Source organism: Leucopleurus acutus (genome assembly GCF_964270905.1).
Source record: "Leucopleurus acutus genome assembly, chromosome: 2".
In the NCBI taxonomy this organism is placed as follows: domain Eukaryota; kingdom Metazoa; phylum Chordata; class Mammalia; order Artiodactyla; family Delphinidae; genus Leucopleurus; species Leucopleurus acutus.
The window spans coordinates 171,264,172-171,552,529 of record NC_139143.1 but is presented as its reverse complement, the minus strand read 5'-3'; the positions used below and the strand labels follow the sequence as shown (position 1 = coordinate 171,552,529).

At 42.4% G+C, this 288,358-nt stretch overlaps 7 protein-coding genes and 2 long non-coding RNA genes across 13 annotated transcripts; 7 read left to right on the top strand and 2 right to left on the bottom strand.

Moving 5' to 3' along the window:
- The first annotated feature begins 23,469 nt into the window (after positions 1–23,469).
- Positions 23,470–30,749, top strand: MED18 (mediator complex subunit 18). 2 transcript variants are annotated; one of them, XM_082864197.1, is made up of 3 exons: positions 23,470–23,646; positions 24,642–24,719; positions 29,841–30,749. In XM_082864197.1, the coding sequence occupies exons 2-3, from the start codon at positions 24,647–24,649 to the stop codon at positions 30,392–30,394; spliced, it is 627 nt and encodes a 208-aa protein (XP_082720323.1). In that variant the 5' UTR covers positions 23,470–23,646; positions 24,642–24,646; the 3' UTR covers positions 30,395–30,749. The 2 variants fall into 2 exon arrangements, with proteins under 2 accessions (XP_082720323.1, XP_082720322.1); XM_082864196.1 differs by having other exon boundaries at positions 24,578–24,719.
- Positions 30,750–40,633: 9,884 nt separating this feature from the next.
- On the top strand, positions 40,634–41,218 carry LOC309958404 (protein TEX261-like; the record flags this gene model as incomplete). The annotated part of the gene is made up of 1 exon (XM_082834230.1): positions 40,634–41,218. One exon carries the CDS (start codon positions 40,634–40,636, stop codon positions 41,216–41,218), a length of 585 nt encoding a protein of 194 aa, XP_082690356.1.
- Positions 41,219–62,408: 21,190 nt separating this feature from the next.
- On the top strand, positions 62,409–179,383 carry PHACTR4 (phosphatase and actin regulator 4). 2 transcript variants are annotated; one of them, XM_082864030.1, is made up of 14 exons: positions 62,409–62,494; positions 103,070–103,123; positions 149,064–149,234; positions 149,874–149,954; positions 156,066–156,230; positions 156,948–157,343; positions 161,547–162,150; positions 163,535–163,722; positions 164,504–164,657; positions 170,854–170,909; positions 172,128–172,189; positions 173,456–173,593; positions 174,215–174,291; positions 177,145–179,383. In XM_082864030.1, the coding sequence occupies exons 2-14, from the start codon at positions 103,108–103,110 to the stop codon at positions 177,158–177,160; spliced, it is 2,124 nt and encodes a 707-aa protein (XP_082720156.1). In that variant the 5' UTR covers positions 62,409–62,494; positions 103,070–103,107; the 3' UTR covers positions 177,161–179,383. The 2 variants fall into 2 exon arrangements, with proteins under 2 accessions (XP_082720156.1, XP_082720157.1); XM_082864031.1 differs by lacking the exon at positions 62,409–62,494 and adding an exon at positions 102,384–102,635.
- Positions 179,384–185,209: 5,826 nt separating this feature from the next.
- Positions 185,210–188,484, top strand: LOC309977880. Its single transcript, XR_014327103.1, has 3 exons — positions 185,210–185,300; positions 186,304–186,337; positions 188,007–188,484. It is a non-coding gene; the product is annotated as an uncharacterized lncRNA (long non-coding RNA).
- Positions 188,485–196,469: 7,985 nt separating this feature from the next.
- On the top strand, positions 196,470–214,688 carry RCC1 (regulator of chromosome condensation 1). 3 transcript variants are annotated; one of them, XM_082864119.1, is made up of 10 exons: positions 196,470–196,531; positions 208,624–208,705; positions 210,177–210,364; positions 210,547–210,726; positions 211,552–211,648; positions 211,763–211,885; positions 212,391–212,546; positions 212,792–212,911; positions 213,260–213,412; positions 214,360–214,688. In XM_082864119.1, the coding sequence occupies exons 2-10, from the start codon at positions 208,633–208,635 to the stop codon at positions 214,533–214,535; spliced, it is 1,266 nt and encodes a 421-aa protein (XP_082720245.1). In that variant the 5' UTR covers positions 196,470–196,531; positions 208,624–208,632; the 3' UTR covers positions 214,536–214,688. The 3 variants fall into 3 exon arrangements, with proteins under 3 accessions (XP_082720245.1, XP_082720246.1, XP_082720247.1); XM_082864120.1 differs by lacking the exon at positions 196,470–196,531 and adding an exon at positions 204,599–204,651; XM_082864121.1 differs by lacking the exon at positions 196,470–196,531 and adding an exon at positions 209,257–209,364.
- Positions 214,689–219,591: 4,903 nt separating this feature from the next.
- TRNAU1AP (tRNA selenocysteine 1 associated protein 1) lies at positions 219,592–241,766 on the top strand. The gene is made up of 9 exons (XM_082832993.1): positions 219,592–219,672; positions 220,204–220,301; positions 225,117–225,216; positions 225,821–225,873; positions 227,937–228,068; positions 229,395–229,514; positions 233,524–233,686; positions 233,907–233,940; positions 241,489–241,766. Exons 1-9 carry the CDS (start codon positions 219,646–219,648, stop codon positions 241,623–241,625), a joined length of 864 nt encoding a protein of 287 aa, XP_082689119.1. The 5' UTR covers positions 219,592–219,645; the 3' UTR covers positions 241,626–241,766.
- Positions 241,767–242,663: 897 nt separating this feature from the next.
- On the bottom strand, positions 242,664–244,831 carry LOC309957673. Its single transcript, XR_014325982.1, has 5 exons — positions 244,777–244,831; positions 244,138–244,237; positions 243,758–243,842; positions 243,365–243,417; positions 242,664–242,787 (listed from the first exon to the last, which is right to left on the bottom strand). It is a non-coding gene; the product is annotated as an uncharacterized lncRNA (long non-coding RNA).
- A 6,282-nt stretch (positions 244,832–251,113) lies between these two features.
- Positions 251,114–252,567, top strand: RAB42 (RAB42, member RAS oncogene family; the record flags this gene model as incomplete). The annotated part of the gene is made up of 2 exons (XM_082864969.1): positions 251,114–251,352; positions 252,144–252,567. 2 exons carry the CDS (start codon positions 251,114–251,116, stop codon positions 252,565–252,567), a joined length of 663 nt encoding a protein of 220 aa, XP_082721095.1.
- Positions 252,568–262,174: 9,607 nt separating this feature from the next.
- TAF12 (TATA-box binding protein associated factor 12) lies at positions 262,175–284,835 on the bottom strand. Its single transcript, XM_082864219.1, has 6 exons — positions 284,730–284,835; positions 273,012–273,263; positions 271,255–271,332; positions 267,827–267,941; positions 263,779–263,867; positions 262,175–262,316 (listed from the first exon to the last, which is right to left on the bottom strand). Exons 2-6 carry the CDS (start codon positions 273,177–273,179, stop codon positions 262,281–262,283), a joined length of 486 nt encoding a protein of 161 aa, XP_082720345.1. The 5' UTR covers positions 273,180–273,263; positions 284,730–284,835; the 3' UTR covers positions 262,175–262,280.
- Positions 284,836–288,358: the final 3,523 nt, after the last annotated feature.

Here is a 288,358-nt window from a genome sequence, read left to right as displayed (position 1 = left end):
TGCCTGTCTCCTTGTTAGCTGTTGTACCCCCACTGCCATCGTGTTAGAGTTAAGTGTTCAATTTATGTGTGTTGATTGCATTAAATACTTATTGATCACTTATTCACCAACCAGGGACTGTTTTTGGCAATCCTAACCACAACCCTGGGACATAGGCAGGCAGGGATTTCACCCATTTTACAGCCGTGGAAGCTGAGGTCTAGCAATATAAATATTGCCCAGAAATCTGCCAAGCAAATTAGCAGGAGTTCTAGACTCTTCGACCCGTGCTCTTTCTACCCACCCCTCCAATGGGGAAGGAGCATTGGAGGCCTAGGAATTGGAGGCTGTGATATTTAGGTGAGTTACTTCCCTTCCTAAGCCTTAGTCTTCCCAACTCTAAAATGGGTAGAATAATCCTTGCCCTGACTGGTGGTTAAGGTGAGAATCAGCTGAAATAGTGGGCTGAAAGCATTTAAACTGAAAGCACTGTACTCGTTTACGGAGGATTTTTGTTTTAATATGCAGAATCAATATTGACTTCAAAGATAAATCACTGTGGGCTGGGGAAGCCAGGGAACTTTCCTAGAAGTGGCAGCATTTCAGCTAGGTCTTAAAGACAGGTAAGATTTGGGGGAAACAAAACTCAGAGCCAAAGTCATAGACCAACAAAAGCAGGACCCTCCAGGCTCTCTGGGTTTTACTTTCTTCCCTTCGAGGTTGGTATTCTCCTCTAATGTGCATTTCTTTACCCTGTTCTATTTTTCCTTTCAAATAAAACTCATTAAAGTATAAGTTGCATGCAATAAAATGCATACTTTCTAAATGCACACAGTTCCATGAGTTCTGACAAAAGTACACACCTACATAACTGCCACCCAAATCAAATTCCCTTGTGGTGCTTTGCAGTGAGTCCCCCAATCCCCTATCCTGTGTCGCCCAGACACCTACTCTCTGCTTTCTGTCACTACAGGTTAGTTTGTCGTTGTTGTTCTTAATCACTCATTTCTTTATTAGTAAATCACGAAGTTTTGCATTCAAAAATTAGAACAAAAACATAAATGCAGCAAAATGTATTACTTCACTAGGCTTAGGAAAATATTTCATTCTAGGCATTTGCTAATGAATATAGTAGTCATTAGATAATTTGACAATAACTAACTGGAGAAAAGAATTAGTAATAGGGCTTCCCTGGTGACGCAGTGGTTGAGAGTCTGCCTGCCGATGCAGGGGACACGGGTTCGTGCCCCGGTCCGGGAAGATCCCACATGCCGCGGAGCGGCTGGGCCCGTGAACCATGGCCGCTGAGCCTGCGCGTCCCGAGCCTGTGCTCCACAACGGGAGAGGCCACAATGGGAGAGGCCCGCGTACAGCAAAACAAAAAACAAAAAACAAAAAACCAAAAACCAAAAAAACTATACCTATAAAGTTACAAGAGGTACGTGGATAATTTGATTGCTTCTTGAGAGATGATGGCTTACATGTAAGGCAATATTTTAAATTTAGTTTAAGTATTTTTAAAGAAAAGACATTTTTAAAAAAATAATTGGACTTCCCTGGTTGTGCAGTGGTAAGAATCTGCCTGCCAATTCAGGGGACACAGGTTTGAGCCGTGGTCCAGGAAGATCCACATGTCGCAGAGCAACTAAGCCCATGAGCCACAACTACTGAGCCCGGGTGCCACAACTACTGAAGCTCGCGTGCCTGGAGCTCGTGCTCCGCAACAAGAGAAGCCACCGCAACGAGAAGCCCGCGCACTACAGCGAAGAGTAGCCCCCACTCACTGCAACTAGAGAAAGTCCACGTGGAGCAACAAAGAGCCAACACAGCCAAAAATAAAAATAAATAAATAAATTCATTTTTTTAAAAAGGAAGAAATGAGGGAAATGATAAAGTTTTGTTTCAGGGTCTCTTCTTGTTGAATAAGAAGAAAATCATTATATCAAAGAAAGAGTAAATCGTCAGGAGAAGTGTCTGCTCTAAATTTAAGACAGTTAATGATGAAACAATACCTGGCCCATTTTATTGGGCTAAATTACAGCAACTCCTTTTTTAAAAAAATAATGGGCTTCCCTGGTGGCGCAGTGGTTGAGAGTCCACCTGCCGTTGCAGGGGACATGGGTTCGTGCCCCTGTCTGGGAAGATTCCACATGCCGCGGAGTGGCTGGGCCCGTGAGCCATGGCTGCTGGGCCTGCGCGTTTGGAGCCTGTGCTATGCAACGGGAGAGGCCACACAGTTAGAGGAAAAAAAAAGATTTAAGGGACTTCCCTGGTGGTCCAGTGGCTAAGACTCCGTGCTCGCAATGCAGGGGGTCCAGGTTCTATCCCTGGTCGGGGAACTAGATCCCACATGCCACAACTAAATGATCCTGCATGCCACAACTAAAGATCCCACATGCCGCAACTGACACCCAGCACAGCCAAATAAATAAATAGGTAAATAAATAAATAAAATAAAATAAGATTTAGTACAGGGAATTAGATACATAGTTATATCCTAAAAGACAATAAAGGTGAAAAAAGAAAGATGCTGAGGTAACCCAGAGACTAAAAACTGTAGAAAGAAGTTACAACCTCTCAATTAGGAGGACAAAAGGCAAAAAGTGGTGTTCCCAGAACATTGGGGCTCAGAGGAGGGATGACCACATAACTGGCAGCAACTCTTTTTTTATTTTTTACTTTTGTGTATTTATTTTATTGAAGTATAGTTGATGTAAAACATTGTGTTAATTTCTGCTGTACAGCAAAGTGATTCAGTTATACATAAATACCTATATGTATGTATACATTCTTTTTCATATTCTTTTCCTTTACGGTTTATCACAGGATATTGAATATAGTTCCCTGTGCTATACAGTAGGACCTCTTTTTTCCCCATAAGTTTATTTATTTATTTATTTATTTATTTATTTATTTATTTATTTATGGCTGCGTTGGGTCTTCGTTGTTACTCACGGGCTTTCTCTAGTTGCAGCGAGTGGGGCCTACTCTTCCTTGTAGAAGGGGGCTACTCTTCCTTGCAGTACGTGGGCTTCTCATTGTGGTGGCTTCTCTTGTTGCAGAGCACAGGCTCTAGGCGTGCGGGCTTCAGTAGTCGTGGCACGCGGGCTCAGTAGTTGTGGCTCGTGGGCTCTGGAACGCAGGCTCAGTAGTTGTGACGCACGGGCTTAGTTTCCCCGCGGTATGTGGGATCTTCTCGGACCAGGGCTCCAACCCTTGTGCCTTGCATTGGCAGGCAGATTCTTAACCACTGCGCCACCAAAGAAGTCCCAGGACCTTGTTGTTTATCCATTCTATATATAATAGTTTGCATCTGTTAACCCCAAACTCCCAGTCCATCCCTCTCGCTCCCACCTCCCCCTTGGCAACCACAAGTCTGTTCTCTATGTCTGAGGGTCTGTTTCTGTTTCGTAGATAAGTTCATTTGCGTCATATTTTAGATTCCGCATATAAGTGATATCATATGGTATTTGTCTTTCTCTGACTGTGTTCACTTAGTATGATAATTTCTAGGTCCATCCATGTTGCTGAATAATGGCATTATTTCATTGTTTTTTATGGCTGAGTAATACAGCAACTCTTTTTTCTTTTTTTAGCTTTTTTTAATTTTTGAATTTTATTTTATTTATTTTTTCATACAGCAGGTTCAATTTTATACACATCGGTGTATACGTGTCAATCCCAATCGCCCAATTCATCACACCACCTTTATTTTTAGTTTTTAAAATGTGAAAAATCAGCAAATTACATAAGAAAGAAAACCAAATTGTCTTCTCATTTTTTTTTTTTTTTTTTTTTTAAGGATTAAGGACACGGTCTTTATTCTCAAAGCCTTTGCAGTTGTTTTTTTTTTTTTTTGCGGTACGCAGGCCTCTCACTGTTGTGGCCTCTCCCGCTGCAGAGCACAGGCTCCGGACGCGCAGGCCCAGCGGCCATGGCTCACGGGCCCAGCCGCTCCGCGGCATGTGGGATCTTCCCAGACTGGGGCACGAACCCGTGTCCCCTGCATTGGCAGGCGGACTCCCAACCACTGCGCCACCAGGGAAGCCCCTTCTCATTGTTCTAATCACATCAAACAGGGGTTAAGTCATCTCCTCAAACCTAGCCTTGTATATGTAATTCTCCTACTTGAACATCTTTGATGGACCTATTTTGCCATTCCTTTTAAAAAGTTTTGCATTCAAGTACAGATTAGTTGTGCCTGTTCTATAATTTCATATAAGTGGAATTATAGAGTATATATATTTTTGTGTATGGTTTCTTTTGTTCAGCCTAATGTTTTTAAAGTTTATTCATGAGTTTTCTATATTGGTAGGTCATTCCTTTTTATAGCTGAGTGCTATTTCATTGTATAAATACACCCCAGGCCGTTCCTCTGTTTATCAGTTGAACATTTACCTTATTTTCAGTTTGAAGCTACTTATATTAATCTGCTATGAATATTCAGTTATAAGTCCTTTTGTGGACATAAATTTGCATTCCTCTTGGGTAAATACCTAGAAGTGGAATTGCTGGGTTGTATGACAAATGTATGTTTAACTTCACAAAAAACTGCCCAACTGTTTTCTAAAGAGTTTGTACTGTTTCACACTCTCACCAACAGTGTTCAAGAGCACGTGTTGCTCCACATCTACTTTAACACTTGGTATAATTTGGTCTTTTTCATTTTAGTCATTCTAATAGGTCTGTCATGGCATCCAAACTTTTACAGTGAGCCACACTGAGGTAGAATTTGCATACAATAAAATTTATCCATTTTAAATGTACAGCTCATTGAGTTTTGACCAAGGTATACAGTCACCTAACCATCACCAACATCATGATATGGAGTATTTTAATCTCCCCTCAAAAGTTCCTTGAGTTCTTTTAATATCAGTCCCTTCCCCCAATCCCATCCCCTAAGAACCACTGGTTTTGCTTTGCCACTATACTTTTGATTTTTCTAGAATTTCATATAAAAGGAAGTATTCATGATGTAAGCTTCTGTGGCCGACTTCTTTCAGTTAGCATAATGCTTTTGAGATTCATCATGCTGTTGTGTGTATCAGTAGTTTATTCCTTTTTTTGCCAAATACAATATCATTGCATGAATACATCACAATTTGTTTACCTATTCACCAGTTAATGGATATTTGATTTGTTTGTAGTTTTGGCTATTATGAATAAAGCTACTATTTGTGTGGGCATAGATTTTTATTTCTCTTAGGTAAAACCATAGGCATGAAATTGTTGGGACATGTGGTAAATGTATATTTATTTATTCATTTATTTTTAATGGTAATAGCCACTATAGAGAACAGTATGGAAGTGCCTTTTTAAAAAAAATATATATTTATTTATTTATTTGGTTGCGCCATGTCTTAGCTGCGGCAGGCGGGCCCCTAGGTTGTGGCATGTGAAATTCTTAGTTGCTGCATGCACGTGGGACCTATTTCCCTGACCAGGGATTGAACCCAGGCCCCCTGCATTGGGAGCATGGAGTCCTATCCACTGCGCCACCAGGGAAGTCACTGTATATTTAATTTTATAAGAAATTTCTGGGGCTTCCCTGGTGGCACAGTGGTTAAGAATCCGCCTGCCAATGCAGGGCACACAGGTTCGAGCCCTGGTTGGGGAAGATCCCACATGTCGCAGAGCAACGAAGCCCGTGCACCACAACTACTAAGCCTGCGCTCTAGAGCCCACGAGACACAACTACTGCCACAAGTACTGAAGCCCGCGTGCCTAGAGCCCGTGCTCTGCAACAAAAGAAGCCACTGCAATGAGAAGCCCGCGCACCACAATGAACAGTAGCCCCTGCTCGGCACAACTAGAGAAAGCCCGCACCCAGCAACGAAGACCCAACTCAGCCAAAAATAATAAATAAATAAATAAATTTATTTTTTAAAAATCCACCCCTAGAGAGTACTACTGTTATTCTTTTGTAGAATTTATCTTCTAGATCTTCCTTCTATGTCGAAATATGCTAACAAAATGGCAACATAGTAAACAGTCTGTTTTACAATCTGTTTCCCCCCTCCGCAGTATATTGTGGAGTCTGTTCCATTAAATCAGTGGTTCTCACCCTGGAATGACTTTGCCGCTCCCCCCGCCACCCCCCAGGCGTCTGGCAAAGTCTGGAGACATGTTCCAGTTGTCACAAGTGGGCAGGTGCTACTAGCATCCGGTGGATAGAGGCCAGGGATGCTGCCCTACAAGGCACAGGACAGTCCTTTACAACAAAGAATTATCCAATCCAAAAAATCAATAGTCCCATGATTGAGAAATCCTGAATTAAATAATGTACATAACGTGTTCAATTCAACACTTGGCACATATCAACTGCTCAGTAAATGAAAAACAAGTAACTTTGGGGAAAATATGTTTCCAGGAACAGGAATATGAATTTGGCAGATCCAGATTCCCCATGGTCCTTTTCCCAAATATCTAGCCACAAAGTTGCTACGAAGTGAGGAGTTTCACAATGAAGTGGTGTTCTCTCCACAAATTCCCCAGAAACCAAAATACGTCCAAGACAGGACACCGGAGGCCTTGGACATTGGACTCCTCTGCTGGGGGGAAGGAAGAGATGGTGCACACATTTCCCCTCCCCCACCAGGCAGCATCTCCCTCGGTTGGAGTTCCAGCTGCTGTCTGGGTTGGTGCAAAGACCTCTGGGATGTCCCAGATCCAGAATTTACAGCCCATGGGCTCCTCCCAGTTTGCAGGAGTGCTGGGAAGACACATTCCAGGTCAGCAGAAATTAAGTGGGGCACCCCCCACCAGGGAGGTGTCACGTGTCTGATTACACAGGTAGGATAAACTGAAGAGGGGCAAACCACAGTCCAGGGGAAAGCGGGGCCAAAGCAGAATTTGATTCAATTCAACACAGCCAGGCATTTAGCAACGTTCACTGTATTCCTACTGTGTGCCAGGCACTGTCTTTCTCCAGTATGGGACGCTGTTTGGAATAGTGGTTAGGAGCATAGCCGGTTTAGAAAAGCACATTTGAGTCCCAGACCTGCTAGCACTAGGTATTTGCACTTTATAAGGCACGTCATGACACACATAGTATATGTTCAGTAAATTATGTAAGAGTATTTCAGGTCTCACAAAAAGCTGTGAGGTAAGGACCACCATCATCCCTATTTTACAAAAGAATAAATCAAAGCTCAAAGAGGGGAAGGGCTTTTCCTAATGTCACAGGACTGATTAAGTGGCAGGGGATTGCTGTGACAGACTTTCAGGAAATAGAAAGAGGAATAAGATGCAGTCCTTTTCTTCAAGAAGCTTAGAGTCTCATAGGGAGGTAAAGACAGGTAAAAGTCTAATTCCAAGCAAAGAGACGATAAGAGAAGTGCTAATAAAGAGCATTCAGGTGGGGTAGGGCAGGGCGGAGGTCAATTCCAGGTGGGGGCAATCAGGAAGACTTCATGGAGGAAATGGTAACTGAGTCGGTGTTCTTTGAAGATGAGTAAGCTTAAAAGTAGACAGCCAGACTCTTCCCTCAGAGTGAGGTCCTGAGATGTATAACTACTGGGTTGGGCCACAGGATGTGTGCCTTTGGGAGCAGGAACAGATGGTCTGGCTGAGAACATTAATAAACTGGGGCAAGACTGTTTGTTTGATGGAAATGGACAGCGGTATGTTCAAAATAGTTAAAAACTGGAAGTGCATGGCATCAACTGATCAGAATGGATACTGAGTTGTAAAAACCCCCATGGCCACACTGTTGGGGACAAACTGAGTACCATGCTAAATATCCTGGAAAGGATGTCCGCATTTACCTACCCAGCCTCCTTTATACTTTTTGGAAACTGCACACTCCTATTATGCTTTAGAGATTCACTTATCCTACTCTGATTCTGTATAGTTCTGGTAGGCCCAACCCCACCTTTATATCTCCAGACGTGGGCACACAATGAAGTCTGGTCTAGCCAATTAGAGCGCAACAGTGACTGGTACAAAGATGGACATATAACCCAAGCTGGGTCAGTGAGAATCCTACCCAGCACATTTGTTGGAACTCTTGGGAAAAAAGAAGCTGTGTTTCACTAGGGAGGCTAGGAGAAAGGAAAGGAAAGAGGGAGCCAGACAGACACGGAGGTAGAGTTAGAGAGAGAAATTCTTTTTTTTTTTTTTTGCGGTCCGCGGGCCTCTCACTGTTGTGACCTCTCCCGTTGCGGAGCACAGGCTCCGGACGCGCAGGCCCAGCGGCCATGGCTCACGGGCCCAGCCGCTCCGGGCATGTGGGATCCTCCCGGACTGGGGCACGAACCCGTGTCCCCTGCATCGGCAGGCGGACTCTTAACCACTGCGCCACCAGGGAAGCCCGAGAAATTCTTTATGAATGTTTTTGAGTCTCTAGATCCAGAGATGCCTGAAGTCTTCACCTAATCCTCTTCAGTTACATGAGGTTGGTTTTTTGGCCCTTGCAACTAGAATTCTGACTGATACAGTTATAAGAGGTCTCAAATGTCATTCTCAGGAGTTCTACATAGACTCTAGAGAGACATGAAAGGGAGGGGAAAACAGCCAGCAAGAAAGTAAAAGAAGGCGATGTAACAATTACTGAAGGAAGCTCCCTAGAGGGTAAAGAGATTCCAAGTGTGGGAAGGGAGAGGGAGTGCCTCCCAATCCCTCTTCTCAGGGAAAGAGGGCACCTGAGTTCTTGCCTTGAGTTAAAGAGACAGAGAATCCAAGAAATTAGTTTGCCATCATCCATTGCTTTCTCTCTGAGCCAGAACTTAAATACTGCTATGAATCTGATTTTAAGCGGGCCAAGACAAACTAGAAAGGCTTCGGTATGTGGCAGAACTTAAAATGTCATTCAGCCATTAAAATCATGTTATGAACGAATGTGTATGATCATATAAGGTATATTCAGTGTTTCATTAAGTGATAAATCAAGTTAAAAAACAGTATGTATAGTACAATATGATCTCATTTTTTTGTTTTGTTTAAAATATTTTCATAAGTTTGTAAGAAATAGACCTGAAAGACATTGTAACAGAATGTTGTTACTTACCCCAAATCTCTTTCTTCTTTCCTCTTTGTTCATTGAACTCCAAGTTTGTCCAGGTATTCACCTCCTAGGGAATGTGTCCCCATCCAGAACTGAGCTGAAGATTTAACTCTAAGCCAGTCAAGATAATGCTAGTGATAGTTTTAGGGGCAGCCATGCATCTGATCTTGTTCTGGCCAATAAGACAGGAAGGAGAGTCTGCTGGAGGGCTTCTGGGAACGGTTTCTAGAAAAGAAGAAAGAAAGAAAGAAAGAAAGAAAGGAAGGAAGGAAAGAAAGAAAGAAAAAGAAAGAAAGAAAGAAAGAAAGAAAGAAAGAAAGAAAGAAAGAAAGAAAGGAAGGAAGGAAGGAAGGAAGGAAGGAAGGAAGGAAGGAAGGAAAGGAAGGAAGGAAGGAAGGAAGGAAAAAAGGAAGAAAGGAAGGAAGGAAGGAAGGAAGGAAAGAAAGAAAAGAAAGGAAGAAAGGAAGGAAGAAAGAAAGAAAGAAGGAAGGAAGGAAGGAAGAGAGAGAAAGAGAGAGAAAGAGAGAGAAAGAAAGGAAGGAAGGAAGAAAGTAAGAAAGGAAGAAAGAAAAGAAAGGAAGAAGGAAAGAAAGAAAGGAAGGAAGAAAGAAAGAAAGAAGGAAGGAAGGAAGGAAGAAGGAAGGAAGGAAGGAAGGAAGAAGGAAGGAAGGAAGAAAGGAAGGAAGGAAGAAAGAAAGAAAGAAGGAAGGAAAGAAAGAAAGAGAAAGAAAGAAGGAAGGAAGGAAAGAAAGAAAGAAAGAAGAAAGGAAAGAAAGAAAAGAGGAGAATGTGGAAAAACTGGAACCCTCATATACAGCTGCTAGGAATGTAAAATGACGCTGCCACATTGGAAAAGAGTCAGGCAATTCCTCAAAAGGTAAAACACAGAGTTACCATATGACCCAGAAATTCTACTTTTTGGTATATACCCAGGAGAGATGAAAACATCTGTTTACACAAAAAGTTATACACAAGTGTTCACAGCAGCATTATGCATAATAGCCAAAACAACCCAAATGTCCATCAACTGATGAAAGGATAAAGAAAATCCATACAATGGAAGATTATTCAGCAATATAAAGGAATAAAGTACTGACAAATTTTACATGAATGAACCTTGAAAACATTACACTAAGTGAAAGAAGTCAGTCACAAAAGAGCACATTTTTTATGATTCCATTTACATGAAACATCCCGAATAGGCAAATCTATAGGGACAGAAAGTAGATTTGTTGTTGTCTAGGGTGGGGACTGGGGAGTATATGGGGGGGAAATAGTGAGTGATGGCTAATAGGTGCTAAATTTCCTTTTGGGGTGATAAAATATTCTAAAATTGATTGTGGTGATGGTTGCAAAAATCTGTGAATATGCTAAAAACCATTGACTTATTTATTTTAAATGGGTGAATTTAAAATAAAGCTCTCAATAAAGCTGCTATTTAAAAAAGAGAGAAAGAGATACTTAAAGGAATTCTTTCTTTGTTCCACTACAATCTTTTGGAGCTCGACATTATGTCTGGATGCAGTGCTTGGAACTGTGGAGCTAAAAACAGAAATTGATCTAAATGTTGAGAGTGGTGGAATTATTTATTAAGTTCTTACAATGTAGCAGGTACTGTACTTAATATTTTATATGCATAATATCATTTTTTTCTCACAAAAATATCTGTAAGGTGAGTAAAAACTGAGGGCAGAGAGGAAGAGTAACCTACCCTAAGACAGAGCTGATAAAAGGTGGAGGCGTGATTTGGATATAGGATTTTTTTTTTTTTTAGTATTTATTTATTTATTTAGGTTGCGCCAGGTCTTAGTTGTGGCATGTGGGATCTTTAGTTGTGGCATGTGGGCTCATAGTTGCAGGCATGTGGACTTCTTAGTTGTGGCATGCATGCAGGATCTAGTTCCCTGACCAGGGATTGAACCTGGGCCCCCTGCATTGGGAGCTTGGAGTCTTAGCCAAGAGGACCACCAGGGAATTCCCTCACATGCGTGTTTAAGATACAGTACAAAGAGATCCTATGTACCCTTTACCTGGTTTCTCCCAGTAGTAATATTTCGCAAAACTATAGGAACACTATCACAACATTGATACAGTCAAGACACAGAACATTCCATCACCACAAGGATTCCTCACATTGCCTTTTTATAGCCACACACTGTTCCCTCCTGCCTCTATCCCCTCCTTAACCCCTGGCATTAGTAATCTGATCTCCATTTCTATAATTTTGTCATTTCAAGAGTGTTATACAAATGAATTGTACCAAGTGTAACCTTTTTATTGGCCGCGTGGCATGCGGGATCTTAGTTCCCCAATCAGGGATCGAACCCATGCCCCCTGCATTGGGAGCGTGGAGTCTTAACCACTGGACTGCCAGGGAAGTCCCAAATGTAACTTTTTGAGTTCGGCTTTTTCTGCTTAGCATAATTCTCTGGAAGTCCATCCAGGTCATTGTGTGTATCAATATTTTATTTCCTTTCACTGTTGAGTAGTACTCCAAGCTGAGTGGTATTCCATAGATACACCATGGTTTAACTATTCACCTACTTAAGGACATCTGGGTGGTTTCCAGTTTTTAGCTACTACCAATAAAGCTGCTCTAAACATTCACGTACAGGTTTCTGTCTTAGAAGTTTTCATTTCTCTGAGATAAATGCACAGGTTTGCAACTGCTGGGTTGTATAGTGGTTGTGAACTTAGTTTTTAAGAAACTGCCAAACTCTTTCCCAGAGTTCAGAGGCCAGGATTTTAATTACAATATTCTATTGCCTGTAAATGAGCTTTAGTAATAGTACCTTTTTTTAAAACCCCACAAGTTATTTTTAATTAAAAAACAATATTCACTGGGCCTTTACACATGGGAACACATGCAACAAAGACTGCTGAGCTGCTGGCCTGGGAGGGGCTGAAGTGCTTAGTCTTTTCTCCAGCACGTGGTCTCTGGGGGCCTCCAGGTGCCAGGGTCAGTAAAACATGCTCTGGGCTCACCAAGTCCACTGGAAGGCCCTGCTCTGCCCTGGTGTGGTTGGAATTTGCCCTTTTCTGAATCAGGGCCCTTTAGAGTGTAACAGAAATCTGCTAAGCTTTAGGCTAGAAAGGGGAGTCAATTATGAAGCTACAGGAAGTGCAGCTGAGCAGTGCAAAGAACTGCTAGGAAATAGAAAGTTCCTTAGATCCAATCAACTAGTCTAGGGGCCAGGCCCATGGTGCAAGCGTGACTGCAGGCAAACAAAATCATTAAGATCTCCAGCTCAGGAGTCCATTGACTTGGGATGAAATCCTGATTCTACCACTTACAAGCTGTGTGATTTTGGGCAAGTTATGTAACCTCTCAGTACCTCAGTCTTCTTATCTTAAATTGAGGTAATAATAGTATCTAAATTATTGGGTTGATATGGGGATTAAAGGAGCTAATCTCTGTAAAATGCTCTAAAATAGTGCCTGGCCTGTAGCCAGTGCTAAGGTTAGTTATTATATTATTATTATTCCAGTATTAAATGAGAAGGCTCTTAAACTATAGCACAGCGTCTGGCAAGAGTTCAATAAATGTTAGCTCTTAGTATTATTTTGGAACAATTTTACCAAGATACAATTTACATACCATACGAGCGTACAATTCAATGGTTTTCAGTATGTTCACAGAGTTGTGCAATCGTCACCACAATAAATTTTAGAACATTTTCACTACTCCCCCCACAAAAAACCCTGCATCATCTCTTAGCCATCACCCCCCAAGCCTCACATCCTCCCAATCCTAAGCAACCGCTGATATAATTTCTGTCCCTCTAGATGTGCCTATTCCGATTATTTCATATAAATGGAACCATACAATATGTAGTCCTTTGTGATCAGCTTCTTTCACTTAGCATAATGTTTTCAAGGTTCATCCACATTGTAGCATGTGTCAATACTTTGTTTCTTTTTATTGTCAAATAGTATTCCATTGTGTGGGTATATACCACAAGTATTCATTTTTATAATTAGTAAGACAACCACAGCCTTGGATTAGGTTCCTATTGCAATTGTAACAAATGACCACAAATTTAATGACTTAAAAAAAAACAGAAATGTACTCTTTTACAGTTCTGGCAGCCAGAAGTCAGAAATGATGAGTCTTATGGGGCTAAAGTCAAGGTTTGGCAGAGCTGATTTCTTCTGGAGGCTCCAGGGAAAAATTCATTCCTTGCCTCTTCCATCTTCTGGGGGCAGCTTGCATTCTTTGACCTGCTGTCACATCACTCCAATCTCTGCTTTTGTCATCACGTTGCCTACTCCTCTTTTTTTTTTTTTTTCCTGCGGTACGCGGGCCTCTCACTGTTGTGGCCTCTCCCGTTGCAGAGCACAGGCTCCGGACGCGCAGGCTCAGCGGCCAGGGCTCACGGGCCCAGCCGCTCTGCAGCATGTGGGATCTTCTGGGACCGGGGCACGAACCCGTGTCCCCTGTATTGGCAGGCGGACTCTCCAACCACTGCGCCACCAGGGAAGCCCGCCTACTCCTCTTTTGCAGTCAAATATTCCTCTATCTCCCTCTCATAAGGATACTTGTGATTACATTTAAGGCATACCTGGATAATCTCTCCATCTCAGTATCCTTAACTTAATCACATCTACAAAGTCTCTTTGGCTATATATGGTAACATTCACAGGTTCCAGAGATTAGGATCTGCATGTCTTTGGGGACCAATTTTTGACCTACCACACCCCTTGGTTAAAAGTGTCTCTTTCTCTTCTAATAGTAGGAAATAAATCCAGTAATCAACAGAATAGAAATGATACAACTGTCCTTGGGCATGTATCTGTGAGAGTGATACCGATTGCTTTTTCACCACTTCTGGCTGAGTGGAAAAGTGACACTATAGTGTAAACCCTCAGCTCCGGAGGGGTAATTTCAGTTTGAAGTGGAGAAAGAGGCAGATTTGGGGGCAGGATCCTAATAACAACTTATGGAGTGTTTTCCATGTTTCAGGAAATTTACACCTTTTATCTTGAAAAGACAATTTTGTGAGGTGGGCATTACGTAGAATAAGGACATTGAAACCTAGCGAGGGTAAGCCATCCATCCAAGGTCACAAGGACAATAGGCAACAGGGTCAGAATCTGAACTCAGGTCTGTACAATGTGGACACCAAAAGCTTAGACCCTGGCCAAAATGTCAAGCTGCCTCTTGAGAAATAGAGGCTCCCCAGCCTCTATTTCCCTCTTCATGACATTGGCCCTGGGTGGTTGTTAGACCAGAATAACAACCAGGAGATGTTGTCTACAACTCAAGCACCCCAGTTCAGTCATCTGTGACGCCTCAGGGACCAGAGTTCACAGTCTGCGCTTGACACCGTCATCAGGGCTTTGACAAGCAACATGTTTGTCAGACATGATGTCCTTTCAAGGCTCAACCAAACAGCCCCAGCCTGTCTGCATTGACCAGCAGAACAGGCCCCAGGCTGAGTCACTGCCCAGGTTGTTTCACAACCTGTTTATGCACTGAGACCTCAGAGTCAGGGAAGGTCACCGTGGGTGGCTAGTGTCTTCTTGAGCTCCTGAACAGAAGGGTGACTCCCACTCACAGGGGCAAGGAGAGCTTGGCTCACCCTGTGCAGCCCCAGTCCTCACCCAGAGGTTTCTTCAGTGTCTTCTAGGCTCACTCTTTGACCTTAGGTACAATCCTGAGCCAAGGGAAGTTTCAACAAGCCTCAATTCCTCATCTGTAAAATGGGAAATGTACACATGTTTAAATTATTGTGCACTCGACATGCACCATATAATTTAATATTTATAGCAAACCAGTGAGATGCTATTATTTCATTTTACAAATGCAGGTACTGAGCATCAGAGATGTTACAACCCACAGCTAGTTAGTGCAGGGTCAAGAATAGACCCCAGGGACTTCCCTGGTGGTCTGAGTTGATGAGATTCGCCTTCCAATGCAGGGGTTGCGGGTTCCATCCCTGGTCGAGGAGCTAAGATCCCACATGCCTCGAAGCCAAAAAACCAAAACATAAAACAGAAGCAATACTGTAACAAATTCAATAAAGACTTTAAAAAAAGACATATATACATCAATATATATATATATTTAAAATAAAAATAAAGAATCGACCCCAAATCTGTATGACTAGAGAGCTTGGGTTCAGAAGGAAATAGCAAGAGTAAAGTCTGGCCACTGTTCAGGGATCGACAGTCTATGCTGACTCGTTTAGGCAAGTCCCTTCTGCTCGCTGGGGCCTTGGTTTCCCCATCCATGCTGTGGGGTCGGGGAGAGGGAGCTGATCCCTTTTTCTGTTTCGGCTGCTCCACTCGGCTTGCAGGATCTTAGTTCCCTGACCAGGGATCAAACCTGGGCCCTGGCAGTGAAAGCACTGAGTCCTAACCACTGGGAATTCCTGGAGTTGATCACTTTTAAGTCTAAGATCCTATGCTTTCATGTCAGCAGGGCTTTCCCTAAATCACCCCTTGGGCATGGTCTCTTTCCTGAACAGCCCATTCCGGGGGAAGAGCAGACAACAGTGGTGAAGGAGTCTTCCAACTTGGAGACTTCTCAGAAAGTCTCATCTCTTGCTTACAATTTTTTCATGGCTTCCATTGAGCCACGTCCACATCCGTAAAATTGGGATGACCATGGTACCAGCAATCCAGTCACAGTACATACCACTGTGCTAGGTATGTCATATACATGTCTCTTTATCTTCATAGTGGCCATAGGAGAGGATGTCACTGCTTGAGGTCATCGCCTTATAGGAGGTGGAGTTGGCATCTCAGCCTAGGTGGGGTATGTCTGCCTCTTTCTCCTTTGCCGCACTGCCCCTCCTCTTACCTCTTATGCCTGATGGTGGGAGACTGGACTGAAATGAATGAAAAATACTTGGTGAACTTAACATTGCTGTGCACATGTGAACTATTAAGTGTCATTACTAGTTTTCTTTTTCCCACTGTAGTGGGGACTGGGACCTGAGTCTTCCACCATTTTTGCATCCACAAAGAATGCCAAGGTGGGACTTTCTATGGGTTCTTGGTGCGTAATTGCTGACTGATACAAGTCTATCCACGAAGGACAAATGGGGGAATCAATCAACGATACTGGCCAAGCAGGAAGGACAACAATGTCCTTGGGAATTAGCTCCCTGGTTGACTTGGTCATTACCAAGGACCCTGTGCCCACTTCCTCCTTCATTTATTCTCAGCTTTTCTCTGCCATCATGATTTTTGTCATTGCCACAGTCTCACTCTTTCCCCCAAGGGAATGGAAAGATAGAACCCTAAGAGCAAGTAGAAAAGCCAGTGACACACAATTCCTTATCAGTTCACCTATTCCGACCTCCATTCTCACTTCCTTCCCACCTGTGGGGGCGTGTCATTAGGGGTCACACACCTGTCTTGTCACCCCTGACGGCCTCATCCTCCAGCAGGACTTCTCCTGGATTTCTGTTGTTCTTACTGGGTGTAACATTCTATTCACTCTTCTTTGCTTCCTCATGGGGTTAATTCTCTCTCCTACTCTGTTTTTTGATTTACCAATATTCACTGTGTACAAACCCTGTGGTTAAAGTTGCTTTGACGCTCCAATTTCTCAAAATGGAGAAAGTAACTTTTTCCTAAATATTTGAACTTTTTTCTAAAATATTAGAACTTCTCACAATAAGCAGGAAATGCTCTTGTAACCAGAAAAAAAACGAAATTTTGTTCATTATTTTAATCAATTTTATTGCGATAGATAAACGTACAATTCGAATGCACCCATTTAAATGTACAGCCTGATGCGTTTTGACAAATATACACACCTCAGTAACCGCCACCACAGTTAAGATATAGAATATTTCCATATTCCAAAAAAGTTCCCTTGTATCTCTTTGCAATTAATCCTTCCCGTTCCTTAATCCAGGCAAGCAGAGATCTCATTTATTTCACTATAGATTAGTTTTGTCTGTTTCAGAATATCTTATAAATGGAATCACAAATTATATATTCTTTTGTGTCTGGTTTCTTTCACTCAGAATGTTTTTAGATTTGTCTATCAGTACTTTTTTCTTTTTTTTGTTTTTTGCGGTACGCGGGCCTCTCACTGTTGTGGCCTCTCCCGTTGCGGAGCACAGGCTCCGGACTCGCAGGCTCAGCGGCCATGGTTCATGGGCCCAGCCGCTCCGCGGCTGTGGGATCTTCCTGGAACGGGGCACAAACCCGTTTCCCCTGCATCGGCAGGAGGACTCTCAACCACTGCGCCAGCAGGGAAGCCCTGTTCTTTTTTTTTTAATTGCTGAATACTATTGTGTTGTATGAATATATCCCAATTTGTTTATCCATTTACCTATGGATGGACGTTTGGTTTGTTTAAAGCTTTTTTTTCTTTTTAAGTAACACACGCTCATCAAAAATTTGGAAAACAGGGACAAATGGAGGGAAAAATAATCTCTGGCCTCATTAACCAAAACCAATTATTCTTCGCATTAGAGTGTTTTGGTTTTTTTCCTCTGTGCACGGATGCTTTGGAGACTATATAGTTAAAAACATATCACACGTAGGATTTTGTAACTGCCTTTTTTTAGTTGACAATATAAGTCTTTTTCACATTATTTCTTTTGTAACCATTTTTCATGGTATGTAATGTTTTATCACTAAAATGTAGGCTCTGTCGGGGTGTGGATTTAGGTTGTCTTGCATATACTCATATTCTAAGAGCCCAGTACAATGCCCACCCGGCTTGCGGTGCACCCGTAATAAGTATTGACTAAACTGTATACCACAGCTAGCCTTGCTGTGTCCATATAGAGACATGCCAATTCTCCTTAACATTTTCATTTGTCCCATTTTTAATGTTTATGCCCTGCCTCCTCAACCAAACTATTTGAAGGCACTGTCTGAAAATATTTATTACACGCTCAGCACGTTGTATGTGCCATCTGTACTCTTCACAGCAATCCTGTCAAGTGGATCATCTCCCTGTTTTACAGATTAAGAAACAAACTCAGAGAAATTAAGTGACTGGCTCAAGGCCACACACCAGTATGCAGCTGAGTCCAGATATGACCCATGTTTATTTGGTTTTAACCCGTGTTTAATAGAGTCCGAATCCCACAATCATAATTGGAATAGTTAAAATTATTATTGATACTTGCTATTTGCCAAGTGAATCAGTCCATTCTCATGACAACCTTAAAGGGAAGTGCTAGTTTCTCCCCATTGGAGAAATGAGAACATGAGCCTCACAGAGGCAAAGTACGTTGCCCAAGCTTACATGGCTAGACAGTGATAGGATTTTAACCCAAGTAGCCTGATGCCAAGGCCCGTCTTAAATGCTAAGCACTAGTGTGTTAACCCAGGCCCTTTTGCTTCTGCATGGAACTCCCTTGGGCTTCTTTGTCTCCTCTGGGCTGTACACAGAGTGTTCCCCCAGGAAAGGTTTGAGTTGATAGTGTATATGATGGCATATGATCCTCTGACCTAAAGAAGGGGTTAATGATGATGAATCTTAGGGGACCAGAAACAAAACCTTTTACTTCCAAAGATACCACATGGCAGACTCACAATTCTCGCAGCTATGAGACTGGAAGGACACCACCTGCTTTAGAAGGCAGGTGTGAGGAGTAAATGAGGGATCCAGATTCACAGAAAGTGCTTACCCCAGAGCCTGGTACGGTACCCAGTAAGCCCACACTAAAGGCGAGCTGTTCAAGGGCCTCTGTCTAGGAAATTCGAGACCCAGTGGGTTAATTATCCTCAGATAGAAAACAACACTGACTTCCCCAGACAGACCTGAGAGGGGAGAAACCCAAACAGACAGTTACAGTTCAGCTAAAATAGAGCTAATCTTTAATCTTTTATGGATATGTGTAATACATTAACTATTATAACCTATCCCCTTGAGGCACCTCGACACCTGGTCAACCAGAGGCTGGGGTTGGGTTGGCTGGGCTAAGTGGAAAGGAGCAAGTAAATAGGACAATTACCCTTTTGCAACAGACTTTCTTAGGTCTCCACCTTGAGATTAAGAGGATGAAATGGCTGATGCTGCCTGTCGTATGAGGGTGGGGTAGGAAGGTGAACCCTTGAGTCAGCAGCCAGTGAAGAATACTAGGCACAAAATAACCTGGGGTGTTTTACATGTCTCTCTGCAAACCAAACTCCGTAAGAGCCAGAATTGTATTATTTATTATTTGTCATTGGGTGTTTGCTCATGATGGTTACTATTAATAATGGTGTTGGGGTTTTCATAATAGGAAAAAAATCCAAAGGTGAAGAATTACTAAGGCTACGTGTCTCTATGAATTATGAAATTGTAAGTTTCAACTACCATATTTTTTCAATTCTAAGATGTACTTTGTGCCCATGTTTATCAGGCTTTGTCTTATAATACATATGTACATGTATATGGAGGTGTTTCTCCACTGCCTGGAACTCTGTTTTTAAGTAAATGCTGTGGCTTAAGAGTGGCTAGTGTTCAAGAATCGAGGCGAAATAACAGTTCAATCTCCCACTCCAGGCAAGAGTTCTTTCCACCATAATCTCTGCTTCAATATTTCCACTGGAAAGGAGTTTACTTCTCATCCAAGCAGTCCTTTTCATTACTAGACATCATCACAATGACCAATTGTTCCTTACATGGAGCCGAAATCTGTCTCCCTATGACTTCTACCCAGCAGTTCTAGTCCTGTCCTCTGGAACTACTCAAAATTAGTTAAATTTTTCTTAGGATGCAGAGTGGCTTAGGACTGTAAGCAAAATCTCTGGAGGCAGACAATCTGGGTTTTAATCCTGACTCTACCGGTTATTAGCAAGTAACTTGGTTTCTGTTCCCTCAAGCACCATTGTTGTGAGGTTTAAATGAGATAAATATGTACAAAGTATCTGGCACCTGATTCTCAATAAATGTAAACTATTCCTCTTCCCTCCTCTTCCCCTGGCTTTGTTATAATTTTATATACTTTAAGATAGATGTTATGTTCCACACTTCCAAGTCTTTTCCAAATTAAATATTTCCCAGTTCCTAAACCATTCTCCTCATGATAACTCTGATTCTTTACATACCAACAACATACAGTATGTGCCAGGCACTGCCGAAGGCCTAAGAGTTTAAATAACTTGCCTAGGGCCTCATAAGCAGTAGCCAGGATTCAAACCTAGATCTGTCTGGCTCTAAAGCCATACCTTCAAATCTAGATCCCATAGCAGTGCTGTTCAATAGAATGTAATGTGAGCCACATATGCAATTTTACATATACTAGTGAGAATAAAATAATGAGAAAATAATGAGAAACAGGTGAAATTAAATTTAATAATAATTTAATAATATTTTATTAAACCCTAGCTATCAAAATATCATTTCAACCTCTAATCAATATATAAAATTATCAAGATATTTCACATTTTTTTCATAGTAAGTCTTCAAAATCCGGTGTGTATCTTACACTGATAGCTTATCTCAGTTTGAACAAGCCACATTTCAAGTGCTCGTGGCTGTAAACTGGTAAGCAGGCAGTGTGTCACCTAGTCAAATGTGTTGTGAAGAAAAATACAGCACGGTATGGGGGAAGACAGGGCAGATAGTGGATTACAATTTGAAATACGTGATCACGGAAGGCCCCCCTAATAAAGATTTGAGCAGAGACCAAAAGGAAACAAGGGAGTGAATCCTGCAGTTCAGTGGAAAGGAGAGCTCCAGGCAGACTGCATAACAATTAAGATGGGAGCATCCTTGACATGTTCTAGTAAGAGCAGAGTAGACGGGGCGGGGGCAGGCACAGACGGAGATGGTCAGAGAGGTAACAGGTGATGAGGGTGGATCGTGTAGCCATAATGAGGGCTTTGGCTTTTACTCTGACTGGAGGAATAGCATGAACTTATGAGGATGCTGGAGACAATTAGGTTGAAAAGAAACAGTTATACCTTTTCCAAAGGGCTATGCATATAGGAAGCAGCCATTCCTGGGGAAACACTAGTTTGTAACACTAAGGTTGATATCCTAGCATTGCAGATAACACAGGGGTAGATCTATTTCATTTCTATCAGGCCATTCTAGAAAGCTGAGTGTGTGCTACAAACCGTGTTGATGGTCTGCAGTTCTGATGAAGACTGGCCAAGGGCTAGTCTTAATCCTTTGAGCCCAGCCTAGTGATGGGTTAGGAAACAATGTATGGACTTCTCTCCTCCTTTGTTGCCACTAATTGTAATAATTGGGGAACTTAACTGTGGAGAAAGAGCCCATGAATTCAGAAGGTAGCATGGTAGAGAGATAGGTTTCTGAATGAAAGAACTGAATTTGAACCTGAGTTCTGCCATTTGCTGGCGATTTGGCTTTGGGCAAGTCTCTTCACCTCTCTTCACCTCTTTTTCCTCCTCTGTAAAGTGGAGATGGTAATATCTACCTTTTAGCAGTATTTGACATATTTATACATATATAAAGTTGGGTATATTAACTGTTCAATAATTGGTAGTTATCGTGATGTGTTCAACAAAATTTCTGAACACCCACTACATGTAAAACACATTGTTATAGAATGTTTTTGTCCCCCTGCCAAATCCTTACGTTGAAACCCTACTCCCCAATGTGACAGTATTAGGAGGTAGGGCCTTTGGGAGTGGTTAGGGTTAGATGAGGTCAAGAGGGAAGTGCCCTCGTAAATGTGATTAGCACTCTTATAAGAGTCCTGAGGGAGTTTGCTTTGCTCTGGTTTTCACCATGTGAGGATACAAGAAGTTGGCAACCTGCAACCCAAAACAGGGCTCTCGCCAGAACCCAACCATGTTGGCACCCCAATCTCAGACTTCCAGCCTCCAGAACTGTGAAAAATAAATTTCTGTGGTTTATAAGCCACCTTGTTTATGATATTTTGTTATAGCAGCCTGAGCTAAGATACACATATATATAAAGAAAATAGGGCTTCCCTGGTGGCGCAGTGGTTGAGAGTCCTCCTGCCGATGCAGGGGACACGGGTTCGTGCCCCGGTCTGGGAAGATCCCACATGCCGCGGAGCGGCTGGGCCCGTGGGCCATGGCTGCTGAGTCTGCGCGTCCGGAGCCTATGCTCCATGACGGGAGAGGCCACAACAGTAAGAGGCCCATGTACCGCAAAAAAAAAAAAAAAAAAAAAAAAAAGAAAATACATGATTCCTCCCTTCAAGATGTTTATAATCTATCTAGGGAGATGAGACATGCACAAAATATATTCAATAAGATAGAATGTGCTTGCTCAAATGAGAAATATAAAGTGGAATAATAATAGCTACCATTTATTGATTGCCTGCAATAAGCCAGGAACTATGCTAAGTGTTTCATAAATATCTCATTTTATTTTTGCAACCTCCCTCTTAGAAAGTACTATTTTTAACTCTATTTTATAAAAAAGGAAGCTGAGGCTCAGAGAGGGGAAGTGCATTGCCCAAGGTTGCACAGCTGGGTACTGGCAAAAGACGGAAGTGAGTTCCATCCTAAGCTCCAGGCCTCACATCCTTATCACAGAAACCCATCCCTATAGCTCCTAAGCCTTGTCCAAGTTTTACCATATTGTTTGCCCATTTCTTACCCATTATTATTTTTTTAATTTGATTTAATGCTACTTTTCAAATGCCAGCTATAATTTGGGCAAATGTTATAGGAATGTTTTCAAAAATGTGAATGAGTGGGAGATATTGTGGGTTACAGCAGGGGAACTGGAGTGAGAAGGGGCTGTATAGTGTAGAAATTAAGAGCATGGGTTCTGAAGTCAGCGGCTTAAATTTGTATCCCAGCCTCTCAACTCCCTCTGGTGTTATTTTACATTTTGTTGCCTAAGTTTCGCCATCTATAAAATTACCGTAATTGTACTAGGGTCATAGGGCTGTTATGAATATCAACTTTAAATTTCTGACACTTTGTTCATAAAGGATTTTTTTTTGCATTAAATTTGTAAAATATTGCATTAAAAATTTTTTATTTGTTACTGAGTTTTTTGGTGCCCCCTTAAATTTTTTCCCTCCAGGAGAGTGCCTCAATCACCTCACTCCAGCTCACTCTTTGCCTGCATTTTATATGCTTGAACATAAGCAGGGTTCAATAAATATTCATTGAATTTACTTACCTCCCAATATTTTTAAATTGAGGTAAAATAAACACAGAACAGTGAACAAATACTAAATGTATTACTGAGCTCCCCAATTGTTCAGAACAGTTTGCTAAGCAGTAAAAGGTGTCTTTCCTTTTTATCTTCACGTACCCAACCAAAAGAAGTTTTGTTTTACAACAATCTCTTCTCTTTTTCTGCAGCTCTCATCCCCAAGCTCTCCTTTCCCCCTGTCAGTTCAAGAGATTTCCTGGACATCTCCAGGTCGTCACACCAGAAAAAAATAAATATTTTCCTGGAGGACGGCCTATGACGTCAAGGTTCCCTGTAACTCCCAGACGAACGTTCGAAAGCAAGCCGCCAGCTTCTCCGAAGCATCGCAGTTTGCGCATGCGCTTCTGCTTGTCGGACAGTAGAGCGGATTTTTATGCCCTCTCGGCACCCTTACGTCGCGGAGTGGTGGTGTTAGAGGTTTGAGCAACGAACCCTTTTTTGCCGGAAGTGGGAAGAGGAGAGGGAAGTCTAACCCTCTCCCAGGGTCTTCAAGTTTAGGGCTGGGGGCTAATTGTCGCTGAAAAGCTCAGAGGTGCTCTGGTGGATACAATTCCTCGCTTTGCGAGAAGAGGCTAGAACGCGCGCTGAGGTGTGTGTGTTTTTTAATTTATTTATTTTTGGCTGCGCTGGGTCCTCATTGCTGCGCATGGGCTTCTCTCCGTCGCAGTGCGCAGGCTTCTAACTGCGGTGGCCCCTCCTTGCAGAGCACGGGCTCCAAGCGCTCGGGCCCCAGCAGTTGTGGCACACGGGCTCAGCAGCCGTGGCTTGTGGGCTCCAGAGCGCAGGCTTAGCAGACGCGGCAAACGGGCCCAGTTGCTCCGCGGCATGCGGGACCCCCCCCCCCGGACCAGGGATCGAACCCGCGTCCCCCGCATTGGCAGGCGGACCCCCAACCACTGCGCCACCAGGGAAGCCCTGAGGTGTGTTTTTGGTGTAAGTGGGCACGCGTTGACGCTGGCTTAAGAGGACCAAAACCATCAATTAAAAGAACTTCCGCTTGGCTAGCTTTAAAAGGCGTTTGATTCAGAGAGGTGGAACGCATAGATTTTAGTCTGGTCTAGGTTCTGCCACCGACCTACTGTGTGTCCTTGGGCTCCTCCCCAAGTCTCAATATCCTCATCTATAAATTGAGGGGTAGACAAGATTCTTTAAGTCACCTTTCAATCCGTCTATTATTGCAGGTGCGTTTTGTCGTCTGAGCAACAAAGCCTTGGGGGTTAAATATCGTTGGCCCCGTTTTAGAAGGAAGACATTGAGTTCCAGGGTGAGAGACTTAGTTATTGCACAGAAAACGGTTAGAGATTTTAGACCTGGAGACTAAAAGATTATGCTGTAACTCCATGATCAGGCCTCCTTTGTGTATTTCTGTATCATCAGTTCCTGAAACTGGCCTATAGCAGTTACTCAAAAAGTTTTGAATGGATGGATGAATGAATCTTTTCATGTCAAGGCCAATGACCCAAGCAGATCTGGTGTCTCTCCACCTCTCTGATGTATTAACAAGTATAACTCTTCTCCAGGTGTATCCTGTGTTTACTTGACGGGGGACTCCGAGTCCAGTTCTGTCGTTTTCAACTTAAAGAGGTAACATGGAGGCACCTCCAGTCACCATGATGCCTGTCACCGGGGGCACCATTAACATGATGGAGTACCTGCTGCAGGGTGAGTGAACCAGGGAGCTTGTTTTCCTCTTTTCTGTTCAGCTTCGCAGAGATGAGAAGCTGTTCTACAAAGGCAGCCTGCATAATTTCTGGCACCTTTTTTTTTTCCAATTAACCCTTAATTATGGTCACAAATACATAACATTAAATTTACCATATTAAACATTTTTAAGCATACAGTTCAGTAGTGTTAAGTATTTCACATTGTTATATAGCTGATCTCTAGAACTTTTTCATCTTGCAGAATTGAAATTCTATTCCCGTTAAACACTAATTCCTCCTTTCCCCTCCCTGCAGCCCTTGGCAACAACCTTTCTACTTTCTGTTTCTAATTTTGACTACTTTAGATAACCTCATATGAGTGGAATCATTACAGTATTTGTCGTTTTATCACTGGCTGATTTCACTTAGTATAATGTCCTCGATGTTAACCCATATTGTAGCATGTGACAGGATCTCCTTTTAAAGGCTGAAGTGTATATACGTACCACTGTATATATACACTGTTCCATTGTATATACGTACCACATTTTCTTTATCCATTCATCTGTCAGACATTTGGGTTGCTTCCACCTCTTGGTTATCGTGGATAATGCTCAGTGAACATGGGTGTGCAAATATCTCTTCAAGATCCTGCTTCGAATTCTCTCAGATAAATACCCAGAAGTGAGATTAATGGATCATATGGTAATTCTATGATACTGTTAACTAGCTCCATTTTATAGATCAGGAAATAGAAGTGAAGTAACTTTCCCAGATGAGAAAACTCAAGACCCAGAGGGGGTAATGATTTTCAGGACGTCATACAATGTTTAGTGCAAGAGTTTAGACTTTAATTCAGATCATCCATTTAGTAACTTACTGTGAACAAAATAGGGTTGTTAATTTTCACTCCTCAGGCTGCACCTCCTTCAGGCTTTCCCATCTCAGTAAGTGCCACTGTCATTCACCAGTTGCTTGAGCCATGCATTCAGGGGTCAATGTCCATTTTTTACTTTACCCCCACATGTAGTCCATTTCTAATCCTATTCATTTTACTTCCAAAATATGTATTAAATAAGTCTTTTCTCAACCTGCAGTACCACACCCTGGTTTATCATCCTTTGCCTGAACTATTTTAGTAACCCTGTACTTATTACATTGCTTCCACATTTTTTTTTCATTGCTTCCACTTTTGATCGTCTTTCTCTTCTCACACAACAGCTAGTAGTCTTTTTTAAAAAATTGTTTTAGTATTAAAAATATTCAAACATAAAGAAAGTGGGGGCTTCCCTGGTGGCGCAGTGGTTGAGAGTCTGCCTGCCGATGCAGGGGACACGGGTTCGTGCCCCGGTCCGGGAAGATCCCGCGTGCCGCGGAGTGGCTGGGCCTGTGAGCCATGGCCTCTGAGCCTGCGCGTCCGGAGCCTGTGCTCCGCAACGGGAGGGGCCATACAGTGGGAGGCCCGCGTACCGCAAAAAAAAAAAAAAAAAAAACACATAAAGAAAGTGGAGACTAATATAACGAACACTCCATTTCTGTCATCCAGATTTCAGTTTCTGTCATTTTGCCATATTTGCTTTCTCTTTTTTCTTTTGCTGTTTTTAAAGACAGTTTCAGGGACTTCCCTGGCAGTCCGGTGGTTAAGATTCCGCACTTCCACTTCAGGGGGTGCGGGTTTGACCCCTGGTTGGGGAACTAAGCTCCCACATGCCTTGCAGCCAAAAAATTTTTTTAAAAAAACGACAGTTTCAGATATAACATTTTACCCCAAAACATTTTCAGTATGCATCTCTAAAAAATAAAAAACAAGGATATTTTCCTTCATAACCCCAATACCATCATTATTATCTAAAAAATTAATAATGTATTTTTAATAGCATCTAATATCTAGTCCATATTCAAAAGTTTCCCCCTATCTTGCCCTCAAAATGTGTTTTGTATCCAGGATATAATCATGTTTCATGCATTACATTTGATAACTGTGTCTCTTAAGCCTCTTTTAACTTGGACCAGTCTCCCCTCATTCCCACTTTTTTCCCCATGACCACGTCTTGTTGAAGAGTCTATACCAGTTTTCCTGGAATGATCTTTTTAAAATGTAAATCCAGTCATCTCTTTCCCTGTTGTGTGGAGAATAAAATGTGGAGCTAATAGTTTCCCAATGGCCTTAGAATAGAATACAGCCTTCAGCATGAGCTGTACATAAGACCTGTGTGCTTTGGCCCATCCCAAATCCTCAGTTCATTATCATCTTCCATCTTGCTTACCACACTTCAGCCACACTGATATCCCTTCATTTCTTTGAATTCCCCAGGCCCTTTCCTGGGCCTTTGCATTGTTTCCTCTGCCCTTATACTTTGTTCCAGCCCTTCAAATAGCCATTTTATTTTTATCCGTTAGTCCTCAGCTCAGTTGTCCTTCCCTTTGACAGACCTTCTCTGACTACTCCAAGTCCTCAGAGAGGTCTCCTCTTCTCCACCCCCATCAGTTCCTCTCTCCCATCTCCCTTTTATTTCCCTGTATTTCTGTTTAATTGTTTACTTATTCATTTTTTGTTTCCCCCACTAAACTGTAATCTCTGTGAGGGCTGGACCCCCTACTTCCTAGCATGATGCCTGGCACAGTATTCAATAAGTATATGTTGAAGGAACCAGCACTTACAAAGCTCCTTAAATGTTTGAAGTATGAAAAAACACATGTCTGACACTGTCCTGAATGTAGGACACAACGTATCCAATGTAGGACCCATTCCTTGCTCCCGTCATCATCTGTCCTATGATCACAGGGACCTGAGCTGTTGCTTTCCCTCCAACACTACCCATTTCCAAAAATGTAGTCATTTGAGTCCCACTGTCAATATTTACCATAGTTACAGTAGTATATTTTTATTTACTTTAACAGATTTAGTCAATAAATGAATATATTCCTAGCATTGGAGTAAGTATCAGCAGTAGAGGAAGAAATATGTTAAAAAGTCAATACATAATTGATATATTGAAATATGACTAAAAAATTGAGGTGCTAATGCTAAAAAGTAAAGCAGGGAAGTGGAAAGAGATTGGAAGGAGATAATGCTATTTTATTTAGGGCAATGAGAAAAGTGATCTCTGATAAAGTGACATTTGAGCAAAGATCTGAACAAAGTGATGGGGTGAGATATGCAGGTGTCTGAGAGAAGAACATTCTAAGCGTAGGGACTAAGGGAAGGGTCTCTGAAGAGAAATACATTGTCAGACACTTGGCATTTTTAGGAAACAGCAGGAAAATCACTGTGGTTGGAGAGAGTGATCTGGGAGATAGTAGAAGGAAATAATCAACATCAGGTAGCAGAGATCACAATTTATAGGGCCTTGTAGACCGTGGTAAAGAATTTCGGATTTATTCTGAGTGACATGGGAAGCCATTGGAGGGTTCTGAGCAGAGAAGTGTCATTATCTGCCTTATGTCCTAAAAACCAACTGGCTGTTGTATGGAGGAGAGAAGAAAAAAGCAAGGATAGAAGCAGGGTACTGCAAAGACCAAGCAAGAAATGATGGAGACTTGGACTAGGTGGAAATGATTGAGTAAACTGGATTCTGCATATATTTAAAAAATGCAGAGCGGATGTAGGATGTGAGAGAAAGAAAGGCGTCAAAGCTGATTATGTGGTTTTTGGTTGGGCAGCTGGAAGCAGAGAGTTGCCATTTACTATGGTGGGGAAAACTGCAGGAGGAGTAAGATTGTGGAGGAAAAATCAACAGGTTGATATTGAACATGTTAAGATGAAGATGTCTTAGGCATCCAAGTGGAGAAGTTAGGTAGACAGTTGGATGTATGAGTCTGTAGTTCATGAGATATAAATATGGTAGTCCTCAGAGCATAAATGACACTTAAAACCATAGGGCTGGGCTTCCCTGGTGGCGCAGTGGTTGAGAGTCCGCCTGCCGATGCAGGGGACACGGGTTCGTGCCCCGGTCCGGGAAGATCCTACATGCCACGGAGCGGCTAGGCCCGTGAGCCATGGCCGCTGCGCCTGCGCGTCCGGAGCCTGTGCTCCGCAACGGGACAGGCCGCGACAGTGAGAGGCCCGTGTACCGTAAAAAAAAAAAAAAAAAAAAAGAAAGAAACATCAATGGGTATCCTTTTAAGAAATTAGAAAAAGAACAGTTCAATAAAAGTAAAAGGAAAATAATAAAGATACTAGCTGGCATAAATTAAATTAAAAATATATAAGAAGAGAGCTTCCCTGGTGGCGCAGTGGTTGAGAGTCAGCCTGCTGATGCAGGGGACACAGGTTTGTGCCCCGGTCCGGGAGGATCCCATGTGCCGCGGAGCAGCTGTGCCCGTGAGCCATGGCCGCTGAGCCTGCGCGTCCGGAACCTGTGCTCCACAGCGGGAGAGGCCATAACAGTGAGAGGCCCGCGTATTGCAAAAAACCCCAAAAAAGCAAACAAAAAAAACCCATAGGGCTGAATTAGGTCACTGAGGGAGGAGGAGATTTTTGATAGAGACAAAGACCAAGATTGAGTCCTAGGATCCTCCAATATTTTGGGAAGATGAAGACCCAGCAGAGATGACTTAAAAGGAATGGTCAGTGAATTAGGTGAAGAACCAAGAGAGATTTGTGTCCCAGAGGCCAAGGGAAGAATAGATTTCAAAATAGGTATAACAACCATGTGAAATGCTGCCAGGAGGAAGAATAAGATGAGAACAAAGGACAGTGTATTTCTCTGAAGCAGTTCATTCTCTTTTACTTAAATATATTACATAAAAAGGAAATGTTATATTTTTTCTATCAATGGAAAACTTTTGTTTTCTGAGACTAGAAGATAATTTTTAAAATAAATGACAAACCAGTATAATTTTTCTAGGTAGATACTGTTGCCTGTTAAGGCCCAAAGCCCACTGGAGGTTAGCATTGTTAGAGAAGGCCTAACTATTCTAGTACCAAATAAGACAATGCAAAAAATTGAAAAGGGATTAACTTGTTATATAATATCTTGGCAGTATAACCCCTCTAACATCTCATATATTGGGCCTGTGCTTTACAAAACACTGCACTAAACTGTTCTGATTTTTCATGTAAGTTTTTTCAATCTTTTGCTATTTCCATTACCCAGAATGAAAGATGGGACTCAATGGTACTTTTTTCCTTCTTCAGGAAGTGTTTTAGATCACAGCTTGGAAAGCCTCATCCACCGCCTTCGTGGTTTGTGTGACAACATGGAACCAGAGACTTTCCTTGACCATGAGATGGTATTCCTCCTTAAGGGCCAGCAGGCCAGTCCGTTTGTTCTAAGGGCTCGACGCTCTATGGATAGGGCAGGGGCACCCTGGCATCTGCGCTACCTGGGACAGCCAGAAATGGGAGACAAGAACCGCCATGCCCTGGTGCGTAACTGCGTGGACATTGCAACATCTGAGAACCTTACTGACTTCCTGATGGAAATGGGTTTCCGCATGGACCATGAGTTTGTTGCCAGGGGACACCTGTTCCGTAAGGGCATCATGAAGATCGTGGTGTACAAGATCTTCCGCATCTTGACACCAGGGAACACAGACAACACTGAGGCCTTGTCACTCTCCTACCTTGTGGAACTAAGTGTTGTTGCACCAGCTGGGCAGGATGTGGTGTCTGATGACATGAGGAACTTTGCAGAGCAGCTGAAACCTCTGGTTCACCTAGAGAAAATAGACCCCAAAAGGCTCATGTGACAAAGCAGTCTGTCCACCACTGGGGCTTGTCCTCAGCTGTTACAAAAAAAGAAGATGTTATAATTGCCCTATTTCACCACTGCTAGCCAGGCATTCTTCCCTCAGGAAGGAGGACAATGAGAACTTAGTTGGTTCTTTGCACTGTTTTCCTCCTATGGCCAGTTCACTTTTGTGACAGCCTTTCTAAATTAAAGGCTAAGGATGACATGGAGAATCTAGATAATCCCTCTGCATAAAGAGGGGAAACTGGAATAAAATAGCTTTGGGGAATAAAAATCTTTTAATTGTTTTGCCATTTGTGTGTAAGGTTTGTAAAACAGAGACTGAGTTTGTATTGTGCAGTAATAAAGGCTATAAAGAGAAATGTCTATCATTCTGATTCTTTACCCCATTACCCTGCTACTTTGGGATAGACTCATCAACTGGAGCAAAAATATGACAGTTTTTTGTTTTAATTTTGATAGAGGTGATAGTTTACCTTTCATAAAAGTAGCACATGGGCTTCCCTGGTGGCGCAGTGGTTGAGAGTCTGCCTGCCGATGCAGGGGACACGGGTTCGTGCCCCGATCCGGGAAGATCCCATGTGCCACGGAGCGGCTGGGCCCGTGAGCCATGGCCGCTGAGCCTGTGCGTCTGGAGCCTGTGCTCCACAACAGGAAAGGCCGCAACAGTGAGAGGCCCGCGTACCACAAAAGAAAAAAAAAAAAGTAGCACATATTTGTTATTGAAAAAAATTTAAATTCTGACAAAAATAAGAAAAATAACCTGTAATCCTGTTATTCAAAGAGGTATACTATTTATTTTGTTTTATATCCTTCTAGTCTTTATTTTTGGAAATTTATATATATGAGATATATTTATTTTGGAAAAATATTGTATATATACTGGTTTGTAATCTCCTTTTCTTGTTTAATTTATCATTAACATCTTTCTGGGACGTTAGGCATCTGGGACAATGTTTTTCTGGGGTTTTAAAAAATTAATTAATTAATTATTTGGTTGCTCCTGGTCTTAATTTCAGCAGGCGTGTTACTTAGTCGCAGTTCCAGGGCTCCTTAGTTGCGGCACGTGGGCTCCTTAGTTGCAGCAGGCAGGTTCCTTAGTTGTGGCATGTGAACTCAGTTGCGGCATGCATGTGGGATCTAGTTCCCTGACCAGGGATTGAACCTGGGCCCCTTGCATTGGGAACATGGAGTTTTATCCGCTATGCCAGGGAAGTCCCTCTTCTGTTAAAAAAAAATTTTTTTTCTTCTTATGTGTCAGCGCTATCCTAAGTGCTTTAAGTATGTTTACTAATTTAATCCTCGCAACAGACCCATTTTTTACAGGGAAACTGAGGTACAGAGAGAGTAATTAGCTTTCCCTGAGCTATACAGCTACAAATTAGCAGAGCTTGTATTTAAATACTGATAATTGTAACTGCTATTTGTATCCTATCATTTGGATTTTCTGTAACTTAATTGATTCCCCTACTTTGGGAATTTTAGTTTGATCCCAATTTTTTGCTTTTATAAACTGTCCTGTGATGCTAGTGTTTTTAATTAAATTTCTGTTGTCATCCATGATGATTCTTCAGGATAAATTCTAGGGAACTGCTGAGTCAAAGAGTGTGCCTTGTTTTCAGTCTTCCACCATGCATTGCCAGATGCCTTCCAGAAATGTCCCAGTTTTCACTCCTACCAGTTTTCCAACACAGTTGCCAAAGGTGGGTGTGACGGTGAAAACTTATTTTTCCCATTTGATGATAAATGGTGACTGGTTTTAATTTTCTTTTAAAAATACTCATCAATGAGGTTTAAATTTTTATATGTTTATTGGACATTTTTTTCTTATGTGAATTCCCTTTTCTTCATTGTTTGTCTTTATTAATTTGTAAACAGCTTTTATATAATTTCCCATTTATCATTTGACTTCTAATGGATTTTTAAAAATAACAGTTCTGAGTGGGATAAATGTTGATCATTTTAATACTTATAGAGTTTTTTTTTTTTTAATTTTTGACTGCGTTGGGTCTTCGTTGCTGCATGCGGGCTTTCTCTAGTTGTGGCGAGTGGGGGCTACTGTTCGTTGCGGTGCATGGGCTTCTCATTTCGGAGCATGGGCTCTAGGCGCACGGGCTTCAGTAGTTGTGGCACGCAGGCTCAGTAGTTGTGGCTCGAGGGCTCTAGAGTACAGGCTCAGTAGTTGTGGCACACGGGCTTAGTTGCTCTGCGGCATGTGGGATCTTCCCGGACCAGGGCTTGAACCCGTGTCCCCTGCATTGGCAGGTGGATTCTAAACCACTGTGCCACCAGGGAAGCCCACTTGTAGAGTTTGGCCTTTTAAAAATTGTTGGTCACTCAAAATTTTCATTTTCTTCTGGAACCTCCACTGAGATAATACCCCAGTTGAGGTATTACATTGGATAGATCATAATTCTCTTTGGACCTTGGTTTGCCACTCGAAAGATCATATGAATACTCTGTTAAGAGGTTTTGGGCAAGTAACAGAAAACCTATCCAAAGCTGCCTTAAACGGGAAGGATGGTGTTATCTCATTTAAGGGTAAGTTCAAAGATAGGGTAGCTTCCAAGTTGGTTAGCTGGTTATTTCTCTGGCTCTGGGATCCTTTTCTTGGCTTTCCCTTGCATATTTTCAAGATAGCTTTTACCCCCTTCAGTTGCAGATTTCATGAGTAAGTCTTGTTCCTCCTTTCATAGCATATTAGCAGGATGATTCAAGTAAGGCCCCTTTCTTATTTTGTAGTCTTCCACTTTATTCCTCAACTCTACTCTCATTCTATCCTATAGGCACCCATTCTGATCTGTTCAATGTATGTGTGTCATGCTTGTCTTGTAAAATATGTAGAGTTATGTAAGTATGTTCAATCCACATAAATGATATTATGCCATACATGTTCCATTTTGGGACTTCCCTGCTGGCTCAGCAGTTAATCTGCCTGCCAATGCACGGGACACTTGTTCAAGCCCTGGTCGGGGAAGATCCCACATGCTGTGGAGCAACTAAGCCCGCAAGCCACAACTACTGAGCCTGCGTGCCACAACTACTGAAGCCCGCGCACCTAGAGCCGATGCTCCACAACAAGAGAAGCCACGGCAATGAGAAGCCCATGCATCACAACGAAGAGTAGCCCTTGCTCGCTGCAACTAGAGAAAGCCCGCGCACAGCAACAAAGACCCAACGCGGCCAAAAATAAATAAATGTTCTTTTTCTTACTTTTTAAAATTATTATTGCTTTTGTGATACTCTCTTACTGCTATACGTAAACCTAACTTACAACTTTGAACTTGCATATGCTTTCATGTTAACAGTAATATTAGTACTTAAATAGTGCTTAACTCTGTTTCAGATGGTTTAAATGTTTTAACTCATACTTCTCCCAACAACCCTATGAGGTAGATATTATTACTCCCATTTTGTAGATAAGAATGAGGCCTTGGGGCTTCCCTGGTGGCGCAGTGGTTGAGAGTCCGCCTGCCAATGCAGGGGACACGGGTTCGTGCCCCGGTCTGGGAAGATCCCACATGCCGCGGAGCAGCTGGGCCCGTGAGCCATGGCCGCTGAGCCTGCGCATCCGGAGCCCGTGCTCTGCAACGGGAGAGGCCACAACAGTGAGAGGCCCACGTATCTCAAAAAAAAAAAAAAGGAATGAGGCGCAGATTACTCAAATTTTTACTTCTATTGTAAGTGGTGGAGCCTGAATTTCAACTCCAGCGGCCTAGCTCTAGGTATATAACCACTGTTCATCCACCATGTTTTACTCATTCACTCTTTTGATGATAGAACTCTAGATTGCCTTCAACTCTCGATTACTATTAAAAATGCAAAATTAGGGACTTTCCTGGCGGTCCAGTGGTTAAGACTCCACGCTTCCACTGCAGGGGGCATGGGTTCGATCCCTGGTCAGAGAACTAAGGATCCCGCATGCCATGCTGCACAGCGGCAAAAAAAAAAAAAGCAAAAATAAGCAAGTTTGTATACTGACGTGAATATTCCTCTGAACTATGCAATTGGGCGTGCTCAATTTGCCAAAAATGGCCAGGTTACTTTTCAGAATGGCTGTGCTAATTCCTATCACCAGTACACAAGAACTCATAACCACCAATCTTCGGTGTTAGCATCTTTCTCATTTTTTCCAGTTTTCTTTTTCTTTTTTTATGTTTTTATATATGGCAAATTATTTAAGTCAATAAATTTTTAAGGAATTTCACACGTTCTGATTCCTTCCACTGCCGATCACCTTAGTTCCTCCAGTGTCTGAGTCATACTCTTCAAGATAGCCCTTTCAAAAAGAATTTTTCCTCAGTCCACAGTTGTCATGTCAGTCAGTCAGTCTCCCATTCTTTTAGTTGGGCTTCTTTGATCTCCAATGGAATATGGACATACTTCAAAATTCCCCACCTGTGATCTTTGGGATCCAATTTCCTCAAGCAATTTACTTTTGGACCATGTTTAGGGTCAGAGGAAATGGATCTGCCTGCTTCTGAATTTTAGACACCCTCTAAACATGCATTAGGTTCAAATCATGTTCACTCCTAAGCTATCATAGCTTAGAACAGTACAGATCGTTGGGATATGCCAATACCTTTTTAAAGTCCAGACACTGTGTTCTCAAGATAAAAACCTAAAAAAGGAAGTCATCTTTGTTTCATGTCAACATGAGAGTACTAAATCAGCGTAGCTGCTAATTTCCCACATATCTTAAGCTTTTAAAGTATCAATTCTATAGTCCTGGAAGCAACCTTTGTGTTTATCAATACCCCCACCACTTGAATCTGTTTCAGGTACCATGTTCCTTCTTATCTGTATCAAAACTCATACTGAACAATGAGTTCTAGGTTGCAAAAGAGGATTTATTTTTGCACCCATCTATAAGTCTTTGTCTACAGATTAACAAAAACAAGCATAAGTGCTATTAATTTTTGCCAGTCTGGTGGAAGTAAAGTGGCAGCTCTTGGCTGTCTTGATTTGCATTTCTCTGATTATAATTAAATTTGAGCCTTTTTTTTCTTTTTTGTTTTTTTGTATGCTTAGTATGTGAAACTAAGGTATTTATATATCCTTTGCTTATTTTCCTATTTGATTTCCTGTCTTGTTGATTTGTAGGAATTCTTTGTATATTCTAGACCTTCTTTTATTTGTTTTAAACACTGCAAATACTTTCTCCCAGTACCTATTTATATCCTTTGCCTACTTTTTTAAAATTTGATTTCCTCTCTTCTTAGTTTGTAGGAATTGTGTGTATATTCTAGACATTATTCCGTGTTTGTTTTAAACATTGCAAATACCTTCTCCCAGTCTGCAACCTTCATGTTAACTTTGTGATGTCATTAATTAAGCAGATGTCCTAAATTTTGACCTTAGAATTTGGAGTCTTGTTTAGGAAGTCTTTATTTACACCTGGGTAACAGATTTTCCTGTATTTTCTAATATTAGCTTTATAGTTTTAACTTTCACATTTATGTCTTTAATCCATCTGGAGTCCACTTTTAACATAGTTTCAAGTAAAAATTCAGCTTTTTTCTCTATACAGTGAATTTGTTTTTATATAACTGTCAGAAAAACAATCTTTCCAGTGTTTTGTGATGCCACCTTTATCACATATTAAGTTCCCATGTATATACTTTATTTATAAGCTCTCCATTCTATTCCATTGATCCTTTTCTTTGTTTCAGTGCCAGCAACACAATATTTTTATTACTGTGGCTTCGTGGTAGAGCCAGTTCTACCAGTAGGGCAGGTCTCCCTACTTTTATTTCCCTCTGAAAATAGACTTAGCTTTCATAGACCTTTATTCTTTCATATTCATTTTAGAGTGGGTTTTAGTTTCTCAACACTACTACTGGAATTTTTATTGGAATTTCATTGAACACATATAGATTAATTTGGGGGAGAACTGACATCTTTGCATGGAACACTCCCTCACCAGAATTCAATGGGGCAGGCTTCCTTCACCTCTTTCAGTTCTTTGCTGAAACATCAGGAAGGCCTTCCCTGACCATCCTAAATTAAGTAGCACCCTCACTCCTCATCACTCTTTCTTTCTCTTATTTAATCTTTTTCATAGCATTTATTACTATCCAACTTTAGATTATTTAATCACTGCTTCTCTGCTAAAGATGTTAGATTCGTGAGGCTAGGTGCCCTGTTTTGTTCTCTGCTGCACCCCTAGTACCCAGAACAATGCCTGGCGTATGGTGGCCACTCTGAATATTTGTTAAACAAATGAATAAAATCTTTACACTCCTGAAGTTATTTGAATTATGACATTTATTCAGGCCTTCTAATGTCCCTGAATGGAGTTTAGTTTTTTTTCCTTGATAAACTTCTTAGGCATTGCTTTGTGGTAAGGGAAGTTTGCCTGCCATTCCAGTAAACAATAAATGTTGCCTGCCATCAAGGCATCAGGCACTACAGCCACCTCCCCACACCCACAACAGTGCACCCTGAGGAGAATTCAGGATAGAGGAAAATAGGAAATATTCTGTGCTCTGGATACTGGCCCTAGAGAGTTAAGCTGCATATCTAAGGAAAAATTTCAGTGAGCCCAGAATCTTGCATCTTCCCATATGTAGAAAAGTTCTAAAATCACTAACTTGAGATGTTTGTCTTTTGTGATTAGCAGCAATCTTTTGATGTTCGTCTACATGGTTTTTCAGCAAAAACTCTCCTATATATCCTGGCTCCTTCCTTACCTCTTCGGAGTAGTTCCTCAGAGCTATCTGAGAGGCTGTCTCCCAGGCTCTAGTCCTCAGGTCCCGAATAAAACTTAACTTGCAACTTTTAGGTCATGCGTTTTTCTTCAGTCCACAGTTTTTAGGCCAATTACTATAGACCAGGAGTTGGCAAACTACACCTGGGCATGTCAGCCTGTGCTCCGGTTTTGTAAATAAAATTTTCTTGGAACATCCACATTCATTCATTTAATACTGTCTATGGCTGCTTTTGTTCAACAGTGACAGAGTCGAATGGCTGCGACAGAGACCACATGACCTGCCAAACAGAAACTATTTACTGTTTGCTCTTTACAGAAAGAGTTTGCAGATATTTGCTGTAGACTTTAGTTGCTACTGTAGATTGTGTTATATTTTTTATTACATTTTTAAGGTGGTTATTCCTAATAGAGAAGAACACTATTGAATTTTGTAAGATGATTTCTTTTCTTGCAAACTTGACAATAACTCTTTTATAGTTCTGATAGTTTGCCTGTTGATTATATTGTGTTTTCCATATAGACTATCATATCATTGGCAAGAATGGCAAGCAAAAGAGTACATACATCGTTCACTTTTTCTCATCTAAAAGAATTGGCCAGACTCTCCGAGACTCTAGCTAACACTAATAATGGGCATCCACGACTTAGTCCTGACCTTAATGCTACTGCATCAAGTTTCTCTAAGTATGAAAAAAATCATAATTTTTACCCTTCGGTCCATCAATGTGGTGAATTATATTGAGAGATTTTCTGCTGTTGGGCCACCCTAGTACTCCTGGGATAACTCCTATGCATCATGATTTTATCCTTTAAATGCCCTGTTGGATTTGAGCACCTATTATTTTGTTTAGGGTATTTGCTCCGTGGACTACCTTAATTGCCATCCAGAGATCTATGCAATGTGACTACTCCCTATTTTTCCAACCTCCCTGCTGGAACTACAAGCTAAGCATTATGCTAGACACTGGGTTACAGCACAGGCTAAGATACAGTCCCTGTCTTTAATAGCTCCCATTATAATGGCAGAAACAGACATTTATACAGTTTGTGTAGTCACCAAAGGTATGCAAACAAAGGGCTCCTTCCCAAAACAAATGAATCTTTAGCACTGAACAAGAAGGTCTGCTTCCTTTTTCTTGGATGTAACTCAATACTCTTGCTTATGTATTATCTTCCTTAATACCCTTTCACTTTTGCCTTTTCCACTCATCTCTGGCTATGTGACACCTACACAACCAAAAAGCAAGATCAAATAATGGAAAGCATGTAACACAGTGCTTAAGGGCTCAGATTTGAGAGACAAATAGGTTCCAGTCCTAGCTATGCCATTTACTAGCTATGTGACCTTGGACATATGCAGCACCTTCCAGAGAATCCATTTCCTCGTCTGTCAAATTTAGAAGAATAATAATACATTCACAAAGAGGATACAATGAACAGACCTTTGTAAAGGCTTTCAACACAGGGCCTGACAAACCGCCAGGATTTTCCCTTTCTATCCTTCTGTGATGATTCCTGGAACACAAGAAGGTCACAAAGTCTCTTTCCTGTGACTTCTGAAATTTGATGGTAGCCGAGTAGCATCACTTGTTTTACATTTCATCATGTTCCCTGTACAGTAATTCTTTGTATATCTTGGCTTCTAGTGCTACTATTTAAGAGCTCTTTGTATATTGGGCAAGTTATTTAAACTCTCAGAATATCTATTTTCTCATCTATAAAACAAGCATAATTACAAGAGTATTTCATAGAGTTGTCATATGAATTACATGATCAATATGCATAAAGGCCTAGCACAGTGCTTGGCACATAAGTGCTTAACACTTGATAGCTGTTTTCAATTTTAGTATTATTAATAAGGCTATATGCTTCTTAAGGGGAGAAATTGTGTTTTGTAATATAATATAATGGCTAAGAGCACAGACTCTGGAGTCTTCAGTTCAAATCTGAACACCACAAATATGTTGCTCAAGCTGGGTAAATCTCTCTAGGCCTCAGTCTTCTTATCTGCAAAATGGGGATGATTAAAAAAAAACCACAACAGTTCCTGGATGTTGTTGTAGAGATTAAAGGGGATAATACACTTACTTGGCATTTAGCAGAGTGCCTGACATAAATACTGATTTATTGAGCAATTATTGTGTGCCAGGTTATGTGCTAAATGTTTTATTTAGCCTTGTTCTAAATATTTTTTTCTGTGAACCCCGTAACCCCTGCTTAGTACTACTCATATACTAACCTTTCAAATATTTATTGAATGAATGAGTGAGTGAATTAGTGAATGCTGACTTGTAGACCATAAGAATCTTGCCTGCATTAGCTGGTTTGTCCCAGGTTAACACTCCTCATTCCTCTGCGATGAGTTAGTGTATAAGCCATGAGGTTCAGCATCTGTAAAAAGCAGAAGAGCATGGAAAGGGGGTAGATTTCAGACCCTGACTCTTTTACTCTAGAGAAATCACTCATCCTTTAGTGCTTGGATTTATTTCTCAGAACTGGTAAAATGAATTATAAAATGTTGCTGTAGGCAAAAGTGATAAAATTTACATTTAAGGTCATGGAGAACATAGAGAAAGGAACACCCCTTTGGAGGAAAGAAAAATCAATGCAACTGTTCTTGAGGGCAGTTAGCCTAAGGAAATAATTAAGGATTGTGCACAAAGGTATAGTATAAGGCATCTTATACTACATCACCATGTTAGTGATGTGTATAAATCAAAAAATGGAAATAATCTAGATGTCTCATAAAAGGAAGTGGAATAATTAAATGATACTTCATCCACAAAATGGCTGCATGGATATCGTGCAGCCATTTAAAAAAAAAGAAAATGTGTGGAAAATGAATTTAGCAACATGGAAAAATGTGCCAGTTCGTTAACCTATTGACTTTGTGACCTTAGGCAAATTACTTCTCTGCTTCAGTCTCATCATTAAATGGGAGTACTAGTATTGCCTTCCTTATAGAATTATCATGAGGACTAAATGAATTATTACATGTAAAACTACTTGGGGGCTTCCCTGGTGGTGCAGTGGTTGAGAGTCCGCCTGCAGATGCAGGGGACACGGGTTCGTGCCCCAGTCCGGGAGGATCCCACATGCTGCGGAGCGGCTGGGCCCGTGAGCCATGGCCGCTGAGCCTGCGCGTCCCGAGCCTGTGCTCCACAACCGGAGAGGCCACAACAGTGAGAGGCCTGCGTACCGAAAAAAAAAAAAAAAACTACTTGGAATTGTACCTGACCCATAGTAAACATTATGTAGAGAGCTATAATTATTATGTGGGGGGAAAAAAAGTTTAAAAACAACGTGTATGGTATGCCATATATATATATATATATATATATATATATATATTTTTTTTTTTTTTTTCCCCCCCCACACCTTGCAGGATCTTAGTTCCCCAATTGGGTATCGAAACTGTGTCCCGGGCGCGGGAACGCGGCGGCTCCGTGTCACCGGAGCCGGAGCGCGCAGGCCCATCCCGGCTGTCGGGGGGCGGGCGGCCCAGGCGATGGCGCCACGTGGTTCATGTATGCGCTGAGCTGGCTGTCGCTCTTCAGCCAGGTGGCCTTCATCACGCTGGCCATTGCAGCCGGACTCTATTACCTGGCAGAATTGCTAGAAGAATACACGGTGGCCACCAGCAGGATCATAGAATATAGGGTCTGTTTCTCCGCAGCTGTGCTGATTGGCCTCTATGTTTTTGAGCGTTTCCCCACCTACATGATTGGCGTAGGCCTCTTCCTGGTCTACCTGGTCTACTTTGGCTTCCTCCAGACCTTCCCTTTCATCATGCTCACCTCGCCTAACTTCATCCTGTCCTGTGGGCTACTGGTGGTGAATCATTACCTAGCGTTTCAGTTTTTTGCAGAGGAATATTATCCTTTCTCAGAGGTCCTGGCCTATTTCACTTTCTGTCTGTGGATAATCCCGTTTGCATTCTTTGTGTCACCGTCGGCTGGGGAGAACGTCCTGCCTGCCACCATGCAGCCTGGAGATGATGCGGTCTCCAATCACTTCGCCAAAGGCAAGCGGGGCAAACGCTTAGGGATCCTGGTTGTCTTCTCCTTCATCAAAGGGGCCATTCCACCCAGTCGGCAGAAGATATACTGACCTTCTGCGGAGGGGACACCGGGGCAAGATCAGGAGAGTCAGGTCTCTGGGCCTCTGCACTAGGTGGGGGCCGGGAGCTGGAAGGCACCTTTCCCCAGCCCTGGCCCTCCTTCCCTCTACTCCCCCAGAAGCCCCCATCCCCACCGTCCTCAGGAGGCTCAGCTTGGCTCAGATCTGATGCTGCCAGAGGCTGAGACCTCAGAGGGCGCCAGGGAAGATGTGGTGCCTGCTTAGCCAGGAGGCCATGGTCCACCTGGGTGTGCAGAAGCTGAGCTCCTGTGGCCCTCCCACCCCCTCTTGTGATGGGTCAGGAGTTCTGGCTCAGCCAGGGCAGGCAGGGCAGGGGCTGTGAAGCTGGAGAGCAGACAGGGATAATTGCTATGGGCAGATGGCAGTGGGGAGGGGCCGTGGCTTAGCCCTTAGAAGAGAAAGTTTTTGCTGTTGAACTGTGATTTCTGTCCAAGTGCTGATTCCCGTTTGAATAGATTCTAGGTGACCCTGTTTGCCCTAATACCCTGAAAAAAAAAAGAAAAAAGAAAAGAAAGAAACTGTGTCCCCTGCAGTGGAAGCATGGAGTCCTAACCACTGGACCACCAGGGAATTCCCTGGTGTGCTATTTTTTATAAAACATGTTCTATAGAGAAAATGGTGTGAGGGTAAGTACTTCAAAATGTAATGGTCTTTGTTTGGTGTTGGAAATAAGCTGTACTTTTTATTGTTTCTGCCTGTCTTTTTTTTTTTAAATGATGAATGTATATTTCTTATGTAACTGAAAAGTAATAATAGTTAAAAAAAAAAACCAGTAAGAGATCATTGCTTTCGTAGGGGAGTAATGGGTATCTGGACTTTTTCACCCTGTCTGTGCTCTGCTTTTTTTTTTTTTTTATTTGTGGCTGCATTGGGTCTTCGTTGCTGCGTGGGCTTTTCTCTGGTTGCGGCCAGCAGGGGGTCTACTCTTCCTTGCGGTGCGCGGGCTTCTCATTGCAATGGCTTCCCTTGTGGAGCACTAACTCTAGGCATGTGGGCTCAGTAGTTGTGGCACTCAGGCTCAGTAGTTGTGGTTCGCAAGCTCAGTAGTTGTGGTGCATGGGCTTAATTGCTCCACAGTATGTGGGATCTTCCCGGACCAGGGCTTGAACCCATGTCCCCTGCATTGGCAGGTGGATTCTTAACCACTGGGGCCAGGGAAGCCCCAAACCACTTGACTTTAAAACTGGTTCAGATGAAATATTTTTCTAGCTCCTAAGTTATTAAAATTGTGATACCAAGTTCTTGTTTTAGATGCAGTGAAATGGGTATTCTACTGTTTCCTTGGCATTATAAATTAGTGAAAACCTACCGGAAAACAATTTGGAAGTAACTATCAAGAACCATCAAATCCTCATACCCTTTGATCCAACATTCCCACTTCTGGTAATCCAGGCTGAGGAAATAAGCAAAAATTTGAGGAAATGTACATATATTTCATAATAAAACACTTAAAACAACCTAAATGTTCAGCAAAAGAGAAGTGGTTAAGTAAATTCTGCCATATCCATTGGATGAAATATTATGCAGCCATTAAAAATATTATTATGAGGACTCTACAGCAGCATGAAAATATGCTTATGACATAATTTAAATTAGGTTAGCATGTTACAAATGATATGTACACTATTACTACTATTTTTAAAACTGTATATTAAGGAAAGATAAGGAAAATGCACCAAAATGATAGCAGTTGTATTGTAAGCTATGGGTAATTTTCCTTTTTGTTTTAGTAGTCTAATTGGACTTTTTTAAAAATAATTTATTTAATTAATTAATTAATTTTATTTTTGGCTGCGTTGAGTCTTCGTTGCGTTGTGCGGGCTCCTCATTGTGGTGGCTTCTCTTGTTGCGGAGCACAGGCTCTAGGCATGCGGGCTTCAGTAGTTGCGACTCGTGGACTCAGTGGTTGTGGCTCATGGGCTCTAGAGCGTAGGCTCAGTAGTTGTGGTGCACAGGCTTAGTTGCTCCATGGCATGTGGGATCTTCCCAGACCGGGGCTCGAACCCGTGTCCCCTGCATTGGCAGGCAGATTCTTAACCACTGTGCCACTAGGGAAGCCCTAATTGGACTTTATTGCTTTTATCTTTTAAAAATTAGTTTATTTTAAATGGATAAAATCCTTGGGAATTCCCTGGCAGTCCAGCGGTTAAGACTCCACACTTTCACTGCTGAGGGCACAGGTTCAGTCCCTGGTGGGGGAGCTAAGATCCCGCAAGCCGCACTGCCAAAAATAAAATAAAAGGATAAAATCCATGTAAAAGCTATATAAGAAAGTTAGTCTTACTTCATCTTCCCCTGTACCCTATTTATTCATCAACTTCTGATTATTTCAAACATTGAATTTATCTTTACAGAAGATGAAGATTTCCTACTGATGAGGATATTCAGAAGAATGTGTCATAGACCCTGAAGAAATTTCTAAATTGAGTACCCCAAAAATGTTCTGGAGAGTGGAAGCATCCTTGGAATAAGTGCACTGCCTCCAAGGTAATGACAACTTGAAGTAAACAACATTCATTTGTACGTATAAGGTGTGTCCTGTTTTTAAAGAACCAGGCATAATACTGTTGTGGGCCCCAGACTGACCTTAAACTGGGACCACTCCTGAAATTCAGTCTTTATTAGATGTACCTGATAAGATAGGTGGCCTACAGGTAATAATCAATGTTAATCATTTATTAAGCACTTATTGTGTTCTGGGCACTGTGCTAAAAAAACGCAAAAACTGTCGCATCTTAAACTCTTTCAGCAATCTTTTGAGACAGACATTATTATCTTCATTTTACTGGTAAGGAAGCTGAGACTCATGGAGAATCATGGCCAAGGTCACAGCTGTGAGAGGTAGAACTAGATTTTAACCTAGGTTGTCTGACTCAAGGCTCACTTGCTATGCAGTCCTGCTCTTATTACTTGCATTAGTTTATCGGGGTGGGGATGGAGGGCTATAGTGATGAGGAAGAAGAGAAAAGCTTGCATAGGGAAGACAGCCTGATGTCTGTGTATGACATTAGTCCCAACGTGAGCCTTGAGGACATGTCTGTATCAGATTCATGTAGAGAAAGGGGTTGTAGGTTAAAGCTTTTTCCTGTTCCATTCCAGTTCTCATGCAGAGCTACTCTGGGGTCCAGGGGACAAATATGTGACAAAGTAGAGCAGAGTCTCTTCTACTCTTTTTTTTTCAGTATAGTTGATTTACAATATTGTGTTAGTTTCAGGTATACAGCAAAGTGATTCAGTCATTTTATATATATATATATATATATATATATGTGTATGTATTCTTTTTCAGATTCTTTTCCCTGTATATAGCAAAGAGATTCAGTCATATATACATATATATTCTTTTTCAGATTCTTTTCCGTTATAGGTTATTACAAAATATTGAGTATATTTCTCTGTGCTGTACAGTAGGTCCTCATTGGTTACCTATTTTATATATAGTAGTATGTATATATTAATCCCAGTCTCCTAATTTATTCCCCCCCTTTCCCCTTTAGTAACTATAAATTTGTTTTCTATGTCTCTGGGTCTATTTCTGTTTTGTATATAAGCTCATTTGTATCATTTTTTTTGGTTAGATTCCACATATAAACAATATCATATGATATTTGTCTTCCTCTGTCTGGCTTACTTCACTTAGTATGATAATCTCTAGGTCCGTCCATGTTGCTGCAAATGGCATTATTTCATTCTTTTTATGGCTAAGTAATATTCATATATATATATATATATATATCACATCATCTTCTACTCTTTGAAATACACTCCACTTTGTTACAACTTAGATTTTGAGGGATTGTTCTGTTACTTTGAGGTAGACACAAAAGAGGATACAAGAGCAGCAGAGTTCTTGAATGCAACAGTCTTCAGTGTGTCTCTCTCTTGAGTCATAGTGCTCCAGTCTGGATAGGTGGCATCCAGATGCTATGTCTGGAGCACAGTTGTCATCCTAGAATGTTCCTTACAGCCACTTGGGAATTCTCTTTGCTTCTCTCCTATGTTGACTCTCCTGTTCCCTGAATCCCATAACTTTCTTTCTCTTTTCTAAAAAAAAAAATATAGATTTAACTGACATATAACATTGTATTAATTCAGGTGTACAACATAATGATTCAATGTATGTATACATTCAAAATGATCACAGTAAGTCTAGTTAACATCCATCACTGCACAATTTTTTTCCCTTGTGATGAGAACTTTTATCATCTACTCCATAACTTTCTCTATCTTTTTTTGCCCTCTAGTTTTGGTGACCATGTCTTATGAAAGAATGCACTAGAAGTAAGTTCTTCTCTTGTTGCAGAGCACGGGCTCTAGGCATGCGGGCTTCAGTAGTTGTGGCATGCAGCCTCAGTAGTTGCGGCACACGAGCTGAGTTGCTCCGCGGCATGTGGGATCTTCCCAGACCAGGGCTCGAACCCATGTCCCCTGCATTGGCAGGCAGATTCTCAACCACTATGCCACCAGAGAAGTCCGAAGTAAGGTTTTTTAACACTTTGTATATCTTTTTTTTGGCCAGGCCGTGCAGCTTGCAGGATCTTAGTTACCCGACCAGGGATTGTACCAAGGCCCAAGCAGTGAAAGCGCCAAGTCCTAACCATCGAACCACTAGGGAATTCCCAACACCTTGTATATCTGATTTTGTCTTATCCATATGTTTTAATGATGGTATTGATAGTTTAACAGGGTATAGGATCCTAGGTTGAAAATCATCATCTTTCAGAAATTTTGAAGGTATTCTTCCCTTCTCTTCTACTTCTAGGTCTGAAGGTCTGAAGCCACTCTGATCCCTGAACCTCTATCTGGGACCAGTTTCTTATCTTCTTAGAAGATTATAGGATCTTGTCTTTGTCAACAGTGTTCTGATATTTCACAGTGTGTGGGTCTTAATGTGGGTCTATTCTCATTTATTGTCCTGGGTACTCCTTATTTTATGATTTCCTCAACTCTTTTTTTATATATTCTTTTTATGAAACTTTTATTCAACTGTTGCACTTCCTTGACTGGTTCTCTAATTTTCGTATCTTTTTTCCTCCTAGTTTCCATATCTGTGTCTTTTTGCTCTACTTCTAGGCGATTTCCCCAACTTCATCTTCCATTCTTTCTATTGGACTCTTGCTTCTGCTTTCATGTTTTTTTCATTTCAAAGAACTTTTTTTCCCTTCTGAATATTCTTTATTATTGTTTATTGCTATTTTTTTCATATATTCAGATATCTTTTCTTCTAGTTGAGGCTATGCATGATAGTTTAAAAAATTTTATTTTCTCGGGCTTCCCTGGTGGTGCAGTGGTTGGGAGTCCGCCTGCCGATGCGGGGGACGCGGGTTCGTGCCCCGGTCCGGGAGGATCCCGCATGACGCAGAGTGGCTGAGCCCGTGGGCTGTGGCCGCTGAGCCTGCGCGTCTGGAGCCTGTGCTCCGCAGCAGAAGAGGCCACAGCAGTGAGAGGCCCGTGTACCGCAAAAAAAAAAAAATTAATTTTCTCTGCATTGTCTCAGTCTCTTCCAAGTTTCTTTCTTCTCTTTGTTTTCATCTCTTTCTTTCCTGTTAGAGGAAATCCTCGTGTCCCATAATCCTTGGCTTTCTGCTCATGACTAAAAGTGGGGGACTAAAAGCTGATTGGAAACTCTGTGCATGAAGGGGAGAATCATTGACCATGAGGTCATTTGTCCATGAACCAATGACCATGAGGGACCATTAGCTGGAAGACCTCAGTGTCATTATCTTTACATCTTTCATATTGGGCTTTATTTTCCCCAAAGAAGAAGATACATCTTCCCAGGAGGTAAAGGTTGGCTACCAGAATTCCGGGAGCAGAGTGTGGAAAAACTCTACTGATTGCCTCTTTCTCGGTGTGATGCTCTTAACTGCTCCTGGTGACCTGTATTACTCCAGAGATTGTTTTACTCTCTCAAGAGAATACCCCCCATACTTCTGCTGAGGTGGAGGAGGGGCAGTCACCTGGAGGGTACGGTGAGGGAAGCCAACTGACCTTCAGCTAGTCCTTCTTAGTTTAGCTGTTCTTCACCCCCACCTCCAGGGATACCACTGGTTAATTCTTGAACATATCCAGGCTGCTTCTCAGCTTTCTCCAGTTTCTGGTCCAGGATTCCACATTCTTGGGTCTGCCGGGCCTTTTAACACTCATTCATTTGCTTTCTCACCTGCAAAATTCTGTTGTATTTATTACCCCCTCTCCCTTTCCTTATTCTTTAAAATAATCCTATACTGAAGTTTTAGTGCGATGGGACTGGGAGGGGAGGAAGTGGAAAGGAAAATTACATGCATGAGAAATTATATTCACTGTCTTTATCCAGAACGCTTTAATTTTTTTCTTTTGTTTTTATGGAATTATACCACATTCTACTATTTACACACAGGCAATTTACTTGGATTTCTCTGTTCTTCATCAGCAAAATGGGAGAAATGATGGTATCTACTTTATACTATTGTGAAGATTAAGCAAAATACCATACTTAATTGTTTTTAAGAAACACATTCTTTCCAGATTTTTATATCTCTGGAGTCAGAATGTTAACACAGGTCCAAGTATCTTGTAAACATTCAGTAAACAATTATCTTAGGTTCAGTGAAATATGGTAATACATGTAACACACTTCACAGAGAGCCTGAAACAAGGTGTGCAATAAATGTGGAAGACAGGATTATTATTATGCACACTAAACCATACTTAATATTCCAAAACCTGCCTGTCCTACTTAATACAATCTTGTGTCCATTCTTCTGCCTTAGTAGAAAGAGATCTACCTTACTCTCTTTGAAGTTATATGATATTCCATAGAATCGATGTTCCATTTAATCACTCTTCCATGGATGGACATTATTTTTTTCAAATTTTTTCCTGAAATACCAATAGTAAGCACTCTAGTAATATATCCTTATAGACATGTGTTAGTATTTCTGTATGATAAAGGCCTAGAAGTGGAATCACTCTATCACACTCATATGGAAAGTGTCTAATAGGAATTTCCAGAGTAAAAGAGGCATGTGAGTGATTAATCAGGATCCTGATTTAGGTAGGCATCTGTGATTGTGGAAAGCACACGAGACTTAAAGACAAAAGACCTAAATCCCAATGGTAGCTCTCCCGCTTATCTGGGGAAATATTGTTTGTTCTTTCATTTATTCAAAAATATGTACTGAATTCTACCTGCTCTGTGCCAGACACAGTGTTAGAGACTAGGAATACAGAGATGAGTAAGACACAGTCCTTGCCCTCAAGAAATTTACAGTAATCGGTGAGAAGATGGACAAAGAAACAGATGCCACTTGCTCTCTGTGTGACCTTGGGAAGTTGCTTAACCTCCTGAATGTCTGTTTCTTTTTCTGTAAAATGGGTGATAGTCCTTATACCATAGGGTTTTTGTGAAGATTACATGAAATAATGTATGAGTGCCCTGTACGGTTCCTGGCACAGAGTGTGCACTCAATAAATGGAAGCTATCATTATTGTTTTAGTAATATGATAATTGTAATAAATAATTTGTTATAGTTGCTGTGATAGAAGCTGCTATGTGTTCTACCTCTTTGAACTCACTTCAACAGTATTAAATGAATTGTTAAGAGACAGTAACATAGCATATTCAAAGTGGCACTAGGTAGAGACTTCCCTGGCGATCCAGTGGTTAAGACTCCATGCTTCCAATGCAGGGGGCTTGAGTTCTATCCTTGGTCAGGGAACTAAGATCCCACATGCCGCGGGGCGCAGCCAAAAAACCAAACAAACAAAAGTGGCACTAGGTGAATATTAGTTTCATTTATGGCCTTTTATGTTGGGACAAAGGGTAAATAAGCAGATGGAAACGCAAACATCCATATGTTTGAACACAGCAACGATCTTCCCAGTCCATGTGTCACAGAGCCAGTTCTGGGCACTTCCTTAGCTACATAGATTTCACTTCTGGCTATATCTGAACGTCTGGAATGAGGCTGCATACCTCCCTGCCCACAGCCACAAATAATCACGGAGACAGGATGTTCATATGTCCCACAGCTGATGGCTGCCTGCTGCAAGGGATTCTTTCCTCCCAGTTTACAAAGCACAGCACAGCTTGTACCCCCATCCTTAATGGGGGTCACTTATTTGCTTGACACTGACTTTTATGAAATTGTTTCTTTTCTTTCGCACACAGATGTAAAACAAGAATTAAAGGAGGGACTTCCCTGGTGGCGCAGTGGTTGAGAATCCGCCTGCCAATGCAGCGGACACGGGTTTGAGCCCTGGTCTGGGAAGATGCCGCGGAGCAACTAAGCCCGTGCACCACAACCACTGAGTCTGCGCTCTAGAGCCTGTGAGCCACAACTACTGAGCCCGCATGCCACAACTACTGAAGCCCGCGCGCCTAGAGCCCATGCTCCGCAACAAGAGAAGCCACCACAATGAGAAGCCCGCGCACCCCAAAGAAGAGTAGCCCCAGCTCACCACAACTAGAGAAAGCCCGCATGCAGCAACAAAGACCCAACGCAGCCAAAAATAAATAATTAATTAATTTTAAAAAAAAGAATTAAAAGAGATATATCTTGATACCAAAAATTCTCAGCTTTAGCTACTAATTAAATTTAAAGATAATTCTAGAGGCAAATTTAAGCACAATGAAGTGATAGAAAAGAGCAGTATAACTATTTGGGGTGGACTCTCTATTTAGAGGTTAACTAGTGTTTAATGACTAGATACATTATTTTGTTTTATTTTTTCCCCCTGTTTCTCTACTCCCCCTAGAGGGTTTTTAAAGCACCTATATTTATTTCTCCTGTCTGGATATGTACCTAGCTATGCAGATCATACCACATTCCCCTGGATTTTTACAAACTGACTCTCCTTGCAGAGGTGGTGTGGTGCAATGGTCTAGAGCCCAAGTTTTGGAGTCAGGCAGACCTGGGTTTGAATTATAGCTCTTCCATTTACTAGCGCTGGGATCTCAGGCAAAAATTTCTAAAGCTCAATTTCCTCAGCTGTAAATGGGCAATATTAATGTTAATACTATGATATTAGCTTTATAGAATGAACATGGGTTAAAAGAGATAATACATGTAAACTCCTCTGCACGGTCTCACAGTGTGGGCTTTTAGTTTGTAGTTACGATCACTTGTAATTTCATTAAGGTGCCTCATGCAGTGCTTGGCACGTAGTTAACGCTCAAAACCTGGCAGCTGTTATGATAAGTTACCTATGGTTTCTAACTGCCAGGATTATGGCTTTGTTACTTAACTTTTTTTGGTTTTTTTGGCTGCGTTGGGTCTTCGTTGCTGCGTGCGGGCTTTCTCTAGTTGTGGCGAGCGGGGGCTACTCTCCTTTGTGGTGCGTGGGCTTCTCACTGTGGTGACTTCTCTTGTTTCGGAGCTCAGGCTCTAGGCACGTGGGCTTCAGTAGTTGTGGCACGCGGGCTCTAGAGTGCAGGCTCAGTAGTTGTGGCGCATGGGCTTAGTTGCTCCGCGGCATGTGAGATCTTCCCGGACCAGGGCTCAAACCCTTGTCCCCTGCATTGGCAGGCGGATTCTTAACCACTGTGCCACCAGAGAAGCCCTGTTATTTACCTTTTTAAATTTGTTAGTGACTGGGACTTCCCTGGTGGTCCAGTAGTTAAGACTCTGTGCTTCCACTACAGGGGGCATGGGTTCGAACCCTGGTCAAGGAACTAAGACCCCACATGCCACGCGGCCACAAAAACAAATGAAACAAAACAAACAAAAAACCTATAAATTTGTTAGTGATTAACATGATCTTTAGCCTAGTACCTGGAAACTTTTCTCATCATCTCTGTAACTCTGACAATGCCTGGCACCATTCCTAGCACACAGTAGGCACTCAGTACATCGCTGTTGAACCATATTCAGTTGAACTGAACATCTATTCAGACATTAGGACAGGAGCTGTGTCACTAAATAGCTGTCATTCCAAAACAGACAGCTAAACCTGACACAGACATGCTTGCATAGTTTGTAAGCCATTATTTCAACTTCCTGCATTGCAGGCATCTCAGTTAATATTCCATTCCACTCACATGACCCTTTGAAGGAACATAAAAACTAATAGAAATATCTAGTTTAGCAGCTAAGAGAATGAGCTTTGGTCTAGGTAGATCCAGGCTTACATCTTGGCTCCAGCACCGTCTAGTGGGTCAGTTACTTCATCTCTCTTAGAACCTCAGTTTTCTCATCTGTGAAAAGGGGATAATCATAGCGCCTGTTTCATCAGCCTGTGGTGAGACTAGTGCCTTCCATGTGCTGTTCTCTTTCCTGGAACAGTGTTCCCCTGAGTTTCACTCCTGCCTTTTCGGCTTGACTGTCACTTTTTCCAGAAAGCCTTCTTTGCCACCCATGATAGGTTGGGTTCACTGTTGTACTCTCACTCCAGTGTCTGCCAATTACCCTTTGTAATTACTTCTTCAGCTACTCAATTCCTTTCCGGGTTGTGAGCTTCCACAGGATAGGGATGGTGTCTGTCTCATTCATTCCTGTGTCTCCAGTGCCTAACAGTCCCTTGATACATAATATTTTGGGTGGACTATATTTGTTAACTGAATGAAATAATGAGATAATAATACACAAAAACACAGAGCCTAACATTTAGCAAGCTCTCAATAAATGGCCTATATAATTATCAACAACACAGTATTGGTGCTGAGTTTATTCACCTTGAGAAAACTAATATAGTGAGAAAAGCAGCAAATTAGAGATAGGTGTTGTGAATCTAGTTCTGTATCTCGTTTGACATATGTCCTTGGCCAAATCTTAATTCTTCTCATTTTTCCACTATTAAAATAAACATAAGAAATTCACCCTGGCGGGCTTCCCTGGTGGCGCAGTGGTTGAGAGTCCGCCTGCCGATGCAGGGGACACGGGTTCGTGCCCCGGTCCGGGAAGATCCCACATGCCGCAGAGCGGCTGGGCCCGTGAGCCATGGTCGCTGAGCCTGCGCGTCCGGGGCCTGTGCTCCGCAACGGGAGAGGCCACAGCAGTGAGAGGCCCGCGTACCGCAACAGAAAAAAAAAAAAAAGGAGATTCACCCTGGCGTCCTGCTTAGCTTGGTCTTTGTAAAGTCTGCCCTTTGCCAGACCACACCTGACAGGCTATCCTATGTATGCCCAGAGTTTCTAGATAGGGATCCTATAATGCCCTAGTACTCCTCTGCTTTCTCAGCTGCTCACTGTTGACCCGTGACCCTAATCCATCTGACCCTGTCTAGCCCCTCAGTTTGTTGGCTACCAGCTACCTGTTGGCTACCTCCCAGCTTCCAGCCTTGAACTACATTCATCCTCACGATAAAGTCCAAAATCCTTAAGGTGCTAACTGGAGCTTCATCTTCTTCCCACCTTTCCCTTCACTGTCCTCCAGCCACCAGACTTACCTGAAGTGCCCTGAAGGCACTAATCTCCCTGAATCAGGCTTTTAGACCTGCCAGTTCCTGTGCTGGGAGCATCGTCCCCACTCTATTAGGCTAACCCCTACTCAACCTTCATGTTTCAGCTTCAATATCACTTCTTCAGGGAGCATTAAGTGGCTCCCTTGAAAGAAATTAGATTTCCCTGTTATATGCCATCTTCCTTGTAGATCTGGTGTGATATATAGTCAGAGCTTCACATTATAAAAACAGAAGTTAAGAATCGACTTACATGTGAAATTTCTGTTTTTAATGCTGGCAAGTAATTTAAAAATTGTAACACACTGAGGGCCAACCAAAATATCTGTAGGTTAGTGACCGCCTGTGGCCTGCCTGTTTGCAACCTGACCTGTTCAACCTTTGGCTATACTTGGTAACTATTCCTGTGTTAATCATCACTCTATTTATTAACTGTCCACTCCATGCCAGGCACTGTGGTTGGTGCTTTACATAGATGAGTTCATGTAATATCCAAAACCACCGGTGAGGCCAATAGAGTTCAGAGAGGTTAAGACACTTGCCCAAGGTCACAGTTTGTAAGTGGTGCAGCCAGGTATTAAAGGTCTTTTCTTGACACACAGTAGTTTCTTGCACTACCGTGTGTCGAGAAACAATTTGTCAGGGACTTCCCTGGTGGTGCAGGGGTTAAGAATCTGCCTGCCATTGCAGAGGACACGGGTTCGAGCCCTGGTCCGGGAAGATCCCACATGCCTGGGAGCAACTAAGCCCATGCACCACAACTACTGAGCCTGCGCTCTAGAGCCCGTGAGCCACAACTACTGAGCCCGCGTGCCACAACTACTGAAGCATGCATGCCTAAAGCCCGTGCTCCGCAACAAGAGAAGCCACCGCAATGAGAAGCCTGTGCACCGCAATGAAGAATAGCCCCTGCTCGCTGCAACTAGAGAAAGCCCGTGTGCAGCAACGAAGACCCAATGCAGCCAAAAATAAACAAGTAAACAAATTTATTTTTAAAAAGTAATTATTTAAAAAAAACCCAATTTGTCAGTTTAGAATGGGAGAGGCTTCTGCAGGTTTGCCTAACAACAACTCTTAATATTGGTTGTGTGCTCACTAAGTGCCAGGCAGTGTGCTACACACTTTATAAATTTATTTTATAGTAGCGGGGACTACTCTTCGTTGCGGTGCACAGGCTTCTCATTGTGGTGGCTTCTCTTGTTGTGGAGCACGGGTTTTAGGCACGCGGGCTTCAGTAGTTGTGGCACGCAGGCTTTAGAGCACAGGCTCAGTAGTTGTGGCGCACGGGCTTAGTTACTCCACAGCATGTGGGATCTTCCCGGACCAGGGCTCGAACCCGTGTCCCCTGAATCGGCAGGCGGATTCTTAACCACTGCGCCACCAGGGAAGCCCCAGCTACACACTTTAAATGATCCGATTCAATCCTCACATCTATTCAAAGGAGCTACTATTATCTCCACTTCATAGATGAGGAACCTGAGGTATAGACTGGTCTCTGATTTACCCAAGAGTCAGAATTCAAACCCAGACAATCTGAGACCACAGTCCCCACACTTAGGAACTCCTGTCACCGGTTTGTGTTTGTAGCAGAGTAGTGGTCTGACGGGCAAAAAGAAAAATGTATAAGTCCCTGTTTCTCCAATCCAGAGTCCCACAGAGGACTCATGTGAGAGAGGGATCCGCGTGGGTTATTTCCATGAACCTGCTGTTGGCAGATGTGGCCTGCAGGTGGCAGCAACATCCACAGCCTCAATTCTGCAATGTTCAAAGAAAGGTTAAGGAAGCTTTATATAGTCAGACTCACTCATTTGCATTTTACTGAGTGATTGGCCCAGTTAATTCTTTGCCAGTTAATTGGACTTGGTTCTCAGCCCAGTAAGGACTGTCAGGATTTGGGAGCCCTTCACAGTTTGTGAAAGAAAAGATCTCAGGATTTGAAACTATGGTGAAGTCATTCAGTCCAGCAACCATTGTGGTGATTTTAAACTGTGTTAGGTGGAACTGGGTTTCAGTAGTCCCCAACACATATTGAGATCTTAGCTTTTTTTTTTCTTAATATTTATTTATCTATTTATTTAGCTGCATCAGGTCTTAGTTGAGGCACTCAAGATCTTTCATTAGGCATGTGGGATCTAGTTCCCTAACCAGGGATTGAACCCAGGCCCCCTGCATTGGGAGTGCAGAGTCTTAGCCACTGCACCACCAGGGAAGTCCTGAGATCTTAGCTTTTTAAAAAAATTCCCTATTTTGTTTTTGTTTTTAAGGTACAGTAATGTGTACATTTAAGGAAAAATTCAATAGCACAAAAGGGTATACAGTTTAGAGTCAGTTTCTCTATCACGTTCAAATCACATGATTTTCCCACCCCAGAGAAAAGCTTGTGTATTCTTCCAGGTATAGAATATGGATATAAGAGAATATGCATCTATCCTTTGAAAAAAATAAATGATAACCTAAAACTATAAAGTTCCAGAAGAAAACTTAGGGGGAACATTTTGTGATCTCAGGTTAGGCAAAGATTTCTCAGATATGACATGATTCACAAGGTGGGGGGGGAAGGACAAATTAGACTTTATCAAAATTTTAAAATTCTGCTCTGTGAAAGATATTGTTAAGAGAATGAAAAGACAAACCACAGACTGGGAGAAAACATTTGCAAATTGCATATCTGATAAAGGTCTTGTACCTAGAATATATGAAGAACTCTCACAACTCAATAATAAGAAAATAACCCAGTAAAAGAATGGGCACGGGACTTCCCTGGTGGTCCAGTGGTTAAGAATCCACCTTCCAATGCAGGGGACGTGGGTTTGATCCCTGGTCAGGGAACTAAGATTCCCACGTGCCTCAGGGCAACTAAGCCCGTGTGCTCTAGAGCCGTTGCGCCGCAACCAGGGAGAAGTCTGCGCACTGCAACAAAGATCCCGCCTGCCGCAACTAAGACCCAATGCAGCCAAATAAATAAATTTTAATTAAAAAGGCACAAGACTAATAAAAATACTTGGCTAAAGAAGATGTACAGATAGGGATTTCCCTGGTGATCCTGCCTGGCATGCTGCAAGGCCAAAAAAAAAAGAGGCTGAATATTGTTATGCATTAGGGAAATGCATATTTTGCTGAGAGACCACTACACACATGTTGGAATGGCTGAAAACAAATACTAATTATTTTCAAAACAACTGACAATTCCAAATGCTGATAAGCATGCAGAGCAAGTGGCGCTCTCAGTTCTTGCTGGTGGAAATGCAAAATGGTGTGAACATTTTGTTAAAGAGTTTGGTTGTTTTTCTAATAATGTTGGACATACATTTACCATACAACTCAGCAATCCCATGCCTAGTTCTTTACCTGAAAGAAATAAAAACCTATGTTTACACAAAAATCTGTATACAGATGTTTATAGGAGCTTTATTGACAGTCAACAAAAACTGAAAACCATCCCAATGCCCTAAAACTGGTAAATAGAAAAACAAACCATGGTACATCACTGCAATGGAATACTATTCAGCAGTAGAAAGGAACAAAATACTGAGACATGAGACAACATGGATGAATCGCACATGCATTATTCTAAGTGAAAGTACCCAGACTCAGAAAGCTATTTGTTTTTTATTCCATTTATATGACTTTCTGGAAAAACCCAAATTATAGGAACAGAAAACAGATCAGTAGATGCCATGGGTTGAGTGAGGAGGAGAGGCTGACTACAAAAGATAGCACAGGGGGATATTCCGGGGTGATGGAACAGTTCTTACCTAAATGATTATGGTGGTGGTTACACAGGTATATGCATTTGTCTCATAGAGCTGAACACCAAAAAGAATGAAATTTACAGGGTCCAATCCCTGGTTGGGGTACTAAGATCCCATAAGCCGCACGGCGCCCCCCAAAAACCCCACAAACAAAACCCAATACTTCACTTCCCCACCAAAGCCATTGATTTCAGGTTGGCATAATAGCAGTTGTTGATATAAATAAATTGTTTCTCCTTACAAAAAAAAAGAGTATTTTGCACACTGCTCTGCCCCATGCTTGCTTTTTTTTTTAATAGAGAACTATTTCAAGAAGCAGATAAAAAAAGGTTTATGTAACATCCAAGTACCTTTCACCAACTTTGTCAAATCTTAACCTTTTGCCTTATTTCCTTAGTTTTTTTTAAGAAAAAAAATAAGAGAGATGTGTTAAGCCCCAATGTATCCTCTCTTTCACCCAATCTTTTCCTTCCTCCTCAAGAAGTAATCACCTACCTGAATATTTTATTTCCACACATGATTTTATATTTTTACAATGTATATATGAACCTTTAAACAGTACATAGTGTTGCTTGGCACGTTGTAAAATTTTATATACATGGTATCAAGCTGTATCTATCTACAGCTTTCTTCTCCCCTCAACATTTTGTTTTATCCATGTTGATAACCAGTAGCTTGAGTTTATTCATTTTAACTGTTTTGAATTATTCTGTATTATGAATATATCACAATTAATTTGCCCATTATCCAGTAGATAGATATTTAGATTGTCTCTATTTTTTTTTCCATTTCAAACAGTGCTACAATGAACATTCCTGCACCTGCAGCCTGTGTCAATGTTCATTGTTGAAAATTTGGAAGCTTAAAAAAAATAGAAAGATGAAAACTAATATTGCCTACCATAACAGTTATTATTAATACTTTTTGAGCATTAAACCAGGTACAATGCTGGGTACTTTATGGGTTACTTTAATTCTCACACCAACCTATATATTAGGTACTATTATGTTTCCTATGGTACAACGAGAAAACTGAATTTTTTTTTTTTTTAGTAAAAGGTGAAAAATTTATTCGATCTGAAGAGAAACAGGAGTGTGGAGGCTGAATCTTAACAAGTTTAAATAACTTAGCCAATTGCACACAGAAAGGGACAGAACAACTCTCTATTGCCAAAGCCTGTGCTGTTAAATTAACATTATGTTTCAGTAGTGCCCCAAAGCCCCAAATCCAGAAATATTAATAGTTAGATATAGTCTTTATGGTTAATTGGTCTCTCAGAAGACAAGAGAGGCCACCTTCCAGCTAAAAATTATATCAGGAGTATCAGACATATGCAGAAAATTATACATACCCCACTGATTAATTTTTACAAGCTGAATATATTCATGTAACCAGCACCCAGATCAAAAACCAGAGTATTACCAGCATTTAAAAAATGTCCTTTTACCCTCTTCCAGACACTGTTCTTCCACTTGGAAGGGTAGCTGCTGTCCCAACTTTCAGCAGACTATTTTTGCCTGCTTTGTGTTTTATTTATGTGAAATCATACAGTATACACTACTTGGTCTGGCTTCTTTCACGTAATATTATTTGTGAGAATCATCCATATGGTTGAGTATAGTGTTTATAGGGCACAAAAGGCATACGGCACAATGTACATTTTGCAAAGAATTATGAGCACCACTGAGATTGTAGCCAGCCATTACTGAAGACTAGGTGATAGACTGGATCGAATGTAGAGCATGGGCAAATCTGAGTCTTGCAGGGGATGGTGTGGGACCTCTTTTGCCTTCTGTCATCTCAGCCCTACCTTAGATTCTAGATGAAGCTGCAGAAAACAGTACAGTGGGAGCCCACCCAGAAGTGGGAGGGGAGTTGATGCCCCTGGGCCATCCTAAACAATGGGGGATGGGAGTCAATGGATAAATGCTTCTTCATGGCAGTCCTTAGGTGGACCATGCTGAGAAGCATTCTAGGAAATCCTCAGATGGCTTTGGTAGGATCTAGCCCCAGGTACCCACAGCAGTGAACACCTTGGTAATGCATCTTTTGTGTTGGCCTTTCTTCCTTCCCTATTTTACCCTGTACTTTCACATTAAATCCCTGGGATCACATTCCAAGTAAATTACCTGCAACTAGTAGTTGTCTTGGTTCTGTTTTCTGGCGGGAGTCCTAATTAAGACATATGTAAAATACCTGGTTCATGGCAGATGTTCAAGAAAAAGTAGCAGTTGTTTGTTTTTTGTTTGTTTGTTTGTGGTTTTTTGGGATGCATTGGGTCTTAATTGCGGCGCGTGGGATCTTTCATTGAGGGATGCGGGCTTCTCACTAGTTGTGGCAGGCAGTCTCCAGAGTGCAAGGGCTCAGTAGTTGCACGGCACGGGCTTAGTTGCCCCATGGTATGTGAGATCTTAGTTCCCAGACCAGAGCTCAAACCCGCTTCCCCTGCATTGGAAGGCGGACTCTTAACCACTGGACCACCAGGGAAGTCCCAGCAGTTTTATTATTACTACTTTACTGCTACTACTACTGTTACCACCATTATTAGTTACCTGGAATTTCACAATTGCCATCCCTATTAGTCCCCTTCCTCATGGATGATACTGAAGCTTCACAGTTAGAGCTTCTATGCAGTGATTTTTGCTTTTATCCTAGGGTACTAGGAAGCCATTGAAGAATTTTCTTTCTTTTTTAAAAACAATTTTTTAAAAATATTTATTTATTTATTTTGGCTGCACCAGGTCTTAGTTTCAGCACACTGGATCTTTGTTGCAGCATGCGGGATCTTTTAGCTGCAGCAGGCGAACTCTTAGTTGTGGCATGCAGGATCTAGTTCCCCGACCAGGGATGGAACCCAGGCCCCTTGCATTGGGAGCTCGGAGTCTTAATCACTGGACAATTTTTTGACTATATTATTTTTCAGGTTTAGTGGAGTATCAATGGCAAACAATAAACAGCATATATTTAAAGTATGTAGTTTGATGAGTTTTGATTTTTTTTTTGTTTTTGCCGTGCTGTGGCAAAAACCATAAGCACAAACCTTGAAACCATAAGCACAATCAAGATAATTAACACAATTAATTACTGTGTTATTGTGCGAATTAAAAATATTACTTGCCGTATCAGTAAACAAAGGATGTTGCAGCCATCAAACCATCACATTACAGCCTCCTGGATGGTGAGCCCCAAGGGAACTCAGGATAGAAACAGGATGCCCGCCATCTAGCATGCTGAGGAAACTCAGGATGAGAAAGCACAGGATGCTGGCCCCAGATACCTGAGGTGCATACCAAAGGAATGATTTCAGTGAGCCCAGACTCTTTCATCTCTCCATATATAGAAAAATGCTAAGTTCCTTAACTTGAGACATCTGGTTTTCTTTAATTAACCATAATCTTTTGATGTTCCTACTACCTGGTCTTTGTTGCAAAAACTCCTATATATCCTGGGTCTCCCCTTACCTCTTCAGAGCAGCCTCTCAGAGTTATCTGAGATGTTGTGTCCCGGGCTTAAGTCCTCAGTTTTGTACACCAAATAAAACATAACTCTCAACTTTTAGGTTGTGTATTTCTTTTTTCAGTTGACATCTGTCACCCCAAAAGTTTCCTCATCCCTTTTATTTATTATTATTATTTTTACTTTGGGGGATCTTAGTTCCCCAGCTGGGAATGGAACCCACACCCCCTGTAGTGGAAGCGCAGAGTCTTAACCACTGGACCGCCAGGGAAGTTCCTCCTCATCCCCTTTATTATCCCTCCCTGTCATGCTTCTGCCTCGTTGGTCCCCAGGCAACCACTCGATCTGCTTTTGTCACGATAATTCGTAGAATTTATGTAAGTGCAATCATAGAGAATATACTCTTTTATGTCTGACTTCTTTCTTTCTTTTTTTTTTTTAATATCTATTTATTTATTTATTTTTGGCTGCATTGGGTCTACGTTGCTGCGCACGGGCTTTCTCTAGTTGCGGCGAGCAGGGGCTACTCTTTGTCCTGGTGCTCGGGCTTCTCACTGTGGTGGTGCACGGGCTTTAGTAGTTGTGGCACGCAGGCTCTAGAGCGCAGGCTCAGTAGTTGTGGCACATGGGCTTAGTTGCTCCACGGCATGTTGGATCTTCCCGGACCAGGGCTCGAACCCGTGTCCCCTGCATTGGCAAGCTCATTCTTAACCACTGTGCCACCAGGGAGGTCCCTGTCTGACTTCTTTCACTCGGTATAATTATTTTAAGATTCATCATGATGTTACATGTATTAGTAGCTCATTCCTTTTTATTACCGAAGAGTGTTCCATTGTGGAAATATCCATTTGCATTGTGAAGAACATTTGAGTTGTTTCCAGTCTTTGGCTAGTAACAAAGCTGCCATGAACATTCATGTTCAAGTCTTTGTGCAGATGTATGCTTTCATTTGTCTTGGGTAAATACCTATAGTCAGTAAATGGTTGGGCCATATGGTAGGTATATATTTAATTTTTAAAGAAACTGACAAACTGTTTCCCAGAGTGGTTGTAGCATCTTAACAATCCAGCCAGCAGTGAGTAAGAATTCCCATTGCTCTACATTCTCACTAACACTTGATACTGCCAGTCTATTTTATGTTAGCCAATCCAGTGGGTGTGTAACGTTATCTTGCTGTGGTTTTAATTTGCATTTCCTTAACATCTTTTTTTTAATAAATTCATTTATTTTATTTTTGGCTGCGTTGGGTCTTCGTTGCTGCGCGCGGGCTTTCTCTAGTTGGGGCGAACGGGGGCTACTCTTCATTGCAGTGCGGGGGCTTCTCATTGTGGTGGCTTCTCTTGTCGCGGAGCACAGGCTGTAGGTGCACAGCCTTCAGTAGTTGTGGCTCGTGGGCTCTAGAGCGCAGGCTCAGTAGTTGTGGTGCATGGGCCTAGCTGCTCCGTGGCACGTGGGATCTTCCAGGGCCAGGGCTCGAACCCATGTCCCCTACATTGGCAGGCGGATTCTTAACCACTGCGCCACCAGGGAAGCCCTCCTTAACATCTTTTATGTGTTTATTTGCCGTACATTTATCGTCTTTGGTAAAGTGTCTCTGTTCATTTTTTTTTTTTTTTAACTAGGTTGTTTGTCTTGAGTTGAAAGAGTTCTTTGTGTGTTCTAGATATTAGTCCTTTGTTGGCTATAGGTTTTGCTGCTCTTTCATCCAGGTCTGCAGCTTGTCTTTTCATTTTCATAACCGTGTTTTAAAGTGCAAAAGTGTTAATTTTGATGATGTGCAGCTTATCAGTTTTTCTCCTTTATGGATTGTGTGTTTGAAAGTCACATGGATTTCCTCCTGTGTTTTCCTCTAAAAGTTTTGTAGCTTTAGGTTTTACACTTAGGTCTAACTTGGGTTGTGACACAATGTGTTTGGCATTTAGAAAGATCCTCTGGCAGCAGGAAGGAAGGTGTTTGGACGGTGACTGCCTGGAGGCCTGAAACTAGAGAAACTTGGAAAGGTGATGGTACCTCCCCTTGGAAAGATGGTAGTGGAAAAACTGGTAAGGAACTGGGATGTAAAATGACTGGACTTAATAGGCTGAAGGAGATAAAAATGATTCCTGGGTTTCTTCCTTATGCACAAAATTGAGGGTAACTTGCTTCTAAGTTTACTGCACTTCAGTAACTGGCCCTCAATAGCTTTTTCCTTTGCGGAGATTATAACTGAACTTTAGCCAGACAGGGACTGGGCACAGATTTCTATAACAGCACACCTTCATCAGCTCCCTCCTTAGGCACTCCCTGAAACCCAGCATTGAACTCTCTCCTCCCAAGTCCAAAGACCTTTGCCCTCCTGCATAGCAGGAAAGGTGCCCAAGCTCTTTTACAAGAAGGGGCGGCGCATGCCCAGAGAGGCCGTGTGGGGCCGGCCGCCCAGAACTAAGGGCGAGAGGTTCCCGCCATTTTGTCCGGCCCGCGGCACAGCTGGCTCCTCCTGGAACTACAAGTCCCATGAGCCCCCGCGGCGGCACTTCCTACCCCTCTCTGTCCCGCCGGCTCCCTTCCCCCCCACACCCCCCCTCCCCGGGGGCCGAAGTCTCTGGCTGCAGCCTGGCGGCCGGCAGGCCAGGTAGGATTTCCGGGGGAAACCACTGCGGAGGCGGCGGCGACGCCCCGGGTGAGTTCGGCAAGCAAGGGAAAGTGAGCGGAAAGTGCACAGAGTCGGGCTGCGGGCGCCTGGTAGGCTCGGGCCACGCTTTCAGGTCCGCGAGAGGGTGGCGGTGCGGGCCGGGGTAACGGCCGGGCCGGGGTAACGGCCGGGCGGTGGTCGCTTCGAGCCAGGGCGGGGCGGGCGGTGGCCGCCGCCTCCTCCTCGGCCCTCCCACAACCTTCCGCCTTGGCTTCTCCGCCTGCGGCGCGCCTCGCTCAGGCTCGCCCTCTCCGCCCACCGCGACTTGGCTGGGCCCTTTTGTCTCGGCTGCTTTGCGCCCCTTTGTGCCCGGGCGTGGGGTCGCCGCCTCGGGGGAGCCCGCCGGGCCAGTCCCTGACAGGGTCCGGTCCCTGACAGGGGATCCGGTTACGATAACCAGATCGGGTCAAAGTCCACTTTTCAAACCTGTCTTCCCTCATACCTCTGCATCCCAGCTGGGCAGATCGGAGGCTTCGGAGCCAAGGCGAGGCGGACGGGGTTTCTATTGAAACCTCGAGGTTATTGTCCAACTCTTAAACGTCAGTCCCGGTTGGCTTCAGGGCACTAATCTCCAGGCATTTTTCTGGAGGGGGGATGGGCCTATGGGAAAGAAGTGAGCCCCCCTCCCCAGGAAACCGGGAAGGGATCGAATTTGCTTCGAAGTCCGTATGGGTCGCTGCTGTGATCGAGGAATCAGAACCGGTGCGGATGGTCAGAATGGTAGTTCACACACCGCTAGAATCTCGGAGGAGAGAAAGTGATTTATAGGGCGGCGAGCAGCCTCTTCATCCATTGCACGCAGAAAAAGACCACAGTACTTCATCCAGCCGCCCAGTTCCACGCCCTGTATTCCCCTCAAATCCATTTTCACTTCTGCTGAAAACGCAGAGTTGAAAGCAAATGTCCATTAATAGAAGGATCTGCTTTATAAAGAAACCAGAAACCTAGTGGCTTCTAGAAAGCTACAGAAGTAATCGAAATCAAGCCAGTTTGAGGGAGGAGAGGTAGTAGATCCTTACTGCGACTGGTGAATTTTGTGGGTTTGATCACATTTTGTTAGTGGTATCTTTGTGTATGTCCCGTTGGAAGACTAGGTTCAGCTTAAGGTAAAGCTTTTAAAATAAAAGCCATTGCAGATACTTCTCTTGAAAAATACGTTAGTCTTTCAAGTCTCTGAAATGAGGACAACCAGGATCCCTTTACATGAATCAGGGAAGGTTATTTAAGTTATATAGGTAAAATTCCCACCCTAGTCACGTAGGCAAATAAACCCCTTTGTACTTTATTACTTTGTTTGATATCTCTTAATGCAAGTGATTTACTCTGAGAATCTCTGATTGTGTTAGTAATATTGTGTAAGGATGATAGTGCTATCGGTGCTTTTTTTTTTTTTTTTTTGGTGGTCTCCCTGCCTGGCTTGAGGGATCTTAGTTCCCCGATCAGGAATTGAACCCGTGCCCCCTGCAGTGGAAGTATGAGTCCTAACCACTGAACCACCAGGGAATTCCCGCAGTGCTATTTTTGAAAACTGTTCATATATGTTATATAATTGAATTTTCACTGTGCAGTTCTGTGAGGTGGTGGTTCTCTCATTTTACAGCTGTAAAATGTTAAATTGACAGCCTCTGAAATGTTAACTGACTTGCCGGGGGTCACACAGTTAACCTGGATAGGAAATAGTAGAGTAAACCGTGTTCCAAATCCAGGGCTCTATCCGTTACCTCACGCCTATTGCAGTTATTTATCATAACACTATCAACAGCTTGTGATTCACTGAAATTTAAATATTGGAGAAAAGTATGGAAATATTTTCAGTCAGAGCCCCTGATTTATAAGGAACTGGACTTTCTAGGACCACAGACCCAATTTGCCATACTGAACATCGGTTCCGTCACCTTGTCTTATGGTATGCTGTGTTACCTTGTGCCCAGGCAGAATGGCAACTTTATGGAGCCCTGGAGGTGGGGAAGGGTGGTGAGTTATTGGGCTGTGGTTTTGACTAATGGTTATTGAATGTTTTATTTACTGAAAGGGTTTAACTAATCTTTGCTTAAAGGTATATTAAGAAATATATTGGAGAACGTATATACGGCAGCGTCAGCCGCTGAAAATAACAGAAGGAACTGATATTCAGACATTTTTCTAGCCAGAGAGTCAAAACTCAAGAAAATGCTTTCTTAGTTTTTGCTTTTAATAAAAACTTTTGATCAGTTTCAAACTTGCAGTTTAAGCCTGGGTTTATGTCAGTACATGCCATGAATGTGACATCAGAAATAAAAACCTACTTCACCTCCCTTACTTAAATTCTTCTTAGGTAAAATGCATTACATGCCAGTGGAATTGAGTCAATACAATTAGTATAGCCTTTCTAACTAGTAGAAGCCTGTTTTAAATCTTTTATTATGCCATCATAATGGGAAGGAGCTTTTTTCCTTTGTGTTTTTTGCTGTTGGTCTGCTGTATTTTCAAATCAATTCAGTCAACAAATATTTATTGAAAGCCTGTTGTGTGTTTTTTTTTTAAGAAGAGAAGTTATTTATTTTATTTATTTGTTTATGGCTGCGTTGGGGCTTTCTGTAGTTGTGTTGAGCTTCGTTGCCATGCACAAGCTACGCATTGCAGTGGCTTCTCTTGTTGCTGAGCACAGGCTCTAGGCACGCAGGCTTCAGTAGCTGTAGCTCGCGGGCCCTAGACCGCAGGCTCAGTAGTTGTGGCGCACACGGGCTTAGTTGCTCCGCGGCATGTGGGATCTTCCCGGACCAGGGCTTGGACCCGTCTCCCCTGCATTGGCGGGCGGATTCTTAACCACTGAGCCACCAGGCAAACCCCACGTGTTGTGTTTTAAGCACCTTTGTAGTCCCTGAGGACAAAGCAGTGAGAACAAATCTTTTCTCTCTGGGGCTTACAAACTGATTAGGTTTGAAAGGGAGGAGTAAGACTGTAAATAAGTACTAAATAAATCCCCTCTTATTTACTGTGCAATTTTGATCAGTAAGCTCTTTGAACTTTAGTTTTCTCATCTTTAACATGGGTGTAATGATTCCTGCTCTACCTAGCTTGTGGAATTGTTTCCAGAATCGAGTAGGATAAAAATTTGGTTGCACTGTACCCTTCACATTCCTGTGGTAAGTTATTGTTACTGCTATTAGAAAAGGAAAAGGAACATTGGGGAAATGTTGTTTATAAAGAAAGACAAGGCTTCCCTGGTGGCTCAGTGGTTAAGAATCTGCCTGCCAATGCAGGGGACATGGGTTTGAGCCCTGGCCCTGGAAGATCCCACATGCTGCGGAGCAACTAGGCCCGTGCGCCACAACTACTGAGCCTGTGCTCTAGAGCCCGCGAGCCACAACTACTGAGCCTGCGTGCCACAATTACTGAAGCCCGCAGGCCTAGAGCCCGTGCTCTGCAACAAGAGAAGGCACAACAATGAAGGGTCTGCACACTGCAGCGAAGAGTGGCCCCTGCTCGCCGCTACTAGAGAAAACCCGTGCACAGCAACGAAGACCTAACACAGCCAAAAATAAAAAACAAACAAATAATTAATTTTTAAAAAAAAGACAAAGAGAGTAGTTGCATTCTGTGTTCTGAGAGAGTCTGATGTCCCATTGTTAAACCTTCTGTGAGTGTTAGTCACATCTTCACATGGGCTATCATAGCCCTTCATGTAGACCTTTTTAAATAGCACTTATCAAATAAGACCATTATTATTCTATATTGTCACAGTTAACTGCCTTAATGTCAGGGACCATGCCCTAGTCTACATCCTTACTGCTTGGCACACAGTTCCAGGTATTTCATTGGAACTTTATAAATGTTTGGTGAATGAGTAACAGAAGTGGGCAGGAGCAGTTGAGTGCCAAAATTGTTCAGCAGATTTTGTTTTGCCCATCATGTGCTAGGACCTGGGTTATGTTCTGGCGGTACAAAGATGTGAAGGTATATAGCTCCCGCCTTAAAGCTTACAACATTACAACACCTAGTAGTCTGGTGAGTATTAAATAGGGATGTGTTATACTATAGGTAAGGGACTGAATGATTCTGTTTTGGTAGACAGTGAAGGAAGGCATTACAGAGGAAGTGATTTTGGAGCTTGTTCTTGAGGGATTAATAAGAACAGTTACTATTAAGGTTATTCCAGCCAGAGGGGGCAGTTTGAGCATAGGAATGGAGATGCTGAAGTATAAGGTGTGTGTCTGGTGTGGCTAGAGGATATTGCAGTGGGTTTTTACATTTTTTGGTTCAGGTACCCCCTCTAGAAAATTTGAGAATAGCAATAGATTTTCACCCCAGAAAACTGCATATAAGGAGACATATGCTGGGACTTCCCTGGTGGTCCGGTGGTTAAGACTCCACACTCCCAATGCATGGGGCCTGGGTTCAATCCCTGGTCAGGGAACTAGATCCTGCATGCCGCAACTAAAAACCTACATGCCACAACTAAAGATCCCACATGCCGCAACTGAAAGATCTCACATCCACAACTAAGACTGGTGCAGCCAAATAAATAAATACATAATTAAATATTTTTTAAGAAAGGAAACATACACATATCATTCTAGAAAGTTATGGAATACTTAGGGATCTCTGGACCAGTGGGGCTGAGAAGTTGAAAAGTGCAATGGCCGGTGAAAGGAATGGCTGGGTGCTGAGAAGGATTCAGAATGCTTGTTGAAGACTTCAGGCTATGGGAATTCCCTGGCAGTCCAGTGGTTAGCAGTCGGCACTTTCACTGCTGTGGCCTGGGTTCAGTCCCTTGTCGGGGAACTAAGATCCCGCAAGCTGTGTGGTGGCACGGCCAAAAGAAGACTTCAGGCTTTATGTTTAAGGAATTGCTAAACCATCAAAAGTTTTTAAGCAGGAAATTGACATAAGCTGATCTGTTTTGAGGTAATTGCTTGCTATCTTAGAGGGTTTAGGAGCATATTTAGAGTAAGTGCTAAATAGGAGGTAGGATTGAGGGCCTTTTTTTGATTTTGTTTTGATTTTAAAGAATGGGAGAGATTTGACATGTTTGAAGGTAAAGGAAAAGGAGCCAGCAGAGAGCTAGATATTGAAGATCTGCGCAAAAGAAAAGGAAGATAATAGAGAAACATTGGGAGGAAATAAAATCAAAGCTCATAGAGAGGTGAGCCTTGAAAATGAAACATGAAGAAAGGATGGGAGAAGATATATTTGAAGTGACGGAGGTGGACATTGAAATTGGAGTAAGTTACCAACAGCCTATTTTGTACCCAGACACTGATCTAGGTACTTTTCTATGTGCTATTTCATTTAATTTTACAAAAGTTTTGTAGATTGGGTGGGCATTCCCATTTGACAGCTGAAGGAGGTGTGGCTCAGAGAGATTAAATTTCCCAAAGGCACTTTTAAGTAATTGAAGAGATCTGGAACCCAGATATATTTTGACTTCAAAGTTTAGAACAATAATTTCTGCCTTGTAGGGTCTGTTAATGCCTGATGACTTCTTTGTTTAAAATCTTTCTTTCTGAATGAATGAGTTAAGTTATCTGCAGAATGATCAAAGAATAGAGTGGGCTAGAGGACTTCAGAGAGTGTTAAAAGTTTGGAATAGCAGTCATGGAAAATGTAAGGGAGCCCACCAGAGATGAGCAAAAGGGCTGCTGAACCTCAGTTAGGGCCCCACCAAGGTCAGACAAATTAGCCAGTCGGCCATCCATTCTGTCTCCTCCATTCTCAGACATTTCTTGAATACAGTACTGTTGATGTGGGCCTTAAAAAAAGACAAACTATGTTGTAATGGGAGGCTCGGAGCAAGTCACAAGTCTTATGCTTCAGTTTTCTCATCTCTAAAAGGGTCTGGTTTAGTTGATTTCTCAAATTCTAGGATTTTTATGGTATTCCGAGGCGTTCAGGAAAGGAAGTGTGTTTAGTGACTGATTTTTAGGGAAGAGATGATTGAAACCATACAGCTTTCAGATTCAAGCTTGGTTTTCAGTTGAACTTCTCTATTGTGTTAAAAGCACCAGGTGTTTGTTTTGACAATCTGAAAGTTCTGACATAGTTACTCAATGCAATGTATTTACTACCTTTGGAGTCTGAAAACCTGCATTCTAGTTCCAGCTCCATCACTTCTTAGCTGTGACTATCCAAGTCAGCTGACCTCCTTGAACTTTAAGTTTCCTCATTTATAAAACAGAGTTAGTAACTATTTCTTCAAAAGTGTCAGATGGGATAATGTATATGAGAAGTCTTTGTAAACTGTATAGTGTTTAGTAAATATGAGAAAAGATATGATTATAGCTGGCAAAGAAAAAGGGATTAGTACTGTGATTAGTGCTGTACAAGGGAGTGAGAACTGGTTTAAAGTGCATCCTTCACTTCCAGGGTACTGAGTGGGTAAGGGAATCCTCTCAGGGTATGTACTATCAGTGCACTGAATTTAGAAATTTGTTTGTAGTATATGATGTTGCTGGATATTTTTTCAGGTATACATTAAAATCAAATCTTGAATCATATCTGTGACTTAAAAAAAACCCCTCCATTGTTAAAGATTCTCTGCATTTATTCTCTCAAATGTGAACTTGTTAGCCAAATTTCCAGGAATATTTTTAAAATAGTTGTTGACTGTATTTTATTTAAGGGTAGATAACAATTTTATGATTATCTCACAGAACTTAAGTACATTGCTTCATTTGTTTGTTTCCTTTGTGCATGGCTAATTCTGATGGAACTCAACAAAATCTCTTATAGAGAACTGTCTTAGCCCGCCTTGACCCTGCAGATATCTAGCAGATAACCAACGTACTTGATTCTATCTACCCAGCTACCTGTTCTCTTCTTTGCACTTAGGTTGGAAGTACAGTGTCAAAAACTGGCTTAGAAGGTTAATGATTCATCCTTACCTTGAGTGATCCCAGAGCACTTTGTCCATGTCTTTGCAGGGCACTTTTCCCTCTGTAGCTTATTTACCTCTTTATTCTCCCCACTAAACAGTGCCTGTTTATGAAAATAAACTGAACTAAGGGAAATTCCCTGGCGGTCCAGTTGTCAGGACTTGGTGCTTTTACTGCAGTAGGCCCAGGTTCAATTCCTGGTCCAGGAACTAAGATCTGGCAAGCCACACAGCGCAGCCAAATTAAAAAAAAAAAAAATTAAAGAACAACTGAACAAAGGATTCCTATATTGTTGGCTTCAATTTATTTAACCATTGTGAATAATATTTCCACATAGGTCTCTGTACGTGTAACTTTTTTTTTAATGAAATTACTGCCATATTCAATATCCTGTGATAAGCCATAATGGAAAAGGATATGAAAAAGAATGTATATATATGTATAACTGAGTCACTTTTCTGTACAGCAGTAGTTAACACAACGCTGTAATTCAAGTACACATCAATAAAAAATAAATTTAAAAAATGAAATTACTGGATCACCAGGTATGAACATTTACATAGTGCTTGATTTTTAAAATATTTTATTTATTTTTTTCATTTCATTTCATTTATTTATTTTGGCCACGCCGCACAGCTTGCGGCACAGCTTGTGGGAGTTCCCCGACCAGGGGTTGAACCTGGGCCACAGTAGTGAAAGCTCGGAATCCTAACCACTAGGCCAGCAGGGAACTCCTTTATTTTACTTCTTTAAAAAATCTTTTTTTTATTAAAATAGAGTTGATTTAAAATATCTCATGTCAGATGTACAGCATATATATCCTTTTTCAGATTCTTTTACCTTATAAGTTATTACATAATATTGAGTATAGTTCCCTGTGCTATACAGTAGGTCCTTGTTGACTTTTTTTTTTAATTTATTTATTTATTTACTTTTGGCTGTGTTGGGTCTTCATTGCTTCACACAGGCTTTCTCTAGTTTGTGGCGAGCGGGGGCTACTCTTCGTTGCGGTGCGCAGGCTTCTTATTGTGGTGGCTTCTCTTGTTGCGATGCACAGGCTCTAGGCACACGGGCTTCAGTAGCTGTGGCACTTGGGCTCAGTAGTTGTGGCTCATGGGCTCTAGAGCGCAGGCTCAGTAGTTGTGGCACATGGGCTTAGTTGCTCCTTGGCATGTGGGATCTTCCCGGACCACAGCTCAAACCCATGTCCCCTGCATTGGCAAGCGGATTCTCAACCACTGTGCCACCAGGGAAGTCCATGAGATATTCATTTTTATTTTTGTTTTGTTTTGTACAGAAATCTAAATATTTCATGCCATAGCTCTTCACTGGTTCCTTTGTAATTTCTTCCATTATTAGAAAATTGTTTCTCCATAGGTGGAGCAAATATTAATTTCTCAACTTCTGTTTCTCCCATTCTTTTTTCTTTTTTTTGAAAAATTAATTTTGAGGTGTGGGAAAAAACGTTTGTTTTTTTTAATTTTTGAATTTTATTTTATTTATTTTTTTATACAGCAGGTTCTTATTAGTCATCCATTTTATACACATCAGTGTATACATGTCAATCCCAATCTCCCAATTCATCACACCAACACCAACACCACCCCGCCGCTTTCCCCCCTTGGTGTCCATACATCTGTTCTCTGCATCTGTGTCTCAATTTCTGCCCTGCAAACCGGTTCATCTGTACCATTTTTCTAGGTTCCACATATATGCGTTAATATACGATATTTGTTTTTCTCTTTCTGACTTACTTCACTCTGTATGACAGTCTCTAGATCCATCCACGTCTCACCAAATGACCCAGTATCGTTCCTTTTTATGGCTGAGTAATATTCCTTTGTATATAATGTACTACATCTTCTTTATCCATTTGCTGTTGATGGGCATTTAGGTTGCTTCCATGACCTGGCTAATGTAAACAGTGCTGCAGTGAACATTGGGGTGCATGTGTCTTTTTGAATTATGGTTTTCTTAGGGTATATCCCCAGTAGTGGGATTGCTGGGTCATATGGTAGTTCTATTTTTAGTCTTTTTGTTGGTTTTTTTTTTTTTTCGCGGTACGTGGGCCTCTCACTGCCGTGGCCCTCCCGTTGTGGAGCACAGGTTCCAGACGCACAGGCTCAGCACCCATGGCTCACGGGCCCAGCCGCTCTGCGGCATGTGGGAACTTCTCGGACCGGGGCAGAAACCCATGTCCCCTGCATTGGCAGGCGGACTCTCAACCACTGCGCCACCAGGGAAGCCCCTATTTTTAGTTTTTTAAGGAACCTCCATAGTGGCTGTATCAATTTACATCCCCACCACCAGTGCAAGAGGGTTCCCTTTTCTCCACACCCTCTCCAGCATTTATTGTTTGTAGATTTTTTGATGATGCCCATTCTGACCAGCGTGAAGTTAATATTTTTCTTAATGCTATCCAGTTATTTCTTTTTTAAAAAATATTTATTTATTTATTTGATTGTTCTGGGCCTTAGTTTCAGCGTGCGGGATCTAGTTCCTTGACCAGGGATCGAACCCGGGCCCCCTGCCTTGGGGGCACAGAGTCTTAACCACTGGACCACCAGGGAAGTCCCGTATCCAGTTATTTCTAGTAGCATTGTTTCGTGAGGACATTTTAAGCTTTGGAGGACACTAAATTGAAGTGTTCTTATTAAACTTGCACTACTAATATCCACCTAGGTCACTAGAAATTAAAAATCTTTATAAGGGATCAAGGATATTAAAAAAAATATGAAGTATTTTTCTCACATTCGTGTTGATGATGTATTTTATTCTTATTTACCTCGGAATGGGTTTCATAGAAAATAGTAGTTCTTTGGGTGGGTTGATTGTCTATTAATCAAGGTTAAAAAGTAGAGCCCTGAAATACTTTTTCCCCTCTTCCTGTGGGTGACAGGTAGAAAGGAGGCGAGTTCCTAAGGAGGGTAGCCTTACCTGTCTTCCCCTCCCTCATGGATAAACCCCTTTTAAAAATACTGCCAGTAGAAACTAACACACCATTGTAAAGCAGTTATACTCCAATAAAGATGTTAAAAAAAAATACTGCCAGTAGATACCAAAGAATAACTGGATAGAACCAGTCAGAAGGTATGAAGAGTACTTTCCACTTCCTTTTATTTGCACACACTCAGCTTTGCCTCCCGTCCCTTCCTCTGAATTTACATTTGAGGGAGAGCATTAGGATTCAGGATATGAGTGCATCTTTGCTGTAAGTATTTTAAAAAGACACAATTTTTTAAAAATAAATTTATTTATATTTATTTATTTGTCTGCGTTGGGTCTCAGTTGCGGCACATGGGATCTTTGTTGCAGCATGCAGGATCTTTCATTGTGGCGCGGGGGCTTCAGAGCATGCGGGCTCAGTAGTTGCAGCATGTGGGCTCCAGAACACACAGGCTTAGTTGCCCTGTGGCCTGTGGGATCTTATTTCCCAGACCAGGGATTGAACCCGCGTCTCCTACATCGGAAGACAGATTCTTAACCACTGGACCACCAGGGAAGTCCCACGATGTTTTTTACCTATTGGTGATACCATTAAGATTGGCTGTTTTACAAACAGTCTTTTACATATTCTATGTGCTTACATAAAATCCCAGAGATAATTGGCTTCTGGGATATCTTTGTATAATTGGGAGAGGGGCTTTGTCCTTCCACTGTAGGCACAGACCACTAAGACCGGTCTGTTAAACAAATATGCATTTGCATATTATGGCATAAGATAAATAAGAAGTCTGCTTCTCTGCAACTGCATTAATGATTGCAAACTTTTTCAAACTGTAAAATTTACCATTTTATCCTTTCTTTAGTGTATAATTCAGTGATATTAAGTACATTCACAGTGTTGTGCAGCCATCACCAATATCCATTTCCAGAACTTTTTCAGCATCCCACACTCTGTACCCATTAAATAACTCTCCATTGTCCTCCCCCCTCAACCCCTGGTAACCTCTGTTCTGCTTTTTCTCTTCTATGAATTTGCCTATTCTAGGTGCCACGTATAAGTTGAATCATAATATTTGACCTTTTGTGTCTGTGTTTATTTATTTATTTATTTTGCGGTACGCGGGCCTCTCACTGTTGTGGCCTCTCCCGTTGCGGAGCACAGGCTCCAGACGCGCAGGCTCAGCGGGCATGGCTCACGGGCCCAGCCGCTCCGTGGCATGTGGGATCCTCCCAGACCGGGGCACGAACCTGCGTCCCCTGCATTGGCAGGCAGACTCTCAACCACTGCACCACCAGGGAAGCCCTATTTCTTTATATTTTTAAAACTGTTTCCTCTTTGTGCTTACATTTGTTTTATTTTGTAGAAAATCAGAAGCTTCTCTCTAGCCTCTTAACTCTCTGGAGAAGAGCAAGCATTTAACTATCTTCAGGGTGCTTATATTAAGAATTATTAATAAAAGGTTTAGAGGATTTGGTAACTAAAATATTTTAGTATGTGCTAGTGCTTTTGGAGGGCAGAACAGAAAGGAAAATATTAAGGAGCAGTTGTTGAGCAACTTCTTTTTAATTAAAAGAGATTAAAAGAGTTAACCTACTGGGACTTCCCTGGTGGTCCAGTGGGTAGGACTCCGTGCTCCCAATGCAGGGGGCCTGGGGTTCGATCCCTGGTCGGGGAACTAGATACCTCATGCATGCTGCAGCTAAGGAGTCCGCATGCCACAATGAAGATCCCGAATGCTGCAACTAAGACCCAGCACAGCCAAAATAAATTTTTTAAAAAAAGGGTTAACCTATTAAACATCAGTTATGCCACATTAAGTTCCTATAAATAGTGATCCTCAATATTATTTCATGAAAAAATATTCATACGTGATATCGTATGATCCAGGGATACATGAAACTTTAAAAAATTTTTTTTGAAGTATAGTTGATTTACAATATTGTGTTAATTTCTTCTGTACAGCAAAGTGACTCAGTCATATACATATATATTCTTTTTCATATTCTTTTCCTTATGGTTTATCATAAGATATTGAATATAGTTTCCTATACAGTAGGACCTTGATGTAATCCATCCTGTATATAATAGTTAACATTTGCTAATCCCAAACTTCCAGTCTTTCCCTCCCCCACTCCCTCTCCCGCTTGGCAACCACAAGTCTGTTCTCTGTGTCTGTGAGTCTGTTTTTGTTTTGTAGATATGTTCATTTGTGTTGTATTTTAGATTCCACATATAAGTGATATCATATGGTATTTGTCTTTCTCCTTCTGACTTACTTTGTTTAGTATGATAATCTCTAGGTCCATCCATGTTGCTGCAAATGGCATTATTTCATTCTTTCTAATGGCTGAGTGATATTTCATTGTATATATGTACCACATCTTCTTTATCCATTCATCTGTCGATGGACATTTAGGTTGTTTCCATGTGTTGGCTGTTGGAAATAGTGCTGCTATGAACATAGGAGGTGCATGTATCTTATGAAACTATTTTTTAAAATTCATTTGTCAGTCTTTCCATTGACCATTTTTACTTCATTTCTAACACTGTATAGATATATTTAACCAAACTTCATCTATTAAAGGGAAACTTTTCTTGCCTAAAACACAACTTTAGTCTCAAGTATTCCAGGAGAAGAAATAAGATGATTAATTCTGATTCTGCAAATCTTAAAAATATTTTTTTTTTTTTTTTGGTCATGCTCTTCAGGATCTTAGTTCCCTGACCGGGGATCAGACCCATGCTCCCTGCAATGGAGGTGTGGAGTGCTAACCACTGGACCGCCAGGGAATTCCCTAAAAATAATTTTTGATTGTAAAGGAAATATACAATAAAAATTCAGATAGTATATAAGTACATAAAATAAAAAGCAAAAGTCCTTATCACCCTACTCTATCTCTCTTATTCCCACTCCTGTCCCCTCCAAACTTCCACTGAGAACCCTTTTGGTGTGTAGCCTTATAATCCTACCTTTCGTTATGCAACTTGTTTCTTTTTTTCATTCAACAATATGTTGAGTATATCCTTTAATGTCAGGACATAGTAGATCTTTGAATGTCTTCATGGTATTCAATGTATGAAGGTTTCATTCTTTAGCCATTTTCCCGTTGACAGACATTTCAGGTATCTCGAGTTTTTGCCATTATAAATAATACTGCCACAATATCTTTTTGAGTCTAGTATATCTGTACTTTAGAAGTGGAATTGCCGGGTCAAAGGTTTACAAATTTGATTGGTACTGCCAAAGTGTCCTCCAAAAAGACACATCAAATTACCTGTTAATTTATGAGAATACTTTTCTATGCATTAGTATTATTTTTTTCTTGAATTTTTGAATTTTATTTATTTTTTTATACAGCAGGTTCTTATTAGTCATCCATTTTATACATACTAGTGTATATATGTCAATCCCGATCTCCCAATTCATCCCACCACCGCCACCACCCACTGCCGCTTTTTTTTTTTTCCACTGCCGCTTTTGTTTCTTGAATACCATCAATACTGGATATTTTATTCATTTTTTTCCCAGCTTTATTGAGATATGATTGACAAATAAATAGTGTATGTATTTAGGGTATACAGTGTGATATTTTGATGTACATATACTTTGTGAAATGGTTACCACATCAAGCTAATTAACATATCCATCACCTCACACAGTTACCAGCGTGCACACATGTGTGTGTTGAAAACATTTGCGATCTACTCTCAGCAAATTTAAAGTATACAATACATTATTATTAACTGTAGTCATCATGCTGTACTTTAGGTCTCCAGAACTTACTTATCTTATACCCTTTGATCAATATCTTTCCTTTTCTCCTTCCTCTCTCCGCCAAACTGAATAGTTTAAATCTTCAAATTTTTAGCCATTCTGATAGGCAAGAAAAATAAAAATAAAACTCACTTTACATTGGCATTTTCCTTATTAATAATCAGGTTGAACATATTTTCATCTTTATTAACCATTTGTATTTCTTCAATGAATTCCCTCTCATCATTCCATTTATTTGTTCATGTGTCTTCATCACATAACTATTTTAAAAGTCAAGTTGACAACAAATATGAATTTCATTTCTTTACATTTTCAGTTTGGGGATAAAGTTATTTTTGGAGATTTTTTAAATAGTATTTTCATCATAGTTAATGTTCACTGCCAAAACTGTTTTTTAAGAAGATTTGATATATTACTGAATACTGTAGCTTTTAAAAATATGTTTTGTTCTGGGGGATTTTCTCAAAATGTGATATACATAATGCCAGTGCTACATTTTTCTGGGTGTAGATTTTGTCATGGCTATTTGAATTGCCCTTGCTGAGGTCTGTCCTTTATAACTCACTAATGATATTTCCTGAGAGTACTTTTGGTTATCAGTAAGCCACACCTCTGTTTCAAAGCTGATTCATACTGCTTAGTGTGAATGGACTTAGACAGAAGGACTGTTTAACTAGGAGGAGGTTACAGTTTTTGTTTTTTTTTAATAAATTTATTTATTTGTTTATTTTTGCTGCATTGGGTCTTCATTGCTGCACACGGGCTTTCTCTAGTTGCGGCGAGCGGGGGCTACACTTCATTGCAGTGCGCAGGCTTCTTGTTGCGGAGTGTGGGCTCTAGGGTGCGCAGGCTTCAGTAGTTGTGGCACTCAGGCTCAGTAATTGTGGCTCGCAGGCTCTAGAGCGCAGGCTCAGTAGTTGTGGCCCACGGGCTTACTTGCTCTGCGGCAATGTGGGATCTTCCCGGACCAGGGCTCAAACCCGTGTGCCCTGCATCAGGAGGCGGATTCTTAACCACTGCGCCACCAGGGAAGTCCCTACAGTTTTTCTTAAAAAGGGAAATTACCCCCATTTTTATGTCTTTACCCTTAAGTAATATGTTAGATGTTCATTATTTGTGCTTAAAATTAAGTAATCTTTTTGCAAGTGTAATTTTTATTGAACAGACCTTTTAAAAGACATTTGTAAAACTGTTGTACTGAGAGCATGATTGTAAATCTCTATTTTAAATTTTTCAGTATTTTTTATTTCTGCTAAAATCCCATTTATATTTTTAACTTATCTGTAAATCTCTTTATAATGTTTCATTTTTCTGATAAGGCAAAAACAAATGAAGTTCTTTGTGAACCAACTATTTGTAGCTGCCAAATTTCTATGTAGTATTAACAAAAATAGTTAAGAAATGGCAAAGAAAGTTATTTTAAGAAACTAGAAGTTTTCCAATTTCCAGTCAAAGGGGTAGATTCTGTGGTGACAGATAATAATGGTACATGTAGATTACAGTGTTAATTCCTTACATTAAGGTAGTAGCATCTGTCTGAGCAATTGTAGATCACTCTGGAAGAGCAGTTGATACACTGTTTCTTAATTTTGTTTATTTCTGTAATGGTGTGCTTTCCGGTCAAGTCCAAGGAATAAATGGAAATGATACTTTAAATTGTCCCTTCTCTGCCAATGTAAATTGGTTTCATCATCTTGATAATATTTGTAGATATTATGTATTCTGGTCAAGCTTAGACTCATGACAGCTAAAATCTGCTTTGAGTTTTGATTTGGAACTAAAATCAAGGAGTGGGGTGAGCTTTAGCATTACATGGAAGTCCAGCCCTATTTCTCATGTGGTTAAAAAGGAAAGGGCGGGGGAACCCTTTTCTTTGCTATCTGTATTTACATTATTGCATGTATATTATATTAATACCTATTTGTTAACATGACCATCTCTTTTTCTTTACTGGTGTTGCTTTTTAAGTTTAAAGACCATAAACTTACTTCTCTTTGTACACTGTCTGGCACGGTACTTGGCATCTATCAATAATTGGTTCTTAATAGCCACTTGCTTAGCTGAACAGTTATTAAGTACTTACTGTATGCAGGCACAGCTCATTTTTTACTGTTTTTTTTTTTAACAAATACTATTTCATGATATTCTCACAACTCTTTGAGGTCAGGTATTATTAATCCCACTTGAAGCCAAAAGGACAAGGAGATTAAATTCTGCAGTATTCTCTTTTGTGACCAAAATGACTAATCAGTTTTGTGTGAGTGAATGATATTTAAAACTAATTTATGCTGATTTGTTCAATGGAAAATAATCTGAGTTCTCTTAACCATCTACCCAGTAAATGTTTGTTCTTTAGTTTTTGCCTGAATAATTATATTCACTTGTTGTGCTTTCTCAGGAGGAAGAAGGTTATTTTGCAGAGCACGGGTTTAGCATTTTGGAAGTGCCATAAAAAGGAATAGAAAAGGCAGAAAGATAATCTTTTCATTCTTGATGGTTCATATATTGGTAGACTCATTTATATCTGTATTTGCAACTTGTGGCTATCTTGGACACACAAAGTGAAACAAAGAATGAAGGCTATTACTAGGGTGATTGAGATAAAGAACCATTTTTGCTTTTAATATCAGAAGTTATTAGTCTACAGTGCACGCTTATGTGTTTCTCTCACTAGATTGACCTAGCCATGGTTATTAAAGTTGAGGAAGCTGGTACACATGAACGGTTTTGCTAAAGCTGGGAAGGGGATAGTTGTATTTCACGATTTTCATACACTAATGTTAATACCATCAAGACTATGGCTACCATTAGCAACAGCAGCATTAAATATCTATTAGGTAAACTATAGATCAAGGCTTTTAGTTTTGCAGATATAAAATAAAACTAAAATTACTTTTCTTATTATTTGCCCTAGATTTGATGGACATTGTCACAGATACAACTTAAATGTAAACCAAATTGACAAATCTGGTTTTCATATACCTCTAAAATTTTATTTTAAAATCTGCTTGATATTAAAAAAAAAAAAAAAAGATGGTTTTGGCTCGGAAGTAGAAACATTATAGTCGATTGTCCTTTGTAAATCCACTTTTATCTATGTTGTGTGGCCCAGCACATCCTTGTATTGATGAATGGCTGATGTTTAGTTTAAAGCAGTGTTCATGCAAAACAAGATTTTTAGCATTTGATGAAGTAATTTAACTGATTTGTTGTTTGGCTAGTTTCATTTGTAATCAGTGCTTTCATGGAATAAAAAAATCCACCAATATATTTCTTACCCTTTTCTGAATATGCAGAACCAGAAGGGGACTTTGGAGGGATTTGTTAGAAGAATTTGGAGATGATGGTGGGGTGTGGAATAGTATTGGGAAGAGGATGAAGAGCATACAAGGATTCATGAAAAGAGGGGTGGTGTCTTGGGATTTGACTGCCTTTCCTTCTTTCTTGTCCTGCCATTTTTTATGGCGGGAGCAACTTTCCAGTTTTTGCAAATTGAAATGAACCCATTCACATATCAGGGGTTTGCCGTATTTTTTAGAAACGTCCTGCTGTTAGTTATGTTATGCATTTGTTCATAATCCCCTAGTTGAATTTTTATATGATCTTAAAACCACTTGGCGGGATTCCCCGGTGGAGCAGTGGTTAAGAATCTGCCTGCCAATGCAGGGGACACAGGTTCAAGCCCTGGTCCAGGAAGATCCTACATGCCGTGGAGCAACTAAGCCCGCGTTCCTAGAGACTCTGCTCCACAACAAGAGAAGCCACCACAATGAGAAGCCCGTGCACTGCAACGAAGAATAGCCCCTGCTCGATGTGACTAGAGAAAGCCTGCGTGCAGCAACGAAGACCCAACGTAGCCAAAACTAAATAAATAAATTTATCTATTAAAAGAAAAAAACACTTGGCAGTTTAGCTGGTGAAGAATCTTCTAAGACATATTAGACTAGTGGCTGTGCTTTTTTTGTTGCTTTAAATAATTCTAATTATCTTACAATTTTAGATAGAGGAAACCTGTATTGATCAGGACTTTTAACATACGAATATCTTGCACAAGGGAATTCCTCAGCTCTTTGGTTTAGCAGAGTGTAAACCTCTTACAGATCTTAAATCAGTTAACATTCCTTGATTTAGGATCAGGCAACATCGTATATGGTTTAAATGCAAACTCAGAAGTCAGGCTGCCTGGATTAAAAAATCCTGGCTTCACTATTTATTAGGTAATTGACCTTGGATAAGCTACTTAACCTTCCATATACCCTAAGTTCATCTTAAAATGGGGATGGTAATATCTACCTTATGGTTATGTTGAAGATTAAGGTCATATAGCAGGCAAGTAGCCTATTCAAGTCCTGAGAGGTACCAGTTCAAGTACCTTTGACTTTTTTTTTTTTTGGTTGACAAGTTTTCTTTACTTGTTTTTGTCAGTTTGACTTTTAAATGCTTTTTCCTGGTTTCCTCGTAGTTAGATAAACTATACTACTTTACTTTATTTCCTTTATTATTTTTATTTTATTAAAAAAATATTTATTTAGGCTGTGCTGGGTCTTAGTTGCGGCACACAGGATCTTTAGTTGTGGCATGTGAGCTCTTAGTTGTGGCATGCATGTGGCATCTAGTTCCCTGACCAGGGATCAAACCCCGGCCCCCTGCATTGGCAACATGGAGTCTTACCCACTGGACCAACAGGGAAGTCCCGGAAAAAGTGTTTCTAATGGACCCTGAGACTACATAATTTCCTCTAGCAGCATATATACATTTTGAGAGATTGTTTGCTGTTCTGGTCAAGCCAGGACTGAAAGCAAGAAGACAGTGAAACAATATTTTACAAATGCTAAAAGAAAACACCTGTCAATTTAGAGTTGTATACCCACTAAAATCATATTTCAGAAATAAGTCTAGGGACTTCCCTGGTGGTCCAGTGGTTAAGACTCCATGCTCCCAATGCAGGGGGCCCAGGTTTGATCCCTGGTCAAGGAACTAGATCCCGCACGCTGCAACCAAAGGAGCCCGCATGCCACAACAAAGATCCTACACGCAGCAATGAAGATCCCACGTGCCAAAACTAAGACCCAGCACAGCCAAATAGTTAAATAAAATAAATAAATATTTTAAAAAAATAAGTCTAAAAGAAGGAAAATTTCAAACAAAGAAACTGAGAAAATATATTGCCACAGAACCTCACCAAAGGAACTTCTAGAGGATGTACTTCAGGTCGAAGGAAGAATGCTTCTTGGAAACAAGGTCAGAGATGCAAAGAGGAATGATGAGCGAAGGATATGATGTCCACTGGGGAAAATCTTAAGAAGGATTGACCTAATAAAACAATAATAACATATTATTTGTGGATGTAAAAATGGAAAGTACTCAAATATAAGTAGGGAAGGGGTTTGAAGTAAAAGCATTCCAAGAGTTCTTGTTTAATTAAGAAGGAGAGTAAAGATATTAACTTTAGACTTCAGGTAAAGTATTCATTTTTGCCTTTCAGGGGTGACAATAAAAAAGTAGAAATAGAAAGAATTAAAATAAATAGAAATTAGTAGAAAAATGGATGAGAAAAAAATCCAACAGAAGGCAAAAGAAAAAGAAAACTGGAAAGTGGAAGAAATAAAAAATGGAAAATAAAATGGTAGAAAGGGATACAGATATCTCTTATTCACAATAAAAATAAATTAGATCAGGTTTCCCCCAGAACTCTCTGTTTAAAAGACCAAGATGGTCCAATTAGAGAAGTAATAAAGAAGTCCTAAATAAATGGGAGACACATATGATATTCATGGATTGAAAGTCAGTATTATAAAGATGACAGTTCTCCCCAGTTTGTATTTTAGGTTGAATGTAATTCTAATAAAAGTTCCAAGAAGTTTTTTTCATGGAACTTGACACTTTGATGGAGCAGCTAAGATACTTCTGAAGACAAAATGGGGAAACTTGCCCTACCTGATTACAGGACTCATTGTAGAACCGTAATCGTTATACAAGGTGGTTTTGGTCCTGTGATCAAGAAATAGACCTGTAGGGCTTCCCTCGTGGCACAGTGATTTAGAGTCCGCCTGCCGATGCAGGGGACACGGGTTCATGCCCCGGTCCGCGAGGATCCCACATGCTGCGGAGCGGCTGGGCCCGTGAGCCATGGCCGCTGAGCCTGCGCATCCGGAGTCTGAGCTCCGCAACGGGAGAGGCCACAACAGTGAGAGGCCCGTGTACCCCAAAAAATATATATATATATTATTTATTTTTGGCTGCGTTGGGTCTTCGTTGTTGGGTCTTCATTGCTGCGCGCGGGCTTTCTCTAGTGGCGAGCAGGGGCTTCTCTTCGTTGTGGTGCGTGGGCTTCTCGATGCGGTGGCTTCTCTTGTTTCCGAGCTCAGGCTCTAGGTGCGCAGGCTTCAGTACTTGTGGCTCGCGGGCTCTGGAGCACAGGCTCAGTAGTTGCGGCGCAAGAGCTTAGTTGCTCCACGGCATGTGGGATCTTCCTGGACCAGGGCTCGAACCCGTATCCCCTGCATTGGCAGGCAGATTCTTTTTTTTTTAACATCTTTATTGGAGTATAATTGCTTTACAATGGTGTGTTAGTTTCTGCTTTATAACAAAGTGAATCAGTTATGCATATACATATGTTCCCATATCTCTTCCCTCTTGCGTCTCCCTCCCTCCCACCCTCCCTATCCCACACCTCTAGGTGGTCACAAAGCACCGAGCTGATCTCCCTGTGCTATGCAGCTGCTTCCCACTAGCTACCACTAGCTATCTATTTTACATTTGGTAGTGTATATATGCCCATGTCACTCTCTCACTTTGTCCCAGCTTACCCTTCCCCCCCCCCCCATGTCCTCAAGTCCATTCTCTAGTAGGTCTGCGTCTTTATTCCCGTCTTGCCCCTAGGTTCTTCATGACCTTTTTGTCTTTTTCTTTTTTAGATTCCATATATATGTGTTAGCATACTGTATTTGTTTTTCTCTTTCTGACTTATTTCACTCTGTATGACAGACTCTAGGTCCATCCACCTCACTACAAATAACTCAATTTCGTTTCTTTTTATGGCTGAGAAATATTCCATTGTATATATGTGCCACATCTTCTTTATCCATTCATCTGTCAATGGACACTTAGGTTGCTTCCATGTCCTGGCTATTGTAAATAGAGCTGCAATGAACATTTTGGTACATGACTCTTTGAATTATGGTTTTCTCAGGGTATATGCCCAGTAGTGGGATTGCTGGGTCATATGGTAGTTCTATTTTTAGTTTTTTAAGGAACCTCCATACTGTTCTCTATAGTGGCTGTATCAATTTACATTCCCACCACCAGTGCAAGAGGGTTCCCTTTTCTCCACACCCTCTCCAGCATTTATTGTTTGTGGATTTTTTGTTGACGGCCATTCTGACCAGTGTGAGATGATATCTCATTGTAGTTTTGATTTGCATTTCTCTAATGATTAATGATGTTGAGCATTCTTTCATGTGTTTGTTGGCAACCTGTATATCTTCTTTGGAGAAATGTCTATTTAGGTCTTCTGCCCATTTTTGGATTGGGTTGTTTGTTTTTTTAATATTGAGTTGCATGAGCTGCTTGTAAATTTTGGAGATTAATCCTTTGTCAGTTGCTTCATTTGCAAATATTTTCTCCCATTCTGAGGGTTGTCTTTTTGTCTTGTTTATGGTTTCCTTTGCTGTGCAAAAACTTGGAAGTTTCATTAGGTCCCATTTGTTTATTTTTGTTTTTATTTCCATTTCTCTAGGAGGTGGATCAAAAAGGATCTTGCTGTGATTTATGTCATAGAGTGTTCTGCCTATGTTTTCCTCTAATAAAAGTTTTATAGTGTCTGGCCTTACATTTAGGTCTTTAATCCATTTTGAGTTTATTTTTGTGTATAGTGTTAGGGAGTGTTCTAATTTCATTCTTTTACATGCAGCTGTCCAGTTTTCCCAGCACCACTTATTGAAGAGGCTTTCTTTTCTCCATTGTATATTCTTGACTCCTTTATCAAAGATAAGGTTACCATATGTGCGTGGGCTTATCTCTGGGCTTTCTATCCTATTCCATTGATCTATATTTCTGTTTTTGTGCCAGTACCATACTGGCTTGATTACTGTAGCTTTGTAATATAGTCTGAAGTCAGGGAGCCTGATTCCTCCAGCTCCGTTTTTCTTTCTCAAGATTGCTTTGGCTATTCGGGGTCTTTTGTGTTTCCATACAAATTGTGAAATTTTTTGTTCTAGTTCTGTGAAAAATTGACAGGTGGATTCTTAACCACTGTGCCACCAGGGAAGTCCAGAACATGAGGTTTTATCTGTTTTGTTTTTTCTTCCAGTTTTATTGAAATATAATTGACATATAGCACTGTATTAAGTGTTAGGCATACTGTATAATGATTTGACTTAAATACATCATGAAATGATTACCTCAATAAGTTTAGTGAACATCCATCATCACATGTGGATACAAAAGTAAAGAAAAGGAAAAAAATCTTTTTCCTTGTGATGAGAACTCTTAGGATTTACTCTTAACAACTTTAATATATGACATAGAGCAGTGTTAACAATATTTATCACATTTTATGTCACATCCCTAGTACTTATTTATCTTACAACTAGAAATTTGTACCTTTTGACTGACTACAACCAGACCCCCCCGCCACCCGCTACCCCAACCTCTGGTAACCACAAATCTGATCTCTTTTTCTGTGAGTTTGTTTGTTTATTTTTTGAAGTATAATTGACTTATAACAGTATGTTTCTGTTACACAGCATAGTGATTTGATATTTCTATACATTTCAAAATGATCACCACAATAAGTCTAGTTACTGTCTGTCACCGTATGAAGATACTACATAATTATATTGACTGTATTCCCCAATGGTACATTTCATACCCATAACTCATTTGCTTTATAGCTGGAAAGTTTTACCTCTTAATCTTCCTCACCTATTTCTCTCCTCCCCACACCTCCCTCCCTTCTGGCAACCACCTGTTTGTTCTCTGTATCTATGATTCTGTCTGTTTTGTTCTGTTTGTTCCTTTATTTTGCTTTTTAGATTCCTCATATAAGTGAACTCATATATTATTTATCTTTCTCTGTCTGACTTATTTCACTTCTCATTAAAGTCTCTTGTCCCAACCACGTTGTCACAAATGGCAAGATTTCTTTTTTTTTTTTTTTTTTTTTTTTATTTTGGTGGTACGCGGGCCTCTCACTGTTGTGGCCTCTCCCATTGTGGAGCACAGGCTCCAGATGCGCAGGCTCAGTGGACATGGCTCACGGGCCCAGCCACTCCGCGGCATGTGGGATCTTCCGAGACCGGGGCACGAACCCGTGTCCCCTGCACCAGCAGGCGGACTCTCAACCACTGTGCCACCAGGGAAGCCCTCATTATTTTTTATAGGTGATTAATATTCCAATGTGTGTGTGTGTGTGTCTGTGTCTGTGTGTGTGTGTGTACCACATCTTCTTTATCCATTCATCTATTGATGGGCACTTAGGTTGCTTCCATATCTTGGCTGTTGTAAATAATGCTGCAACGAACATAGGGGTGTATATAACTTTTCTAATTAGTGTTTTTGTTTTCTTTGGATAAATAACCAAGAGTAGGAATTGCTGGATCACATGGTAGCTCTGTTTTTAATTTTTTGAGGAATCTCCGTACTGTTTTTCATAGTGGCTGCACCAACTTACATTCCCACCAATAGTGCATGAGGGTTCCCTTTTCTCCATATCTTTGCCAACACTTGTTATTTGTTGTCTTTTTGTTAATAGCCATCCTGACAGGTGTGAAGTGCTGTCTCATTGTGATTTTGATTTGCATTTCCCTGATGATTAGTGATGTTGAACATCTTTTCATGTACTTGTTGGCCATCTATATGTCTTCTTTGGACAAATATCTATTGAGAGCCTCTGCCCATTTTTTAATCGAGTTTTTTTTTTGATGTTGAGTTGTATGAGTTCTTTGTATATTTTGGATATTAATCTCTTACAGAATATTTTGTTTGCAAATTTCTTCTCTCAGTAGGCAGCATTTTCGTTTTGTTAATAGTTTCCTTTGCTGTGCAAAAGCTTTTTAGTTTGATAAAAAACATATTACTGGGCTTCCCTGGTGGCACAGTGGTTGAGAGTCCGCCTGCCGATGCAGGGGACACGGGTTCGTGCCCCGGTCCGGGAAGATCCCACATGCCGCGGAGCGGCTGGGCCCGTGAGCCATGGCCGCTGAGCCTGCGCGTCCAGAGCCTGTGCTCTGCAATGGGAGAGGCCACAACAGTGGGAGGCCCGCGAACTGAAAAAAAAACAAAAAACAAAAAAAACAAAAACATATTACTAAGACCGATGTTAAGGAGTGTACTCCGTGTGTTTTCTTCTAGAATTTTTATGGTTTCAAGTCTTACATTTAAGTCTTTAATCTGTTTTGAATTTATTTTTGTGCATGGTGTGAGAAAGTAGTCCAGTTTGATTCTTTTGCATATAACTGTCCAGTTTTCCCAGCACCATTATTGAAGAGGCTGTCTTTTCCCTATTGTGTATTCTTGCCTCCTTTGGCGTAGATTAATTGCCCAAGAAGCGTGGGTTCATTTCTGGGCTCTCTGTTTTGTTCCATTGATATATGTGTCTGTTTTTCTGCCAGTGCCATACTGCTTTGATTACCTTTGTATTATAGTTTGAAATCAGGGAGTGTGATATGTCCAGGTTTGTTCTTCTTTCTGAAGACAATTTTGGCTATTCGGGGTCTTTTGTTTCCATACAAATTTTAGAATTCTTTGTTCCAGTTCTGTGAAAAATGCCATAGGTATTTTGGTAGGGATTGCACTGAATCTGTAGATTGCCTTGAGTAGTATGGTCATTTTAACAGTATTAATTCTTCCAATCCATGAGCATGGTGTATCTTTCCATCTGTTTTTGTTGTCTTCAGTTTTTCATCAGGGTCTTAGTATTTCAAGTATAGGTCTTTTACCTCCTTAGTTAGATTTATTCCTAAGACTTTATTCTTTTTGTCGCTACTGTAAATGGGATTGCTTTCTTAATTTCTCTTTCTGATATTTCATTGCTAGTGTAAAGAAATGCAACAGATTTCCGTATATTTTGTATCCTGCAACTTTACTGAATTTGCTGGTGAGTTCTGGTAGTTTTTTGTTGGTGTCTTTAGGATTTTCTATGTATAATATCATGTCATCTGCAAACAGGGACAGTTTTACTTCTTCCTTTCCAATTTGGATTCCTTTTATTTCTATTTCTTGTCGATTGCTGTGGCTTGGACTTCCAATCTATGTTGAATAAAAGCGGTGAGAGTGGGCATCCTTGTCTTGTTCCTGATCTTAGAGGAAATGCTTTCAGCTTTTCACTGTTAAGTATGATGTTGGCTGTGGGCTTGTCAAAACTGGCCTTTATTATGTTGAGGTACGTTCCTTCTACATCCACTTCATGGAGAGTTTTTATCATAAGCAGATGTTGAATTTTGTCAAAACCTTTTTCTGCATCTATTGAGATGATTTTTATTCTTCAGTTGGTTAATGTGATGCATCACATTGATTGATTTGCAGACATTGAACCATCCTGCATTCTGGGATAAATTCCACTTGATCATGGTATATGATCCTTTTAATGTATTTTTGAATTTGGTTTGCTAATATTTTTGAGGATTTTTGCATCTATGTTCAGTGATATTGGCCTGTAATTTTCTTTTTTTTGTGATATCTTTGTCTGGTTTTGGTATCAGGATGTTGCTGGCCTCATAGAATGAATTCGGAAGCATTTCTTCCTCAGCAATTGTTTGGAATAGTTTGAGAAGGGTAGGTATTAACTCTTCTCTAAACATTTGGTAGAGTTTACCTGTGAAGCCTTCTGGTCCTGGACTTTTGTTTGTTGGGAATTTTTTAAAATCACTGACTCAGTTTCATTACTAGTAACTGGTCTGTTTATATTTTCTATTTCTTTCTGATAATCTGTCTTGGGAGATTGTACATTTCTAGGAATTTGTCCATTTCTTCTGTGTTGTCCATTTATGGTACATAATTGTTTGTGATAATATCTTATTGCCCCAGTTATCGAAGGCAGGTGAGGAACAGGAATTGGGAATCAAAGAGTTTGGTTTTTAAAGTATAACATGTTTGAGAGACTTACTAGATTTCTAAGTAAAAGTATTGTGTAGACTGTGAATATATCAGTCTGAAGTTCAAGGAAGAGATTCAATCTGGAAATAGGAATTTGGGAGTCATCAATATATATATAGCATTTAAAGCTATAGAAGTGGATAAGATGACTAGTCAGGGTTCATATTTGGGGTGTTACTACATCTCTAGGAGGATTTAGATATTTAGGGGGATGGTTTTGGGTGTCATAATAACTGAGAAGGCAATGGGCACTTAATGTGCTGGGGTAAAGAATACTAAGTGACGATTGCTAAATGTCCTGCAATGTATGGGACATTACTCAATAAAGAATTGTCTCAGCCAAAATGCCAGTGATGTTCTAGGGAAGGAGAGAGTGAAAATAGTAAAGAGATGAGATTCAGGGGCCAAATCTGGAGCTCTGCAATGTTTAGAGGTCAGGAAGAAGAGGAGGTTCCTGCAAGAGGCTACCTCAGTTGAAGTAGGAAGAAAACAAGGACTCTAAGAGTTGCGTAGACCCCAGTTTAGGGAACACTTTAACAATTAATTACTGGAGCTGTGGTACCTAGATTAAAGAGCAATAAGTCCAGAGGCAGTGAGACTATTTTGGATTCTATTGTGTCTTCAGGCAGTGGAGATGAAGAGATGGATATGAAATATGTTTTGGAAATATCTCATATGATGTGGAGGATGAGATTTCTGGTTTGGGCAACTAGGTGGGTGGTGGTAAGGTAGGAAATTGCAGGAAGGGGAAGGAGTAAGGATGAGTGGGAGGTAGATAATGAATTGTTTTGTGCATGTTAAATGGAGGTTTATGGATATCTAAGTGGAGATGTTTAGTGAGTTGTGTGTGTGTGTGTGTGTGTGTGTGTGTGTGTGTGTATATATTTATTTATTTATTTGGAGCTCATTCATTCAAAATATATTTGTTATTGAGCACTTACTATTTTCCAGGTACTATCCTAGGTGTTATAGAGATATAGCAGTGAACAAAAATAGGCAAAATACTTTTCCTGAAAGAGCTTGTATTTTAGTGAGAGGAGATGATAAACACAATTTAAAAAGTAAATTTATACAATATGTAGAAGATAAGTGCTCTCTGAAATATAAAGCTGGGAAAAGAGATAAAGCAGGGGTAGAATGGGATGATACTGGTGATTGCGATTTAAAGTAGGATGATAGGGACTTCCCTGGTGGTCCAGTGGTTAAGAATCTGCCTTCCAATGCAGGGGACGCGGGTTCGATCCCTGGTCAGGGAACTAAGATCCCACATGCCGCGGGGCAACTAGGCCATGTGCCCCAACTACTGAGGCCGCGTGCCCCAACTAGAGAACCTGCGCACTGCAACTACTGAGCTGCGCGCTCTGGAGCCCACACACCACAACTAGAGAGAAGCCCACGCACCACAACGAAAGATCCCGCATGCTGCAAGGAAGATCCTGCATGTCGCAACTAAGACCTGAAGCAGCCAAATAAATAAATAAAAATTTTTTTTAAAAAAGTAGGATGTTAAAGGAAGACTTCACTAAGAAGGCAACACTTGAGCAAAGAACTAAAGGAATTGAGGAATGGATATCTGGGGAATGAGCATTCCAGAGTGAATAGCAAGTGTAAAGGCCTTGAGCATGCCTGGCAGATTCAAGGAACAGCAAGGAGGCTCACCTGCCTGACGTTTTAGTGAGGGAGGGAGAGCGTAGTTGAGCATGATGGGGGTATGTGAGCATGGTCATCTGTTGAAAGTACTTTGGGACTTCCCTGGTGGTCCAGTGGTTAAGAATCCACCTTCTAATGCAGGGGACGTGGGTTCGATCCCTTGTCGGGGAACTAAGATCCCACATGCCGCAGGGCAACTAAACTTGCGTGCCGCAACTAGAGAGAAGCCGTGCACCGCAACTACTGAGCCCGTATGCTCTAGAGCCTGCACACTACAACTACTGAGCCTGCGTGCCACAACTAAAGAAAAGCCTGCAACGAAGAGCCTGCACACTGCAACGAAGACCCAGTGTGGTCAAAAAATAAAAAATAAATTTAAAAATTAAAAAAAAGAAAGTACTTTGGCTTTTATCCTGAGCTTTTGAGAGAGATCTGGACTGAGCATATGTATAGGTTTGGGCATCTTCTGCACGTAGACGGTTAGAGAAGCCATGGGAATACTTCTGTCTTGCACATGCATTCATTTAGATGGAGACACAAAGTAGTCTCATTTTCTGCAAAGACTACACAGGATTCTTCAGCAAGATACCCTTCTGTTTGTGATTCTCTGAGGACAGGGGTGTGTTTGTTTGTTTTATTTTCTCTTTGCCAGGTCTTAGTTGCAGCATGCGGACTCCTTAGTTGTGGCATGCATGCAGGATCTAGTTCCCCAACCAGGGATCGAACCTGGGCCCCCTGCATTGGGAGCATGAAGTCTTACCCACTGGGCCACCAGGGAAGTCCCAGGGGTGTTTTTTGTTTGTTTGTTTTTTATTTATGTTCTTGGCTGTGTTGGGTCTTAGTTGCAGCATGTGGGATATCTTTTGTTGTGGCATGCGGGCTTCTCTCTAGTTGTGGTGCACGTGTTTCTCTCTAGTTGTGGTGTACGGGTTTTCTCACTCTAGTTGTGGCATCAGGCTCCATGGCATGTGGGCTCTGTAGTTGTGGCGTGCAGGCTCCAGAGCGCATGGGCTCTGTAGTTTGCGGCACGTGGACTCTCTCGTTGAGGTGCGTGAGCTCAGTGGTTGTGGCACACGTGGGCTTAGTTGCCCTGCGGCATGTGGAATCTTAGTTCCCCCACCAGGGATCAAACCAGTGTTCGCTGCATTGGAAGGCGCATTCTTTACCACTAGACCACCAGGGACGACCCCCCAGGGGTGTTTTAATTGAAACTTTACATCTGCTAACCCAGGATCATCATCCCTATTATCTAGTGATAATGTGATTAACAGTTGAGGTACTACTGATTCTCCCTTCTCAATCTGCCTGTAAATCCTGTTACTTTCATTAACCATTTCAGATATTCAATTTTTTGTTATTATTGCCATTTCACTTGTTTACCAGATATTTATCCAGTGCCAAGTACATATGAAAAAAACGTGCTAACCTCAGATCTGTTGGCATGAGAGGTTGGATGGAGCTTTGTTTACACAAATGAACACACTGTATTGAGGTTTCTAATGACTGTTACCCATATTAGTGACAATTTTCTAATTTCTTTTGTACTTGTTCTTAGAAGGTTAACACTCTACTAATTTGACTTCCCAGCTAGTTTTAGTGGTTGCTCTGGGGATTACAATTCACATTTTACCTTAAAACAATCTAGTTTAGATTAATACCAACTTAATTTCAGTAGTGTACAAAAAAATTTCTCCAGTGTAGCTTGACTCCTTCTCCCCTTCTTGGTGCTTTATTCTCATATAAATTATATATTTATGTATTACAAGCCCATTAACATGTTTTTATAGTTACTGCTTTATGCATTGTTTTTTAAATTAGATAGGAGAAGAAATAAAAAATACATTTATACTGTCGTCTTCTTTTGGGAGGGGTGTGCCAGCTGTCATATGGGATCTTAGTTCCCTGACCAGGGATTGAACCTCTGCCCCCTAAAGTGGAAGCACAGAGTTTTAACTGCTGGACCACCAGGGAAGTCCCTATACTGTCTTCTTTATTTTTATATTTATCTATGTAGTTACCTTACTGGTACTCTGTTTCTTCCTGTGGATTCTAGTTACTGTCTGGTTTCTCTTTATGTCAGCATAAAAGTCTCCCTTTAGTATTTCTTGTAGGCATGTCTGCTAGTAATGAATGCTTTATGTTTTTGTTTATCTGGGAATGTCATAATTTCTCCTTTGTTTTAGAAGCATAGTTTTGCTGGATATAGAATTCTTAGTTGACAGTCTTTCTCTTTCAGCACTTGAACATAAGTATGGATCACTTTGTGTTTATCCTACATAGACTTTATTTAGCTTCTTGGATGTGTTTTTCATCAGATTTAGGCACTTATTGGCCATTCTTTCTTTCTTTTTTTTTTTTTTTTGTGGTACGCGGGCCTCTCACTATTGTGGCCTCTCCCATTGCGGAGCACAGGCTCCGGACGCACAGGCTCAGCGGCCATGGCTCACGGGCCCAGCCGCTCCATGGCATGTGGGATCCTCCCAGATCGGGGCACGAACCCACGTCCCCTGCATTGGCAGGAGAACTCTCAACCACTGTGCCACCAGGGAAGCCCGCCATTATTTCTTCATCCTCCCATTTGCTTGTTTGTATGCTTGGTGGTTTGTATACTTGATAATTTGTTCTCTGAGGCTCTGTTCATTTTTCTTCATGCTTTTTTCTTTCTGTTCCTCATATTGGATAATCTCAATTAACCTATCTTAGAGCTTGCTGATTCTTCTGCCTGCTCAAATCTGCTGTTGAGCCTATCTAGAAAAATCTGTTTCTTTCTTTTTTAAATATAATTTCTGTCTCTGTTGAGATTCTCTATTTAATGAGGCATCATTCTCATACTTTAATTCTTTTTTTTAAAATTTATTTTAATTTATTTTTGGCTGCATTGAGTGTTGCTGCACGCGGGCTATCTCTAGTTGTGGCGAGCAGGGGCTACTCTTTGTTGTGGTGCATGGGCTTCTCATTGCGGTGGCTTCTCTTGTTGCAGAGCACGGACTCTAGGCGCACGGGCTTCAGTAGTTGTGGCTCACGGGCTCTAGAGTGCAGGCTCAGTAGTTGTGGTCCATGGGCTTAGTTGCTCCACCACAGCATGTGGGATCTTCCCGGACTAGGGCTCGAACCTGTGTCCCCTGCATTGGCAGGCAGATACTTAACCACTGCGCCACCAGGGAAGTCCCTCATACTTTAATTCTTTAAGCATGGTTCCCTTTAGTTCTTTGAATTTTTGCTTGTGTGTTCTTAGTTCCCAGACCAGGGATCAAACCTGGGCCCTCTGCAGTGAAAGTGCAGAGTCCTAACAACTGGACCGCCAGGGAATTCCCTTCTTTGTAATATTTATAATACCTTATTTAAAGTCTTTGTCTAGGGCTTCCCTGGTGGCGCAGTGGTTAAGAATCCGCCTGCCAATGCAGGGGACATGAGGTTGAGCCCTGGTCTGAGAAGATCCCACATGCTGTGGAGCAACTAAGCCCGTGTGCCACAACTACTGAGCCCGCATGCCACAACTACTGAAACCTGCGCTCCTAGAGCCCATGCTCCACAACAAGAGAAGCTACCACAATGAGAAGCCCACACACCACAACAAAGAGTAGCCCCCACTCGCCGCAACTAGAGAAAGCCCTCGCACAGCAACGAAGACCCCAACGCAGCCAAAAAATAAATAAATTAATTTTTAAAAAAGTCTTTGTCTATTAAGTCCAACATCTAGGCTTCCTCAGATACAGTTTTATTGATTGCTTTCTTCCTTCTATATATGCACCATACTTTCCTGTTGATGTGTCTCATTTTTGTATTGAAAAGTGAGCATTTAAAATAATGTGGCGGGGGCTTCCTTGGTGGCGCAGTGGTTGGCAGCCCGCCTGCCGATGCAGGGGACGCGGGTTCGTGCCCTGGTCTGGGAAGATCCCACATGCCACGGAGCGGCTGGGCCCCAGAGCCATGGCCGCTGGGCCTGCGCGTCCGGAGCCTGTTGCTCCGCAACGGGAGAGGCCACAGCAGTGAGAGGCCCGCGTACCGCAAAAAGAAAAAAAATAATAATAATGTGGCAGGACTTCCCTGGTGGTCCAGTGGTGAGGAATCTGCCTTACATTGAAGGGGACGCAGGTTCGACCTCTGGTCAGGGAACTAAGATCCCACATGCCGTGGGGCAACTGAGCCTGTGTGCCACGGCTACTGAGCTCACACGCCTCAACTAGAGAGCCTGTATGCTGCAAACTACAGAACCCACACACTCTGGAACCTACACGCCACAACTAAAGAGAAGCCTGCGCGCCACAACAAAAGATCCCATGTGCCGCAACTAAGACCTGACACAGCCAAAAATAAATAGAATAAAATAAATAAAATGATAAATAAATCTTTTAAAAAATTAATATAAAATAAAATAATGTGGCAAGTCTGCAAATCAGATTCCCCTCCTTCCTGTGGGTTTCTCATTGCTGTTTGTTGAGTGACTTCCCTGGACTAAATCTGTAGAGCCTGTATTCTTTGTTTTGTGCAGACGTTGAAGTGCCTGCTTGGTTGTGGTTAGCTAATGATTAGACAGAAATTTCCTTAAATGCCTTGAACCAATAAGTTTTCTAGCCTTTGCCGAGGGTACTCTGTGTATATTGCAGTATGCCATCAGTGTTCCTGCAGGCAATTTACAACTTTGCCTTAGCCATCACTTTCTGCTTGCACAGAACCTCAAGGTCACCCAGAGGTGAGAGATTAGGGCCTTCTTAAGACTTTCCCTGAGCCCATAAATGCATGTGTCCTTCTAGGTATCCAAGAATATGTCAGCTTTTCAAAGCCCCTTATAGACGTCTCATTCCTGAACATTCAAATTTTTTGGTCAGTGTCCTGTTAGCCCTAACTGGTATCATCACTGCCTTAGGCAGTTGGGATGTTAAACAGTTGCCACTGATTATTTTTGAAAAATGTGCTAAGGATTAGGTTGTTCACACACAACAAGCTCTGAGTCAGGTCAAATAAAGTAACTCTGAGAATGGAACTTCTTGGTGCTAATCAGATCAGATAGTAACAGTTCTCTGGGCATGGGGTTTTTGGGGAGCTCCAAATTTGTTCTGCCCCCTCCAGTGGTTGCTAGGCTGCTGGTTTTAATAACTAATGTTGTGAGGCTCTTGGTTTTCAAGGCTGCCAGAAAGCTAGGGGAGGAGAGGGAGATGGGAATCAGGCAAGTTAAAATGCCATAAAACTCACTGTACTTACCAAGATTCAGGCATTTTCTTTTTTTTTTTTTTAATTATAGTAAAATATACATAATATAAAGTTTACCATTTTAACATTTTTTAAGGGTGCAGTTCAGTGCCATTAAATACATTCACATTGTTGTGCAGCTGTTACTACCATCCATTTACAGAACTTTTTCATCTTCCCAAACTGAAACTCTACCCATTAAACAGCTCCTCCCCCTACCCCTGGCAACCACCATCCAACTCTCTGCCTGTATGAATTTGGCTAGTCTGGGTACTTCATGGAAGTGCAGTCATACAATATTTATCCTTTTGTGTCTGGCTTATTTCAGTTAGCATAATCATCCATGTTGTAGTATATGTCAGAATTTCATTCCTTATTAAGGCTGAATAATACATACCACATTTTATTTACCTATTCACCCACTGATGGATATTTGGATTGTTTCCACCTTTTGGCTATTGTCAGTAATGCTGCTGTAAACATAGGTGTACAAATATCTGTTTGATTTCCTGCTTTCAATTCTTTGGGGTATATACCCAGGAGTAGACTTGATGAATCACATGGTAATTGTTTTTAATTTAAAAATTTTTTGAGGAAGTACTATTCTGTTTTCCCAGCAGCTGCATCATTTTGTATTCCCACCACTAATGCACAAGTGTTCTAATTTCTCCACATCCTCCTAACACTTGTTATTTTCTGTTTTTAATTTGGATAATGTCAAGTTTATCTATTTTTTTCTTTTGGTGTCATAACTAAGAAACCATTGCCTAATCCAAGGTCATAAATTTATGCCTATGTTTTCTTTTAAGAGCTTTCTAGTTTTAGCTCCTACGTTTAGATCTTTTATCTATTTTGAGTTAGTTTTTTCAAAGTACCTTTTAAATTAAATTAAATTTTATTTACTTTATTTTTTGGCCGCGCCGTGCAGCATGTGGGATCTTAGTTCCCTGACCAGGGATCAAACCCATGCCCCCTGCAGTGGAAGTGTGGAGTCTTAACCACTGGACCACCAGGGAAGTCCTATTTTGAGTTAATTTTTGTATTTTCTATTTCATTAATTTCCACTCTAATCCTTATTATTTCCTTCCTTTTGATTTATTTTGTTTTTCTTCTATTATCTTACAGTAAACTATTGTGTTGTTGATTTCAGATCTTTCTTCTTTTTTAATGTAGTATTTACAGCTATAAATTTCCCTCCAAGCACTGCTTTAGCTGCATCCCATAAGTTTTGGTATTTTGCATCATTTTCATTCGTCTCATCTACTTCTTTATATATGTTGAGAGAGTAGCTGGAGGGCCTCTCTTCCTGGGGAATACTTAGAAGAGGAAGATTAGTACTTTGTCCCCTGCTGCTGCAACTGGTTGGTCTCAGGGTTACAACTAATAATTGTTACCTCTTTCCACTCTCCATTTCAGATTCCCCTTGCCCTCAGCTACCATCTCTGCCAGTCTCAATGGCTTTACTTAGTGGTATGACCCAAACCTTCATTCCTGAGGGATCTGAACCACCGGTTACCATGCTTTTCTCCTGTTAGAGTTTCCAACTTGTCTGTTTACTGTAGTGTCAGAATTGGGAAAGAGAATACCAGTAGGCACCAAAGTGGATCATCTGAATTTTAAATATATTTTCATTGTGGTGTGGAATAGCAACCCTCTTTCTGATAATGAGGATTAGTTACCCCTACCAAGATGATAGTTCCTCTTCTTGCCTGATGATCCCTGGATACGAGGACTCCACAATGCCCAGGTGACAGCTGTAGCTTATAGCCTCTTGGGACTCTTATCTCCTGTGGAAGTGTTTCTTTTTTGGTGACCAAGATCTTTAACTCTGCAGAACCCAGAGTTGCAGAGATAGGAAACAAAAATTCCCCAGGTGGGTCTTTGGGATTGATAATAAATAGGGTATGCTATTTCTACCCACCCCACCCCCCCCGCCCCATTTCTCACATCCATGTATTTTTCCTGTTTTGAAGACCACTAGCATATAAAGGTCTTTGATTTGGTGTATATATTGTACCCAGGAAGATGGTACTCTTTTGTCATAAAATACGTCATTGAGTTGGTGCTTCAGCTGTGCCTTCATCAGGCCATTCCAGTGCTCTTTTAGGTTAGCAGATTCTAGGTGTTGTTGTATATATACCACCAGTAGATCCCATGGTCCTGGGCCCTCTCTTGCACTTACTTTACTACAGAGTGGGTCCCTTGTCATGAAATGATGTTATGTAGGATGATGCTTACTGGTAGATTAAACATTTCCTTAACTCTCATGTACTGTTCACTGCAGCCCTGAGGGCAGGAAAGGCAAATGTACAGCCAGAATATGTCCCTATTTCTTTCTTTTTTTTTTTTTAATTAATTAATTTATTTGGCTGCTCCAGGTCTTAGTTACAGCATGCAGGATCTTTGTTGCAGCATGAGGGATCTAGTTCCCTGACCAGGGATCAAACCCAGGCCATCTGCATTGGGAGCATGGAGCCTTAACAGCTGGACCACCAGGGAAGTCCCCCTGTTTCTTTCAGAATAAATTGTTCACCTTTTCAGGGTGGAAGGGGCCAAATACAGTCAGCTTGCCATCCAAAGGCTGGTTGGTTTCCTTGAAAGATGTCATACTGGAAGCTTTGTGTTTGTCTCTGTTGCTGGCCATTCGGGCTGTTGGTGGCATCAGTAGCTAGAGCATACTTGGTAAGTAGGACTTCATACTGTTGTCTATGCATAGAGTATATCTCTGCCACATGACCACCTTCTTTCAGGTGCTCATTTTTCTAGCACTGGGGAAGGCCATGACAAAAGATGGCTGATGTAAACTGGTTGAGTCATTGTCTACTTGGTTGTTTTGTGCTTTTTTCATGGTAGATGTTCTCTGATGACTGTTAACATATGATATGAAGATCTTCAAATGTGTCTATTCTTGTATCCTCCCACGTGCCTCTACCTTAAGACCTCCTTCCCCTAATTTTCTTTTTTTTTTCCCCCTAATTTTCTAATCGTTCTCCTTTTATGCCCCCTGACCAGCACATCAGGTCATTTACCTGTGAGTCCACATATATTTTAACCTCAAACCAATTCTTTGTCTGCATAAAGTAGACAGTCTGCCTGAAGCTCTGCCCATTGGGCACTGTCCTTCAGTGCCAACCCTGAGTGAGGCTGTGGTGCAACCACTGTCCATTTTTGACTTGGACCCAGTTACAGCCATCTGTGAAGAAGGTGAGGGTTTTTGCTTTGTCAGCTGGCTGTGAGGGCCCCCCAGTATGGCCAAAGGTATATGCTAATGAAGGGGCACTTTGCAACAATGGTAGATGATATGAGGGTTTGGGCTATCTGCTCATGCTCGTGACTTCTGGTCCTACTTGTGCTAGATACTGGATGTATCACCTTCATCTTAATGCTGAATTATTGCTGGGTCCACCCAACCCTATGACTTGGTATGTCTCGTAGAACCTAGGTCATGGTGGGTGATTCTGGATAAATGGTCACTTGGTGTCACATCATCAGGTGTTCTATATATGCTAGGACCCAGTAGCATGCCAGGAGTTGTTTTGCAGAAGGCATACAATTTTCCACTGAAAATGGAATGGCCTTGCTCCAGATCCCAGGGGTCTGCATAGTGATTCTCCCACTGGGGCTTGCCATAATACCATAGCATTTGCCAGATTGTTTGCCTCACCATCCAGACCTGCAGAGTCCTTTACTGTTCTGGAAACTGGTAACTTTTTGTGTCACCTGATATAAAAGCCAGAACAGTATTCTTGGGTGTCATGCTTCCCTCTTAATGGTGGGAGGTGCAAGATGCAGTTGGTTACTTGGATGCCTTTACTTGAATGGCATGTTTTATCAAGCCCCTGACTACTGGACCTATAAAAATTTTACTGATGAATGGGTGCCTGAATCTCTGTAGCATTTATCTTTCACCCTCTGGAGTCCACGTGTTCTGTCAAGGCCTTCAGTGTGCTATCCACCTCCTGTTCATCTGGCCCAATTAGCATGATGTTATTAATATAGTAGGTCAGTGTGATATTCTACAAGAAGTCTGTATTATCATAGGACTATATTACATGAGACACTGGCAAAATTGACATGCTCCTGTAAAAGTATGCTATAATCCATTCCATGTGAATGTGAATTGTTTCTGATCCTACTTTCTTGACGGGATAAGAGAAAAAGAACTTATTCCTTCGATCTCTGACAGTGTACTATGCTCCTGGGGCTGTGTTAATTGGCTCTAGCAAAGATACCACATCTGGCATGGCAGCTGCAGTTGTGGCTACTATTAGATTGAGTTTGTGGTAATTTACCTTCCTCCAGGATTTATCTGGTTTCTGCCGGGACCACACTGGTAAATCCTGCATCCTCTGGGGGTGTAGCACTAATTTCTGCCATCTCCCCTCCCTTGCCCCCAGAATACAATATTGTTTTCTTTTGTGTTTATTATCTTGGAAGGTGGGATGGGGCACCCACCTTTAGAGGCTTCCTTCCACTTGGCCTTCTCCAGTATAACTCCTATCCCATAGGCCAAGGACCCACTAACTTCCAGGTATGTCTATTTCAATTATACATTCAGGGTCCAGGGTAGTGACCACCAGGATGGTTCACACACCCAGTGGGCCCATCGTGAACTGGATCTTGGCCAGGGCTCAGTTTATTTCCTGGTCCTCATAAGTCCATGATTATACTTCCAGACTCCAGGTGTCAATGTCAACCTGTCCTTAAAATGTTAGCATTCCCGTTTACGCAGTTTACTGTTACCTGAGTAAATGACCGTAGACAGAGCTGACTACATAATTTGCATGCTGAATACACCTGGATTGAGAGTGGGCGAGGGAAATTGCCCACCAAAAGTACGTGGCACTCCTAGCCCAGGCAGGGAAAGGATGGCCAGCTGGGACCAGAGGGAGTGGCCAAGAGGCCGCTCCTGGGAAGACAGGAAAAGGTGGACTGTGTGTGAGCTGAGGCTTCAAGCCCCCAACACATGCTTCATTTTCCCCCTCAGATTTCACTTATGGAGCAGAAATTCATAGATGAAATTATTAAGAATTTTAAGACAGTGACTGCAGAGCATTAAACTTCAAGTGCAGGGACCTTCTGAGCATGGAGTCCATAAGACCTATAGTATATGGGTCTCTTAGGCCATAGGTTTCTCAGGGAATTGTTATACTTGCTTTGGTGTTGCAGGTTCTTTTCTCTTGGGTACCTGGCCTCCTTCAGTCAAAGGGGTCAGGATCTGAAACTGGCTCATGTTCAGACACTGGGCATGGATTCTGATATTTTTTTATTGAGGGGACTGACCTCAGCATCCAGATCTTCCATCCCTGATTTCTTTTGATGTTACAGATGGAGAAGTGCTCTTATTAGCTGCTTGTCTATTTTGCTTCATAAATACACCATGCTTTATTAACTATCTCTGCAAATCTGTGAGTCGGATTCCTTTGACTGCCACTCTGACTTTGCTGATCTTTATAGTAAGTGTCTCCATCTGGCTTCAATCATTAAGTACCATGGCCTGGTCTCCTTTGTTTTAGGGTCCTATCATCACCGTTGCTATCAGTGGCATTAGGGTTTTTTTTTGTTTTATACATCTTTTTCTTTTTTTGGTTGTGTTGGGTCTTCATTGCTGCGCGCGGGCTTTCTCCAGTTGCGGCGAGCGGGGGCTGCTCTTCGTTACGGTACACTGGCTTCTCACTGCGGTGGCTTCTCTCGTTGCGGAGCATGGGCTCTAGGTGCGTGGGCTTCAGTAGTTGTGGCACGCGGGCTCAGTAGTTGTGGCTCGGGGGCTACAGAGCACAGGCTCAGTAGCTGTGGCGCACGGGCTTAGTTGCTCTGTGGCATGTGGGATCTTCCCAGACCAGGGATCGAAGCTGTGTCCCCTGCATTGGCAGGCAGATTCTTAATCACTGCACCACCAGGGAAGTCCCAGTGGCATTAGTTTTATAACAAATTCTCTATGGAGAACAGCTTTTAAACTTCTTAATGATGCTGGTGCCCCTCTCACCAGCACATTCCTTATAGTATCGTCCCAGCCATTTCAAGGAACATAATACTTTTTTCTGACCACTTCAGCAAGCCAACTTCACTAAGTGAGCCTTTTAATCCCTTCCTCCCCTGTCTGCCACTGCAGTTTTGTCATTGCTACTTATCATGGGCCGTGACTTTTCCAGCTTTTAGGAACCATCCTAGTGATAAGTTCATACCATATTCTGAGGTTTTTGCCAGGGTGTTAAATCCTGTATCTTCGGAGAGTGATCAATAACTTTATGTTCTGGTTCTGATGTTCAAGCACCCTCAGAATTCACATTTGCTCTCACTTAGCCCCTGCCAGTACATGCTGGCTAAGTCTTGCAGCTCCCTTGGGTTATAATTCCTTTGTGACCTTATCAGGCACAAAATATCTGGGCTGGGTTATGCCCTGACCTACTACAAGTTAGGAGGCATGGAGGTGGCAGATCCTGAGGGGACATTGTTTACTGAGCAGGGTGGGGAGGCCTCTGCATCATCTTCAAGTGCGGGAAGAGTGCTAGCTCTTACAGAGATGGTGAGCCAGTTTTTTCAAGGGCACTATTGCATTCAAGATATTGGAGGGGCATCAACTCACTTGTCTCCATCTCATGTATGAGGGTCTCGTTCTTTCCCAGTCAGGGGCCTGACGTGGCATAGCATACCTCCCTTGGCTGACAGTTAACCTTCCTTGGTGCTTGGCTACTCTGTTGATTAACTCTTGGGCCTGGTCTCCAGCTTTTTCTCTCCTCCTGCTGCCACAGAAAAGAGCCTCTTTATAAACTACCAGGAGGCCCTGGGGTGTTCATATTTGACTTTCTTTTTTTAAATTACTTATTGATGCTTACTTACTTATTTATTTAGGCTGCGCCACACAGCTTGTGGGATTTTAGTTCCCAACCAGGGATTGAACCCCGGCCCTTGCCAGTGAAAGCATGGAGTCCTGACCGCTGGACTGCCAGGGAATTCCCCATATTTGACTTTCAGTTGACTGTTAATCACTCTTAGCTTTTTGTTATCTTCTTCTAGAGCATCAGTTAAGTTTAGTAATAGCCGTTCAATTCCATTGTCATTATAGTTATTTCCCCCTTACTCTTCAAGTACCTCATCAATCCAATCAACTAGATCATTCTGTCCATAGATAGATCATCATTATTCACCACTAGTGAAAGTTTAAGAATTGTACCAGCACCCTGTGCCAGGGATTATCTGGTTACCTACCACCACCAGTGGGGTCCTCAGTGCTATCTAGTCTGTGAGCGATTCAACTCCAAAACCCCTTCACAGTCCTAATTTTCTCAGATCACTGCCAGCCCCCACTGTTAGTAGGTTATATTCTCTGAAAAGCAGACTCTGAATTGGAGTTTAGTATTCAAATTGTTAACTAAGGAGTGCCCTTGGGATCAAAACTATGAAAGAGATAAAAAAGCAAGATTGGGCAGATTCGATCCTTGTTTTGATTAAGGGTGAGGGAGGTTGAATATCTATACTTATTCGACTTTTTTCAAAATTTTTTGTTTTATTTTAATACTTGAGCATTCTTAACTTACTGAACTACTTTCTACTTTCCTCAGGCAAAACCAATTCCTTCATTCTATGATATCCTCATATGCTTTCCCAGATGTTTATGTGAGTTTTGTGAGTTTTGTTTGTTTGGGGTTTTTTTTTGCATAAAAATTTGGCTTTTTCAAAAAAAAAAAAAAATTGGCTTTTTGCTGCTCTCTCTCCTTCCCTCCCTTCTTCCCTCTCCCCTTCCCCACCCCACCCTTTTTCCCTTTGTCCCCCTTCCCTAAAAAATAAAAAAAAATTTTTTTTAACTTGCTTTTTTCCTTACACTCCAGTAAATTCAAGATGGAGATTGGATAGGGAACTTATATCTGTACCTCAACCCCCTTAAAATAAATCCCAGTTGGCAATGTTCTCACTTAATAAGTTGTACATTTCTATAATGTTCTAGTTTTAAACTATAATCAGTGTTACTGAATTGGGTTTATTTTTTAAGAAATATAAAAGGTGATGGATTTTATGTTTTAAGTATATCATTTACTTTTTTCTCTTTTTAGAAACTATATACCACCTCCCTAAACTGGTTAATAGTGGCATGGAAGATCCATTTGGTGAGTATCACCTACATTTTTCTTAGTAAATGATATTTGTGTTTTATCCTTACCTCCATTAAAGCTTTGAGAATAAGTTGATTTTTTTCATGTTTAGTGTGCTAAGCTCTCTAGTTTATCAGTTCTCAAACTTTTTGGCCTCAGGATCCCTTTATACTCTGAAGTATAATTGAGGGCCCCAAAGAGCTTTGTTTGTATGATTTATATCTATTGATGTTTACTATATTACAAATTAAAATAGACATTTAAAGATATTAATTCATTTCAAAATAACATTAATAAACCCATTATATGTTACATAAATAAAATTTTTTAATGAAAAATAACTCCCCAAATAAAAAAGAGTAACAAGAAGAGTGGCATTGTTTTACATTTTGCAAATCTCTTTAATGTCTGGTTTAATGGAAGACAGCTGGATTCACATATCTGCTTCTGCATTTAATCTGTTTTGTTATCACATACCCTGTAGACTCTGGAGAATTGACTGATTGGAGCTAATGAGAGTGAAAAGGCAAATAACACTTTTGTAATATAAAAAGTAATTTTGACATTGCTATGTGTCATCTCTAGTAGTTCCTAGACCACACTTTGAGACCTAATGCTCTAGAATGTTAGTTACTTCAAATACAGCAAAGAACCAGTTGGCAGGTTAAAATAATAAGTTTTAAATTCTGTAACAACATGGTTAAGGGAGTATAAATCTAGATACACAAAGGTTTTGTATCTACCTTTTTGACTAAAAAGTCAGTCACTGTGTATTGAACTCTGTTTTCCTATTGACTGCAATTTCAAAGAGTGATACGGTCTGAGATAGTTAGTAGGCCATTTTGAACACTTGTGCCTTGGGGTGTTTATTGAAGCTTTTTGAAAATTATTGATGTTTCTTTAGTATCCGTAGAGTTATATCCGTGCTTTAAAAAGTTTCTCTGTAGGAGAGAAATGGTATTTCTACCATGTTTTAAAATTCTCTAAGATGAGACATCTTAGCTGCTTTCCAGGCTTTTATTTTATTTTTTATCATTGTGTTCTGAATCCACAGCATTTTATTTATTTATTTTTGGCTGCGTTGGGTCTTCATTGCTGTGCACAGGCTTTCTCTAGTTGCGGTGAGTAGGGGCTAGTTGCAGTGCATAGGCTTCTCATTGCGGTGGCTTCTCTTGTTGTGGAGCACAGGCTCTAGGCACGTGGGCTTCAGTAGTCATGGTGCACGGGCTTAGTTGCTCCGCGGCATGTGGGATCTTCCCAGGCCAGGGATTGAATCCGTGTCCCCTGCATTGGCAGGCGGATTCCTAACCACTGCGCCACCAGGGAAGTCCCCAGGCTTTTAAACTATTAAGCTACTCACCTTGCCTACATTTTATTGGAAATACTTTTAAAAATTTTTCCTGTGGTCATCTAGAAAGCCCTTTGGGGGAAAACTTCACAATTCCAGTGTCATTGCTGTACAGCTTCATTAGAATTGTTGAACCACAGCTGAAACAAGCCTTCTATTATTTTTTAGTTCCCCCCGATACCATTTAGAATTTTAAAAGTAAAGGTGGTGTGTAAAAACTTAAGAAGGAGCCTTTCCATTATCTTAAGTTGCAGGAAACTTTGTAGTTTTTTAGGTTTAACACGTTGTATATCCTTAAATTTACATTAATCACTGTGCTAATGAGTATGTAAAACATTCTTATACATTGGTGCATATTGTACCTCCCACAATTAAAAGCGTAACAGCCAAAAAAAAACAAACCCACATATTATACACTTGGAAGACTAGTTAGGACGTACTTCCCACTTTATATGCATCAGCAAAAAAAAAAGCAACCAGAGAAAGTTTTCCTTGTTAACCTCATTATGCTAGAGGCAGGTTTTGTTTTTGTTTTTGTAAAAGATAGGTACTTTTATTTTATTTATTTATTATTATTTTTTTTTTTGGCTGCGTTGGGTCTTCGTTGCTGCGTGCAGGCTTTCTCTAGTTGTGGTGAGCAGGGGGGCTACTCTTTGTTGCAGTGCGCTGGCCTTCTCATTGTGGTGGCTTCTCTTGTGGAGCAAGGGCTCCAGGCACGCAGGCTTCAGTAGTTGTGGTGCATGGGCTTAGTTGCTCCGCGGCATGTGGGATCTTCCCGGACCAGGGATCAAAGTCGTGTCCCCTGCATTGGCGGGTGGATTCTTAACCACTGCGCCACCATGGAAGTCCCAAGAGGCAGGTTTTTTTTTTTTTTCTTTGTGGTACGTGGGCCTCTCACAGTTGTGGCCTCTCCCGTTGCGGAGCACAGGCTCCGGACGCGCAGGCTCAGCAGCCATGGCTCACGGGCCCAGCCGCTCCGCGGCATGTGGGGTCTTCCCAGACTGGGGCACGAACCCGTGTCCCCTGTATTGGCAGGCGGACTCTCAACCACTGCACCACCAGGGAAGCCCAAGAGGCAGGTTTTGATTCAAGCATTTTGTGCTTCTTCACCAAATGGGGAAAAGTCTGAATCTCATTTTATGGCAGTGTAACTTGAAGTAGTAGTGTAAAAAAGGTTCCAAGTTTATATTCTACTCACGCACAGTTACTGTAGATGACTGAAATTAGGCTCTTTGGGCAGCTGGTACAAGTAAGTAATCAGATAGCTCAGATTAATAGCTTGTTGTCTTGCTTTGAAAAGACTGTTGTTGAAAACCTTGCCAGATCAGAATTTCTCCTCTGATTTTAATGACCTTAAATGGCTTCTTTAGGAGTTTGGCTTTTTTCACCCTGTAGTGTACATTGCATCTAGCTCATCAGTGAAATCCTTATTTTGAACACTAGAGGGCAGTCAGTACTTTATTCATAAATTTGCAGTTTCTTTACAAATTAATTCTTAAGGGCGTTATTTATGAACAATTTGGTGAATCGAGTTGATATAGTTGCCTGGTGACAAATCCTAAAGAACATGTTCGTATGATAAACTAGCGTAACGTACGACAACTCCAAAGGCTTTTATGGGAAACATTTTTTTTTCTGCTGAGTGACCTCCTTACCTCACCTAACTTAAACATAACTTAAATGGAATTTAATCTAATTAATTAAACTTATTATTAAGCTAATTAAATTCAACTTAAATTAAATTTAAATATAATTTAAATTTACTAGAGAATACCAAAGGGAAAGTTGCTATGGAAGTTATAGTTGGCTAGTAGTCAGTTGAAATATAAATTAATATGTGCTTTTGATCACTAATATGAGAAAAGGTTTGTCTTCTGTGCTAGTGAGAGGATTTTTTCCTCTTATACTTTTATTTATTTATTTATTTATTATTTTTGGCTGCATTGGGTCTTTGTTGCTGTGCACGGGCTTTCTCTAGTTGCTGTGAGCGGGGGCTGCTCTTTGTTGCGGTGCGCAGGCTTCTCATTGCGGTGGCTTCTCTTGTTGCGGAGCACGGGCTCTAGGCGCGCGGGCTTCAGTAGTTGCAGCACGGCGGGCTCAGTAGTTGTGGCTCTTGGGCTCTAGAGCGCAGGCTCAGTAGTTGTGGCACACAGGCTTAGTTGCTCCACGGCATGTGGGATCTTCCCAGACCAGGGCTCGAACCCGTGTCCTCTGCACTGGGGGGCGGATTCTTAACCACTGCGCCACCAGGGAAGCCCTTATACTTTATTTTTATTTTTTTAATTTAATTTGGTTATATTCCCTGTGTTGTACAATATATCCTTGTAGCTTATTTTATGCATAATAGTTTGTAGGGTTTTTTTTTAATTGCTCACAAAACATACATATGATAAGAATCTGGTTTATTGAGTTATGGTCCACTCAGTGCCATTTGAAAAGGAAAAGAATTCTGAATGTAAAATGAATTTGTTTCTAAGAAGATGGAGCCCCTGGAAGATGGTTGAGAATTTTGTTACAGTTAGGTTAACTAACAGTTATGTAGATACATTGGAAAAGAATTATTTGTTGCATTCTGAAAATTAAAGTGAGAGATTTTTACCCATCACATTCTAGTGGGACAGACCTAAGGCCTCTAGGACCTTTCTTACATGGACAGATGTTTACACATTCTATTATATAATATTCTAAAATCACATTTGTTAATGCCACCACTGATCTCACCAGAAAAGTCTTTAAATATTGGGAAGTTGGCAGGCTCACTCTAGTGGATATGTTTTCCAAATTAGAATTTTCTCTTGAAAGCTTGACATATATCACTGGCAACAAGTACTGTCAGTTTTATTTGTAGTGACAGGCTCCATTCATTTTTGAGAAAATATCTGTGAAATATCTAAGCTTGAACAAAATAGTTTGTCATTCAGTCTTTCCAGTAAAAGCAGTACTTCATGAAACAAACTGGCCAGTTCAGCTTGCAACTCAATTACACAGGTGCCTTAACTGAAGGTAACCATGGTACTTACCGTTTCATCATGCAAAATAGTAAAAAGACACATAGAGGGCTTGAGATTCATTAAAACTAATAATAGTTTTTACGGCTTTATCAAGGATATTCTTAAATTGGCATTATTTTTAACTGTAATTATGTAGTGGTGAAGATTATGCGTCCTACTACAGTTTGGTGCTACTGCCTTGATATGTGTGAAGGTACCAGCAGTTTTGCTCACCATTGCTTTTGTACCCTTAGTACCAGTGTCAACATGATGAAAAAGGCAACTAATTCTTTAGTATTATTAAGTATATCATTGTACCTCTAGGGTCCTGAAAGGATCTTGGGGGATACCCAGACATCAGTGGACCATACCTGCTTCAGTTTCCTAATTTTCAGAGTCTCTTCTGTGGAAGTCATGGACAGAGTCAAGACTTAGTCCTGGAAATTGTTTTGGGCAGGGCTTCAATCTTGGACACTTGGCAGAAGTATGGTCAGAGAGAGTGAGCTGCTCTGTGGTCTCTCCTAAGTTGATCATGACCTACCTGAAGCTTTTAGGAATAAGTTAAAGAACACTTCTGTGGGTGAAATGAGTGTTCTGAGCTCATTAGGCAGCTCAGTATTTTGAGAAGAAATTCACCAGCATTTAGTCAAGATGAGCTCACCTGGGCACTATCTTCTTATCTTTAAAAAGAGAGTAAATGGCAGCAGAGATCTTGGTGACAATAGCCTTCAGTATGTCTGTTGAGTCACACTGCTCCAATATGGACAGGTGTCTCCCTGTGTGTGGTACACAGCTGTCATCCTGGGGTATTCTTATTCACCTAGGAACTCTGCTTCTCTCCTGTGTTGGCTCTTTTGTTTCCTAAATCCCATGTCTTCTGCTTTCTTTTTTTTTTTAATATTTATTTATTTATTTATTTATGGCTCCGTCAAGTCTTATTTGTGGCGCTTGGGCTTAGTTGCCCCACAGCATGTGGGATCTTAGTTCCCTGACCAGGGACAAACCTGTGTCCCCTGCTTTGGAAGGTGGATTCCTAACCACTGGACCACCAGGGAGATCCCTCTTCTTCTTTCTTGATTGCCAATAGCTGCTTGATGATGGACTCCTGACATAGTTCTCTAATTTTCATCTCTTTTTTTCTTTAGCTCTACCTCCTGAAAGATTTCTTTATCTTTATATTGTATTAAATTTTTCTTTTCGGGCTTCCCTGGTGGCGCGGTGGTTGAGAGTCCGCCTGCCCATGCAGGGGCCACGGGTTCATGCCCCAGTCTGGGAAGATCCCACATGCCGTGGAGCGGCTGGGCCTGCGCGTCCGGAGCCTGAGCTCCGCAACGGGAGAGGCCACAACAGTGAGAGGCCCGCGTACGGCAAAAAAAAAAAAATTCTTTTCTACTATTATGTTTTTTAATTTCTAGGAGTTCTTTTTTTTTTTAAGATTTTTTTTTTTGATGTGGACCATTTTTAAAGTCTTTATTGAATTTGTTACAATATTGCTTCTGCTTTATGTTTTGGTTTTTTAGCCTCAAGGCCACTTCTGATCTTAGCTCCCTGACCAGGGATCGAACCCACACCCCCTGCATTGGAAGGCGAAGTCTTAACCACTGGACCTCCAGGGAAGTCCCTAGGAGGTCTTTTTTATTCTCTGAATATTTCTTTCATAATATTCTTTATTGTTTCAACAGATTTACTTTGCCCTGCATAGGCTCTTTTCCCCCAAACTTGTTTTCCTTTGTTTGTTTTGATCTCTCTTATTTAAGAGTTTTCCTCTGAAGTCTAGTAATAATTAGCTGTCTGCTTGTGATTAAGAGTGGTGAGCTTTAAATTAGAAGCTTTAAATGCATAGGCTGGTTGCCTTTGGGCCTTACTATAGTGTGAGCTTCTTGTCCCTATTGTTGAGGAACATGTCTGTTATCAGTATCAGGGTTCAAGGGGCGGAGTCTTCTCATCACTGGATGGTAAAGGGTGATGAAGACTGGGAGGGTTGCTGCATTCAGTATTCATTATGTTCACTCAATTCCCCTCAGTTTTTCATGCTCTATTCCCACCGTCAACCGCCTTTTGAGTCCCCCAGTCCAGAGACCATTTGTTTTATCCCTTCCAGAAAACAGGCCTCCAGAATTCTGCCAGGGTTGGTATGGGACAGACATTCAAGGTCATGGAGTGGGGAAGGTGGTAAAGGAATCAAACAGCTTTTACCCTGATTCTCCTTATTTTATTCCCTTTCCTTTCAAATGGACCTGGTAGAATACAGTGAAAGTATTCATTGTTAATTTATATTGGTATAAGCTACTAGTTTTCTTTTTTAAAGTAAGGGCTACACTGTACATAAGTGCTGGGGGAAGACAGGGTCCAGAGAAAATACGTATACATTTTAAGCTACTGTGATGCTTCATACCCCGCTACTTTTAAAAATGGCTTATTCCTGCTTCTGCTGTCTTCTTCCCTTCTCAAATGTTTATGGGTTAACAGCCATTCTCTCTGTAGCACACCCAGGAAAAGGGACTGAAACCCTGGCATATGAAACTTCTTCTAAAAGGTTTTTTGGGGTAGGAGAGGATCTGTATATACTAAATTGCCTTCTCAAAATGTTTTAAATTTTCTAACAACTTCATTAAGTTTCTATATACCCTCCCTTCCACAGAAGAGAGCACAGTTTGTTGAAAAAAAAGTTTTTGGTTGTGTTTGATGAAATAATTATTTAATGAGATAGCTTGTTGTTGTGAAGCCTGAATTTCAAGCTAGGTGCAAAGGCTTTATTCATATGCATGGTATTCTGGGAACAGATTAAACAGATTAAACAAGGTAATATCACCTTTAGATTAGAATTTGTATCACATAGGAAATATGAGAATCAGTTTGTTGAAGTGGAAAACAGAAACCATATCCTAAACAAAGTCAATTGTTTTCTTCCTATTCTGAATCTGAATTTATAAATCATTATTATGTTTTAAAGGGGGTTTTCCTAACCTTTCAAGGACATTTGTTAAGGAACCATGCTCAAGACTAATGCATTTCACTTAAGTTCACGGGAAAATTTTTTGTGATGTTATCATGTTATTAGTACTTGAAGCTCAAAATATGCTAATAACACAGCCCTTCCCTCCCTTCTCTTTAAGAATGAAGGCAAAATATGAACTTAATTAGTTTTGAGATTCTTAAGGTGTAGGAGATAAATTCCTCTGGAATTAAACAATGCCAAAAATGATGTTACTTCTATTTTTTTCCCTGTGGTGTTCAATAGAAATTTAATATAGCATTATTATATGTATATTAAATATCTTCTGTCATCTTATTTTCTGATAAGAGTATAACTTATGAAGGGCAAGATCTTTTTACTGTTATATCCTACTGCTCAATAGTAGGCAATATTTGTATGTATTTCTTATAGTGGTTTTAAATTTTCTGCATAAGATAGAATTAAAAATCTTAAGGAAAATAGAGTGCATAGAACACCAGTTTATAGTAGAACACTATGAACTTTAATAACACAGATGCTCTATAATTATTTTTTTCTGTCAATAGGAAAAGATGAGCCATCTTTGTAGTCATGCAAGCCCGAAAAGTAGTGATGCTGACATTCTGGACCATCTCCCATATCGTCTCACCACTTTTCATCACTTCTGATTGCTACTTACTCCCTAGAATCTGATCATAGAAAGTATGATAGGTGGACTAAATGTGTAGATGATTTTCCATCTGAATTTATTTCTGCATACTGAGCCCTTCATCAATGTGTCTTGGACAGGGATTTCCCTGGTGGTCCAGGGGTTAAGACTCACGCTCCCAGTGCAGGGGGCTGGGGTTCAAGCCCTGGTCAGGGAACTAGATCCTGCATGCATGCCGCAACTAAGAGTCTGCATGCCGCAACTAAGACCCAGCACAGCCAAAATAAATAAATAAATAAATAAATATATATATATATATATTTAAATGTGTCTTGGACACTACATAGGCAATGATTATAAGAATGAAAATTAAAAGGGAGGGATAGTGGGAATTCCCTGGTGGCCCAGTGGTTAGGACTCTGAGCTTTTGCTACCATAGGCCTGAGTTCAATCCCTGGTCAGGGAACTAAGTAAGATACCCACTAGCTATGCAGCACGGCAAAAAAAAGAAAAAAAAAAAAAAAAGGAAGGATAGAAGGTTTTCACTTATCATTTTGTATCTTCCTGTGTGGTTTGCATTTTCATCTATATACATATATTACTTTTGGTTTTTTAAATGTAAAAAAGGATTTTATCTGGATTATAGGGTTATGGGTGTTTTAGTTCCTTCTTTGTATTCCTCAGTGTCAAAAATTAAAATATGTAAAATTATTTCTTAAAGGAGGTAAAAGAATAAAAGGGTATTGTTAAAGGGTATTAAAGACTATCATGGTCATTCTACATTCACAGCTTACCTGCTACACCTAAAATTACCACTTTACATCTCTACTTAATAATGTGTCCTTTTAAATATATATATGTTTTATTCTTCCTATGAACTGTCAATAGATTCAGCCTACCCTACCAAACTCCATCATAGTTGACTTGTTCCTCATCCATTCATTTGTTCACTAAACACTAAGCAAAATCAACAAAGCAGTATATCTCAGGCTCTGGAGTAAGCAAACTTGGTTTCAGATCCCAGTTCTGCCACTTCGTGGCTGTGTCCTTTTGGGCAAGACAGTTACTCTCTAATCTTAAGTTTATCCCTAAAGTACGGATATGAATTTTACCTTTCCCACAAGGTTGCTATAAAAATTAAATGGGGACTTCCCTGGTGGCACAGTGGTTAAGAATCTGCCTGCTTGGGACTTCCCTGGTGGCACAGTGGTTGAGAATCGGCCTGCAAATGCAGGGGACATGGGTTCGAGCCCTGGTCCAGGAAATCCCACATGCCGTGGAGCAACTAAGCCCGTGCACCACAACTACTGAGCCTGCACTCTAGAGCCCGCGTGCCACAACTACTGAAGCCCGCATGCCTAGAACCTGAGCTCTGCAACAAGAGAAGCCCATGCACCACAACGAAGAGTAGCCCCCGCTCACCTCAACTAGAGAAAGCCCACATGCAGCAACGAAGACCCAACAACAAAGACCCAATGCAGCCATAAATAAATAAATAAATAAATAAATAAATAAATAAATAAATTTTTAAAAAGGAAAAAAAAAGAATGTGCCTGCCATGCAGGGGATACGGGTTTGAGCCCTGGTCTGGGAAGATCCCACGTGCTGCGGAGCACCTAAGCCTGTGTGCCACAAATACTGAGCCTGTGCTCTAGAGCCCGCGAGCCACAACTACTGAAGCCTGCACACCTTAAGCCCGTGCTCCATAACAAGAGAAGCCACCGCAATGAGAACACACCGCAACGAAGAGTAGCCCCTGCTCACCACAACTAAAGCCCACATGCAGCAATGAAGACCTGACGCAGCCAAAAATAAATAAATAAATAAATTTTTATTAAAAAGAATTAAATGAATTAGTACTTACAATGTGCTTAGCATTGTAACCACATAGTGAACATACAGTAGCTGTAATATTCTTATTAATTATGATCACTAGTAAGATGTAATCTCTGTTCTTATGGAGCTTTTGGTCTGTGTTAAGCAGTTACAAGGTGCTCCTTAGAATTCCTTTTTTAAAAAAATAAGTCAGGTTAATTGAGATACAACTTATATACAATAAAATTTACCATTTTTAAGTATATAATAGTTCTTTTTTTTGACAAACACGTAAAATCATGTAACTACCACCGCAATCAAGATGAAGAGTACTTCCTTCCATACCAAAATTTCCCTGCTTACCTTTTGTAGTCAGAATTATACAATATGTAGCCTTTCTTTTTTCTTTTTTCTTTTTTTTTTTGCGGTACACGGGCCTCTCGCTGCTGTGGCCTCTCCCATTGCGGAGCACAGGCTCCGGACACTCAGGCTCAGCGGCCATGGCTCACGGGCCCAGCCACTCCGCGGCATGTGGGATCTTCCCGGACCAGGGCACGAACCCATGTTCCCTGCATCAGCAGGCGGACTCTCAACCACTGCGCCACCAGGGAAGCCCCAATATGTAGCTTTTTGTCTGGTTTTTCACTTAGCATAAAGCTGTCAAGATTCATACATGTTGTTGCATGTATCAGTAGTTCATTCCTTTCATGCCTTTTTTTTCATATTTTTTTTGGTTTTATTTTTTAGTAGATCTTTATTGGAGTATAATTGCTTCACAATAATGTGTTAGTTTCTGTTGCACAACAAAGCGAATCAGCCATATGCGTACAGATGTCCCCATATCCCCTCCCTCTTGAGTCTCCCTCCCATCCTCCCTATCCCACCCCTCTAGGTCATCGCAAAGCACCGAGACGGTCTCCCTGTGCTGTGCTGCTGCTTTCCACCAGCCAACTATTCTACATTCGGTAGTATATATATGTCGATGCTACTCTCACTTCGCCCCAGCTTCCCCCTCCCACCCCATGTCCTCAAGTCCATTTTATATGTCTACCTCTTTATTCCTGCCCTGCAACTAGGTTCATCAGTACCATTTTTTTTTTTTAGATTCCATATATATGTGTTAGCATACGGTATTTGTTTTTCTCTTTCTGACTTACTTCACTCTGTATGACAGACTCTAGGTCCATCCACCTCACTACAAATAACTCAATTTTGTTTCTTTTTATGGCTGAGTAATATTCTATTGTATATATGTGCCACATCTTTATCCATTCATCTGTCGATGAACATTTAGGTTGGTTCCATGTCCTGGCTATTGAAAATAGTGCTTCAATGTACATTGTGGTACATGTCTCTCTTTTTTTTTAATTTATTTATTTTATTTATTGATTTTTGGCTGTGTTGGGTCTTCATTGCTATGCACAAGCTTTCTCTAGTTGCGGCTGGTGGGGGCGACTCTTCGTTGTGGTGTGCAGGCTTCTCATTGCAGTGGCTTCTCTTTCTGCGGAGCACTGGCTCTAGGCACGCGGGCTCAGTAGTTGTGGCTCACGGGCTCTAGAGCGCAGGCTCAGTAGCTGTGGCACACGGACTTAGTTGCTCCGCAGCATGTGGGATCTTCCCGGACCAGGCAGGGCTCGAACCCGTGTCCCCTGCATTGGCAGGCAGATTCTTAACCACTGTGCCACCAGGGAAGCCCTACATGTCTCTTTTTGAATTATGGTTTTCTCAGGGTATGTGCCCAGTAGTGGGATTGCTGGGTCATACGGTAGTTCTATTTTTAGTTTTTTAAGGAACCTCCATACTGTTTTCCATAGTGGTTCTATCAATTTACATTCCCACCAACAGTGCAGGAGGGTTCCCTTTTCACCACACCCTTTCCAGCATTTATTGTTTCTAGATTTTTTGATAATGGCCATTCTGACCAGTGTGAAGTGATACCTAATTGTAGTTTTGATTTGCATTTCTCTAATAATTAGTGATGTTGAGCATCTTTTCATGTGCCTCTTGGCCATCTGTATGTCTTCCTTGGTGCAATGTCTATTTAGGTCTTCCTCCCATTTTTAAATTGGATTGTTTGTTTTTTTGATATTGAGCTCCATGAGCTGTCTGTATATTTTGGAGATTAATCCTTTGTCTGTTGTTTCATTTGCAAATATTTTCTCCCATCCTGAGGGTTGTCTTTTTGTCTTGTTTATGGTTTCCTTTGCTGTGCAAAAGCTTTTAAGTTTAATTTTCCATAATGTCATAAAGTTGGAATCATACAGTAGCTTTTTCATACGTAGCTTTTTTTTTTTTTTTTTTTTACGTGGGCCTCTCACTGTTGTGGCCTCTCCCGTTGCGGAGCACAGGCTCCGGACACGCAGGCTCAGCGGCCATGGCTCATGGGCCCAGCCGCTCCGCGGCATGTGGGATCTTCCCAGACCGGGTCACGAACCCGTGTCCCCTGCATCGGCAGGCAGACTCTCAACCGCTGCGCCACCAGGGAAGCCCCCATACGTAGCTTTTTCAGATTGACTTCTGTCACCTAGTAGTATGCGTTTAAGGTTCCTCTTTTCGTGGCTTGATAGCTCTTTTCTTTTTAGCACTGAAAAATATTCCATTGTTTGGATGTATCATGGCTTATTTATCCTTTACCTACTGAAGAGCATCTTGGTTGCTTCCAAATTATGGCAGTTATGAATAAAGTTGCTATAAACATCTGTGTGTAGGTTTTGTGTGGATATAAGTTTTCAATTATTTGGGTAAATACCAAGGGTACAGTTGGAATGTATGGTAAGGGTATGTTTAGTTTTTTAAGAAACTGCCAGATTGTCTTCCTGAGTGGCTGTACTATTTGGTGTTCCCATCAGCAATGAATGAGAGCTCCTGTTGCTCCAGCATTTGGTGCTGTCAGTGTTTTGGATTTTGGCCATTCTAATAGGTGTATAGCGGTATCTCATTGTGGTTTTAATATGCAGTTTCCTCATGACTAATAATATTGAGTAACTTTTCATGTGTTTATTTGCCATGCATATCTTTGATGAAATGTCTGTTCAGATCTTGATCTTTTAAAAAATTGGCTTATTTTCTTATTATTGAGTTGTGAGAGTTTTTTTGTTTTTTTGCAGTATGCGGGCCTCTCACTGCTGTGGGCTCTCCCGCTGTGGAGCACAGGCTCCGGACGCGCAGGCTCAGCGGCCATGGCTCACGGGCCTAGCCACTCCGCGGCATGTGGGATCTTCCCGGACCGGGGCACGAACCCGTGTCCCCTGCATCGGCAGGCGGACTCTCAGCCACTGTGCCACCAGGGAAGCCCATGAGAGTTTTTTACATGGTCCACATACAAGTTCTTTATAAGTGTTACTACACAAATGTTTTTTTCCCAGCCTGTGGTTTGTCTTATTAGCAGACGTTTTTAATTGATGAAGTCCATTTTTTTCTTTTTTGGTTAGTGTTCCTTATCTTCTAAGAAATCTTTGTTCAACTCAGGGTCAGAAAGATATTTTTGTTTTTCCTTCAAGATGTTTTATCTTTTTAGGTTTTACATTTAGGTCAGTGATTCTTTTCGAGTTAACTTTTGTATATGGTATGAAGTTGAAAATATTCTCCTTTGTCCACTGCATACTTTTACACCTTTATTAATAAATTCCTGATTAAATAGGTAATTTTCTAGGGAAATATAATTTACTAAAGTGACTGAAGACATGAAAATCCCATATAGACTAACAGGCATGGTCGAAGTGTTAAAATGTATCTAAGCCCAGTGAGTTGTTTTTTGTTTGTTTTTCTTTTTCTTTTTTTGGCTGTGTCGGGTCTTAGTTGCAGCACACGGGATCTTTGTTGAGGCATGTGCTATCCTTTGTTGTAGCACACGGGCTCTTCATTGTGGTGCATAGGCCTCTCTCTAGTTGTGGCAGCAGGTTTTCTCTCTCTAGTTGTGGCGCACAGGCTCCTGGGTGCATGGGCTCTGTAGTTTGTGGCACATGGGCTCTCTTGTTGAGGCGCATGAGCTCAGTAGTCGTGGCATGTGGGCTTAGTTGCTCTGTGGCATGTGAGATCTTAGTTCCCTTACCAGGGACCAAACCCGTGTCCCCTGCATTGAAAGGTGGATTCTTTACCGCTGGACCACTAGGGAAGTCCCCCAGTGATTCTTATGGACAGTTTCATTAATTGTTTGAAGAAGCAAATAATTATAATGCTATATCACACACTGTAGAGAAAAAGAAAGTACACTCATTTATTTTATAAAATCTTGATAACTGAGAGCTGACAAAGATAGTGCAAAAAGAAAATTGAAATTTTTCCTATCTCACTTAATGAATATAGTTGTAGAAAGTCTGTATAAAGTACTTGCAGATTAAATTCAACAAATCATTATTATATTTTTTTCTGATTTCGAAAACAATACATATTTCCTCTGGAAAATATAAAGTGGTGTAAAGTAGAAAAATTTAAGTCGCACTTGATCTTTCCACCCTGTGGTAACTACTGATATATTTTGATATATTCACTTCCATGGTTTTTTTTTGAGCAGTTATCTATATAGTTATAGATAACTATATTACTATAGCTATATAGTTATTTTAACATACTGATTAGAACTGCTTTTTTCCCCATTGGATATGTCAGATCTCTCAGTATATTAAAAGAATATAACCAAGAGGAATTCTTTCAAGATCTAAGTATTATATTAAGGAAACTATAAATAATAACACATTAGTACATTGATAAGTCAAAAAAACAGGAGGAAAATGATATGCTTATCTCTACTGATCACAAAAATTTTTGATAAAGTTCAACTATTCCACTCAAAGCTTTTATTACACTAAGAATAGGATAATTTATTTTTATTCTAAAATATTTAAATAATAACAAGAACCTATATTTCTACTCAATTGACTTTAAAATTGGTAACATTAAGGCATATTTATAAAAGTTAGTTATAATCTCCTTTGACCACTACTCTCCAGTGACAACCCATAACATGAATGTTGTGTATATCCTTTTAGTTCATTTTTTTCTTTTATAATATGCTTGCATAATCCTTTAATATGATAAAGAATAGCTATCTGAAACCAAGAGACACTAACACACTTACCAGTGAAATACTGAAGAAATGTCCACTAGAGCAAGAACAAGACAAGAATGCCCACTGTTACTTTATTTAACATTATTTTGGGGGTTCTTAGTGCAGTAAGATGAGAAATCATTAGAGGTATGTTTCCAGTAACAAACAGAATAAGTATATAGTTGTTGGCTAGTATTATTCTCTCTTCAGAAAAATATTCCCAAAAGACTCAACTGAAAAAGAATTCAGTAACATGGCTGATAAATGCAAACTAAATGTTCAAAAATGAATCATTAAAATTTTTATATCTATTAGAATAAATTTTTTTTTTTTTTTTTTTTTTTTGGCGGTACGCGGGCCTCTCACTGTTGTGGCCTCTCCCGTTGCGGAACACAGGCTCTGGACGCACAGGCTCAGCGGCCATGGTTCACGGGCCCAGCTGCTCTGCAGCACGTGGGATCCTCCCGGACCGGAGCACGAACCCGTGTCCCCTGCATCGGCAGGCGGACTCCCAACCACTGCGCCACCAGGGAAGCCCAAGTACATAACTTATAAAACTAGAAATTTGCTATCATAGATAAGTAAATAAAGGCGTTACGTAAAGAAATAAGAAAATTTATGAGTGTCCATCTACCCAATTTACTTAAAGAAATAACCTTGATAAACAGCAGTGTGAACAGCACAGTGTATTGGCATATTCAGATTTAAAAGTGTGTATTATTTTTATTAAAGAAAAGAAAACTTTAAAGTTCTTGAAATTTTTATGGTTAAATAGTAAGTGATGAGTGGGACTTCCTTGCCGGTCCAGTGGTTAAGACTCTGCACTGTTGCAGGGGGCATGGGTTCAATTCCTGGTCGGGGAACTAAGATCCCGCAAGCACCATGGCACGGCCAAAATAAAAATATAAATAAATGTTTTTCTTCAACTTTACTTCAAATTCAGGTTAAGTATGATCAGTGGGATTTAAAAGTTGGTAATAAAACTTATATGAACATTTCCCATTAGGCGGTGGACCATTAGTTTCAAAACAACCTCAGTGGTTGGTTTCTTGGCCCTCTAGAGTTCTATCATACTAAAAATGGCCTTTCATGATAGAGCTTTGACTTGATTCAAAGGCAGGATAGGTTTTACAAGATTGCAACATGAAACATCAGTGGAGTCCAAAACACGCACAGATGTGCACACACGTACACACCCCGTAATGGAGGCTTCCATTAAAAGAGGGGGATAGTAGTATAATGGACTATCTTGTGGAATGATGTTGATGGCCTTCAGTTCCTCATTGAAGATTTGTGTGTGTGTGTGTGTGTGTGTTTAATATTTATTTATTCTGGCTGCATCGGATCTTAGTTGCGGCATGCAGGATCTTCGTTGTGGCATACAGGCTCTTAGGCATGGTTTGTAGTCTTCTTGGTTGCAGCATGCAGATTCTTAGCTGTGGCATGCAAACTGTTTAGTTGTGTCGTGCGTGCAGGATCTAGTTCCCTGACCAGGGATCGAACCCAGGCCCCCTGCATTGGGAGTGCGGAGTCTTACCCAGTGGACCACCAGGGAAGTCCCAAAGAGTTGTGTTTTGTTTTTTCCTCATCAAACTAGTGTGTGTATCTCTTGGTAGCCAGAGTGACATCATATCAGATTGCAGTCTGTAGCTACAGCTTTCTTTTTTTTCACTGCATGAGAATATTAAATAAATACTGCATTTTACTTGACTATTCAAACATTATAAAATTTCAGATTTAGGTTTCTTTTGATGATTGTGTATCTTCTATTTTTCTTCTTTGATCTCCCAAAAGAATTTAAATGGTGTAAAGCAGATGGGTCTAGCAGCTTTATTTTGTCCATTTTACACCCCGCCCCCCACCCCAGGTCAGTCTTTTCCCTCTTCAGTATAGAGCTGGATAATCAAAGGGCTTGAATAGCAAGAACCCATAAGATTTATGTCTTAAATAGTAAAGGAGAAAAGTGGCACCAAAGAAAAGACATTCTTGCTGGGGTGAAGCGCTTTGGTGTGTGCTTGTTACTTCTAGTTATAATCTCATAATGCATCCAGGGCCAGTAGCTTAACATTGGTTACAGCGAAGTCCAGTTGGTTTTGCTTGATAATTTATTGTCATACTCACTACATACCCTAACCAATCAAAAGGTGAAAAAGCGGATGGGTGGGTGATTGGCTGGCTGAGTGATTCATTAATTCATTTAATAAATTTTCCCAGGCACATTGCCCTAGCTGCCATGAAGGACAAAAAAACAAACAAAAAAAAGAATAAGATATACTTCCACCAAATGACCCAACAATCCCACTACTGGGTATATACCTAGAGAAAACCATAATTTAAAAATACACATGCACCCCAATGTTCATAGCAGCGCTGTTTACAATAGCTAGGACATGGAAGCAAGCTAAATGTCCATCAACAGAGGAATGGATAAAGAAGATGTGGTGCATATATAAATGAAATATTACTCAGCCATAAAAAGGAATGAAATTGGGTCATTTGTAGAGATGTGGATGGACCTAGAGAGTGTCATACAGAGTGAAGTAGGTCAGAAAGAGAAAAGCAAATAACATATAATAAGGCATATGTGAAGAATCTAGAAAAATGGTATAGGTGATCTTATTTGCAAAGCAGAAGTAGAGACATAGACGTAGAGAACAAATGTATGGATACCAAGGGAGAAAGGGGTGGGGAGGCAGGAATTGGGAGACTGGGATTGACAAATATACATTACTGATGCTATGTATAAAATAGACAACTGATGGGAACATACTGTATAGCACAGGGAACTCTACCTAATGCACTGTGGTAACCTAAATGGGAGGCAAGTCCAAAAGGGAGGGGATATCTGTATGTGTGGCTGATTTATTTTGTTGTGCAGTGGAGGCTAACAGAATATTGTAAAGCAGCCATACTCCAATAAAAATTAATTTTAAAAAAAGAATAAGATATAGTTTCATTACTCAGAGAGGAGATTAAAAACTATTAATGCTAGGCAAAATGAGTAAGTGTTTTTATACAGATAAAAATAATTGTGTTATTGGAATTTCATGCCATGTTATTCAACATGACTTGTACTTAAGGAAATTAAAAAACTTGCTTTATAGCATCTATATTGCCTTTTCTATATCTGTGTTGTTTGAACAGTTTAATACTGATGACTTTAAGTAGAGTTTTTTTGTTTTAATTGTTTTTGTCTCGTATCTAACAGGAAAATTTGGTGAACATGGAGAAATAGGAAACACTAGGGGCTCCTAAGTACCTTAGGGAGTATGGTACTCCCTAAGGAGTACATGGTGGTGAAGCACACTTGCACATTGCTAATAATGATTGCTCCCAGTAGCATACATGTGGGTTAAAGATGTAAACCTGTGCTTCAGTAATTTGGGTTTCTCATGCAGTATTGGGCCTGAAGTATTTTTGTTCTAGATTTGGTTTGAGGGATAGTAGAAATGTCTGTATCCCATATAGCCAACTTCTCTTGATTCTAGACCTTTCACTTATTTTCTAAGTAATTCCTTTAAAAATTGATTTTGAGATAAGAAACATCATTCTTTTTGGTAGTCATACTGGAAATATCAGGGGTAAGCTAAAAGAACAAATTGTTGGTGTTTTTAATTTTAACATTGTCATTTTGGGCAATTCACATAACTGTTCTGTACCTGAATTTTACTTTTGTTAAAGTACTACCTCCTGGGCTTCCCTGGTGGTGCAGTGGTTGAGAATCTGCCTGCTAATGCAGGGGACACAGGTTCGAGCCCTGGTCTGGGAAGATCCCACATGCCGCGGCGCAACTATGCCCGAGAGCCACAACTACTGAGCCTGCGCGTCTGGAGCCTGTGCTCCTCAACAAGAGAGGCCACGATAGTGAGAGGCCCGTGCACCGCGATGAAGTGGCCCCCGCTTGCCACAACTAGAGAAAGCCCTCGCACAGAAATGAAGACCCAACACAGCCCTAAATAAATAAATAGATAGATAAATAAATAAATAAAGTACTACCTCCTAAAGTTTTTATAAGGTTAAAAATAAATGTTCTTATCTAAACACCTAGGAGGTATTGTGTGAATTCAAAGTCCATTTCGTAGTACAAACTATCTTGTAGTAGTTGGGAGTGGAGATTCACATCCAGATTACTTAGATATGAACCTTAGCTTTGCCGTTTATTAGCTATGAACTCCTTGGACAGGTTTACCCCTGGGTGACTTAGTTTCCTCAACTACTAAATGGGGATAATAAGTGGTATCCTTCTTATAGCCTTGTTGTAAGAATTAGACAAAACAAAACACTTAGAATAGTCCCTGGCATTATAATACATGGTCGATTAATGTTAGCTATTATTATCCGTAGAGAATGGGGAGAAGGAATGCATAGGAAGTTGAACTTAATTTACCTTTTCTAAGCTTTAGCTTTCTTTTTCGTCAGATCTTTTGTTAGAGATGTTCATATGTAACAGTAAATCATTTTGAGTTTAGTATTATTTTCTTTATGTTTTGATTTTTTTGATGGAAACTTTTACCATTTAATGAAATGATCAGAAACCAGAAAACAGGAATGAAGGGGAGAAGAAGCAGAGACCAGAAATCAGCTTTGAGTGATTAAAAACTCGTGGTGCTACTTTAGTCCTTTTGTTTCTCTTAGGAACTAGAAGAAAAGTAGAGCTATTTTTTTAAATCAGTTTTTTATAAGTCTAAAAGCAAGAGTAATTAAAAGATTATGTCACTGTAAGCATCTATGGAAGTGAATTTATAGTAACATGTAACCCATAGCTAAGTTAGCAAGATAATCTCAATTATATGTCTTTTTCTTTCCTGTTTGTCATGAAACTGTTCAGTGATTTATTATAATATGTTCAGTACCTACAGGCCTGGCATGTTTCCCAAAACAAATACTCCATAATCTGAAAGGGACACTTAACAAGCTAAACTAGTGAAAGATCTTACTTTCCGTTTGCCTCCCTCCATTTAAAAAAATATTTATTGAATGCCTTCTATGTGCTGAGAAGTATGTTACTAGCTGAGGATATAAAGACAATCTGTTCAAAGAATGTAGGAGAGACAAATAAGTAAGTAGATAATTTTAACAAAAGTGATTTATACCCCTATATGTAGAGGTATATACAGGGTGACTTCAGAGTACCGAAGGGGTGCATAATTCAGTCTTAAGTATAGAAAGGTAGATGTTCAAGGAGCGATTCCTAGAGGAAGTGAAACATAAACTGAATTTTGAAGGAGTGGGAGTTAGCCAGATTAAAGAATGGAGGGAGAGGACATTTTAGGCAGCTAGAAGAGCAGATGCATAGATAGATAGACCTGGGCAAATATATCATCGTTTAAGAATTCCAAGTGGTTTGGAATAGGACTTAAAAGACAGCAGGCATGGGAGAGTGGTGAGAGAAAAGGTTAGACAGAAAGATAAGCATTAGTGCAGCAACATGGATGGACCTAGAGATTGTCATACTGAGTGAAGTAAGACACACAGAGAAAGACAAATATTTGATATCACTTATATGTGGAATCTAAAAAATGGTACAAATGAACTTATTTACAAAACAGAAATAGAGTCACAGATGTAGAAAACAAACTTATGGTTACCAAGGGGGGGGGATAAATTGGGAGATTGGGATTGACATACACACACTGCTGTATATAAAATAACTAATAAGAGGGACTTCCCTGGTGGCGCAGTGGTTGAGAGTCTGCCTGCCGATGCAGGGGACACGGGTTCGTGCCCCGGTCCGGGAAGATCCCACATGCCGTGGAGCGGCTGGGCCCGTGAGCCATGGCCGCTGAGCCTGCGCGTCCGGAGCCTGTGCTCTGCAACGGGAGAGGCCGCAGCAGAGAGAGGCCCGCGTACCGCAAAAAAAAAAAATAACTAATAAGAACCTACTATATAACACTGGGAACTCTACTCAATACTCTGTAATGGCCTGTATAGGAAAAGAATCTAAAAAAGAGTGAATATATGTATAACTGATTCACTTTGCTGTACACCTGAAACTAACGCAACATTGTAAATCAACTATACTCCAGTAAAAATTAAACAAAAAAAAAGAAAGAAAGATAGACATTGGGCCAGGTCTTGAAGGATTTTTAATAAGCTATGAAGAGTCCTGTCAGATTTGTGTTTTTGTAAAGGTCATGGTGGTACCACTGTTGAGAATAGATCAGAAAGGGACAAAACTGGAGTCAGGTAAGAAGGAAATTTTTACTGTCCCAAACACACATAAAAGGATGTCACATTTGAAAGCTGTGATCCACAAATAAATTCTGTCAGACTGGGATTTATAAATAGAAGACTTTTTGTCCCAAGTGAATAAATCCCAGAAGAATCATTTTAGTCCTTTATCTTTTTTTTCTTTTCATTCACTACAAATCAACACAACAAACTTGGTTGTCAGCAATTTGGATTTTAGGATAGGTGGTATTCTGAAGGCTCTTGGTGCCTAGGCCTGGGAACAAGATGAGAATGGGTAAAGTGTTTAATAGCTAATTGGATCCATTTGGGGCTTTTTCAACAAAGGAACTTATTTTTAGGCTGAAAAAACAGTAATCAGATTTGCATCTTACATGGTTTTATTTGGTGACTACATTTTTATAGACCCAGTAGCACTAATATAGATGAGCTTTTCAGAAAGGTTAAACTAGGATTGGGCTCATTGCTTTAACATAGACAGATGAGCAAAGGGACAGGTTGTTCATATTTTCTCTGACCTCATACATTGTTTTCCTAAAGTGTTAAGGTGTTTCACTGTTACTTTTTTTTATTTTATTTTACAAGATTTAGAAGCAAAGGTATGTATAATCCAAAACACTATTTCTCTTTGAATTTAGAAATTATATACATAGCCTTTCTTTTCTCCTGTACCTCACCTCCTAGGTTCTGTGGTTGTGAAAGTTTGAGAATTTTGAGGGAAGAGAATGGTATAAAAGAGATGGATATTTCTTACATGGAAAACAAAGAATAAAGTACATTTGAATTACTGGCTGGAACAAGTTTGATAGAAACACCATTCATTTATATGGTCATCCTTGGTTCTTTTGTAGAATTACTGCTGACTCACAGTGTAACCAGGTGTTCATTACTCAGAATTTTTATTTAGTAGAAGATGAAGTCTGTATTCTCCTGCACGTGTACCAGAAAAGAATGTTTAAGGAGATTTCTTGTTAGAAATTTCTGAATAACTTTTACAAATGTTATAGCTATCATCAGACTTATTGTATTTCCACTGGATATGTGGCTGAGTGTTGGTAATATTTGGATTTCTTTCTCACTGTCTGAAAGTGAAACTGAGAACCAAATGAGTTAGAAAGAGTTATGAAAGAGAGAAGGAAGGAGAGACGTGGCATCGACTAGTAGTCATCTCTGAGTCATCAGCAATGAATGCCACTTTACTGGAGAACATTCAGTGTTTCAAAACCCTGTGACGGGCAGCTCCTTGATTTCTGACTGGTTAGTTTCTACACATCATTGATACCTCCAGGTTCCTTAGTAGACAGAGGCCACTTGGGACTTAGTTTTTATGAATATCATGTGGTTTTATTAAATTTTTTTTTCTTTAAGATTAAGATTTCTCAATCACTTTCACTGTAACTACATGAAAAAATACTATTTGGGGTAGATAGAATATTAAATGGATGGCCAGTAAGATGGAGGTTGTTAATTTCAATTGGTAACAAATGGATATAATTCTCAGTAGATCTTTAAATTGAAATAAAACCATCCTTCCCTGAGCTTTGAGTTGTTATTAATAGTCAAAGACTTTACTTGAGTGTTACTAGGAAAAGAAACAGTAATTCAACTGTTAAAGTAAGAGTATCAAAGATTGTGAGTATAAATAGCTCAATAGTTTGTGACTGAATAAAAGGAAACTTTTTTTTTTAACTGTCAGTGTTCCTTCGGAGTATACTGCCTCTAGTAGTTAGTGTTTAGTCATTGGTGCCATGGAAAATAGATACCACGTGTTGATGAAATACTCTGTTTTGCATTGTTACTGGAAGACTTGTAAGTGTACTTTAAAAATACTTTGGGTTTGGCCTGTCTGATAGAACTTTGTGCAGTGATGGAAATGTTCTAGATCTGCATCGTGCAATGTGGTGGCCATGTGTGAAATGTGGCTAGTACAACTGAGAAACTGAATTGCAAATTGTGTTTAATATAAATGTATTAAATATTAATATACATATAAATAATCATTCGTAACTAGTGACCACAGTATTAGACAGCACATCTTTAAATATTTGAGAACTGAGCAGCCCGTTTGATAACCCTTACTTCACTGACCAGTCATTAAAATATACTATAGTTGTAATTAATATCTACTTTTAGTACGTTAATTGAGGAATGTGTTGTTTACTTCAGGTCTTTGTTTATATGTCATCTTCCCAATGAGGCCCTTCTGCTTGCACAGTTTATAATTTAGCACCCTCTTTCTCAGCCCATTGTATTCCCTTTCCCTGAGTAATTTTTTTTCTATAGCACTTATCACCGTCTAACATACTAGAAAGAAGGCATAGATTTTTCCCTCTTTGTATCCAGTCAGTGTTTCCAACACCTAGAACAGTAACTGATACTTTAGAGGTGCTCAGGACATTTTTTGTGGAATGAATAAATGAGGATTGTGGTTTCCCAATAATAATACCCAAATTCATTAAGCACTTATTTTGCATTCTATGGCAAACATTGAGTTGGATTAGCTATATAAAGTGCACCATGGCCACTGTTCTCTTCCGTAATAAAACATTTCTTGGAACCATTATTTGAAACAGAACACTGAATTAGTTGTCATTAGTTTGACTCTGCTGTAGAATTTCAGAACCTGAAGGGAGCTTGGCAATAATTTGATTCAGGTGCCTGATGTCACATAGTGGATTAAAGTTTGATAAATGTCATTTGTATCCTCTTCTCATTTCCCTTTTTCCCTCATCCACACAACCTGTGAATCTTTTTGCTCAATTTTTTTTCCACTTCTTCTCATCTCCATTCAGCTAGTTCTTTTTTCTTAATTAGGATTTTTTAAAATTTATTTATTTATTTATTTTTGGCTGCGTTGGGTCTTCGTTGCGGTGCATGGGCTTCTCATTGCCATGGCTTCTCTTGTTGCAGAGCACAGGCTTTAGGTGTGCAGGCTTCAGTAGTTGTGGTGTGCGGGCTCGGTAGTTGTTGCTCGCAGGCTCTAGAGCGCAGGCTCAGTAGTTGTGGTGCACGGGCTTAGTTGCTCCGCAGCATGTGGGATACTCCTGGACCAGGGCTCGAACCCGTGTGCCCTGCGTTGGCAGGAGGATTCTTAACCACTGAGCCACCAGGGAAGTACCCATTCAGCTAATTCTCATTTTCATCTACGCCTACCTTTTCCACTGACTCTACTGTACTCTGAGGAACTACCTAATTCCTTAACCCAACCAGAGAGAAATGTTTCATCTTTCTTAACTGAAACTTTCCTGCTTACTATAATTTTTATAACTAACTCCTCAGTTCTAGAAACATCTCCTGACCACTAGGGCATCCTTAAGAATTTATTGTCTTCAAAACAAAAACTTTAAGAGAAAGCAAAAAGAATTTCTGTAGCTCCAATTTCCTAGCCTGAGGTCTCTTATTCCATGGATCTGAAAGCAGTCCTGCTGGCATAATTTCAGTTTCTTTCTCCCATAAACACAGTCCAACATACTGTAGGTTTGCAAACATATACATTACTTCATGCCTGCCATATGTATAGCCACTGTGATGTAAAGGCATAGCAGACCTCCCCATTTTTTCCTAAGGAATGGTGGTACTTAAATGTAAGCATTCGGTGGAGGGGAGGAGTCATTTATATGAAGAATCTAAGTGAGGTGAGAAGGATCCAAATATATTAAGCACTTTCAGTCATCAGACTATAATTTAGAGATTTCTCTTATTTGATCCTCACAAAAACTCTGAGTAATTATCTCTGTCTCATATAAGTTAAGTAATTGTTCAGAGTCACCTAATCAGCAAATGGAAAAGCTGAAATTTTACATAGTTATGTATATGTAACTCCAAAGCCTCGAAAGCTTTCCTCCGTTGGTAAGCCATGCTTCCTTCTGGAAGTGGGGGTAGGCAGGGGACAAGAGTTACAGTATTTGATGTAGAATAGGTGGCGCGTGTGTTCATTTTTTGCCTCCAATGAGCCAGCCACAGAAAGAAACCAGTGTCATTGGGAGTAAGAGGGATGAGTATCTGGTGGTACCAGTGGCTCCCCCTTAACTTTAATCTCTGTCTTTCAGCCTGTTCTTCCAGCTAGTTCACATGGAATAGAAGTGCTTTCTGCTGAGGATCTTGAGCCTAGCAGTCGTGATTATATGAGGGTTTATGTAAACATTCACCTGACACATTTGTCTTCTTTGAAAGTTATTACGACTTGCAAAGCAGTAAATTCTCAAAAACCATCATAAGCATGCCATTTTTTCACAGAGAATTGAGAGTTTCACAGTAGTTCTCAAGATTGTTTGGAATGATAAACTAGTCTATGGTCTTGACATTTCTTCCACCCTTCGTCTGTGGCCTTTTTGCCTTAACTGTCTTTTGCTACCAGATTCTGTGAGCAAAGCTTAAAGTTGAGGAATGCTGTTTCTTCCCTTGTCCTCAAGGTTAATAAATACTTTTTGCATGTCCACCGTGCACTGAGTCCTGCCAGGCACTGAGGGCTTAAGTGTAGGCACATCATGGTTCCTGCCCAGCAGAGAAGTCAGAAGATCATTGCAGTTTAGGGTGATACATCCGTCATGAGCAGCTCTTTACCTCTACAGTCTTATCTCTTGCTGCCCTTACCTTTTTCTCACCTCTGTTATTCCTTCTATGACTGACTCTCTCAGATTTTAGAAGTTACTTAATTCAAGATATTTTCTCTCATCTCTCAGGAGAAAGCTAGATGCCCCCAGCCCCATCAATATGTGTTTGTGTAGCACCTAGGTACTTATCATGCTCTATTGTTGATCCTACTTATTTGAACTGTAATCACCTTAAGGACAAAAACTATTCTTTTTAGTTCCAGAACATTGCTGGGCACATAATCAGTGATCAGGAAATCTTTGTCTGAATTCTGCTTGAGTGACTAAGAAAAGACTCTTAATAGTGGAAGCAACATTTGAGCCAATTCTTAAAGGATGGGTAGGAGTTCCCTAGATGGATCTGGGAAAGAAATTCCAGGCCAAGGGAGTGGTTTGTACAAATAGATGAGACAATGAAGAGTTTACAAGTGACTAGCAAGGCTTTCTAATTTCCACATGGAATATGAGACAAAGGTTATTAATTGTAGGATTTTATCTCCTATTCAGAGCCAGCCAGACTAGATTAGAGTTAGATGGTGGAATAAAGAATAGAAAGCTGCTTCCACCCTCAATTATATATAAAGAAGTTGAAAATTAGTCTTTTACTTGAATATGTATCCGTGTGACCTGTTAATAATTTCTGTTGGTCAGCCTTTCCAAGAGGAAAGTGACTTTCTTCCCAACCTCTCACTAGAGCTCACCTCCTTGAGACATCTCAAACTTAAAGTGGTATGCTGAATTAAGCTGAGGGAGATGTAATTGAAATAGCGAAGAGTTTACTCTCCTAGGTAAGCCAATTTATATAGGTACCTCAGCATAAAATTACATTTAAATGGAAGCATTATACTTTTGTGATTGATCTTGTAAACTGTTTATTGACAATATAAAGCATGTTCTCACGTTAGTGTCTGATGTGCTGGCCAACAAAAAGTTTTGGAATTGTAAGTGTCACTAAAGGTTTTGGATGTTCAGCAGTGTTTGTTTAGAAACAGTTCTTCGATAAAATGAGACTGCTTGGGGGCTTCAGTTGCTATCTAAATCTAAGCTGTAACTTAGATTCCTTTGCATATTAAACTTTATAAGATCTTTTTTGCTCTTTCCCTAAATAAAATAGGAAGAGATTCACAAATTTTAATGTTACTTGCCCCATTCCTTGAGGCAATAAGCTGTGGAAGAAAAGTACTCTAAAAAGAGAGTATCTTATTAGGTGACACTTAAGAGAGAGTTGTCTACTTCTTATAAAGTTGAAGTGAGAGTTACCTTTGCATTTCTAAAATGTAATACATGAAAAACTAGAATGAACACAAGGCCTTATTGTTAAATTTTAAAGCCATTAGTAGGCCAATACTTTCCCCTCTCCCTGCTTGTCTGCTTTTGTCAGCACAAAGTAAATATTGATTGTTAAAATGAAACTGAAACATGCTGATTAGGGAACATGTGTTGGTTTGGTCCATAGGTGACAGAATTAGAATCTCTGAGAGATTTGTCATTGTTGTAGAGTGTGGACTTCCCTGGGAAATGAATATATCTTTAGGAAATAAATATTTCCTTGGCCATTCATACAAGAGCCAAAGTGAGTCCTGGAGTTAGAATCAGGAGTCTTGGGTTTTAGTTCTGGCTCTGAGCAAAGCATTTAACCTCTTGAACCCTCAATTTCCTTCTTCCGTAAAGAATAGGAGATTGAGCCAAATGATCACTAAGAATCCTTTTTCTAATCTTTGAGTTTATTGCTGCTTTCAAATACCCAAGATCAGCAGTGAGCCAGGTCAAGTTGGACATTTAAATTTGGCAGGTGGTAAACAGCAGCCATATGAGGATCCTTAAATCTATCTGTTCTACTCTTGTATAATTCTGTCAACATGAACTAGATTCTGTAATACTGTTTCTGGGCTCTGTGTGTGTGTGTGTGTGTGTGTGTGTGTGTGTGTGTGTGTGTATGTGTGTTTAATGTGCCTGGTTTGAACTAATTCATGATAATACACACATCTGGGCTGTTCCATCTGTTTAATGTTTCTGTGCACCAACCTGATTGTGTTCACACTTCCTCCTTGGCCTGCTTCTTCCAGTTTGCTCTCTGGATTCATGGTACAGAAATGTCATCCTCTTCCGTTTCTGACTAACCTCCTTGTAATGACTGGGTTTTCTGCCATGTACCATTGTGTGGCTGCCCCTGACCTGCCCTCTCCTTTTTTGACTTTTTTTTTTTTTTTTAACTATAACAGCTGTGATAGGTATTGCTTGCATTTATTGAGAGCTTTCCATGTGCCAGGCACATTACAAAGTGCTTTATTTCTGTTCATGTCATTTAATGCCTTGTACTGGTAAGTATTTTTATGCCCACTTTACAAATGAGGAAACTGAGGCTCAGGGAGGTGAAATAGCTTGCCTAGTGTTAACAGCTAGTAATAGATCTGGAATTAAAATTTTAGTCTGCCTCCAAAGTTCATCTTCTTAAACAATATGCTGTATTGTCTGCATGATGATGATAACTACAATATGCTGAGCACCTGATAGGTGCTGGGCAATGCATTTGCCACCTTTTGCTTCCCCATTTTACAGTAGTGGGTGGTGCTCTTGCACATGATCTGCTTTTAGGCTAATAAATGTAAGGGCCAGCTTAGAAGGAATTTGACATTCTTAGATTGGCGCATTCTTTTAATGGAAAATTTCGCTGTTTTTTTCCTTTTATCCTTTCCTATTTTAATGGTCAATGTCATAATTTTTTTTACTATTACCAGTACTAACAACTGAGTTTTGCCCAAGTGTACACTTTTTTTTTCTTACTGATGCCTTAGCATTGTCGTTTTCTTATTCCTTACCTTTGCTACTTTTTTAATCAAAAGCAGATAATAGAGATAAGGTAATGGGGAAAGAGGAGCAGGTGCTAAGGAAAGGCAAAGGAAAAATCCAGATACTAGAAATCTTTCCGAAATCTCAGTTTGGAGAACAAAGTTTTAAACTAAAAGCTCAGTTTTAGGGGTAGCTGTCATTTGTTAATGGAATATTAGGGCTTTGACAAACACAGGATTTAACCTCAGTAGCCTTATTCTCATCTGATAATAGGGTAGGTAATATATTCTTCACAATGCCTGTTTATTTGTGGTGATAATTAAAGGACATAGTATAAAACTCCTTAATACAGTGCTTAGAATTGTTAGTTCCCCCTTTACCTTCAGATGTTAAATTCATCAAGCTATATATCCTTAATATTTATGTATATGACTGTATATAAATTAGTTATATCTGAATAAAAAAAAAATCAGCATGCAGGCTGGCCCTTCCATTGCTGCATGTGGTTAGCTGATACTGCCTGTGTATTATATGCAGCACGTAGGGCTACTCCCTATAGTTCTGTATTCCTCAAGATCATTATTGAACTTTAGCAGAAAGAGAAATATTGCATAATACCTTAAAATATTCATTTCTAGTTTACTATTTTAGTAAGCAAAATTTTCAGAAATATTTCTTTTTATTTTTAGAAAAGGTATATTTAATTCTAAAATATTGTTCCTAATGTTATTAATTCCCAATACACAGATCTTATTCTGCTCTGAGTATGCCACTCACAGGTACGAAATACAGTTTTAGAGCAAGCAGTGAAATGTCAGAATGGTCTGATTTTGAGATAAGTTTGTATCTAAAATGTACCTTTGAATGGACTTCTGCTCCCATCAGCTTGCTTACGCATAACCCTGATGTTTTTTGTGTGATTAAATTTACAAATTCTTTGGTAGACTCTTGAGCAGCCTCCCTTTCTTCGTGACTGTGAGTCTGGAAAGTTGTAACCCAGCTCAGTGTCAGAAAAAGTAGGTGTGGACTTTGAGGGCTGTGCCGCTCAGCAGCTAGAATGTGGTTGGCAGTCTCCTCCCCTTCCTGCACTTGAGCTCTTCACAGTGTGCACTCTGGAATGACAGGCATTCCTATGTGAAGAGAGCCAGCGTGAAGACATATTTGTGAGAAACACCAGTGCCTTGTCCGGGATACAGGGAAACAGAAACTCCTGCGGATTAACTGACTTCCTGCCATTTCCTGATGTCTCGCGGTGACACTGAGAGAGGAGTGCACGTCCCCTCCTTACGTGGATTTATCGTTTAAGAAAAGTTCGCTTTGGTCGGGGACAATTTGTTGTTGTGAGACACATGAGACAACATAATCATGGGGCAAGCTGACATCTCCAGACCGGTAAATCCAGATGGAGTTGGTGAGTAATAGAACGCAAAGAAACAAAATCTTGACAGAGGCAAGGCAGATCTGTAGGTGAAGTTGACTATTTTATAGGAATTTGATTATGAGGATTTTGATGTTTTTAACTTTGGGATATTTATCACTTTGTGAAGAATAAATGAAAAATAAGTTAATTTTTCATTCAGTTATATTAATTTACCACTCATAGTTGTGTTTTACTGGATCCTTTTGGACTTTTTAAAGACAATATTGCTAGTAAACCATCTGTTAATTTCTTGCCCTTGCAGAACATAAGTGCTACAGGAACTCGTGTTTAGAAATCAATGGTGTTTTACTGCTCTTTTGCAGGACTTGGGCAGCTGATATATACGTGTGGTATAGAATTAGAATTGTTGACTTCTATAAACAGGACCTGTTTTGTTTTGTTTTGTTTTGTTCTGTTGGCTGCAGCATGCGGGATCTTAGTTCCCCCGACCAGTTCCACCAGGCCCCCTGAAGTGAAGCACAGAGTCCTAACCACTGGACCACCAGGGAATTCCCGACAGGACCATTTTTGAGATTTGACTTAATTTTTTAGACTCAGTTATACATTTTCCAAATAAGTCTCAGGCTTTTTCCATTGTGCTGGTGTTTCCGTTTCTCATAAGGCAATACTTGGTATAAACATTGCTGAAGGCAGTGCTTTGCGTTTGAAGTGTTATTGTCTCAGAGATAGCTGGAGACCAGGCTGATAAGTGTAGCCAGAGTTTCAAAGCAAATGGAAGTCCACTGTCGCTAAAAGACTCATTTTCCCAACCTTGTGGGGTTTTGTATAAAATGAAGATAGAAAGGTGGGAAAGATAGATTTAAGTGGATGCTCATTAAAGGCTTCCTAAATATAAACAAAGTGGGGAAAAGCCTGTGAATCATCCCTTGACATTATACTTTTTTTTTTTTTTTTAAGATTTAAGGTACCTTCTTGTACCTTTTTTTTTTTAAGATTTAAGGTACCTTCTTGTACCTTCTCTTTGATTTATGAAGCAGCAGAAAACATGTTCAGTCCCAGGGTGGGTTTTTTTTTCCCCCCAGAAATGAAAAATGTTAGTGACTTTAAAGAAAACCATAAAGTGTGGGAACACAGGTAACACGCCCAAATGTGTCTCATGATTTAATGTAATTTCATTTCTAAAGGTATGTTTTCCCCTGAGAACTTTCCAGATGAAATTCCTACAAAGTACTTTTCATATTTTATTGAAACTGAAGCACATGGATCGCAAAGTGAGTCATTCAGCCACAGATTTTTAGGACTGAAATCAGAACTTGACTTACTTTACTTTGATCACCAGGGCTGGGTCCATATCAATTCAGTAGCTCAGTTGTTTTGTTTTGTTTTTATTCCCTTAATGAAATCGTTCTCATTGGGTTGGCCGAAAAATTCATACGATGTTAATGGAAAAACCCGAATGAACTTTTTGGCCAACCCAATGGCTAGAAAAGGGTATAGAGGAAAATATAAAGGACCCTCTGGGGCCTCTACTCAGCTTGAGATGAAATTAAAAACAGAGTTATATCCCACCCCACCCCTCTCTCTATGCCTACATTCCCTTATGATGGCATTTTGCTTGTTTGCTCCCAGAGGTAACCACTCTCCTGAATTTGGTAAATTCCCTTTTGGGCCACTAAATTCTCCTGTGGTTTCTACTACAAAGGTGGTTCTCTGTTAACAAGTCAGGATGTAAATCATGCTAGGCATTTATCTATGAGATGGAAATGAAAGGTCTTTGAAAAGCAAGAAATGGGTAAGCAGGTACAGCGTACTAATGAGTGGTAATATTTATGAAGAATGCCGATTTAATATCTATATACTAGACAAAAAATTTCATCTCAACAGATAAAGTTTCAAATTTTTTCTGCCTATTAAAAAAAAGTAGGGCTCATCATTCATCAATTTTTCCTTCTACCAATAATCCTAATAAAAGTCCTGTGAAGTGGGGAGTTCCCTGGTGGCCTAGTGGTTAGGATTCTGGGCTTCCACTGCCACATCGCAGGTTTAATCCCTGGTCTGGGAACTGAGATCCCGCAAGCCGTGCAGCGCAGCCAAAAAAAAGATTTACTGAGATAAAACTTTCAAATAATACTTTGTAGTTCTCAATCAACATAAAAAGCTGTTTCTGTGTTCACTAGAATCCTTTACTATGTATCATATTAAAACAAACAGCTAAAAAAAAAAACCCAGCTGATTTAGCACATGTCCTTAAATTAGGCACAAGACCAAAGATATTTATTTATTTATTTAGCTGAGCTGGGTCTTAGTTGCGGCACACGGGATCTTTAGTTGCAGCATGCGAACCCTTAGTTGCAGCATGCATGTGGGATCAAGTTCCCTGACCAGGGATCGAACCCAGCCCCCTACATTGGGAGCATGGAGTCTTAGCCACTGGACCACCAGGGAAGTACCAAGAATTTTAGTGAATTCTACCCAACCATTTAAGCTGGAACTTTCCTTCTCTCTCTAACTTTCCATTCCCTCTCTCTAGCTCTTTTTTTATTTTCCCCATCATATACCTTTCACTCAATAATTAGCCTCTTTTTTCCCCACTTTTCCTTTGTATAAGAATATATTGCTTTAAAAGATGTCATATTGTAATACGGGAGTTCCCAATCCCCGGGCCGCATACCAATATCCCCTCATTCATATTACTGCCTGAACCATCCCCCACGCACCCCCCCATCCATGGAAAAGTTGTCTTCCACGAAACTGGTCCCTGGTGGCAAAAAGGTTGGGGACCACTGTTGTAATATTTCCTCTTTCCTTCATTCCTTTTCCATCAGTATTCGATTCATTTTACTCTGAAATTTGTTGTTATGTGTTCTCCCACATGAGAATAGGAGTGGTTTTGGGAAAGGTGCTTTAGAAATAATTTTGTTATTTGGAGGCAAAGTTAGTAAGGAGATTGCTGGATGAATAAATTTTAATATAGCTATAGAACAATATTAACATAGAAATAAATAATAGATGGATTAATTAAAAATAAACTTCTTCATGAAACTTGAAAGAAGAACACTTGGCATTATTTGGTCACCAGAATTATCAGAGACATTTCTCATACCTATCTAAATCTAAAAATAAATGCTTCTGAGAGAGAAGGAACAGGTATACTTTCTTCATGTAATCCAGGAATCAAGAGAAAGTGTTAGGGGTCTGTCATGTACTCCTTAAAGGATTTTCTGTTGAATACCAATCAAAAATTATTATTCCCTCTTTCTGCTTCAGTAGATTTTCTGAATGGCCTATTGTCACAACAGTATATTCCCTCTTCCTACTTGCAGGTTAATTTTGATAGGTTTAAAGTTTTTTTCCATGAGAGAATATATTTTCTGGCACCTCACCTTAAAACCTTTCTCTCAACTTAGAACTTTTATCAAAAAAGTATACATATCAAATTGCCAGAGTAAAGCAGCATCACTTCTTGACGTAGTTACGGTCAAAGATCTCTTTTCCCAGAGTTGGAACCTCAGACCTAATTGTACCTGCGGGTACAGAGAGAGACCTTCTCCCTGGCTATCTTCTTGAGTGCTTTGCCCAGTTCTATTTCCCAAAGGTCAGAACTATGCAGTATTTCCAAGGGAAGTTATGGGCCTGCTCTAGACAAAGCCTGCTTTGTTCATTAGTGGCAGGTTTTGCTTTCTGTAATTTTGTTACGGTTTTCTAAAACAGTTTTTTAAATTCAATAATAATCCTCTTTCAGAAGGCAAAAATGAGTATACGTACAATAGTGTAAGTACCATAAATTAGTGTTCTCCATTTACAGAATTCTAATGCTGTTAAAATGATTGTATAAAAGCAAGATCTGTTTCAAGCTAGATGGGCATAAAAGATAATTAAACAGAACCATTAGATTATAAAAGTAATTGGCCACAATATACTTAAGTCAAACCATTATGCCATATACCTTAAACTTAAAAAAAAAAAAGATAATTGGTACCTCTTGATAATGGAGTATGTATCTCGTTGCACAAAGCTATGTATTTTTAAGTTTTGGACAATAACTGATTATTAAAAGTTTTGGGGGTAAAATGAGAGAATTTTATACACTTTAAATCTACACATTTTTTAAGACCCGACAAGGTATAAGAAATAGGTGTGGAACTAAGACAGTCCCAGTAATTTTGTTGCTTATTACTAAGCCTAGTGAAGGGGAGTGGGTAGTGAAGGCTATCTTGAAAACTAAGTTATCTGTCAACTACAATTGCCTGTGCCTTACCTTGCCTTCCAACGTGAATGACTAATTGGTTGTAAATCGGATTCTCAAATGAACTAGGTTTACCGTCTAACCCTGTTTTATCCCTTATCTCTAGCAAGTAATGTAGGTATAACATGTATCTGTAGCAAATAGTTTATCTGAAGATGAAAAGTGCTAAGTTATTTTTTAATAATACTATACATTTATTTTAAAATCACCTCAGAAATTCACCTGGAACAACTAAACTTGAACTAAAAAACATTGAATTAAATGTTGACCAGGAAAAAACTTAGGGTTGAAGAAAGAAACTGCTAGAACTCTGCATAATATGTGAAATAAGAAACAAGCCTCTGAAATGTGAGGTGCTAGCTACAACTTGGAGGAGGGAGTAAGTAGTTTAAACACCAGGGCATAGTTTCACGGTACTTCTCAAACTGGAAGCTCCAAACTGTAATTAGTTATCTTCCTCTCCTAACTCCACCCCCTCCAAAAAACACCAAGACCTCCAACTCTGTGAATTGCTTTCCTAGTGGCCTGCGGCTGCATGACTTCCTTGGAACACACAATCCTAAAACTATAGCCAGCATTCTACACCCTGTTTTCTGGCAAACAAAAGGAAACAAGGAGGGAAAAGCCACCTTGTTTTGGTTCTCATTGGAAAACAGAATGGGACCATGAGGACATTTTAAATTCCATACTGAGTTTAAATAGAAACAGTGGGGTATCCAGATGTGACTCCAAGCCTGTATTTCTTCTGTCAAATTGGAAATGGGGGCTTCCCTGGTGGCTCAGTGGTTAAGAATCAGCCTGCCAGTGCAGGGGACACAGGTTTGAGCCCTGGTCCATGAAGATCCCACATGCCGCGGAGCAAGGCCGTTCACCACAACTACTGAGCCTGCACTCTAGAGCCCGCAAGCCACAACTACTGAGCCTGCATGCCACAACTACTGAAGCCGCATGCCTAGAGCCTGTACTCTGCAACAAGAGAAGCCACCGCAAGGAGAAGCCCGCGCACGGCAACGAAGAGTAGCCCCCGCTTGCCGCAACTAGAGAAAGCACGCGCGCAGCAACAAAGACCCAGTGCAGCCAAAAATAAATAAATTAATTTTTAAAAATTGGAAATGGGAGGGAGATGGTCATAAAATCAGAACTGTTGAGAACAAATATTTGGTTGATGTGCAGGTTTGCTTATGAACAGTTTCAAATTCACCTCCCTAAGCCTTTTATTTATGAGTACAGAAACAATATTTGAGGTGTAATTGTATCATTAAGAATAAAAAAGATCGGGACTTCCCTGATGACGCAGTGGTTGAGAGTCCGCCTGCCGATGCAGGGGACACGGGTTCGTGCCCCGGACCGGGAAGATCTCACATGCCGCAGAGTGGCTGGGCCTGTGAGCCATGGCCGCTGAGCCTGTGCGTCCGGAGCCTGTGCTCCGCAACGGGAGAGGCCACAACAGTGAGAGGCCCGCGTACCACCAAAATAAAATAAAATAAAAAAGATGGTTTCTCAATACCTGAGTATACTTTTTCTTGTATAATTTATTCATCCATCAGTTTCTCTTTCTTTCTATTGCAGTTTTCTAAGTGATGCAATTGAATTTTCTTAAAGTCAGACAAAAATTCACAGTAGGAAGCCTGAATAGTTTCAGTGGATCCAAGAATGCTACGGAGATTAGTGGCTTCAATTAGATCTAATCATCCACTGCTATCAAGAATTTATGCATACTTTAAAACCCTTTATTCCACAGCTGAAAAGTTTACACCTGGTGAATTTAGATTACCGTTAAATTTGGTCTCTAGCTCCTTTAGCACAAGATTGTACTCATGGTGAACAAGGGCGGTATTCTTAAAAGAATGTAGGACTAGAAACTGTTGTTTGGGTGATCCAGACCTACTTACTTTAACATGTGTCACTACTCCAAGAAAATGTCCTTGAATGGTTTAATTTGCTTAATACTTCAGACTGATTTTTATGTAGGAAATAATTCTTTTTTTTTTTTTTTTTTTTTGGCTGCATTGGGTCTTTGTTGCTGAGCGCAGGCTTTCTCTAGTTGTGGCGAGCGAGGGCTACTCTTCGTTGCAGTGCGTGGGTTTCTCGCTGCAGTGGCTTGTCTTGTTGTGGAGCACAGGCTCTAAGCACGTGGACTTCAGTAGTTGTGGCACGCGGGCTCAGTAGCTGTGCCTCGCGGGCTCTAGAGTGCAAGCTCAGTAGTTGTGGCACACGAGCTTAGTCTCTCTGCAGCATGTGAGATCTTCCTCGACCAGGGCTCGAACCTGTGTCCCCTGCATTGGCAGGTGGATTCTTAACCACTGTGCCACCAGAGAAGCCCGGAAATAATTCATTTTTATAGGAACCTAATGTTTAGAAAGAATTGCTTTCTTTTATGTACTTATATATATATGCTGGACTTTATTAACTGTTATGATTTGAAAGCTCCCACTTTCAAAGTAAATTTGTTTTTATTCCAATTATAAAAGCCATACATGTTCACTGTAAAAAAAAAAAACACACACACACAAAATAGAAGAAGCTAGAAGAAGCACAGGTATTCTGTAGTCCTATCATCAAATTATATTTACATTTTCATTTAGTTCTTTGCATTCTCCTTTTTTTTTGAATTTTTGAATTTTATTTTTTTTTATACAGAAGGTTCTTATTAGTTATCTATTTTATACATATTAGTGTATATATGTCAATTCCGATTTCCCAATTCATCCCACCACCAACACTGCTCCCCCCTGCCCGCCACTTTACCCCCTTGGTGTCCATACGTTTGTTCTCTACATCTGTGTCTCTTTTCTTGCCCTGGAAACCGGTTCATCTGTACCATTTTTCTAGGTTCCATATATATGCGTTAATATATGATATTTGTTTTTCTGACTTACTTTACTCTATATGACAGTCTCTAGATCCATCCACGTCTCTACAAATGCCCCAGTTTCGTCCCTGTCTGAGTAATATTCCATTGTATATATGTACCACATCTTCTTTATCCATTCATCTGTCGATGGGCATTTAGGTTGCTTCCATGACTTGGCTGTTGTAAATAGTGCTGCAATGAACATTGGAGTGCATGTGTCTTTTTGAATTATGGTTTTCTCAGGGTATATGCCCAGTAGTGGGATTGCTGGGTCATAAGGTAATTCTATTTTTAGTTTTTTAAGGAACTTCCATACTGTTCTCCATAGTGGCTGTATCACTTTACATTCCAACCAACAGTGCAAGAGGGTTCCGTTTTCTCCACACCCTCTCCAGCATTTATTGTTTCTAGATTTTCTTATGATGCCCATTCTAACTGGTGTGAGGTGATACCTCATTGTAGTTTTGATTTGCAGTTCTCTAATAATTAGTGACGTTGAGCAGCTTTTCATGTGCTTCTTGGCCATCTGTATGTCATCTTTGGAGAAATGTCTATTTAGGTCTGCTCATTTTTCGATTGGGTTGTTTGTTTTGTTAATATCGAGCTGCATGAGCTGTTTATATATTTTGGAGATTAATCCTTTGTCCGTTGATTCGTTTGCAAATATTTTCTCCCATTCTAAGGGTTGTCTTTTCGTCTTGTTTGTAGTTTCCTTTGCTTTGCAAAAGATTTTAAGTTTCATTAGGTCCCATTTGTTTATTTTTGTTTCTATTTCCATAACTCTAGGAGGTGGATCAAAAAAGATCTTGCTGTGATTTATGTCAAAAAGTGTTCTTCCTGTGTTTTCCTGTAAGAGTTTTATAATGTCCAGTCTTACGTTTAGTTCTCTAACCCATTTTGAGCTTATTTTTGTGTATGGTGTTAAGGAGTGTTCTAATATCATTCTTTTACATGTAGCTGTCCAGTTTTCCCAGCGCCACTTATTGAAGAGGTTGTCTTCTCTCCATTGTATATCCTTGCCTCCTTTGTCGTAGATTAGTTGACCATAGGTGCGTGGATTTATCTCTGGGCTTTCTGTCCTGTTCCATTGATGTATGTTTCTGTTTTTGTGCCAGTACCATATTGTCTTGATTACTGTAGCTTTGTAGTATAGTCTGAAGTCAGGGAGTCAGATTCCTCCAGCTCCGTTTTTTTCCCTCAAGGCTGCTTGGGCTATTGGGGGTCTTTTGTGTCTCCATACAGATTTTAAGATTTTTTGTTCTAGTTCTGTAAAACATGCCACTGGTAATTTGATAGGGATTGCATTGAATCTGTAGATTGCTTTGGGTAGTATAGTCATTTTCACAATATTGATTCTTCCAATCCAAGAACATGGTATATCTCTCCATCTGTTTGTGTCATCTTTTTTTTTTTTTCTTTCTTTCTTTGTGGTACGCGGGCCTCTCACTGTTGTGGCCTCTCCCATTGCAGAGCACAGGCTCCAGACGCGCAGGCTCAGTGGCCATGGCTCACGGGCCCAGCCGCTCTGCAGCATGTGGGATCCTCCCAGACCGGGACACAAACCCATGTCCCCTGCATCAGCAGGTGGACTCTCAACCACTGCGCCACCAGGGAAGCCCCTGTTATGTCATCTTCGATTTCTTTCATCAGTGACTTATAGTTTTCTGAGTGCAGGTCTTTTACCTCCTTAGGTAGGTTTATTCCTAGGTATTTTATTCTTTTTGTTGCAATGGTGAATGGGATTGTTTCCTTAATTTCTCTTTCTGATCTTTTGTTGTTAGTGTATAGGAATGCAAGAAATTTCTGTGCATTAATTTTGTATCCTGCAACTTTACCAAATTCATTGATTAGCTCTAGTAGCTTTCTGGTGGCATCTTTCGGATTCTCTATGTATAGTATCATGTCATCTGCAAACAATGACAGTTTGACTTCTTCTTTTCCCATTTGTATTCCTTTTATTTCTTTTTCTTCTCTGATTGCTGTGGCTAGGACTTCCAAAACTGTGTTGAATAATAGTGGCGAGAGTGGACACCCTTGTCTTGTTCCTGGTCTTAGAGGAAATGCTTTCAGTTTTTCACCATTGCGAATGATGTTTGCTGTGGGTATGTCATATATGGCCTTTATTATGTTGAGGTAGGTTCCCTCTGTGCCCACTCTCTGGAGAGTTCTTATCATAAATGGGTGTTGAATTTTGTCAAAAACTTTTTCTGCATCTATTGAGATGATCATATGTTATTTCTTCTTCAATTTGTTAATATGGTATATCACGTTGATTGATTTGAGTATATTGAAGAATCCTTGCATCCCTGGGATAAATCCCACTTGATCATGGTGTATGATCCTTTTAATGTGTTTTTGGATTCTGTTTGCTAGTATTTTGTTGAGGATTTTTGCATCTATATTCATCAGTGATATTGGTCTGTAATTTTCTTTTTTTGTAGTATCTTTGTCTGGTTTTGGTATCAGGGTGATGGTGGCCTCATAGAATGAATTTGGGAGTGTTCTTTCCTCTGCAATTTTTTAGAAGAGTTTGAGAAGAATGGGTGTTAACTCTTCTCTAAATGTTTGATAGAATTCAGCTGTGAAGCCATCTGGTCCTGGACATTTGTTTGTTGGAAGATTTTTAATCACAGTTTCAATTTCATTACTTGTGATTGGTCTGCTCATATTTTCTATTTCTTCCTTGGATCAGTCTTGGAAGGTTATACCTTTCTAAGAATTTGTCCATTTCTTCCAGGTTGTCCGTTTTATTGGCATAGATCTGCTTGTAGTAGTCTCTTAGGATGCTTTGTATTTCTGAAGTGTCCCTCGTAACTTCTCCTTTTTCATTTCTAATTTTATTGATTTGAGTCCTCTCCCTGTTTTTCTTGTTGAGTCTGGCTAAAGGTTTATCAATTTTGTTTATCTTCTCAACGAACCAGCTTTTAGTTTTATTCACTTTGCTATATTGTTTTCTTTGTTTCTATTTCATTTATTTCTGCTCTGATCTTTATGATTTCTTTCCTTCTCCTAACTTTGGGTTTTGTTTGTTCTTCTATCTCTAGTTACTTTAGGTGTAAGGTTAGATTGTTTATTTGAGAGTTTTCTTGTTTCTTGAGGTAGGTTTGTATTGCTATAAACTTCCCTCTTAGAACCGCTTTTGCTGCATCCCATAGGTTTTGGATCGTCGTGTTTTTGTTGTAATTTGTCTCTAGATATATTTTGATTTCTTCAGTGATCTCTTGGTTATCTAGTAACGTATTGTTTAGCCTCCATGTGTTTACGTTATTTTCCCTGTAATTGATTTCTGGTCTCATAGCATTGTGGTCAGAAAAGATGCTTGATATGATTTCAGTTTTCTTAAATTTACCAAGACTTGATTCGTGACCCAAGATGTGATCTATCCTGGAGAATATTCTGTGTGCACTTGAGAAGAAAATGTAATCTGCTGTTTTTGGATGGAATGTCCTATAAATATCAATTAAATCTATCTGGTCTATGGTGTCATTTAAAACTTGTGTTTCCTTATTAATTTTCTGTCGGATGATCTGTCCATTGGTGTAAGTGAAGTGTTAAAGTCCCCCACTATTATTGTGTTACTGTCGTTTTCTTCATTTCTAGCTGTTAGCAGTTACCTTGTGTATTGAGGTGCTCCTATGTTGGGTGCATATATATTTATAATTATCATATCTTCTTCTTGGATTGATCCCATGATCATTATGTTGTGTCCTTCCTTGTCTCCTGTAACATTCTTTATTTTAGAGTTTATTTTATCTGATATGAGTATTGTTACTCCAGCTTTCTTTTGATTTCCATTTGCATGGAATATCTTTTTCCATCCCCTCACTTTCAGTCTGTATGTGTCCCAAGGTCTGAAGTGCGTCTCTTGTAGACAGCATATAGATGGGTCTTGTTTTTGTATCCATTCAGCGAGCCTGTGTCTTTTGGTTGGAGCATTTAATCCATTCACGTTTAAGGTAATTATCAATATGTATGTTTCTATTACCATTTTCTTAATGTTATGGGTTTGTTTTTGTAGGTCCTTTTCTTCTCTTGTGTTTCCCACTTAGAGAAGTTCCTTTAGCATTTGTTGTAGAGCTGGTTTGGTGGTGCTGAATTCTCTTAGCTTTTGCTTGTCTGTAAAACTTTTGATTTCTCTGTCGATTCTGAATGATATCCTTGCCGGGTAGAGTAATCTTGGTTGTAGGTTCTTAACTTTCATTGCCTTAAATATATCATACCACTCTCTTCTGGCTTATAGAGTTTCTGCTGAGAAATCAGCTGTTAACCTTATGGGAGTTCCCTTGTATGTTGTCATTTTTCCCTTGCTGCTTTTAATAATTTTTCTTTGGCTTTAATTTTTGTCAATTTGATTACTATGTGTCTTGGCATGTTTCTCCTTGGGTTTAACGTGCCTGGGACTCTCTGCGCTTCCTGGACTTGGATGGCTATTTCCTTTCCCATGTTAGGGAAATTTTCAGCCATAATCTCTTCACATATTTTCTCGGGTCCTTTCTCTCATCTCCTTCTGGGACACCTATAATGCGAATGTTGTTATGTGTAATATTGTCCCAGAGGTCTCTTATCTCTTAGGCTGTCTTCATTTCTTTTCATTCTTTTTTCTTTATTCTGTTCCACAGCAGTGAACTCCACCATTCTGTCTTCCAGGTCACTTATTCTTCTGCCTCAGTTATTCTGCTATTGATTCCTTCTAGTGTATTTTTCATTTCAGTTATTGTATTGTTCATCTCTGTTTGTTTGTTCTTTAATTCTTCTAGGTCTTTGTTAAACATTTCTTGCATCTTCTTGATCTTTGCCTCCATTCTTTATCCGAGGTCCTGGATCATCTTCACTATCATTATTCTGAATTCTTTTTCTGGAAAGTTGCCTATCTCCACTTCATTTAGTTGTTTTTCTGGGGTTTTATGTTGTTTCGTCATCTGGTACAAAGTCTTCTGCCTTTTCATTTTGTCTAACTTTCTGTGAATATCCCATTCTCCTTTTTAATGTATATTATAGTTTAGGTAATGCAGTGCATGTAACTTCCTACTGTATTTTTTTTTTTTTTTTTTTTTTTTGCATTACGCGGGCCTCTCACTGTTGTGGCCTCTCCCATTGCGGAGCACAGGCTCCAGACGCACAGGCTCAGCGGCCATGGCTCACGGGCCCAGCCGCTCCGCGGCATGTGGGATCTTCCCAGACCGGGGCACGAACCCGTGTCCCCTGCATCGGCAGGTGCACTCTCAACCACTGCGCCACCAGGGAAGCCCCCTACTCTATTTTTAACCTGTATTTGAAAAAATATGTTCATGGCCCTGGCCCCTATTCTAGTTCTAAATAATACCTAGTTAGGGACTTCCCTGGTGACCAGTGTTTAAGAATCTTCATTCCAATGCAAGGGACATGGGTTCAGTCCCTGGTTGGGGAACAAAGATCCCACATGCCACAGGGCAACTAAGCCCGCACGCTGTACAGCCCACATGCCACAACTAGAGATAGCCCCCGCGCCGCAACAGAAGATCTCACATGCCGCAGCAAAGATCCCACGTGCCACAACTAAGACCCAACGTAGCCATATGAATAAATAAATAAATGTTTTTAAAAAAAATAATAGGGACTTCCCTGGCGGTCCAGTGGTTGAGACTTTGCCTTTCAATGCATGGGGTACGTGTCCCATCCCTGGTCAGGGAGCTAAGATCCCACATGCCTCATGGCCAAAAAATGAAAACATAAAACAGAAGCCATATTGTAACAAATTCAATAAAGACTTCAAAAATGGTCCACATCAAAAAATAAATAAATAGAGACTTCCCTGGTGGTGCAGTGGTTAAGAATCCGCCTGCCAATGCAGGGGATACGGGTTCAATCCCTGGTCCGGGAAGATCCCACATGCCACGGAGCAACTAAGCCCGTGTGCCACAGCTACTGAAGTGACCTGCATGCTGCAACTACTGAGCCCACATGCTGCAACAACTGAAGCCCAAGTGCTTAGAGCCCATGCTCCACAACAAGAGAAGCCACCGCAATGAGAAGCCCATGCACCGCAACGAAGAGTAGCCCCCGCTTGCTGTAACTAGAGAAAGCCTGCACATAGCAACGAAGACCCAACGCAGCCAAAAATAAAGAAGGGAAGAAGGGAAGAAAGGAAGGAAGGAAGGGAGAGAGGGAGAGAGGCAGGAAGGAAGGAAGGGAGGGAGGGAGGGAGGGAGAAAGAAAGAGAATTAGGTTACGTGCAGAGAATGTCTGCCTGTCTCTTTTAACATGCAAAAGTTTTCCAGATAGTAATCTGGAATTGCATTTAACAAGCTGACTAATCATAAGAATTGCCTGAGAAATTTTTTAAAAACAGATTTTTAGGTCCCAGCTCCTGGAGATTCTGTGTTTTGAAAAGGCACCTGGGCTGATTCCAAGTATTTGGAACAGATTTGGGTGTCACGGAAATAATGTTCTGTTTGTCATGAAAGTGAGGAGGGGAGAAGGGGAAGGAAAGGAGAATGTGAGAATATAAGAATATGAATGAATGAATTTGGGATGATAACTGGGTCAGGACTTGGTGTGGCTGAACCTCACTGCCTGATGCAAGAGGCATACCAGTTTCTAAAAGCTTTATGGACATGAAGATTAAACACATTTTCATAAAGCGTCAAAGAAAAAAAGTACTGCTCTCTTTGCTTTTTGTTTTCAGTGCCTTGATGACAGATGCATTCATTTTTATCGTAAACTGTTGGTATTTTCCACACACACTGTGACTTAATAGAAACTGAACTTATTTTGAGTTCGTATGCTAGCAGGCGTAAATATGTTTGAAAGGATATCATGATTTTCTTGTTTTGAATGTATAAGAGAAAGGACAGATAAATTTGTTGTTCAATATAATGAAGAACTAAAAGGGTTGAACTAAATCCTACTTTAGAAGGTCATTAGATATCCAAGAAGATAGTGGAAGCAGGCTAGATTGGATATATTTCATTTTAGGACTTTACAGACAGAAACTTTTCTGTGAATATGTTACCACCTAACATTATCCTAAAGTTTTTGGCTATTTTTCTTTGTAAAAGCGTCACATAGCGCTAATAACCTTTACTTTCATACTGTTAGTTTGGGGTTTTGTTTGTTTTGGTTTGGGTTTTGTTTTTTTATATTATCTTCCCTATTACTTTTAACCAAACAGGCATTTTCCTGTGTGTCTTTTGGAACTCAGTGAATTTCACTCAGTGGGTGGGTTAGCAAGAGATTTAAAGTTTCAGTCCTTCCTTGTCTCTGTAAGGAAGGCTACTCTTTGAGAATGAACAACTTATGATACTTATCTCCATTTCTGAAAGTGTTATCATTAACATGTTAAATATCAATGTTATGATATCATGAATGCTCTGAAATGTGTCCAGGTCTCATTGACATTCCACAATTGGTAGAATACTGTCTTAGTTAAAGCACTCACTCTTAAAAACAGTACCATGTGTTCACCCTAGTGCCACTCTTGGTGGTCCATCCTGGGGTACCATTGAGGGGAAATTGTTAGGATAGGAGTTATTCTACGTCTCTAGCAACTAAACTTTAAAAAATATGATCCAATGTTATAACCATGTTCTACTGCATTTCATGTAAAGAATTAAAGTAGTTGAGACCCAAGATGCCCTCAAGTAAAGAAAGAGTCACTGTCCTCTGTCATCTTCATCTGTTGCACTTCAGGAACCAGACCCCTGTTTTGCCTATGTCATCTTAGGCATAGCAAAGTAATGCATCAGCAGCCATTGCTGCAGTCGCTCTGATAATTACTGTTGTGTAAATCTTACCTTTATCAACGGACTTCCCTAGACTCAGCATCTATGAACTGAAAAAAGATTGAATTTTTCAAATGTTTCTTTAAAAAAATTAATGCTTGTTGATTGTGTATTTTCTCTTATGAAAAAATATCGAATTAAGAGGGTTTTTTTAAGAGTATATGTTATGCCCCTTTGTCCCCCCCACCTCCAAATGCATTATTTGCTTCAAATGTGAAATTGTTTACAGTAAACATATTAACTTATTACATGTGATTATACAGTATGTGGTCCTTGATGTATTTCTATAAAGTAAAGGGCCCAGTTTAATTCCAGGATTGTTATTCCACATGACTCTTTTTTTTCTTCTCCTCTAGACTTCTCCAAAGAACGCTGGGACAGTAGGTGGAGTGCAAAGTTGTATTGTGTTGCCTTCCTGCTTTTTTTGTTGCCTTCCTGCTTTTTTTTATTATTCTTGGCCCAGTCTTGGCTGCTCCTTTCTCTGCCACTAAAGCTCACTCACTAAACCCTGCATGTGTGGTCATTATGAGGGACTCATGGCCTTTCATTTCGATCCTGCACATTTATCATGTCAGTTATGTTTCTTGTCAAATCTTTAGAATCAGGATTGTCCCTAAAGCAATATTGTAATAAGCAAACTGAAATCTCATCTCTACTTTCAAAAAAGTTTTCCTTTATTTTGAAGCACTAATACCCCTGCCTCACCCCGCCCCCCAAGCCCCTTCCAATACTCCAAAACTACCTAAGGTCTTTTTTGCGAAGGGAGAAAATAATCTGATAACATATACAAGTAAGGTGTTAATACTTAAGTGTTACCCCCCTCCCTGAACTATTTATATCCTGAAAAAGGAGGGCAAGGGAGGGCAGTGTTTAACAGAGAATAATGACTCACTCACTGATGGTAGAATTCTCTGCTTCAATGACACTAGAGATAGTGGTGTTAGCTGAGACAGGCCTTCCCCCATGCCAAGAGGATGAGCATAGCAACAGCAATAGCCTACATTGGGGCAAGATCTCATGCACATTGGGAAGATATCCACATTTGTGCGTGTGTGTGCCTTTAAGAGACTTGAGCTGGTTATGATCATCTCATTGAATTTTTGTCCTAAAATGATGTCAGCTCCGTTTGGTTCCTTTTCCTCCTTAGTAATTTATCTGTTATGGATTTTGATGTTTGGTGTCCATGTGATGTCAAGGAGTCTGTCTGCATGATTATTTTATCATTGCTCTGATCCTTTCCAACTACCACAGGAAGAGAGGGGAAGGGACATTTTCAAGATTGTGCTGAAATAATAAATTGGCTGTTCTCTTCCCTTTCTCCCTCTCACCATGCAACAGAAGAAGCAGGTCAGCCCACTGCAGACCCAGGCATGGTCATGGACAGTGTGGAAGCAGGAGACACAACACCTCCTACCAAAAGGAAGAGCAAGTTCTCAGGGTTTGGCAAGATCTTCAAGCCCTGGAAATGGCGGAAAAAAAAAAGCGATAAATTCAAAGAGACATCAGAAGGTGAGATGTTAAGATTTAAATATATGTTCTGAGTTAGAGAATTCCCCATTGAAGGTACCTAACTTTTTCATTCTCTTCCCAAGTTTCTATAACCCCCTGTTTGAAAAGGGAATTGAATCTTTTAATTAAAAAAACAAGTGGTCACTCACTAAGCCATATATGCTATATCCTCATTCCTAGGTTGGTATTTTGATAGGGTTCATGTTTATCAATTGAGTGGTGAATGGAGCTCCTGAACTACTGCAGATGTAAGATGCTTCTTTTTTTCTATTCTGGCCACTTCCTCCCAGAAGAAGTTCATCCATAAGTATCTTACTATTGCGATTTCCATTAAAAAAGGAGGGAATTCTCTGGCGGTCCAGTGGGTTAGGACTCCTCACTCTCATTGCCAAGGGCCCGGGTGGCGGGCCAAAAATTTAAAAAAAGGAAAAGCTAAGCTTATGAAAGGATAGTTCTTTTTGGAAATGATATTTTCCCAATAGTACAGGTTGTGAATGAAATTAAGTTTTTAAATTCAAAGTTAGTTTTTGTGTTCTTTTCTTTCCTAAGAATAGAAAATTGAATCACTTTATTCTTTTACCTAAGGAGGTGAATTTTATCTGCCACATTTCTGAGTGTTTTTTTCCAATTTAATGTTAGTTTTAGAGCGAAAAATATCTATGCGAAAACCGAGAGAAGAGCTGGTTAAAAGAGGGGTTCTGTTGGAAGACCCTGAGCAGGGTGAGTTTGCAAATAGCATATGCCTGTCTCTGTACACTTGGTCTTTGGTTCTGCTAAGTATTTGAATTTTCTTTCTTTATTATTGCTGTTGTTGAGAGGGAAGGGGACTTAAAAAAACTTCCATGCATCTAGAATATATATTTTTCTAACTTCTGTTAGAAAAGAAAAAGGCAATGCAGTAGAAAAGTCTGCAAAAGCACTGAACAGACAGTTCACTGAAGAGTACATACAAATGCCCAATAAACAAAAAGGTGGGTTTTTTACTTCATTAGTAATTAAGGGATACAAATTAAAACCAAAGTAAAATAGCTCTACGTATAAACTAGAAAACCTAAAATTAATCAGATGACCAACAACAAGAGTCGATGAGGGTATGAAATAAGTGGAATTCACATACACCTATTGATGCAAGTGTTAAAGTGGAAGAATCACCTTGAAAAAAAGTTTAGCATAATCTATGAAAGCTGGAGATATGTAAACCTATGTGCAGTCTTTGGTATATACGCAACAAAAATACGTATACGTGTGTATCAGGAGATATGTATAAATATGCTCATAGCAGCAATATTTATTAACAGTAGAGCAAAATTGGAAACAACCCAAATGTCCATCAATAGTAAAATATATACATAATTTGTGACACATTGATAAAATGAAATACTATATAGCAATGCAAACAAACTATACCTACATGCTTTAATATGAATGTCATAAGTAATACTGAGCAATTGAAGTCAGTCATGAAAGAATATATATTGTATCATTTCTGTAAGTGTGAAGAAAAAACAGTGTTAGGGAAAAAAAAAGAGTTTAGTGAGCTGTGTTAAGGAGAAAACTGGCCACCTCACAAAGAAAGGCCTAATGGCAGCAATGACTCTTACAAGATAGGAAATAATTAAAAGTTAAATGTGAGTTGAGACTGAACTGAGGAATAAAAAGTTCTTCTTGCCCTTTTACTAATTTTTGCTTACAAATTCACTCCAAACATGCTTTTAAAAGATACTTTCTCCCAGTAAATGATCTAAAAAAGTGATTGTTTAGAAAAGTGGGTTGATTCTCCTGATTATCAAAAGAAAATGGAAACTAAGTTTTTGGACTAAAGCTCAGGGGGTTTTAGTGAATGAACTGTTGAAATAAATGCCTTCAAAACAGAAAAAAAAAGAAAAAGGAAAAACTGTTTGGAGATGCATGCTTATGTGGTTAAACTATAATAACACAAAGCAAGGATTATCATAAGAGTTAGGAGAGTGATTGATTGCTTTGTGGGGGAAGGAAAGGGATGTTACTAGGGAGAGAGAGAGGCTTCAGAGAGCTCTGAAAACATTTTATTTCCTAATGTCCATGATGATCACACAAGTGTTTTCCCTGTAATATGTCTTTGAAATTTACATTTCTATTTTGTACATTTTTCTCTACTGGCATTAAACTTGACAATGAAAAATACTAAATAATGATAAGATATTTCTATGGAATTCAGTGGCATACCATCTATATTTGATTTATTTTAAGAAGGCATTTTTTGTATAATTTTTAAAGATTACTTTCCATTTACAGTTATTACAAAATATTGGCTATATTCCCCGTGTTGTACAATACATCCTTGAGCCTGTCTTACACTCAGTAGTTTGTACCTTCCACTTCCCCACCCCTTTATTGCATATAATTGGGCATATATTTTTTGTGGGAATGAAAATATCTAATGAAGAAAAAAATATTAAAACATAAATGAGAATAATTGATTTTTTTGTTTAAGGAATCTCAGCTTAGGGGGTAAACATAAGGGGTAAACCCCTTCCAATAATTGCTGCCTAATTTTCTGTATTAAAGTCCATTTTCTTGCTGAGGAATAAAAAAAGCTTCCTTCACCCTTCCTTCCAAGTACCTACCTTATCTGGCTGCGGTCTTTAACTCTGGAATTGCAGTTGAGTGGTTGGTGAAGGATCCTTAGGACAACCATTCTCTGTCTCTTTGTACATCCTCAGCTTTGTGCCAGCTGCAGTACTGTGTCATTTCCTTTTTATTTTTTAAATACCAAATTTGTCTCCAGGCCCATATTGCTGCCCTAATATTTCTTGTTTGTCTGTCATAAAGATCATGTTTTGGTATTTCAACACTCACTGCTGGTTTAATGATGTCAGGACTTTCTCTAATGTATGACTTTTATGAAGCAGCTTATCAGAAGAGTAAGGCTGTAGTACATTGGTTGCATTTCATTTCTCTTCATTAGAATTACTTAGCATGAGACAAAATATGAAAGCCAAGTTTTTGTTTGTTTGTTTTTTGTGGTATGCGGGCCTCTCACTGTTGTGGCCTCTCCCGTTGCGGAGCACAGGCTCCGGACACGCAGGCTTAGCGGCCACGGCTCACAGGCCCAGCCGCTCCGCGGCATGTGGGATCTTCCCAGACCGGGGCACGAACCCGTGTCCCCTGCATTGGCAGGCGGACTCTCAACCACCGCGCCACCAGGGAAGCCCTGAAAGCCAAATTTTAAAAATATATCCTTTGGTTGGTGGAAGAAAGGAACCAAACCGATGAAATACTATACTCTTTAGGTTTTGAACCATTTGAATATATTGCTTGTTTGCAAAATTTAATTAAATTATGTATTTATTGTCTCAACTATATAAAAGCTTAAGTAGAAAAAACAAGCTTGAAGGAAAAATACTAAAATATTATTAGCATTGGTTATTTCTGGATGTTGGAATAGGAATGTAGGGGATTTTTTTCTTTCTATTTTTCTAAATTTTCTAAATTTTCATGAGTCTATTTGTTTTTTTACAGTAGGACACAAAAACTTCTAGGTATTTAGATGGGTAACTACAGTTATAATGCCTCTGTTGCAACGTCTTTGGCCATTGTTTTTTGATAATAGCCATTCCTCACCCTATGCCCTTTCCTACCTCTCACCTTTCTTGCTCACTCACCAAACCCCATACATTACTTCTTTCTTGTTTTTCACCTTCATTCAGTCTTTTTTGCCATATGCTTCCTATTGGCTCTTGATCCAAGTTGTTTACAGCTTAGAAGCAAGCTCAGAGGTCCAATTGCTAAGTGAATTGTAGCCATTGGACAAGATGTCCCTCTGCCAACCAGAGAACTGACCTAAACTGTACTCTGTAAGAAGAAACTAAGAGGACTTCCCTGGCGGCACAGTGGTTGAGAATCCGCCTACCAATGCAGGGGATATGGGTTCGATCCCTGGCCCAGAAAGATGCCACATGCTGCGGAGCAGCTAAGCCCTTGAGCCACAACTACTGAGCCTGCACTCTAGAGCCCGCAAGCCAAGAGTACTGAGCCTGCGTGCCACAACTACTGAAGCCCGCACGCCTAGAGCCCATGCTCCACAACAAGAGAAGCCACCGCAATGAGAAGCCCACGCGCCGCAACGAAGAGTAGCGCCCGCTAGCCGCAACTAGAGAAAGCCCGCGGTGCAGTAACAAAGACCCAACACAGCCAAAAATAAATAAATAAATAAATAAATAAATAATTTTTTAAAAAAAGAAGAAACTAAGAGATGGGCCTCACAGCCTGGCTTACATATCTCCAGTTTAGGCTAAAAGCAGTATTTGAACCTTGCAGTTCTTTTCATACTCAGAGATGGCTTTTGGCTTGATTATGGTTCTGACTTGACTATATTATAAAATATGTAATGGATTTTCTGAGTTGGGGGTTGAGAGGCACTCATAGATGTTGAGGCCAGATTCTAATTCTATTCTATTCTGTTAGCATTTAGCACAAACCCTTTGCATTAAACATAAGAAGTTTGGGACTTCCCTGGTGACACAGTGGTTAAGAGTCCACCTGCTAATGCAGGGGACATGGGTTCGAGCCCTGGTCCGGGAAGATCCCACATGCTGTGGAGCAACTGAGCCTGTGCACCACGACTACTGAGCCTGCGCTCCAGAGCCTGCAAGCCACAACTATTGAGTCCACGTGCCACAACTACTGAAGCCCACACATCACAACTACTGAAGCCCATGGGCCTAGAGCTCGTGCTCAGCAATAAGAGAAGCCACTGCAATGAGAAGCCCGCACACCACAATGAAGAGTAGCCCCAGCTCGCTGCAACTAGAGAAAGCCCGTGCACAGCAACAAAGACCCCAACGCAGCTAAAAATAAATAAATGAATTTATTTTTTTTAAATATATGTATATATAAGAAGTTTTACTTCAAAGTAGACAATCCTGATTAAGTAACTTGCAAGATGACTGATCACTTTTGCTGGTATGTGCTGAGTAGAAACTAATTAATAATGTGTCTTTACCTTTCACTGTATGTTTTTTAAAAGTAGGGGCTTTGGGCTTCCCTAGTAGCACAGTGGTTAAGAATCTGCCTGTCAATGCAGGGGACATGGGTTCGAGCCCTGGTCTGGGAAGATTCCACATGCCACTGAGCAACTAAGCCCGTGCACCACAACTACTGAGCCTGCGCTCTAGAGCCCGCGAGCCACAACTACTGAGCCCGCGTGCCACAACTACTGAAGCCCACGTGCCTAGAGCCCGTGCTTCGCAGCAGGAGAAGCCACTGCAATGAGAAGCCTGAGCGCTGCAACAAGAGTAACCCCCGCTCGCCGCAACTAGAGAAAGCCTGCACGCAGCAACGAAGACCCAATGCTGCCAAAAATAAATAAATAAATATTTTTTAAAAAAGAAAGAAAGTAGGGGCTTTGAAATGATTCATTGCTTTACATTCTAGAAAGTCCTGTTTTTGTTAAAGGTGCGCTATATTAACATAAGCAGTAACTTACAACATTTACATAGTTGTTGTCATCTTGCCCCTTCCTCTGTTTTAAAATTTAACAAATAGTTGTCAGAATACTTTCACTTTAGAAGTACATTTTTCATTCAGTGCTCATTTGCCTTAGACTTATACTACTTTTAGCCCAAGCTCCACCTCTTTCTGAGACTGTATGAAGAATGATACTGTCTAATCTCTTAGTAGGAAGTGGTGGGTTGGGGTGAGGGAGTCTGGTCTATGAGAACTCGAGGGACTAACTCAAGAGACACTAAAATGAAGAGTGTCTCCCTATGGAAAACAAAGAGAGTAACTAGAGAGCAAATAGTTCCAGTTCCCATGACACTAGGAGGTGAGACAGTTTTCAGTCTCTAACGTCAGTGTTTCAGTTCTCTCCTCCAAAGGAAACCTCAGCAGTAACTGGGAACACTTGTCTAATTCCTCCATAAAAGGATCTTGCCTACGAGTTTAATAGCGATGAGTGTTCATCCCAAAGCCTGCAGCCTAGTGATCATTCCTGCAGTTTAGCTTATAGGAATTCATCATGTGTACCGTGTTTTACCTTTGATGTGTCTATCAGTTCTCCCCCTTGCTGTCCACTCCTAATGCCCTCAGGCACCCTCTGCTATTTCTCACCTACATTCTGCTCATTATTAGTTTTCCTATTCCAATCACTGCCTAATCCATCCTTCTCACAGCTCTCAGAATTAACTTTCTAAAAGACAGAGCAGATCATATCTCTCTCCTACTTTAATTCTTTGGCTTCCTGTTTCCTAAAGGATTCAGTCCAGGCTCTTTTACATGGTGCTTGGCACCCTTCATAGGCTGGCTTTTGCTTGCCTTTCCATTCCTATTAACTTTTTCTTATGTGCATCTGTTCTCCTGCCAGGACAAACTAATTGTCAGTTCCCAAACATGTCGAATAATTTCACACCTTCATACATGCTATTTCTTCTTCCTACATGGTCTTTGCTCATCTTGTCATCGAGTGGCAGGCTCCTACTCCTCCTTTAAGACTCAGTTTAGCTACGACTTTCTGTGAAGCTTTTCTAACCCCATTCCCACCCCCAAGAAAATTGTTTCTTCATTTGTACCATAGCACATCACTCATAATAGCTCTTAACATTTAGCATTGTAATTATTTGTGTGAAATAAATCTGTCTTATTCATGTAGCAAAGCACCCGGCACATAATAGACAATCAAATGTTTATTGGAAAAAGAACTACTTATTTTCATTACTACTATAAAATCTAAATAATAAGCTAACACAGGAAGAGGGTTGGATAAAGGGGATAAGAAAGGTTAGAAATTGCCAACTCTTCTCCCTACCTGACCACACCAGTCCATCAGTTTGCTCTTTCTTTTGGACCTTGCAGGTGGTGAGGATCCAGGGAAGTTGAGCCATGCCACGTTAAAGAATGGCCATACCACCCCCATAGGGAGTGCCAGATCCTCTAGTCCAGTCCAAGTAGAGGAAGAACCAAGAAGAATAGCAAGTCTTAAGAAGCCTATTCCAGAAGAGGACCCAAAGAAGCGACTAGGTAATTAACTCTGAATTTTTTGCAGTTCGCGGGCCTCTCACTGCTGGGGCCCCTCCCTTTGTGGAGCACAGGCTCCGGACGCGCAGGCCCAGCAGGCTTGGCTCACGGGCCCAGCCGCTCTGCGGCACATGGGATCCTCCCGGACTGGGGCACGAACCCGTGTCCCCTGCATCGGCAGGCGGACTCTCAACCACTGCGCCACCAGGGAAGCCCAACTCTGAATTTTTTAGTTTAAGAGCCATGGATCAGTCATTCTAATTTACTTCGGGGGTTTGCAAGAGCCAGGGGAGAAATAAAATCCAGAGGGACTTCTGTTCTCCTCTAGCGGTTCCTCACCTAGTTGCCACTTTAAGTACAATTTCTCCCCTCATTCTTGTATTCACAAAATACCTAAATGTGTGATTCTCAAGGATGGAAGAGGATGTTAAATATCAGATAACTGTAGGACTTTTTCAAGCTACACATTCCTCCTCCTCCACCCAAGGGACTCTGTGTCCAGTTGCCTGGCTCTTGTATGAAGAATCACTACCATAACAAGTCTGTCTTATGATTGAGAAAGTGTCATATACCTTAAGTACGTTGAGGTTGGGAAACTTTGTCCGTAAACCAATCTATACATTAAATAATGGGTGGAATTGACCGTAAGCTATGGGTGTGTTAGCTTTTTCAGTCTGTCTTGTAACTCTTTCCTTTTAAATCACATCTGTTATTACACAGGCTCAACTGGAAACCAGCCTAATTCTGAAGCAGAGTCCATTCCTGAGAATGTACCCAAACAGCCTTTACTTCCCCCTAAAAGACACTTGTCCTCTTCTCACGAAGCAAATGAAGGGCAAGCAAAGGATGCCACTTCCTCTGGCAGCACAGCAAGACCACTCTCCTCCACGCCCACCACTGCCATCACCACAGCACCTGCTGCCACCACGGCTGCCACAAACCCAGCAAAAACTGTTAATTCCTCTGTCCCCGCTTCCCAAGCACCCAGGACTCTGCCTGCTTCTTCTGCCAGCACTAACACTACTGCTACCCCGAGCCTCACTCATACAGTTCCTGCCAAGCAGCCCCCTATCCCTCCCCCTAAACCAGCTCACAGAAATAGCAACCCTGTCATTGGTAAGTAAGTCTTTAGATTTCCATTGTTTGGGGTTTGGTTTGGTTTTAGACAGTTGTTCGGTTTTTTGGGGTTTTTTTTGCGGTACGCGGGCCTCTCCCTGTTGTGGCCTCTCCCGTTGCGGAGCACAGGCTCCAGACGCTCAGGCTCAGCGGCCATGGCTCACGGGCCCAGCCGCTCCGCGGCATGTGGGATCCTCCCGGACCGGGGCACGAACCCGTGTCCCCTGCATCGGCAGGCGGACTCTCAACTACTGCGCCACCAGGGAAGCCCAAGACAGTTGTCTTATTGGATAACTGGTACAATATTGATTTGGTCTGTGAGAGAGTTCTCCGTAGCTTGTCCTTATGAATGCCCTCAATATAGAAAAAAGCCTTGAAAATGAGGCAGATGGCTGTGAATGGAAACAGTGCGGTTAAATATCACTAAAATTAGGTTCACGTTTTGGGGGATTAATATTTATTTTCCTAAAACAATGTTTCTGAACTACTGTTTGTAGTTGGGGGACTGTACGTGTGAAGACCACAATGGGTTTGATCTGCTTGGAGAAAAGGGTTTTTTCTTTAACCTACTTTAAACTGCCAATGCCTTCCTTCAGCATAAATCCAGTAGATAAAAAGATGATTGTATAGGTGCCAGTGTAACTTGCGATTCAGTGTCTGGCATAGTACATTCATGGGGAACTGCAAAGGTATTTAAATTATCCTGATAAAATCATGTTTTGTGTCAGGAGAGTTAAGAATGCTACTTTTAATAAAATAAGTGGTGGAAGAATGAAAGCAGGGAAGATAACCAGTAACTTTTTATTGGTTTAGTAATTTTTTTATATTTACCTGAATATATTATAGTATATTTAGGTCAGTTTTCCTTATATAAATTTAGAGGAATTTTAAGAAAGGGAGGAGAGGAAAAAAGGTAGTTTTTCAAGAAAAATGATATTAGGCTTAGTACTGCTTTAAGTTTTTGTTAATGATTGGAGAAACAAAAAGTGTGCTCATCAAATGGCTAATTAACCAAATTGTATGGAGTGACTAGAACCTTGAAAAACAGGCTTAGAATTCATTGTGACTACAGCAGGTTGGAGAGCTTGATAAAAACAGGATGAAGGTTATTATTATTATTATCACTACCTTGGATGGATAGTGCTGTGTTGACTTATCTCTGAGGACTGAGGAGCTTTCATATACTTATTTTCAAAACCTTGTGAAGTTTTATCTATTATATAGTTAGGGCAATAAGAATGTGAAGAAGTTGTGATTGACTCAGGTTGCAGTTAGTGAAAGATAGAAACCAAACACAGCCTTTTCAACTCTGGAGTACAGACCTCTGTCCTGTATACTTGTGTTCTCAACCTGTTGTCTAAACAGGGGTTCTCATCATGGTCACCTGGAGGGCTTGTTAAAACACAGAGTGCTGGGCTCTGCCCTTAGAGTTTCCAATTCAGTAAGTCTGGGGTAGTGCCTGAGAATTTGCATTTCTGATGAGTTCCCAGGTGATGCTGATGCTCTGTATATGGGGACCACACATCGAGAACCACTGCTCTAAACCAGTAGTACTCCACCCTTTTCAGGGTAAGACAATATTAAAAAATGATAATATGTGTACTGTATCCTGGGCTAAACTGCGGAGGCCACTCTTGGCCTCAGATGAATAGCCCAAAGCAATAGGCCCTGTGACTGAGGGACCAACATCAGTCCACAAGTGGTCCTCGGCAGAAAGAGAAAAATAGGATAGTTCACAGAGTTTTTATTAAGGTTAAGTAGACTTGATTTAAAGAACTATCCTTTAGGGAGTTCCCTGCTGGCCTAGTAGTTAGGATTCCAAGCTTTCACTGCCGTGGCCTGGGTTTAATCCCAGGTCGAGGAACTGAGATCCCACAAGCTGCACGACATAACCCCCAAAAAATAAATAAATAAAAGGACTATCCTTTATTCTGAAATTATGGACCTTCCTAATTCTTTGGTGTTAAAAGACCATTTCTTCCATGAAGGAGTTATGTTCGTAAGTGGTTTACTGAATATCAAGCCTTAGTTGAGGGAATTCACTGGCAGTCCAGTGGTTAGGGTGCCATGTTGCCACTGCTGGGAACCTGGGTTCAATCCCTGGCTGAGAACTAAGATCCCACAAGCCACGCAGCACGGCCAAAAAAAAAAAGAAGCCTTAGTTGAAAATAATAAAAATTGACAACCTGAGATTGGTTGAGAATCTTTTTAATAGTATTGGTCCATGAAACCCAAACATTTGGAAACCAATGTTTAGACATTGCTATGTCTACTAACGGGCATAATAGTATTAGGACTAATTAGTAGTGTTGGGACTAAGGAAGGACCACCATGAATAACTGAACAGATGAAGGGAATTTGTAACCCCTCCAATGAACATTTTGGCATCTTTCCCACGGAACTACAGCCAAATGCCATTGGGTATTTGTACCAGAGGGTATGTGTACCAGAGGTCATTTCCTTTACTTTTCAGGTATATGTTTTCCATAAATTACCAAAGGTAATTTACTTTATCAATTCAAATGTTAAAATACTCAAATTTGGTCTTGTCAGGGGTGGGTTTTGTTGTAGATGGAATAGCTAACCACTGTTTTTAGACAGACAGCAAAAATCCAGTCTACCAAAAAATACCTTTTATTGATCCTGAAATTCACATTTTTCGAATCCTTTTTTATATGTGTATGCAGTATTTTTCTAGAAGGACCTTTTAAAATTTTACTTATGAAGAGTGACATTAAAGCATTATCAGATTAGCTAGACTTTTACTTTGAATGCTGCCAATGGAATGGGATTTAGTGCAGTTAAATTTTTAATTTAGGGAAACTTGAAGTGTTGCTCTCTAGGTAAGACATATAAAACCTTTGAAAACAAGTGAGGGGTTTGGGTAGAGGGTTGGAGGTTGGTAACCGAGAGAACTACTATTTAATTATTTTGCAAGGTTGACCTTTTGTGATGTGTTGATCCACTTCTTTTTTTTTTTTTTTTTTGCGGTACCCGGCCTCTCACTGTTGTGGCCTCTCCCGTTGCGGAGCACAGGCTCCGGACGCGCAGGCTCAGTGGCCATGGCTTACGGGCCTAGCCGCTCCACGGCATGTGGGATCTTCCCGGACCGGGGCACGAACCCGTGTCCCCTGCATCAGCAGGCGGACTCTCAACCACTGCACCACCAGGGAAGCCTGATCCACTTCTTAAAAGCCATTTGGAGCTCTCCAAAGGGACTTTGTGGAATCAACACCTGAGACGTTGTGGGCTTTGGGGGATCACATAGGGATATATACTGTCATGATACAGGGTAGGGGCCTCTCATCTAGTAAACATGTATTGAGGACCCACTATGTGCCAGGCACTGTGCCCCACCCTGTGAATATGCTGTTAGAGACAAGGGGTGCCCTGTTGTCAAGGAGCCCATAGGGTAGTGAAGAGTGGAGATGACAGATTGGACATAAAGGGCAAGAAGAGGTGTGGACACTAATAAGAAACAAAGTCAGTGGGATCCAGATGATGGAACCTCATAATGAGTCCCGGGAACTAGCTGAGTCCTTAACCAGTTTGTAGTATGATCTTGGGCAAGTCACGTAACTTCTGTGGCCTCAGTTTTTGCTTCTGTAAAATGGTAAAGATGATCTGTTGTATAAGGAGAATATGAAGTCAAGGACAGAAAAGCACCTAGCTTTCTTCAAAGGCCTCTGCGTTTGCTATAAAAATCCAAGATATCATTGATAGTTTAATAATAAAGTGCTCTGATATCTAGATATCATTATTTATCAGTATATGGCAACAATGCCTGATAGTGTTTGTTTTTTTGTTTCAATCTGCATGTTTAAATTTTTTAATGGAGTACTGTTAGACAAAAGAATTTACTAGCCACATTTTTTTGTTTTTTTTTCATATTAACTTTATCTACACCAAGATCAAGTCATAAAAAATTGTCATGTCTATTATCATAGTAAAGAAGTAAGAAGTTTCTCATCAAAATATTAAGGTAGTGGTCTTCCTACACCTCTGTACATTTATTAGGGCTTCTATATATTTAAATATTAATTTTGTTTCAGGATTAGATAGCTAGGGAATGGCAAAGCCATGAAATGGTATAATTTGCCCAAAAGATTAAGACTGAGCTCAGCTCTAATTCTAGGCCCTGGGCTGGCCCCTCAAAGCACTGTAAAGCCATCTTAAACTGAGGTGTTGCTTTCTCTTTTCCAGCTGAACTATCCCAAGCAATAAACAGTGGTACGTTGTTATCAAAGCTGTCCCCACCTTTACCACCTAAGAGAGGCATTCCATCAACTTTGGTACCCACCTCAGAGACTGCTGCTGCCACTGCCACCACCACAAAAGCACCAAGTGATCAGAAAGAGAAGAGCACATGCTCTGTGGGCTCCGAACCCCTGCTGATGATCCCCCCTACCACCCCATCCCCCCCACTGCCTACTCATATACCTCCAGAACCCCCTCGGTCCCCTCCATTCCCTGCTAAGACTTTTCAAGTTGTGCCAGAAAATGAGTTTCCACCTTCCTTAGACCTACCCCAGGAGGTTCCCCAGCAGGAAAGTCAGAAAAGGGAAGTACCCAAGAGGATGTTGGACCACAGCTTTGGGGAGCCCCATGTACCCTCTAGGCTGCCCCAAGTCCCACTGCATATCCGAATCCAGCAGGCCCTGGCCAGCCCACTCCCCATGACTCCTCCCTTGGAAGGCTCTCATAGAGCTCATTCATTGCTCTTCGAGAACAGTGACAACTTTTCTGAGGACAGCAGTACCCTGGGTCGGACCAGGTCACTTCCCATCACTATTGAAATGCTGAAAGTGTGAGTGCCTTTAAAGCTTGCTTCTTGTTCCCTCTTTACTGTAGCTAGTCCTTCTTGGAAAAAATTACTTATAGAGAGAAAATGTGAATAAATTTAAATTAAGAAGAATACTCAACAAATAGGACATGTTCTTGAATTTGAACTTTTACTCTCCTGATTTCTATAACATTGTTTCCATGGCAGAAATTTCCATGATGATACAAAAATTACAAACTTCTGTACTTGAAAATTAAAATCACTGTGTATTTTTATATGATATATGGGAAGCAGTGTAACATGGTGCTTATGAACATTGACCTTGGAGTAAGATGGCTCTGGGTTCAAATCCCAGCTCTGCCTCTGATTTACTAGCATGCAGTAGTGTATGTTACTTAATCTTCCTGCTCTTCAGTTGTCTAACCTGTAAACAGAAATAATACCTACCTCATAGGCTTGCGAGAATGAAATTAGACAAATCTGAAAGCTCTAGTGCCTGGCACAGAACCTGGTAGAGAGAGACAGAGAGAAGCCTAGAGAAAAAGAAGGGAGCTCTGAAAGATAGCTCAGTATTCCAGCCCCACAGACTGAAACTGCTCATCTTTTCTCTCCCTCATCTGTCCCCAAACACTCAATCTGTTCACAGTAGCATTGGTACTTATACCTATTTTGTCTGTCTTTTTAAAATTCAGACAAATTGTGACTGAAGATTAACACTTCTTGGCAAGTTGGAAATCTGTCTTACTAATAACTAAAAGAATTGTTATAGAGTTGTTGCAGTATCCTAGTTTTTGGTTTTTTTGCCATAATCTTTTGTACTTCCTGGTATTATTTATTTTGCATTATTTATTTTGAGACAGTTTAGGAATTTGAAGTAGACTAAGTCATAGTTTTATGCCTCCAGAGTGTAAAGCAAAGAAGTTAGTTTTCATCCGTACTTCTCTTTGCTTCCTTGGTTTAGGAAATGGGTTAAGTATTTTTATTGAGTATCTTCCATGAGCCAAGTACTCTGTTAGATGCTGTGTGATCTTCTCATTCAATCAGACCAAGGCAAACTTGCATTTTATGTATTGATCATCAGGGCCCTATGTGCAAGACACTAGTGCATTCTAGAATTTGTCTATTTCATTCTCAGAACAAACCAACAAGGTAGGTATCATTCACATTTACAGAAAAATTAAATAACAAGCTAGTAAATAAGTTGTAGATCTGGGATTTGAACCCAGAGCCCTTTAGATTAATAGCTGCTAAAAAGTTTCTTAGCAAGAATGTAAAAATTAAGGGAAATAACTATAAATTATTTCGTTTATGGACTTTTTCATGGTTATTCAGTAGTTTGCCTTGCAAATCAGTTATTCTTTATGTCTCTGAAAGGACAACGTAAAATGTAATTATGTTAATTTGTTAGTCCAGACGATGAAGAAGAGGAGGAGCAGATCCACATAATTGCATTCGATGCAGATGTAGCATCTACCTCAGTCATTCCTAAACTACCGCAGTGTCTGCAGGAGGAAGAAGAAGGGAAAGAGAGTGACTCTGATTCAGAAGGTCCTATTCAATACCGAGATGAAGAGGATGAAGATGAAAGCCATCATAGTAAGAAAGGGAGGGAAAGAGAAGGAGAAAGTTCTCTTACCGATAAAGCTGTGTGCTGGTCTTAGCAAGTGTAAGATGCATGGAAGCAGGCACCCTCTCCCATCGAGTCGTCTGGCTGACTGCTCTTGGAAGGCTCTATGAAAGACTCTTGTCCCTGCTGTTCCCATTGTTATAACAAGCCAGTGAGAGGGAGCCCAGTAGGTTGAGTCAATCAGTTTTTTATGTGTTTGGTTTTGATTTAAAAATTATTTACCTTGATGGTGTTAAAGAATGTGGAGTAAAGGAAAGTTGGTATTTGGGCTTTGTGGAAAAGACAAAAATGATGCACTCCTTCAGCCTAGTGAGCTTCCTGTGTTCATGGGGCAAAGAAAAAAAAACATGTGCATGTACACACATCTGTGAATAATAGAATCCTGATTCCTAAAAGTGGAAAGCAGCTTTAAGAGTAGGAACCTTATGAGGTGTGTTAGTGCAAATGCCTCTGTGTTGTAATTCAGAGGCTGTCCCCTGCTTAGACCATCCCTCCTCTAGCAACTCTTATTAAGAAGAAAAATGTAGACAGAGAACTGGTAGAAGGGAAAAGATATTTTTAGCCCGTCTGAGGCCATCTGCTAAAAAGATTTTTAGATGTCCTCAGCTTTACCCCCACCTCTCTGTTAGGTGGATCATCAGAGGCCAGCTAGAAAGCTGGGATTATGATATTGTTTATTCAGACTCTTACCTAGCTCCAGGTGAGGCTGAGCTTTAAGCTCCTACATGTTTTTCTTTCCCTTGTACAAAGGTGCTCTGGCCAACAAAGTGAAGAGGAAAGACACACTGGCAATGAAGTTGAACCACAGACCCAGTGAACCTGAAATGAACGTGAATTCTTGGCCTCGAAAAAGCAAAGAGGAGTGGAATGAAATACGGCACCAGATTGGGAACACGCTCATCCGGTAGGCCTTTTCTTAGAATAGATTGATTTGATTTGATTATGCCAGTACATGTCTTAGAGATGTACTTTGTGGTGGAGCATGCAGGTATCTTTATTTTTTTAATTTTAGAAATAGCATAATTTTTAAAAATACATATTGTACACAGATGGGTATCTTCTAAGAGTTTGGAAATTAAGGAACTAGATGGCTCTCAGAGCTTTAAACCATGAGATAGATCTCACAGCTTTACACCATAAGATAAACATAAGTATGTTTTTTTTTAAAGTTTCTAAGGATTTAGGTGGCTCCCAGGACAGCAAGCCTCTTCTGGCTTGCTCAACCATGAGGTGCCAGCCCAGTTAAAAATCACACACATAATTTCCATTGTATCTATTTCACATGTTCCATGTAACTGCCTCCTTTCAACGTGTTAGTATATTTTTCAAGTCAGCTGGAACCAAAAGCATAGAGAGACTGAATGCAGGCCAGCTTCCTGCATATGCACTATACGTAGAGTCTAGGTATACAGACAAGTGTTTGCCCACCTCAGATGTTCCTCTCGGAAAGTGGAACTCCTGGTGTATTCCTTAAAAACAAATAAGGATGCCTGTTAATTAAAATATATTCTCCTCTCCTACCTGAGACACCTGGCTTTGCTGATGGCAATCTTAATGCAGAACTGTGGCCCTCTGAGTGTCAGCAAGAGACCATCAAGATTAGGAATTAGTTAAGAATGGGGATTTTTTTTTCTTTTAGTTTTATTGAGATACATTTGACATACAGCACTGTATAAGTTTAAGGTATAGAGCATAATGATTTGACTTGCATACATCATGAAATGATGACCACAATAAGCTTAATGAACATCCATCGTCTCCTATAGATACATAATAAAAGAAACAGGAAGAAAAAGATATTTTCCTTGTGATGAGAACTCTTAGGCTTTACTCTTTTAACAACTTTGATATATAACATACATGTTAATTATATTAATCATGTTGTACATTACATCCCTAGTATGTATTTATTTTATAACTGGAAGTTCGTACCTTTTGACCACCTTCATCCAGTTCCCCCTGTCCACCCCCTGCCTCTGGTAACCACAGATCTGATCTCTTTTTCTGAGTTTGTTTGTTTGGTTTTTGGAGTATAATAGACCTACAATACTATATTAGTTCCTGGTGCACAACACAGTGGTTTGATATTTCTATACATTGCAAAATGATCACCACAATAAGTCTAGTTACCATCTGTCACCATACAAAGATATTACATTACTATTGACTATATTCCCACACTGTATATTTCATCCAAGAATGGGGATCTTTAATAATAGATTCCTTGGGCTTCCCTGGTGGCGCAGTGGTTGAGAGTCTGCCTGCCGATGCAGGGGACACGGGTTCGTGCCCTGGTCCGGGAAGATCCCACATGCCATGGAGCGGCTGGGCCCATGAGCCACGGCCGCTGAGCCTGCGCGTCCGGAGCCTGTGCTCCACAACGAGAGAGGCCACAACAGTGAGAGGCCCGCGTACCGCCAAAAAAAAAAAATAATAATAATAATAATAGATTCCTTTGGCTTTATTGCAATGCTAGTTGCTCATCTTTGAGTGTTTTTTTTCCCAGGTCATAATCGTCTTAGAAGAGCTTGTTGGACACTAGCAATGAATAGTCTAAAATTAAAATGTAGAAATACAAGAGATTAACATTTACAATAGCAATTTACAATACCATCAAAACTCTTTAAATACCTGTGGATAAACCTGATGAAAGATTGTGTAAGACCTATGCACTGAAAAGTATAAAATAATGCTGAAGAAAGTAAAGAAGACCTAAATATATGGAGACAAATAACATATTCATGGATCAGAAGTCTCAGTATTATCAAGACATCAGTAGATTTAATGCAGTTCCAATCAAAATACCCCCAGTAGGCTTTAATTGACAAACTGATTCTAAAATTGTTACGGAAATATAAAGCAACTGTGAAAAAGAACAGGACTGGAGGACTAACACTGTCTTATTTTAGGACATATTATAAAGCTAAAGTAACCTAAACAGTATGGTATTGACGTAAAGGTAGGATAGACAAAGAAGTCAATGGAACAGAAGAGAGAGCCCAGAAATAGACCCACCCATATATGTGCAACTCATTTATGACAAAGGTACAAAGACAATTTCATTAAGAAGGGATGGTCTTTTCAACAAATGGTCCTGGCACAAAAATAACTTCAATTCATTCAGTGTATCATATAAAAAATTAACTCAAAATGGATCATAGACTTAAATATGAGAGCTAAAACTGTAAAATTTCTAGAATATGGGTTAGAGAAAGATTTCATAGATATGATCTCAAAGCATGGTTCTTAAGAGAAAAACATTGGTAAATTGCACTTCATCAAAATTAAAATTTTTTGTTCTGTGAAAGACACTGTTTAAAAATAAAAATAAGCCACAAACTGGGAGAAAAATATTTGCAAACCATGTATCTGATAAAGGTCTTATATCTAGAATATATGAAGAACTCTCCAAACTCAGTAAGAAACAACCCACTTTTTAAACGGTGGGGGAAGCAAGCACTTCCCTGTTGATCCAGTGGGTAAGACTCTGCCCTCCCAATGCAGGGGGCCCGGCATGTGGAAGATCCCACAGGCAGCACAGTAACTAAGCCCATGTGCCACCACTACTGAGCCTGCGCTCTTGAGCTGCGTGCCACAGCTACCGAAGCCCGCGCACCTAGAGCCGGTGCTCTGCAGCAAGAGAAGCTACTGCAATAAGAAACCCGCACACTGCAATGAAGAGTATCCCCTGCTCGCCACAACTAGAGAAAGCCGGCGCACAGCAAGGAAGACCCAACGCAGCCAAAAATAAATAAGTAAACAAATAAATTTATTTTTAAAAATAAAATAAAATAAATAATAAAAGACTGATAATATTAAGAGTTGCTGGGGCTTCCCTGGTGGCGCAGTGGTTGAGAGTCTGCCTGCTAATGCAGGGGACACGGGTTCAAGCCCTTGTCTGGGAGGACCCCACATGCCACGTAGCAACTAGGCCCGTGAGCCACAACTACTGAGCCTGCGCGTCTGGAGCCTGTGCTACGCAACAAGAGAGGCCGCGATAGTGAGAGGCCCGCGCACTGCGATGAAGAGTGGCCCCCGCTTGCCACAACTAGAGAAAGGCCTTGCACAGAAACGGAAACCCAACACAGCAAAAATAAATAAATAAAAATTAATTTTATAAAAGAGTAGCTGAGGATGAGGCCCAGCTGTATTCTCACACAGTGGTGGTAAAATAGACTGGGAGCGTAAAATAGACTACTTTGGAAAACAATTTGTAAGTTTCTTTAAAAAAATCAAACAACATACGATCTAGCCATTCCATTATTTCTAATAGTCCCCCAAAATAGAAACAACCTAAATGTCCATCAAAACATAAATGAATGAATATGAACATAGTCCTGTGATGGAATACTACAGAGTAGTAAACAGGAATGAACTATTTATAATGCCACTACTTGGGTGGATCTCAGTAATTATCCTGAGCGAAAGAAGCTAGACAAAAAAAGAGTACATACTGTATGATTTTATATAAAATTTTAGAAAATGAAAACTAATTTATAGTTACATAAAACAGATCAGTGGCTGCCTCGGGGCAGGGTGGTTGAGAGTAAATAAAGCAGATGAGTGTTTGCTTGGAGGCAGGGAGATAGAGATTACAAAGGAAATGAAATTTTGTCAGGGAGGTTGTAGTGGGTAGAGTTGTATGTTCCAAAATAAATCCTAATCTCTGGTACCTTTGAATGTGACCTTATTTGGACAGAGGGTCTGTGTAGCTATAATCAACTTAAGATGAGGTCATACTGGATTTGGTAGGCTCTAATCCAATGACTGGTGTCCTCATAAGAGGAGGGAAATTGGGATGGATAGACACAGACACACACAGAGAACGCTGTGTGACTAAGGCAGATACTGGAATGATGCATCTACAAGCTAAAGAACGCCAAGGACTGCTGGCAACCACCAGAATCTCGGAGAGAGGCATGGAACAAATTCTCCCTCTGAACCTTCAGAAGGAACCAGCCTTTCTAACACCTTGATTGTGGACTTCTGGACTCCAGAGCTGTGAGAGAATAAATGTCTCACAAAGTGAATGTTATAAGCCATTCACTTTGTAGTAAATTGTTACAGCAGCCCTAGGAAATCAGTCCAAGGGTGATAGACATGTTCCTTACCATGACTGTGGTGATGATTTTTTTTTTTTAAGATTTTTACCCTGAGGAGCTAAATCGTTTAATGCACTCTTTTTTTTAAAAAATATATTTATTCATTTATTTATTTTATTTTTGGCTGCTGTGTTGGGTCACCATTGCTGCGTGCGGGCTTTCTCTAGTTGTGGCGAGCGGGGGCTACTCTTCATTGTGGTGTGCAGGCTTCTCGTTGCTGTGGCTTCTCTTTGTTGCAGAGCACGGGCTCTAGGCACGCGGGCTTCTGTAGTTGTGGCACACAGGCTCCATAGTTGTGGCTCACAGGCTCTAGAGCTCAGGCTTAGTAGTTGTGGCGCACGGGCTTAGTTGCTCCGCGGTATGTGGGATCTTCCCAGACCAGGGCTCAAACCCATGTCCCCTACATTGACAGGCAGATTCCTAACCTCTGCACCACCAGGGAAGTCCTGGTGATGATTTTATAGGGACATACCTATGTCAAAATATCAAATCATGCAATTTATTGTATGTCACTTATACTTTCGTAAAGCTGTGGTGGTGTTTTTTTTAATGAACATTGAAAAAAGAAACGCTTTGAAATACATAAAGTTGTAAATTGTATATAAAATGGGGGTGGGAGTTTTCCATGCAACTAAAGAGTTACTAGCACATAGTTCAAATACTGTCAGAGCTATACATTAAAAGTAAGAAATGAAGAACTTTCTGATTCTAGAAATGACAAGTTGTCATTGGTGAATAACATCTCAGAACTGGGAATGAGATGAGAAACTTCATCAGATTTCAGAGAGGACTGAAATTAAAATCATAGGTTTTACAGAATATAACTCCAAAAGAGACAACTTTAAATTCCAGTAGTTCCTAAAACACTGGTTTAAAAATCAAAAGAGAGGCTTCCCTGGTGGCGCAGTGGTTGAGAGTCCACCTGCCGATGCAGGGGACACGGGTTCGTGCCCTGGTCTGGGAAGATCCCACATGCCGTGGAGCGGCTGGGCCCGTGGGCCATGGCCGCTGGGCCTGCGCGTCCGGAGCCTGTGCTCCGCAGCGGGAGAGGCCACAACAGTGAGAGGCCCACGTACCGCAAAAAAAAAAAAAAAAAGAAGAATCCACCTCCCAACACAAGAGACACGGGTTCGAGCCCTGGTCTGGGAAGATCCCACATGCCACGGAGCAACTAAGCCCGTGTGCCACAACTACTGAGCCCACGTGCCACAACTACTGAAGCCTGTGCACCCTAGAGCCCACGCTCTACAACAAGAGAAGCCACTGCAATGAGAAGCCTGTGCACCACAACAAAGAGTAGACCCCGCTCGCCGCAACTAGAAAAAGCCCGCGTGCAGCAACGAAGACCCAACACAGCCAAAAATAAATAAATAATTATATTAAATAAATAAATCAAAATCAAAAGAGGACTTCCCTGGCCGTCCAGTGGTTAAGACTCCACGCTTCCAATGCGGGGGGCGCAGGTTCAGTCCCTGGTTGAGGAAGTAAGATCCCACATGCTGCACAGCCAAAAAAAATAAAACAAAATAAATAAAATAAAAATAAAAAGAGGAACATCAGAGTCATATGGGAAGCATTATACACACACACACACACACACACACACACAGTCTCAGTCCTCATTCTGGTTTCCTAAATGAGAATTTTTATTAACATCTTTGAGGATCTGTGTTAACCCATATGCTGAAGGAGCAAATCTGTTTGGTTGCCACCAGAACAGTCCAAATCTTCATTTTACACATGAGTAACTCAAGGTCTAACTGAGCTTTTTTGTGGTGATAGGGCTTGCTGGTATCAAAGCTAGAACTAGAATCCTGGCCTCCTGTTTGCCTGTACAATTCCTTTTTATGTTGTAATATCTGTATTAACACTTTCAGTGTGAAAAGTGTTTTATAAACACTTTTCATAACGTGTTTCAAAAGTGTTTCATAAACAGATCTTTATAAACAGGACCGGGAGACTTAACATTGACAATATTCTTATTTGTCTCCTTTTTAGACGACTGAGTCAAAGACCAACACCAGAAGAACTAGAACAACGAAACATACTACAACGTGAGTCCAGCTATGGAAATGAAGTCGTATAGATTTTCTTTGTGTGTTTCTGACTTTAATATACATGACAGAAAAGAGAAGCATTTTTCAACAAGGGCCAAGGAGAGAGTATTCTAGCCAAGGAAGGAGTATTCATACTTTTTACCCCTGAAGGAACATAGTTCCCCCCAAGCTTCCTTTACAAGATATCATTATGATATTGTTTAGTGTACTGGGATACTCCAGAAAATTGTATTTTAATTTTCTCATAGTATCCTGCACCTACCTTGGGCATTTGAGAGGTTTTGACAGCGTGTGCTGCCCAACTTTTCTCTGCCTTAAGAGAGGTAAGGTAGTGGTTGTATATTTGGAGTGGACCTTCCTATTCCTAGTGTCTGAGAGCTGGGACCCAGAGCAAGTCTCAAATGCAGCGGTTGTTCTGCCTTTTTCATCTCTTAAGGCTTTCATACCTCCAAAGTCAGAAAATAGGACCATGTATTTAATTTGCTTTCTGTTTATGTAAATGACTAACTGAAATAGCATTCTAATCCAGTACAGATTTATTTTTCCCGATTATAGGGTGAAATTTGTCCTTAAATACCTCCACAGTGAAGAGGATTAGGCTTCATAGGGTTACAAGTGTGGGAGCCTTTATAGACTTATCATGTGAAACCTAGTGTGAGCTCCATTCTCCATTGTTAGTGGTTACTCTTGAGCAAAGATCTGCGAAGTTTTTCTTCCAGGGCACATAGTAAATATTTTCAACTTTGCAGGCCAAAGAGCACAAGGAAGCTATTATGTAGGTACTTATCAAACCATTCAAAATGTAACCATTTAAAAATGTAAAGGCCATTCTTAGCTCATGGGCAGGAAAAGTACAGGCAGCTGGCCAGATTTGATACCATAGTTGGCTGACCCATGCTCTTAAGTATTTGACTACACCAGTTGACAAGAAAATTGTCTTGATTAACCAGTCCCAAAGTAAGTATTTTATTCTGACTTGGAGCCTGTAAGAAATATCTGTGTATGGGACTTCCCTGGCAGTCCAGTGGTTAAGACTCCAGGCTTCCACTGTAGGGGGCCTGGGTTCAATCCCTGGTCAGGGAACTAAGATCCTACATGTCATGGGGTGCGGCCAAAAAAAAAAAAAAAGTAGTATCTGTGTGTAATTACTGAAACGTTTGATATGCAGATTGCCATTTTGAAGTAATATTCTTTGTTTGTGGCTGTCAACTGTAGCTAAAAATGAAGCTGATCGTCAGGCAGAAAAACGAGAGATTAAACGTCGGCTCACTAGAAAGGTACACTGTCTCCGTCTGTCCACTCACTGTGTGTCTTGTATTTGAATGACCTATTTGACTGGAAAGAAATAAATTTGACTTGAATTGCCATAGACTGCTGTGAAAATAGAACACATGATGAAAATACAGAAAACAGCATTATAAGAACTTTTTTTTCCCCATTTTTACTGTTTAAAGAAAGCCTGGCACAAGAAGGTGCTCAATAAATGTTTGCACAAGTTTTGACCTTTTATTTGGTAGACCTGGGATTTTGGTGTAGACTATAAAAGCTGTTGATGTATGGAAGCGGTAACAGGAGGAGTGTGTAGAATTCAATTTTGCAGGGCAAACTGGTGGTTTTCTAAACAGAGAAAGAACTGAACTTGACCCTTAGTAACACCTGAAAAGTATGAAAACCAAATAGGATTTTCTCATTGGTCCCAAATCAGTTAGGGTAGAATCTTTTCTGTACCAAACTTGTGTTAACCCTTAAACTCTGGGATTAAGCCCTTTTTCCTTTCCCTCCCTCCATAATAGTTGGTGATTACCTCCTGTAGATTCTTGGAGTTGGTCTGAGTTCTCTAGACATTTCTTAAAATGTATAAGAATCCCCAGGAGAGCAAGGAATCTAGGCATTTTCCTCCTGATTTTTCCCACTTCTCCCCTTCCCCAGGACCAGAGGAATTATCCTTGATAGATTGAGCAAGTTACCTGATTGTTCAACCTTAAATCATGATTTGTTACAGAATCTGATATCTTGGGCATTATTCATGGTGAAAGGAAATTCACCCTTAATATTACCCATTAATAGATATTGCTTTCATATTAAATGTATTCACTTTCTAATGTATTAGATATGAATTTGTAGCCCTGACCCTTTTGCTACCCAAAATGTGGTCCACGGAGCAGAAGCATTGGCATCACCTGGAGTTTGTAAGAGATGCAGAATCTCAGGCCCCACCCCAGATCTGCTTAGTCAGAATCTACACTTTAACCACATCCCCAAATGGTTTGTATGCATGTTGAAGTTTGAGAAGCACTGGTTATACTGGTTTATAGCAATGGTTCTCTGTCTTGGCTGTGCACTGTGGAGCTTAAATAAACAAACAAACAATCTCCTGGTACCCAGAATCTCTGAAGATGGACCCAGGGATCAGTCACATTTAAAGGTCCCCAGCTGATTCCGATGTGCACTGAAAGGTTGAAGCTCTGAGTTAGAGGCAGTTTGAATGCATGATTGATGCCTAACTCCTGGCATAGTGAACTGAGAGCCTCCATTTCTTTCAGCTCAGTCAAAGGCCAACTGTGGCTGAACTACTTGCCAGGAAGATTCTGAGGTTTAATGAATACGTGGAGGTAACAGATGCTCATGATTATGACCGGCGAGCTGACAAACCTTGGACCAAACTGACCCCTGCTGACAAGGTGTCTGTCGTCTGTCTGTCTCTCTTTCTTTATTTGAAGGGTACAAGACATTAACTAGAAGGGGGAACCATAACAAAATTTCTGCTTCTCGTATAATGTTAAATATCTAAGGTACAAAATACCAAGATGTACCAACCAAAACTTTATACTAATGACTTCACCACCACCACCAAAACTGAAACAGAAGAAAATCCCTGCTACATCACAGAGTACAAAAATCTGGAAATACAACACATTTTTAAACAGTGGTTATGTTTGGTTGGAGGGAGTTTGGATGGTATATTTTAGTAATTACCCATATTTCACTTTTCTAACAGGAAAAGCACTTTTACATGCTGTGGAAACTATAAAAAGTACAATATCTCTTTGGAGGTCTTCAAGTGTTTCGATTTAACTGGAGATTTCAGGTTTATTATGAGATGAAGGGTGTCAGGAAAGGCAATATGCATCAGGCTCAGAGCTTCACTCAATGTGTTGACCTGGCTTCCTCCCTCCCTCTGGGTTGCCTTCCAGGGGTCGCAGTCACTCACAGAGTTAAGCACAGTAGAGACTAGATGGCAGATACACTGCTGTACTCTAGCAGACAGAAGATGCTGAAGCGTTTTTGTTTCTACTCTGCAGGCCGCCATAAGAAAAGAATTAAATGAATTTAAAAGCTCAGAGATGGAAGTTCATGAGGAGAGCAAACATTTTACACGGTAAGACCCAAATACTGTGAGCTAAGTAGAGCTCCACCAGAAAGCAAATGTAGCAGAGTTGTTCAGCTAGGAAGAACTCTAATGACATAGTTAAAAGAACAACACTCAGTGTTAATTGCAAGAAGACTACGTTAAGAGAAACAGATGAGAACTAAGAGGCATAGTTCATGCCTTATTGAATATGGCATTTTATGTATATTATCTTATTTAATCCTTGCAGCAAACATACCAGGTGTGTTCATATCCCCATTTTCTTGATGAGGAAGTAGACTCAAATAGGTTAAGTAACGTGCTTGACTTGCACAACCAGGATGTGGGGAAAGGAATGAATGACTAAAAGCCACTGGGTGCTCTCTTCTCTGCACTTCACTGTCCCAGGTTATGGATGAGGAACTGTTGCTGAGCTAGACAACAGCCTGCCCTCTCTGGTTTCAGTCCTTTCTAGCACACTTGATCTTACCAATTTAGTGTATAAACGTCATGAAACAAGCCAAGAAGCATTTTGATTTGGAATTACTGTTGTGATTAAGGACCCAGCCCATACCTAAAGACTCAGCGAGCCACAAATGGAATCAGTGAAAGTATCTAGGTGACTCCCAGAACATTTATAAAAGGAGGATAAATGAAAGAAGTTATAATGACAATTACAGTTTGCTGTAAAAAAAGAAAAAAAAAGGAAGAAGCAAAATTGGAAATAAAATATTGTTAAACATTTTTTCGATCACAGTACAGACAAATGGTTATTTTAACTACAGAATTTTTTTGTACTGAACTCTGACAGGATTAGAGAAGGCAGATTCTTTGAACAATAGTAACACCATTCAGGGTGCTGTAATATGAACTCAAATAACAAACCATACTTGCCAGCAAGGAGATTATAGTCTAATCCAGGAAGAGACCTATGTACCGCTGTGTACAATCAATATGATAAATGCCTTAGTCATTCTGAGGCCTGAATCTGTCAGGTTTCGTATCCCAACTCCACCATTTCCTGGCTATGTCAGTGTTAGCTATTTTTTTTAATAAATTTATTTATTTGTTTGTTTATTTATGGCTGCGTTGGGTCTTCGTTGCTGCACGCGGGCTTTCTCTAGTTGCAGTGAGCAGGGGCTACTCTTCGTCGTGGTGCGTGGGCTTCTTATTGCAGTGGCTTCTCTTGTTACAGAACACGGGCTCTAGGCGCACAGGCTTCAGTAGTTGTGGCACATGGGCTCAGTAGTTGTGGCATGCGGGCTCAGTAGTTGTGGCTTTCAGGCCCTAGAGCACAGGCTCAGTAATTGTGGCGCATGAGCTTAGTTGCTCTGCGGCATGTGGGATCTTCCAGGACCAGGGCTCAGACCCGTGTCCCCTGCATTGGCAGGCAGATTCTTAACCACTGCGCCACCAGGGAAGTCCAGTGTTAGCTCTTTTTATTAGTAGTAGTATTAGTAGTAAAGTACCATATTGAGCAACAATACAAGAAAGTCAGAGAGAAGGTGACATTTAGGCTGCATCTTAAATTATGTAAAATAATTTATTTGGACAGGAAGGAAGGAAGGAACATTGTAAGCAGAACTGCCAGCTTTAGCAAGACTTTGGGAGGCAGGAAAATGCGTGTTCTGAGTAATAGAACATGTAGCTGGAGCAGAGGATGGATGGGGGCAGCATGGTGAAGGTGAGACTAGCAAGATGGGTTACAGTCGTGTTCTGAAGAGCTTTGACTCATGCTAGGATATTGGAACCATTGGAGTTCTGTGTATTTGGGGAAGAGCCCTGGTGGAACTGTGGAAGGTGATTTGGAAGAATGACAAGACCAGCAGCAGGGAGACCAATTAGGAAGCAACTAAAATAGAGTGAGCACGCTGCTAGCTCAGACCAGGGAAGATAGGTTTGAAAGACATTTCAAGCATAGAATCAACAAGATTTGGCAATCTGTTGATTCCAAGGATGAACTAAAGGAAGTAATCAAAATGACTCCTTAGATTTCCAATGTGATTTTTGAAGACTGTTTAGTTAATAAGGAGTTCAGGCAAACAGTTTAGGACATTTATTCGGTGAATATTCAGCACCCACTACCTGATAGATACAGTGCTAGGTGCTTGGGATATAGCAGAGAACAAGATAAAGTCCCTGTCCTCAGGGAGCTTTTATTCTAAAAGAGGAAGGCAGACAGTGAACAAACTAGAAAGTCAATTATATATGTTGAGTCTGATGAGCCTGTGACAGACACATGGAGGGGGAGCTGCCTAGAAGACAGTTGGATATTCAGCCTAGAGTCCAGGGAGAAACGCAAGGTATAAAGATTCAAATTTACGAAAAAAGATAGTAGTTCTTAAGGAGAAAAGTGTTTTGTATTTAAAGGGTGGACAGAGGAAAATGAACCAGGAAAACATTGAGGAAAAGCAATTGAAAAAGAGGGAAAACTAGGGAAAAGATAGTGTTACAGAAGTCAAAAGAAGAGAGTTTCCAGAAGGAAGGAAGAGGATCAGGAGTATCGGCTGCTACAGAAACGTTAGGTAGGATTAGAGTGGAGGACAGGTGACTTTTTCAGTTGGAACATTCATTTCATTACTTTTAAGATAATACAGTTGACCTGTGAACAAGGCAGGAGTTGGGGCTCCCACAACCCTCTGAACAGTTGAAAATCCACATATAATTTATAGCTCCCCTCCATATATGTGGCACCTTGGTATCCATGGTTCCACTTCCTACACAGGCTATTCAGTCATGTAGTTCTGTGGTATTTACTATTGAAAAAACTACACGTACAATTGGACTCGCACAGTTCTAACCCTTGTTGTTCAAGGGTCAATTGTAATAGCAAAGAAATCTACGATATTTGGTAACTCAGCTCTTTTTGATCATCCGTTTTAGCTACCACCGTCCATGATGCTGAAGTTTGAGAGAGGATCTAAGCAACCCCCTAAAACAGGGCTGCCTTGCTGCTTCAGTCTCCAGAGCGACATGGAGGGAACTTCAGCACTTCTCAGCACAGCCAGAATTGAGTCCTCTGGGATATAGTTCTGGGGTGAACAGCACTTCTGTGAATGTAGCATTTCACTGGAATGGATTCTCATACGCTGCCTTGGGCAAAGCTGAACACTTTGTCAGTGCTTTTGAACCTTTTAATATTGCAGCGTACCTGAGGGCTCTTCCCTCACCAGCCACCAATGTTCTGAGTCACTTGCAGGTTCCAGGGTTTATTGGCTGCACCTCACCCTCACCCACGATGACTGCCTGTGCTGAGGCACAGTTTGCACGATTAGGCTTACCTGCCCTGTCCTGTTGTGAGGCCCACCTGTGTAGGCGCTAAATTCTAGCCATCACATCTAGTTGGTGGTGGGGGAAACCTTCTGGAGGCCCCCAACCTTCTGGAAAAAGTGGCCCCCACCTCCAGGGGAAGCCTTCATACCACACTGGCATGTCAGCTGAAAGCACTGCACTATACCTCTTCTGACACAGCAGGACAGTCCTCTTCAGGCAGTCCAGCCCAAGAGAAGCTCAGGATCTGACATGTTCTTCCTTTTGGCACAAGTCATTCTGACTTTTATCTGTAAAAAAAAGACAGAAATCTTGAAGAAATGATGGGAACTTATGTTTTTCCTGTCTGTTAAACAGTCTGAGCTGCAACCAGATTCCAAGTTGGGAAAATGAGAAAGCATGTATGTTTTCTGTATATAAAAGCAAAACCAAAAAAGGCCTTTACATTGAGGCTAACTTGGCAGAAAACTGACTCATGGCTTAAATTTTATAGGCTATTGTACTTTTGTTGTACCAAATGATACCCTAACTCATTCTAACCAAGAGATGTGTTTTCCCCCATAAAGCAGAGTTGCAGCAACTCTGGGAGCACTTGTGTGCTGTCAGCCCCACACTTCCAGCCAGAACACAGCAAGGTCCTGGGGATGTGGAGTGCTAGATAGAAAAAGGTCTTTGGAGAAGCAGTTAGGAGGGGCAAGATCATGACCCACTGCTCCTCTCTTTTCCTCAGTACTGTTTGCCTTCTCCTGCTGTGTGCTTTGTCTTAACTCCCAACACTGATCTTCCTGCTGACCCTCTCTGGAAGCTTCCACCTCACTCCTCCTCTTCCAAGCTGTAGCCAGTGCAGCTGGTGCCTGGGCATTGACTCAGGCCCCACTCCTTTTTGTATGTGTAATATATGTTAATATGATTTCCTAAAACAGAAGATTCAGTTGCTTTCTTTGAATTTTTACTGAAAACCATACAGCCTTACTATTTCCCTCTAATTCCTGTACATTCTAAGTGGAAGGGAAAAAAATAGTTTCCACTTAACTGATGAATGTGGCTTTTTCCCTTTAATGTTCAGAAAATTGTGGCTATCTTATAGATTTCTTCTGATTTCTTCTGCAGTCCATGTTGTTCTGTATGTGATCTTTACGTGGATTTTTCTCTTTTCCTCCTTTCATGTCCATGTAAGATTTGCTGAACAATCAGAATATCAGGTTAAAACACAGCTAAAGTGACCTTAAAAGGTAGTATCTTCCCTCCATATGGGGAATAGGGAGGTATTTGGATTTCTCAGTAAACGTCAAGTGCTTTATGGCTGTGGAGATACACTGGGCCCACATCTCCTTCAAATTTATTAACATTTGGTATGACCAAGGGAAGATAAGTGACAGTTCTACAAAGTTGTTAGAGGTCTGTATATAAGGTGGCCACACATTAAGCGTTAACTTCTTCTAACCTTTCTGTCTTGTTGTTCTGGAAACTATTTGGCTTATGCCAGCATCCTCTGTGGCTTCAGATGACATTTTTCAAACCCCTTTCACCGCCTTCCTTTCCCTTAATGTGCCAAGCTTGAAACAGGATTTGATTTCCCGAGCTACTTGTCTGCTTTCTATGTGCCACCAAGGAATCTAGTTCATCTTTCATCTCATTCATGTTCTTTTGAAGCAAGATACTTTGGGAGTCAAGTCTTTCAGGTGTTTATATAAATATATATATAAAGAGGATTTTGTGTTCTCTTTCCGTGTAAGTAACAATTCACAATCATAATGTAAAGAAGAAGTAAAAGCCTGTTGTATTGTACTTCAAGATGCTTCCCTGATGTACAGAATCTCCTTGTAAAATAAATAATTGCATTGTAAATCAGTCTTCCTATCAATGTTAATTATTAATGTATTTTAGAATTAAAAAAAGTTATACTATTCTGGTATGTAGTGTTTATTTTTTATGTTCTACCTCACTCCAAATGATTTAAGGTTGCTTAAAAATGCTCCCTAAGGGACTTCCCTGGCAGTCCAGTGGTTAAGACTCAGTGCTCCCAGTGCAGGGGGCATGGTTCAATCCCTGGCGGGGGAACTAAGATCTGCAAGCTGCACAGCGTGGCAAAAAAAAAAAAAAAAAAATCCCTAAAATATTGCTAGACACCCTAAATGAGAAGTAGATGAGGGGGAAAAATTAGAGTAAGAACATTAAATGTAACCAGAGATGAAGGTCAGTGATGTTTGTGTCTGTCTGTACAGAATTGTGGAAAAAGAATAAGCTGCAGAAGGGAAAGCCAACTATGAACCCCACACTGTGTAGCAGGTGCAGCTCTAGGTTTTATTAATCCCACCTAGACTGGGAGGTAAGTGAAAGTACACTCATTTTACCAGCGAAGAACTTGAGAGATGAAGTTACCTCCCCAAAGTCAAAGATAATTATGTAACCACTCTTTACATATATTCAAGGAAAAGCAATTGCATCCTAATCAGTTGTCCCTGCAAGGACTTACTGTGTCTGGACCACATATAATTAGACCTCAGACTGACATCACAATAGGACAGATCGTAGCTTATATACTCCTCTCTGGCAAGCAGCCCAGTTTCATTCGAGGTGGCCCCACCAATGACTCACTTTGTACTTGTCACTTCAGAGACTGGCCTTGATTATTGTACCACCCTTTACCAAGGGTTAAGAGAAACCATGAGTCAGAACTGCTCATGCCATTGGCCTCCACCTGCTCCCATATTTTCCTTCTACTAGCCCTCCAAAGAGGCCTCAAACTGCCATTACCCTTTTGAGGTCACGCATTGTCTCTAGAAGGGTATTTTGAAGGTACACATTGCCCAGTGTTTGCTGAAACAATGAATTTAGCGTCCATAAGGATTTTGATTACTGTACCCCAGGAGAGAGAGGACTACAATTGCAGAGAAGAGGTTTGGAAAACCACCATCAGAAAGGGCAAGTCCAGTGGATATTGAATGGGAGGGGGTGGGATAGGAAGTCTACTTATAAAAGTTGAGAATGTACAACAAAAGCCAGGTGCTGAAACCAAAACACAGCCTAAACCACTGTTTCAATTCCATCTGTAAGAGGCGTGAAGGGAAGAGAAGGAAACACCAGCAGCCTGGACCGCTTGCTCCATCTTTCTCCTCTGTGGGTACCATTAATTTCTTCCCCCAAGAATTTTTGCCTCCTTCATAAAGCATAGAGGTCATATGAAAGGAACAAACACCCTCAACTTCTCTGCATCTGGTACTGAGGAGACACACACACACCATTAATTCATTTATTTGATCAGCGTTTATCTCCTTCCTGCCCCACCAAGAAAAACAACCTTCCCCTGTTGCTCTATCACCTACTTTTCCCATACTCCCTTCACATAATCTATTCTAACATTAAACAACTTAAATTCCTGTACAGTCCAAGCAGTTGAACTACGTGAGTGACAGAGGAAAAAGAAGCAATGCAGATGTAAACATTGCATTGATTGACATTGACATTGACATTCGTGTAGGACCTCTGGTCTATACATGCTGTTTTCCATTTCTAAAGCCATGTTCACTAAACTCATTAAAATATAAACTAAAACCAAAATAAAATGGCTTTCCCTGAGGTTACCAGTGTCTTCTTAGTTAACTGCCACATCCAAGGCCTGTTTTCAGCTCAAAACGTATACGACTACTCTGCAGCATGTGATGCTCTGGGCCATGTTCTAATCCTCAAAACTTCTTTGACTTGTCAGACACCACTCACTCTCCTGGTTCTCCTCTGATCATGCTTCCTCTGTCCCCCGGCTTCTTCCCTGACCACCATTTAAATGTTGGGTTTTCATGTCCTCTCATCACTCTCCCTGCTCTTCCAACATGACTTCAGTCACCACTCTTATTCTGACAACTTCTACATCTTTATTTACAACTCGGATTTCTTGCTTGGAGTCCAACCCTATATCCAATTACCCTGTAGACATATATACACCCACATGTTCCCAAGGTACGCACCTCCAGACTTCCTTTTCAAGGGGGTGCTGAGAGAGGGGTCGCAATGAGTGAGACTTCAGCAGCGTTTGCAGCAGTTCACAATTCAATAAACAGTGAGGTTAACAACAACAAAATAACTTATATTCACCTCCTATGCAGACATTACTCACCACCCCTACCACCTACTTTCTCAGTTATCAGAGTTAGAGACCACAATATGTTCAACATCCCAAATCTGAAACTTTGATATTATCTGCAAGTTTCTCTCTTACCTCGCAGGTCCACTAGGACAATAAAGTCTGTACATTCTCTACCTCAGAAATGTCTCTCAATTCCTTTATCTCCTCTTGCCTTGTTTACCATTCAAGTTCAAAGCCAACATAATTTGGGCTTCCCTGGCAGTGGGCAGTAGTTGAGAGTCCGCCTGCCGATGCAGGGGACACGGGTTCGTGCCCCGGTCCGGGAAGATCCCACATGCCGCGGAGCGGCTGGGCCCGTGAGCCATGGCCGCTGAGCCTGCGCGTCCGGAGCCTGTGCTCCGCAACGGGAGAGGCCACAACAGTGAGAGGCCCGTGTACCGAAAAAAAAAAAAGCCAACATAATTTAATGGGACTTTATAACCTCCAGTCTCTCCAATCTATCCTCCGACTTTGCCATTTGAGTTACCTTTCTAAAATGCAGAGATAGGGACTTCCCTGGCGGTCCAGTAGTTAAGACTCCGCACTTCCACTGCAGGGGCACAGGTTCAATCCCTGGTCTGGGAACTAAGATCCCACATGCCCTGTGGCACAGCCAAAAAAAGATAAAATGCAAAGATAGAGCAATCCTTTACTTCAAAATTATTGACCTCTAGTTACCGGCAGGATAAAATTTAAACTTTGTCTGGACCACAGGATACTCTGTATTCAGCTCTTGCCTATTTCTCAGGCTCATGAAAAGCCCAGGCAGTCCTCCCTTTGATGTTCCTAATCAAGCTGACCTCTCACCCTTCCCGGGAGACCACAGGCCTGCTAGTTTCCTCACTTGGAACGCTGTCATCGTCCACACTCCACCCTTTTACTATTCCTTCAAGTTTTAGCTCAGATTTTAACTCCCCAGGAAAACCCTCTCAGCCTTTAGCCAATTGTTCAGTTGCTCTGTCCTCAGAATACATTATTCATGCCACACAGAGCTTACCAAGTAGTAGTATAATTTGCTGTCATGTCTATTTCCCCCACTGTGAGTGCTCAAGGACAGAAAAAGTGGTTCATCTCAATCCCCAGTGTCTAGCACAATGCCTAGCAAATTAAGTCATATTCACCAAGTAAATGTTGAATGAGTGATTGAAAGGCAACTGAATACTTGCAATATCACCAGAAAAGTAGCAGAATTATTTGTCTCTCTTCCTCTAAACTACTGGTTCTCAAACATTTTTGTTTCGTGACCCCTTCATAATTTAAAAAATTACTCAGAACCCCAAAAAACTTTCTATCTGTTGGTGATATCTATTGATACTTACTGTACTAAGATTAAAACTGAGAAAATTTTAAAATATTTATGATACATTTCAAAATAATAATCCATTACAGGTTAATTAACAATATGTTTGTATGAAAAATAACTATTTTCCAAAAATAGAGAAGAGTGGCATTGTTTTACATTTTTTGCAAATCTCTACTGTCTGGTTTAATTGAAGGCAACTCAGTTCTCATATCTGCTCTTGCATTCAACCTGTTACTATACGGTGTTTTGGTTTAAGTAAATGAAGAAAATCCAGTCCCACACAAGATATATAGTTGGTAAAGATGTCAGCCTTCTTTCAAATAAAACACTATTCCATGAAAAACGTGGCTTTTTCAGCTCACAACTCAAACAATGTCAGAAGTGCTTTTCCTGCAGATCAGCTTTTCACATGCAGCATAAATGCTCTATGTGTACTTCTCACTTTGTCACATAGAATATTAAAAAGACAGATACTCAGGACTTCCCTGGTGGCGCAGTGGTTAAGAATCTGCCTACCAATGCAGGGGACACGGGTTCGAGCCCTGGTCCAGGAAGATCCCACATGCCGTGGAGCAACTAAGCCCGTGTGCCACAACTACTGAGCCTGCGCTCTAGAGCCCGTGAGCCACAGCTACTGAGCCCACACGCCTAGAGCCTGTGCTCCGCAACAAGAGAAGCCACCGCAATGAGAAGCCCGCACACCACAACGAAGAGTAGCCCCTGCTCACCACAACTAGAGAAAGCCCGTGCATAGCAACGAAGACCCAACACAGCCAAATAATTAAATAATAAAAGACAGATACTCAAAAGGCAAGAATTAGTAAAATTAATGATTTTTACTTCTTCATCAAGGACGTCCTTCGGTGAAACTGACTTTTTTTTAAATTTTAAATTTGTGTTGATGAAGAATACAATGACCACCAGTACAGTTTGGTGACAGGGCTTTGAAGCAAACTAAGACACCAGCAGTTTAACCCACATTTTCATTTTACATCAGTGTAGACTCAACATAGTGAAGGAGGCAGAAAAAGTCTAAGTATTATTATGAAATAGTTTTGACCTCAGGGACCCCCACAGTTGGCCAACTACACTTAGAGAACCACTGCTCTGGGCCTGTTTCGCATCTTAAAACCTGGGTAATAGGGCTTCCCTGGTTGCGCAGTGGTTAAGAATCTGCCTGCCAATTCAGAGGACACAGGTTCGAGTCCTGGTCCGGGAAGATCCCACATGCCGCAGAGCAACTAAGCCTGTGCACCGCAACTACTAAGCCTGCGCTCTAGAGCCCACGAGCCACAACTACTGAAGCCCGTGAACCTAGAGCCCGTGCTCCACAACAAGAGAAGCCACCTCAGTGAGAACCCCGTGCACCGCAATGAAGAGTAGCCCCCACTCGCCACAACTAGAGAAAGCCTGCGCGCAGCAAGGAAGACCCAACACAGCCAAAAATAAGTGCAAGAAAGAAAGAAAATGCATGCTAGTAAAAAAAAATTTTTTTTAACTGGGTAATAATACCAATGTCTTAGAATTGCTGTGATGGTAAATAATGTATTTAAAGCACCCAGCACAAAATCTTATAGGAAGAACACCATAAATGTTTCTACTCGTTATAGCAGAGCTGTGATGGCTCTACGTCAATTTATCTAACATTTATTCGGAATTCTATCGCATTTGCAATATTTCACATGTAACATTTATCTTCAGGATTCTTTGCTTGCCTTCTTTATATTAGGTGTCTATATGTGTTAAAATACACGTAACATAAAATCTACCAGTTTAACCATTTTTAAGTGTACAGTTTAGTACTTCCGACTTATTTACCAACGCCATTTATCAAATGTTTATTTCACACGTAACAGGGTAGATTCAATCCCTTTTGAGACTGCGTTTCTCTAGATGCCTTTTTCTTTTTCTGTTTTTTTTTTCAGACAAGGCTTAAATGCCTTTTCTATTCAGAACACTTATTAATCCAAAGGTTTTTTGACTTTATTTAACGGCTTATCCTCCAGATTGGTGAACTGATCGTAGAGCCGTAAATACCCGATCCAGCACTTACCCATCAGCCTAAATACTTCAAAACCTCTCTTTCTGTAACTTGCACTTTCAAGGTTCCGCGCGAAGTCTCTAGTATCGCGAGATGCCTCTACGCCAGGTAGGGGTGGAGCTTAACCTGCGGTGGAGTCCCAGCACCCTTAGCGAATTTCTAACTCCCTAACTGCGCATGACGCGGCGCAGGCGCAGTAGAGATTTCTTGACTTCCGAGGGCTTCAGAAGGTATAAATACCGACGCCTTGAGACCGTTTGGTCTTTTCGGGGAAGGCTATTGTCATCCTCGTTGGGTGATAGGTGAGTGTGATTAGATGCCTGCTTCTTCAGCGTTTTGTCTGGTACTGGGTCAGCCACTCAGCCTTTTCTTTGGGGATCATACTATTTAGAATGATTCCGAATCTTCGGCGTCCATGCTGACTACCCTTACTCGCAAAAATAGGGCCGGGTCGGGTGTGGGCGGGGGAGGCCTCGCCGGCCGCGGGTCTCGGCCGTAACCAAGGGTCGCTAGCGCGGGAATTCCCAGGCCTGCAGGGCACGACCCTCCGCGCCCACAAGCTAAGTGCGCAGCGCCCGCGCTCATTTCCTGTTGCGCCATTATGCTGCTTCCTAGGAGGCGCGTTAGCGTCTTCAGTGGAGTTGAATGCAGGCCATTTTGTTCCCGATTCGGGTTATTCTTAATTCTGGTGCCATTTATTTTTTCTTTTGGGGCAATTTTTTTATTTCAGGCGATCGGGTTAAAGGTAGGAGCCTTTACTGGCGTCATAACGGCTGTTATTTGCTGTTCTTCGGCAGCAAGCTAATCGCCTGTTGGGGTTCCTAGATGTCTTTGGAGTACCTGGTTGAAAATTCAGATTATTGATGTGTCTGCTCGTTAGTCTTGCGCTCAACTCTTGTTGACACTCTGGGGTGATTGGGTTCTACTCCCTTATAGATACTGCTGCGAAGTAGCTGTCAACTTGGTGAAGTTAATTTCTAAAGTATAGTAACCAACGTGGATACCCCGGGAGGTCACTCTCCCCGGGCTCTGTCCTGGTGGCGTATGGGAGCATAGGGCTCTGCCCCATGATGTATAGTCCCTTTCCACAACGTTGGAGATGAAGCTGGGCCTTGAGTCTGCGCCTGCATATTCCTACAGCTTCTCAGAGTCCTGTGGACAATGACTGAGGAGACAAACCATGCAGGAAACAGCTCTCTAGAGCAGCATATCTGAATCTAGGTTGATCCGAAGTGAATGAAAAATTTCTTTTAATCAGTTTCGGTGTACTGCTGGATTAAAGCTCTTACCTGCTTTGTTTTGCAGCATTCGTTTGGGATTCCAAATAAGTTGATTCGGGGTAAGTAAATCTACGAATTCCTTTTGGCCTATCAGTGTTTGCCTGCCAACATTTTGCATAAGACATTTGATCATTTTGAGCTCAGTTCCATTTCATGAAGATGCTGCCGTTCAATGCATCTAGATATTTTGCTACTTTTTTTTGTAGGCATGTTGACAGTTTCTTAGATGTATGCTCATATTCCAGGAAGATGGCTTTTTAAAGTTTATCTTCACATCTTTAATACTCACGATAGAGGAGAGATTTCTGTTTTGCAAATGGAACAATTTTGAATGACTTAACCAAAGACAGCAAAGCTGTCACATGAGCCATGTAATGTGTGTACCCTCTCGATCTTTCCAGGGGAACTAAGGGTTTGGTCTCTTGTACAGTTCCTTTCTGTGATGTGGAGGGTTAAGTTGTGCCAGCATATGTCTACAATGACAGTAACTATGATAGATAAAGCATAACTTTTGGAAGTTATTAGAAACAGTTGCTAATCCTGGTGGACTTGAACTTCCCTCAGGTGTACATGTAGTATGGGATGAGGGGAAATGAAATGTCTTGAAAACAGGGGTACAGTAAGTCCTTTACATACAAACCTTAAGATGCGAACATGTCCAATCACGTAAGTTAATTCAGGTGTCTGGTGTACATTGTCACATGCGTGCATCCTCTACAAGTGGTTGTGTTTTAGTATACAGTACTGTATGGAGTACAGTAGGACAGTATCTGTATTTTAAGCCCAGGATGTCTGGAAACAAGCATAAAAGCAGCAGTGACATAGGTGGTACTGCTGAAGAATGAAAGAGATTCATGATGCAAGAAGTGGTAAGGGGGTTTTCTTTATTTGAGGAGGCACTGTTAGTTTTTGAGGCAGAGGACCCGGACGTAGAATGGTACACGAAAGTTGCAGCAACCATTCAGAATGCAATGCAGTGCTACTGTGTCATCTGATGAGAAGAGCTAGTACCCAGATATCACTGGATCATTTTTTCAGGAGGGTAGATAGAATTGAATCCAGCAAGGGACCAGAACCTGTGCCATCAGTGTCAGGCATGAGTGAAATTGCAGCTTGCCCTCCATCTCCTGTTGCTAATGATCCTTCAGCTCTGCCATTTCCCACCTCCTCTCCCTCCAGTCAGTAACTCATGGCCTGTTCACTCGAGGCCAGCCCCTGTATGCTAGCTGTTGTACTTTTCAAGGTACTGTAAGATTTAAAATGTTTACTTTATTTCTTTGTGTTTGTTTTTTATGTATTTGTGTGAAAAGTATTATAAACCTATTACAGTACAGTACTATATAGTCGATCGTGTTAATTGGGTACCTAGGCTAACTTTGTTGTACTTTGTCCGCTCTCAGAACGAAACTTGTCCGTATGGGAACTTACAGTAACTGTTCAGTCAGACATTCCAATGTGGATACCCCGGGAGGTCACTCTCCCCGGGCTCTGTCCTGGTGGCGTAGGGGAGCATAGGGCTCTGCCCCATGATGTACAGTCCCTTTCCACAACGTTGGAGATGAAGCTGGGCCTTGAGTCTGCGCCTGCATATTCCTACAGCTTCTCAGAGTCCTGTGGACGATGACTGAGGAGACGAACCATGCAGAGAGACATCTAGTATACCAAAATTTAAAAGTGAAATAAGATTATTATGTATGAATCTAATTCTTTTTTTGTCCTTTCATTCAGGAGAGAAGAGGAGCCTTACCTGACTTGTGCAGTTAACAATGCTTTGGGGGCCTTTATTTGGCAGGGAGATTAGTAAAGTGAGTAATACACTATTTTTGGAAGATCAGCCTGGGCAATTTGAAAATGTTAAGTTTCAGCACAATGTTTAACCCTGGAATTGCACCTTATAAACCAGCAGAGTAATAGTGTTCTGTTAACCAGGTGCCTTTTGAAATTTAGAAGGAATTCCAGAAGACACTTGTGTGGGCAGGTCTGTGGACAGTATAGTGACCTGGGAGTCCCAAGAGACCCTTTCAGGTTTCCTATGAGGTGGAAACTTGATGTACTGATACTAAGATCTTGGCCATTCTCAAGTAAACTGGATTTTCTTAAAAGTGGAAAGCAGATGCCCATGAGAATCTACATGTCTTAATAAAGAGATCCATGTCAGTTTCTAATGTACTCGGGTGAATTACAATAAAGGTGACTATATACATAATTGTGTGGTTCTTTTTTTTGGCCGCACCATGTGGCTTGCAGGATCTTAAGTCCCCCAACCAGGGATCAGACCTGGTCCCCCTTCAGTGAAAACACCAGGGAATTCCCTATGTGGTTCTTTCTATGCAAATATGACTGCTAAATGAGTATTGTATAAATGAAGCTGCTTGTTCAAGCAGTTAATACCTGATTGATTCTGCACTAATTAAAGGCCCTGAGCTCTTGCGTTTAATGTTGGCATTTGTGTACTACTACTTGGGAAAATGCATGTATCCTAACCAGTTGTAAATAGGTAACTTAAGGTGTGGTCTTAGAGACTTATACATTAGGCCACCGGACATGGGTGTTGAATGAGAGGTCTTCATGCTAATGAGACCTAACCATTGTACAAGATTTGGTGCAGATGTTAAAAAGTTAAAAGCAGCTGTTGGGGTAGTTAATCCTCTGCTTCTGTGTCAAAGAGCTATGCTTGAGTCAGTAGGACTTTGTGAAGCCTGTGTACAGGCTGCCAGCATTATAGGGAAGTCATAAGACTGAAGGATGGGGACTAGCGGGGAACCATCTAGAAGGTAGAGTCTAGATCTTGGGTGGGGCTATTAAGTGAATTTTACAAGATGGGGAGGTAGAATAACCCATTTAGAATCCATTGGGGTCAGGTTTAAGGGGGGGATTTGGGGGTTTGGTGGGTTGTGGCCCAAACACATGGAATGTCCAGATGTACAGTTTTACAGCATTCAGGGACGAGAGGGTAAAGAATATGAGCTAGTTTGTGGCTATGATTATTGGAGAACCTCGGTTGCTTTACCTGTGCAAGTAGCAACACTTTTAGTGCTTACCTGTGCCGGGCTCTTCTAAGCACTTGGCATGTGTTACTCACAGCCCTGAAGTGGGTATTAATCTGTCTGCTTTGATAGGAAAACCCAGGAGGAGAAAGGCTAAATAATTGCCCAAATCTACAACTAGGAAGTGGACTGGTCCTGTATCCCCAGGGTTAGCCCTGTGTCCAGCGCACATCTTGGCATTCCCACATAAACAGTCTTTGGATGGTAGATGCACAGTAAAGTGTGAACAATGTTTTTAGTGTAAATTCTCAGGGTAGGGCTGGGTGCTAGGTGGGGAATACATCCATTTCTGGTGTCCAAGTGTAGCTGAAGCAAAGCTGTCAGCAAGTATTCTAGGTCACACCCTTTGCCAAACTTCAGGTTGCAACATACGTACCTGTAGACTTTTTACAAACAGGTTATTCTGGCTTTTTTCTCCATGTAGGCCTCAGTAGTCATAGCAGTAGTTGCTAAAGTGAGACTGCCTGGGTTTGAATCCTGATACCACTTGTCCCTGTGACCTTGGGCAAGCTACTTAACCTCTCTGCCTCAGTTTCCTTATGCATAGAATGGGAAAATAAAAGTACCTCTTGGAGTTGCAATGAGAATTTAGAGTTAATATTTGTAAAAAAGCTTACAGTCTCGGGCTCCCCTGGTGGTGCAGTGGTTGAGAGTCCGCCTGCCGATGCAGGGGACATGTGTCCGTGCCCCGGTCTGGGAAGATCCCACATGCTGCAGAGTGGCTGGGCCCATGACCCATGGCCGCTGAGCCTGCGCGTCCGGAACCTGTGCTCCGCGGCGGGAGAGGCCACAACAGTGAGAGGCCTGCGTACCGCAAAAAAAAAAAAAGCTTACAGTCTTAAAAGTACAGTGAGCTTGTGAGAAAATTCTCTGACTTAAAAGCAAACAACTAGGGATATAGTATCCATTAAAGTTTTGTTTAATAAAGTCTGCCACCACAGATAAATGATCTACTAAACCAGGCTTATCTCACTCAGAACCCTACCTATTCGGGAGAGAAAAGGGGAGAAGATGGAGGGATTAGTATTGCCCAAGATCACCGAACTAGTAATAGAATCAGGATTTGAACCCCAAAACCATATCATGATATACTGTTACCTTTCAACAAGGCAGCGTGGTAAGATACGTACATTATTTCGTCTAATATTCTACGTACCCCTGTAAAGTAGGTACCCTTTGTGCCCATTTTGCAGAGGAGACTGAAGTTGGAGTTGAGGAACTTGCACGAGTTATATAGCCAGTAAGTGGCAGAACATGCATCTGAGCAAGGCAATTGACTGCAGAGCCTGTGCTCAACCCACATCATACCATGCCTTGAGAAAATTAGCTATTTACACTTTGTATTCAGCTAATTAGTACCCACTACACCATAAAAACTCGGTTTCAGTTGTAACAAATTATAAACCTACTATGTGCCTATGTCTGCTTGGCTCTGGATAATACTAAGACATGAGTGCAGTTTCTTGGGGAGCGGGAGCCCTTCCTGGCTGTTACTTATGTCTTTCACCATTTTCTGTCTTTATGCATGTCTTTCCCTCTGATGGATGGGATCTTAGTTCCCCAACCAACCAGGAATCAAATCTGGGCCCCTGCAGTGGAGTCTTAACCACTAGACAGCCAGGGAAGTCCCAGAACCTGTGTCTTTATGATGGTATCTGACATTTGATGAGGATTTACTATGTGCTAGGCATTCTTTAATCCTTACAACAGCCCTATGCAGGGCAGGGACATTTTTTATGTCCATGTTATAGAAAAGGAAGACAATCAAGGTTAGATTATTTGCCCAAGGTCACACATCTTTAGATGAAGGTCTGCATCTTTAGAGCCTGAACTCAGCCACCATTCTCACCTTCCCTTCCCTAAGCACCCATGATGGCTTCTCTCAGAGGTAAGGTGGGCACCTTGAGCATTCCATCATGGTAACGTTATTAGCATTCTGATGTGCTTATTTTTTAGTTGATGTCCATCTAACCTACTAGTTGAGTTATCCTTAAAGAATGGGACCATATATGTATGCTCAGGACCTAGTACTGGGCCTGGCAGATAGCAAATGCTGGTTGATGACTTTATTATTCTTCTGTGTTCTATTTCATTGATTTCTGTTTTGATCTTTATTATGTTCTTTTGTTTATTTTGGGTTTAGTTTGCTCTTCTTTTCCTAGTTCCCTAAGGCAGAAGCTGATTAATTTGAGACATTTTCTTCATTTCTAGTTTAGGCATTTAGTGCTATTAGTTTCTCCCAAATACTCCTCTAACAATATTCCACAAGTAAAAAACAAAACAAACAAACAAAAATATTCCAGAAGTTCTGCTATGTTATGTTTTCATTTTAATTCAGTTCAAAATACTTTGAAATTACCTTTTGATTTCTTCTTTGACCTGTGGACTATGTAAAAGTGTGTTTTTATTGTTTTTATATTTATTTATTTATTTATTTAGGCCACGCCAGGCGGCTTGCAGGATCTTAGTTGCCCGACCGGGTATTGAACCCAGGCCACAGCAGTGAAAGTGCTGAGTCCTAACCAGTGGACTGCCAGGGAATTCCCAAAAGTGTGTTTTTAAATATTTGAGAGTTTTCCAAAGATCTTTCTGTTATTTGTTTCTACTTTCATTCCATTGTGGCCTAAGTATATGTTTACTTTGTATGATTGAATCATCTTAAATTTAACAAGACTTTTTCTATAACCTAGTATAGCCTATCTTGGGAAATGTTTCATGTGCACTTAAAAGGCACGAGTATGGGGCTTCCCTGGTGGCGCAGTGGTTGAGAGTCCGCCTGCCGATGCAGGGGACACGGGTTCATGCCCCGGTCTGGGAGGATCCCACATGCCATGGAGCGGCTGGGCCCGTGAGCCATGGCCCCTGGGCCTGCGCGTCCGGAGCCTGTGCTCCGCAACGGGAGAGGCCACAACAGTGAGAGGCCCGCGTACCGCAAAAAAAAAAAAAAAAAAAGGCACGAGTATGTTACTGTTGTCCGAAAAAATCAAGGTGGAGTGTGAAGAATGGTTAAGTGTTCCATAAATGTCAATCAGTTCAAATTGATTGAAAGTGTTGTTCAAGTCTATTCTATCCTTGCTGGTTTTCTTCCTACCTGTCCTATCAGTAATATTGAGAGTGGGTTATTGAAATCTCCAGCTATAGTTGTCGATTTGTCTGTTTCTTCTAGAAGTTCTATCAGTTTTTACTTCACGTATTTTTTTTTTTTTTTTTTTTTTTTGCGGTACGCGGGCCTCTCTCTGTTGTGGCTTCTCCCGTTGCGGAGCACAGGCTCAGCGGCCATGGCTCACGAGCCCAGCCGCTCCGCGGCATGTGGGATTTTCCCGGACCAGGGCACGAAGCCGTGTCCCCTACATCGGCAGGCGGACTCTCAACCACTGCGCCACCAGGGAAGCCCTACTTCACGTATTTTGAAGCTCTGTTATTCGTTGCATATACTGAGGATTGTGCATTTTGATCGACTCCTTTACCATTGTGAAATTACCTTCTTTATTTCAATAATACTCTTTGCTCTGAAATCTACTTTGCTATTAATATAGCTGCTCCAGCTTTCTTTTGACTAGTGTTACCAGAGTTATGTCTTTTTCTGTCTTTTTACTTTTAATCTATTTTTTCTATCTTTTTACTTTTAATCTTGAACAACATGGGAGTGCTACTGAAAATCCCCATATAACTTCACAGTTGGCCCTCCGTATCCGTGATTCTGCAACCATGGATTTAACCAACCTTAGATCGTGTAGGACTGTAGTACATAGTACGTATTTATTGAAAAAAATCTGAGTATAAGTGGACCTGCATAGTTCAAACCTGAGTTGTTCAAGGGTCAACTGTATTTATGTTTAACGTGTATATCTTGTAGGCAGTGTGTGGTTGGATCTTGCTTTTTCTATTTATTATGACAATCTCTGCCTTTCATTTGGAGCGTTCAGACCACATTTATTTTACTTTTTTTAAAGCTTTTTTTTTTGTATTTATTTATTTGGCTACATCGGGTCTTAGCTGTGGCATGTGGGATCTTTAGCTGCAGCGTGCAAACTCTTAGTTGTGGCACGCATGTGGGTCTATTTCCCTATCCGGGGATCGAGCCCAGGCCCCCTACATTGGAAGTGTGGAGTCTTAGCCACTGGACCACCAGGGAAGTCCCAAGACCACATTTATTTTTAATCACAGATCTGTAGGTTTATAGTTTATAGGTTTATAGTTTGAACATTTTTTAGCCATTATTTCTTCATGTATTTTATGTCCCCAGTTCCTCCTTATTTTCAGGGTCTCCAATTACCTGTAGAGTAGGCTACTTATTAAAGTTATTCCATAGTTCACTAATACTATTTTCACTTAAAAATTTTTTTTCTATGTTTCATTTTGGATAGTTTCTTTTGCTGTGTATCAAGTTCACTAATCGTTGCTTTTCCAGTATCTAATCTATTGTTAATGCTATCCAGTGTATTTATAATCTTAGATATTGTCGCGAGAGAAACTCACTTTGGGTCTTTTTATATCTTCCATGTCTCCACTTAGCTTTTGGACATATGCCATACAGTTATTATTTTTTTTTTTAATGTAAGTCTTTTTTTAAAAAATGTTTTTAGTTCTTTTATTTATTTATTTATTTTTGGCTGCGTTGGGTCTTCATTGCTGTGCACAGGCTTTCTCTAGTTGGGGCCAGCGGGGGCTACTCTTCGTTGCAGTGCGTGGGATTCTCATTGCAGTGGCTTCTCTTGTTGCAGAGCACGGGCTCTAGGCGCACGGGCTTCAGTAGTTGTGGCATGTGGGCTCAGTAGTTGTGGCTCATGGGCTTAGTTGCTCTGCGGCATGTGGGATCTTCCCGGACCAGGGATCGAACCCACGTTCCCTGCATTGGCAGGTGGATTCTTAACCACTGCACCACCAGGAAAGCCCTGCCACACAGTAATAATAACTTTTAATATCGTTTACTTATAGTTCTATCATCTGTGTCATTTCTGGGTTGGATTCAATTGATTGTTCTCCTTACTATGGTTTGTGTTCAATAAATAAAATACAACAATAATAGAGTGTGAAAAAAAATGAATATTTGCATTCAAAGAAGGAAAAGATAATTAGGGCTTAGGAAGGCTTCATGGAGATGGCAACTGAATTGAGCCTTAAAATATACATATCAAGAATTCAGCTAGGCAGGAGAGAAGGCACCTGGTAAGAGAGGTGAGAAAGGTAAGAAAGGAGGAATGAGCATGGGCATGCTCAGAGTTCAGTGCAGACGCCAAAGGGGAAATAGGAAACCAACAGCTTGGGGCATTTGCCACCTGGTGCTCCTAGCACAGCACTGAAGAAATATCTGAGTCTTTAAAGATTTTTAAGCTGGGCAAAGCCTCACAGCCATGATTTAGGGAGATTAACCTTGGGATCTTGGTGGAATGAAATGAAGGGGGAAAGGATGAGGGGTGGGAGCAGAGGCCAGGTGGGTGGTGCTTTAGACCAGAGGGGCAGAAATAAAAGATGGAGAGGAGAGGGAAGAATCAGAAAAGATGTGAAAGTTTGAATCTGTACTTCTCGGAGAACCTTAACCTTGGCTTGAAGAATGAAGGGGGTGGTGGGGGGGGGGTCTAGATCCAAGGAAAATGAGTTTTATTTGGAATATTGAGTCTTCTGGGTAGAGCCGTAGGACTAAAACTTAGGGTAGAGGTCAGAACCAGACCAGGTGGGCTGCCCTCTCAGTTAAAAGGCGATGGCTCGGCCCTAAAGAAGATTTCTGATCTCCTTCTACCACTTGTATGATGACCCCAGAGAAAATTTGCTTAACCTCTTTGAACCTCATTTTTTTTCATTTTCCAACTGTCAAGGGTTTTGTGAGGAACCAATGAAGTAATGGACGGATGTGTTTCTGTAGTTGAAGTAAGAGGTTTTACAAAATACGTGATGAAGTTATTTTTATAATTACATCAAGCCATGTGAATGAGTAAGATCTTGGAGGAAGACAGCAGAGACAGATCAGAGATCCCAGGGTTAAAACTTGGAGGAATTTCACAGTGTAACATCCAAAAGAGGAGTCCCTGATGGAGGCAGAAGTAAACTTGAGGAGGTGAGAAACCTTAAAGATGGGGAGTGCTTTGGGGTGGGCTCTGTGTAGAAGAAACTCAGTTGGTAAACACTCATCAAAAGTGTCTATCTAGAGTTCAGGTATGATAGAATGACCTTCAGAGTCAGAATCAACATGAAATGGAGAAAATATCCTTCTGCAGAGGCCACGCCTTTGACCTGGGAAACCCCCAGACACAATCAAAAGCCCTGAAAGGTCACCACAGGGAACTTGAAATCCTGAAGAACTGTTTGTATCCTGTCCTGAAGAAGGAGTGGAGTGTGTTAACAAGACAGGGTAGTCGGCTTGGCGCCTGTTTTCCATCACTAGCTCCCAACCTCAGTTCACACCCTCATCTATTTTGTCTGGCCTCCCTCCCCCACCCTTGGTTTCCCCTTCCCCCAAGTCCATTCTCTGCATTCTCCATTTTGTTCTAAAACAAAACTCTGCTTCTGTCACTCACGTGCTTAAATCCGTTCCATAGTTCCCCATTTCCCCAGGAAAGAGGCTGCCTCCTTAGACAATACCCTGAATCCATGGTCTGTCTCTCCCTCTCCAGTTCCTCCGCATGGCACCCTCTGCCCCAGTCAGACCTTGGCAGTTTCCCACAACCACCACAGGCTCCCATCGCTCCCTGTCAGTGCACGGGATACTTCTCCTAGGATGCCCTGCCGTTTTAGGCTTAACCTGGAAAGCATTTGTTAAGCCCCGGCTGAGCCAGATAACCTTGTGCGTACCGTTGTCACATCCTGAGTAGTTGCTGATAGTCCTATTTCTCATCTTTCTCTGATGGAGAGCCTCTTGAGAGCAGGGAGGATCCGAATCTCTTTTGTCCGTACAGTCCCTTCCACACTAGATTCTCCCAAACCTTGATTTCAAGTAGTCTTTCTGGTTGTCAGTCCTCTTGTCCCAATTTGGGGTCTTCAAAATACACACCCACTGTACCCTTGCCAGGGCGGAGAGAGCCTGGTTAGGAGCGCCTTAGCCAGAGCGCGCCACTCGCACTTCCCGGGGCGGCCGCCAGGGGCCGCCGGGCTCTTTGTTTTCTTTTCTGGCCCGGGGTCGGGGCCGGAGGCCTGTAGAGCGCATGCTCTGGGGCAGTTCGCGGCCGGGCCGGGGAGCGGAGGAGTTCCTTGTGGCCGACCTGCAGCGAGGTAGGTCGCGCCCGTCACGCGCGGAGGGTCGGGGCGGAGGGCGGCGCGCGGGCACTGGCGGTCGGCGGCGGGTCGGGCCCGTTGCCTGCGCGCGCCCGTGTCGCGCGGCGCCGGCGCCACGTGAAGCCGAGTGGCTGAGAGGTGCGGGCGCGCGAGTCTCCGGCCCCGCGGGGCCCCCCGGAGCCTGCCGGGCCCCGCCTCGCCCGAGCGAGGGCCGCGCGGCCCCTCTGCAGCCGCGCCTCGCACGCCTGGCCCGCGCCGCCCGCGGGGGCGGGAGATTCAAACGGCCCTCGCGCGGCCGGCCAGGTTGCGCGCGGCCGCGGTGACCTCCCGCCAGCGGTGCGCCGACCAGCGCGCCTCCCGGGCCGGGGCGGCAGCCCCGGCGTGGCCGCGTTTCCGGAGCGGGAAAGTGATTAAGTCTAGCACTGGTTTGGAGAATGCTGTTTGCAGAGTGGGGCGGAACCCTGTCCGGCGAGGGTCTGCTTTTAGGAGGGTAGGCTGCTGAGGGTATACGCGGAGAGCGAAATCTCAGCGTCAACAGGCACCGTCACGATGACTGTTGACCGGTGGGAGAGGTGTGCCGCGAACTCCGCACCAACTCATCTGTCAACAGATTATTTACTGGCTGTCCACTCCGTGCCGCGCGTGCAAGGCTGGGGAACATGGTGAGAGGGCCCCGTGTGGCCTTGGCGGAGCTCGCGGTCTCCCTGGGGAGGCCCATGTGGGGCCACACTTACGATCCAGGGCGATCCCTGAAGTGTGCCCGTGGATCCGGGGCGCTGCTGGCGGATATTAACAGAGGTGCGCCAACCAAGTGTGACTTGGGTGCCCCAGCAGAAGCTGAGTGTACGGAGTGTGGAGGGGAACTCGGAGGTTCACCCAAGGCTGCGCAGGAGGGTTAGGTATGGCTTTCCAGCCGAGGTTACTCTTGGCCCGGGTTTTGAAGGAACAATGGAGTTATCCAGGCAGACTGAGGATGGGCGGGGTTAGGGTGATCCTGGCAGGGAACACAGCACATGCAAAAAGCATGAAGGTGTAGTTGAGTGTTATCATCAGGGGTACCACGGTGTTTGGTTGGAGCACAGGGTACAAGGAGGGGAAGAGCAAGATATTCCTGCAGGGGCTGGGTCTCAAAAGGTCTGGAGTGCAAGACCAAGGAGCACTGGGTGGGGTGGAGAAGGCAGCGATGGTTTCACCCAAAAAGGGCATCAGAATGGAGTCTGGAAAGATGAACTAGGAGTTCTACATGCTCCTGTTGGCGAAAACATCCCAAGAGCAGGAATAGTGTTCAGCTTGGCAACTTCCTAGTTGGGTACCCTTGGGCCACCCACCCAATCCCCATGGGCCTTGTTTCCCTTACCTGTAAGGTGAAGATAAGAGGCTTGTGGTGAGGATTACTAATACCCTATTATTTCCATAAAGCTGTGGTTGTAACATCTGGTGGAAGATGTGGCCCCTTTCCCCTGGGAAAAATGAACGCACTTAAGCCGAGGCTCAGCTCCCTATGTAAGGGGGATCCTCCAGTAAGGAGTTCCTGGGTGAAGTCTACCAGCTCTGTGCCTGACATGAGGCAGGAGCTCAGCAAATGTTTGTTGACAGATGAGCCTCTCTCCTCCCTTCCCTCCTGGGGACTTTTTTTTTTTTTTAATTTAATTTTATTTATTTTGTTATACAGCAGGGTCTTATTCTGTATTTTATACATATTAGTGTATACATGTCAATCCCAACCTCCCAATTCATCCCCCCACCACCACTCCCCCCACCACTTTCCCCCCTTGGTGTCCATAGTTTGTTCTCTACATCTGTGTTTCTATATCTGCCCTGCAAACTGGTTCATCTGTACCATTTTTCTAGGTTCCACATATATGTGTTAATATCTGATACTTGTTTTTCTCTTTGTGACTTACTGCATTCTGTATGACAGTCTCTAGATCCATCCACGTGTCTGCAAATGACCCAATTTCCTTCCTTTTTATGGCAGAGTAATATTCCATAGCGTATATGTACCACATCTTTATCCATTCATCTGTCGATGGGAATTTAGGTTGCTTCCATGACCTGGCTATTGTAAATAGTGCTGCAGTGAACATTGGGGTGCATGTGTCTTTTTGAATTATGGTTTTCTCTGGGTATATGCCCAGTAGTGGGATTACTGGGTCATATGGTAATTCTATGTTTAGTTTTTTAAGGAACCTCCATACTGTTCTCCATAGTGGCGGTATCAATTTACATTCCCACCAACAGTGCAAGAGGGTTCCCTTTTCTCCACACCCTCTCCAGCATTTGTTGTTTGTAGATTTTCTAATGATACCCATTCTAACTGGTGTGAGGTGATACCTCATTGTAGTTTTGATTTGCATTTCTCTAATGATTAGTGATGTTGAGCAGCTTTTCATGTGCTTCTTGGCCATCTGTATGTCTTCTTTGGAGAAATGTCTATTTAGGTCTTCTGCCCATTTTCTGATTCGGCTGTTTGTTTTTTTAACATTGAGCTGCATGAGCTGTTTATATATTTTGGAGATTAATCCTTTGTCTGTTGATTCGTTTGCAAATATTTTCTCCCATTCTGAGGGTTGTCTTTTCGTCTTGTTTGTAGTTTGCTTTGCAAAAGCTTTTAAATTTCATTAGGTCCCATTTGTTTATTTTTGGTTTTATTTCCATAACTCTAGGAGGTGGATCAAAAAAGATCTTGCTGTGATTTATGTCAAAGAGTATTCTTCCTATGTTTTCCTTTAAGAGCTTTATAATGTCCAGTCTTATGTTTAGGTCTCTAATCCATTTTTTTTTTTTTTTTTTTTTTTTGCGATACCTGGGCCTCCCACTGTTGTGGCCTCTCCCATTGCGGAGCACAGGCTCCGGACGCACAGGCTCAGCGGCCATGGCTCACGAGTGCAGCCGCTCCGCAGCATGTGGGATCTTCCCGGACCGGGGCATGAGCCCGTGTCCCCTGCCTCGGCAGGTGGACTCTCAACCACTGCGCCACCAGGGAAGCCCTCTAATCCATTTTGAGCTTATTTTTGTGTATGGTGTTAGGGAGTGTTCTAGTTTCATTCTTTTACATACAGCTGTGCAGTTTTCCCAGCACCACTTATTGAAGAGATTGTCTTTTCTCCATTGTATATCCTTGCCTCCTTTGTCATAGATTAGTTGATCATAGGTGTGTGGGTTAATCTCTGGGCTTTCTATCCTGTTCCATTGATCTATATTTCTGTTTTTGTGCCAGTACCATATTGTCTTGATTACTGTAGCTTTGTAGTATAGTCTGAAGTCAGGGAGTCTGATTCCTCCAGCTCCGTTTTTTTCCCTGAAGACTGCTTGGGCTATTTGGGGTCTTTTGTGTCTCCATACAAATTTTAAGATTTTTTGTTCTAGTTCTGTAAAAAATGCCACTGGTAATTTGATAGGGATTGCATTGAATCTGTAGATTGCTCTGGGTAGTATAGTCATTTTCACAATATTGATTCTTCCAATCCAAGAACATGGTATATCTTTCCATCTGTTTGTGTCATCTTTGATTTCTTTCATCAGTGTCTTATAGTTTTCTGAGTACAGGTCTTTCACCTCCTTAGGTAGGTTTATTCCTAGGTATTTTATTCTTTTTGTTGCAATGGTGAATGGGATTGTTTCCTTAATTTCTCTTTTTGATCTTTTGTTGTGAGTATATAGGAATGCAAGAGATTTCTGTGCATTAATTTTGTATCCTGCAACTTTACAAATTCATTGATTAGTAATTTTCTGGTGGCATCTTTAGGATTCTCTATGTATAGTATCATGTCATCTGCAAACAGTGACAGTTTGGCTTCTTCTTTTCCAATTTGTATTCCTTTTATTTCTTTTTCTTCTCTGATTGCCGTGGCTGGGACTTCCAAAACTATGCTGAATAATAGTGGTGAGAGTGGACATCCTTGTCTTGTTCCTGATCTTAGAGGAAATGCTTTCAGTTTTTCACCATTGAGAATGATGTTTGCTGTGGGTTTGTCGTATATGGCCTTTATTATGTTGAGGTAGTTTCCCCCATGCCCACTTTCTGGAGAGTTTTTATCATAAATGGGAGTTGAATTTTGTCAGATGGTTTTTTTGCATCTACTGAGATGATTATATGGTTTTTCTTGTTCAATTTGTTAATATGGTGTATCACGTTGATTGATTTGTGTATATTGAAGAATCCTTGCATCCTTGGGATAAATCCCACTTGATCATGGTGTATGATCCTTTTAATGTGTTGTTGGATTCTGTTTGCTAGTATTTTGTTGAGGATTTTTGCGTCTATACTCATCAGTGATATTGGTCTGTAATTTTCTTTTTTTGTAGTATCTTTGTCTGGTTTTGGTATCAGGGTGATGGTGGCCTCATAGAATGAGTTTGGGAGTGTTCCTTCCTCTGAAATTTTTTGGAAGAGTTTGAGAAGGATGGGTGTTAGCTCTTCTCTAAATGTTTGATAGAATTCAGCTGTGAAGCCATCTGGTCCTGGACTTTTGTTTGTTGGAAGATTTTTAATCACAGTTTCAATTTCATTACTTGTAATTGGTCTGTTCATATTTTCTGTTTCTTCCTGGTTCAGTCTTGGAAAGTTATACTTTTCTAAGAATTTGTCCATTTCTTCCAGGTTGTCCATTCTATTGGCATAGAGTTGCTTGTAGTAGTCTCTTAGGATGCTTTGTATTTCTGCGGTGTCTGTTGTAACTTCTCCTTTTTCATTTCTAATTTTATTGACTTGAGTCCTCTCCCTGTTTTTCTTGATGAATCTGGCTAAAGGTTTATCAATTTTGTTTATCTTCTCAACGAACCAGCCTTTAGTTTTATTCATTTTGCTGTTGTTTTCTTCGTTTCTATTTCATTTATTTCTGGTCTGATCTTTTTTTTTTTTTTTTTTTTGCGGTACGCGGGCCTCTCACTGTTGTGGCATCTCCCGTTGCGGAGCACAGGCTCCAGACGCGCAGGCTCAGTGGCCATGGCTCACGGGCCTAGCCACTCCATGACATGTGGGATCTTCCCGGACCGGGGCACGAACCCGTGTCCCCTGCATCGGCAGGCAGACTCTCAACCACTACGCCACCAGGGAAGCCCTCTGCTCTGATCTTTATGATTTCTTTCCTTCTACTAACTTTGGGTTTTGTTTATTCTTCTTTCTCTAGTTCCTTTAGCTGTAAGGTTAGATTGTTCATTTGAGATTTTTCTTGTTTCTTGAGGTAGGCTTGTATTGCTATAAACTTCCCTCTTAGAACTGCTTTTGCTGCATCCCATTGGTTTTGGATCATCGTGTTTTCGTTGTAATTTGTCTCTAGATATTTTTTGATTTCCTCTTTGATTTCTTCAGTGATCTTTTGGTTATTTAGTAACGTATTGTTTAGCCTCCATGTGTTTGTGTTTTTTTCCCTGTAATTGATTTCTAATCTCATAGCGTTGTGGTCCAAAAAGATGCTTGATATGATTTCAATTTTCTTAAATTTACCGAGGTTTGATTTGTGATGCAAGGTGGGATCTATCCTGAAGAATGTTCCATGTGCACTTGAGAAGAAAGTGTAATCTGCTGTTTTTGGATGGAATGTCCTATAAATATCAATTAAATCTATCTCATCTATTGTGTCATTTAAAGCTTGTGTTTCCTTATTAATTTTGTGTTTGGATGATCTGTCCATTGGTGTGAGGTGTTAAAGTCCCCAACTATTATTGTGTTACTGTCGATTTCCTTTTTTATAGCTGTTAGCAGTTGCCTTATGTATTGAGGTGCTCCTCTGTTGGGTGCATATATATTTATAATTGTTATATCTTCTTCTGGGATTGATTCCTTGATCATTATGTAGTGTCCTTCCTTGTCTCTTGTAACATTCTTTATTTTAAAGTCTATTTTATCTGATATGAGTATTGCTGCTCCAGATTTATTTGCTTTCCATTGCATGGAATATCTTTTTCCATCCCTCCTGGGGACTTTTCTCACAAAGAGATTCTTTAGCCATTGCGTCTGGTGGGCAAGTGTCTGTCTCCTGATGTCGGGGTGGGTGGGGACAGCTGCTGTGGTCAGAGAGGGCTCTGTCTCCCTTTGCAGAGATGAGGTCACAGCAGGTCACTGCAGGAACACCACGGCCCTGGTAGACTGTCTAGTCTGCTGTGCCTTCATTCACCAAATGAGGAAACTGAGGCCCAGAGAGAAGTGGGGAGGGGGGATGCTCTCGTCCTAGTGGTGAGTGGTTGGGAGACCTGGGCTGTCATCCCACCTCTATGTGGCCTGGGGCACCTTCCTCTGAGCCTCTACTTTCTTATCTGTAAAGCCAGGATGATCACACCTCCAAGGGCAGGTGTGAATGTTCTAGGAGAGGCTGGCACACCTTAGGTGCCTATTGGTGGAAGTTGTCTCTGTATCTGACTTATTGGATTGTATCTCACTCTTCTCCCAGACTGTAAAGTCCTTGAAGATGGAAGCTGTGTTTGTCTGTTGGGGAGTGCAGGGTAGGGACAAAAGCTTACTACTTACTCTTAGCCCAGGTACTCAGTGTCTGGCTAAGAAAACACACCCAGAGCGGTTAGGGAGGGAGTCTGTCAAAGGACTGATGTGTACGGCAGAGGATATGCAGGTGGGTCATGGGTACAGGGCTCCACCTTTGAGAAGGCGCCCTCTCACCTTCCACCCTGCCTCTGCGATTGCTCACAGCAGCACCCTGCAGTGCCTGGAGTCCTCTGTTTGAGAGATGAAGACTGTCAGGCTCAAAGGGAACTCAGGTGTGTTGGACTTGAAAGCCAGTGCTCTCTCCACCACAGCATGGAGTTGTACCCGTCGTCCTTCCATACATCTTTCAGCAGATTTGTCACCCACGTGGCCCACCCTCCCAGGCCCTAGCCGCCTCCGAGCTCCTCTCTGCTCTCACTATCCTGTCCCCCTCAGCAGGCTGCTGCCCTCTGCTCCTTGCCTTTGGCCAAGCTCATAGAGGATCCTGGGGAGGCCTGTCCAGGCTGCCTTGACCCCTGCCTGGATCACGGCCTGCCTTTAGCCAACCATTCTTGTTTTGTTTTTGTTTTTAATTATCAGGTATACCTGGATTCTATTCCTGGCTCTCCTTTCTGATGGTATGAACTTAAGCAAGTAAATTGACTTCTCTGAGCCGCAGTTCCCTCAACTGTGAAATAGGAGTGACAGTGCCTTCTTCAGCTTGTTGTGAGAAGTTAAAGGTTGTTGGCATATGGAAAGTAGGCGAGACCAGTGTCCCAGAGAGACTCATTTTAAGGAGCAGATTGATATGGTGGATAGACGGGTAAATTTAAATAATCATGATCTAAAAGTCTGCCCTAATTTCTCTGTGAGAATGATTCCTTTAGGATTGAGAGAGGGATCAGAGGTGGCTTACCAATGGAGGTGACTTTGAGCAGAACTTCTTCTAGTAGGATAGGGATGGGATGGTACAGAGATGCACATGGTATGGAGAGAATAGTAGGCAGTCTAAGATTGTGTGAGAAGAGAAGGGACGATGTGACAGATAAGGTAGGAGGCCAAAAGTCGTGTTAGTATCAGACCCTGGAGGTCTTTAGTACCAGGTTAAGAAATGTGGGCAGAGGGCGCCACTGAGGAGTCTGAGCAAGGAAGCAGCTTGTTTCAGGTTTGAGGTTTAAAAAGATCATGAATGGCTTGTAGAGCGGGATGGCGATGGGGGTGGGCAGTAGGGAGATGAGAGACAAGCTTCTGTCTTTTCTGGGGGAGAGAGTATGAGGGAGAGTTCTCAGACAGGCTGAGGGACTGGGGAGTGTGGGGAGGAAGTAGGTAGGGGCACCAGCCCTGGGGTCTGAGTGACTAGGTACTTGGTACAGATCTTGATTTCCTCGTCCAGTCTTGGGTAAGACACTTTACCGTTTTGAGCCTCAGTTTCCTCGTCTGTAAAGTGGGATCAGTGTGGTTAGCTTGCAGTGAGATGCCCCAGAATATTAGCCCAAAACACAGGTGGCTAAGGAGATATTGCCTGGGTCTGTGCCAACCCACACTAACACTTTTTTTTTTTTGGTTAATGACCCATGACACCAAATACCTCATATAGCCTTTATTTTTCTCCACCCCAGGCCTTGCCCACAGGTCAACCCAACATCAGCAGCGATGTGCTGATATTATCCTGTTCCCTTTTTTCTCACTTCTGGCTGTAAGTACTTTTCCATGCTACTACACAGTCTCCCTCCCCAGCACAGCTAACTGGTACAGGTCATTCTGATGAACTGACAGGAAATATGCCCTTGGCGGGACAGGGCCCCGGACACAGTGAACTGGCTGGCAACCTGGCCAGGGGTACAAGAAACAGTGGATACCTGTTACGTCCCACACTCCTTAACCCATCCAGCTCTGCCTACTTAACATCCCTTCTTGGTCTGCTCCCACGCGCTTCACACTTAACAAAAACGCCTGGTGAGGTGGACCTCTCAGTCTCTCCTCTCCTGTTTGTCCCACAGTGTTCTCAGTAACTGGAAGTCGACCATCTACTTATTCACTTAAGCCAAAGCCTGGGGGTCCTTGTGTTTGGCCAAGTTCATGGGGGGATCAGGGAGGCTGGGTTTTTTAGGATGAAAAAGTCATTCTGGCTTCCTCCCTCACCCTCATTCCCCACATCTAATCTGCCAGCGAAGCAAGCCTGTCTCCTAAATTGATCTGTTTTGTCTACTTTTCTCTCTTGCCTCGGACCAAATCAAGTCGCTGACTTCTCTCATTTGGATGCCTGCAATCTCCTCCTCTTCCAAACCACTGCATTTTCTCTACAGTAGCCAGAACAATCGTTAAGACATTTTTCTTAAAACTCTTCTGTTTTCCCTACTAGGCCTTGTATGATCCATCGCCTGCTCCCCTTGTGCCGTGTGATCCATCGCTGTCCACCTACAGCCCTGCTGGCCTGCCCAGGTTCCTGAGCACATCACATGCTTTTGTCCGGGTCTTCCCCTGCTAGCTTTCTCTTGCTAGTATTTCAAGCCTTAGCCCAAATGTTACCTATCTGACCTATATCTCCTCCCCCGTCCCAGTTTTTCTCGCTTTTTTTTTTTTACTGTGGTAAAATACACATAACATAAAATTGACCATTTTAACCATTTTTAATTGTATATAGTTCAGTGGCATTAAGTACGTTTACAGTGTTGTGCCTTGCCTATCCTTCACACAACACCATCTGTAATAATACTCTGTGTGTGTGTGTGTGTCTTTCCCACTAGAATTAAGCTCCATGAGAACAGGGAGAGGGTTAGTTTTCTTTTTCCTTGCTACACCTGGCAGTGGTAATAGGCATTCATGGAATGAATGAGTACATGCTGCCACGTATTGAGTACTTACTGTGTGCTTGGCACTCCAAAGTCCTTTACAAACATTTCGTTCAGTCTTATTTTTTTTTTTTTTTTTGGTTGTGCTGGGTCTTCGTTGCTGGGCGCGGGCTTTCTCTGATTGCGGCAAGCGGGGGTTAGTCTTTGTTGTGGTGTGCGGGCTTTTCATTGTGGTGGCTTCTCTTGTTACGGAGCACGGGCTCTAAGCACACAGCCTTCAGTAGTTGTGGCACGTGGGCTCAGTAGCTGCGGCTTGCAGGCTTTAGAGCACAGGCTCAGTAGTTGTGGCGCACGGGCTTAGTTGCTCCGCGGCATGTGGGATCTTCCCGGACCAGGGATTAAACCCGTGTCCCCTGCATTGGCAGGCAGATTCTTAACCACTGCACCACCAGGGAAGTGCTTCATTTAGTCTTGACAACAGCCCTGGAAGTGGTCATTGCCTCCCTTTTTACAGATGAGGGTACAGCTCAGAGAGGTTAAAGCTGCTAGAGAGGGACTTCCCTGGTGGCGCAGTGGTTGAGAATCTGCCTGCCAATGCAGGGGACACAGGTTCGAACCCTGGTCTGGGAAGATCCCACATGCCGCGGAGCAACTAAGCCCGCGTACCATAACTACTGAAGCCCGTGCGCCTAGAGCCCATGCTCTGCAACAAGAGAAGCCACCGCACTGAGAAGCCCGCGTACCGCAACAAAGAGTAGCCCCCGCTCGCCGCAACTAGAGAAAGCCCGCGCGCAGCAACGAAGACCCAACGCAGACAAAAGTAAATAAATAAAATAAATAAATTAAAAAAAAAAAAGCCGCCATAGAGGTCAGCCATGGTCACAGAAGCAGGGTTGAACAAACCACAGCTCTGGCAGATGAATCCAATTCCCTTTATCCTAAGGAATGTGCATTTCTAATGTGGGAAAAGGGGTTTCAAAGAGGCTACTTGGAGGGGAGGAGTTCAACCCTGGGAGAATAGAAGTTGGGTGAAACACAGAAATGCCTCAACAGAGTCAAAACTGGGCCAGTCACAACCTGTAGAAGCTCAACCTGCAGAGGCTCAACCTACACAGCCTTGAAGGATTGTAGGCCTTTGGCTATTTCGCCATCTTCGGTACTTCGTTCTCTTCCCCCAGGATAGTCAGCAGAAATGGCCTGGAAATTCCGGGCCACTCCCTTTGTGTTCATATACCATGGAATGCGGAGCTGGAGAGGCTGAGGCTCTAGGACCTACTGGAAGAAAGGAAGGGAGGGAGGGAGGAAGAATGGGGTGCTGTTTAGGCCCACAGAGGAGCCTGAGAAGGTCTCTTGGAGTTCTCTTTCCATTTGTAGCCTTGGGTAGAGTCTCCATCCCTTTTCCGTAGAATGGAGGAGAGGTGGGTCAGATTAGATTAGAGCTGTGCCTGAGCAGCACCTGGGACAGACCCTAGGTGTTATAACACCAGCATTGATTTATTGAGCACTTACTATGTTATTACTTTTACAGTATTAGCTCAATTAGTCATAGGCGTCACAACAGGGTGTGGGTACTATTATTATCCCCGTTTTACTGAGGAGGAAACTGAATCATGAAGAGATTAAATAACTTTGTCCAAGGTCAAACAGCTAGAAAGCAGCTGAGCACATATTCTGGCTCCTCTTAACCACCACTTGCTCTACCACTTTTGCATCTGGGTAGCTGCAAATTGCCCTCATTAGAGTTTGGGAGCCTAAGGCTTAGACAACTGAACTGTCTTTCATAACCTTAAAGACCAGGGCTCAATAAAGATTTATTTCCAAAGCTGCTTATGTGGGGGGGAAAAGGCTTTCAACACAATTTGGGCTGGATTGGAATTGAGATAGCCGCGGAGGAAGTCAGTTCTCAGAGGTCTTGAGGAGACAAGGCAGCAGCAGTTAGTTTAAGGAGTAAAGGGCTCAGGGCTGAGGCTTTCAGCTGCCCGGGATCGTGCTAGGTGCAACAGCCCTTCTTGTCACCCATAGGTGATTTCCTTTCCCCCTTTTGTAACACCGTCTGTTTGTGTGAGTGTGTATACAGTGTTTGTCTCTTGTTGGACTGCTTAGAGGAAAGCCAAGTTCCTCCCAGGAGTGGTGGCATTTTGGATCAAAGGGCACAGATGGTTTGGTGTGCTTTTATTTAATGAGAACAGCTTTGTGTGTGTGTGGTCTGATTATGGCAGTTATGTATACCCAAAGTTACTAGTGGTTATGTTGGGGTTGGGAGGAGTTGTGAGGGATACTTCACTTAATGTTCTTCAATGTTTTAATTTTTTATAATAAAATTTTAAAAATACATGTCATGTTTCTTGTAGCTTCGATAATATAGGTAAACTACAAAGAAAGAAGTAGAAGTTGTCCATAATCCCATTTTCCAGAGGTTACCATTACCAATATTGAATGTATTTCCTTCCACACATTTTTATATGTGTATGCTTTTTCTTTTCCACAAATAGGATGATGGGCTGTTTTTCAGTCTGTTTATATTACTTGGCAATGATTCAGTAAATAAATCTCTGAACGCATCACTTTTAATGGCTTCGTCCTGTTTTATCATCAATATACCACATATTATCTAGCCAGTCCCCTACTCCTGAGTGTATGGGTTGCTCCATTTTTTGTTGTTTTTTTAATGTTACGAAGAATACAGTAGAGAATATTTGTGGATCTTAATCTTTGGGTGTATTTATTATTTGGTTCTTCTCAGATAAATTCTGAGAAGTGGAATTGCTGGGCATTTCTTCTCACTTTTTTTTTTAGAGTTTTTGATGAATATTGCCTAATTAGAGCAGGAAAATGATTGCCATTTCTGACATGGAGTATTTGCCTGGGTTTTTCAGGACAGGAAGATGCCACCCAAGCGTATAACTAAGAGAAGGTCACCCCCCGAAGATGCCCTCCCCAAAAGCAAGAAGGTGAAGGGTAAGTTGGCCTTGGCCTCTACTTCAGTATGGGTGGCCTCTTGGCACCCCCAGAATCTGGAACTGGGCTCCCTGAGATTTGAAGCTGAGGGGCCTGGAAGTCCAGGAACTCCACCCAGCTGGAGAGTCTCCTGTAGCTCACTGAATCCCACCCTCTGGGAATCTTAAAGGGGCAGAGACTTGCCTAAAAGCACTCAGATACTGGCAAAAAACTAGACCCTAGGGCTTTGCCCCAGGCAGTAATGCATCATGGTTAAGACCATTGACTTCCAGACTGGGTTCAAGTCCTGGCTCTGCCACTTGCTAGCTACATATAGCTTTGAGCAAATCACTAACCTCACTGAGCTTGGACTACTACCCCATTCATAAAATGGGCAACCTCACTGGGCTGTCCTGAGGAAAATGAGATCATGTCCTGGTAGCACTGGAGGGAGGTGGCTGTGGTCTCCTCTCTCCTTGGACCCTGGAGGGAGTCAGGGAGGAGAGAGAGCCACCCCCAATCTGGGAGGGGGGAATATGGACCCACACTCAGACACTGTCTGTCTTTTGCAGACCCTGGTAACCAGGCAGTGAGGGTCGTTGCCTCCCGCCGCGTTCCAGGCGCCCGCTCCTGCCAAGGTGCCTGCGGGCCGAGCCCTCCTGACCAGAAAGCCCGACCAGGTGGCTGCTTGCCCAGCGCACCCGCACCCTCTGCGCAGCCGCAGCAGTCCTGGCAGCCTGGCCACACCCCCAGGGGGAGGGGCTGGACGCCATTGGCTGTCCGGGGCTACGGGCGGTCGCTGTTGGCCACCAGATGGCCCTGTGCCGCACACTGGTTGGCGTGTTCCTCTCTGCAAAAGCCTGTGCGGGCTCTTAACTCCTACCCCTTCCTTTTCAGCTGCCTGTCCGCTCCCACATAGGAGCGGAGTGGGGGTCAGTGTACCTATGTCCAGGGGTTAAGTCACAGCCTGAGGATGCACTGCAAACTCTACTAATTATTCTGTGACCTTCTCTGAGACTCTGTTCCCTTTTCTGTAAAGTGGGATCCTAAGAATGGAAGGTCTCTAGCATAATGTGAGGGGCTGCAAAGCAGTCTAACACTAGTAAGCAGTCGGTAAAGGGGTAGACGTTATTATGCCCTGATAGTATGGTTCCCGACCAAGAACAACCTATCAGGAAAACTAGCTTGTGTCCCCACTGTTCTTTAGCCCTCTCCACCAAGATTCATTTGCCGATATTGAGTGTCTCGTTTCCATTGCCTTCCACTCACATTAATAATGTGATCAGTTTTTAATCTGCACAAAAACCCTATGAGATAAGTACTTTTGTTATCCTCGTTTCACAGATGAGGAAACTTAGGCTTGGAGAGGTCAGATGGTCTGTGGCAGGGCAGGGGCTTGAACCCAGGTCTGTGTGATCACAGAGCCTGTGCAGTGACCTCTCCTCTCTCCCATCATCCTACACACTCAGGGGCTGTCTCCTTCACCCCTCAGTCTCACATAGGTCCCACAACACAGAACCGGGTTTGGTGCTGACGCTGGGCCAGGGTGACGTGGGCCAGCTGGGGCTGGGCGAGAATGTGATGGAGAGGAAGAAGCCAGCCCTGGTGCCCATTCTAGAGGACATCGTGCAAGCTGAGGCTGGGGGCATGCACACTGTGTGTCTAAGCAAAAGTGGCCAGGTAGGTTGGGCGTGGCACAGGATGGGACAGGGCCTGGGGTTAGTAGGGGGCTTGGGGAAGGAGCTTTGAACCACACGCATTACTCTGTGGAGATGGAGCTGGCTAGACAAGCAGGGATTGGCCTAAACAAGAACGGATGGAGAGGCCAGGCCTTGCACTAATGGGGGGCATCCTGGGCACAGGTCTACTCCTTCGGCTGCAATGATGAGGGTGCCCTGGGAAGGGACACATCAGTGGAGGGCTCAGAGATGGTCCCTGGGAAAGTGGAACTGCAAGAGAAGGTGGTACAGGTGTCAGCAGGAGACAGTCACACAGCGGCCCTCACCGAGGATGGCCGTGTCTTCCTTTGGGGCTCCTTCCGGGTAAGACTGGGTCTGGAAGACGTCATGGGAGCTGGTGGGCAGAATTAACTGGTGGGGCCCCAAAGATAACCCATCATGAGACCCCTGTTTTACTTACTGGGGAAATCAAGGCCCTGGGCAGAGCTTGGGCCCAGACCCAGGTTTCTGGCTTCTTCATCCAGGCCTGTCCACACCACTGCTGTTCTCTGGACTCTGATGTTATGATGTGTGCGTCTTGGGAAAGGGGTGGGTCGAGGATGCCTTTGGGCTGAGGCTAAGCCAGGAAGCCTACTGACCCATCTCCCTGCCTTCAACCTCCCCCCCGCCTTCCCAGCCTTCTTCCACACTTCTCAGGGGTTTGGGGGCACATCTCAGAACTTCCAGGACAGGAGAGTGTGGTTTAAAAAGCAGATACAGCATTAAAATTGTTTTGGTACTTTAGTATTCGATTTATTTTGAAATGTCAAAAATAAAGGAATCTGATGTTTCGTCATTGGGGCTGATTTTAAATTTTTTTTATTGATAATTTCAAACACATAAAAGTAAGCAGAATACTATATTGAACTCTATCTGCTTGCCCCAACAATTATCAGCTTATGACCAAACTTGTTTCATCTTTACTCCCTTCCGTTCCCCAACTCCTTTGTTATTTTAATGCAAATCACAGACCACATATGATTTCATTCGTAAGTATTGCACTATGTGGCCTGGCTCCTGCCCACTTCTCCATCTCCATCTGGCACCAGTGCCCTTCACCAGACAGCTCTGTGGCTGACTGCAAAGCTGGATCTGGCTGGTATGAGGCAGGAAGAACTGGCTGAAAACTCTTCCGCCCCTCCCTTCCAGGACAATAATGGTGTGATCGGGCTCTTGGAGCCCATGAAAAAGAGCATGGTGCCTGTGCAGGTGCAGCTGAGTACGCCCGTGGTGAAGGTGGCCTCAGGTGAGTCTGCCGGTACTGACTCTGGGCAGGAGTTGGAGAACCTTTTTGGGGGGCTGGCCCAGCCTTGGCCCTTACAGACAAGCCCTGCATCCCTTACCTTCCTCTCACCCTCAGGAAACGACCACTTGGTGATGCTGACAGTTGATGGCGACCTCTGTACTTTGGGCTGCGGGGAGCAGGGCCAACTGGGCCGCGTGCCTGAATTATTTGCTAATCGTGGTGGCCGGCAGGGCCTCGGTAGGTGGCTTAGGTCCCTCTGGCGGGGCAAGTTGGCAAGCCACCCCCGGTGAAGGTCAGAGGTAGAAGGGATTCTCTGTGTTCAGGCTTGTATCAGGTGGACCTGCGGTGGTAGTTAAGGACTCAGATTCTAGAGCCAGACTACCCCAGGTTTGAATCGTGGCTCTACCAGCTACTGGCTGTGGGCCCCTGGACATAGTTTCCTCATCTCTAAACCCACCTACCTCTAAACCTACCTCACTGGTTTGTTGTGAAGTTAAATGAGTTTACATAAAAGACTGTCTGGCACATGGTAAGTTCCAGGTAAATGTTACCCCTATGGCTGTGGGAGTCTGAGTGAGGCACTTGGACTCTCCTGGCCTCAGTTTCCCCTTCTGTATAATAGGGACAAGAGTCCCTGCCTAGCCTCCCTGCGAGGGCTTTAGCAGTGAAGGAGAAACAGATGGGGCAGAGAGGAGAGGCTGTGTGTGTCTGCCACTGACCCTGGCCTGCTCTCTGACTGCAGAACGACTCCTGGTCCCCAAGTGTGTGATGCTGAAATCCAGGGGAAGCCGGGGCCATGTCAGATTCCAGGATGCCTTCTGTGGTGCCTACTTCACCTTTGCCATCTCCTCTGAGGGCCATGTATATGGCTTTGGCCTCTCCAACTACCATCAGCTAGGTGAGTCCCAAGCCCATCGTCCAGGGTCTCCCAGAGTGACCTGGGCTCCAGTCCTGCCTCCACCCCTTATTCATTGTGCACCCTTGGTGGGGTCACCTAACCCCTCAGAGCCTCAGTTTTCTCATCTGTAAAATGAGAATATAAATACCCTGGTGTGGGTTGGGGGCCACACTGGGAGGGGAAGAAGAAGGCAGCTCCTTGGACACCCTCACGCCTGACAGCTCTGTCCTGGCCTCTTCCCCCAGGAACCCCAGGCACAGAATCTTGCTTTGTACCTCAGAACCTGACATCCTTCAAGAACTCCACGAAGTCCTGGGTGGGCTTCTCTGGTGGCCAGCACCATACAGTCTGCATGGATTCAGAAGGTAGGGCCTCCTGGTCCATCTCTGGGTTGGAGGTGGAGTGTTCCCTGGGCACAGGCCTGGCCACACTCTGGAGATGGCGGTGCTCGAAACCTGGGCCTGCTCCATGGACTGGGCTGGCTGTGGGTCCACGAGGGTCGCCCCCGTCCCCCAGCATCCTGGTGTTCTTCCACGTGTGAGTTCAATGGGGGCCTGGGGGGGGGTTCTCCCAGGCCTCCCCCAAAACTGAAAAGGACACTTCAGACCTCACCACCCTAGGAATGGGGGACCAGCTCCCACAGATATAGGTGCTCACATGGCCTACCCGGAGCATGCCCTCTGCTACTCCTCGTCTCTCTCCCTCCTCCACAGGAAGAGCATACAGCCTGGGCCGGGCTGAGTATGGGCGGCTGGGCCTTGGGGAAGGTGCCGAGGAGAAGAGCGTACCCACCCTCATCTCCAGGCTGCCCGCCGTCTCCTCGGTGGCTTGTGGGGCCTCTGTGGGATATGCTGTGACCAAGGATGGTGAGTGGGGCTGCCCACAGTCGGTCTGGTTGGAGTCTGGTGGTCGTGGTTCTTACCGAAGTGCCCAGTAGCTTCTGATGTCCACCATCAGATGGAGCTGAGGTGTGGAGAACACTGTTTGTGGTGATGTTGCTTTTGGCCTGATTGTCAGAAGCTCTGGCTTTGATGACAAAATGGGTAAACACGTTATTTTAATAGAAGTGATTTGTTCTGTAGAGGAGAAAAACAGCAAAGGGAGATATATCACTGAGGCCCAGACAAGCAGTAGGACTTGAACCCATGTCTCCAGACTCCTAACTCAGGCTTCTCTTTACATTTTATACCATGGTGACCCTTTTTATTTACAACCTAGTAGGTGCCGGCTTCCCAGGGAGTTGTACTTAGAATTTTATTAGAGAAAGAAGGTTTAGTAGTTGGGGTCCTGGCAAGTACAGTAGAGGAGGGTGTGGACGAGTGGTCACCAAAGCCTGAGTGGAACAGCCATGGAGGCCTTGAGAAATCCAGCTGGCAGAGGTGCTTGACCTGGGATTATCTGGGAAGAGCTCCTGAGGAAGTGGGGCTTGTACTGCACCGTGAAGGTTCAGTCCTTTATGATAAGCAAAGGAGGGCATCCAGAGCAGTCTCAAAGGCAGGTGGTCCTGGGAATGGAGGTGATATGGGGGTTTGGGGAATGGCCAGTCATTGACGGGCCTTGAATGCCACGCCTAGGAGCAGGCAGAAGTTTTTGGCAGTGTGTAAGGACTGCGGTCTCTGGTTGACAGAGCTCTTCTTGGTCCATCATCTCCTTGCTTCCTCTCAGCTTCCCTGAACGCCCGGAGCCTGGGACATTGCCAGGCTGCCACAGGCCCAGGCCAAAATCCACCCTCGTGTGCCAGGCTTCTCACACTACAGAAAGGTGGGGCTTGGGACCCTGGAGATACAGCTGCCCGTATTTCTGTCCTTTGTAGGTCGTGTTTTTGCCTGGGGCATGGGCACCAACTACCAGCTGGGCACAGGACAGGAAGAGGATGTCTGGAGCCCCGTGGAGATGACAGGCAAACAGTTGGAGAACCGTGTGGTCTTATCTGTGTCCAGCGGGGGCCAGCACACAGTCTTACTAGTCAAGGACAAGGAACAGAGTTGATGAAGCGTCTGAGGGCCTGGTTTCCGGCCCCCCCACCTCCCTCCTGGAACAAGGAAGCCATGATGTCTACATATTCCAGCAGGCCTCTTCCAGCTCCAAGTACTCTGTCATCTCCTGCCTTTTTCCCATCAGCAGAACAGAATGCTTCTCTTTTTTTTCCCTCCTTTCCCAGAATCATCCTGGGACCTACAGGATGAGGGTGGGATAGGTGGAAGAGGGGAGGGGGTTTTAATCAGAAGGAACATTGCTGACCCCACAGCTATGTGGTTAGACCTTTCCCCCTCATCCCTATTTCCCATGGTCCTGGCTGACCCTGGTTTTGCCTATCAAAAACCAAAACTTCCTCTCCTGCGTGTTTGGTGCCCATACTCTGAGAAGTCGGGTCTCTGCCAAGCCCTGCTCTAGTCACGTGCCACTCTTCCTGTCCTTCACAACCCACAGACAGACAAATGGTACCGTCCTGAGACCCAGCTGTCATGGACCTACGCCTGGGGAAACTGGAGAAGGGGCAGGGCTACCCAGCCATGGGCAACCCCAAGCCAAATATTTGGCCCTGAACAGGTGCCCATGGGGCAAAAAGAAAAACAGTGATCCTCCGCTTGATCAAGAAAAAAGCCAGTCAGCCTTTCTCCCAGAAGCACAAAGCATTCTGCCCTTCAGGCCTTGTCTGCCGAGTCTCACCCATCCAACCTGCCTCACCTGCAAGCCAAGGGCCTGAAATCCAGAAAGGAAGCTATGCCTGCAGGGCGGGACCTCCGGGAGAGGGGAAGGAGGGCTTTATAAGCAAACTTACAGCAATATTGAGAGTGAAGGGAGGGCAGGGAAGAGGGTTGGAGGGGCAGAGACTGGTCCCCAGAAAGGGAAGCAGTAGCTTGTACAGAGGCTGAAAAAATAGAAGAGAATATTGATTTTTTTTTTTAATGTAAAGTATTTTGGAGGGGAGAGTGAAATCTTTTAACACTTTGAATAAATTTAGAGTTTTATAAAACAGGCCACTTGTTTTCTACATGCTCCCTGCTTTTTTAAGGGAGCACCTGCTGTGTTGGGATGGGCAGAATAACCCCATGCCTGTAGCCCTGGTGAAGACTAGGGCTTCAGTGATGTCAAGAGGTCCTGGTGTGTGCCAGTCAGCTGGGTTTTTTTTGGTTTGTTTTTTTGTTTTTTGTATGGAACAGTGGCTGTTCTAGACAAATAAAAAAAAGTTGATTGATTTTTGTTAGGTATTTATGTTTCAGGAATCACTGGATTTTAAAAAAAATTATACTGTATATTGTGTGAGACATGGGATGGATCTTTTAATATCCTAATCCCAAACCAAGATTTTTGAGTACAGTACATCTCTAGAAATACTTATGCTAAGTTTAATGATGTACTGTATCATTTCAAAAGCTAGTATAAATGATTAAACATGATTAACTGCACAGTAACAGCTTGATGCATAATGATGTAGATTTTCACAGGCATTTGAGCAACCAAATCATATAGAGCTGACCTGTCCAGTATGGTGGTCAGTACCTACATGTGGCTGTTTACATTTAATTTAAATTTGTAAAAATGTAAAATGGACTTCCTCGGCTGCACTAGCCACATTTCAAGTCCTCAGTAGTCAGAAGTGTCTAGCGCCTATGGTTCTGGGCTATGCAAATACAGAAATTTATAGAACATTTCCATAACTGCAGAAAGTTACAGTGAACAGTGCTGATACAGGAGGTTTGTATATTAGAGCAGGAAAGTTTTACTAGCACCAGGAGGATTCCTCCATATCAGTGACTCTTGGAAAAATGAATATGATGTAAAATAACTTAAAATGTATTCTGTGATTGTTTTTTTTCCTTGAACTTTCAGTTTTGATGCATGTACTATCCTGATTAGAAATTGACTTCTTAGAAGGGAAAAATCACACTTTTGATTTTAGTATTTTCTTTGTGAAGAAGCACCTGTGTGTCTGCTCTTCCCATGCCCACTCCGCCCAAAAAAGTCCAGTTGGATTAGATTTACTGAAGTTTTCCCTTTTGACAATATAGCAGGTTGAAAGTGCCCTATCCTTAATAACAGCTCTTGTGGATTGGGACTTAAAGGGGCCAGGCATTGTGCAGAGCACTTTGCATACAATAATAGCTCATTTGATCGCCTTGTGACGTGGGAATTGCTGTCCCTCAGGAAAAAGTCCCTGAGAGTTCAAGTGTCTACCTTGAGGCCAAGCTACCAAGTGGCACAGACTAGGCTAGAATTTAAATCAGCCTCCACCCGAGCCCAGAACCTCAGTTTCTTTTCCTTGTATTGAACATAAGAGTTATAAAGCTCTCTGTAGGTGCTTTACATATGTTAGAATGGTTTCAGGCACATAGCAAAGGCCCCACAAGCCTTTGCTGTTATGACCGTTGAACATTTTAAAGTTCCCTGTAGTTAATAATTGCCTTGTTTTTCACATGCTTAATTTTTTGGTGTAAGTATCATTTATTCGGTGTTCATATCGCTATCAGAAGTGTAAATCCCCTTTTCTGTGTTCAAACACATCAGGTATTCTCAATTTTACCTTTTCTCCCATCCTCCTCCAACCTGAATTGGTTACCCCAAAACAAATGTAATCACCCCATATGGCTCAGCTATAAATAATATTTGCAAAGTCATAATAATGTAAATGTTAAGTGTTTTGACAAATTATAGTCAGAAGATGGAGAAGTGTGTATGTATGGGGGCAGTCCCTAAAATATCTGGGGCTTCCCTGGTGGCGCAGTGGTTGAGAATCCGCCTGCTAATGCCGGGGACACGGGTTCAAGCCCTCGTCCGGGAAGATCCCACATGCCACGGAGCAACTAGGCCCGTGCGCCACAACTACTGAGCCTGCGCGTCTGGAGCCTGTGCTCCGCAACAAGAGAGGCCGCGATAGTGAGAGGCCCGCGCACCACAATTAAGAGTGGCCCCCGCTTGCCACAACTAGAGTAAGCCCTTGCACAGAAATGAAGACGCAACACACCAAAAATAATTAATAAACTCCTACCCACAACATCTTCTTAAAAATAAATAAATAAAATATCTGAAACTACAAATGAATAGAGAGTATACTATTTAGGGCTTCCCTGGTGGTGCAGTGGTTGAGAGTCCGCCTGCCGATGCAGGGGACACAGGTTCGTGGCCCGGTCCGGGAAGATCCCACGTGCCGCGGAGCGGCTGGGCCCGTGAGCCATGGCTGCTGAGCCTGCGCGTCTGGAGCCTGTGCTCTGCAGCGGGAGAGGCCACAGCAGTGAGAGGCCCGCATACCGAAAAAGAAAAAGAAAGTATACTATTTAGAAATACACAGATTTTAGGGAAAAGATTTGGAAGTGGTTGCCTCAAGGGACTGGAAGTTGGGAATAGGGATAGATGGGGTAAGGGACAACTGTTTATCGTTTGACATAAATTCAAAAAATTTTTTTCAGTGCCTACCATATCCCAGACATGGTTGTGGGAATTTGATTAGAAAGCGTGAACAAGGAATCCTGTCTGATAAAGCTTACATTCTAAATTAAAAATAAACATTTAAAAATCTTCCATAAGTAAAATTTTTTTTTTTTTTTTTTTTTGCGGTACGCGGGCCTCTCACTGCTGTGGCCTCTCCCGTTGCGGAGCACAGGCTCCGGACACGCAGGCTCAGTGGCTATGGCTCACGGGCCCAGCCTCCGCGGCATGTGGGATCCTCCCAGACCGGGGCACGAACCCGTGTCCCCTGCATCGACAGGCGGACTCTCAACCACTGCACCACCAGGGAAGCCCAGTAAAATAAATTTTAAAAATGGTAAGCAAAGAGCACAGCACAGGGGCTGGCAAATAGTACTAAATAAAAGAGTTACCAGTTACAATTTGAAGGCCTCCAACTGCCATGTTGGAGAACTTACTGGAAGCCAGGCATTAGGGCAAGTGTTTTTCCCTACTTCTCATTTTATCCTCACAACAAACATGGTATGAGGTAAGCACTGTTATTATCCACGTTAGTCTCAGAGTTTAAATAACCTGCCAAAATAATTAGTGAGAGGGGACTGGGATTTGGGCTCCGTTTGTTCAAATCTATAGCCAAAGCACCCAACCACTACACTACTATGGCAGTGAATAGGATAAAGCTGGAATTTGGCAACTTGTGGTTGGATCCAAGACTTTAGACTCATGAGTGCCTGACTTTGGGGCCCAACATCCCAAGTTTGGGGTGTATAAGCTGGTAAGGAAGGGCCGAGGTGGCCTATACCAACCCAGAGGGAGCCCCAGAAATGGATCCTCAGGCACTTGCGATGACCTTCACTATGGGAGATGACAATTACCACCTACAGAAGCTTCACATTCTGAGAAATGGGTATCAAACTGAGGCTAAAGCCTGGGACACTCCCAGATTAGGAGTCGAATTGTCAGGATTATCCGTGTTTACTTGAGGGCCTTCTATAGCAGGTCACTGTTCTGGGACAGGTTAGAACTGGCAGTTTGGATTAGTGTAGGGGATGTGGACGCAAGAAAGTGACAAGACTTGGGGATTGATTTGACTGGTTGAGAAGACAGGGTTACCCCAATTTACACTCACTTTAACTCTACCCTCCCCGCACCCCGGGGCTATACACGGGAATGGTGAAAGAATCCCATTGCAGCGTCAACAGAAATGTCTCGCAAACTGGGAAATGCGGGGTGAAGGGGTGGCTGGGGCGGGCCAGTCGGTAATTTGCCTGACGTCACACAGAGTTAGTGGGACTGAATCGTCCAGGTTCCCAAAGGGGATCTTTCACTTGTTAAAAAAAAAATGTGCTTATACTTGCAATTTTTTACAACGAGCGTAAACTTCTGTAATTTTATATGTACGTGTGTGTTTAAATAAAATCAGAAAGAAACCCGAGAAAGCCCCTCACCCGCGCCACTCACCATCCAACGCCAGGCAGTGTCTGCCCCGCCCCATCCTGCAGGCTCCAGTCTTGAGACCCGCCCACAGGGATCCCGCAAGACCCCGAGCGGCACGTGGGCGCGGCCCTGGGCGCCGAGTTGCGGAGCGTGCGCAGAAGGCGTCGGAGGCGCATGCTCTGTGGAGGTTCCGGCTCGGCGGTCCGGCGTCCGCGCTAGCCTCGGTGGCCGGCGAAGTCCTGGCGGGGCCTCGGGCATGGCGGCAAGCCTGTGGATGGGCGACGTGAGTGAGGGCGGCCGCCCGGGTCTGCGGAGCAGGAATCTTAGTGTCACGAGGGAGAAAGAGACTGAGGAGGAGGGTCCTCGGATCCCAAAAGGGTGGAAGTGAATGGGCGGGGGAGTTCTCTTAGGTGACTCCAAAGCGGGTCCCAGCGTCTAGGTGAAGGGGCTGATTCGGAGTGGGAGGGGCCCTGGGGCCCCGCCTGGGTTCACGCCAGGGAAAGAGGGTGGGTCTTTGGGCGGATAGAATGAGAGGAATCCCAAGGATTGAAGAGCGCCCGTGGTTGTAGGACTGGAGGGATGGGGTTCCTAAATCCAAAGGGGAGACTTCCTCAAAGGAGTAAATTTGAAGGGAAGGAAGGCAGGGGACTGGGAACGCAGGCTTCAGATCACACCGCAGACGGAAGCCTCTTCACCCCACTCCACTCCCGCCCGCAGCGTGCAGCAAACCTCGGGCAGAGGGGGAGGGGCTCCGGATGCGGGAATGAGGAGCCTGGATGCTGGCCTGAGCCGCTCTGCTCTTGTGTTTACGCAGCTGGAACCCTACATGGATGAGAACTTCATCTCCAGAGCCTTTGCCACCATGGGGGAGACCGTGATGAGCGTCAAAATTATCCGAAACCGCCTCACTGGGTATGTTCTCTCCTTCCGTCTCAGCCTCAGGTCTCCTCAGTAGATCGCGCTGCAAGTGTCATTCAGGAGAAGGTAAACATCGCAAGAGTCGGGGCTTCTCACCCCTAATAATGTTATTGTAATGATATAAGCATTTGGGGGCTTGTTAAGAGGACGTATAGCGTATTGCTGACTCGAGCCAAACTGGTTTTGAAAGCTCTGTCTGCTGTGTGACCTTGATCAAGTTATTTAACCTCTTCCTCTTCACCTTGCCTATAAAAATGGAGATAATAAAAGCACCTACCTCATAGAGTTCTGGTGAGGATTAAGTGCCACTAATTCACATCCAGCGTTTAGAACGATGTCTGGCATATGGTATATGCTTGGTAAATATAAACAGATTATGATCTGCTAGGTAATAAGCACTTTAAAATCACAAAAACCTCTGAGCTAAGTACTGTTATTAGAGAAGCTTAACAACTGTCTGAAAGTTACACAGCTTTTAAATGAGAAGCCAGGACTGTAACTCAGCTCTGTTCTCAAAGCTCATGAGTGCCCTTAACTCTTATGTGAATAAGATGCTACCTATGTGCTGCTGTTCTAGATTCCCTGGATACATGGCTGAAACTAGCCAGACGTAGTCCCTCCTCTCGTGGAGTTTACTACATGCTAATGGGGGAATGAGGTAATAAATAAGTATACAAAACGAAATGCAGAGAATACTTTCAGATAGAAGTGCTCTATTGCCTCCAGTTTCTTCTTTCTGTCTTAGGAGCTTAGGTTTCCTTAGGGTTCTAGTTAGAAATAACAGGATTCCTTTATCAATTTGACAGTGTTTATTGAGCATCTACTCTGTGCCAAGTACTAAAGCAGCTTGCTAAAATGTCAAATAGTTGAAAAATACAGGTGAGAGATACAAAATGTGGCCAGGTTTTTGGCTGTTTGGTGAACAGGTACTTTGTGTATTCAGAACCCCGGTACCCAGGGATGGATTTTCTGACTGGTAGAGCATGCTGGCCTAAATGTTTTTCTTCTTGTCCCTGCAGACAGAAAACCCCGATAATCAGCTACTGGCATGAAAATACATTCTGTAATACTTTATTCTTTTTAAAACAGTGATATAGGTTCTCATATTTTAATCTTCATTAAGAATTGGAATTATCCTTTCATACCATTGATTACTAAACTCTAGCTGATTTTTTATGGTGGCATTTACAGATACATTACATGTGCATTCTGTGTCATATGACAAAGACTTTGAAGTGGCGTATAAGAATACTGTAAAATAAATAAACGTAAATTAAAAACCAGGAACTGAGAAAATACAGGAAAAAGGTAAGACCCAGGAAAAAATAATATGCAGCAGAGCATAGTGCTTAAGAATATAGTGATTGGGGGCTTCCCTGGTGGCGCAGTGGATGAGAATCCGCCTGCCAATGCAGGGGACGTGGGTTGGATCCCTGGTCTGGGAAGATCCCACATGCCGCGGAGCAGCTAAGCTTGTGCACCACAACTACTGAGCCCGCATGCCTAGAGCCCGTATTCCTCAACAAGACAAGCCCCCGCTTGATGCAACTAGAGAAAGCCGGTGTGCAGCAACGGAGACCCAATGCAGCCAAGAATAAATAAAATTAAAGCTTAAATAAAAAAGGAAGGATATAGTGATTGGTTGCAAAACAATGTGAATGTACTTAATACCACAGAACTGTATACTTAAAAATGGTTAAAATGGTACATTTTATGTTTTGTATACTCAACGACAATTTTTAAAATTCAACAAAGAAAAAAAAAGAATGCAGTCATATGTGGAGCGGCCACGTCTCTCATCACTGGTGGGACTATAAAATGGTATGACCCCTGGGGACAAGTGTCTGGCAGTTTTCTTTTTTCTTTTTCTTTTTTTTTTCTGGCCATGCCGCATGGCTTGCGGGATCTTAGTTCCCCAACTGGGGATTGAACCCAGGCCCTGGCAGTGAAAACATCGAGTCCTAACCACTGGACCACCAGGGAATTCCCTGGCAGTTTCTTAAATACACCTACCACCATATGGCACAACAAGTCTAGTCCCAGGTATTTTTTTATATATATATATATATAAATATATATATATATATTTATATATATATATATTTTTATATATATATATTTAAAACATCTATTTATTTATTTGGCTGCGCTGGGTCTTAGTTGCCATGTGTGAGATCTTCATCGTGGCATGTGGGCTCTTTTTTTTTTCTTTCTTTCATTTCCCTGACCAGGGATTGAACCTGGGCCCCCTGCGTTGGGAGTGGGGATTCTTAACCACTGGCCCACTGGGGAGGTCCCTAGTCCTAGGTGTTTACCCAAGAGAAATGAAAACATGCATCTACCAGAAAAAGGACTTGAAAAAGGATGTGCGTAGCACGTTGGACAGTGGCCCCAAACTGCAGTCCAAGTATCCATGAATAGGTAAATAGATAAATAAATACTGGTATATTCATACAATAAAATACCACTTAGCAATAAAAAGGGACAGACTACTAATATAGTGACAACATAAATGAATCTTAAACACATTATGCTAAATTAAAGAAGCCTTACTGCATTTACATAAAGTTCTAAAATACACAAAATTAATCTGGTGGAAAGAACTCAGCATCTTGAAGAATATGCGCATTTCATTGCATGTAAATTTAACCTTAAAAGGAAAAAACTAAATCATTGAACTCTAGTTAATAATAAGCATGTTAAAGTAATTGAGGGAAGTATACCAATATCTGCAACTTACTTCGAAATGTATCAGAAAATAAGGATGATAAATGGGTAGGGGCATGGATGGATGGATAGTTATGTGATAAAGTAAGTATAATAAAGTGTTAATTGTAGGTGGTGGGTATATATATATATATATATATATATATATATATATATAAATGGTGTTTGCTATGCAATTCTTTCAATTTTTGTATTTGGAATTCTTCAAAATAAAGTGTTCTGAAAAGAATGTAGTCAGACTATCCTGAATTCAAATCCAGCCTTTGGCACATACCAGCTGTGTGGTTTAAGGCATATTGTATAATCCTAAATCTCAGTCTCCACATCGAAATAGGAGCAATGGTTTCATTCCCTCATAGAGTTATGTGAGGATTAGATGAGATGGTGCATGTGAAGTGGCTAGCACAGTGCTTGGACCGCAGTGAGTGCTCAGTAGTGCTCAGCTCTTACTGGTGGTGGTCTTTATATCTGTGAGCCTTAAGATTCTAGCACACACAAGACAGAAGGCACAGAGTTGGCCCACCATTCCTCTAAGCGTCAACATTTATGGAGCTCATAGACTGTGTTCTGAGATCCTTGGGCTCAGGTACTGCCCTTGCCCATACCTTTTGGCTTGGTGTCCAGAAGGTTATTTGAACTGAGTATCGTAGTTCCAGAGAAGTCTGGTTTATTTCACTGGTGATAGCTTTAAGGAGGCAGTTGAGGAAAATTAACTGTTTTCAGTATAAATCTCTTAGGAGGAAGGGATGTCAGAGGATCTAGCCACATCCTCCTACATATGTCTCTTAGTGATGCTTTAAAAAATAGAACACTAGGAATCTCACGGACATCCCCCAATTAGGTAAGGTCCATAGATTTACGTTGTCCAAATAGATTTCAAGTTTCTAAATAGGAACCATGTTCTTCAACTCTGTATCAGCCTGGCCGGTGGTAGGTGATCCAAAAAACCTTTTAAATTATGAAAAGTTTAAAACAAATGTAGAAAGAAGAGTGCAATGAACTCTCATACAGCCACCCCCAAATTTCTTTTTCTTTTTTTTTTTTTTGTAAATTTACTTATTTACTTTATTTTTGGCTGCCTTGGGTCTTCCTTGCTGCCGCGGGCTTTCTCTGGTTGCGGCGAGCAGGGGCTACTCTTCATTGTGGTGTGCGGGCTTCTCATTGCGGTGGCTTCTCTTGTTGCAGAGCACAGGCTGTAGGTGTGCGGGCTTCAGTAGCTGTGGCATGTGGGCTCCATAGTTGTGGTGCATGGGCTTACTCACTCCGTGGCATGTGGGATCTTCCCGGACCAGGGCTCGAACCCATGTCCCCTGCACTGGCAGGCAGATTCTTAACCACTGTGCAGGGAAGTCCCTCAACACCTAATTTCAAAAACTGTTAATATGTTGCCATATTTTTCTTATCTACCTGTCTATAAAGATAGATTTAGATAGGTAGATATTTTTTTTTTTGCTGAACCATATGAAAGTAAATTACAGGCATTATGACATTTCACTGCTAAATATTTGAATATACATTGCCAATAACTGGACATTCTGTTACATACCAACAATGCTCATATCACACTAACAAAATTAATGATTCCCTAATACCACATAATGGCCAGTCTACATTTAAATTTTTATGATTGTCCCCAGAATACTTTTTATAGCTTTTTTTTTGTTTTTTTTTTGTTTTTTTTTTAATGAATTAGGATCCAGTCAGAGATCAGATCCTGTATTGCTTTTTTTTTTTTTTTTAGTTCTTTTGTCTCTTTTTAATGTAGAAAAGCCCACTTCTTTCTTTTCTCAGAACACTGACTTTTTAAAGACGTAAGATTGCCTTACATAAGGTTCTACATTCTGGATTCTGGTCCTGCATTCTGGATTTGTTTGTTTCCTTGTGGTGGTGTTTTACTTGTTCTGTTCCTGATATTTCCTATAAACTGGACATTAGATCTAAAGGTTTGATTGGATTGCATAGTAAACATTAATAGTATGGGCTCTGATTAGAAAAGGATTTTTTCCTCCCTTCAGGCCCAGACTCAGTCTCTCATCTGGGTATCACATCTTTAACCATTCCCTTTTTCTGTTTTCTTTCCAGGATCCCAGCTGGCTACTGCTTTGTAGAATTCGCAGATTTGGCCACAGCTGAGAAGTGTTTGCATAAAATCAACGGGAAACCCCTTCCAGGAGCCACACCTGTAAGGACACTGAGATAATGATGATGTCACCATTTTTATCGTTATTGATAACTCATTTATTGAATCCCAACTGTATATTTTATTTAATCCTGTAACAACCCTAAACAGTAGGCATTGTTATCTTTGACAGACCAGGAAACTGAATCACAGGGAAACGGAATAACTTACCCAAGGCAACACAGGTAGTAAGTAGCAGAGCCAGGATGCAAACTGAAGATTGGTTGCCTCTAAAATCCATTCCCTTTTCACTCTGCACTGCTGCCTCCATAACAGAAGACTTGAAACTCTAGACCTCTTGCTTGAGAAAGCAGAACAGGCTGGCAGCAGTGAGGACACTTTTCAAGAGAGTTACATTCTGCTCTTCCCACAGTTACTTAGCTTACAGCTGCACCACGCTGGCACACCTGGGCTCATAGAACCATGGAGCTGGCAGTGCTCTTAGCGGTCATCCGTGCAACCCCCTCCTTTTATACAGGAGAAAAAGCTGAGGCTTAGAGAGGGGGAGATATTTTGGCCAAGGTAATTTATTTCAGTTTTTTTCAAATATTGTTTGACTCTTAAAACACCTTTCTCTGTTTTAGTTTGTTTGTTTTTGAATTTCCAGGCAAAACGTTTTAAACTGAACTATGCCACTTATGGGAAACAGCCAGATAACAGGTAAGTACAGAGTAGCCACAAGGTAGCTTCAAGTCCCAGGAAATGTCTAGATAGAGACAAGATGCGTCACTGTGCTGGTCACTCCCAAAGAGGAGAATGGGGAGCTGAGTTTGGCCCTGCTATGCCTTCCTCCTAAGGTCGACCCCCTCCCATCCCTATTGGTGGACGCTTCCAGTTTGCTTCCTGTCAGGGCCCATGTCTTCTCTATATTTGGTCCCTCCCCTAGTCCCATGACTGCCCACAGTATTGACATTTTATTCAGTAAGAATCAACCTGTCGTACAACATAAATTGATTGAGCATTCCAAACTGCTGTCTGAAAGCTTTAAAACAATGTATCAAAAGCTTTAGATAGAGTTGTACCCTTTGAACCTGTAATTCTGCTTTTCAGAGTTTATTCATTGATGTGTGTAAAGGTTAGCCTTGAAAGTGTTCATTGATATATGATATCACAGTGGAATCTCAAAAAAGGATACAGATGAACTTATTTACAAAACAGAAGTAGAGCCATAGACTTAGAAAACTAACATATGATTCCTAGGGGATAAGGGGAGGGAGGGATAAATTGGGAGATTGGGATTGACATATACACACTACTATTTATAAATAGATAACTAATAAAAACCTCCTGTGTAGCACAGGGAACTCTACTCAGTACTCTGTAATGGCCTATATAGGGAAGGAATCTAAAAAAAGAGTGGATATATGTATATGTATAACTGATTCACTTCACTGTACACCAGAAACTAGCACAACATTGTAAATCAACTATACTCCATTAAAAATTTTAAAAGAAAGTATTCATTGAAGTGTTACATATAATGGGCAAAATTGGGGGAAAACCCAAGTAATCTAATAATACGGAAGGGGTTTAAATTACAATATGTTCATTATTTGGAATGCTGTATATCTGTTAATGTACCATAGCAGAATACTCATATGTTAAGACGTTGGTGAGATGCTAAAAGTGAAAAAAATGCTAGAAACAAAACGAGTCGTATCCAATTTTTGTAAATTCAAAAGAAGAAGCCAAAGAAAAAAGACAAAAGTATACATCAAAGTGTTCTTAGTGATTACCTTTGAGTGGTTGGGTTATTGGTAATTTTAGTTTTCTTTTTCCTTTTGTGTATTCTGACTTTAACTTGAAATAAAATAATAATGTTTGCTTTTTTTTTTTCTTAAAGAATTGTTCTAGAACAGGGGTTGGCAAACTGTGGCCTAATTTTGTTATCACCTGCAAGCTAAAGATGGTTTTTACTTTTTTTTTTTTTTTTTTGGCTGTGCCGTGCGGCTTGTGGGATCCTAGTTCCCCAACCAGGGATTGAACCTGGGCCCTTGGCAGTGAGAGTGTGGAGTCCTAACCACTGGACTGCCAGGGAACTCCCTTTACATATTTACTTATGTATGTATGCATGCATGCATACCATGCCATGCCATGCCACGTGGCATGTGGGATCTTAGTTCGCTGACAGGGATCGAACCTATGCCCCTCTGTGGTGGAAGCGTGGAGTCTTAAGCACTGGACCACCAGGGAAGTCCCCTCTTTACATTTTTAAAGGATTGTGAAAACAGACAAAGAAAGAGCAATAGAGACCAGAGGTGTCCCCAAAGAGCCTGAAATATTTACTATATGGCCTTCATAGAAAAAGTTTGCTGACCCCTGTCCTAAAAGTTGAGGCATTTCATGTTAGCACATCTTGAGGAGAGAAGGTTCAGTTCTCATTTTCCCTCTGCCTTTCACCATTTGAATTGAAAATATGCGGTGAATACAGAATCTCTAGTTTTATGTTTTAAGCACCTCTGACGTGTGCCCCTGTCTGCACTCATGTAATGCTTGAAGCCAGGCAGGCGTTATACAGTGGGTGAGCGACTTGGGGTGGGGGACTCCTTCCGTAACTCTTCTGCCAGGACTGCCAAATGAAACAGATTAGGACCTGGTCAAGGACCCATCAGATGTGTTGTTGCCTAAGGCGGCCCAGAAAAGATTTACCTAGAATGGGCCAAAAGAGCTCATCAGAACAAAAGTTTTGGTCTTTGTCTCTGAATTTTGTTCTCTCTTCTCAGCCCCGAGTACTCCCTCTTTGTGGGGGACCTGACCCCAGATGTGGATGATGGCATGCTGTATGAATTCTTCGTCAAAGTCTACCCCTCCTGTCGGGGAGGCAAGGTGGTTTTGGACCAGACAGGAGTGTCTAAGTAAGGCCTTCGTTTTATTGATGCCTACCCTGTTGGTTGCAGCATTTATCTCATAGATGGAGGTGTGGTAACAAGGCCCTGTTGCATTGTGGTTAAGAGCACAGGCTCTGGAGCTAAACTGCCTGGTATGAATCCCAGCCTCAGTACTGCCCAGGGATTATGCAGCAGACAAGTTACTGAACCTCTGACCTTGTTTCCTCATCTGTGAAACGGGACTGATTAATAGTTTCTGCATCTCTCGTGGGGTGGTTTAAGGATTGAATGATGTAATATAAATGAATCAATAGGAAATGCTTTATAGGTGTTTCTTCTTTTATTTATTATTGTTACTTTAAAAGTGGAAAGACCTCAGGAAAGGTTTATATGTATATATATTCTTTTTCATATTCTTTTCCATTATGGTTTATTACAGGATATTTATGTAGTTTCCTGTGCTGTACAGTAGGACCTTGTTTATCTATTTTATATATAGTAGTTTGTATCTGCTAATCTCAAACTTCCAATTTATCCCTCCCCACCCCCTTTCACCTTTGGTAACCATAAGTTTGTTTTCTATGTTTGTGAGTCTGTTTCTGTTTTGTAAATAAGCTCATCTGTATCATATTTTAGATTCCACATACAAGTGAGATCATACAATATTTGTCAGGAAAAGTTCTTTCTTCATCTGAGTACTAGTTATGAGCTTGGGCTTTGAATTTGAATCCTGCTTCTACTACGACTTTGGGCAAGCTATTAAACCTCTCTGAACTTTGGTTCTGTCTTCAGTAGGATGTGGATACTCCCTTCATCAAGTTGTTGGACAGTTTAATGAGATAATCCTGGGAAAATGCTCAGCACAATGCCTGGGAAGTAATAAATGTTCATTAAATGTTAGTTATCATTCATTTACCCCCCAAGTGGAATATGTGTTCAGGAGAGCAGGAACCTCACCTGCTTGTGACTGCTGGGTCCCAGTGCCTCGTGTAGTACCGAGCATACTCGGTAAATATTTGCTGAATGACTTTCTATGACTGTTACTACTGCTGCTACTACCATAATGATAATAATAATACTTTCAAGCAGATTGGGAGGTAAGCTACTATTTGGGAAGAAGCCCCAACAGGACAGTATGGAAGAGACTGATGAACTGAAAGTGGGAATTCCGCAGATCTTGGGATCCTCCAGTGCTTGAATCTCACGTGGCTCTGTGGCACCCCTCTGCTCATGGGGCTCTCAGCCCTGCCCATGTGGTTTGATGGACTCTCTCCCTTCTCAGCCCCTTTTCCATTCTTAGGCTTTACCTCCATCACATTTGTGATCCAAATAGTGTGTGTTTTTCTTCTGCAGGGGCTATGGTTTTGTGAAGTTCACAGATGAGCTGGAACAGAAGCGAGCCCTGACAGAGTGCCAGGGAGCAGTTGGACTGGGGTCTAAACCAGTGCGTCTGAGTGTGGCGATCCCTAAAGCGTGAGTTCCGCGCTGGCGTGGGGGCCAGGGAGGGCTTCTGGACTGATCCCCACCCACACACGCCTCGTCTGTTGTTGATAATCAGGGCGTCCACGTGCTGAATGGGAGGCTGCCAGGAGATTCAGTTCAGGCCACAAATAATGAGTGCCTGATATTTGCCAGGCTGGGTGCTAGAGATGAGCTAGCATAACCCTGCCCCTCCAGAAGCTCGTAGCTGGGGAGAGAGCTATGACTGGGGGAGGCAGATGCATTCAGACGTCGCTGGTAGCAGTGCTGGAAGAGCAGTTTGGGTCTGCAAACTTAATGTCCCTGCTCTTTGCCCAGTAGTGCTGCTGTTAAAAATTTATCCATACAGTTAATAAGAATTGAGCAGAAAGAAGAAAGTTACACTTTTTAGCCAATTTTAGCCTTTTTTATATCAATGAAACCTACAGACCTCTTATGAGTGTCCCTTGCTATGGGAGTGGCTAAGAATTCATGATATAGGGAACATGATATAGGGAATTCCCACAAGCTGCGTGGTGCGGCCAAAAAAATTAATGATACAAACACAAGAGAATATGTACATCACTATTGTACCTGTCACTCTGTGCAGAAAACCCTTCTTTCCTTACAACTCCAAGCAGGTTTTTTACTCAGATGTAAGACAGTTTTTCTCTGCATATAATCTTCCATCCTTTGGCTCAAGCAATGGTTCTGAACTAGGGGTCATTGGAACACCTGAAGACAAATTTGGTTATCACAACTGGGGGAGAGGTGCTGCTGGCATCTAATGAGTACAGGCCAGGGATGCTACTAAACATCCTACAGTGCACAGGACAGCCCCTGTGACAAAGAACAATCTGCCCCCGCCATCCAAATGTCAATTTTGCCAAGGCTGAGAAACTCCATGTTAAAAGTAGAAAAGTGGCTGCACTCTTAGGGCAGAACTTCCAAATGGCCATGTTTTTTAAAGCAGCAAAAGATTTGGAGGCTCTTTGCGGTTTAACAATGTCTAATACATGGAAGATCAGCTTGAGTGATTCCCCTCCTTCAAATATTATTTGTTTTGAGCCATATTTTTTAAAATATTTATTTATTTATTTACTGACTGCATCAGGTCTTAGTTGTGGCGCACGGGATCCCTAGTTGTGGCATGCAGGCTCAGTAGTTGCGGCGTGTGAGCTCTGTATTTGTGGCACACAGGCTCAGTAGTTGTGGTGCGTGGGCTTAGTTGCTATGTGGCATGTGGGATCCTAGTGCCCCAACCAGGGATTGAACTGGCCTCCCCTGCATTGCAAGACCAGTTCTTAACCATTGGACCACCAGGGAAGTCCCTTAGCTCTATTGTGTATATAAAAGCATTAAAGAAAATATTTAAAATAAAGGAATGTTCTCATCACTCTAAAATGACTGCTTATAATTTCTCTGTTCCTTTCCAGGCTTCTCCATAAGCTTCTGTGATGTATAAATATAGATATAGATGTAGATGTAAAAACACACACACTACATATATTTGGGTCAATTTACATGTGGTAGATTCATTTCTTTATTCATTAATAAAAAAATATTTTATTTATTTATTCATTCATTCATTTGGCTTCATCGAATCTTAGTTGCGGCTCATGGGCTCTTCATTGCGGCGCGCAGGCTTCACTCTAGTTGTGGCCCTCGGGCTCCCGAGCATGCGGGCTCAGTAGTTGCAGCACACAGTCTCTAGAGCGCGAGGGCTTAGTTGCCTGTGGCATGTGGGATCTTAGTTCCCCGACCAGGGATCAAACCCGTGTCCCCAGCATTGGATGGTGGATCCTTAACCACTGGACCACCAGGGAAGTCCCTCTTTATTCATTTTTAAATTACAATAACAGTGCTCACTCTTTTTCTTCCCCAGTTTACTCATTATACACACTTTGCCATTGAGTTGCACAGTCGTCCTCACTGTAATATTTTTAATAGCTGCAAGATATTGTTTTGATTGTATATTCTGTCTAGCAGTTCCTCTGATGTTCACTATTTTGGTGGTTTCTGCTGTGTCACCATTTATTCAGTCAACCATAATGAGTCCCTACAACTGCAGCCCCACCCTAGACTTTGATGTTGTAGCTATAAACGAGAGGAACAAAGTCCCTTCTGCAGGGAGCTTATGTTCTGTTACATCTATTTCTTCACTGAACATTGTCAGTATTTGATGCCTGCCTGTGGGGAGTGGCCCTCAAGCACTGGGAATTGAAGGTGATAAGAGTTCCCTTCGAGAGTTAGCCTGCAAGAGCTGAGTGTGGAGAAACAGAAGAGAAGTGTGCAGACGCAGGCCAGAGAGACTGTACCTCCAGTGACCTGAACATGTCAGGAGGAAGGTGGACTCCTTGGACATATGGCCGGGGTGGGGGGTTAGCATGGGGGCGAATGTTAGCAGTTTCCAGCCTGGCAGTGGGCGGGGAGAGGGAATCTGTGCCGTCGAACTTCATCAAGCCACCCCGTCAGGAGGTGATGCTAAGGAAATCAGATATGGTCTGTCTAACTCCTCTGGCTGAGTCCTGCTCACCAGGCAGACATTAAACTCACAAGGAACTTGGGAAGAGCTCATCACACGTGGTTTTTTACGTTTTTGAAAGCAGTGGATCCTTTGCAGGTTTGACATTCTGTCTTTGGTTAGCAGTGGCTGGGATAGCCATGGAATCAGAGAAGAAAGCTTTCTGCTGACCCTAGGCCTCAGCCCTGATTGGTGAATGCAGGAAGTGGGGGACAGGCAAGGGGTCTTGAGTCTGTCAGGGCAGGAGCTGTATGTAGTGGTGTGGTGGTAGGAGTGTGAGCCTTGGAGTTAAATTTGGCTTCATTCCTCTGTGTAGTCTTGGGTAAATCACTTAACTTTTCAGAGGCTCAGTGTTCTCATCTGTAAAATAGGAATAATAAATAATAGCTGTATCACAGAGCTTTGCAGGACTTAAAATAGGAAACTATATATGAAAAATAATGGGCATAGGGACTTCTCTGGTGGTCCAATGGTAAAGAATCCCCCTTACAATGCAGGGGACACAGGTTCGATCCCTGGTCAGGGAAATAAGATACCACATGCCACGGGGCAACTAAGCCCGTGCGCCACAACTACTGAGCTCACGTGCAGCAACTAGAGCCCGCGTGCACCAAACCACAGAGTCCACGCACTCTGGAACCCGCGCACCACAACTGCAGAGCCCACGTGCCCTGGAACCTGTGCGCCACAACTAGAGAAGAGAAAACCCACACACCACAACTAGAGAGAAGCCCGCGCACCACAACGGAAGATCCTGCATGCCTCAGCGAAGATCCTGCGTGCCGCAACTAAGACCCAAAGCAGCCAAAAATAAATAAATCTTTAAAAAAATGGGCACAAATCTCAAGTACCTACTCCATAAATGGTAGCTTTGACTACAGTTCCAGGCTACTAAAACGCTTCTCTTATGTTTTTGCAGGGAAAAGGTGATAAGGTATTTTGTAATTTAAAATGCTTCTTGGATCATTATAAATCCAGATCCTCCAGGCTATGTTCACCTGAGCCTTTGCGGCTGGCAGAAAAACAGCCCTCTAAGATCTTGAGAAGGGGAAAAGTCAGTACTAACAAGGTTTGACAAGAGAGACAAACCTAACCATTGAAAACTCCCATCTTTTTTTTTTGTTTTTGGCCGTGCCGCATAGCCCACAGGATCCCAGTTCCCCGACCAGGGATCGAACCCAGGCCCTTGGCAGTGAAAGTGTGCAGTCCCAACCACTCGACCACCAGGGAATTCCCGAAAGTTCCTATCGTTAAAGCTGGGCTCTGGGACCAGACTGCGTGGGTTTGAATCTATTATTCGCTGTGTGACTTTGGACAAATGATGTAACCTCTCTGTACCTCAGTTTTCTCATCTGTAAAATAGGAATAATGGTATATTTACTGCATAGCACCATTGTAGGGATTAAATGAGTTAATCTGTGTAAAACACTCAGAACAGTCCCTGGTCATATAGTGTTATGGAAATGTTTGCTTATTTGTTTATTTCTTTCTTCTTTTAAGGAGCCGTGTGAAGCCAGTGGAATATAGTCAAATGTACAGTTACAGCTACAACCAGTATTACCAGCAGTACCAGAACTACTATGCCCAGTGGGGCTATGACCAGAACACAGGCAGCTACAGCTACAGTTATCCCCAGTATGGCTATACCCAGAGCACCATGCAGGTAACCGTGATTTGGCCGGTCTGGCCCTCTTGGGTTACATCATCCTGTAGAGACCTGGGTGATTCTCCAGGATGGGATGGGTAAGGATGGGAGCTTGGGCTTCAGAAAAAAACAGAAGGAAAGATGAAGCAGCTTAATTCCTCTTATTAAAAATAAACCATCCTAGTCATGAGCCAGGATTTCACCATGCTTCTCACCCACCTCTCTGGTCTCTTGGCAGACATATGAAGAAGTCGGAGATGATGCATTGGAAGGTAAGAAAGGAGTCCCTTCACTCAGTGCGTAAAATGTGAGTGTCACCCGAGGGGGTAGTGCAGATCTCAAAGCACCCTGGGGAGCAACTGACAGGGGAGGGAGCCCTGACAGGATATAGGTCTGTAGCAAAGACACCATTGCCTTATATTTGTTTCAGTTTGTAAAATTCATTTTTTTTCATTTCATGTTTTAATTTTTTCCCATATATCTTTAAATTACATGTTTTTCTCACTCAAGTAATAGTTATTGAAAGTTTGAAAAATACAGTAAAGTATTATGAAGAAACTGAAGATCACCCCTAATTTTTCTACATAGTAATAGCCATTATTACTTTTTTAAATTAAAAGTTTATTATGATTTTTACTGAATTTAACAGAAGAAAAAGAAAGGAAAACCAGAGGAATTGCTAACCTTCAGACAAATGTTTTTTTCAAATGAGATATTCTTACTTCTTAAAGGAGTCTCTAAGGTTTGCAAAATTATAAAAAACAAGATTTTTTTCAACGTGTTTCTGAACAGATGTTAGGTTTAAGGTTTAAGGAAGTAAAATAACAGTTGTCATAAAATCAGACATTGATTTCTAAGTAAATAAAACTTTATGTCAGATAGATTTTAAACTTTGAGTCTTTTTCTAAGTCTGTTTTAAGAATTGTTCTTTAAGAGAAGGTCAGGGGCTTCCCTGGTGGCGCAATGGTTAAGAATCCACCTGCCAATGCAGGGGACACGGGTTCGAGCCCTAGTCCAGGAATACCCACATGCCACGGAGTAACTAAGCCCGTGCGCCACAACTACTGAGCCTGCGCTCTAGAGCCCGTGAGCCACAACTACTGAAGCCTGCGCGCCACAACTACAGAAGCCTGTGTGCCTAGAGCCCGTGCTCCACAGCAAGAGAAGCCACTGCAGTGAGAAGCCCGCACGCTGCAGAGTAGCCCCCGCTCGCCACAACTAGAGAAGGCCTGCGCACAGCAACAAAGACCCAACACAGCCAAAAATAATAAATAAATGAAATAAATAAATTTATTTAAAAAAAAAAAGGAAGAGAAGGTCATAGGGAAAGTGTGATCTGTAAGCAAAATATCCTTTAAAGGAAACATCTGCAGGCAAAAAACAAACTTGTCTACTTTGTAGCATTTTTTTTTTCAAATTTAATTTTTATTTTCAAATTGGGAGGTAAGCTTATTTAAATATTAATGGGAAAATTGCTAAGAGGAACAAGAGCGCAATTATGTATTTAGAGGGATTCATACAAATGATTAAACTGTTGACCAGCAGAAGAAACATATTCTATTGGATAAAGCAAATCTGTTAGTGGGAGGGACAGCTATTATCATATTAATATCTATTGGGAGAAATGCCATATAATTAATTAAAATGTTTTAAAAAACTATACCTATAGGAATATTATATATACTTCATAGCATTTTAAAGCACTTTCACTTATGTGCTGTCATCTAATTCTGGCAGCAGTGACCCTAGGGATGGGCTGAGCAGGACATTGAGCTCCAGTTGGCGGATGGGGAGCTGGCGATCCTCGCTGTCTTCTCAGGGTCACACAGTGAGTTAGAAGCAAGGTTGAACCTGGGGTCCCTGTCTTTCTATCCTCAGTCTCTCACCGTGTCCTGCAGGAAGCATTGCATTGCCTCCTTTTTAAAGAAATTATCCTGATTGTAATAATATTTGTGTATAACGCCTTAGAATTTTTCTATTTCTTTCTCGTCCATTAATAGTATAATAATAGCCAACATATTTTGTGCCAGGCACTGCTGCCTGTCAACACTTTGATGAGTAGGCACTGTTATAAACCCCATTCTACAGAAAAGAAAAACTGAAGCTTAGGTAGTTAATAATAGCTAACAGGTTGTACTATATGCAGGGCATTGTTCTAAGCACTTTACATGTATTAACTCATTTTACCTTCACTACGGCTTTGAGGTAAGTACCACAATTATCTTGATTTTACAGAGGCGAAAACAGGTAGAGAAGTTAAATTACTTGTTCAAGGTCAGCATAGTTGCAAGAGGTGGACTGTCTTGGAACCCCTGCAGTCTTGCCCCAGACTTCATGCTCTTTACCACAGAGTTATAATTTCTCCCTTTTTTTTTTTCTTGGCCACCTCGCATGGCTTGCGGGATCTTACTTCCCCCACCAGGTGTTGAACCCGCACCTTTGGCAGTGAAAGCGTGGAGTCCTAACCACTGGACCGCCAGGGAATTCCCTAACACCTCCCATTTCAACCTAATAGCCACCCAGTGATGGGACACTGCAGGGATTGTCATCCTTCTTCATCTATCCCTTGGCTCAACAGGCCGTCCTCCAGGCCCAGTCTCCAGAGTGAGGAAGGGCGCTTTATTGTACGTGTGTCCATAGAGTTCCACACACCCAAATGCCTGCCCTTGGGGATTCTCCGGTGGTCCAGTGGTTAGGACTCGGGGCTTTCACTGCCATGGCCTGGGTTCTGTCCCTGGTCGGGGAACTAAGATCCTGCAAACCATGGCACGGCGAAAAAAACCCCAAACAAACAGACAAATGAAAAACAACAAGAAAACAAATGCCTGCCCTTGGTGGATCCCTTTGCTAGTCTGTTCCCATATGCTGATACCTCCACTGAGTGGAGTGACTAGAGTTTCCATATGGAGATGCTGTACGTGCTCAAAGCCTCAACTCATAATTTAGATTAAAATTACAAGAGAGGACTTCCCTGGTGGCGCAGTGGTTGAGAGTCCGCCTGCCGATGCAGGGGACACGGGTTTGTGCCCCGGGCCGGGAAGTTCCCACGTGCCGTGGAGCGGCTGGGCCCGTGAGCCATGGCCGCTGAGCCTGCGCGTTCGGAGCCTGTGCTCCGCAACGGGAGAGGCCACAGCAGTGAGAGGCCCGCGTACCACACACACACACAAAAAAAATCAATAAAATTACAAGAGAAAGAAATATCCCTCTGGTGGCAGAAACGGACACAGTACTTATGTGAAAAGATTCACCACTGACTGGTTGATTCAGCACTCACTGGTTGATTCTTAAGAGTAGCTGAGGGCTTCCCTGGTGGTGCAGTGGTTGAGAGTCCGCCTGCCGATGCGGGGGACACGGGTTCATGCCCCGGTCCGGGAGGATCCCACATGCCATGGAGCGGCTGGGCCCGTGAGCCATGGCCGCTGAGCCTGTGCGTCCGGAACCTGTGCTCCGCAACGGGAGAGGCCACAGCAGTGAGAGGCCCGCGTACCACAAAAAAAAAAAAAAAAGAGTAGCCAAGAAAACTGGAAACAATTTACAGAAGGGACTTCCCTGGTGGCACAGTGGTTAAGAATCCGCCTGCCAATGCAGGGGACACGGGTTCGAGCCCTGGTCCGGGAAGATCCCACATGCTGCGGAGCAACTAAGCCCTTGAGCCACAACTACTGAGCCTGTGTGCCTAGAGCACGTGCTCTGCAACAAGAGAAGCCACGGCAATGAGAAGCCCGCACACCGCAACGATGAGTAGTGTGCGCTCGCCTCAACTAGAGAAAGTCTGCTCGCAGCAATGAAGACTCAATGCAGCCAAAATAAACAAATATATAAAAAAGGGGAAAAAATATACAAAAGAAGCACAAATGGCCTATAAACCACAAGAAAAAAGAATTTAAACATACATTATTTGTGTCAGTCAAGGTTCTCCAGAGAAACAGAGCCAATAGGATATACGTATTTATAATCTGTAAGGTGGGCCAGCAAGCTGGAAACTCAGGCAGAATTTCTGTATTACTGCCTAGAAGTAGAATTCCTTTGGGAAACCTTGAGTTTAAGGCCTTAAGGCCTTTAATTGATTGGCTAAGGCCCACCCATGTTATTGAGAGTAATCTTTACTTAAAGTCAGTTGATGTGTTGATGTTAACGACATCTACAAAATACCTTCATCTAGACTGGTGTTTCACCAAACTGGGCACCAGTAACCTAACCAAGTTGACACATAAAACGTAACCATCACACTGCTAATACTAGTAATCAAATACAAATTAAAATATACTATGTTTCTGTAAAGAATTCTTATAATGTTCATGTCCATTGAATCAATTTTACCTGAAAGATTTTATCCCAAAATGATATCAGTACAGATAAATATCTAATAATAGGGGATTTGTTAAACAAATACAGTAAGGTTTTTGTTTGTTTTAATAAAATTATTTATTTTTGGCTGCATTGGGTCTTAGTTGCTGCGCCCGGGCTTCCTCTAGTTGCAGAGAGAGGGCTACTCTTCATTGCGGTGCGTGGGCTTCTCATTGCAGTGGCTTCTCGTTGTGGAGCACGGGCTCTAGGTGCGCGGGCTTCAGTAGTTGTGGCACACAGGCTTAGTTGCTCCGCGGCATGTGGGATCTTCCTGGACCAGGGCTTGAACCCGTGTCCCCTGCATTGGCAGGTGGATTCTTAACCACTGCACCAACAGGGAAGTCCGGTAAGGTTTTTCTTAAGATTTTTTGTTTGTTTTATTAAATCATGTCTTTCTCTAATAATATTGACATAGGAAAATGTTCTCAATGAAAAAAGTCCTGAAATAGGATATACAGGAAGATCCCAGTTAGGGATTTTTGTTTTTTATTTTGGGGGATATAATTCACATAACATAAAATTCACCCTTTTAAAGTGTAGAATTTAGTAGTTTTTAGAGTAGTCACAAAGTCTTGCAGCCAGTACCACTAATTCCAGAAGAAACCCTGTGAAACCTCTAGCAGTCACTCTCCAATATCCTTTCCCTGGCAACCACTCATCTACTTTGGATTTACCAATCCTGGACATTTTAAATAAATGGAATCATGTATGATGTGTGGTCCTTTGTGAATGGCTTCTTTCACTTAGTGTTTTCAAGATTCATGTATGTTGTAGCATGTCATTCATTTCTTTTTATGGTTGAATAATATTCCATTGTATGGATATCCATTTTGTTGATGGACATTTGGGTTGTTTCCACTTTTGGTATCATGAATAATGCTGCTATGAACATGTGTGTATAAGTTTTCGTGTGGATATAGAAAAGTCTTCAGTACTCTTGGGTATATACCTAGGAGTGCATTGCTGGATCATGTAGTAAACTCTTTTTAACCATTTGAGAAATGGCCAAACTTTTCCAAAAGGGCTTGGAACATTTCCATTCCCAGTAGCGTAAGAGAATTCCAGTTTCCTTGCATCCTCACCAACAGTCGTTATTTTTCATTTTAGCTATCTTAGTGGCTTTGAAGTGGTATCTCATTATGGTTAGAGTTGCACTTCTCTGACGGCTAATGACGTCGAGCATACTTTCGTATGTTTATCAGCCATGTGTATATCTTTTTTTGAGAAATGTCTATTCAAGTCTTTTGCCCATTTTTAAATTGGGTTGTCTTTTTGTTGAGTTGTAAAAATTCTTTCTATTTTTTTCTAGTAGCTTTTATCTTTGAAGATTGTTTAGGCTATTTTGGGTGCCTTGCATTTCCATACAGATTTAATGATCAGCTTGTCAATTTCTGCAACAACAAAAAAAGGCAGCTGCGATTTTGATAGGGATCGCATTGAATCTATAGATCACTTTGAGGAGTATTGCCATCTTAACAATACAGGTCTTCCTCGACTTAACATTAAGTCAAAAATGCATTTATTACACCTAACCTACCGAACGTCATAGTTTAGCCTAGCTTAAACAGGCTCAGAACACTTAACATTAACCTACAGTTGGGCAAAATCATCTAACACAAACCCCATTTTATGATAAACTGTTGATTTTCTCAATTTATTGAATACTGTAATCCTAGTGAAAAACAACAGTTTCAGTGTATTACTTGTTTACCCTCGTGATCATGTGACTGCTGCTGCCCAGCGTCACAAGAATATTGTACTACATATCGCTAGCCCGGGAAAAGATCAAAATTCAGTTTCTACTGAATGTGTGTCACTTTTTTACCATCGTAAAGTTGAAAAATCGTGAGTTAAACCATCATTAAGTCGAGGACCATCTGTATTTGTCTTCCAGTAAGAGTACGTGGGATTTCTTTATTAAGGTCTTTAATTTCTCCAGTTAATTTTAAAATGTTTTAATGAATGGGTGTGTACATTTTATTTTTTAAATTAATTAATTTATGGCCACACCCTAGGCATGCGGAACTTCCCCGACCAGGGATCGAACCCATGCCCCCTGCTTTGGAAGCACGGAGTCTTAACCACCAGGGAAGGCCTGGGTGTGTGCATTTTTGTTTTTGTTTTTGTTTTTTGCGGTACGCAGGCCTCTCACTGTTGTGGCCTCTCCCGCTGTGGAGCACAGGCTCCGGACGTGCAGGCTCAGCGGCCATGGCTCACAGGCCCAGCCACTCCGCACCATGTGGGATCTTCCTGGACTGGGGCACGAACCTGTGTCCCCTGCATCGGCAGGCGGACTCTCAACCACTGCACCACCAGGGAAGCCCTGGGTGTGTGCATTTTAAACCAACAGTACTGAAAGGAAAATATAAAATGTTATCAGTCATAGTAACTGAGGATTCTTTTAAACTTTTTGAATTGTGAAATATAAGTACATGGAAAAGTAGATAAAACATGTATAGTTTGATATGTAATGATGAAATGCCCATGAAACCTTCATTCAGGTCAAGTGGAAACATTGCCAACAGTCACAACCCCCAACCCCGCTAAGGAAAACTACTTACTGTATTGGGTTTTGTAGGGACAACACTCTTTACAGTTTCCTCACATAGATATGCATCCCTAAGTAGCAGGGTTTGGTTTGCTTGCTTTTGAACTTCAGTGCCATTGTACTGTACGTACTGTCTTGGTTCTTTCATGCAATACTCAGCCTTTTGTTTGTGAGGCTCATGCAAGCTGGATGCAGCTGAGGTTCGTTTTCAGTTCCCTCCTAAGGATAGTTTACTTGTTAGGGGTTTTAAAAAAAAAACAAAACTATTATGTATTTTGTCATGATTTCTGGTGAACAAATACCACTATTGCAATCAAGAAAGACGAGTTTAAAAATACAGGACTTGGTGTTTCAGCTCCTGTATTTGACCATAAGCTCTTTCATTAGACATTCATTGTTCTTGATTATTTTGTTGATCAGACTTTCCAAACCCCAACTGAAAAACAGGACCACACCAGAAAATCCGGTGCATGTGACAGCTAGAGATATGTGTAGTGTTTAATAAATGTGGAGTAACAGCCGCCATTATTTGAGTTCTAATTACATGTGTTACATTCTGAGTACAGGTGACCCTTGATCAGCTCAACAGTTAGGGGCGCCTACCAACCTCACAAGTCAAAAATCCACATGTAACCTATAGTCAGCCCTCCCTATCCTGTTACTCCACATCTTCAGATTCAACCAACTGTGGATAGTGTAGTACTGTAGCATTTACTCTTGAAAAAATCCGCATACAAGTGGACCCACGCGGTTCACACTCATGCTGTTCAAGTGTGAACCGTGCATTACCCTGTTTTCATCCTCATAGAAAGCCTGCAAGGCAGTGCTGTCAGCCCACGCGAGGAAGGAGGGTACTGAGTCTCTTGTGGCTGCTGAGTGCTTCTCCCCTCTGTGCCCCCTGAACCCATCCTTGCTTCTCTTCCAGACCCCATGCCACAGCTGGATGTGACTGAGGCCAACAAGGAGTTCATGGAGCAGAGCGAGGAGCTGTACGACGCACTGATGGACTGCCACTGGCAGCCCCTGGACACAGTGTCTTCAGAGATCCCCGCCGTGATGTAGCCAGGACAAGGCACAAGCCAGAGTGGGCTTTGTGAGGGAGCTAAGAGACTCCTTTTTTAAAAAAAGATTACTTCAAGAACTTTTACCTTTTTTGAAATTTGTAAGATTTTAGTAATCAACTGTTTCCTGAAATTATGAATATTTCCTGGGATACTGCTGCCTTCATTTGAGCCATTTGAGTTTGAAAATGAAGGGACCAGTTGTTAGGAGAGGGATGAATGAGGTTCCATTTTATCTTTGAACAATAATCATTTATCCAGGTAGGGTTGTCTACACTCCTGGAGATTAAGGATTAACCACCAAAGTTAAGTTACTAAAACCAACTTCTTAGGTGACAGGCACATTACTCCTTAAGGTTCTCTTGAGGTCAGAGTGCATGGACTGCCTGCAGGAACGGTGCCAAATGGTGGGCAATTATCTGCTTTCAGGTATTCCCTTCCCCCAACAAACTTGCTTCCAGTCTGGTGGCTAGGCAGAGTTCATTATTCAGACTGGGGAGGAAGTGGCCCATTGAGAGACGTGTTGGGGCCAGCTTAATCTAGACCAAAAGTCCTGGATTGTTTTAGGTAAAGCCTGTACCATCTGTGCCAAGCCCACCTGTTAGTAGATATTAATCCATTTATATATAGGAACCGGTAATTCAGAAATATAACCTGATCATGAGGTCAACCATCACCAAACCATATCTTGATGCCAACCTTACACATATTTATTTTCCAAATAAATTAGGAGATCCCATTTAACTTACCACAAGGACCCTCCTGAAAAGCCTTACCTATAGCTTCGTGCTAGGAAACTGGGGGGGCGCCAGCGGCAGAGTATACTGCCCCAGGACGTTAAGTACCAGTCCTGCGCTCAGCCTGAATTCTCACTCAGCAAGAGTAATACACTTGCAATTATACAACTGATCGTTTTGTTCCTTTCTGAGATCAACCTTCTCTTCAGAAATTGAGACTATAATTCATTCTGAGTCTTACAGAGTATTTAAATAGGGAATAACCAACAATCTGAGGGACATCAAGAAAACTGACACAAACATACATCCAGGAATCTTTTATTGGTCACTTGTATGCCAGGTACCAGCATCAGAAAGAAAAAAAGGTGTTTCCACCTCAAAGAACCCCTTGTCTCTTCATTTGCCTCTTCCTGTAGTGTTTCTCTCCTGAAAAAGAAGTGTACACCAGTGTGTTAATAATGCCCTAATTAATCAATGCCACCCAGGTTTTCCTAAGGGCTGGTCTCAGTCCCATATCCGCATTTATCATCCATAGATGTCCACTCAGATTAGGTTTCATCCTGGACCAGTCACAGCCTGAAAAAATACCTTGAGCTAGAATAGAACCACTCTCCCAGGAGAGGGGTGGGTAAGACTCCAAGGTTACCAAAACCAGGGAGCATGAGCTCAAGCCATTCACAGTAGTCAGCCCTTGCTGTAAAGACACAGGGCTGTCCCTTCTGCCACATTCTACTCTGCAGGTGTGTTCTTGGCATTTAGCATAGGCAAATCCAGCAGACCAAGTCACACTGTAAACATTTATTTTTTGTCCTACGGTTATGAAGAGCCAACAAATACAGCACACAAGGCCAGATGTAAATGATATATTAAAAAGAAGACTTTTACACACAGACCTGAGTAGCCTTATTATCTACTGGCTACACTGCTTAGGGTGATAACAGTGAAATACTAATGGGAGCTGCAAGGAAGTTGTGCGAAAGCTTCTGGCAGACATTCAACTCACCCAACTCTGTAGATCCACAATCACAGAAGAAGACAGCTTTACTGGTAACAGATCTTAGGAGGGAAAAAAAAGAACACTCGATCAGGAGTCAAGAAAGCTATGGATAAACCCCTCCCAAATACAGAAATATTAGTCAGCAATCACTATACCAGCGGCCCAGTTTCACATACAGCCTCCCTTTAAGCCTCAGATTATCCCATTTTACAGGGGAGGAGGCAAAAAGTTCCAAGAGAATTCAACCTTGTTTGAAACTAGCCCACATGCTATATAAACAGACACCATGAGCATAGCTTCAGTACTACTATTCCTCCTCTTACGACCACCAAGACCAAGGTTCAGATCTGATGGGAAAGGGAACCGGAGGGTCAGGCTGTCTTCAACATCCAACTTTACCTTATTCTAAAGCATGGCTCCAGTAACAAGCTGGTCTTTTCAGATACTTCAGTATCAGGCACTGCCAGTAAAACCCGGGGGCAACCTGCAGAAAAAAATGTGGAAGCTCTAAACCAAAAAGTTGATCCATACACAGAAGCTGATTTTTTTGATGGAAACACATGGACTCAGGTGGAAGGCTTCCAGCCCAGGTCCTGAGGTACTATAGGAAAGGCGAGTGGCAGCTGCAAGTATTATGCTGACCCGTGCTGTCAAAGTCTCTCCAAGTTGCTCTTGCATGCAGTTGGAGAGCCCATGGCCACAACAAGCCATAGCCCTTGGGAACATGCTGTACTGACCCACTAGGTAGCTCCCAAATTACATCCCTACAGAAAACCTACCAGGTCCTGAGGCTGCTGTGTTCCATCACTGTCATGACCCCAGTCTTCACTCACCAGAAAGGTCAACTTCAGTCATCCTGGAATCTTCAATCTGGCACAGCTAAAAGGAGAACACAGTTGTCCTGAATGATCTTAATCGTTCCCTTCATTTGGTCTTGTTTTTTGACTAGCCTTTGGTCCTAAGTACTGATGCCATAAGCTTTTCAGGGCAATGACCCAAAGCACGACCAAGATCTGCAGCACCTGCCACGGGATTTTCCCAGTACATATCTAACCCACCCCCATCTACCCCTCCATGCTGGTTCTTGGCCTCTGCAAGCTACTTCTCAAAAGCCTTATTCTGTTAACTGTATGCATGACCCCATCAGTGGAACATTTCTGCTGGCCTCTGGAAACGTGTCAACTCTAATAAAGGTCTCTGGCTATACCTGAGAAATGGCAGGTACAATGGGAGCTGTCTTTTCCTGAAATGTTGCAGATCAGTTACAGCAAACAGAACAGCGACCGTCAAGGAAAACTGTCACTCTGGGCTCCTTTTTGACCACAGCAGCTATGTGGAAGCAGCTGCAGCTTCGACAAGGGCCACAGGGTAATCCAGGTCACAGGGCAGGCCCAACACTGTGTAGCCCTCGGACTCACCTAAATCCTGTGCATCAGGACTTATCACCAATTCATCTACTGGGACACTCTGGAGGCTAAAAAAAGAGAACAAACATCATATAGGTCCCAATCACCACTTTGTTTTACTATATGCCAGTGTTGTGTCTCGTTTATCATCCCCAGTTTTTATAAGACTTAGACTAAGTTACTTATGGAAAGTTGTCTATCAATGGAAAAAGTGACAAACCTAGGATTCAAAATAGTATCTGAATGACTAAAGCCCGTCCTCCGGAAAACCTTGTCCTTATACCCACCAAGGTGACTTCCTTAACATGTGCTGTGCAGCCAGATAATTTAGATGAAGGCACGGAAGGCACCTGCCCAAGATCACCGAGCAGCTAGCTGTCACAGGCCTATTCAAGGTCTGGCTGACTCCATCACGTGGTCTCCCCCCAAATTAAGCCACTTCAGTCCCAGAACTGCCGTGCTCCCGGCGGCCTGCCCGCGTTACTCACCCGTCACACCGGAGCACAAGGCCCTGCGGACCGAGGGGGGAGCAGGGCGCGGCCCTCACAGGTTCCGGCTCCTTTCACTGCGCATGCGGCCAATGTGGCCTTCCGGACCTTGATCCGACCAGGTCGGCAGGCCAGGGTCCTCCGTGCTGCGCTCAACATCCCGCAACCTCGGGAAGCAGCTCCGGCGAGTGTGGCGGCGGTGGCGCCGACGCTAAGGCCGGGTACGGCGGAGGATGGGCGTAAACCTTAGCAGACAACGCGAAGGGCCAAGAGAACAAGGACGCAGTAACCGGAAAAAAGGGTAGCTACTCGCCGAGAAGGGGTTTATATAGGTCCCGCCCTTCGCGGCCGCGCCTGACAGTTGGAGCTGCGCGCCGCGCAGACTGCTGGGAATTGTAGTTCTTTCGCCACCAGCGCGGGCCGCGTGTCTGGCTCCCAGCCCCAAGCGCGTGCGGGGCGAGACCCTTTTCACCCAGATGGAGAAACCTTGTGGTTTCTTCCGGACCGGAAGAGGTTCCTCCTCCTTCCTTCAGCATTCAATGAATGGCCAATACCGGGCACTGGGCTCACAGATACCGCTGTGCCATCTGGAGTTCAGTCCGGGGAAGACTTTCAACATCGAGAAGTTAACCGTTAACCCTGTGAGCTGAGAAAGGGCTGCGTTCAGACCGCCGTGGGCACGTGGAGGAGCAACGACTGATTTCGGGGAGGAGCTCTGTGAGGTCTTCTCGGAGAGGGATCTTGGGGAGGGCTTCCTTCCCAAAAGTAAGAGGCGACTGATTACTCATGAGATGAATGCATTATTTATTCAAGCCTCATCTCTTCCGCTGATAGATAAATTTTATTGAGTGCTTGCTAAGTACACTGTGCTCCATTATCTCAGCTAGTTTTCATTAACCCTGCGTGTGGGTATTATAATTATGCCTTTTTCACACATAAGGAAACTGAGGAATGGATCACACAGCTAGCAAGTGAGGTAAGGACTGGAATGCGGAAGTCCACCTCAAACAGCACACTCATAATCACTGTGCCATGTGCACGTTTTGTCCATAGAATGAATAAGCGTCAATATAAAAACGTAGTAATTGTCAAGAATTAAGCACCTATTCTGTGCTTAATCTATTCATCAGTTTTCATCCTTACATACACTTTAAAACGTTTTTATATTTACTTACACTTTAAGAAGTGTTACTATTATTCCCATTTTGTGGAGAAGGCGACAGACTGTATGAGGGTTAAGCAACTTTCTGATGACTTCCAAATGTGTTTCCGCTTTTCTTCTGAGCTCCAGACTTGATATCCTGCTGCTTCCGTGACATCTACACTTGGATGGCTATTTATTAATAGGCTTCTCAGAACACAGTCTTTCCTCCTCTAGACCTGCTTTTCCCCATCTCAGTAAGTCCTTAGGGTGACCCAGGACCCCTCTTCTTCTAATATCCCACTTCCAATGCATCAGCAAATCCTGTGTTCACCTTTAAGATGCGTCAAGAATCTGACTATTTCTGGACTTCCCTGGTGGTCCAGTGGTTAAAAATCTGCCTGCCAATGCAGGGGACACCGGTTTGGGAGGGTCTCACATGCCGTGGAGCAACTAAGCCCATGAGTCACAACTACTGAGCCCGCGTGCCACAACTACTGAAGCCCGCGTGCCACAACTACTGAAGCCCGCGCGTCTAGAGCCCGAGCTCCGAAACAAGTGAAGCCACTGAAATGAGAAGTCCGCGCACTGCAATGAAGAGTAGCCCTCGCTCACTGCAACTAGAGAAAGCTTGCGCACAGCAACGAAGACCCAACCCAGCCATAAATAAATGGGAAAAAAATGAAACTGTAAGTCTCTAAAATAATGAGACTAAGGCTCATTTAGCTCTTATATTTAGATCTATGATACATTTTGAGTTAATTTTTGTGTATCATGTGAGGTAGGAATCAAGGTTTGGTTTTTTATTTATTGCTTATTGCCTATCCAATTGTTCCACCTTCAATTTTGTAAAAGATCATCTTTTTCCATCTAATTGCTTTGGCATCTTTGTTAAAAATCAGTTGACCGTGGGCTTCCCTGGTGGTGCAGTGGTTGAGGGTCCGCCTGCCGATGCGGGGGACGTGGGTTCATGCCCCGGTCCGGGAAGATCCCACATTTGGAATAAAGTTGAAGTCCCCATGATTGGCCTCTGAAGCCACAGGTGACTGCTCTCATTGCTCACCACTTGCTCCCCCTTCATTCAGCTTCCTCTCTCTGGCCCCTGTGCTCTTGGCGCATCCCTTGCCTGCTCCAACCTCAGGGCCTTCACTCTTGCTGTTCTTCCTGCCTGGAACTGTCCTCGCTGTATATCACAGACAACCACGCTGCTCGCTCCCTCTCTTCCCCTGTTTTTCTGTTCAAATGTCACCTCCTCGGACCACCCTATTTTTTTTTTTTTTTTTTTGATGTGGACCATTTTTAAAGTCTTGATTGAACTGGTTACAATATTGCTTCTGTTTTATGATTTGGGGTTAGTTTTCGCTGCAAGGACTGTGGGATCTTATCTCCCCAACCAGGGATCAAACCTGCGCCCCCTACATTGGAAGGCAAAATCTTAACCACTGGACCACCAGGGAAATCCCTGGACCACCCTATTTCGATATAGCACCCTGCCACCCTTCAAGCTATGGCTTGTTACTTATAACACTTATTGCCCCCTGTCATCACATTTTATATGAGTTTATTTTCTGTCTTCCCCATTACAAGTGAGCTCTTCAAGAAAAGGAATTGTGTCTTTTTTCCCCACGGCTGTTTAAGTGCCAAGTATGTAAAAGATGGCCAGCATTTATTGAAATAATTACTAAGTGAATGAATTAATGAATGAATAAAACCTGGCCAAGGCCACATAGCTAGTAAGCATCATTTGGAACTAAAACTAAGATCTGTCTAATGCAAATGTGCACCTGCTACGATACACAGTAACCCCAGAACTATCCTGTGAGGTGGGTGCCATGATTTGCCTCACTTAGCAGAAGGGGAAGCAGGGTTGGAGAAGGGAAATGACTTGCCCCCTGCGTCACATAGGGAGTCCATGGCAAAGTCAGCTGACATCTGGATTCCAGCACCAGGTGCAGTCAGGGACAGGCACATGACCCCAACCCGCAGCAGGAACGTCTAGGAGAGGAAGTTCAAGGAGTCCGATGCTGACAGTGCGCTCTGCCCACACGCTGACTGCAAAGGCTTCTGGGACGTCTGGGTTCAAACTGCCTTTCAAGCTATTTCATGCCTCTGCCTTTGCCCAGCTGCCCCAGCATGGAGTGCGCTTCCTCCCTGACCTCCCCGGCTCCCACTTGTTCTTGGAGACCCAGCTTCAGCTTCACCTTCTCCAAGAGGTCTTCTCTGACCCCGTAGCTCCCTCAGTCCAGCTCTGTTGTGGTGTTTGAATGAATAAATGAGTGAATGAATGAACGAATAGCATTTATCCACTTTTATTCATTCATTCATTCAACCATAAATATTTACCAAGTTCTACTTTGTGCCAAGCACTGAGGATACAGCCACTGGTCCTTGTTCTCAAGAGGCCTGAGCCTAGAAGGGAGACAGTGGACAAAAGGGCCTGTGACCTCACTGGCCAGTGAAGTAGGGGTTAGTTACCCTTTGACGAGCAGAAGGGGAGTGTTCCTGGCAGAGGGCTGAGAAAAGGCAAGATGTTCAGCATGGCTGGAGCACCAGTGGTGGGTAAAGAAAGGCGGGGGTGGAATGGGCGGAGGAAGATCTGCACAGCCCTGACGCAAAAACTGTTTTTCCAGCTGAACAGAGCAAGGTGATAAGAACATCCCGATGGAAGAATTAGTGGGGCAGGTGGGAGTGGGGCAGACCTTCCTGGTTTGGGCAGAGCTGGCCGGGCGGGTTCCTTCCCCAACACACATACCCTAGCTGATGCCCCCCCCCCCCCCCCCGCTTCTGGAGGTGGAGGCAAGCAGAGACTTGGGACCCTTCAGGCTAGTGCAGGTGACCAAAAGCCAGGATTACTAGGAGACCTAACAAAATGTCTTCTCACAGATTCGCTTAGAGTTAGCCACAAGAAAACCTGGGCCTTCCCAGGTCCCCAAACTGTCCAGCCAGAAACAGACTTGCAGCTAGTCTGTCTTCGTGCTGAGTGATCTTGGGCTGGTTACTTAACTTCTCTGAGCATCAGTTTTCTCATCTGTAAAAAACACTGGGCAGGGGGGCTTCCCTGGTGGCGCAGTGGTTGAGAGTCCACCTGCCGATGCAGGGGACACGGGTTCGTGGCCTGGTCCGGGAAGATCCCACATGCCGCGGAGCGGCTGGGCCCGTTAGCCATGGCCGCTGAGCCTGCGCATCTGGAGCCTGTGCTCCGCAACGGGAGAGGCCACAACAGTGAGAGGCCACAACAGTGAGAGGCCCGCATACCGCAAAAAACAAACAAACAAAAAAAACCCACTGGGCAGGGACTTCCCTGGTGGTCCAGTAGTTAAGAATCCACCTTCCAATGCAGGGGACATGGGTTCAATCCCTGGTTGGGGAATTAAGATCCCACGTGCCGCGGACAACTAAGCCTGCACACTCTAGAGCCGGCACACTGCAACTAGAGAGAAGCCCGCGTGCCACAACGAAGACCCAATGCAGCCAAATAAATAAATATTAAACAATAACAACAGCAACACTGGGCAGACTAACACCTACTCACAAGGTTGTGTAAGGAGGAAATGTGATGATATGATGGTTTGCATTAGTGAGAACTGCTTCCCACTGCCAATTTGCCACAACAAGTTAAACTGGTAACATCCGCCCACAGTGGGATAGTGGGATTAAACCAACAGGCAAGCTGTTTGGGACCGACCGGAGCTCCAGCCTTTATGTCCTGGGTGTCAAGAAGGCCAGACTGGAAAGAGTGGAGTACATCTTGAATGCAGATGTACCTGCTTTACCCTTGCCCCTAATCCAAGTGGGACCTGACCACTTAGCCCTGGTCCTTTGGGAACTTGCTTTGCGGTCCCCTTTTGTGACATCAAGGGGTAATGAAGAGTGAGACAAATCTGGATGTGAGGCCCAGCCCTACTGTGACCCGAGACGAGCCACACATCTCAGCTTCAGTCTCCTCAGCTCTAAAATGGGCACACTCTGGCCTTCTCAAAGGGTTGCTGTCCCAGAGCATAAGGAACTGACCATCTCACCTCATTAATGTTAGCTGTCCAGTTCACAAGCAAACTGCACTCCCTCTGGAATTGCAGTGGTCTGCTGCCTGTGTGCAAGTCCCTCTCTGGGCCCTGGGGCCCCGTGCAGGCAGGAGGGGAGGAAGCAGTGGGTGCTGTTGAACATTGACCCTGAACACTGAACGGGAGGCCCCAGGCCAGGGCCAGTGGGGCTCCAGGAAAGGGGCACCTTGGGGGGAAAGAGCACCTATAAACCAACTTTCTTCAGGGGTGTCTCCAGGTCCAGCAGCAGCAGGGGCCCGGCTGGGGACTAATAGAGAGTGGGGCTGCAGAGAGAAGCCACCCCAACGGATGAATACAGTGGACACTCTGGTGCTGCTGGTCCCAGGCCAGTGCACGTTTGGTTATCGGTCCTCCCTAGTCCTTCTCCCCACATTATCTAGGTTAATCTCTTCATCCTTGAAGTAAGGGCTATCATCTCCATTTTACAGAGGAGGAAACTGAGGCTCGGAGCAAGGAAGTGACTTGTCCAGGTGTTTCCACCGGGCCCGGTGGTTTCCTCGGGGTCCGGGCCCACCCCCGGTGCTGAAGACGCCCCAGGTTCTCCAGTCCCGGGTCTGGGTGGCTCAGCGGCCGCCCTGAGGCGGGGGCGGGGCCCTGCGACTGGGCGGGGGCGGGGCCGCATAGTTGGTGGCTGGGCCCCGGGAGGCCAGACGTCCGACATGGAGGCGGGGGGCTGCCGCTACCAGTTTCGGATCGCGCTGCTGGGGGACGCGGCCGTGGGCAAGACGTCGCTGCTGCGGCGCTACGTGGCGGGCGCGCCTGGGATCCCGGAACCCGAGCCGGAGCTCGAGTCGGTGCCCACGGTGGGCGTCGAGTTCTACAGCCGCACTCTGCAGCTGCGGACCGGGCCGCGCGTGAAGCTGCAGCTCTGGGACACGGCGGGCCAAGAGCGCTTCAGGTGCGCGGTGGGTGGGAGGTGGGGCGGGGAGGGACGAGAAGGGGCTGGCGTGAGGGGCCTCTGGCTGGGGCGGTGTCGGTCCTGGTCCACCTGGGCATGGGGATCCCTCAGAGGGGTCAGCCTCAGTGGCCCAAGTAGAGATCTGGGGGTCTCTGCCCTGGGCCTGGGTCCTTCACTCTTGAGTCCTTCATCCTACACATAACAGCAGGTTGGGACTTCCCTGGCGGTCCAGTAGTTAAGAAACCGCCTTCCAACGCAGAGGGCACGGGTTCGATCCCTGGTGGGGGAACTAAGATCCCGCATGACTCCTGGCGCGGCCAAACAAACCAAAAACACAAAAAACAAACAAAAATAAAGACCTGGCGCCCTCCCCAGAGGGATGTTCAATATTGAAACTTGGAGGCATGAATGACCTGGGTGCTGAGAGAGCCCATAGGAGGTCAGAGAGGGAGGTGTAAAGGAGATGTGAGAGGAAGAGAGATTCGTGTTGGCCATGAAGGATGTGTAGGAGTTTGCCAGGCAGAGAGTGGGGGAAAAAAAGACCTGACATCAGGAAAACATGAGGCTTCCTCTAGGAATGGAGGAATGGTCAGGAGTGTATGGGAATCAAACTGCTGACTAACTGGGGAGCACACAGTCACTTGGGAGAGACAGATACGGGGAAAGAGAAGCACAGGGCAGTGTGAAATGAGCTTTGGGGGTGTGAGGCAGTCAGTGTACAGAGGGCGTGGTCTTGCATCGGGTGTCTTGAAGGCATAAGCCTCTCCCAACTTACTCCCTCCCACCGTCAGGTGCATCACCAGGTCCTTTTACCGGAATGTGGTGGGTGTCCTGCTGGTCTTTGATGTGACAAACAGGAAGTCCTTTGAACACATCCAAGACTGGCACCAGGAGGTCATGGCCACTCAGGGCCCCGACAAGGCGATCTTCCTGCTGGTTGGCCACAAGAGTGACCTGCAGAGCACCCGTTGTGTCTCGGCCCAGGAGGCAGAGGAGCTGGCTGCTTCCCTGGGCATGGCCTTCATGGAGACCTCCGCCAAAAATAACTGCAACGTGGACCTGGCCTTCAACACCCTCACTGATGCCATCCAGCAGGCCCTGCAGCAGGGGGACATCAAACTGGAGGAGGACTGGGGGGGTGTCCGGCTCATCCAGAACACCCAAATCCCCAGGCCCCCCAGCAGCACACAGCACCCGGGCCCATGCAAGTGTTGACTCTGGGAGGGAAAGAGTTAAAGCAGTGTGGACCTCATAAGTGCTGGTGAGATGGGGAGTGTTAGTATCTCTCTGGAGGGCATATGGCAGAATCTATCCTGAGGGTTAATATAAACAGTATCCTGGTACAGTCTTGTCTCCTGGATTTGGGGGTCTCAAGAGCTCAGCCCCTTTCTACTAGAAAGATCTAAGAGGTCAGGTGCGCAGCTTCCTGTCCTTGAGCCTGTTTCCTCCATGGTCAGAGAAACTCATAGAAGATCCTGCCTCACAGGGGGTTGTGGGCACGAATGAGATGATGAATGGGCTACGCTCAGCCAGAGCCTCCCACACAATGAGACTCGAACGGCAAGAACTGTCATCACCGCTCTTTCCTCCCTTGGCCGGGATGTGGCCATTTCTGGCAGCGTCCCTGGGCTCAGATGCTGAACCACTCAGCGTTTGGACGCTGCTGCACAGGCCAGGACAGGTGCAGGGAATTTCAGGCTGAGCCAGCCTTGGAGCCTCCTTAGGTCCTCAGGTTTGGATGAGAAAGTGTGCCCTCAAACCCAGGTTGCTGCCCAGTGCCCCTACTCCAAAGCCAGGGACTGGATCTGGATCTGAGAGGCAGGGATGAATATGAACAGCTCATCTGTTGGGCACACGGTGGACACTGTGATTAGCCACCAAGATCTCCCCTCCTCCCCACTGCACCTCCCAGCTGCTGGGAGTGCTGCCTGGTGGTGGAGCTCAGTTTAATCTCTCTGGGAACTGCCCACCCATCCGGGGCAGCCCACAATCCAGCGTCAATCTGTTCGGTCTATTGTGGGGCGGGGGCACTATTCAAAGGCCTGGCCCTCTTGTCTCAACTCTAGACAACTCTGAAGGAAAAACCCAGCTTCATCACTCTCCATGGGGTCACTTGAGGCCACTGTTACGACAACATCACAGCTAAATTCTCATGCTCAATCCTTTCTTCCCTTCCTCCCCGCAAGCAAGTATTGACCTCAAGAATCCCCTTGTAAAAGTCTGCACACTGAGTTCCCGCTCAGAATCTGCCTCCTGGGGGACTTAAGCTGCAGCAGAAACTGCTAGGCACAAGATGTCCAGCAGCAATGCAAGAAGGCTTTATGGAAGGAAGGATCTCAGCAGGTGTAGAGGGGGTATCTTGGCGGTGTCGTGCCAGCAGGCATGGGCAGGGCATGGGCAGTTGCCACAGCAAAAAGAGCACAACCGGGCTTTCCTGGTGGCGCAGTGGTTGAGAGTCCGCCTGCCGATGCAGGGGACACGGGTTCGTGACCTGGTCCGGGAAGATCCCACATGCCGCGGAGCGGCTGGGCCCGTGAGCCATGGCCGCTGAGCATGCGCGTCTGGAGCCTGTGCTCCGCAACGGGAGAGGCCACAACAGTGAGAGGCCCGCGTACCGCAAAAAAAAAAAAAAAAAAAAGCTTTAAAATGAGCATCGGGAATTCCCTGGCGGTCCAGTGGTTAGGACTCTGGGCTTTCACTGCCGCGGGCCCCAGTTCAATCCCTGGTCGGGAAACTAAGATTCCGCAAGCTGCGTGTGTGGCCAAAAAATAAATAAATAAAATAAAATGAGCATCTACTCTGATCTGGGCTCTGGGAATACAGCAGTGAACATGGCAGAAAAGCAGTCCTAGGGTCTAGTGGAAGAGAAAAAACCTGTAAGTGGAACTAATGATTTCCAGTTGTAAGTGCTAGGAAGACCACAGATCTGGAAGATGGGCCTGAGGGTGATGGGGGCCTCCTTTAGAGCAGGTGGTCAAGGAAGGCCTCTCTCAAGAGATGGCCTTTGATCTGAGACCTGGAGGAGGAGGAGGAAGAGCTGGGCTAAGAGTAGAGATCTAGGCAGAAGGAACAGTATCCAGCATTGATTGGGCACTTCTTATAGTATTATTATTCCATTTTACTGATGTTGAGACTGAGGCCTAGAGAAGTTAAATGAAACCAGTAAGTGAGGGAGGAGCCCTGAGGCAAGGGAGAGCTGGGCTCTTTCTAGGAATTGACTGGAGATCTGAGTGCTAGAATGAAGTGAAGAAGCAGGGACTGACCCTCAACTTGGTCTGTGTTTTCTCATCTCCCAGAGCTTCCCCGGACAGGAGTACAGGTCTACTAAACTGAAGCTTGTTTGGGAGATGAGCAGCTGGTCCTGAGGATGGTGGTGGGGATTTGGCTGTCAGGTGCTCAAAAAAAAAAAAAAAAAAAAAAAATCCCCAAGTCCCTGGAGAAAGAAAGAAAAAACTGAGCTTCTCCCCTCTCAGAATCCTGGCCGACTGTGGAAGAACCAGCCTGAAGGCCCTGCCCACCCAGGGCAAGGTCCACCAACAAGGACGAGATGTTGCCCGTTGTTTCCAACTGCGTCCCTTGAGGAATGTTCAGCAGACTGTAGTCACACATCTCTCTCAGCCTCAGTTTCCCATCTATAAAATGGGGATAATAGTAGTTTATGTCTCACAGGGTTGTTGTGAAGATTAATGTATTATGTGAATTCCTACAATATGTATGGGCTCACACGCTGTGACCTATTTCTATTGCTTATTATATTATTATTATTACTATTATTTCTATGACTTATTATTAACCGTGAAGCAACCTTGGAAGGTCAGGCTGATCTTGTACATTTCAAAGACAGGAACCTAAAGTCCAGGAGGGGAAACTGACGTGGCTCAGTCAGTAAACCCCAGGCCAGCTCAGTGTTCCAACAGCCTTGTCCACCACCTCAGGCCAGGCCCAGAAGGTCCTACCTTATGCTTTAAGGCTGTGATCCCACACTCACAAGCACCATCAGTGTGCAAAACCTCTGGAGACTGTAAATGGCTTTAATGAGTGATTCTGACCCAGCAGTAGGAAGCAGCCCTGCCCAGCCCACTAACTAGAGGAAAGGCACAGAATAGGACTGGAGAATGGGGAAGTGGCCGAGAGGGGCATGCCCTCCTGAGGGCTGCCCACTGTTCAGAAGTAGGCGCCCTCTCTCCTGGGAACAGGCCCCGCACCCCGTTTGCCATCACTGTCGTGGTTCAGGCTCCGCAGTCTTTAGTGTAGATTATGCCACCCCTCTTGAGGGTCTCAGGCCAGTAGGGTGTGATTTAGCATCCACATTGCCCCAGGGGATCTTTTTAAAATACAGATTTGACCTGCCTGCCGCCCTCTTAGAATCCTTCCCTGGCTCCCCATGCCTACAGGGTAAAATCCGAACCCTTTCCCCCCAGTCCAGTCTGATCTGGTCCTACAGCATCTCCACCCACTTTGCCCAGGTTCCCAACCACCTGCAGCCCTGGGCTTTGCACATGCGGTTTCCTTTGCAGGGAAGGCCCCAACACTTTCCCCTCTCCCTGTATTATCTGATCTGCCTGCACCACTCAGAAAAAGATCACCTCCTAACCATCGCATTATCCCAGCTGCCAAAAACAGGGCAAGCTTTGTGGTCAAAACTGGTTTTGAATCTCAGCTCTACTATGTACAGCTGTGGGACCCTGGGGAACCCACTTCATCTCTGTAAGCCTCAGTGGACTCATCTGTAAGTTGGGGATAATAATACCTAACTCAAAGGTTTTAGAAAGGATTAGATGACAAATCAAAGGCAGTACTTGTCACACACAGGAATTCACAAGATGGAAGTCCCCTTCTTCCCCTGAGGGTTTTACTATTAATCACTTTTAGGGAACAGAGGCTACCAAAGTACACACTTTGAGGAAATAACAAGGATTCCAGACTCTAACAAAGCTCTTAAAAGATCCTGACCCCCTTCCAGAGATACGGGCTGGGCTCTGCTTTCTTACCAAGAGTGGCGTTAAGAATCGTCCCTTCAGGTCTATCCCCAGGTTATTCTGAGCAAGCAAAGCTAGCTCTCCAAGGCAGCACCCTGGCCAAATCCTCCAGCCATAGCAGCATGGACAAGGTCAGGCTACCTGGCCTCCAAGGCTTTCCATGAGCTGCTTCCTCAGCCTGAAAACCTTGCAACCCAGGCTTGAATCCATCCCCTTTGCCCTTTAGAAGGAACAGAGCCAAAAGTCTGCCACCCATGGGGCCCTTTCTGACAACAATGCCTGCTCTGGGAGCCACTGAAACCTAGTGGATGAAGAGGGAAGACCCATCCCACCCACACTACACAGGCTGGAACGGAAGCAATTTAGGTGGGAACCCAGATCTATCCTCTGCCTCTGAGTCTCAGTCTCTTCATGGTAAAATAAGAATGAGTCCTACCTCACAGGTTTGTTAGAGGATTAAATATGACAACGTGTGTTAAGTGCCTAATAAATGTTAAGTTCCTTCTGCCAACAAGCCCCCTCTGTGTCTTTCATGTGTCCTTCCCGTGCCTGGAATGACCTTCCTCCATATCTGTCAAAACTCTGTTCACCCTTCAAGGCTTAGTCCAGCCTAACATATCAGTTCCTTCTCTGAGCCTTCAGGGCACTAACTTGAGTTGGCTCTCTTTGCAGATTTCAGGCACTGTTGTACCTTTTTGCCCCACTAGGGGGTAGCTCTTCAAGGCCAGGGCTGATTCCCTTGGGGAGGATGCCTTTGGCAGGGGAACACAGGGCTTTTTAATACCATTAGGGAAAATTTAAAACATAACCAAGAGTAAAGAAACTAACGCAGATGTAGAGAACGGATGTGTGGACACAGGGTTGGGGGGGGAGGGCGGGGTAGGAAGGGGAGGGTGGGATGAACTGGGAGATTAGGCTTGACCTAAATACGCTACCACGTGTAAAATAGCTAGCTAGTGGGAACCTGCTGTATAGCACAGGGAACTCAGCTTGGTGCTCTGTGATGACCTAAATGGGTGGGATGTGCAGGGGAGGGAGGTCCAAGAGGAAGGAGATATATGTATACATATAGCTGATTCACTTCACTGTACAGCAGAAACTAACATGACATTGTAAAGCAATTATACTCCAATAAAAAAAAACTAGTATAAAGTAGTTTGAAGAACTTCTGTACTCATAACTCAGCTTCAACAAATACCAGCAGGAATGGCCAGTCTTGTTTTACTCTCCCTTCTCTTTATTAATGTTATTCTTAGGATCCTGGCCCTGGAGGGGGAACTAGTGCTCGGTCTGTGGTTGACAGGTGTGGGAGGATTTCTCCAGGGCCCCTGGCTGGGACATGTCCCATGGAAGTCCCAGTGCTGGGAGAGGCAAGCCTCACACTGCACAGCCCTCCCTCCTGTAGGTACAGACCTAGGGCTGGGACTCAGGCCAGCAGAGAGAAGGAAGGACATCCTTGCATATGGGGGCTATGGTCTGCCGCCCACGGTCTTTCAAGCTACACCTGGGGACTTCTCAGGATCGGTATAGGACCAGGGCCTCTATTTTGTGGAAGTCCTGCTTCTGTCCTGAAGGGACTCAGTTCTGCATGGTGGTTTCAAATGGCACTCTGTCCCAGAGGCTTCACTAAGCCTGGGTCTGGGCATATCCTGGGGAGCCTAGACCCAAAAGCCCCTGATTGACTTTGGGTTCTGGCTCTACGTCTCTCACTGCAAGTCTGAGCCAGCCCCAGACCACGTGGTTTATGCTTCGGTTCTGGGCTCGCTTCTCCTCCTGGCTGGTCTCCTGCACCACATGGATCCTCTCTGGCAGTACCATTTCCACATCCTCCTCCTAGGAGGTCCAAATGTGGACAAACCATCCTTGTTGAGACACTACGTGGAGGGCATCTTTGTCGAGGGCGTCGCCCAGGCAGTGGCGGTGGACTTCTCAGTGCCCTTCATGGAGGCAGAGCCTGGGGGTCCAGCTGGCCAGGAAAGGTCACCACCCACGCCTGAGGGGGAGAGCCCACCCATCAGGAAGAGAAGGGGCGTTGGTGGCCATGACAAAGATGAACTCTGGACCAAGAGCACAGGTCTGAGTCCTGGCCTACCCTGTGACCACGGGCAGGCCACATGATCTCTCCAGACCTCGATATCCTTACCTGTAAAATAAGAGGCTACACTGGTGACTCTGAGGGCCTTTCCTAACTAGAGGGAACTGTGAGAGCTTAGTCCAGCTCTGTCCTCCTCCTCTCTGCTTCACCTCATGCAAGAGGGGCCCTCTCCAGGATGGCTTCCTCATCCCAGATGGCTTCTTCTGTGTCCTCAAAACTCACCCCCGTTTTTGTGACCACCTCCTACACCTGCCTTTTGGTTCATTCTTTCTCAGGAAAACCTCAAGCCTTATTCCTTTACCTTCAGTCCAAATTAACTGCAGCCAACTTCTTGGCTGGTCCCCCTCCTGCCTGCTTCCAATTCCCCTGGCAGCCAGAGCAAGGTTTTTAACATGTAGATATAATCACGTCAATCCTCCGTCTAAAACTTTACTGGCTCCCCATTACCTGTGCAGTGGTTTTCAAACGTTTTGTTTATATGCCTGCTTTTAGCATCAGAATCTTCTTGTCAGATGGGATCTTTCTCACAGCCCTGAAATCCTCCACAAGTAAAAGAGAGATTGCTCGGGCTGAAGAGAGGTGGGAAGCCCAGAGCCCGCCTGCTGGGCCTCCCACACTATGTACCACCTCCCCCCGCCCCCCGCAAGACACACACATGGCGGCCTCCAAAGCATGAGCACTGGACCCCATCACTAGGCCTGAGGGCTGTCCACCCCCAAGCTTACTCTGCTCATCTCCGGCCATTCTCTCCTCATGTGGCACCTTGTGCTTTAGCCACAGTGATGCAGTGACTTCTCTACACCTCCGGACCTTTGCATGCGCTGTCACTCCCACCTCTGTCCCCACAGGACCTGGTGAGATAGTTTAGAGCACAGTTAAGAGTGCAGGTTCTGGAGTCAGAGGGACTTGGTTGAAATCTCAGCACCAACACTACTACCTGTGTGATCTTTTTAAAAAATTAATTAATTTATTTATTTTTGGCTGTGTTGGGTCTTCGTTGCTGCGTGTGGGCTTTCTCTAGTTGTGGCAAGTGGGGCCTACTCTTTGTTGCGGTGTGCGGGCTTCTCATTGCAGTGGCCTCTCTTGTTGCAGAGCACGGGCTCTAGGTGTGCAGGCTTCAATAGTTGTGGCACGTGGGTTCAGTAGTTGTGGCGCACGGGCTTAGTTGCTTCGCGGCATGTGGGATCTTCCCGGACCAGGGCTCGAACAGGGAAGAATCCGCCTGCCTGGTTGGCAGGCGGATTCTTAACCACTGCGCCACCAGGGATGTCCTACCTGTGTGATCTTGAGTAAATTACTTAAACTCTAAATTTTAGTTTCCTCATTGGAAAATGGGATTAAATGAGATATTGCAAACAAAGTGCTTGACAAACACTTGTTTCTTCAGGTCTGTTGGGAAAACAAGCTTATCCACAGAAGGTGCTTAGCATAAAACATGGCACTTAATACGGACTCTTACCAAGACCCTCCCAACACTGGAGCGCAGGAATTCACCAGCCCTGCCACCCCTTGGGCTCCTCAGCATGTATTAAGTCCTACGTGTGCTCAGACTATGCTGGGCTCCGGGAATCAGGTGGGCCTGGTTACTTAGCAAGATAGAGGGCATCGTGCCCAGGGCGAGGGGCTGAGCTGCCCCAGGCACCGAGTCAGAAGACTCCCCACAAATCACTGGGTGACACCCCGCTCTCCAGTACCCCCACCTCCAGTAACCACTAAACAGCTGTCGGATTTCCCCCTTCTCTCCATTTCGTCACAAATACCTCAGTCCAGGCAACAACCTTCTCAGGAACCTCTGCTTCCACAAATGCCCTCTCTTCCCCCTCCACTGTCTGGCCAGAGTGAGCTTTTCAAAACATCAACCTGAACGATCATGCTTCTGCTTAAAATCCTTCAATGGCTCCTGCTACTTTTGGGTAAAGGCCACTCTTTGCTGGGGCCTACGAAAGACACTGCAGGACCTGGCCCGTCTTGCCTCATCACACGGCATCGGGGCTGGCATACGTGCAGCTCTCTCTCCTTGAAAGTGATCCCCACGCCTTCCCCTGGGTTCCTCAAATTACAGCTCTACTGCTCAGACGCCCTCCCCAGCCCTGGGAGTCTCTTCTTTGCAGCCCTGGTCATGGAAGCAGTTTTCCTTTCACTCAGTGGCAGGTCGCTCCCTGTTTTCATTCATCATTGCAGGCCATGCCTGGTATGGGCAGGGGCAGAGCTTATAAATACTCGCTGAATGAACAAGCCTCTCAGTATACATACAGGACAAGACGACTAGCTGGATGAAGCCATTCACCTGTCACGCAGCTGATCAAGAACTGAGGTCTTTTGACTCTACCTCGCTCTTTGCATTAAACTGCCCTGATTCCCCTGTCCCCTTCTGTCCTCAGTGCAGGATTCAAAACTAATTCTGGATTCCTTCCTGGCTGCCAAGGCCAATGACTCGCTCCTACTGCAGGAACTTGGCAGAAGGCCTTTTGTGGCTTGGTAATCACCAACAGAACATCCTTTGAGAGCGTCCCCCAGCGGCATCGGGAGGTTCTGGGGAAAGCAAAACCCTCCAATGTCTTCTTTCTGGTGGTAGGCCACAAGAGTGACCTGGCGGTTGAGGGAGAGGTGATGCCGGGGGGGAGGGGAGAAGCTGGCTGCCTCTTGGGGCGCTCACTACGTTGAGACCTCAGCCGAAAGCAAGGGTGACATCAGCACAGCTTTCAAGCTGCTCACTCAAGAGATCTAAGAGCTGTGAAGAGAGGGGTCATGGAGCCAAACCCAGGGTGGGAGGGAGTGAAAAGCAGGGTCCCACCACAGACCAAGCCTCAGGAGGCAGAGGCCCGAAGCATGGCAAGGTGGATGTATCCATGCTGGTGGCCCCTGGGTGGAACAGCTACACTCCCTGAAGCCCACGGAACCCTCACAATCCACAAGGGCTCTGCCAGGAACATAACAGGATGATGCTAGCTGCTACTGAAGGTCATGACCCTGAGGTCTCAAGGGGCCTGGTTTCCTCTGCACGATGGTAAAAATACTAGGATCAGGGACACCAACAGCTGAGAACAGAGAGAAACCTGCACAGAAAGGCCTTTCCCCAAGTCTACTGCCATCCCTTCTTAGCGTCAAGGATGAACTCCAGAAGTTCCAGAAGAGCAGGTCAGGAAAGGGTTTCCCCAAATCAGGAGCCTCTTCAGGATGGGGCTCATGACAGAAGGTCACCCTGCTCGATTCTTATGGCAGACAATCTGGACTAAAAGTCCTACTGATGGTAAGGCCTTCCTTGGAGTAAAATAATGGAAAAGTTCCTGGGTTTTTTCCTCCATCACAGAAATGAATAATGGTGCTGCCATCTGCTGACTAGAGAGCTACATCCAGCCTTGCTTACCCTCCTCTGGCATTTCAAAGGCTGTAAGCCATGCACCCTGTGTCTTTCAATTAATAACTTCTTTATTCTGGAAAAGCAAATGAAAGTCATATTCATATAAACACTGACATTACAAAGTACAGGGAAAAGGGGGAGGGAGAAGGAAACAAAAACCTCTACAAATCCTGCTAATACTCTCTCACCAAACAAGACCATAATGCTTTTCCCCAATTCAATCACTTATATAATAAACCACAAATAACATCTTCTCTGGAAGATACACTGCTCCTCTTTGAGATGGCAGGAAAAAGGGACCGGAAGTTAGGGTAGGAGGCTTTATTCTTTTGGCAGATCCTCTCAGTCATTATAGATATTGCTGCACTGTTAATAAAAAATATATGCTTCTCTGTAAAGCATTAAAAAAAAAAAATCCAAGGATGAGATGGCTGAGGTCTCAGCTCAAGTATCTCCAAATACATTGTTGTCCATTCCCTGACCTTTCCGTGTGTTATTTCTTGGTTGTTTTCCGGATCAATGCCATTCTCTGAAAGGAGAGAGAAATAAGCAATTACACAGGTTAGAGTCAGGAACTTTCCAGGACATCCACGTGTGGCTACCAGGTAGCATGGTCTACACCACAGGCTGAACTCCTCAGGAACCTACAGGTACAGGGAAGCTCAGCAGTTCCTTCTAACTCAAGCACAGTCTGCGGGGCCCTAACACAAGTTTCCACAGGCCAGTGGACCCATTTCATTGACCAAAAGACCCCAAAAGCCCTATACTAGCAGGATGGCAAAAACAGTTAAAAGCAGAAGGTGACAGCTCCCGCCTTTTGGGGATTTAAGGGACAGGCCATCAAAACATGTGCTTTCTAGGCTTACCCCCTTCCCCTAATCTCCTTCTCTGATGATGGAAAAAATAAGGAAGAGGGCTCTGTTTTGAGCCTGTTGCCAACACGCAAAGGGAGCTGACATTCCTCACTTGATAGCCTGCAATGAAGGAAACTGACCCTAACAATTTCCACCATAACCCATCAGGGAAACATTCAGATCATGGGTTTCAAATCTTACTATTACCAGCCACTGGCCAAATTAATGACTTGCTTTGCTCACCCTTTTTGACTAAGAGATTGTTTGAACATTATGATATTGGTTGATTGATAAATAAATAAATAGGGCTGAAAAGTGGATAATTTGAGAGCCGAGCCAAATGACCATCTACTGCCTGGAGGGACTTCCTTCTGAACAACACTGCAGTCCTTCAATTCCGGCTATTGGCGGTCTCCTTGTAGGGCTTCCTCTGTGAGCTCTGTAAACATACCCACTCCAGAGATCCCAGGCTATGGAAAAGCGAGGTACACTCAGCCAGAACTGCCCGACTGTGGCCATCAAGCTTGGAAAAAGCCCACTTTTCAAATCAGAGTAGCCAGTTAAATTAAGACTTGTCAAATGGAGGCCAACATTGCTATGAGACTGACCAATGACTGGGACAGCTTGTTCCCCAGTAGAAGTGGAGACAGGTTCTCTTACTGACCCCTCAGTTCTGCAGTAAGAGGGACGGAGAACAAAGGTTAAGCTGGGGCAGAGGCCAGACGCCTGGCAGAGAAGCTTGGGTGCTACCTCCTAGCACAAGTACAGCATATTTCTGCTTTCCTTAAACTGCCCTCTAGTCGGAGGGCCCTAGATGATGTTCAAATCAGCAACAATGAAGGAAGATTTCTTTAAAGAGATGTGGAGGGGGCGAGTTCCATACAGGTTAGAAAAACCTAGAATCAACAGCTTTAAGTGGCACCCATTAGAGTTGAGAGAAAACACTGAGACCCCATATGGGAACAAAAAAGCACCTAGGAAAAATCTGGCTGGTCTCCCGTACAGCCCTGCTGCCTCTTGCCCTCTCTGACATTTGGAGGAAATGACAACCACAGTGATGGTAGCTGTGTGCATTCTCTCTGAGACACAGCTCAAGGGATCAGCTGTGGCTGGCCCGAGACTCTGAAGCCTTCTCACCTGTTTGTGAGCTTCTGTGGTGCAAGCTTTTTTGTAGGGTCGTATTTCTTCAGAGCCAAACCCTGGGATCCACATGTTCCACTGGCGTTCTGAAAGGAAGAAGCCCACACAGAGATAAGGGGACCAGGAAGGCAGTGTCAAGGTGCAGTGTGACCCTCAGACAAGGGTCAGGGAGGACTAATCTGGGCAATCAACTGTACTAATTAACAGTAACTCTGCAGAGGGGCTCTATGGGACACAAATGGGGGAATCACATATGGTACCGCCAAGGTTTTAAAGGACACTATTTGACCTTCTGGCAAAGAAGTAAGAGGTAAATGCGTCAAAAAACTTTGAGTGTGGAGCCCTAAGGTTTCCATGCAGCTCTTCAGGAAAGGAAAGTTATTTGTTTCTTCAATAAAAAGTTATTTGTTTCTTCTGTCTTACCCCTATGCTCAAGGTAACCCCTCTCAAACTGAAAGGAGGAGTAGGAAGAGAAAGGCATTCTTTGCAATCTGGAGTTAAGAGCCAAGCCCCAGTTCTGCTGCTTCACTGTGGAGCAATATGACGTTGGTCTCAGTTTCTTCACCTTTTATATGGTAGTAACAACAGAAATAACCACCTGATAGGATGGTTGAGAGGCTTCAATGGCATAATGCAATCCCAGAGCCTGGGATAAATACATAGAGAGACAGATACAGACACAGGTATGTCCATGCCACAGCTCCATGTCCTTGTGCCACTGGATATGACCATCCCTGTAAGACTGTCACTACAAGTTATCAGAGGGCAGAGATTTGGTTTTTCCACTTTTTCAGTAACTGGCATAGCCACATGGCCCCCTAAATCCACATATAAAAGTGTACTGGACTTCCCTAGTGGCACAGTGGTTAAGAATCCACCTGCCAATGCAGGGGACACGGGTTCGAGCCCTGGTCCGGGGAGATCCCACATGCTGCAGAGCAACTAAGCCCACGTGCCACAACTACTGAGCCTGTGCTCTAGAGCCCACGAGCCTCAACTACTGAGCCCACATGCCACAACTACTGAAGCCCGCGCGCCTAGAGCTCATGCTCAGCAACAAGAGAAGCCACCGCAATGAGAAGCCTGCGCACCGCAACGAAGAGTAGCCCCCACTTGCCGCAACTAGAGAATGCCCATACACAACAACGAAGATCCAACACAGCCCAAAAAAAAAAGTGTACTGCACTTTAAGTACAACCAATATAAAAAAAAATTATACTTACACAAGATTATTTAGGGAATAAATCTCTACTCAAAAGGAGTTACAATGGGGACTCCTTTATCATGCTCCCCTAGAGCACTGAAAACATTTGTTTTGCAAATTTGATTTGCCCCAGACAGGCACTTTCTTAAAATCAAATTGAATATTAGTGGTTTTATAGTTATACTTTGTGTCTAATGCATAGCAAATATTGTGTGAATGAATGATTCATGGTTGGTTCTAGAATAATTTTATATACCGCTCTCTTCCAATATTGCTTTGAAAATAAAAATGAAACTTTCTGCTAATAATTTGTTGTCAGTACTTGAAAGTGACACTAAGATTATTCTCTGGGAATTACACTTTACAATCAACACAAAGTGGATCAGGATATGGATATGCAAAGTCACTTTAAAGAGAGTGGCTACCAGGCATGAATGCAAACATGTAAGTACGTGTAACTATATATTTAAATAAGTGTGTACAGTTGACCTTTGAACAAGGCAGGGGTCAGGGGCGCCAACCCTCCCTGCACTTGAAAATCTGCGTATAACTTATAGTCAGCCCTCCAACCATGCTGTTCCTCCATATTCACAGATTTAACCAACTGTGGATTAGGTAGTACTGCAGAATTTCCTACTGAAAAAAATCACCAATAAGTGGACGTGTGCAGTTCAAACTCGTGTTGTTCAAGGGTTAACTGTATTTATATTTTATATAATATTAATAGAATAGCAACAACATTTAGTGAATAAAATGTGTAATAAAATGGCTGGGACAAAGCAGCATTGTGCAAAGCATTCTATGTTCATTATCTCATTTAACTTTCACATTTATGAAGAAAGATCCTGTCTCAAAAATACACATATTGAATATACTGAAGATACATTCTTGCAAGGAAACATTACGTGCATAATTGACTCAGTAATTCTGAAAAGTAATTACCATGAAAAGTAATCAAATGATCTTCACTTCAGACAAATCAAATGGAACATATGTCAGGTGTAATCACAATATAAATATTCATGCACTGTATAGCATTTATGGTAATATATATGGTAACATATGTGTATATGTAATATGTGTGTATTTACATATACACGTTTATAATAGATTTTGATTAAAATATATCGTGGGGACTTCCCTAGTAGTCCAGCGGTTAAGACTCCGCACTCCCAATGCAGGGGGCCTGGGTTCAATCCCTGGTCGGGGAACTAGATCCTGCATGCCACAACTCAGAGCCTGCATGCCGCAACAAAAATATACCGCATGCTGCAACTAAGACCCGGCACAGACAAATAAATAAATAAATATTTTTTTAAAAAGTAATGTTATTAAAAATATATATATATTGTGGAAATGCAAAAAATATATATATACACATATTGAACACATATTCAAGTAAAATAGGTTAGGAGATACATAAGTTAATCAGTTTAGTAACCCTGAACATTTACATTCAATTAAACCTAAAGATAATGAACTAGTATGAATATATACTCTACAAATAAATATGCTTAATGTAAAAAAAACACACAGAAATAAAGAAAGACCATGTCAATCAGAAGGGGAGGTTATTCAACTATTCAAGTATAGAAAATAGCCGGGTCAGAAGCCAACACTGGCAGTGCCCATCCCAGCCCATCCAGAAGAGAGCCATCAAGAGTTTACAGCCTCGCTGGCAAGCTTATCCTTGCTGGGCGCGGGGCAGGGAAGTTGTGGGCAGCAGGCCTAGATGGTTAACACCAGGTTCCCTAATTCCCCAAACCCTGATCCCGGGCCTCCCACATGCTGCGGAGCGGCTGGGCCCGTAAGCAATGGCCGCTGAGCCTGCGTGTCCGGAGCCTGTGCTCCACAGCAGAAGAGGCCACAACAGTGAGAGGCCTGCGTACCGCAAAAAAAAAAAAACACTCTCAGCCCCAGCCACCACCTGACTTCAATCACATGAGAGCTCCTTAGCAAAGCTGCCCAGCTAAGCCCAGTCCACCCCCAGGCCCATGAACAAAATGAACAACTGTTCCTGTTTTAAGCCATGTTTGTTACACAATAATAAATAATTGAAATGGCTGTCTTTTGCTATTAATATCAGCAATGTTAACCGGAAGTGTGTTATTTATCCCACCTCCACTACCAGCGCCTCCCGGAGCAGTATCTCCCTGACACTGGGAAGGAAGCCTTTCAGCCATGGGCTGATCTGCACTCAATCCCTTAATATCTTCTGCCTCATTCCCTTGGCCTGTCTTTGTAGTCACAGACTGTCCCCTTTCTTTTGATCACACTGCAACCAATGCAGGGGGGTAGCTTATTCATTTCCAAGTGATTACAATTATCAATGTTAGATGAGTATCTCCCAGAAAAACCCAAGCTCAAATTTAGTGTCTATTAAGTAGAACAGCAGAATACAAAATTATATGTACATTATGGATATAATGTTCTTGAGAAAAATACATCAATAAGCTAAAAACTGGAAGGAAAATACCATTATATGTATGGTAGAGATATAATAGCTACATTTACTAAGCTCTTACTTTGTGCCAGTCACTTTACGAACATAACCCATAATCCTCACAACGACCCTGTAAGGAGGGTATTATGATCCCCGCTATAGAAATGAGGAAACCAGCTCTAAGAGAAAGTAAGTAGGAAGGATGAGGTGGTACAGTTAGAAAGTGGCACACCCAATGCTAGGGTTCATTCCCCCTACCATGCATGGATTTCTCTTTCCTGTTTAATGCTACTATGGCCTGAATACATAAATCCCAGAGCCCAGAAGTCTGATCCTGGCATGAAGGTTCCTGGAGGAGCAATAGTGTGGATACCTCAGGGAGAAACGAGACCACATACCTAGATGCAGCTGGACATCTTTCACCTCCAGGGTGCTGGACTTGCGATGCCGAGCAAGCTGGCACGCTGCTGTCACCACGCTCTCGATAAAATCATCAGCAATCTGCAGCAGCATCTGGGGGAAAAAAAGTGGGGGAGAGTAACCACGACACTGGCAGGGTAGGCTCCTGTTGCTTGGACAACTGTATCTGCTTGAATCACATATTCAGTCAGGTTTTCTAACAGAAGGCCTGGAATCAGCATTTGAGCGAAGGTGGGGAAGAGGAGTGAGGACCACAAGAGAAACACATTAGCTCATTAACAAGGTTGAGAGAAACTCACACCCTTCTGAGGATGTACTTTCCGTACTTTCTACCTAGCAGCGATCAACCAGCCCAACCCCTACCCTCTCCGCATCTTCTCATGAATTAGGTAGGAAAATAAAAGTGAATCATTAAATCCTCACTCCCTCGTATTCTCTTAAAGCATTTTTATTTCCATTATCTCACCTAGTCCTTATAATTATCCTGTGAAAAAAATGGGGCACAGATTTTACCCTAACTCCATAGAGGAGGATGCTAAGATTCAGGGAGATTAACTTGTTCATGGCCATGTAACTATTAAGCAGCGAAACCAGGATTCAACCTCAAGGTTCTGAGTCCAAAACCTGGATTCTTTCCAGTTTATTATCAATTATTCCTAGATTGTGTGAAGAGCAAAATCAGAATTCTGAAGTTAAAAATCTACATTAAAAAAACTGAAATTTTGATCAGTGAATACCTTCCTCATGGCTTCCTCTGCTGACCAGAAAAATAAAATAATATAAAAGTACAACCATAGTTATAAACATTCCTTGTTCTGCTGGACTATCAATGCATTGTCATCTTTCCTATGGAACCAAATGGATACCATCTAAAGGAAAGATTTCTAATTAAACATGGCAGATCAACTCTAAAAATGACCTCCTCTCCTTCCCTACACCCATTAAAATAACAACAAAGGAAAAAAACAAAAGACATATAAATCCACAAAGATAAAAAGATAGGAGAGAAAACCTTAATGGACAAGATATTCCAATAAACTTTTAAAGTAAATTTTTGTTAAAGAGGTAACAAAGGAAGAATGGGAACTGACCTAGCAGACAGAAGGTATAACACAAATGCACGCAGAGGGGACGCCAATGAGAACGAACTGATTTGCCCTTTGCAACTCCTAAGAGATCCAGGATTTGAATGTGTCATTAACCACAGAAGACTGGACTGAGGTATGGAACTAAAAACTGGACAATTGTTACATGTCTGTACAGAGTAGTCCCCCAACCCCCACACTTCAAAAGCAGCCCAGTGACTTCCCACACGTACCTGACCCAGAACACAGTCGGTTTACTCCCCAGAAAAACTGAACAGGAGTGGCTATGGATAAGAGTACACCAGATACAGCAGAGACAAGGGAAAGACACAGTCCCTTTCTCTTGCCTTGCTTCCGGGATGTTAGAAGCTAGAGATAAACCCTCCAGATAGGAGACTAAAGGATTTTTCTCTGCATATACTAAATGATTCCAGAGAAAAGACTTACAGATACTGATTAGGGAATCCCCCATTAAGAAGGTTGACTATGGACAAATTATTCTGAAGTGAAGCCAGTAGTATGCTGGAGCCAGATTAGATGAGGTCATGAAGGCCAATTACATGCATTTCTTCCCAATCCTGCATTCAGTGACAACATGTTGATAGCTTAAAATAGGGCATAGTGAGAATATTTACACCACAGAAATCAGGAAATGCTGAAAGTCAGAGTCTTTTTCTCCACAGAGCTGGTTGTTAAACATTTACCAATACATGACTGGGCGAAGACCATCAGTCAGTAAGTTCTGCTTCAAATCAGGTTTTTAGTGGCTCATTCTTTAAGAATGGATAGCCAGAATCACCAGACATTTGAAGAAAGTCTCCAACACTAAAAGGAAAATAAACAAACCAAAGGGGAAAAAAGAGACCCAGAGGAAACAAAGACAATGCAGGGAAAAGAAGAAAATGTCAAACAACGTAATTAATATCCTTAGAGAGAAAAATAAGATACTACAACTGTAAAATAAGAACAGAATGGCTTAGGGAAAAAAAAAGTCAACAAGAAAAAGTTCATGGAAATTAAAATTTTTATTATAAAAGAAAGTTAAAATTTAGAAGACAAACTAAGGAAAATCTCCCCAGCAAGTAGAATTTAGAATTACAAAGAAATGAAAAAAGAGAAAAGATAAAAAAACCTAAGAGGATCAATGCAGAAGATCCAACATCCAACCGTCATTACACACAGAAAGAAAAAAAGCAGAGAAGAAATTATCAAAAAACTAAGATTAAAAAAATGGAACCTTCATACACAGCTGGTGGGAATGTAAAAGGATGGAATGCTTTATAAAAACAGGAAGTTCCTCAAAGGAAAAACACAGAGTTACAATATGACTCACCAATTCCAGTCCTAGATATATATCCAAGAGAAATGAAAATGCATGCCCACAGAAAAACTTGTACATGAATTAAGAAAAAGAAAGAGGGGCTTCCCTGGTGGTGCAGTGGTTAGGAATCTGCCTGCCAATGCAGGGGACATGAGTTCGAGCCCTGGTCCGGTAAGATCCCACATGCCATGGAGCAACTAAGCCCCTGTGCCACAACTACTGAGCTTGCGCTCTAGAGCCCGCGAGCCACAACTACTGAGCCCGTGTGCCACAACTACTGAAGCCTGTGCGCCTAGAGCCCATGCTCCGCAATGAGAAGCCTGCACACCACAACGAAGAGTAGCCCCCGCTCACCGCAACTAGAGAAAAGCCTGCATGAAGACCCAATGCAGGGCTTCCCTGGTGGTGCAGTGGTTGAGAGTCTGCCTGCCGATGCAGGGGACACGGGTTTGTGCCCCAGTCCGGGAGGATCCCACATGCCGCAGAGCGGTTGGGCCCGTGAGCCATGGCCGCTGAGCCTGTGTGTCCGGAGCCTGTGCTCCGCAACAGGAGAGGCCACAGCAGTGAGAGGCCCGTGTACCACAAAAAAAAAAAAGACCCAATGCAGCCAAAAATTAAAATTAAAAAAAAAGAATATTACTTAGAAATACAGAGGAATGTTCTAAAAACAATTAAAATTGTTGAAAGTGACTGCCTGTGAGTAGCAGCCTATACCCTTTTTGACAGGCAAAAGTAGCAATGCTGTTAGGTATAAAGTGCTAGGCATTCTCCTAGGTGATTTGTATAAGTTATTCATGGGACCCTGACAATAACCCTGTAGATAAATAATGTCATACCTTACCAACACAGGAGGAAGCTGAGTCTCAGAAAAGTTAACTGACCCACCGACAGAGCCAAGTCTCAAATTCAGACTTGTCTGCCTCTATAATCTGTGCTCTTAATGGCTATTCTATACTATTTCTCGGGGACACAGTCTCTAGGGTACCCAATCCCAACTTACCTCCTCCACATCTTCATCCAGTTGCTCATTAGGATCCACTTCTCTTACTAAGTCTTGTAATTTCTTCTTGGTCAATACCTAAAGTTAATTGGGAGAACATTTTTTTCAGCCAAGTAGCAAAGAAACAAACACCTCATTACCCTATAATGAAAGGCTATCAATTTGTTGGGTTTGGTTTCTACTTTCCAAAGAATTATCAGTCTGGCTTACTTGGTGCTATTACTACAAGACTATAGTCTCAAGACAGAAGTAGCCTAGGGAAAGGCAGAAAGAGCAATATGGAAGAGAGGCCAACATCTGTCAGGTAGTTTTAGTAAACTCTACATTAATTTGCAATTTTCTGACCACCACAAGTTGTACAGTGCCCCTGCTGCCTTTGGACAAGCTCTTCTACCCTTCTTCCTACCTGCTCAGCTCACAGTGCCTCCTTTCTGATGCTCTCCCAGCCCACCCAGGTGAAAGCAACCACTTCCTCCTTTGGCCTCCACTGTACCCTGTGTACCCTTCTATCATTGTGTACATTTATAAACTTGCCTGTTTCTGACTTAATAGGCTGAAGGCTCCTTGAGGGCAGGGAACACGTGTTCATCTCTGTATAACTAAATATCGATATTTGTGAAAGTATGTACAACTATGATCCCTCTTTCATAAAGGAAATGTTATACCACATATATATGCCACTAAATAAGGATCAAAAGACATACACTAAAATGCTAACCATAGTTATTTTGGGGTGGTGGTAGAATTTTGGGCTATTATTCTTTCTCTTTTTCTAAAGTTTCACGATAAGCATTGCATGACATTGGAAATAAGGAAAAAATAATAATTTTTAAAATAAATATTTGTTAATAATGTCTCAGATCTATCCGTTCAACCATCACTTAATTCAAGCCTTTGCCACATATCTTGATTTACTGCAAGTCTTAGACTTGGTGTTCCTCCCAGTCTGCCCCCTTTCCTACCTTTCTTGTCCCCTTACTGTCAAGTTAATCCTCCTAAGATATACAACTTTTATTATGTTACTTTCAAGCTTATTAAATATTTGCAAAGATTGTTTATTGACTAAAAGTTCCAACGGAAACTGACTAGCATAGGCCTAGTATGTTCTGCCGTAATCCTACCTATACAATTTTATCTCCTGCTCTTCTCCAACACCACACCCATCATGGGTTGGTCTCCTGAATACCTGCCCAACCCTTCCCATTCATCATTGCTAGTTCCTCCCCCATTCTCTTGAACTGTTGTCTCCTCATCCTATTCTACCCAGCTTACAAGGCCCAAGTCAAGAGAGTATACTTATTTCTTATGGCTCTGGAGGACAGAATCAGGATCATGGGTAGAAAGAGGGCGTCAGATTTTAGAATCACTGAAGAAAATAAAGGCAGCAGCTAGATGAACTAGGAGAAAAGACTGGAGGCAAGAGTACTTTTATTACAGGAATAATGAATAATGAATCCATTAATTATTTAACTATTTTATTTTATTTAACAAGTATATAGCATATATATTTATATATAAAAACCTGTCACAGGCAAGCTGTTGTGTCAGTGCATGTATATATGGATGTATGTATATGTATATGCATACACACACTTAAATACTACAAAGTAAAAACTGATAAATGTACATGATATTTCGATAAAGAACTTGAGAAGTCTGAGCGGAAGAGGCAGCAGCTGAGATGGACATCTCTCAGAGTATTATTGCTTCAAAGAACAGATAAGAGGTGCCCACAGAGAACAAAAAGCGGATGATACCTGATTGTTTTCAGGGCTGAGACGCCCTCCTGTCCCAGGAGTGCCTGGGATCTTTACCACTGTAGTGCTATTGGCCATGGAGCCTTGTGGAGGGGTGCTAGCTGGTTCCGGTTTTATTGATGAGAAATTGGACAGGTTGATTAGGGCTGAGGGGCCAAACTGGTTCATAATCTGCCGCGCTTTGGACTTCAGCTCATAGAGCTTATCGAGATCTTGTTTCTTTTTGGAGCTATGAGGACCAAGGCCAATCAACTGTAGAAGAAAAACAAGAGAATTAGCTCTGGAAGTACATGTAATAAAGGATGAGTTTTAAAAGTAAAATTCTATGAGGCCTGTCAGACTTTGAAGGGTCTTCATTTGATACCTGCACATTGAAAATGGAGGGAATGAAGAATGTTCATTGCTCTCACCTGATATTTAGAAACCATCTCTTCTCCAAAAGCTAAATAAAATAGTCCACACAAGTGAAATAAAGAAGTAAATGAAATGAGGAAACTTATGTACAAAAATAAACTAGAATGAGCAAGACATTTTTGAAGACTTTGTAAAAATAGAATACTTGGTTAATTGTAAAAATAGAATACTTGGTTAAGTACTACATGCATTATTTTTGAACATCAAATAATGCTAAACTCAAATAAATCATGGCACAATCACATACTTGAAACCTAGTCACAAAACTTCAGAAAACAGATTAGTTCATTTTGGTGTTTCAAAACATGCTTAAGTCTATGTCAGGGCCTAATAAACACAGTTTTTAGCAATTGTTAAAAGTAAGCTCTTCACTGTCATCAAGGGCAAATTTTCTGAGTGTTAGCAATCTTTAAATACATGCAGAGTCCCTAGGCTGGAGTAGCCAAGACTTCTAAATTTTAGAGCCATGAGGCTGACTCCGTGGACATCAGCTTTGGTGTCATCAAGATCAGAAGCACATTCAGGAAGTTCCACCCACAGTGACCTCAACGAGCTTACTTACAGCTATCTGAGTGTCTAGATCTTTAATTACATCAGCAACGGCTGTGAGCCCGGTGAAACGAGAGGCAGCCATTTTCAAAAGCTACCTGTAAATGAACAACTGGCATCAAGCACCACCCTTGCCACAGAACCATTTCAGTTGCATGGCCTGCACATCTTCAATGACCAGAATGCAGGCAAACTGACTGTGGAGAACATTTCCTTATTCCAACTGGGCACCAAGAAAAACATCTCCATTTCTTTCATACACAACTTTTAAAATTAATTAATGATGACAATAGTAACATTAAGACTCTCTTCCAATAAAATGAATGTACTATTGTTAGAGATAAGCTAGCAGCATATGAAATACTTTATTGGCCAAAACTGTGGAATTTGAACCTGCAAGAATCATGGCAATGTTTTCAGAACTTGATAAAGCTTAGCAACCTGAATGAGTATCTGTATCTTGCCCCTACTGCTGAGTTCCTCTCCAACAAATTGTCTAACTCTCTAATACAAGAAATCATCTTCTCCTGGTTTACCCTTAATAAAAGCAACTAACTATGCACTGGTTAAATGATCAAGAGAAACTTGTTGGCCAAGAGCCCGCTGAGGGGGACAGCACAGCATCAGGATTACTTTTTTTTAAAACCATATGTGGTCCACGTCTCCTTTTCCCTTACCCACAAATCTTACCAATGGAAGAAATGGGAAAGGAAAAGATTGTTAACATGGTAACAGTTGTCCTAATGTTATAAAAGCAAACTATTTTCCCAGATCAAGTCCTATGAAAAAGCCTTATTAAAGATTATCAGTATTGGGCTTCCCTGGTGGCGCAGTGGTTGAGAGTCCGCCTGCCGATGCAGGGGACACGGGTTCATGCCCCGGTCCGGGAAGATCCCACATACCGCGGAGTGGCTGGGCCCTTGAGCCATGGCCGCTGAGCCTGCGCGTCCGGAGCCTGTGCTCCACAACGGGAGAGGCCACAACAGTGAGAGGCCCGCGTACACACACACAAAAAAAAGATTATCAGTATGAACATAAGCCACCACAATGAGAAGCCCACGCACTGCAATGAAGAGTAGCCCCCGCTCGCCACAACTAGAGAAAGCCCGTGCGCACCAATGAAGACCCAATGCAGCCAAAAATACATAAATAAATTTATAAAAAAATAAATAAAATAAAATTTAAACAGTTGATCAATCTGGAATGGGGGGAGTAATATACTCCTCCTTTCACACACTCCTCCATTCCAGATGGATCAGATATTTAAATTTTAAATATAAAATCATATACTAGATAAAATATAGAATATCTTTATTTTTTATTTATTATTTTTTAAAATTTATTTTTGGCTGTGTTGGGTCTTCATTGCTGCACGCAGGCTTTCTCCTGTTGTGGAGCACGGGCCCTAGGGCACACGGGCTTCAGTACTTGTGGCACGTGGGCTCAGTAGTTGTGGCTCACGGGCTCTAGAGCGCAGGCTCAGCATTGTGGTGCACGGGCTTAGTTGCTCCGCGGCATGTGGGATTTTCCTGGACCAGGGATCAAACCAATGTCCCCTGCATTGGCAGGTGCATTCTTAAGCACTGTACCACCAGGGAAGTCCCTATTTTTTTAAAGATTTATTTATTTAATTTATTTTTGGCTGCATTGGGTCTTCGTTGTGGCACACGGGATCTTCGTTGAGGCGTGTGGGATCTTTCCTTGTGGTGTGTGGGCTTCTCTCTAGCTGTGGCGTGTGGGTTTTCTCTTCTCCAGTTGTGGTGCGCAGGCTCCAGGGCACATGGGCTCTGTAGTTAGTGGCATGCAGGCTCTAGTTGAGGCGCACGAGCTCAGTAGTTGTGGCATGCGGGCTTAGTTGTCCTGCAGCATGTGGGATCTTCGTTCCCTGCCCAGGGATCAAACCCGTGTCCCCTGCAGCGTAAGGTAGATTCTTTACCACTGGACCACCAGGGAAGTCCCTAGAATATCTTTAAAAACTATTCAGAAACCTAAACTTAACACTTTATACAAAAATTAACTCAAAATGGATCACAGACTTAAATGTAAAATGTACAACTATAAAACTTTTAGGAAAAAACAGGAGAAAATCTTTGGGCTCTAGCTAGGCAAACCAAAAGCATGATCTGATCAATAAAATAAATTGATAAATTGGCCCTCATCAAATTTTAAAAGTTTTCTCTGTGAAAGCCCATGTAGAAAGGATGAAAAGACAAGCTACAGACTAGAAGAAACTACATACCCAAAAAAAGACAAACTACATATCCAACAAAAGACTAGTATCTAGAATGCATTAAGAACTCTCAAAACTCAATAGTTAAAAAAAATTAATTCAATTAGAAAGTGGACAAAAGACACACCAGACATTTCACCAAGGAGGATACACAGATAGCAAATAAGCAAATTGAAAGACGTTCAATCAAAAAAATTAGTCATTAAAGAAAAGCAAATTAAAACTACAATGAGATATAACTACACAAACATCAGAATAGCTAAAATAAAAAATAGTGACAACACCAAATGCTCACGAGGATGCAGAGAAATTGGATCACTCACACACTGCTAGTGGGAATGTAAATGGTATAGCTACTCTGTAAAACAGTTTGCAGTTTCTTAAAAATCTAAGCATGTACTGTCACAGAGGAGCCTAAAAAGACATGAAGACTAAATGGAAAAACTAAGATCTGAATAAACTATGGACTTCAGTTAATAGTAATGTATCAGGGACTTCCCTGGTGGTCCAGTGGTTAAGAATCCACCTTCCAATGCAGGGGCCCTGGGTTTCGATCTGTGATCAGGGAAGTAGGATCCCACATGCTGCAGGGCAACTAAGCCCACGCATCGCAACTACTGAGCCTGCGTACCATAACTAGAGAGCTCGTGCACCGCAACTACTGAGTCTGCGTGCTCTGGAGCTCGCGTGCCACAACTAAAGAGAAGTCTGTGCGCACAATGAAAGATCCTGCGTGCCGCAACGAAAGATCCCGCGTGCCACAACTAAGACCTGATGCAGCCAAAAATAAAATAAATAAATAAATATTAAAAATAATAATGATAATAATAATGTATCAAACGTGGTTAATTAGTTGTAACGAACATACTATACTAATGTAAGATGTTAATAATGGAGAAACTGGGTGCAGGGTATATGGGAACCCTGTACTATCTTCCCAAATTTCCTGTAAATCTAACACTGCTATCTCAGCAGGTTAAATAAATAAATAAATGGATTTTAAAAACTGCTCTAGGAAAGAGTTTATTTATTTATTTATTTATTTTAACATCTTTATTGGGGTATAATTGCTTTACAATGGTGTGTTAGTTTCTGCTTTATAACAAAGTGAATCAGTTATACATATACATATGTTCCCATATCTCTTCCCTCTTGCGTCTCCCTCCCTCCCACCCTCCCTATCCCACCCCGGAAAGAGTTTATTTTAAAAAATGAAAAAAGGAAAAAGAAGACCAAATCATGAATACACAAAACAACAGGAATGAATCTTAAAATATTTAGGTGAAAAATAAGCCAGTCTCAAAAGAATACATACTATATGATTCCATTTATATGAAATTTTAATATCTAATGATCTAAAAACAAATCTCTAGTGACAGATAGGACAGAGATTGACTGCACAGGGGCAGGTTGGAAGTTTCTGAGGTGATATAAACATTCTATACCTTAAGTGGGGGAATGCTTACACAGCTGCTATATTTATCAAAACTCACAGAACTATATGTTTACAATGTATACATTTTATTGTATGCAAATTATACCTCAATAAAGTGGATTTGGGAAAAAAGAAAAAACACGCAACTACTGTATGACCCAGCAACTGCAATCCTAGGCATTTATCCTAGAGAAATGAAAACTTATGTTTACACAAAAACCTGTACACGAATGCTCATAGCTTTATTTGCAATAATCAAAAACTGTAATCAATTCAGATGTCCCTTAATAGGTAAATCATTAAACAAACTGTGGTATATCCACACCATGGAATACTACTCAGCAAGAAAAAGAAATGAACTACTGATATGCACAACTTGGATGAACTTCCAGAGAATTATGCTGAGCAAAAGCCAATTCAAAAAGAGTCCATATTGGGGCCTCCCTGGTGGTGCAGTGGTTAAGAATCCGCCTGCCAATGCAGGGGACAGGGGTTCGAGCCCTGGTCCGGGAAGATCCCACATGCCGCAGAGCAACCAAGCCTGTGTGCCACAACTACTGAGCCTGCGCTCTAGAGCCTGCAAGACACAACTACTGAAGCCCACGTGTCTAGAGCTGGTGCTCCGCAACAAGAGAAGCCACTGCAATTAGAAGCCCGTGCACTGCAACAAAGAGTAGCCCCCGCTCGCTGCAACTAGAGAAAACCCATGCGCAGCAACGAAGACCCAAAAATAATAAATAAATAAAAGAGTCCATATTGTATGATTCCAGTTATGTAACATTTTTGTTTTCCTTTTTTTAAAAATTAATTAACTAATTAATTAGGTTGCACCAGGTCTTAGTTGCGGCAGGCAGGCTCCTTAGTTGCAGCACGTGGGCTCCATAGTTGTGGCAGGCAGGCTCCTTAGTTGTGGCATGCGAACTCTTAGTTGCAACATGCATGTGGGATCTAATTCCCTAACCAGGGATCGAACCCGGGCCCCCTGCTTTGGGAGTGTGAAGTCTTATCCACTGCACCACCAGGGAAGTCCCCTATATAACATTTTTAAAATGGCAAATTTTACAAACAGAAGACAGATTAGTGAGGTTGTCAGGGACTGGGTGGGAGGGAGGGAGGTGTGGTTATAAAAGGCAATATGAGGGGCGCTTGTGATGGAATTGTTCAATATCTTGATAGTGATGATGGATAAATGAACCTATAAAAAGTGATGAAATTGTATAGGACTTAGTACTCATACACATATAAGCAAACAAGTGCAAGTAAAACGGGAAATCTGAATAAGATTGTTGGGTTGTATCAATGTTGATATCCTGCTTCTCAAATTATACAACAGTTTTGCAAAATGTTACCGTTGCGGGAAACTGGTGGTGCAAAGTGTACAAGGGATCTCTGTATTATTTCTTTTTTTTGTTTGCGGTACGCGGGCCTCTCACTGCTGTGGCCTCTCCCGTTGCGGAGCACAGGCTCCAGACGCACAGCCTCAGCGGCAATGGCTCACGGGCCTAGCCGCTCCGCAGCATGTGGGATCTTCCTGGACCGAGGCACGAACCCGTGTCCCCTGCATCGGCAGGCGGACTCTCAACCACTGCGTCACCAGGGAAGCCCTGTATTATTTCTTATAGATTCATATAAATCTACAGTTATCTCAATTTTTAAAAATTGGAAAAACAATATTCTCAAGAGTAAATAATACTCTTCTAAGGATGACTTTACAAAGCTCAGGAGCCATAAAAGAAAAGACTAATATGTTTAATTACACAAACATAAAAATGTCTGCATGGCAACAAACATAACAAACAAAGTTAAAGGACAAAAGACAAACTAGCAAAAATATATGCAAGATATATCAAAGGACTAATGTCTTTTATATATAAAAAATAACTACAAATCATTAAGTACCAACTACCCAATAGAAATATTGTGAAGGGCTTCCCTGGTGGCGCAGTGGTTGAGAGTGTGCCTGCCGATGCAGGGGACACGGGTTCGTGCCCCGGTCTGGGAAGATCCCACATGCCGCGGAGCGGCTGGGCCCGTGAGCCATGGCCGCTGAGCCTGCGCGTCTGGAGCCTGTGCTCCGCAACGGGAGAGGCCGCAACAATGAGAGGCCCGCGTACCGCAAAAAAAAAGAAAAGAAAAAAAAAAAAAAAGAAATTCAAATGGTTCTTAAAATAATGAAGTGATCCTTATTCTCATTCATAATAAAAATGCAAATTAAAACTACAACGTACTATTTATTCCCCATTTGGCAATGATGAAAAAGTTTTATAGGGACTTCCCTGGTGGTCCAGTGGCTAAGCCTCCACACTCCCAATGCAGGGGGCCTGGGTTCGATCCCTGGTCAGGGAACTAGATCCCACATGCTGCAACTAAGAGTTTTTCTTTTTTTTTAACATCTTTGTTGGAGTATAATTGCTTTACAATGGTGGTTGCAACTAAGAGTTTGCATGCTGCGACAAAGATGCCGCATGCCGCAACTAAGACCTGGCAAAGCCAAATAAAAAAATAAAAAATAAAATAAAATAAATAGTTTTATACATACTGTGTTTGAAAATTTTATGGAGAAATAATCATTTCATAAGTTGCTGGAGTGGGGGAATATAAATTAGTTACAGGTCTCTATAAAGAGCTACTTGGCTGTATCTACCAAAATAAGAAAAGCATATATTGTTTTAATCCCATAGTTCTATTTTTAGCAATTTATATTATAATTGAACTTGTATGTGAATAGAATACTATACATACAAGGAATTTCAACCTAAATGTCCATCAAAAGTGATATAGTTAAATAAACTAGAATATAACTATATAATATAATAGACTGAAAAAGAATGAGACTCATGAAAATATTATGCTAAGTGAAAGAAACCAGTCACAAAAGACTACATATTGTAGGATTCCATTTATATGAAATGTCCAGAATAGACAAATCTATAGAGACAAAAAGTAGATTAGTGGTTGCTAGGGCTGAGGAGTGGGGGAGAGGAATAGGGACTGACTTCTAATGTTTATGGAGTTTCTTTTAGGAGTGACAAAAATAATCTAGAATAGATTGTGGTGATGGTTGCACAATCCTGTTTGTAGCAAAAAAACCACTGAATTGTATACTTTAAAATGATGAATTGTATAGTATGTGAATGTCTCAATAAACCTGTTTCTAAAAAATGAGGAAGCTCATGAAATGACCTTCAAGATACCCTGTTCATTTAAAATGCAAGGTTCAGAATAGTGAGGATAGGGACTTCCCTGGTGGCGCAGTGGTTAAGAATCTGCCTGGGGCTTCTCTGGTGGTTGAGAGTCCACCTGCCGATGCAAGGGACACGGGTTCGTGCCCCGGTCCGGTAGGATCCCACATGCCACGGAGCCACTGGGCCCATGAGCCATGACTGCTGAGCCTGCGCGTCCGGAGCCTGTGCTCCGCAACGGGAGAGGCCACAACAGTGAGAGGCCCGCGTACCACAAAAAAAAAAAAAAAAAAAAAACACATAATTACAAATGTATAAATTATTCCTGGAAAGATACATAAGAAGCTGAAAACAATGGTGGTCTTGAGGGGGATAGGAGAATGGTAGTACCTGGGGTGGTCCATGGGACCAAGGTGCGAGACTTATCTTTCATTGTATACCCCAAATTCTGTAATATGTGCATATGTAACCTATGAAAAAAATTAAAATAAACTACTATCTGGTTTGTTTCCACTGAAGAAATAGGTAATACTGACCCCTGTTTTTAAAATATAACAAAAAATATAGCAGTAGCAACAAAAATAAACCTTGACCTTTATTTCACACCTTATACAAAATATCAATAAATTAAAAACTGATCACAGACTTAAATGTGAAAATGTAAAACTATAAAACTTTTAGAAAACGTACGAGAAAATCTCCCTGACTTTGGGTCAGACAGAGTTCTTAGATACAACACCAAAAGCACAATCCACAAAAGAAAGAAATTGATAAAGTGGACTTAATCACAAAATAAAACTTCTGCCCTGCAAATGAAAACAAAAGACAAGTCTGAGACTAAGAGAGAATATTTACAAATCACGCATCTGACAACTTGTATCCAGGATATATATATAAAAGACTCTCAAAATTCAATAAGAAAACAACTCAATTAAAAAAATGGGTAAAAGATCTGAACTGATCCTTCAACAAAGATTTACAGATGGAAAATAAACACATGAAAAGATGCCCAATATCATTATTCATTAGGGAAATGCAAAATAAAACCACAATGAGATACCACTAAGTACCTATTAAAATAACTAAAATTAAAAATAATATAGGGCTTCCCTGGTGGCGCACTAGTTGAGAGTCCACCTGCCGATGCAGGGGACACGGGTTCGCGCCCTGGTCCGGGAAGATCCCACATGCCGCGGAGCAGCTGGGCCCATGAGCCATGGCCGCTGAGCCTGCGTGTCCGGAGCCTGTGCTCCGCAACGGGAGAGGCCACAACAGTAAAAGGCCCGCGTACCGCAAAATAAATAAATAAATAAAATAAAATTAAGTCCATATATACAGATTTCAAAGTTTGTCTTCTGCCTCCAAAACACCTGTGTCACAGTGCAGGCTATAAACACTGCTGATGTACTACCTCCAAAGCACTTTGGGGCTTTCCACAAACACCTTTGGTCAAAAGTAGTATGTTCTATGTTCACATCAACTTTAACACAATGATCTTCTGATCAGGTACTTACTTAGAAATCCTATTCTAATAATTCAATTGATGCTAGAGCCACAAATGAGTGAAATAAGTAGTACAATTTGCAAATGTAGATGAGGATAACTCAGGAATAAACTATTATTAATTAAACCATCAAGTATTTTGAAATGGTGGTATGGCCATGCTTTACCTCATAATTTGGTGTAAGTTTTGACCACTTGCATTTAGTATAGGCATTTGCAAACAGTTTAGGCAAACCCACTGGGAACAAAGTTATTGCAGTTTCCCCAATCATCTAGTTCATGTTACAATAATTGTAAAGTTAATCCAATTTAAGCCCCTATTCTTCAAATTGGTCCTTCTTGGCCTCCTAAATTTAAAATTAAATATGTCTTACTCCAATGTGAGGGAAAGTTCTATTCAGGTCCCATTTTTCTATCTTGAATATCTATGCTTCTTTAAAACACAGGAATTCAGTTCTCTTCAAATACTACACTATATAAATACCCTAATAAGTTATAGTACTTGATAGTAAGAGGAGTCTTTAGGAGGAGGGAGTGCTTTCATTCAACGCCATGCATTGTATAACTATTACCTCTATTTTGCTGATGAGCAAGCTGAGACATGGCGAGGAATCCACTTAGAAAAACAGAAAAAAGTTTTAGTCAAACACATAACTGGGTTTGACTGTGGCTGAGCCACTTAGTAGCATGGGATTTCAGGCAAGGCACTTAACCCTTCTGCACTGATTTCCTTACCTGTACAATGGGACTAACAATATCTAACTTGTGCGGCTGTAAGTGATAATTAAATGATTTAATATTTGAAAAGTGCTTATGATGATATCTGGTTAGTCTTTTTTTTTATTGGAATAAAATTGCTTTACAATGTTGTGTTAGTTTCTGCTGTATAATGAAGTGAATCAGTATTTGTATACCTATATCCCCTCCCTCTTGGACCTCCCTCCCCCCTCCCCTCCCATAGTCTGAGTAAGTTTCAGTAAAAGATATTACTGAAGAATGAAAGTGACTGGTCCAAGTTTCTCCACCATCCTTATCTAAAAGCAGCCATCTTCCCTAAATGCTTATGCTAAAAATAAAGGGTACATTTTACTTATTTGTGACTTTCTAAATGACTTACTATATTGTTGAGGGGGAAGGAGCTTCATTTAAAAGTTTCCTAACTCGTGACATTCATTGTATCAATGTCAATACAGTTAACAAGACCCAAAATAAAATACTAGAATTTGTAAAAACTTCCCTCTTGAGTTTGAAGTTAGAGCAAAGATTCTAGAAGCATGTTTTCAAGGAATATTAACCAAGCATCTCCTATCTACTATGCAGAGCAGGGTACTGTATCAAAATCATGATCTAATCAATCATTGCCTCACTGTAATCCTAAACCTTCTTTGGACTTTAGCCTCCTTATATGTAAAATACGAGTTTAAAAAAGATTATCTTTCCGGGTCCTTCCATCTCTGCCATCCTCGTTTTTTGAGATGCAGAGATCTGTGCTCAGAGTTGGGTGGAATGGGATTTAAAGCACTTATCAAGTATATAGCTGAGTTCAAACTGCTTCAGCTTTACAGCAGTGCTTCGCCAGAACGAAGCAGAAAACGAAGATGCTTCCAAGTGGGCTTCCTAGATTGTATCCGACACAAGATAAGCCTGCCAAAAGCCAAGTAGGCAGCGCAAAGGAGTCGTCTTTCCCTGAACACATCCTTTACCACCCTCGGTTCACCCAATATGAGAAAAAAAAAAAAAAAAAGGATCACTATATTTTTTCCGAACTCTCTCCCTTTCCCTTGGAGGCTGATCTCCTCACATCCATTGCCCCTTATAGTCTCCGCTTTTAGGAGCCAGTGTCCTCACAGCCCTGTTCCCTCAGGTACTTCGGAGTCTCCAAGCCCCGATCCCGTCCCCACAGAAGCCCGTCTTCACTGCCCGCTCCTGTTCTTCCCAAACCCAAGTGTTCTCTTACTGCTCCTGCCTCTCAGGAACCTAAGTCTTCGCCGCCCTGTTTCTGAATCCTTAGAAACCTGGGTCTTCACTGTCCCGCTCCTACCGCTTAGCAGCCCAAGTCCTCACGGCTCCGCTTTTACCTCTCAGGAGCCCGTGGCTTCACGCCCCGTTCTCTTCCGACCCTCTCCTCTTCGGAGCACTGGTCCTCACAATCCTGTCCCTCTCAGCCCACTTTCCCTCGGGTGCCGGCTAACTCCGTCCCCTTTCCCTAAGTCCCGCCTGGAGCCCAGGTCCCCAGAGCCGCGTCTTCTCCGAGCCCCGAGCCCCTCAGTCCCGTCCCAAGAGCCCGATTCCTAACAGCCCCGTCTCCTCCACAATCTGGCTCTTGAAACACTGACCACTGTGGGTCTGGGTCCTGACTCCCTCCTCCCACTCTTCTTCCTTAACTGCCAGGGCCCAAGACTCACAGGCAGCAGCGTCTATCTCCCCATGATATGCGGAGACTGCCCCAGTGAAGCGCTCGTCTCAGCAGCCGGTCCGACTGCTCGGCCCTCCCCGAGTACTTCCGGCACCGCTCCCCGCCTCCAACCCGGAAACGCGCGGCTCTTCCGGCCGGCGGGCGCGCGCCTGGCTTGCACAGGCGCGGACCGCCCTCCGACACGTGGTCGATATTCATCGCTGTCGGTCAGCTCTGGCAGTTGGGCTTTTTCCTGTTTGGTAGTGTGAGCAAGCTCTGCGCCTTCTACCCGGCGTTACGAACCCAGCGCTAGCTATTTCTCCCCAAAATAGCCTGTTGTATATATTGCTAGCGTGACCGGTAACACGCCCTCGGATGGCCTAGAGGTCGCCATTTTTGGTTAGTGTCTTTGTCGTGATATGAGGACGGTAATATCTCCTGGGACCAACATTCCATAGATATCCTATTGGACCACAACAGGAAAAACCTGGGGACAAGAGAGACCGGTTGTGGTTGTGATTTGGCAGTTAATAATAATTGAGCAATTACTGTCTACCAGGAAATTTCCTATACACCTTACCTCCGATAAGTCAGTCATTTAATGATTTAAAGGAAACCTGTGAAAGGGACTTCCCTGGTCGTCCAGTGGTTAAGACTCCGCGCTTCCACTGCGGGGGGCGCGGGTTCAATCCCTGGTCGGGGAATTAAGATCCTGCATGCCGCGCGGCGCAGTCAGTCAGTAAATAAATAAATAAATAAATAAATAAATAAATGAAACCTGTGAGAGATTAGGCAAGTTCTAACTAATAAGTGAAAACTCTCAACTTGAACTCAGATTTCTCACTCTGACCATTAAACTGATGCTTTCGCTTGACTGTCAATGGTGAGAACTGCTGTTTACTAACTGTGCTAGATGCTAGGGTTGTAAAGAAGACCCGATTCCAGCCTGAGTCCCTTCTGGAGCCCGGGTCCTCACACTAAGATGGACAAGAACCCAAGAACCCACAGACATAAAGGAATGTACAAAGGGCTGGGACAGCAAAGAGTGAGCAGCAGTGTCAGCAGGAAAAGCTGCCTCCTACCTGGATTGGTGTAGCAACTTGCTCTCCCTGTCTTTATATCTTGCCATCCTCATCCCACCAAATTCCCAATCCAGTCTTAACCCTGCCACAGATCCAAATTCACAGATTCCAGGCCCCTTCACCACTAAGCTCTAAGTTATCTTCCTAGTCTTATTTCTCTGCCACTGCTCTCTTCATTATCCTAAGGGTCTGGCATATCATTTTTGTTTTTGCACTCCATCTTTTTAAGACCCAGTTTACTTTTTTTGCTTTTATTTTTTATACAATTTTTAAAAGTTACACTCCATTTACAGTTATTACAAAATATTGGCTATGTATTTCCCATGTTGTACAATACATCCTTGTAGCCTATCTCTTACACCCAACAGTTTGTATGTCCCACTTCCCCACCCCTAAATTGCCCCTCCCCACTCCCCACTGGTAACCACTAGTTCTCTAAATCTGTGAATCTGCTTTTTCATTATATTCACTAGTTTGTTGTATTTTTTAGATTCCCCATATAAGTGACATCATACAGTATTTGTCTTTGTCTGACTTATTTCACTTAGCATAATGCCCTCCAAGTTCATTCATGTTGCTGCAAATGGCAAATTTTCATTCTTATATATATAAATATAAATATATTTCTTTTTTATCCATTCATCTGTTGATGGACACTTAAGTTGCTTCCATATGTTGGCAATTGTAAATAATGCTGCTATGAACATTGTGGCGCATATATATTTTCACATTATTCTTGTTTTTTTCAGATGTATACCGAGGGATGGAATTGCTGGGTCGTATGATAGTTCTGTTTTTAGTTTTTTGAGAAACCTCCATAGCGTTTTCCACAGTGCACCACTACAGGTGGGAGGCAAGATAAACACAAAACTGTTAATAGTAGTTTGGGAAAAGCATTCTCACATTTCTGTACTGTATCAATTTCTTTACAATTAGCACAAAGTTTTTATATTAAAAATGAAGTATACATGAATGATTCCATTTTTATGCCTTTCTGGAAAAGGCAAAACTACAGGGCCAGAAAAGAGGTTGCCAGGATTGGGAATGGGGGGAGGAGTTGACTAGAAAAGGGGACAAAGGAATTTTTTGGGATGATAGAAATGTTTTGATTGATTGTGGTAACAGATACATGTCTGTTCAAGTTTGTTAAAACTCACAGAACTGTATGATAAAAAAATGTGAACTTATGGGCTTCCCTGGTGGCTCAGTGGTTAAGAATCCACCTGCCAATGCAGGGGACACGGGTTCCAGCCCTGGTCTGGGAAGATCCCACATGCCGCGGAGCAGCTAAGCCCATGCGCCACAACTACTGAGCCTGCACTCTAGAGCCCGTGAGCCACAACTACTGAGCCCACGTGCCACAACTACTGAAGCCCACGCGCCTAGAGCCTGTGCTCCGCAAGAAGAGAAGCCACCGCAATGAGAAGCCTGCACACCGCAAGGAAGAGTAGCCCCTGCTCACTGCAACTGGAGAAACCCCGCGTGCAGCAACGAAGACTCAACGCAGCCAAAAAAAAAAAAAAAAAAAGGTGAATTTACTGTATATAAATTATACCTCAAGAAACCTGACTTTAAGAAATGAAATAGAGAAAATATAGAAAGCACGGACTATATTTTTAAAATAATTTTAATTGCACAAGTAATACAATGCACAATAGTAAAATAATCTATACTTTTTAAAAATGAGAACATTACAGGTAAATCTAAAGTTTTGTGTGTCTCTGCCCTCATCCAGATTCCCTCTCTCCCTCCTTTCCAGAGGTAATTGATATGTGTTAATAATAGAAATATGTAGCCATTGAAAATAAAGCACTAGGTTTTGTGTGCACACGTATGCTCTTTATTACGGTATCATGCAGTACCGTATTCAACACCTTCTTCATTCAATTTTTTTATACCTGTTGATAAAGCGCAGTATTACTTTGTTTCCGTTAATGGTGTCATGCTGTAACTTATTCTGCAACTTTTATCAGTCAATTTTTTTGATGTCTAATTCACTCTTTAGAAGTACAGCAGATGGCATTCCACTTTATGAACCTACCACATTCTGCTCTTTCATTGTTGTGTAGGTGAAGATTAATTAGCTCCCAGTTTTTTGCTCTTACAGGGATCCGGTGCCTCCAGTGCTCACGTGCTGGGGCAGCTTCAGGGTGGACGGCTAGGAGTGGCACAAGTTTGTGCATTTTCAATTTTAACAGGATGGGATTTGTGCCTTCCCCAGATAGGCACCCACAGCTGCGGGGAAGTAGGTCTTGCAGAGCCCCAGACCAGCTGTAAGCCGTCACGGTTCCCTCCCACAAACCCCTCCTCCCCGCCCCTCCCTCTGCACCCGCCGGCATCTTCCCAGCAAGCACTGCGATATTTGCATATAACTCAAGTGTTAGATTTACTTTTAAATGAAAATCCAAAAATAAACGATAGAATCTCTTTATGAAGCCTTCTCTCCGGCTCAGAAGTTCCTGCAGTTACACCCTCAATTTCGGGAACTCTGAGTAGAAAATTGCATCGACTTTGTTTTCACCTTTATCATAAAAGGGATTTGCCGACACTGCCACCC

Excerpts from the sequence above, each read along its gene's own strand:
- MED18 (XM_082864197.1), top strand. The coding sequence starts at position 24,647 with ATGGAGGCACCTCCAGTCACCATGATGCCTGTCACCGGGGGCACCATT. Across the intron at positions 24,720-29,840 it reads GATGGAGTACCTGCTGCAGG|GAAGTGTTTTAGATCACAGC; the intron begins GTGAGTGAACCA and ends TTCCTTCTTCAG.
- PHACTR4 (XM_082864030.1), top strand. Across the intron at positions 157,344-161,546 it reads AAATAGCAACCCTGTCATTG|CTGAACTATCCCAAGCAATA; the intron begins GTAAGTAAGTCT and ends TCTCTTTTCCAG. Across the intron at positions 163,723-164,503 it reads TGAAGATGAAAGCCATCATA|GTGCTCTGGCCAACAAAGTG; the intron begins GTAAGAAAGGGA and ends CCTTGTACAAAG.
- RCC1 (XM_082864121.1), top strand. The coding sequence starts at position 208,633 with ATGCCACCCAAGCGTATAACTAAGAGAAGGTCACCCCCCGAAGATGCC. Across the intron at positions 211,649-211,762 it reads CGTGGTGAAGGTGGCCTCAG|GAAACGACCACTTGGTGATG; the intron begins GTGAGTCTGCCG and ends TCTCACCCTCAG. Across the intron at positions 212,547-212,791 it reads CTCCAACTACCATCAGCTAG|GAACCCCAGGCACAGAATCT; the intron begins GTGAGTCCCAAG and ends CTCTTCCCCCAG.
- TRNAU1AP (XM_082832993.1), top strand. The coding sequence starts at position 219,646 with ATGGCGGCAAGCCTGTGGATGGGCGAC. Across the intron at positions 228,069-229,394 it reads GACCAGACAGGAGTGTCTAA|GGGCTATGGTTTTGTGAAGT; the intron begins GTAAGGCCTTCG and ends TTTCTTCTGCAG. Across the intron at positions 229,515-233,523 it reads AGTGTGGCGATCCCTAAAGC|GAGCCGTGTGAAGCCAGTGG; the intron begins GTGAGTTCCGCG and ends TCTTCTTTTAAG.
- TAF12 (XM_082864219.1), bottom strand. The coding sequence starts at position 273,179 with ATGAACCAGTTTGGCCCCTCAGCCCTAATCAACCTGTCCAATTTCTCA. Across the intron at positions 271,333-273,011 it reads TCAGCCCTGAAAACAATCAG|GTATTGACCAAGAAGAAATT; the intron begins GTATCATCCGCT and ends AATTAACTTTAG. Across the intron at positions 262,317-263,778 it reads CCACAGAAGCTCACAAACAG|AGAATGGCATTGATCCGGAA; the intron begins GTGAGAAGGCTT and ends CTCTCCTTTCAG.